General features: G+C 38.0%; 3 protein-coding genes across 3 annotated transcripts; all 3 read right to left on the bottom strand.

Moving 5' to 3' along the window:
- Positions 1-3,240: 3,240 nt before the first annotated feature.
- On the bottom strand, positions 3,241-9,577 carry COX7A2 (cytochrome c oxidase subunit 7A2). The gene is made up of 5 exons (XM_080805304.1): positions 9,370-9,577; positions 8,832-9,127; positions 7,505-7,594; positions 5,008-5,092; positions 3,241-3,442 (listed from the first exon to the last, which is right to left on the bottom strand). The coding sequence occupies exons 2-5, from the start codon at positions 8,847-8,849 to the stop codon at positions 3,384-3,386; spliced, it is 252 nt and encodes an 83-aa protein (XP_080661430.1). The 5' UTR covers positions 8,850-9,127; positions 9,370-9,577; the 3' UTR covers positions 3,241-3,383.
- Positions 9,578-26,215: 16,638 nt separating this feature from the next.
- Positions 26,216-64,155, bottom strand: TMEM30A (transmembrane protein 30A). The gene is made up of 7 exons (XM_080805303.1): positions 63,816-64,155; positions 40,307-40,414; positions 37,768-37,875; positions 34,329-34,416; positions 32,904-33,047; positions 32,059-32,265; positions 26,216-29,587 (listed from the first exon to the last, which is right to left on the bottom strand). The coding sequence occupies exons 1-7, from the start codon at positions 64,050-64,052 to the stop codon at positions 29,394-29,396; spliced, it is 1,086 nt and encodes a 361-aa protein (XP_080661429.1). The 5' UTR covers positions 64,053-64,155; the 3' UTR covers positions 26,216-29,393.
- A 9,400-nt stretch (positions 64,156-73,555) lies between these two features.
- FILIP1 (filamin A interacting protein 1) lies at positions 73,556-257,574 on the bottom strand. Its single transcript, XM_080805302.1, has 7 exons — positions 257,096-257,574; positions 184,726-185,007; positions 144,923-145,096; positions 137,297-137,475; positions 92,775-95,580; positions 89,548-89,605; positions 73,556-75,780 (listed from the first exon to the last, which is right to left on the bottom strand). The coding sequence occupies exons 2-7, from the start codon at positions 184,999-185,001 to the stop codon at positions 75,740-75,742; spliced, it is 3,534 nt and encodes a 1,177-aa protein (XP_080661428.1). The 5' UTR covers positions 185,002-185,007; positions 257,096-257,574; the 3' UTR covers positions 73,556-75,739.
- Positions 257,575-288,358: the final 30,784 nt, after the last annotated feature.

The raw sequence follows: 288,358 nt of genomic DNA, 5'->3' as shown, positions 1-288,358 counted from the left end.
CAGAAGCAACTAACTTTTATGGCACACTTGGTATGTATCAGAAGTCATCCTTAGCGCTTTAAATGCATTAGGGGAAAAAAAAAACGTGGGGCACCTGGGTGGCTCAGTGGTTAAGCATGTATGTGCCTTTGGCTGGGGTCATGAGCCCTGGGATGGAGGCTGCTAAGCGGGAAGCCTGCTTCTCCCTCTCCTACTCCCCCTGCTTGTGTTCCCTCTCTCCCTGTGTCTGACAAATAAATAGTCTTTTTAAGAAATGTGCATTAAGCATTATTACATTTATACGGAGGATAAACATTTAGCAAGGTTAGCTACCCACGGTAATACAAGGCTTGAAGCTGGGTCTTCTGTCATTTGTATGATTAACTACAATGTTATACAGGTTCCCAGTCTTAGCAACTGTATTTCAAATTTGAATTCAAAGGGATTAAAGTCTTTTCTTTTTTTAAAAAAAGATTGTATTTATTTGAGAGAGATAGATCACAAGTAGGCAGAGAGGCAGGCAGAGAGAGAGGGGGAAGCAGGCTCGATGTGGGGCTGGATCCCAGGACCCTGAGATTATGACCTAAACCGAAAGCAGAGGCTTAACCCACTGAGCCACCCAGGCGCCCGGGATGAAAGTCTTGATGAAGGTGAATACGAGGAACATGGGAGCAAAGGGGACAATGTCAAACTTTCCAGCAGAATCTTGGTCTCTTACCAGGGGTGTCAAAAAATATGCATGCACCAAGAAGCAGAGCAGTATGGTCGGTGATCAGCATGCTTAGCTTGGTTCTTGAATGTTAAGTGGAAGAGACAGATGTTATAGGTATGGATTATAAATTGTAGCATCAATAATGAAACTGAGTAGGAACTGGAGACTATACTGATCACTTTTCCAGGAAGCTTGACTATAGAGGGGAGATGGAAGTCTGTAGGGTATTCATATTTGCATACATCGCTATTAAGTGTATTGAAGCTTCCCCAGTCAACATTTAATCAAACACATCATAAGATAAAGTATACTGGAAAGACCATTAACTTTAAGAATCAGACAAAAGTGGATTTGAAATATTCTGCTGTCTCTTATTTGTAGCTTTGTGTAAATTGCATGCCCTCTGAGCTTGTTTCTTCATTTGTAAATAGTTTAATTTCATTTAGGATAGCTATAGACTACAAATGTAACTTTGAGCATAATACCAATTATAACAAAATTAGATATATCTCCTATGGTATTTATATTAATGGGATAACATCACAGAATTCCTTCTACTTATTAATGGATACTAATCTCAAAGAGATCATATTGTATGATAAAGATAGAAAAGGAGATTGTAATGAAGTTTGTATCCCAAAGGCCACATTTTCAACACCTCTTAAGAACTCTATTCTAAGGACTTTTGGTTAGTCTTTGAAATCTGTCAATAATTTTAACAGCTCTTTCACTAAATGCCAAGTATAGCACATTTTCACAGGACTCTGTCCAGCAACCCTTACTCTGGAATCTTGACCCTTGGTCCCTCCCCATCTCCACTCCTGGTTACAATGCAGATTTTTTTAAGTGAAGAGCAAATACTTAAACTCAGCATTTATTTTTAAAAATTTTCAAGTATCTTAAGTGTTCAACTTACTTTCACTTTATCCAATCTTGCCATATTAGCATAGCCCAAACAGAACATTTTCACATGGAAAAATGTTTTCTAAATTATGTCAGAAATAGTACAAAGCACCTCTCACAATACTGAGATGAAGGCTATCAGAGGGTATCACTTTTTTACTACACAGCAGTATCTTTTAAATGATGTCATTAAAAGCATTTCAAATCACATTTACAGGAAGTTAAGTTCTTTGTAAGATGCTGACAAATATAGCTTGTTTCAAAATATTACCAGTGGTTGCTTTTTAGCTCCAAATCACCAAACTGGACCAAATTCCAGCCCAACCTAAGAATTCTCTCAGCATTTAGAGATGTCTGTTATTTCCTTCCAAATGTTCTTTGCTGGTATTAGTAATAGGATTCTGTCAGAAGTTGGGCATTCCTGCATGGTATGGCTACCAAGATCCTTTCTAGTCTATGAGATTCAAGGCTGAGACATCTCCTATTAGGTACTTTTTGAAATGGATTTATACGTCAATGTTTCAACATGAAGACTTAGATTGGCTATTTCACATCTGACTCATTTTTTCCAAATATATTACTTTCCTCGAATTTTACGCAGAAATTGAAGTTTATTTTTTAAAGAGGCGGCGAGGGAGGGGATGATGATTGGTGCAAAGTGGGAGAATCTTAAGCAAGCTTCATGTCCAGTGAGGAGCCCAACAGGGGGGTTGATCTCACAACGCTGAGATCATGACCTGAGCTGAAATCAAGAGTTGGACACATAACCAACTGAGCTATCCAGGCATCCCCAGAAACTGAAGTTTATAAACTTTTACTTATCGATTTCCCCTAGATCGAATGCACCTAGTCTCTAAACTTCAGTGTTACAAACACACCTACCAGAGGAGATGACCAAGTCTGACTCCTTAAGTTCCCCTAAAAGATAGCTTTTAGAAATGAACTAAGTGGGTGCCTGGGTGGCTCAGTGGGTTAAGCCTCTGCCTTCAGCTCAGGTCAAGATCTCAGGGTCCTGGGATCGAGTCCCATGTTGGGCGCTCTGCTCAGCAGGGAGCCTCCTTCCACCTTTCTCTCTGCCTGCCTCTCTGCCTACTTGTAATCTCTGTCAAATAAATAAATAAAATCTAAAAAAAAAAAAAAAATGAACCAAGTATTTTATGGGAAGTTAGCCTTTGTTACAGAATAACAGAAGCCCATTGTTAGTGTGAAAGAACAAGTCCTGAATTATTTTACAGCTTCTCTACTAAAGCCTAATTCTAAGCTGCAAAACACATCCAAGATTTAAACATATGCAACACAGCTGAGAAAAAGAAAGACACTTGAACCCCAGGAACCAAAACTGATCTGCTTCCACTAATCCTAGATTCTAGCATATCCCCACATATGCACAGCAGGGAGGGAAGGAATTCAAAGAAATATACTTTCAAGGGTCACATTCATTTAAGGCTGAAGATCATTCACTGTATAAGTCTGAGCTGCTATATTATATTAAATAGTTTATATAAATAAAATTTCACTAATATCACAATGGTATTTTATATGACCCCAATGACAAAAGAACCATTTTTTTTTTGGTCCCTACCTAAGATTTACAAGGCTGATCAAAAATTAAGATTATTGGTATAAAGTGATAAAATAAGACAAAGCATGGTAAAGACTGCTTTATTGGTGGCAGTTAGTATAAGTCAATAAATATTGATCCCCAAATAACTCATTTATTTATCAGTTACTGGTCCATAGAGAGCTGAACGAAACTGAACCAACTGCCTGCTGAGATGATAAACTGAAGTCAATCCTGCTTCTTGGGAAATGAAGCCATAGCTAGCTGATATATGGCATATGCTGTTCCTGAAAAATAAAAAGAAACAAAAAAAGAACTTGTAAGAAAATCTGAGATTTACATGGAAACCTAATATTCCAGCTAAAAAGTCATAGGAGAGAGTCAAGTCTGGCATTAAGACTACTTCTATGGGAACATAAAAGTATTTTGATAGGTGCTGGCAAAAATTAAAATAAATATATGTTAAACACATCTAATCTCTCTCTCTCTTTTTTTAAGGACTTTACTTATTTATTTGACAGGGAGAAAGACAGCATGAGCAGGGGGAGTGCCCCACAAAGGCAGAAGCGCTAACCGACTGAACCACCCAGGCATCCCTAATCTAGGTTTAGTATCAGTTAACTTCTACAGAAAGTGTTAGATACAGTACAATAATGTATTTGCCAACTTGATAACATGTAAAAAAATTTTTAAGTAAGATTAAGAACATATGTAAAGGTCATTTCCATTTTAACCTAAGATTGCCTGAGAAATGCTAAGAATGATTCAAATATCAAAAAAGAGGTCAAAATATGGAAGCATTCCCTAAAGTATATTATCAATGTAAAACCAAGAGTGATACATTTAAATTATCAAGTTTAATAGCTAATAAGTGAAAAATTATTAAAACTAACCACCAGAACTTATGATGTACTATATGCTGGCTAACTGAACATAATAAAAAAAAAAAAAAAAGAAAAAAGAAAACTAACTACCAAAATACCTAAGAAATAGTCACACTGATCAAAAAGAATTTAGGACTTTATCTTAAGAGAGCCCAAATGCCACTATCTAGTTGTTGTCTTCAATCATAAATGTCCCTTCACTGTATTCAATTTAAGCCAAAGAAAGCACTTTGGCATGAGCAGAAGGACTGCGTAATTGGGGCTCAAATTTCAGCTTTTCCACACAGAAGAGTATTATCTTGAGAAACTAACAATTTCTTCAACTTTAACATAAGGACACATTATAGACTTAATACAAGGGTTACAAAAATTCCTTTATGTGGCATTCTTATCAACAGGACAAGCAAACAGTAATCTCCCAAATATTATTTCCTTTCCTCCCCCAGAGAGCAATCATTCAAATTCTTAACTCTGCTCCAAGTATACCAATTTGTGATATTCCACTGCTAATATTGAACAGACCTGCCCAAACCACAGAAAAAATATCAAAGCACTTTTGGGTACAGTAGTAACTGTTGCTCTATACAGGTTTTGTTTCTGTCATAAACATGGATGTCTAATGTAGGTGTAAAATGTTTATTATGTATCACAGTAAAAATGTTCAAAAAGCCCCTGTTACAGTAGATGGGGTAGAGTACAGGGCCTGCAGGGCCACCATGAGCACACTCTGAAAGTTACCTGTGTCATAAATACTCATTAAACGCTACTGGTTTATTTTTTTTAAGATATTAAAATGCTCATATAATATGTATCAATCATCCTCCTGAATCGCTTACATGCAAAGCATTATGATCTCAGATTCTGGAGAGAGACTTCCTATGTTAAAATACTGGCAAAGTAAAAGCAATGATGTAGTTAGTTATCCCTCCTGTTACTTATCTGTAAGTCAAGCACTTCAAATATCTTACCACCAACTGTAAGCATCATAGTAGCTCTATACAGGAGGGCATCAGCTACTCCACCCTTTAGATGCACTGGAATTCCATTATCCTCCTAGATTAAAAAATGATAATAATTAATACATGTGTGATCTGTTTTCAACTAAGTTCAGAAAAGACTAATCCATTTATATAAAATTAAGTACCTCCTTAAACCCCTAGAATTAAAATACTGTAAACATCAAAATGAATAGACTACAATTTTCTTGATTCTGACTCTACATCCACTAAATTATTAAAATAAGAATTCCCAAAAGTCAATATTCTTTCTTTTAAATTCAGTGAGATCCAATAAAGGGATGTTCTTTCCAAGGAATATATAAATGTTAAAGCTGTGAAAATATACTGATTGAGTTCATCAACAGAATTATTAAAAAGATCAGTAACCATCACACTTTAGATTTAATCATAAGATTTATTTTTTTCTCAAAAAAGGGGGGGGGTTTTGTTTATAACCTTAACCCCTAGTCCAGCACGTGGCATACAGTAGATATTTAATACATCTATTAAGTGTAAGTATTTTATTTTTATGCAACATACAGTGGTCTCTGACTTAAAAATGGTTCAACCTACAATTTCTTAACTTTACAATGCTGTGAAGTAATACATATTCAGTAGAAACTGTACTTTAAATTCTGAAATTTACCTTTTCCCAGGCTAGTGATATGCAGTACAATGCTCTCTCAAGATGCGGGGCAGTGACAGCTGGCCACAACTCCCGGACAGCCACAGGAAGTTAAACAACCAATACACTTACAACCATTTTGTATCCATAAAACCATTCTGTTTTTCACTTTCAGTACAGTATTCAAGAAATTAGATAAGATATTCAACACTTTATTACAAAAGACTTTGTTAGATGACTTTGCCCAACTATAAGCTAATGTATGTGTTCTGAGCTTAAGGTAGGTTAAGCTACATTTAGTAGGTTAAGTATATTAAATGAATCTTCAACTTAAAATGTTTTCCATTTATGATAGGTTATTATGACGTAATGACGTAAGCCCATCGAAATCAAGGAAGATCAGTACAGAATACTTTTTAACCACTTAAAATTTTTTTGGGAAAACCAGAGATCACCCCAGGAAAACAAAACAAAACAAAAATATCACTAATAATTTAACTACTTATAAAGGCTAACCACTCTATCCCACCATCTTTCCTTATGTGAAAACCACCATTAACAAAACAGCAAGGTACCTATCCATAAATATATTCTTTTAAAGATTTATATATTTACTTTAGAGAGACAGCATATGCACGCACACGCACACACACAAGGGGAATAGGGAGAAAATTCCAAGCCTGCTCAGGTGCTGAGCAGGGAGTCTGCACTTGATCTTAGCCAAAATGCCGAGAAGCGATCTGAGCAGGGAGTCTGACACGGGGCTTGATCCCAGGACCCTGAGATCATGACAGCTGCTTAACTGACTGAGTCACCCCGGCGCCCCCACTTAATGGTATCTTAAAAACCATTCTGTCAGTCCCTTTAAGCCCACCTTATTCCTTTTAATGGTTACAGATCATTCCAGTGTGCAAAATTATCATAACTGAACTAGCTAGTCTCCTATTAATGTGCATTTAGGTTGTCAGGGTTTTTTTGGTATTAAAATCCTATAATGAATAATCTTTTTCCTTTTTTTATATTCTCATGCTACTAGTTCTGCAGAAAAGATTTTTTAAAAAGATTTATTTATTTTAGAAACGGAGAGTGTTCCCTCTATAAAATTTTTACTTGTCAATCATATGTCAAAAAACTGGAAAAAATGTATTTTCTTCTAATATGTTTTGCAAAAGAAGCATTTATATCTGCAGTTTATCTTTTTTTTTTTTTTTTTTAAAGATTTTTATCTGAGAGAGAGAGCACGAGAGAGAGAGAACAAGTGGCAGGGGGTTGTGAGACAGACACAGAGAGGGAGAAACAGGCTCCCCACTGAGCAGGGAGCCCAACACAGGGCTCAATCCCAGGACCCTCGGATCATGATCTGAGCCAAAGGCAGATGCTTAACCAACTGAACCACCCAGGCAACCCTACAATTTATCTTTTAATATACAATACAGAAGGGATTGAACTTTATTTTTCCAATACCAATTTATCTTATCCTTTACCTCACTGATGTGAAATAGCACCTTTAACATACATTCAATTTCTACATATAAATTTGTTCTGTTTCTCAGTCCTTTCTATGTTTCTATGTTTGTCTATTCTCATGCAACCACCCCAAAGAGTGCCAACCCAATGTAACTTCTCCAAAGGGTCTTTGATGTACCTTTTCCCTCTCATTTCTTCTGCTTCCCCAAGGGCCTCTTGTATACAGTAAAAGCCTAGTTAGCTATCAATAGTTTATTACTCTTTTGCTATTACAGCAGGATCAGTAACAATCAAACATGGCCAAATTTACCTCCTATCTCCACCTTCTAGTAATTACTCTTACAAGTAATAATTGTCTATAAAATATTTCAGTACCTGAAACAGCTTTTGTTTCTCTGGAACTTTATTTTCAAACTGCCTGCGTGAAGCAGTACTTATGGTCCTCTGGGCAATCTGACGAAGAGCCTGAGATGAAAAATCCACAGATGTTAGGCAGATTTAGGTTTTACAGAAACTTTCAAAACCAACCATTTTCAATCTTTACCATTACAGAAGAGGAAAACTGACAGTTAAAACATATCCAATTCGTCAGTAAGAATCCTAAACCAGCAGCCAAGTTTTGCAATTGGTTGTCCATCCACTACCCTTTATATTAAAATTCTGCAGGCTCCAAAAACCACATTCAAGTAGCAATTCATACAGATTCTGAGCAAAAGAAAAAAAAATCATCTTTACCTCAATTGTAGCGTTATATAATCGTGAGTAAAATGTTGACATATTACAAAGATAAAAAGTGATTACAAAATACACTAAGTTCAAGTATTTTCATTTAATACTCTACCATATTATTAAAAATCTATTACTTGATACCAAAATAAAATGGCATGATTCCTACTTAATTAAAATGCTTTCCCATTACATTTTTCCTAAAACAAATCTTTAATAGGCTATAATTCTTTTAAAAAAGAAACCTGCATTACATATCCAATTGAATTAAATAATGAAACAAACACGCACTCTATATTCCAAAATAAATGATACACTGAGGCTAAATAAAACCTTAATGAATAATTACAAAAGCGAACGGTCACGGTTACATTTTCCTTCTCTTCTTCGAAATTTTGGGAAAATATTTCACATGGTCAAAGCCGGTGGAGGAGTGAAGGACAAACTGCAGAACCGCCTGAGGAAAGCAACACTACACTTCTGCCATGGCTGCTCCCAAAGTCCCAGCCAAAAGTGAATGACCTGCTTTTTAAACCGCATTCTGATGCTCAAAAGCTCAGAAACGTTGAAATTTAAAGCCTATCAAAATACCACTGGAACATCTTCTGTCTGAGGCTTCCGGGTTATCAGAAACTTCCCACTTGGACCTTAGTTTTACTCGTATCAGAGATAATGACTTCATGAATGACCTATTGGTTTAAGGGTGGCCACTAAGAACCCAAGGCTGCGTAACTCACCTCTGGTCACCTTCGCAGCCTCTGCACTCCCTTCATCTACCCAACACAGCCTGGGGCGAGAGGAACAGATAGAAGGGAAAGTAACGGCAGGCGAAAAGGACACGAACCAAGGTGACTTCGGAAGTCGCCTTTTTCCACCTTTCTTCCCTCCCAGGAGAGGTTTCTCAGTCAAGGTCCCTCAGCCTCCACTCCCGACCTTCCCGCCCCGCAATAAGAACCCAAGCCGAGAAGCTCCTCACCAGCAGATTCCGCAGCATCTTGGCTCAGTTAATACCCACCAACCGCGACAACCGACCACCAAGAACGAAGCTCCCCACACCGGAACCGGAACTACCTTCTGACCTCGCGCAAGCGTCAGGGAACATAAATATTTCCGGGCGGAGGCTGGGCTTGAGCTTCTCTAACCATAGAGAGTGAAAGAAAAGCGAGAGCGGCCGTACGGCTGTGGCCGCTCTAGCCAACTGGCCGTTTCGGTTTCTTCGGCTTGTTTCCAACCTGGCCGAGGCCTTTCAGACCGTGGTCGTTGGAGCAAAGGCTGCGAAAAGCAAACGACTTTTGAGACCAGAGAGGCTAAGAATCAAGTGTTATGTACTTTTTAACTAGCTTACGTAAAATTAATATGAGACCTATCGTAGAAAATTAGTGTATTTAGAAAGAGAAGGTGTTTTTAAACTTAGCAAACTTGGAACCATTGTTAAGACGTTGAAAGAACACTGGGTTGGCTCAACTGTTGTGAAACTGCGTGAAATACGAAACAAAAAGGATAACTCCTCTTACACGGATACCGTCCGTTTTCTCCGCTGATGAAACTTTGTGAGGGCGTTATTGTTCCTTGGGCTGGGTATATGCTGTAAGGAGCTGCGTCGAGATACCAATTTTTATCTTGCACCTTTGGATGCTGCAGAACTCCCCACGCAAGAAACGCTACCACAGTGTCCTGAAATTGCAGAAGCTGTTTGCTCCTTTCTCCTTGTCTGGGAAAATGCTGAAAAGAGGGGGGAAATTTAATTGTGGGGCAAGAAATGGAATGGAATATCCGGGCTCTTAGTTAAGTCCCACAGTCTCAGGTCGAACAGGGTACTTTCCTTGATTGGAGTTGCTAGGCAGAACGATTATTGTACACAGCCTATCTTCTATCAGTTTTGCCTAAATAATGTCACATTGCAAATATCTTTATTCTCTGTGCCCACCAAATGTATGTGTATATATATATATAAACATATTTACCCTGTGTGAAAGTATTTACCTTTCCACCTTTTTACAAACTCTAATTATTTCACTGTGATTTCAAATAGAAAGTGAATGATATATGGGTTCATTGTAGATGAAATGTGTAGATAAAAATTAGTAATATCAAGATTACTATTCTCATCTTTTGGGTTAGATCCACCAAGTTATCTTCCCCAGTTCAGGTTCTCGTCCTCACCAAGATTTATAGATAGCCAATTCATCTCTTCCCTAGATAAGGACCGAGAGGCTTAATCTCCTCTCTGTGTTATGTACTCTGATCAAATCCCTGAGGACAGTTACCAGGTATCAATACCTGGAGATACAAATTTTTAAAAATTAGATTGTCTAGAATTTGAGCTTTGTTAAAGTTGTATGTGCTGTCTTACATTTTCTCTGTCTAGATTGTAAATTTCTCAAGAATAGTTTTGTTGTTTTTTTTTTAATTTTTTACTGATCCCCTAGTACTGCTTAAAGGGTTAAAGGTTAGCCAGTAGATGAATTAATGATATGTAGGGTAATAGATCGATATACTTAAAGAAGGACATGTATGGCTCTGTCCAAAAAGAACAAAGATGCACATAAATCAGATCCTAAAATAGATGTAGATCCTTATTTGCATGTCACTTAGTACAATTTCCCCCTTTTTTATTAGCTCATTCCATCAGTATACAAACATATTCCCATATTAAACAAACATTTAAGTTACCATCCCATTTCTCTTCAAAATAAAAAACAGATCTCTTTATACTTGTCTTTTCTTTCTCTCCTAATCTTTTTTTAAATCCCATTTTGGGCAGGCTTTTGGTGCTTTTCCTAGGATCCCCAATGGCTTTTACATTGTTAAATAAACTGTCAGTCTCAATATTTAAATTTTCCATCAGCAACATTTTACATAATTGATCACTCCTTTACAATGTACTTTAATTTGGAAAAAGCCATAAATGCCATACAGTATAATATATAACATATATAACATATATAGCAGTCTTAAGGAGCTTCCTCTATACATTACCCTTTTGACGGTTCTCCATTTCAGCAATGTTTTTAGGTTCCTGAAACCTCGTCCTCTAATCTCTAAATTTCAGAGTACCACCTTTTTTTTCTTTTTTTTTTTTCTTTTAAAACATTCAGCCCTTTTGTGATTTCATCCAAACGCCATGGAATACCATTTGTGTGTGGGCAGCTCTCCAGCCTGACCTTTTCCTTACCCCAGACATCGCCACTTAAATGTCCAATGGGCATCTCAAACTTATGACTAAAACTGAATTCTACTCTCCACTCCTTATTTCCAAGGCTTTTCTTTTTTCATTTCAAGCCCAAAACTCTTGTCTTCCATCATACTCTATGAATTAACTCATTAGAAAATCCTGTTGAATACATATGCCTTTCAAAATATAATCTGACTCTGACCACTTCTCATTACTGCTACCACCGCTTCAGGCCAACCCATCATCTCATGCTTGCATGACTGCAAAAGCCTTCACTGGCTTCCCTACTTGTACTTTTACACTTGAGTCTATTTTCCACACAGTTATGATCCTTTTAAAGATTTAAGTTAGATAATGACTGTTTACAACTGTTTTCTTCACTGCTGTACTTGCAGTATCTGGACTAGTAACTGGCACATAGAAAATACTTAGTAATTATTGGTTAAATGAATAGTATGCCACATGAAAGAACTTACTGAGAATAAACACTCAAAAAGTCTTGGATATTCATTGTACTTCTTTCAAACATTTTTCAGTCCCAGGATTCCTCACTCATTGTCTCCTTATTCTTGTTCTGTAACTTGTGATAATCCTGACATAAAAATATACCTGAAACTTGCCTGGGTGCCTATCAAACTTTTTGGATCTTCTCAAGCACACCTGAAATCCTTCTAAATTCATAAGTTCATCCTCTGTAGCAGAATAGTTATTTCTGGGGTGCCTGGCTGGCTCTGTGAGTTAAAGCCTCTGCCTTCGGCTCAGGTCATGATCTCAGGGTCCTGGCATAGAGAGCCCCACATCGGGCTCTCTGCTCAGCAGGGAGCCTGCTTCCCCCTCTCTCTGTGCCTGCCTCTCTGCCTCCCTCTCTGCCTACTTGTGATCTCTGTCTGTCAAGTAAATAAAATCTTAAAAAAAATAAAGAATAGTTATTTTCAAAAGTTTCCTTTCTAAAACATCAGTTTGAGGTTCGTTTGTAATACTGGAAAATTATTATTAGATTACTAGACTAGATTAGAAAATATTTCCTTCAGAGGGTTTTTGAACATTAGGACTGGCAGTACACTATTTAGATATATGGAAAATGTGAAGTAGGTAATGGTTAATTTAAGCCTTGTCAGGAAGATAAGTTTGTGTGAAAATACTAAGTGAAAATAATTCACAATTACTGATGCAAAGTTACCAAATCAGTTACTCAACTTTTCTTTTCCTTTAAAAAATGAGATTACAATCCTTACTTTGATCCTGCCTATACCACCTATAAATAAAAAGAAGAAAGCCAGAACAGAGATTTGTGTTGATTTGGATGTGGGTTTCAATTCTGGAACCATGCTTAATCCATTTCCAGTTTTATAAAAACAATATAGTAGAGAGCTTCATGTGGAATTTAATGTACGAAAACTAATAGCTACAGAAAAGATAGCACTTCAATATAATTCCTTATTTGATTATTATAGTTAGGAATCAAGAAACACTTGGTCATCTTTTTTAAAGATTTTATTAATCTATTTATTTGACAGTGATCACAAGTAGGCAGAGAGGCAGGCAGAGAGAGAGGGGGAAGCAGGCTCCCTGCTGAGCAGAGAGCCCGATGTGGGGCTCGATCCCAGGACCCTGGGATCATGACCTGAGCCGAAGGCAGAGGCTTAACCCACTGAGCCACCCGGGCGCCCCCACTTGGGCATCTTTTAATTGCTGTATTCATTATTAAATAATTTACATAACTTAAAGTCTCAGTCTTTTCATCATTTAAGTTAAGGACTGGCTTTGGATTATCTCTAGCTTTAAAATCCTTGTGTATAAAAAAAATAAAATATATTAATGAGTTCACTCCTTGTTAAACAATAATTTATTGGCTACCTACTACCAATCTCACACTTTGCAGTATGTTCAGGGAAAAACTTTTTAAATCCCTAACTTTCTGAAGCATATAATCGAATTAGGAAGGCAATAAACACATAATAGTAAGTTATGATGTGGATACAAATGAGTCTTAGGTAACTGGTTTAGCAAAAGTTGTTCATGGGAAATTCAAGGAAGAAAGCAGTCAATAGGAAGGTTTTAAAAAGACTAAATTTCAGGGGCACCTGGGTGGCTTAGTGGGTTAAGCCTCTGCCTTCAGCTTGGGTCATGATCTCGGGGTCCTGGGATCAAGCCCCACATCGGGCTCTTTGCTCAGTGGGGAGTTTGCTTCCCCCTCTCTCTCTGCCTGCCTCTCTGCCTACTTGTGATCTCTGTCTCTCTCTCTCGCTGTCAAATAAATAAATAAATAAAATCTTTTTTTTTTTTAATAAACAAATAAAAAGACTGAATTTCAGCAGAGTCCTGTGGAATAAAATAAATGACGTAGTTTAGCAGGGCCCAATAGAATAAATGGACTAGAGATTAAAAGGCATTCTTGACTTAGAGCAAGAACATGATTAATAACCTGGATTTAGAATCAAGCATGATTTCCTGCAGGAACTTTAAAACAGATGTCTGGGTGTACTGAAAAGAGAAAGAATATTGTAATTAATACCCTGAAGTCAGAGCCTGAATCTCTCACTTAATAGTGATTACGACTGAAGGCAAGTTTCATACTTCAGTTTATCTGTAAAATGGATAATAGTATCCATCATATCATTGAGTGGTTATGAAGATTAAATGATATAATTCGGTAAACATTAACATTTTAAGGATTTTATTTATTTGAGGGGTGCCTGAGTGGCTGAGTCGTCAAGCGTCTGCCTTCGGCTCAGGTCATGATTCCAGGGTCCTGGGATCAAGCCCTGCATCGGGCTCCCTGCTCAGGGGGAAGCCTGCTTCTCCCTCTCCCACTCCCCCTGCTTGTGTTCTCTCTCTTGCTGTTTCTCTGTCAAATAAATAAATGAAATCTTTAAAAAAAAAAAAAAAGGATTTTGAGAGAGAGAAAGCAAGCACATGTTTGGGGACAGGGAGAGGGCCAAACAGACTCCATGTGGAGAGCACCACCTGAGCCAAAATCAAGAGTCCCCTGCTTAAACCACTGAGCCATCCAGGCACCCCTATAAATGTTAACTTTTATTATGGAAGAAAAAGTTGGGTAAAGAGAAATGGATCACCAAAATCCAGACAGAGGGATAGCATAGACAGAGGCTAAAAAGAGAAGGTGAACAGATGTCTTAGGGAATTGCAAATACTTTGGTTGGCAGAAAGACAAATAATGAGGGATAGTGGAAGTGGCAGAAAGACAGTGAGGGAACGGTGGAAGGCAGGGGTGAGATTTTAGCGATTTTTTTTTTAAGATTTTATTTATTTATTTGTCAGAGAGAGAGAGAGAGAGAGAGACAGAGACAGAGAGAGAGAGAGCGCGCACACACAAGCAGGCAGAGTGGCAGGCAGAGAGAGAAGCAGGCTCCCCACTCAGCAAGGAGCCTGATGTGGGACTCGATCCCAGGACCCTGGAATCATGACCTGAGCCAAAGGCAGCGGCTTAACCAACTGAGCCACCCAGGTGTCCCTTAGTGATTTTAAATTTTATCCTGAAGGTGAATAAAGCCATTTAGAAGCTTACAAGGGGACACCTGGGTGGCTCAGTCAGTTGAGCGTCTGCCTTCGGCTCAGGTCATGACCCCAGCATCCTGGAGGCTCAGGTCTTGCTCCCAGCATCCTGGGATCAAGTCCCACATCGGTCTCCTGGCTCAGCAGGGAGTCTGCTTCTCCCTCTGCTTGTGTATTCTCTCTCTCTCTACCAAATGGATAAATAAAATTAAAAATAAATAAAAATTTAAAAATGAAGATTTACGGGGTGAATTATCCAAATCAGAAACTCTATTTCAAGATCTTTCTGGTAGTAGTGAAAGGCTAGATTGAACATGAATTACAAGGGTCTGAAAGGTCCATTAGAAGGCCTTAATAATAATATAAGGAAGGGGGCACCTGGGTGGCTCAGTGGGTTAAAGCCTCTGCCTTCAGCTCAGGTCATGATCTCAGGGTCCTGGGATCGAGCCCCACATCGGGCTCTCTGCTCAGCAGGAAGCCTGCTTTCCTTCCTCTCTCTCTGCCTGCCTCTCTGCCTACTTGTGATCTCTGTCAAATAAATAAATACATAAATAAATAAATAAATAAATAAATAATATAAGGAAGAAAATCCAAAATAACTTAGTAGCAAAAAGATGTAGATAAAGGGATGTAGATAAGGGGATGGAATAAAGAGCCAACTATGAGGACATGCCTTCAGAAATCAACATAGTGATTTTTTTTTAAGATTTTATATTTATTTACTTGACAGCGAGAGAGATCATAAGTAGGCAGAGAGAGAGGGGGAAGCAGGCTCCCTGCTGAGTGGAGAGCCCTATGCGGGCTTCGATCCCAGGACCCTGGGATAATGACAGGAGCCAAAGACAGAGGCTTAACCCACTGAGCCACCCAGGTGCCCCAAAGTATAGTGATTTTATTGGATCAGGAAGCTGAAGAAGACATCAAGGCTTCTGACTTAACTGATGAGGTGGTTATCAAGGAATGTAAGAGAAACCAACTTGCTAGTATGAAATGATTCCTGTTTTGGCCTTCTTAAGCTTGAGAAATGCAAAGACAATCCAAGAAGAGATCCATACTGAACCATCTAGAGCTTAGAAGAGATGTTAAGGCACAAGAAAAGATTCATCAGTCTAAAGACCATAGTAGAAGTTACTAGGAACTTTATGATTGCTCAGGGAGTATTTGTAAAGGGAGGAAAGGGCCTGGAACACAACCTCAAAGAATTCCCCTACATTTTATGTAGTGAGTATAACCAAGAAATATATAAAGGAGACTAAGAACAGGTAAGTAGGAAGAAAATTAGCAGATATTCACAAAACCATATGCTAAGAATGAAGAGGAAAGGAAGATGCCAACTATCAAACGGAGCAAAAAGTTCAAGGGTGAGTTTACTTCCTGTGACAAAAAGGAGTGGGAATTGTTCACTGTCATTTTTCTATACTTTCTTGCTAAATGTCTTGTCATCTATCACTTCCCTTATGCCTCAAAACAAAAGTCTGTCAAGTGTGTACTAAAATTCCCATTTTACTGACAGGAAATGGCAAATGATTTAGGAGATTAAATAATGTGAAGGTAGTTTATTTAGGTAAGACCCAGGTCAGCCTGCTTCTAAAACCCATACTCTTTTTACTGCATCTTTCAGACACAGATGATAGAGAACAGAATACAGTACAATTGTGCAGTGAAACCCCAGCTAAAGCTGAAGGTGGGCAATAATATATAAATTAGTCTTTTACAAGCTTTGTTGTAAAGAGGAAAGATGACACTCCAGGAATTACTTTAGACCACTAATTCAACTTTTAGACAACTACTTCAACTGCAATTGAACATGTATTTTTAAAGCTTTTTTTTTTTTCCTCCTGTATTTCTGGTCCTTGAGCAAAGTAGCATTCAAATTTTAACAGTCAAAGTATTGTACTGTGAGTTCAGTCTTCTTCAACATTACCCTGGATAAAAAAGTTTGTCACACACCATCAGACAAGCTCCCATTAATATCAATGACAGTACATACCAACTTTATTTTTAAGATCTTTAAAAATGTTATAAAAGTACCAAAAAGTAAAAGGCATTTTATGGTTTAAAAATTGGCTCCAAGAGTTTATCTACTCTCTCTTTCACCCCAGTAAAATGAAAAAGGAATTGAAAAGGTAGGAGGCATCTTTACCTTAGATGAATTTAAAAGGCATGCTAAATGAAAGAAGTGTTTCAAAAGGTTACATATGGTGTAAGTCCATTTATGACATTCTAGAAGATGAACTAAGGACTGGAAAAGAGATCAGCGGTTGCCAGGGCTTATAAATAAGGGAAATGGTGAATATAAAGGAGTAGAAGGGAGTTTTGAGGGGCTGATGGTACTGCTCTGTATCCTATGATGGTTACAGGAATCTATACATAAGTTAAAATGCTCAGAAATATACACAATAAGAAAAACAGTAAAGTTAACTGTATGATCATCTAAAACAATTTCTAAAGACACGAGCCCAAAAGGATAGAGTTGAGAGAGGGTAGAAAAAAGAAGTGGTTTCAGATTTCTAGAAAACAGCAGATGAGATATGACTGAGCTGGACAGAGCAGGCTGCAATCCAAATGGGGACACCAGTGAGAAGCATGCTCATTGGTCCATAGCCCCAAAAGCTCAGACTTAGACATAAAAGCTACAGCTACAAGGAATAGGCCTGAACATGACTAGCTGAAAATTATATACAACAGAATGGTCAGAGCCAAAGACTTCCGCCCTACCCCTCTCAGCCAAACAAAGACAATCTCTCACCTCCATCACTGTATTCCACAGGTAGGAGATCACTTTTATCTGGAGAAAGTAATGGAAGAGAGACAGGTATACAGAAATATGCATAAAGTGGAAAACAGAAGGTGAGGTGGAGGACAAGGCAGAAGCAGTTAAAGGCAGGAAAAAAACAGACCCTCCTTGACCTCCTCCTACTGCAGAAGAGCAGAGAAGTCCCTAGAGAACAACCCCAAAGAAAAGGCCTCCAGCCAAATGAGTGGTCCCCTGACAATCATTCTGTAATGCAGTACTTCTCAAAATTTGGTCCACCTACACTTGCTGACCTGCCAATTCTTATTACTTGTCTAAGCTTTTTATCATGAACAGGAACAAATAATTCGCTGAGTGGCATTTCTGAGTAGCACTATGCTAGTGAAGTCTATCACTTGTCCAGCACTGGCCACAGCAAAGAGCTTTCAATTAGTTTTTTGGGGAGCCATTCATATATGACAGATTGTCAAGACTAGCCAGAAATACAAAGAAAGTCACCTACATGAACAAAACACTAATATTTAAAATAGCAACAATAAAAATCAATGCTGACAGGGTAGGAAAGAAAAGCATATATATCTTCAGAAAAATATTTTATCAGGGCACCTGGATAGGCTCAGTCATTAAGCGTCTGCCTTCAGCTCAGGTCATGATCCCACGGTCCTGGTAAGGAGCCCTGCATTGGGCTCTCTGCTGGGCAGGAAGCCTGCTTCTCCCTCTCTCACTCCCCCTGCTTGTGTTCCCTCTCTCACTGTGTCTCTCTCTGTCAAATAAGTAAATAAAATCTTTAAGAAGAAAAAAAAATTAAAAAGAAAAATATTTTATCTGTGAACTAAGATGAATGTATTTCAGAAACAGAATAAAGGATGTCTTAGAAATTAAAATATTTTTAAACACACAAATTCAACAGGAGATAATGTTGAAAGATCAAAATGAAGAAATCTTCTATAAAGCACAAAGACAATTGTGTCTAAACTGGAAAAAAAGAGAAGAAAATTAAGCATCACTCTAGGAGGTTCAATATCTGATTAGGACAGAATCCAATTTCTCAAAAGTAACAGGGAAACCTAGAAGAGGGTGGAACAATGGCTTCAAAACCCTGAGGGAAAATTATTTTAAACTTAAAATTGTATATGTAGTCAAACTATCAATGAAATTGTGAGAACAGAATAAAGGTATTTTAGACATGTAAGGACTCAGAAAATTAGCCTTTCATATACCACCTCTTAGGAAGCTTTAAGTGCTTTAAGAAGTGCTCCAGTAAACTAGAGAATAAACCAGGAAACAGATCCAACACAGAAGGGGGACAAGAGGAGGTCATGGGATAATGGCTTTGTAACTGGCCAAGAGAACCACCAGTACAGACTGGCCTGGAGGGACAAATATAGAATAGACCTCCCTAGTAAAAACAGGTAATCAGATTATCTGATATTTGGGGACAAAACCCCTTCAAGACTATTGATGAGAACATGATGGACCTGACAGAGAAACTGAAGAAAGTTTAGGATAAGTTTCCAGAAAGTTAGGTGTTTAAAATGAGGCAATTATTGGGGCACCTGGGTGGCTCAGTGGGTTAAGCCTCTGCCTTCAGCTCACGTCATGATCTCAGGGTCCTGGGATTGAGCCCTGCATCGGGCTCTCTGCTCGGTGGGGAGACTTCTTCCCCCTCTCGCTCTGCCTGCCTCTCTGACTAACTTGTGATCTCTCTCTCTCTGCTAAATAAATAAATAAAATCTTTAAAAAATATTAATAAAATAAAATAAGTAAAATGAGGCAATTATTAATTCTAGGAAAAATAAAATGATGTAAAATGTAATCAGGTTGCATTGCTTTGCTCTATAGTCATAATTAAACAACAGCTATTGTATTTACTAAATATAATCATAATAACATAATGGGAGATGGAGAGGTAGGTGTGTTAAAGAGCTAAATCCTCAGGTAACATTATTAAGAAGATAATAATTTCTAAAACTGTTAAATCAAGCAATAGTAGAATAGTCATATTATTTTATTTAGATATACTAAAACAAATACCAAAAGAAACTTCTGGACTCAAAGTGATTATCTCTGAAAGTTAAAGTTGGGGCAGGGAGGAACACCTGGGTGACTTAGTCAGTTAGGCACCTGCCTTCCACTTGGGTCATGATCTGAGTCCTGGGATCCAGTCCCACATCAGGCTCCTTGCTCAGCAGGAAGCCTACTTCTCTCTCTGCCTGCTGCTTCCTCTGCTTGTGTACACATGCTTGTTTTCTCTCTCTCTCTCTCTCTCTCTCTGACAAATGGATAAATAAAATCTTAAATAAAAAAACAGGGATGGGGGAGGAGTCAAGATGGCGGAGAAGTAGCAGGCTGAGACGACATCAGGCAGCAGGAGATCAGCTAGACAGCTTATCTAACCATTGTGAACACCTACAAATCCAACGGGAAATCAAAGAGAAGAAGAGCAACAATTCTAGAAACAGAAAATCGACCACTTTCTGAAAGGTAGGACCTGCGGAGAAGTGAATCCAAAGTGACGGGAAGATAGACCCCGGGGGGAGGGGCCGGCTCCCGGCAAGCGGCGGAGCAACGGAGCACAAAATCGGGACTTTTAAAAGTCTGCTTCATGGATGGACATTGCTCCAGAGGCTAAACCGGGGGGAAACCCAGGCGGGGTTAGCATAACCCCAGATCCCATGGGGTCACAGAAGGACCGGGGGCGTCTGAGTGCCGCAGAGCTCGCGGGTATTAGAGGGGGGAAAGCAGGCTACAGTGACAAAGCCGAGGAGTGAGCTCTCAGCCCGGGGTTACCTTGTGCCGAGGAGTGAGCTCTCAGCCCGGGGTTACCTTGTGCCAGTCGCAGGCTGGGTGGGCTCGGAGTGCAGCCGGAGGCCAAGGAGACGGAAGCGACCGGGTGCTTTTCTCCAAGTGCCAGCAATTGACTGCTTTCCTCCAGGGGCGACCACAGGCCAGGGAGGCGGGGCGGTTAGGCGCATTTCTCTGAGGGCGCACTGAGGAGCGGGACCCCAAGCTCTCGGCTCCTCGGGGCCAAGAGATTGGGAGGCCGCCATCTTCATTCCTGTCCTCCGGAACTCTACGGAAAGCACTCAGGGAACAAAAGCTCCCAAAAGCAAACCCGAGCTGATTACTCAGCCAGGCCCCTGGCAAGGGCGGTGCAATTCCACCTCCGGCAAAGACACTTGAGAATTGCCACAACAGGCCCCTCCCCCAGAAGATCAACAAGAAACCCAGTCAAGATCAACTTCACTCACCAAGAACATCAGAATTCTATAGGAGGAGAAAGCAAATCTTATCTGGACAAAATGAGAAGGCAAAAAAACTCACCACAAAAAAAAAAAGAACAAGAGGCAGTACCGAAGGCTGGAGACCTAATCAATACGGACATTGGTAACATGACAGACCTAGAGTTCAGAATGACGATTCTCAAGGTTCTAGCCGGGCTCGAAAAAGGCATAGAAGATATTAGAGAAACCCTCTCCGGAGAGATAAAAGCCCTTTCTGGAGAAATAAAAGAACTAAAATCTAACCAAGTTGAAATCAAAAAAGCTATTCATGAGGTGCAATCAAAAATGGAAGCTCTCATTGCTAGGATAAATGAGGCAGAAGAAAGAATTAGTGACATAGAAGACCAAATGACAGAGAATAAAGAAGCTGAGCAAAAGAGAGACAAACAAATACTGGACCATGAGGAGAGAATTCGAGAGATAAGCGACACCATAAGACGACACAACATTAGAATAATTGGGATTCCAGAAGAAGAAAGAGAGGGGAGCAGAAGGTATATTGGAGACAATTATTGGAGAGAATTTCCCTAATATGGCAAAGAGAACAAACATCAAAATCCAGGGGATGCTAAGAACGCCCCTCAAAATCAATAAAAATAGGTCCACACCTCGTCACCTGATAGTAAAATTTACAAGTCTTAGCAACAAAGAGAAAATCCTGAAAGCAGCCCAGGAAAAGAAGTCTGTAACATACAAGGGTAAAAACATTAGATTGGCAGCGGACCTATCCACAGAGACCTGGCAAGCCAGAAAGAACTGGCATGATATATTCAGAGCACTAAACAAGAAAAACATGCAGCCAAGAATACTATATCCGGCTAGGCTATCATTGAAAATAGAAGGAGAAATAAAGAGCTTCCAGGACAAACAAAAGCTGAAAGAATTTGCAAACACCAAACCAGCTCTACAGGAAATATTGAAAGAGGTCCTCTAAGCAAAGAGAGACCCTTAAAGTAGTAGATCAGAAAGAAACAGAGACAATATACAGTAACAGTCACCTTACAGGCAATACAATGGCACTAAATTCACATCTCTCAATAGTTACCCTGAATGTTAATGGGCTAAATGCCCCAATCAAAAGACACAGGGTATCAGAATGGATAAAAAAACAAAACCCATCAATATGCTGCCTACAAGAAACTCACTTTAGACCCGAAGACACCTCCAGATTTAAAGTGAGGGGGTGGAAAACAATGTACCATGCTAATGGACATCAGAAGAAAGCTGGGGTGGCAATCCTTATATCAGATCAATTAGATTTTAAGCCAAAGACTATAATAAGAGATGAGGAAGGACACTATATCATACTCAAAGGGTCTCTCCAACAAGAAGACCTAACAATCTTAAATATCTATGCTCCTAACATGGGAGCAGCCAACTATATAAACCAATTAATGACAAAATCAAAGATATACATCGACAGTAATACAATAATAGCAGGGGACTTTAACACTCCCCTCACTGAAATGGACAGATCATCTAAGCAAAAGATCAACAAGGAAATAAAGGCCTTAAATGACACACTGGACCAGATGGACATCACAGATCTATTCAGAACATTCCATCCCAAAGCAACAGAATATACATTCTTCTCTAGTGCACATGGAACATTCTCCAGAATAGACCACATCCTGGGTCATAAGTCAGGTCTCAACTGGTATCAAAAGATTGGGATCATTCCCTGCATATTTACAGACCACAATGCTCTGAAGCTAGAACTCAATCACAAGAGGAAATTTGGAAAGAACGCAAATACATGGAGACTAAACAGCACCCTTCTAAAAAATGAATGGGTCAACCAGGAAATTAAAGAAGAATTGAAAAAATTCATGGAAACAAATGATAATGAAAACACAACAATTCAAAATCTGTGGGACACAACAAAGGCAGTCCTGAGAGGAAAATATATAGCGGTACAAGCCTTTCTCAAGAAACAAGAAAGGTCTCAAATACACAACCTAACCCTACACCTAAAGGAGCTGGAGAAAGAACAACAAAGAAAGCCTAAACCCAGCAGGAGAAGAGAAATCATAAAGATCAGAGCAGAAATCAATGAAATAGAAACTAAAAAAACAATAGAACAAATCAACAAAACTAGGAGCTGGTTTTTTGAAAGAATTAATAAGATTGACAAACCCCTGGCCAGACTTATCAAAAAGAAAAGAGAAAGGACGCAAATAAATAAAATCATGAATGAAAGAGGAGAGATCACAACCAACACCAAAGAAATACAAACAATTATAAGAACATACTACGAGCAACTCTACGCCAACAAATTTGACAACCTGGAAGAAATGGATACATTTCTAGAGACATATAAACTACCACAACTGAACCAGGTAGAAATAGATAACCTGAACAGACCCATAACCAGTAAGGAGATTGAAACAGTCATCAAAAATCTCCAAACAAACCAAAGTCCAGGACCAGACGGCTTCCCAGGGGAATTCTACCACACATTTAAAGAAGAATTAATTCCTATTCTCCTGAAACTGTTCCAAAAAATAGAAATGGAAGGAAAACTTCCAAACTCATTCTATGAGGCCAGCATCACCTTGATCCCAAAACCAGACAAGGATCCCACCAAAAAAGAGAATTACAGACCAATATCCTTGATGAAAATTCTCACCAAAATACTGGCCAATAGGATCCAACAGTACATTAAAAGGATTATTCACCACGACCAAGTGGGATTTATTCCAGGGCTGCAAGGTTGGTTCAACATCCGCAAATCCATCAATGTGATACAATACATTAATAAAAGAAAGAGTAAAGGGACGCCTGGGTGGCTCAGTTGGTTAGGAGGCTGCCTTCGGCTCAGGTCATGATCCCAGCGTCCTGGGATCGAGTCCCACATCGGGCTCCTTGCTCCGCAGGGAGCCTGCTTCTCCCTCTGCCACTCTGTCTGCCCGTGCTCGCTCGCTCTCTCTCTCTGACAAATAAATAAATAAAATCTTTAAAAAAAAAAAAAAAAAAAAAAAAAAAAAGAAAGAGTAAGAACCATATAACACTCTCAATAGATGCTGAAAAAGCATTTGACAAAGTACAGCATCCCTTCCTGATTAAAACTCTTCAAAGTGTAGGGATAGAAGGCACATACCTCAATATTATCAAAGCCATCTATGAAAAACCCACTGCAAATATCATTGTCAATGGAGAAAAACTGAAAGCTTTTCCGCTAAGGTCAGAAACACGGCAAGGATGTCCGTTATCACCACTGCTGTTCAACATTGTACTAGAAGTCCTAGCCTCAGCAATCAGACAACAAAAAGAAATTAAAGGCATCCAAACTGGCAAAGAAGAAGTCAAACTATCACTCTTTGCAGATGATATGATACTGTATGTGGAAAACCCAAAAGGCTCCACTCCAAAACTGCTAGAACTTGTACAGGAATTCAGTAAAGTGTCAGGATATAAAGTCAATGCACAGAAAGCAGTCGCATTTCTTTACACTAACAAGACAGAAGAAAGAGAAATTGAGGAGTCAGTCCCATTTACAATCGCACCCAAAACCATAAGATACGTAGGAATAAATCTAACCAAAGAGGCAAAGAATCTGTACTCAGAAAACTATAAAGTACTCATGAAAGAAATTGAGGAAGACACAAAGAAATGGAAAAATATTCCATGCTCATGGATTGGAAGAACAAATATTGTGAAAATGTCTATTTTACCTAAAGCAATCTACACATTTAATGCAATCCCTATCAAAATCCCATCCACTTTTTTTAAAGAAATAGAACAAATAATTCTAAAATTTATATGGAACCAGAAAAGACCTCGAATAGCCAAAGGAATATTGAAAAAGAAAGCCAAAGTCGGTGGCATCACAATTCCAGACTTCAAGCTCTATTACAAAGCTGTCATCATCAAGACAGTATGGTACTGACACAAGAACAGACATATAGATCAATGGAACAGAATAGAGAGCCCAGAAATAGACCCTCAACTCTATGGTCAACTAATCTTCGACGAAGCAGGAAAGACTATCCAATGGAAAAAAGACAGCCTCTTCAACAAATGGTGCTGGGAAAATTGGACAGCCACATGCAGAAAAATGAAATTGGACCATTTCCTTACACCACACACAAAAATAGACTCAAAATGGATGAAGAACCTCAATGTGAGAAAGGAATCCATCAAAATCCTTGAGAATGCAGGCAGCAACCTCTTTGACCTGAACCGCAGCAACTTCTTCCTAGGAACATCGCCAAAGGCAACAGAAGCAAGGGCAAAAATGAACTATTGGGATTTCATCAAGATCAAAAGCTTTTGCACAGCAAAGGAAACAGTTAACAAAACCAAAAGACAACTGACAGAATGGGAGAAGATATTTGCAAACGACATATCAGATAAAGGGCTAGTATCCAAAATCTATAAAGAGCTTATCAAACTCAACACCCAAAGAACAAATAATCCAGTCAAGAAATGGGCAGAGGACATGAACAGACATTTCTGCAAAGAAGACATCCAGATGGCCAACAGACACATGAAAAAGTGCTCCACATCATTCGGCATCAGGGAAATACAAATCAAAGCCACAATGAGATACCACCTCACACCAGTCAGAATGGCTAAAATTAACAAGTCAAGAAATGACAGATGCTGGCGAGGATGCGGAGAGAGGGGAACCCTCCTACACTGCTGGTGGGAATGCAAGCTGGTGCAACCACTCTGGAAAACAGTGTGGAGGTTCCTCAAAAAACTGAAAATAGAGCTACCCTATGACCCAGCAATTGCACTACTGGGTATATATCCTAAAGATACAAACGTGGTTCTCTGAAGGGGCATGTGCACCCGAATGTTTATAGCAGCAATGTCCACAATAGCCAAACTGTGGAAAGAACCTACATGTCCATCAACAGATGAATGGATAAAGAAGATGTGGTATATATACACAATGGAATACTATGCAGCCATCAAAAGACATGAAATCTTGCCATTTGTGACGACGTGGATGGAACTAGAGGGTATTATGCTTAGCGAAATAAGTCAATCGGAGAAAGACAACTATCATATGATCTCTTTGATATGAGGAAGTGGAGATGCAATGTGGGGGGGTTGGGGAGAGCTAGGAAACGGAAAAATGAAAAGATGGGATTGGGAGGGAGACAAACCATAAAAGACGCAATCTCAAAAACAGACTGAGGGTTGCTGGGGGGAGGGGGGAGGGGAGAGGGTGGTGGGGATATGAACATTGGGGAGGGTATGTGCTATGATGAGTGCTGTGAAATGTGTAAACCTAGCGATTCACAGACCTGTACCCCTGGGGATAAAAATACATTATATGTTTATTAAAATAAAATTTAAAAAAATATATTAAAAAAAAAAACTAGGGATGGGGAGCCTGGGTGGCTCAGTGGGTTAAAGCCTCTGCCTTTGGCTCAGGTCATGATCCCAGGGTCCTGGGATGGAGCCCCGCATCAGGCTCTCTGCTCAGCAGGGAGTCTGCTTCCTCCTCTCTCTCTGCCTGCCTCTCTGCCTGCTTGTGATGTCTGTCAAATAAATAAATAAATAAATCTTTAAAAAAGAAAAAAAAAGATTTTTTTAAAAGCATGTATACATGTTACTTTGACAAAATGTAAATTTATATATTTACAAATGGATAAAATCAAATAAGCTCACCATGGTCTGATTTTAGGTATATTTATTTTGAAATTTAAAATGACATTAGGGAAAATATAATTTATATTTATTGAATCGGGCATGGATTAAAAAAAGAAAGCTCTAAAACACTTGACTAGATCATCCAAACTCTGCAACAAACATTTATGCATCGAAATTCTTCTTGAAATAGCACTTCCTTACTCCCTCCACCCTTCACTCAAAATAACAGTGTTCACAAAGAAAACTTTTCATCTTAACCAACAAAGGACCATAAGATAATTCTAAGGCAGTATTTCCATGAAGATGATTAACCAGCATTGATTAACCCTACAGTCAGCAGCTCCTCTTTCCTGGTTTGGTTTTTCTTTCCTGTATGCCCCTCCCTCTTTGTTATTTTCATTATCTTTGCTTCTCTACCATTTCTTCCTTTTCTATTTACTAGACATTTCTTGATCTAATACCAAAATTTAGCCCATCTGCCTATAATTCAGGCAACAATCTGACCACATAATGGTAAGAAGAGATGTTTCCCAGTAATATAGACAAATCTTGCAGTTAATGCTGTCAAAGTGATTAATATATACACATACTGGCAATCAAATCTAGACATGGAAATGTTAAAACTCGGGACTTATTGACTTTGAGCTAAAGTTTAGTGTTCAACATTAGCAAAAACACTGGGGCATTATTATTTTAGCAAGACACTTAAACATAGCAAAATTAATTTTGTTCATTTTTATTAATACAGAACATACTAACAGAACATTATCTTTAAATATAATCAAGGTTACAAATAAACTGTTACTAACCAATAAACAAAAAATATTCACTTGACTCTCCTCTTGAATCAAAATTCTCTATTAGGTAGTACAGTTATTTTTCTCATCTTATTTTTAACTGTCTTATGATTTCAATGAAATTTCTTAGCTTTTACTTATTAAATAATTCCTTCAATTGGGAAACTTCATATATCAAAATACTTCCTGTAAGTCAATGCATTCTTCAACGCCTTCTACTTAACCTAAATGCAATAAAATGCAATATGATTCTCTGAAAGTTGAATATAACATCAGTGTTTCCAAAAGATGAGCATAAAACCCATAAGAAAGAAATGTTTTTCCTCCCCCACCATGCTTCACATAAGCCATCTGAATGTTCCACATTCTTCATAATCAGTAACAGTAATCCCTTAAAGCTCAAATGAGAGGAGACCGGAAGGGAACTGGGCCATCAATGAACTTGTAGAACAGATAAAACTCCAAATGTATTTTAAGATTCTGTCTTCACCACAGATGAGAAAAGTGTTGGGAAGGTCTTCAATTTTTCTTTAGTGGTACCTTTGGTCCCCTAATCAGAAAAAGAGATGCAGGATGGCAGTCCTCCTTAAACAACATAAACTCAATCTGGATAGATAGGCAAAAACCTTTTCCCCCAATGATGTATCCCAGAAAATAAATTGCCATGTGCAAGAGGGTCAATTTATCAGAATAAATAACAATATTCTGAAGGACTGACAAAACAAAGGCTATTTTTAGACAAAGAATACCCTATGCACTCAGAAATTTCAGGATAATCATAAAGTAAGTACCTCATGCAAGTAATATTCTACCAGTTAAAAGTCATGAACTACAAGTTCTTTTAACTGAATTTCATGTTATACAAAACTTATGAAGTGTGGCACATTTCTATTACAATTACATTATTTGTTTTTTTAAAAAAAAACATATATTAATGAAAATTGATACATTACCAAGACCTTTTGATTTAAAATATAACTGAAGGAAATCATTACAAACTCTGAATAAACAGCTACTCTTCTATACAAACATATGAGTTTAAAATTAAAAAAAGCTATTTCAAAGCAATTAAGCCATCTCTGATTAAGACATACGTTTTCATGCATGTGAAAAAGTAAGTTTACATTCAAGAATAAGTTCCATAGCAAACAAATTATAGCATTTATTCAATAAGGAATATTAAAATAATTCCAGTTAATAGAAAATAAAATAACTTCAACCACATACATATTATAATTTATCATGTGCATACTGTGAAATCTACAGAATTTAGGAAATTTAAGGAATTTATTTTTAAAGTATATTTTAGGAAAAACCAACCAAAATAATTGGTACCTTAACTAAAAAGAATGTGCATACACATCTACATTTGACCTATATACAAAAATTGAATGAAATATAAAAGAAATGAAGGTTACTGTTTTCTAAAATTTCTACATTAGTACTTAAATCAAAACTTACCTGCAAAATAAAAACAGCTTGAGGTATTTCCAATGCTGAAGCAAATTTCTGAATGTTAAATACCACAAGAATGAAAAGTCTCCTTTGAACATTTACAACTGGTTTATAGTTGAGGCAGAAGATGAAGGTCTGCCAAGAAGTTTTCCCATCTCACCTATGTATCCCTTATGAAGTATAAGCTTCAAGGGAAATGATCACATGTAAAAATGTATCAAGTGAGCTGGGGTTCCTGACTGCAACATCTTCACCAAATCGAAAAAGGAATTTTAAATTCCCCCACCCGAGACCCACCTGACCTCTAGACATGACCATTAATTTCTATGCTAGATAAGGTAAGCATGTCCTTGTCCTTTGAAATCAAAGCTAAACTTGAAAAAGAACTGTACTGGATAAATTGAATACAGGAACCACCTCAACAAAGATGGTACTTTAAGCCTTTACACACGACACATGAAAATGATGAAGTGTTTTATTTAATTTGGTCTTTCTTCATCGTTTTGTAACTCCGAATCCTGCAAGGTTAGCAAGTCATTATATTCACACATCTTGTAATCCCTTTCTTCACACAACAGGCACACATATACAGCATCATATGTCAATATAATATTATCAACACAGCATAAACATTTAAGCAGTAGATGCATTTCACAGGAAAGAGGCTCTATGCATCATATGGCCTGACCCAACACAAAGCAAACATTAGAATGCCATTTCAGCAGTTACAGTGTTGATATGATCAATATAGTTAATTTGTTTCATACCCGTCATATATTTCCATAAGACATCCATAAAGAAGGAGCAAAGGACAAAAACTGCTTTTTAAAAAAAAAGTTATGTGCCAACTTCAAAAATGACATACTAACCAGACATCGGCATTCGAAAGCTAGGTTGAACAGGACTGGCCTTGATGCACATGCAGTAAATTTGTTTTCAGAATATAAAATTAAATGGTAATGTCAGCAGTATTACTACTGTTTCTATATTTATGATTAATTACTAGCAGTACAACTCCCAGAAGAAAGGAGATGGATCCAATAGCGATGTAAGCAATCCCCAAAAATGGATTTTTTCCTCCCATCCATGAAATAGTGCTCAAGATCATCCGTTTTCGTCCATCAAAAGAATGTACAGGGTAATCTGAAGAGTGTATAGGAAGATTTTTCCATGTCTAGTCGATTTTTAAAATATAACTTAAAATTTGGCATTTAATTGCTTGTAATTCATTGGTATAATTCCATGATACATAGGCAGCACCTTACTCACATTTGCTGAATCACAAAATAATTTTATAGTTACTACCTTGAAGCACTGAGTTAGCAAGTTAAACATTAGTAGTAAAAACCATATAGTTTATAAGCAAAAACAACCAAATTCAAATTAAGGGCTATATGGTTTCTCAGGTACTTTTACTCTCATTACACAGAAGGGACAAAAAGCCACAAAGAAATGTGATGTGAAACAAGTATTTCAGATGAACAACAATAAAACCCATCGAGGAAGAGAAGATTGACAGACCAGAAGAAAAAGGAAGAATAAAGAGACTGAAAGTCTCTGTGAGCTAAAAGAGCATGAATAAAAGAGTAATTATGAGAATGAGAGGACTCTGAACACAAGGTCAAAGAGTATGATACTGAAGTTTTAACTTGCTTATTTGGAGCAAAAACAAAACTCACGGTGTGACACAGACCTGATGGCTGAAACAGAGCAGAAGTGAAAGGTGGACTGTTAAAGAGATTTTTAAAAATGGGACACCAGTATATTGGATAAACTATCTACATGGGCCAATTCTAAGATTTTGGGGAGAATTAGGGCAGAGAAGACAGAACTAAATCCCTATGTGAAAGGTTTACAACCTTTTCAAAGCATCTTTTGAATCAAGTTTAGGCCCCATCTGTTTCTCTAGCTTCTGCAATTTTCCATCCCCAAGGATAGACCCTATTACTTCAAATAGCAGGCTCTGCCAGTTTCTTATATCAATCCTTATCAAATCAATCAATCAATGACTAAAGTAAGAGTTCCAACAAATAAAACACTTGAGGGACAAAGTATCAAATCACCCATCTAGCCTCTCTCTGTATTCCAACCCCCCAAAATGGGCTTCTGTCTTAATTCTAGTATCTAAGTTCCCACCTTGTAAGTAATTTTTGTAATTACCCGTGATGCTTTGCAGACCCAAATTTCTGCCTCATCAATTTCTGAGAGCCTATATTCCTCCTGACAGCTCTCTTTTCAATGCCTGGGATGCAAATAGTCTGTTAGCTAAGACAAAGTACTCCAAAGACATCTCTTTATTTCACTCTAGGCTACAGGCTTGTATATATGCCCTTATACCTTACTAGATCTTCTGGATTCTAACTGTGACAGAGTTGCCTCCTAAATTTGGCATTAGCCTCAGGATAATGTTCCATCAGCACCTTAACTGGGTCTGTCTGTGCAAAATTGCTCCCATCCGGGGGCCTAGGTTACAAAACTTGGCTACTTTTAGCCCGTCACTATCAGGTCATATTCAGTTGCATACTTGGGTGCAAAATCAAGAGACTAAGGATTCAAAAAGACATTTCTTTTGAAATTAGGTCTATTAATTTAACCATTTGCTAATGCATTATAAAACTGAAACTATACACTCATGGCTAACCTGGATTATGAAAACTCAAAAATACAAAGATCATTTACAAACATTCAAATGCAAATATTTGAGAAACTTTTCATTCATGATATATGTAAGCACTGGGCTACAGATTAAAAAACATAAGGACTTTTGTTTAGAATAAAAGGCAGTGTCCAATATTTTCAGCTAAGAAAGACTTTGTATCCAGGCCAATGTGGCTGGGTCTGAATACTTTAGTAAAGTAGCCAGGGATACAGCCTATAGTAGTTTTGTAGCTGATGGTAAAGTCATGGCCACTGGAGTCAATAGCTTGGTTATGAACCCCAACTCTTCTACTTATTACCTGTACAACCTGGGGTAAGTTACTTAAATGTTCTATGTTCCTGTATTCTTGTCTATGACAAGGAGATGATACCTATCTCATAATGCTTCAATTAAATAAAACAACGTATGGACAGTACTTAGTAAAATGTTGACATATAATTAGAATGAAATATATGATATTTATAAGCACTGAAAGGTACACCTGAATTATTAATGTGGAATAATACAGCTAAGGATAAAAATGTTTTGGTACTATGAACAGAATAATAGTTATAAACAATTATGTTGATACAAACTAGCATCCACTGATTCTTAATATCTAAAAATATACATTAAAACAGCCCACTACCATGAATGCTTATTTAGCATCAGTTATGCTCGCTGGCCTTTGAATTAAGCTCAATTACAATCTCTACTGTAGAAATATTTAGCTTATTAATAAATGAAACACCAGCATCTTAAATAATTTTACCAAATAATATGTTTGAATCCTAGTACAAAGTACATCAAAATTTAAAACTTCTGGAAGATTAAAAAAAAGATACTCTCATATATCCTCACATGCTCCTATAAAAATCAAAACTAAAACAGAGTATCATCTCATTTAACTGAGATAAGGCTGAACAACACTCCTTTCAAATTCTATCAATCTGTGCACATGGCCAAAAAAGGATACTGTACGTGATATTCAAATAGTATCGTCCAGCTGGTAATGTTGGATGTAAATCACTTTTCCGCTCTATAAGACGATATAACTTACGAAAAGTAGGTAATGCTGCAGTACGCATCCAAACAATAAAATCCTCATTTATGAACCCATTGTTATCTGGTTCAGAATCCAGCATATACACTGGTTTAACCCAGTTTACTGGCTTTGTTGTACCTTAAAAAAAAAGGGGGGGGTGAGAGGAGGGGACAAAATATTCAATTCTATTAAGAGTTTCACTTTCACTGAAAAGTCACTCGAATAAAACAAAGACAATACACAATCTAAGTATTTTTCATATTTCAAAGGTATAAGAAAGTCTTAAAATCTAAGAGACAAACCAATTTCTCATGTAACAACAAATAACTACAAAGATTTGATGACTATCTCCATTAGGAAAATACTAAAAGTATGCCATTGAGTATATAGCAAAAAGCAGATGATTTAATGCAAAGATACAATGATAAAAAAAATTACATTGTGAAATTGAGGCATAGAATCAAAAATAAATTTTAGTTTATAACTATAATAAAAAACTGGATCTGTTTGAAAGAAACTCACCTGTAGTTTTAACACAATGGCTGAAATGCTTTTAAGAAAATACTAGAAAAATTCAAGATTAGAAAAATACATTTCCTTTAGAATTTCAGTACATAAGAACATTCAACATATCTTACCTAAATTGGTGTGAAGTTAAGAAACGTTTTTTATAAAAAGCATAAACATTTTTAAGATTCTAAAGACAGAAAATTTTAGGTAGTTCATTAAAACTCCTAACTGATATCACATTTTAAAGAAATATTAGTAAATTTTACCTTTGAATCGTTCTTTTAGACTTTCTCCTCCAGAGGGATTTCTGAATTTCACATTTTTATCTGTCCACCAAGCAATACCTTTCTTTTTCAAAGGAATAGGTGTAGGATAAGATTCGTTGCCAACAAGAAATAATTCTAATGTATCTAAACATAAAAAAGAAGATATTGTTAAATACTGAAAATCCATAGCACCTACTATACTCTATGAGAAATGAGGATCTGATATCTGCTCCCAAAAGTGGCTGAACAGGAGGCAGGTATACAATGCACATTTGCTCCTGACTACTTATACATGAATTATCTATGGTAATTTTATAATCCTAGATGGACTTCTCTTTCTTCAATACAGTTAGAGGTTGTTTCTCCTACATGGCTAACTGAGATGTAGTAAGGTCAATGTTTTAATATTAACTCAAGTAAAATAATTTGCAGGGTAATCTGCTTCTCCTCCTTTCCTTTAAAAAACACATTCTTACCCAGTTTCTGGCTTATCCATTTCTCTATCCATACTATCTGATATGGTAGCCTCCAGCTACATGGCTACAGAGCCCCTGAAACTACAGCTGGTCCAAATGAATATGTTTTTTAAGTATGTATCTCAGAAATAAAAAACTCAATACAAAAAAATAGGATAAAAATATCTCATTCATCCATTTTATATACTGAATATCATTTATAGGTAAAAAGGTAGTATTTGGGGTTCAATAAAATGTATTAAAATTAATTTTACTTTTGTTTTTAATGTGACTATTAGAAAATTTTAACATATACATGTCTCAAAATGATGGTTTAGATTATATTAGTATCAGTGCCGCTTTAAATGATCAACTATAGCCTCCTTGTACTGGTATAAATATTGAGTTGGTGGAAAAGGCAGCCTGCCTTTTATTTTGTCATATATGAAATACAAAGATAAGCAGAATGTCTCTGCTTCTTCTTCCCAGAGCGAGATTCATTCTTAAAATATGAGAAGTCTCAAAAAAAAAAAAAAAAAAAGGTCACAAAACATTATAATACCCCATTAAAGAACTAACTGATATATTTATTTTAAAGTTGCTCGGGACACCTGGGTGACTCAGTCAGTTAAGCGTCTGACTCCTGGTTTTGGCTCAGGTCATGATCTCATGGGTCGTGAGATGGAGCCCTGAGTGGAGCAGAGTGCTCAGGCTCTGCGCCAGCAGGGAGTCTGCTTGAAGATTCTCTCCCTCTACCGCTACACCCCCACTTGCATATGTGCATAGAGCTCCTGCACACACGCAAGCACTCTCTCTCTCAAATGAACAAATCTTTTAAAAAAAAAAAAAGTTGCTCAATTTCTCAACTTCATTCATGTTTACTAGACTATCAAATCAGTATCAATAAATTACACACATTTTCCTATTTATATATATTCATAATCTGTATTTCTTTATATCTGTATCATACCATTAAACATGCTGTTGGCAATAGCTCCACAAGGAGCAATCGGTTTGTCTTCATTTCTTCGATAAGGCTCACATTCCTTACTGGGATTCTGATGTTCAGAAGGAAAAGAAGAAAGAAATTATCACATGGGCCTCTGGGAGAACTATGAGCTAGCCTAATTACTGATTATAAATTCAGTCCCTACATGTGTCTCACTTGCAATGCATACAGAATAATTCTGTACTATAAAGACTGTAACACCACATTTAAATACTCAAATTTTTTCTTAATGTTACCGTATTACCTTTTTATGTAACCATTCCTTGCAAATACTTTGTCATATATGCATATATCAAATTGACTTTTTAAAAATTTTCAAATCAACACAAAAATCATATCACAAAGAGTTTTCTGCTCAAGAAAAATTAAGAAGCAGTCTATTCTCAATCCAGTTGTGACATGATAAAAGGAATCTTCAATTGAAAGTAGACTGGAGGAGTGCCTGGGTGGCTCAGCGGGTTAAGCCTCTGCCTTCGGTTCAGGTCATGATCCCAGGGTCCTAGGATTGAGCCCTGCATTGGGCTCTCTGCTCAGCAGGGAGCCTGCTTCCCCCTCCCTCTCTGTCTGCCTCCCTGCCTACTTGTGATCTCTGTCTGTCAAATAAATAAATAAAATCTTTAAAAAAAAAAAATGTAGACTGGAAGCTCTAGTTCCACCTATGTACTATATAACTTCGGGCAAGTCCCTTGATTTACCTGGCTTTACTTAGAAAATGAACATGTTCAACTAGATAAACTCAAATTTTGTAATTCTGGGTTAATCCTGTGGTTCTACATAAAAGGAATGAAGGAGGGAGGGTGAGGTTTTAAACACAAATAAACTCTTCAGTAGGGGATATATATTCTAGCCACTGAATTCTTCAGGAAGTTTTAATAGAAAGGAAAATATTTTTTACTATCTACACATCAGAGATCCTGAACTAAGCAATACTAGATACTTTCCAGTAACTGGTTTAGGAAAGCCATTTATTGAGTACCTAATATACCATGTATCCTGCAAGGTGTCAGACACAGAAAAAACAAACAAATAAATAAATAAAGTCCCTGCTTTTAAGCAGCTCACAGTATAACAGAGGAAACAGATCCATATACAACCAATTATTTTATGAAATAAGAGCCATGATGAAGGAGTTTATAGTCATTCAACATGTATTTACTGAATGTCTTCCATGTGCTAAGCACTGGCAAAGTGCTTGGTATATGGTGGTTAAAATGATCCTTGCCCTCATGAGCTTATAGTATAGTTGGGAAAACAGAAGACAAATAAGTAAATATATAATTACAAATTGCAGTAAGTGTTATGAAAGTGGTATGCCAAGTAATTAATAGGGGAAGGCAAAATAAATTACTTTAGAACCTATCATAAAGAAAAGTTTGTTCTGGAGGTAATATGACATAAGTTAAGTCCTAAAAAAGAATAGAAGACAAGCATGTCACGAGCAGGCAGAAGAAGGTTTTAAGCAGAGAGAATAATACAGGCCACTCAGAGAAAACTTGTTATTTCTGAGAAGATAAAAGGAGAATGTAGTTAGAGTATGGGAACAAGGAGAATAAGGTATGATGACACTGGAGAATTATGCATAGTTCGGACATCCTGAGATTTTACTCCAAATGCTAGTAGACCACTGAAAGATCATTTCAGTGATTATCTACATTTTTAAAAGATCACTACAGCGACTATGCAGAAAATGGCCTGAGAGTAGGGCCAGAACAGATGATATGGAGAGAGTTGGGAATGCATGATATGGGGAAAGTTTGTTAAGCAAAGTAAGAAGTGACTTGGCATAGGGTATGAATGAACTAAATATGTAAAGAAGTTATTTTGTATCCAAGGGCACTATAGAAAAGAGCAAGCCTCCACATGAGAGGACTTCCAGGGCAAGACTTAAACCAGTATCCTAGGCAAATAAAATGTAAATGCTGAAGGGCAGATTACTTGGTCTCAGGAATTGTTAGGGAGAAGCATACATCACCCAAGGCAGGCAGGCCAAAGATACATTAAAGCTATGAGTTGGAAATAAGGAAGTAGAGTGGAGTGGTAGGTTGACAGAAGATTGTGAAGGACCTTACACACATGTTTTAAGTAACAAAGACTTCAATCTGTCCATTCTTAAAATCTTTAAAATCTTTGAAAGCCACCTGGTCTTAAAATCATGTATTTGGTCTAGCTCAGAGATCAATAAATAACAAAGTATACCTGTTTTTACAAATAAAATTTTATTGGAACACGGTTACAGTACACCCATTCATAAGTATTGTCTATGGGTTACTTTCATTCTACCGTGGCAGAGGGGAGTAGCTCTGTCAGAGACCATATGACCTGCAAAACTGAAGGTATTTACTGTCTGGGCTTTACAGAAACAAATTCATCAATTCCTAGTCTAAGCTAAAAGCTTTTTGCTTGCAGCCTGTAAGAAAAGAATTGATCTCTGTTTCTTCAGCTTTTAGCAAAGAGAGGGTGTATCTAAATAAAAGAATTATAAAACAACCACCATTTTCCAGGTCTCTAAACACGCCCAATCTATAATCCCAATCAACAAATTCAGAAAGCTCTAAGAACTTGGTGTGTCTCACAGAATAGCACCTTCTCTGGATTTGAGTCCTAAAACCCCACATGGTATTGCAAAATATTGCAGACCTAACCAGAATCTTTCAATATGTTATTTCTTGAGATCCCAAACATTAGGAATGATCAATAAAACCAGTAAAGATAACCTAGAGCAGTATATGCTTACCAGGAGCATTCTGGTCACAATATAGTCCTAAACTGCATTCTAAGAGATTCAATATATCTAAGAAACCCAAAATAGCTCTGGAACTCTGAAGGTTTGCTACATTGGCAACAACATAAAATACTTGGGGACCAACCACTACTATGAAAAGTTGAACAACAGTCAGGAAACTAAGATCCTCTAGCCCAATCCAAGCTGGGGATCAGAATGGGGGCTTGTTTTGGGGCACCTGAGTGGCTCAGTCAGTTTAGCATCTGCCTTCGACTCAGGTCATGATCCGGGGTCCTGGGATCAAGCCCCACACTGGGCTCTCTGCTCAGCGGGGAGCCTGCTTCTCCCTCTCTCTGCAGCTCACCCTGCTCCTGCTCTCCTGCTCAATCTCCTGAGCTCTCTCCCTCAAAGAAATAAATAAAATCTTGAAAAAAAAAAAGGGGGGGAGCCTGCTTCTCCCTCTCCCCCACTTGTGCTCTCATTTTGTCAAATAAATAAATAAAATCTTCAAAAAACAGTAATAAAATAAAAAAGCAAAAACCCTCACTAAACAAACTACAAGTAACAAGTAACACTTTAATTTCATCTTAATATTATTAAATTTAACAATTCTAACTAAGCTATTACCACATATTCTTATTTATATCTACATTTTCATATTCCCATCATTTTACTTACAAGTAAAGCACTAGAATCTCCATTTAGTTGACTATCATCTCGAGATTTCACATAACGACGATGGTTTTGATAGAAATTAGACAGTCCATAATACATAAACACATTGCCCTAGAGAAAAAGAAGGGAAACAATCTTCCTATGAAACTGTTGTGTATAAACTTGTTTCATGCATATATAAAAGCTAGTCATTTGGATTTTACTAGTTTAGAATTTGTGATAACTTAAAACAAGTACTGGAGTGAATCCTACCAATCCTTAACAATCTAAAACACTACAAACAGTAAGGTAAAAGAAGGTATGTTAAAAAATTCAAGAATAAACTTTGAAATATCCTTAAAGACTTCAAAGAAGTACTATTTGCATGAAAAAAAAGCCCTCAAGATGTCTATTAGCCTATGCTACCTTCAACTTCAAATTTTCTCCAATTCAGATTGGTCTCCACTGAGAGTCAACTTTTCAAAGGAATAATGGTCAAACTTTCATTTATTGTCCAAGTTAATTCTGAACTTGAACTGAGACATAAAAAATTTCTTGACATACTAAATAGTATTAGTAATTAATAAATTAATAGTAAAGTATCTAAGTTAATGAGTTAATGTATAACAATCAAGAAAAATACTTTAATATAGTTGGTGGAGCCAATTTAGAATAACTTGGGAAAGAAGGGTGACCTACATACACTATAATTATTTAAAAGGCACCGCAAAACCATCTTGAATGACTTAAGGTTTTAAGAGGTAGCAAAAACATTAAGCTATTTTCTCCTTTCTGGTTGCTACTTCTATAGTCTATAATAAAAAATAACTCAATAGGGGCTCCTGGGTAGCTCAGTTGTTAAGCACCTGCCTTCGGCTCAGGTCATGATCCCAGGGTCCTGGGATCAAGCCCCACATCAGGCTCCCCACTTAGCGGGAAGCCTGCTTCTCCCTCTCTCTCTGCCTGCTGCTTCCCCTGCTTGTGCTTTCTGTCAAATAAGTAAATAAAAATCTTTTTAAAAAATAAATAATAGGGGCACCTGGGTGGCTCAGTGGGTTAAGCCTCTGCCTTCAGCTCAGGTCATGATCTCAGGGTCTTGGGATCGAGCCCCGCATGGGCTCTCTGCTTGGCAGGGAGCCTGCTTCCCCCTCTCTCTGCCTGCCTCTCTGCCTACTTGTGATCTTTCTCTCTCTCTCTCTGTCAAATCAATAAATAAAATCTTAATAAATAAATATATAATTTTTAAAAATAACATTTTAAGTAGGCTTTATTTGATTTGTTATATTTAAAATTTTATTTTCAAATGTCAAATTATACAAACTTTCCCATTTCATATAAAGAAAATGTTCACATAAGAACTATTTTTGGTTATCAAAAATATCACAGAAACAAAGAATATGCTTAAAAAAAGATAATCTCAATTAAGAAGCAGTACAGTAAATTCAACTTATAAACTGAAAAAGAAATCCTTTCAGTGAATACTGAGACAAAATAACTGAAAAGTCTGTTAGTCCAATGCAAAATTTGGTCTTGCGAAGGAACCCATGGTCCACAAAAGAATGGGCTTTTCAGAAAAAGTTCTAAAATAGGTGTTTTGGGATGGGGAAAGAAACAACTGAAGCTTTCAAGTCTGTTTAATCTCAATTCTGTCTGTTCAGACAAAAGCAGAACTTCTTTACAGTTTTCTTCATCACAGTGAAAAAAATCTGAATTTTCGAGGTTTAAAATTTATGTGATTTCTGCTGAAACAAAGTAAAATAAATTCCTGTCTGCTCCCAAATTTATTTGCATGTTTTTTAAGATAGTGTTAGTCCTTTATTTCAGTGCACAAACATCTACAACCACTAGATGGCAACCACCTGCTGGGGACTACAAAAGTCAAACAGGCCTTTTAAGAAAATTTTAATTGTAGAAAATCTAAAAAGTTGACAAGTATTAAACTAATTTTGCTTCCTGAAGAATAAAACAATTTTTTATGCTTAATTTTTAGGTAAAGGAAAGCACAAACTGGTTTTGTCATGTCTATTCTGAATCATTATGTCCTTTAGCATAGGCTCAATTTCCACTAACAGGTATGAATGCAAAAGATACGTAACTACACACACACACACACACACACACACACACACACACAGTAGTGTTCTAATTGCTGTCAAGACATAAAAGCTCAATAAGGTTTCACTACGTGTTTGCATTTATGGCAATTCATATCTAATAGAAAAACAAGACAATTGAATAATGAATGACTTAGTAAATTTCCAAAGTAAACTAATTTTAGTATTAAAAGTAGGCAAAATTATTTCATATAAATGACACATTGATTTGTAAAATAAAATTTCCAGTGAAAAGATAAAATGTTTTAAATTTAGTTTTATAAAGTACTAAACTATTTAAATAAATACATGATATTTAATTACCAGACAGTATAAGGCAATAGTCGAACAAAACAATCTTCCTCAAAAGGATATGGACTTTGCTACAAAAATGAAATTAGTAAAAAAATTTTAATAAAACATCAATATTTTTAAAAGCAGGGTTTTTCTAATACATTGGGAATACAGACCTCAAATGACTGTTCCAGTGTGAAGTTAATGGTACAGTAACAAGGTGTCGCATTAGGAGACAAACATTTATTGCAGGGACTAGAAGGGTCTGTTCCGGTATAATCAATCTGTAAGAGAAACAAAAAGTAAGCACTTCCTTGGAGAAAGTGGATACACTGTGAAACAACTTGCTATTAGAAGAAAAAAATGAGTCCAATGAAGCAATGTATATAGCCCAGAAAAAAAAGTTTTTAAGGTTATCTATTTTGACAACCTAAGGTAATAAAAACTGAAAAGGGTCCTACATTATTCTACTAGCTCATCTTTCCAAGTAAATTCCTCTCTCCTTTTTACCAGGAGAAATACATTTATGCATAAAGTCAGATAAAAAATTCTAACTGCATGATGTATAAAGATTTAAACAGCTATATAAAGCCTAAATAAAATAACAAGTGAGGGGTGCCGGGGTGGCTCAAATCAATTGGGCATCTGCCTTTGGCTCAGCTCATGATCCAGGGGTCCTGGGATTGAGCCTTGCACTGGGCTATCTGCTCGCAAAGAGCCTGCTTCTCCCTCTCCCTCTGTTCCCCCTGCTTGTGTTCTGTCAACTAAATAAATAACATCTTTAAAAAATAAATGAATAAAAATAAATTTAAAGAAATACCAAGTTGATACAGAGATCAGTAAATCAGTTACTGCTCTTAAGTCTTCCAATCTTTAATACTTTCAGTCACCTCAGCTTCCATGGTATATTTTCAAATTAAAAAAAAAACAACAACAACTAGTAGGTATCTCAAGAGCTACCATTTTCTTAAAAACCTGATGGTGTAAAATAAAGAATTTGTCTTGTCTTTGTCTTGGTTTCCTGGCAAGGAGCTTCTAAAACCCTTGGAATTTCTCCAATGACAAGCAGGTATTTGTTTTTGATAAGCCCCTTGACTCACACACTACAGTTTTTGCTAGAGACAGCCCAGGATGGGGGCTAGTCACCAGAAAGACTATGTATGATTAGGGACTTTGGCTCAGCCCAATCTCTGGGGAGAAGGGAAAGCCTGGAAATTTAGTCCAATTATATGGGCCAATGTTTAATCAATCATGCCTGTGTCATGAAATGTAAAAAAACAAAAAAACAAAAAACAACTCTGGAAACAGAAGCACAGGGGCGCTTCCTGGTTGGTTAACCCACTGATGTACCAGAAGAGTGATGTGCCCTGATTCTATAGGGAGAGGGGACAAGATTCTATATTCAGGTCCCTACCAGACCTCAACTTGTGTGCTGTCTTCATTTAGCTAGTCATAGTTTACGTTGTTTACAATAAAATTGTAATCCTAAGTATAGCGCTTCCGAGTTAAGTCATTCTAGCAAATTATTGAAACTGAGAAGGATCACAAGAACCCCAGATTTATAGCCAACTGGTCATAAGTACAGATGGCCTGGAGACCTCTAAACTTGCAACTGGTATCTGAAAGACAGTCTTGTGTATGTGGCGGTGGGGGCGGTCTTAGGAAGCCCCTGGATTTGCAGCTAGTTGACCAGAAATGTCGGTAGCCTGGGGACCTAATTTGCAGCTGGCGTCCAAAGTGGTGGCAGTCTCGTTGCGAACCATGCCCTTACAGCTGTGCAGTCTGATGCTATTTCAGGGTGGTTAGTGTCAGAATTGAATTGCAGTACACCCGCTGGCATCAGATGACCTGGCTGATGGCTAATATGAGTCATTATAAGAATTTTTTTAAATAGATACCATTATTGTATCAATATTTTATGGTCTTAAAAATCCTTTGTACTCTACCTATTCATCCCTCCCTCCCCTAACTACTGGCAACCACTGATCTTTTTACTATCTCCACAGTTTTGCCTTTTCCAGAATGTTGTACAGCTGGAATCACACAGTATGTAGCCTTTTCAAATTGGCCTCTTTCACTTAATAATATGCATTTAAGGTTACTCCATGTCTATTCATGGCATGATAACACACTTCTTTTTAGCACTGAACATTATTCCATTTTCTGAATGCAACACAGATTTATCCATTCACCTACTAAAGGACATCTTGGTTGCTTTCAAGTTTGGGCAATTACAAGTAAAACTACTATAAACATCCTCGTGTAGGTTTTGTGTGAACCTAAGTTTTCAGCCATCTGAATAAATTACAAGGAGTAGGAATGCTGGATTGTATGGTAAGAGCAAGCTTAGTTATCTAAGAGGCTGCCAAACTATCAGTATTGTTTTGCATTCCCACCAGCTGTGAATGAGTTCCTACTGCTCCACATCCTCATCAGCATCTGCTGCGGTCAGATTTTTGGATTCTCACCATTCTAATAGGTGTACAGTGGTATCTTGTTTTAATTTACAATTCCCTAATGATCTATGTTAAGCATCTTTCATGTACTACTTGCCATCTATATATTAGGGACCAAATGTATCCTCCCAAAATCAGCACTAATTTTCCATGTGATTGTATCTGGAGGTGGGGCTGTTGGAAGGTAATTAGGTTTAGATGAGGTCATGAAGGTAGAGCCCCATAATGCGATTAGTGTCCTTAAGAGCAGAGACCAGAGCTCTCTTTCTCTCTCCCTGTTCCGTGAAAATGAAGTTGAGAAGGCAGCATCTGCGTGAGGAAGAGGGTCCTCACCAGGAACTGAATCTACCAATACCTTGATCTTAGACTACCCAGAGTCTAAAACCATGAGAAATACATGTCTATTATTTAAGTCACCTAGTCTGTGTTTTCTGTTCTGTTTTTGGTTTTGTTTTGTAGCAGCCCAAGATAAAACAGAGTTTAGTACTAAAAAGTGGGGTGTTGCTGTAACAAATACCTACAAAGACAGAAATGGCTTTGGAACTATGTAAGTGGTAGAGGCTGGAAGAGACCGGAGATGGATGCTAAAAATAGAGACATTAAGGGTAACAGGCAGCAAAGAAAGAGCCTTGGGGCAAGAATGTCTGCCCCAGTGGGTCCTGAAAGTAGAAGAGCTTCAGACTGAAGAGGATTACATTTGAGCCTTAATATCTAAAAGTATTTACTCACTAGATTTTGAAGACTTGCTTAGAACCTGTCATCCCTTTTTTCCTCTAATTTTCTCCCCTTTCAAATGGGAATGTCTACGCTCTGTCAGTTCCTCCCACGGTATTTTGGAAGCACATAACTCATCTGGTTAAATAGGTTCACAGTTGGAAAGACATTTTGTCTCAGGATGAACATACCTCAAGTGCCACCCATATCTTATTTAACTGATATTTAGATGAGACCTTAGAGCTGGTGCTGGATTGAGTTGAGACTTTGGGGTATATCGGATGAACTCGAAGTATATTTTGATTGCAAGAAGGACATGAATTTGAGGAGAAGGATGGAATGTATGGACTAAATGTGTCCCCCCAAAATTTGTATGTTGCAACCCTAACCCCCAATATGATAGCATTTGGAGGTTGGCCTTTGGGAGGTAATTAGGCTTAGATGAGGTCATAACAGTGGGGTCCCGATGACAGGACTGGTGTCCTTAATAAAAAGAGGAAGAGAGACCAGAGCTCCCTTTCTGCCATGGTAAGGACATACCAAGAAGGTGACCTCCTGCAAGCTAAGATGAGGGTTCTCACCAGGAAATCAATCTACCAGCACCTGATCTTGGACTTCTTTGCTTCAAAGACTGTAAGAAATGACTATCTGTTGTTTATAAGCCACCTAGTCTATGGTCTTTTGTTATAAGAGCCCAAACTAAGATATTGTATATCTTCTTGGGTGAGGTATCTCTTAATGTCTTTTGCCCAAGTTTTAACTGGGTTTTTCATTTTCTTATTGCTGAGTATTCAGAGTTCCTTGCATATTTTGGATAATAGTCCTTTAATAGTCCTTTATCCTCGATAATAGTCCTTTTAAAAATGTTTTTTCCTACTCAGTGGCTTGTTCTCTCACTCTTTTGATAAATAATAATTTTATGATAAACAGTCTTTTATTTACTTTAATAAAGTACAAAGATTAGCCATTTAATTTTTATTTCTAAAACAACATTTAAACTTTATATATGTTCAGTATTTCCTTATGTTGAAAAAAAGATTAAAATTGGTATATAGAAAATAGAGTCAGCAACTAACTGCAACATCTGATTGCTTTTTTTTTTAAAGATTTATTTAGGTCAGAGAGAAGGAGAGCATGAGCATGTGCAAGTGGGGGGAGGGAGAGAGGGAGAGGGAGACAAGCAGAGACCCCACTGAGCACAGGCTGGACACAGGGCTCATCACAGGACCCTGAGATCATGATCTGAGCCAATTTCAAGAGTCTGACACTTAACTCACTGAGCCATCCAGGCGCCCCAACATCTGACTGCTTCTCAAAAACTATAAAACTGTTTAATATATCCTGGTTTTGTCAAATTCCAATATTGAAATGTTCTCCACTAAAGCTTATTTGTTTATTAATAAAACTTTGTTTACAGAAAATTTTTATTCACCCCAAATATCTAGGAGAAGTTAGGCACATAACTAAAACAATCTAAAAACACAGGTCTCCTAAATGAAGAGAGGCAAAGCAATTTATACCACACCTGTTGAGCCACAACTTTCCACTCAGGGCCTATTCATACATAATATCCCACTTAAAACCCAAGTTTTATGATTCTGAAGAGATGAAAGATGAGACCACTTAGAAGGGAGAACTATTATTTTAAAATCTATATTAAACTATAGTAATTTTTTTCAGTTTTTATTTTTAAAAAATCTCTGCACATTTCTTTCTTTCAAGTCTTTCTTAAGACTAATTTAAGGACTTATGGGTGCCTGGGTGGCTCAGTGCGTTAAGCCTCTGCCTTCGGCTCAGGTCATGATCTCAGGGTCCTGGGATCGAGTCCCACATCAGGCTCTCTGCTTGGCAGGAAGCCTGCTTCGCCCTCTCTCTCTGCCTGCCTCTCTGCCTACTTGTGATCTCTGTCTGTCAAATAAATAAATAAAATTTTTTAAAAAATTAAAAAAAAAGACTAATTTAAGAATTAAAAAAAAAAAAAAGTGGCCAGCTGTGCCTATTACCATATTATATGCCTTTGAACAAACCCCTCTCAAATCACGCTCTTTCAAATTAGTTTCTAGGGCAAAGTAGGAAAGAAAGATCATTAATTGTGCAAGGACATATATTATTTATTTGAACAAAAATAATGAATATGATGGAATGTAAAATCTAAGAAATTATATTACAGTATATTAAAACTGAACATTTTATTGGAACTGAGAATAAGGGGAGATAGCTATAACAATTGCATTACAATCTTTTGATATAATTTTCAAAATGTACAAAATATTGGTATGTCTTTGGATTTCAGGAAAATCTGAATTTTTAAAAAATCATTATCATGAACATATTAAGCCTTACTACATTCAAGGCATAATATATGATACAAAATAGATACAAAAACAATCATACCTAAACTTCAACATTGTTTACACATTCCTTCCTATTACACACATACTGTATTTCATCTGATTCTCACCAAAATCCTATATTGTTATTTACACCGTACACACTGTACACGAAACCTGCCCAAGCTCATACAAATAACATTAGCTTGCACTATGCTAAAACCAAGGATTTCTAACCCCAAACCCAAGTTTCTTCTACTGAACTGCTTTTTCCAAAGAATCATCAGTCTCCTTTGCCCTGTAGAAGACTACTTTATTAAAGGTATCACATGAATACAAAGAAAACGACTACAATTGCTAAGTGCCAAACTGAATGGTAAAGTAAGTACTGTAAGTACAAGGTGAGCCAATAATTTTTTACTGAGAAGAGGAGGCTCTGAACTGAGCCATTAAAGAAAAAAAAAACAAAGGAAAAAGAAGAAAGATGTGTACAAGTGAAAGAGGGGACATTAGAGAAGCAAGAAGGTAGAGGGCACAGGTATATCTCAGGACAATGAACATAAACACTTCGGATTTATGGACAGTTTTCATTTATTAGGAAATAAGGCTAAGGAAGGTAAACTGGAGCCATAAGGATACTCTGTTTTACTGATTACTGTTTATTAAAATACACTAAGTGCCAGACATAATAAGCACTTAATACACATCATCTCATTAAAAAGTACAATAGTCCTGCAAAGTTTGTTTTTGTTTTCCTTATTTTGACCTAGAAGACTCCTATTTAGGGAAGTTTAGTAATTTTCTCAAAATTACCCTGTTAGTAATTATGAGCAAGAATTTGAACCCAGCTCTGCTCTGCTCCAAAATCTATGTTCTTTTCATACTAGTAGGAAAGAAGGTAGGTACAGATTGTGTGAGTGAGAGAAGTAACAGAGGTACAACAAATAAGGCAGCAGGATATCCTAGCGGACTGATAATATAATTTAAAGTATTTAAAACATTAATTTTTTTATTAACAAGTAATACATCACTGTAGAAAAATTCCTCTCAAAAATGCTTGTCAGATAAACAGAGTGAAGGGAAGAAATAAACAGCCATATTTATTCACAGCCTCTTAAAAGCAACTGAACTTTTTTTAGATTCAGTCACTATTTGAATCTTTTCTGAAGATTACTTTTTTAAAAAATCAAAAGCTTAATTCTAAACTTATAGCTACAGAACAAATGTAATCTGTTATATCCAAATCAAATTCTATGGGTCATATGAAAGCTTTGTACATTTCTATAAATTAGGGAATCTGAGTGGGAACAATAAACAAGGATTTTACTTTTTCAAAAAAAAGATTTTTTAAATTTATTGGATAGAGAAAGCACAAATAGGGGTAGGGGCAAAAGGAGAGGGACAAGTGGATTCCCCACTGAGCGGGAACCTAAAAACTACAAAGGGCTTATCCCAGGACCCTGAGATCATAACCTGAGCCAAAGTCAATAGCTCAATCAACTGAGCCATCCAAGCACCCCAAGGATTTTACTTCTAATTCAGTCAGTTTCAATCTCACACTTGAGATGATAAATTTATGAATTAGGTAATAATGTAAATTATCTTTAAAGAAAGGACAGCAATAGCAAAACTAGCTATTATTTCCCAACTGTCTTCTCCATGCCAGAACTGCTCTTAACCTTTTACAGAGAGGAAATCAAAATTCCAAGGTTAAGTAACTGCTCCAAACCAAAAAGGCTGGTATGTGACTATGGTGTGTGACTGGGGCTGCAGTAACTAACTGCCACAAACTGGGTGTCTTACAACAAAGTGCAATTTACTCTCTCACAATTCTGGAAGACAGAAGTCTGAATTCTAGGTGTCAGCAGGGCTCTACTCCCTCTGGGACTCTGGGAAGACTCCTTCCTTGCTTCCTTGTAGCTTCTGGTAGTGGCCGCCAATTCTTGGTGTTCTTTGGCTTGCAGCTGCATCACTCCACCTCTGCCTCTATGACTGCCTGCTTCTCCCTATGTGTCTGTCTTCACATCACCTTCCCTCTGCATCTGTTGTCTATCTCTTCTTATAAGGACACCAGTCATATTGGCTAGGAGCCCACCCTTTCTCTCTGCTCCTCCCTTGCTTGCTCTCTCAAATAAAATAAAATAAAATCTTTTAAATAAAGAATAAAATTGGTGTCAATTGTGAGTATTCTGATGTTTTAAACAGTACCAAGTCTTCATATTTTTCAACTTAAAGACAGATTGAAAACGACTCTGTTGGGGTGGCTCAGTGGGTTAAAGCCTCTGCCTTCAGCTCAGGTCATGATCCCAGGGTCCTGGGATCCAGCACCTCAACGGGCTCCCTGCTCAGCTGGGAGCCTGCTTCTCCCTGCCTCTGCCTGCATCTCTGCCTACTTGTGATCTCTCCTCTCTGTGTCAAATAAGTAAAGTCTTTTTAAAAATTTTGTTGTGATTAGTAGGTGTTGCTGAGGTCAAAGGCAGGCAGCCCCAAGATGGGCCACTTAGGCATTAACGTTATTTTGAGTTAAAGGTAATCAAAACCCAGCAGACTGAGGAAAAGCTCTTCACTTTCCTCTCAATTGCCTGCTTTTATCAGGAAGAAAGCTATTCAGAGAGATTCCTCTTTACCGAAGAAACTTATCTAAATAACAAGGCAACCTTTGCTTTCTAATTACCTCCTTTTACCTTCCTGCTAATGGTCTTTTTCTCTCTTGTATCCTCAGACCCCTACTCCTCTCCTTAGCTCATATATAAGCACAATGTTGCCTGGCTGCCTGGGATTTCCAGGTCTGTGTGAGTTTTCTGTACATGGATTACCAAATTTGATTTTCTCCTGTTAATCTGTCTCATGTCAATTTGATTCTTAGTCCACCTAGAAGGATCTTGAAGGGTAGCGAATATTCTTCCTCCCTGACAATATCATCCCAGGACTAGCTTAATTTTTAGTGTTTGAAATGTAATTTTATAATATAAATTTTCATACAAAGTTTTATATATGACATTTAACCCATTTCTACACAAAAAAATAAATTCCAACATAAAATTCCTTAAAAGTCTTACTAAGGTTATCAAGTTATAAAAACTGCCTAGGATAGAACTGATGAAAAGGGCTTTGCTAATTATGATCCAAACTATATAACAGGGTAGATCAAAGGAACAGACAAATCAATGAGTAAAGCAGAGCTTTCTATTTGGAGGAATACATGATCATTTCTATATAAAATATTGTTTTTGTATAGTCCAACAGATGTTCAAATATTAGTGGCTTTTACCTTTGTCTCCAGTGCTCCTTCCCGGCAATGCTGCTTTATACCACGTGGCATCCATTATACCGCCCTCTCTAAATTGTCACTGGTCTTATCTCCACCCCCTAGTCCAATTTTTTATTCCTAGATGTATTCACTTAGTTAAGTTTCTTACCTCCTAATTGAACTCTTACCATCTCTATCTATTTCAAATCTATGGTGATCTTTTCAAAATTAAACTATATGTATGTGACTTTTTAATCCTTTTTGGTTGTGCTTCACTAAAAACTTGACTTTTAAAAAAATTGGTAATGATAGTTCATTGAATCCCTTAATCTCACACCCAGTCAGTGGTTGTCTTTTGATACCTGTAAATGGTACTAAAAGAGGACTTATTTCAACTACCTCCATTTTGACTTCAGTCTGTACTTTTTTTTTTTTTTTAAGATTTTATTTATTTATTTGACAGACAGATCACAAGTAGGCAGAGAGGCAGGCAGAGAGAGAGGAGGAAGCAGGCTCCCTGCTGAGCAGAGAGCCCGATGCGGGGCTCGATCCCAGGACCCTGGGATCATGACCTGAGCCGAAAGCAGAGGCTTTAACCCACTGAGCCACCCAGGCGCCCCCAGTCGGTACTTTCTAACTGATTCTTTCCAGCTTATTGATTAACTCAAGCAAAAGATCCTACAGGCAAAGTATCCCCATGACTGGGGACCAAAATTACCCCTTCAGTAATAAGGACTGCTCTGAGCCAGCAAAATCAGCATGGCTGACCCCCAAGACAATGACTCACCGGACCTTTACTGCCCACCTGTGTGTACCCAGTGAACTTTGTCCCACATTTTCCTTATATAAACCTAGAAGTATTTTCAACACTTTGGAGATAGCCTTTGGGAAACTAGTCCACTATCTTCCCGTGTTGGCCACACTGAAATAGATTCTCTTCTTGTTTCACCACTACTTCTCTTTCTGTCTTTGATTTTGTCAGCGGCAACTGGCCTAATCTGATCTATTTGGGACCCCTGGAGCCAGGTGCTCTTGCACCCCTGTGTCCTGGCCACAGTCTCACCACTGTGCCAAGCATCCAAGTTCAAAATCTCAACATCAACTTAAGCACTGGCCTCCGAGTGCTAATTCTTCCTTAGCAATATACTTAGTATCCCTGAATTTGACTCTCATTGCTTGCACTACAGATCAAACTTTGAGACCTCATTCTAATATTTTTAAAAGGAGGGGGGAAAGTACACTACATCTTTTTAAAAAATAGCTGTTAAAAAAACTTTTTCAAAACTAAACATAATCATATATAATCTGAGACCTGAGAACTTAGAACAATAGCCAGCTTAGTGTATTGATGAACAATGCTATTAGATGTTATAATCTTATAATCATTCTTAAATAAGTTTCAATTAATTTTAGAAATTAAACTACAAATCCATGTAACTGTTGGTTGGCTGGTCTATGGCTTCCAATTTTTCAGAACTAATATGTATACAACAGCACTTCTTTTTTTCTTTTTAAAGATTTTATTTATTTATTTGACAGGCAGAGATCACAAGTAGGCAGGGAGGCAGGCAGAGAGAGAGAGGTGGAAGCAGGCTCCCCGCTGAGAAGGGGAGCTCAATTCCAGGCCCCTGGGATCATGACCTGAGCCGAGGGCAGAGACTTTAACCCACTGAGACACCCAGGCGCCCCTTCTTCTTTTTTTTTTTTTTAATTTCTTTTCAACGTAACAGTATTCATTGTTTTTGCACCACACCCAGTGCTCCATGCAATCCATGCTCTCGCTAATACCCACCACCTGGTTCCCTCAACCTCCTACCCCCCGCCCCTTCAAAACCCTCAGGTTGCTTTTCAGAGTCCATAGTCTCTCATGGTTCACCTCCCCTTCCAATTTCCCTCAACTCCCTTCTCCTCTCCATCTCCCCTTGTCCTCCATGTTATTTGTTATGCTCCACAAATAAGTGAAACCATATGATAATTGACTCTCTCTGCTTGACTTATTTCACTCAGCATAATCTCTTCCAGTCCTGTCCATGTTGCTACAAAAGTTGGGGATTCATCCTTTCTGATGGAGGCATAATACTCCATAGTGTATATGGACCACATCTTCCTTACCCATTCGTCTGATGAAGGGCATCTTGGTTCTTTCCACAGTTTGGCAACCGTGGCCATTGCTGCTATAGACACTGGGGTACAGATGGCCCTTCTTTTCACTACATCTGTATCTTTGGGGTAAATACCCAATAGTGCAATTGCAGGGACATAGGGAAGCTCTATTTTTAATTTCTTGAGGAATGTCCACACTGTTCTCCAAAGTGGCTGCACCAACTTGCATTCCCACCAACGGTGGAAGAGGGTTCCCCTTTCTCCACATCCCCTCCAACACATGTTGTTTCCTTGCTAATTTTGGCCATTCTAACTGGTGTAAGGTGGTATCTCAACGTGGTTTTAATTTGAATCTCCCTGATGGCTATTGATGATGAACATTTTTTCATGTGTCTGATAGCCATTTGTATGTCTTCATTGGAGAAGTGTCTGTTCATGTCTTCTGCCCATTTTTTGATATGATTATCTGTTTTGTGTGTGTTGAGTTTGAGGAGTTCTTTATAGATCCTGGATATCAACCTTTTGTCTGTACTGTCATTTGCAAATATCTTCTCCCATTCCGTGGGTTGCCTCTTTGTTTTGTTGACTGTTTCCTTTGCTGTGCAGAAGCTTTTGATCTTGATGAAGTCCCAAAAGTTCATTTTCGCTTGTGTTTCCTTTGCCTTTGGAGACATATCTTGAAATAAGTTGCTGTGGCTGATATCGAAGAGGTTACTGCCTATGTTCTCCTCTAGGATTCTGATGGATTCCTGTCTCATGTTGAGGTCTTTTATCCATTTCGAGTTTATCTTTGTGTACGGTGTAAGAGAATGGTCGAGTTTCATTCTTCTACATATAGCTGTCCAGTTTCCCCAGCACTATTTATTGAAGAGACTGTCTTTTTTCCACTGGATATTTTTTCCTGTTTTGTCGAAGATTATTTGACCATAGAGTTGAGGGTCCGCATCTGGGCTCTCTGTTTCACTGGTCTATGTGCCTGTTTTTATGCCAGTACCATGCTGTCTTGGTGATCACAGCTGCCCCTACTTCTTTTTAAAATAAACCTCAAAAAGGGGCACCCGGGTGGCTCATTCGTTAAGTGTCTGCCTTCGGCTCAGGTCACAATCCCAGAGTCCTAGGATCAAGCCCCATGTTGGGCTCCCTGCTCAGGAGGAAGCCTGCTTCTTCCTCTCCCACTCTCACTCCCCCTGCTTGTGCTCCCTCTCTCACTGTGTCTCTCTCTGTCAAATAAATAAAATCTTTTTAAAAATAAAATAAATAATAAACCTCAAAAAAAGCCTGTGTTTGTGTACAGGAGCAGGGGATGTATTTTATGCCATTTTTAAAATCATGTACTCCCCCCTCCTTTGCTACAACATTTGCCAATCAACCTGTTTGCTGAATTTTCAGCACTCTCTAGATGACTGTTCAACTGGCAAATTTGTTTTACCTATAGACATGGGTGGATATCATATTAATACAAGTTTCATCTTGTACTCTATAACACTTTCCTTGGCTAATTTCAATAACTCCTTGAGACACACAATACCATTCAGATGATCAATAAACTCTCAGTAAACTGTTCTAAAATTTCTTGATTGTACTCATTCAATTTGGTTAATTAATTTGTTCATTAAAACATCTTAGCCCCTATTAAATGCCAAATATTGTGCTACAGGATGGGAATACATAATGGAAAAACACATTGTTCATACTACAAAAGAATTTACAGGCTAGTGAAAGTAAAATCATGTTAATAATTATCAGATATAATTTGATAATGTTAAGAAAAGCCATAAGCTAGTCCTTATGGGATCTGAGAAGCATTTATATCAGGTGGGGAAAGGGAGGAATCAGGGAACATTTTCCATAGTGTTGACAGGAATGAAATTTGAAACAAACGGAAGAATAAGAAAAAGACGGACAATTCAGTAGATCTGGCAGCATGCCACATTCCAGAAACTACAGTAGTTTGCTATGGCTAGAGCAAACAGTAAGGGAGTGGTAGGAGGTAAGGCTAAAGAAGCAGAAAAGTAGCCTATCTTGAAGAAAAATACATTCCACGTTAAGGGGTTTGAATATAAGCTTGAATACTAGAAGCCATAGGAAAAATTTTAAGCAAGAAATTTTAAGAAAGAAAATCACAGAACTTAGTGCCTAGAGATAGGATAATGATAATCAAGTTTAGTTTGAATTCCAGGATTTCTGATGTGAAAAACCATGTGGATGTGGGATGCCTGGGTGGCCCAGTGGGTTAAAGCCTCTGTCTTTGGCTCCGGTCATGATCTCAGGGTTCTGGGATCAAGCCCCGCATAGGGCTCTCTGCTCAGCAGGGAGCCTGCTTCCCTTCCTCTCTCTCTCTCTCTCTGCCTGCCTCTCTGCCTACTCTGTCAAATAAATAAATAAAATCTTAAAAAAAAATGTGGATGATGATGGCACTCACTGTAGGACAGGTTCATCACTGCTTCTTCTATTATGAAATGCATCATGTAATTCCAAGGTCAGCTCTCAGTCCTCCCTTTATGTGAACTATAATAAGCAGGAGCACTGAGCATAATTGTTCACAGGCTTTTTCCTAAAACTGGTTTCCAGGACCAAGTTTACCTTGTTTTTCTCCCACCTCACTGGCTGCTCCTTTTCAATCCCTTTTGCTGTTCCTCCTCATCTCCCCAGCCTCCAGAAACACTGGAGTGACTGGGCTGTCTCACTTTTCTTTGACCTGTAACCACTCTCTTGACTTCATTCCACCTTATGTCTTTATAAAGCATCTAGGCTGATTAACCCTCAAAATTTATAACCCAAGTCTCAACCTTCCCCCTAGACTCATATATTCAATTGCCTACTCATTATTTCCAATTTGAATGTCTAAAAGTCATCTCATCCTAACAAGTCACCCTCCAAAAGCCCCTAAAACTATACTAAAAACACTTCTGCAGTCTTCCCCCATCTCAATAAATTATAACTCCATCCTTCCAATGTAGGTCAAAATATCTTAAAGTTATCTTTTATTCTACAATTTCTCTCACCCCCCAACATGTTTACTACCTGAGAAAATTCCATTAGCTCTATGTTCATAATATATTCTTTTTATTAAAAAAATTCATTAATCCAACATTTGCCTATGTTTTAACAATTCAATATACAGTAACTAAACAAAAGAATAAATTTTATACATGATATCCATGTCATAATATATTCTAAATCTAAATGCTTTTTACTGCAACCATTCTACTGTGGCCCCCTAATCTCCTGCTTGAATTATGGCAGCAGACCTTTATCTAGTTTCTCTGTGTAGGACCAAGGGCAAGCTGCTCCAAGATGGGCCAGTGGTAATACGGATCATTTAAGTTAAAAAGCCATCAAAACCCAGCAGATTCAGAAAAAGGTTTTAACTCCCCCCACAACTGCCTAAAAATAACTTAGAGAACCTGCTCCAGGAAGAAAGCTATCACCTAAGATAACTACATTATACAATGAACTAGATAGGGTCAACAGGGAAGAACCTAGAGAGCCAGGCCTGTTTGATCAGTCTTCTATGTCCCATGGTTTCTGAGTGGCCCAGCAAACATTTGTTTACCAAGCAATTACTTATCTTCCTGTGAACTACATTCCTTCCCTTTGAAGTAACTGCCCCCCTACCCTTCTCCTTAGTTCATTATGACACATATACCTCATTTTGCCTGGTTTTGGAATGTCCATGTCTGTGTGGACTCCCCATATGTACACTATTAAATTTGATTTTCTCCTATTAATCCATCTCATGTCAATTTAATTCTTAGCCCAGCTAGCTAGAGGGACTTTGAAGAAGACAGGGCATTCTTGCTTCCCCATACCTGCTTCTACTTTTATCCTCCAGGTAATATTCTCCTTATCATGGCCAGAGTGACTCTTTTAACTTTAAGTAAAATCATGTCACCTATGTGTGTGAACCTTTTCAGTGGCTTCCAAAATCCTTACAGTGGCCCATGTGCTGTGCAGCCCAATACTTTACCACTCTAACCTCATTTCTGCTATTCTTCTCCACTTCTCACTCTGGCCTCTGGCCTCTTTGCTGCTCCTCAAACATCCTAATAAACACACTCTTCAGGACTTTTGCTCTTATTCTTTCTTCTGCCTGGTACATCCTTCCCTCAGTTACCAATATGGCTCATTCCCTGGCTTCTTTTAGATCTTTATTCAAGTACCACTTTACTGAAGCCTTCCTATTTTATTTAAAACTGTCAACCATTCATATTCCCTTCCCTTCATTTTTCTTCATGGCACTTTTCACTATCCAACATACTTCAGATATAGTGAATTAAACAGCGAGTCAATGAAAGATAAGAATGTACATTATCAACAATTATGGGCCCTTCTTTTCACACAGACTGTGTGGAAAAAGAGAATACAGACCAGCACCTACAAGAATCAAAACAAGAGGTAAGAGTGCTAGGATGTGAATTCTAGCTATGTGACTAAGAAACGACTTAATCTCAGATTTAATGCCCCTCCCCCCACAAAAAAGGAATAATAACAACATTACCATTGTGTCATTATATCAAATGAATCAAATGACATATGTATGCAAAATTCACAGCACAGTAAAAACTTAAAGGCAAGTTGTTAATATTTTTATTACTAAACAGAATTAAGACAGGACTTTTCATTTTTTTTAAGAGGTAAAACTGGAACACTTATATGCTGAACAGAGAAAGAAAAAAGAGGCTGAAGAAAATAAGAGGAAGGTGATGATATTCAAAATTCCTATTAATTATTTTTTTAAAAGACTTATCAGCAAAGTAATAAAGTTGGATTTGCTTTTCACATATAAAACACATACTGCCTTTTACTATGAAATCAAGTTCAACTCAATACTATAATCAATATAAAAATGCAATCTATTTTTCCTTATCTAAACTCCTACACTTATATCTAGATGACTTAGCTCCCATCCAGTCAATATATTACCACCAGACAAATCTTCCTATTTATAGCTTTATTTTGCAGAGACTCCTAACATCCTCCAACCTTAGTTTCTGTGCTACCTTTCTTCCATAGCTTAAAACTCAATTACTAATTTAGAGAACAAACTGACGATTACCAGAGATGGGGGTCGGCAGGGGGATGGGTGCAATAAGTGATGGGGATTAAAGAGTACCCTTATCACTATGAGCACTGAGTAATGTTTAGAATGCTGAATCACTGTACTGTACACCTGAAACTAATATAACACTGTATGTTAACTACACTGAAATTAAAAACCTTAATTAAAAAAAAAACCCTCAATTACCAGCTGAGAATCTTGTTATCAAAATAAAGGCCACATTTCTAGCCTCTAGCCGCCCTTACAGCTAGTGTGTCCTTGTTACTAAGTGGAGGTAGTACACGGCAGCTTCCTCAAACCATCTTTAAAAGACCTACCCCTTTGTTCTTTATCTCTTCTTTCACACTGCAGCCTGGAAAAGAATGTGACAACAGAGCTCTGTCCTTCATTCTGGACTGTTAGCATCAGTTTCAATCCCTACCAATGGCAGAGCAGTAAACTAGACAGAGTGAGGACCTAGTAAAACAGTACCTCCACCCTAGCCAGAGACTGTGTTTCAAAGGGATTTTTACATGAGAAGGAAAATCTCAATTCCTCATGGTTAAACCCAATCCTAACAGATACACACTGTATCAATCATGTCACTTCCCTAGTTTACATACTCATTATCAAATACTCAAAGTCTATCCACAATCTGGCACTGGCTTATTTGCCCTTACTCCTATATTCTCTATACACCTTTTGATTTTCTGTCACTACACCTTTCCTCATATTAATCTCCTTTCTTGGAATGCATCCAACTTCCCATTTAGAAATGTTATTTATCCTTCCAGTTCCAGTTCAAAGCCCACTTCCACCACAAAGCCTCCCATGGTTATTAAAGACAGATGTAATCTTATCTTCCTTTGAACTATTAAGGCATGTTCTGCTTGTGCCACTCACCTAGCAAGGCTTTGTTTTCCTTTTAGATGTATAATCTCATATCCCCCCAAAGATTCTAGGGTCCTTAAGAAAGACGACTCTCTGCTTAGCAAAAAAAAAAAAAATTTAAAGAGGCTCTGTTCACATTTTTCTAATGTTCACTATGTCCACAGCAGCGCTTTGCATACAGAATGTGCAAAATATCGATTAAAACTCTTGATAATTTTAACTCAGTCTATGAGTTTTTACCACCAAAACCCACTAAATCCTTTATCAGCTAAAATTCAAGGGTAGCCTGACCTAATGTCCAGATTGTAATAAAATCTACTGGATATAAACACAAGGTTTGTGAACATGGGAGTGCAGATAATCCTTTCAGATACTAACTTCATTTCCTTTGGATATATACCCAGTAGTGGGACTGTGGGATCATATGGTAGTTCCTTTGTAAATTTTCTGATGCTCTTCCATAATGGTTGTACCGATACATTCCACTGGGGTTCCCTTTTCTCTACACCTTCACCAGCACTTGTTATCCCTTTTTGTTAAGAGTGGACCTTAAGTATTCTCACTGAAGTGTTTACACCAAAGAAATCTTTTTAAAAAAGTTCTCCGTTAACTGTGGTAGGTGATGGATGTGTTAATCAGCTTGATTATGGTGATCATTTCACAATGCATACATACATATATCAAACCATCATACACTGAAGACCTTAAAATATACAATTTTTATTTGTTAATTATATACCTCAGTAAAGGTAGGGGGAAAAAGTTCATATTAAAGACAACAGTCCATAACTTATCCTAGAAAGAAAGAAGCTACAAGGGGGAAGAGGAACTAGAGTTCACTCGATTTTAAAAAGTAGTGCTTATTAACTGTCAAAAGCATACAAAGCATAATACAGAATACAATGGTAAACTGTACACCTGCCCATTAGCTTAAATACAAAACACAAAGAACCAGAGCTAAAACAGAACAGATGTAGATGACTAGATTAGTTTAAAGGTTATCATATTTCTCAACTTTGTTTTCCCACCACTGTAATTGTTCCTCTAAATAAAACTGTCATTTCTTCTTAGTAACTCTAAAAATATATCCTATCCCTCAGAACCAAACTGAATTTAATGAGCTGGGAAAGGAGGAATTTGAAGGGCATGCAGTTTTCACACTGTATAAGAAGGACTGGAAAATTTCCATTTTTGAATGTAAATCCGTCTTAAAGGAAATCAATATAAGACCTAAACAGGTCACCCGACAAAATGCTGAGTAATAAGGTAAATCACAGTAAGTATTAATTAGATTAAGTTCTAAAAATGGCATTTTAGGGGCGCCTGGGTGGCTCAGTGGGTTAAAGCCTCTGCCTTCGGCTCAGGTCATGATCCCAGGGTCCTGGGATCAAGCCCCACATCAGGCTCTCTGCTCAGCCGGGAGCCTGCTTCCTCCTCTCTCTCTCTCTCTGCCTGCCTCTCTGCCTACTTGTGATCTCTGTCTGTCAAATAAATTTAAAAAAAAAAAAAAAACTTAAAAAAAGAATTATTCCCTTTCTCTCTCTCTCTTTAATAAATAAATAAATAAAAATGGCATTTTTAAGTACCCCTTTGAACTAATACTTCCACACTAAAGAATTTATCTGGAATCCCTTCTCCAAAGTAAAAATCTCAAAAGCAATTTTTTAAAGGTTGCTTGAACTTTATCTGACTGTGAAAAGAAATGAAGAATGGTATCACCTGAACCAAGATTAATATATTTAGCTAAGGCCTTTTTTATCTATGAAATGTGTACAAAGAAGGCTGAATACAAACAATTATCAGAGATCATTATATTTACCCTGAAAGATTATTGAGAATTGTAAAGTGTAATTTAAAAATTACTATTTTTGTAATAAATGTTAATGTTAATGTTTGCCAGTATGTTTCTTTAAAACTCTAAATCAAGGGCAGGAAATTCTTTTCTGTAAAGGGCCTGAAAGTAAACACTCTAGGCTTTGCAAACCAAGAAGCAAAGTCGAGGATATCATAAGGGCCTATTTAGCCAGCGCAATTCTATCCGGTTAAACAGTGATTTTGTTGTTTATGTAGTAAAACTTAAACTGACCCTGCGCACCGCACCCCCCCCCCCCCCCCCCCCGGGGAACCTACTTAAAAGCTAGTCCAGGAAACCAGTAAAATATGGTCGACCAGTCTCAGATAACAGAGCCCAAATACAAGGGTGGGTCAGGTCAGGTAGAGATAACAAAGCCCGGATGCAGGGATGCAGGGATGAGTTGGGCCAGGTGGTGACATCCAATCAGTGGGGTGCGCATACTGTCTCCCTAGCTACCAAGGAGTGTGGGCCGGCCTTTTGGGCGCCTTTTGGACACCAATTCTGACCAAGGTGATAGGCTAGTTCAAATAGCTACTATGGGGTGAACTGTAATTCAATTGGCCACCCGTGTGTGACCTAGCATGACTGTGCAGCTTTCTCTCTGTGTTACAATCTCATTGGCCACCTGTGTGTGGCCGTGCTCAACCACATGGCCTTTGCTCTATAAAAGTTAGTCTGTAAGGCAGGGAAGGATCGCCTCTTTGTATGAGACGGCCCCAAGCCGGTCGGTTTGATTCTCGATGCTTGGCGCGAAATAAAACTTTGCTTGACCTTCGTTTTTTATCAGTCTCGCTCCTTTGATTATAGACCCAACAATATTATGTAGGTTCTTTATATAAAAAGAGAAAACAACTTTGCACAAATTTGTATTGATGAAATTCAAAATATATTAGCACTAGCATACAATCTTCTGGTAACACAGGTCTACTAATAAGAATGAAATTATTTTGTGGGGATAACATTTCACATAACTGGGGTTCAAAGTTAGTGTTTTCTATCACCAAACCAATCGCAAATGTTCATCTATAGAAGCAGTCTCAGTTCCTGAGCTTTACAAAATGGTCTGGACCAGCCATATTTACTTTGTCATGACTTGCTGTAAGTACCAAAGTTGCTTGAGAAACAAATTAAAACACAGCACAAACCTCGTAATTTCTAAGAGTCAGCTTCTAAGCCACTGCAATTCATCTGAATAGGAAAATTTTAAATTTCTTAACATACAGTGCCTTATCTTTAACCATTATTTCTACCCAGCAATTTATTCTTCCTTGACTCTTAGCTGTAAGCTAAGTATAAACAAAGAATAATGCTAAATGCAGAAGAGAAATCTAATCCTCTTAAAAATCTTATTATGTAAGAATCCAAGTTATATAGGAATATAACTAGGAAATGAGGAAAACAGAAAATAACCAGGATTAAATAATTGAGGGCAGTAAATGACATAGTAAGATAAAAGCAGAGGAGAGTTGGGATTTCTCTATCAAACATGTTGTGGGTGGAAAGGGGAGTCCTATTCCATTAAAATTTAATGAAAATGTTTCCTGAACACTTTTGGCAATATTAATTTAAGGTAAATATTTAGTTTTTAAATTTACTCTGGATATTACTTTGAAAAATGTAGTCATCTGATTCTAACCATTCACACTGATAAATGCCTTTGCAAAAGTTAAGAATATCTCATTAGCTTTTTGAAGTTAGCTGTGTTCGGGTAATAGCTCAGTCTCACCAACAAAGGCCCTAGACTAGAAAATCATTATTTTTGTCATAAAAGGATGTGCCTGACTCCTACAACTGCCAAATTAAAGGAAATTCCTTGCTGCTAATAATAAACGAAGATATTAAACTTTAATATTAAGTGACATATTAAATATTTAAAATATTTCTTATGAATGATAAAATTAACAATGTTAGTTTTCTAATAACTTCACTGAATTAGATGGTGGAAAAACTAAAAACCAACTAAACAAGATATACAAACCTAACAGGATGGGGCTAGAGAAATACTGCCAAATATAAGCATTATAATTTAAAAATATCTTTTTTATAACTTTTTCAGCAGAGTCCAATGTGCTTTACAAGATTAATTTTTAAAAATTATACCCTTCTGGGAGAAGGGTATAGACCTACTGATTTTTGTGCCTAAAATATTTGGATTTCTGATCTTAGCACTCTAAGCTATATTACAAAAGCATTCTTATTTGACAAGTCTCCTCTTGCCTAATAATTTGATGTAATACAGCAATCAAAGTTCCTAAAATTTTTAAAATTGAGAAAATAAGCCAAGTGTTAGAAACTTACAGTGTAGAAGTTGGAAAGAACTTGTTATTACCCACTTACTTTTAATAAACCTCAACATATATATATATTTTTAGATTTTTTACTTATTCATTTGAGAGAGAGAACATGCCAGCAAGAGAGCTCAAGCAGGGGGCAGAGTCAAAGGGAGAGGGAGAATCAGACTCCCCGCTGAGCTTTAGAAAGCCCAACAGGGGCTCAATCCAGGACCCTGGTATCATGACCTGAGCCGAAGTTAGTCACTTAACCAACTGAGCCACCATGGCACCCCAACCCTCAACAAATTTTAACCTAAACTAGTAGCTAACAGAGGGTGGAGAGCTTGCAAAAAGAAGCATGTGCATTTTGGGAAAGTTCTCCAGGTTTCTCTAGTATTCCACACCTAATCCAGAACCAATTTTCTACATAGTCAACAGCCAAATTTTTAAAAATTGCAATTCTGTTTACACAACTGTATTCTCAGTGTTGGTACAAAATTCCTAATTTTAATTTCCTCTGGTTCTAAAGGTGATCCAATTTGAATACACAGCATTTTTTTAAACCTCATTAAAGCTGGAAGTCATAAATTTTTAGAGCTGAACAGCGTATCAGAGATCATCTAGACTGAATTTTTTGATTCTTCAAGAAAAAGAAACTAAGTCTCAAAAACACACCAAGAATCACAAACTAGAGTAAGAGACCTGAGACCTCAACAGTACTGCCTTGACTCTTCATTTCCCTTTTAACCATTAGACCAAGGTGCAGGAGACTCCTCAGGCACTTTGATATCAGAATTACATACATGAGAAGTAGTCAAAAAATTTCCATTTCAACAACCACTTAATGTAAAGAACCTTACTTAATTCAGAACCCAAAAGTTTTAAAGTAAATATTTATCTTCATAGTATAGTAAATATTAACAAATTGAGTTCTGATAATTTACTAAATTCCCATAGTATAAAATTCCAAATTATTGCTATTTCCATCTTAATATCTTACATTTAAGTAAAATGATCCAATTTCTAATGTTAAATTATTTTCTTCTACTTAACTATTCACAACGCAGTTATGATTCCAGCTTAGTGTAAAAGATTAAGGCTGGGAATCAAGACATCTAGGTTTCTGCCTCAATTTTACAATACTCTGTTAGCTTAGTAACAAATACCAACCTCTCTGACTCCATTTCTCATCTCCTTATCAGTGACTATCATAATGACAGTAACTATTTATTTTAAAAACTTAGCGCCAGGAATGTTACCTATACTGTTTTTAATTCCCACATTTTATAAGATAGGCATTATTCACCTATTTTACAGGTGAGGAAACTTAGGCTTGGAGAGATAAAGTTTTCCAATAAACTGAGCTTGTTAGTAGCTGACCTGGAATTTAACACCAGCTCTGCCTAACACCAACCTAGAGCCCATAGGTCCTTGTGTTACACTGTTTTGCTCATATCCTGATTTGTGTGATCCTAGAGTGGCTGAGTGAACAAGCACCATATTTGCAGAACTATTAGGGAGAGAAAAATGATAAAACAAATAAATATACATGCTGGGTAAACATACTGTGGCACTTCCTTCACGTATTAAACCAAAAATGAATTTTTAGCAAAATACTATGCTATTGATACTACTCTTACCACTATAAACTTAAAAGTGATCATTGTACAATTAAAGGATATATTGACTTTGCTTTTAGAAGTAACATCGCAGATTATGCGTAAAATAAATATCTTCATGCCTATTCCGTAATTGAAATAAAATTACTCTGAAAATCCCATTAAATCACATACACAGATTTAAAGTATTTAATAAAATTTGAAAAATGGCATAACCTGATAGAACAGAAGAAATCAAGAGAACTTGATACTAGTTCCTGCCCTTCCAAACAGATAAAAATAGCACCTGGTGTACCAGAAAAGGGGATGTACAGATTTTAGTACTGGACATCTCTACGAATTATTTACATTCTAGTAACAACCTACCTCCACCACTACAAATAGATGAAGATACTATGATTGCTGTTCAGAAGTCAAGATGCATCTCCAAGTTTGTCATGTCTTATATCAGTAAAATGTTCAGTAGATAGTGTACAACTAATTCTGTGTATAGTCCTTGACTCTCTTTTTAAAATTTAAATTCTATTATTATTAAACGCAGCCTAAAAGTAAAAACTAGAATTGGAGATTCTGGTTATCTTTTACCTCTATCATGCCTTACAACTAAAAGCATTTACTAGCCCAAAATGAAAGGTACTGTGCGTACTTCTGTTATGTGTCCTAATATGTGATCTGGGAAACTTCTTTATATAAAATCATCAATACCTCTATGACCCTGGCTCCTTTCCCTTAACAATGGCCAACGCGTTAATCTCTGTAATCCCCAACACTCTGACCAAGTCAATTCTCCCGGAGTTACATCTAGACAGAACTTCTTTTTCCCCCACTGTGTTTTAACCTCTGTTGGAGGCAAAAATCCCGACAGAACCACACCAACCGCGCATTAAAGGGGCGTTCTTCATCTGACCCACCTCCTGCATTAAACATTCATCCCGTCTGAAGACCTGGAAATCGCAAGAGGAAACTCGGACAAAAACTGCAAAATTCCGGAAACACACAGAAAGAAAAAGGGGAAACAGAGGAAGAGGAAGAAGACGCGGGGGAGGGCAGAGCCAGCCTGTCAACCTCAAGGGAGCTGAGGCTGGAGTAGAGCAGACCGGGAGGACCCCGTTCCCGGGCAGCGCCAACTCCCACTGCCGCTCGCACTCCTCACCTCGATCTCGCGGATGTTGTTGGAGGTGACGAAGATGCCGATGCCAATGGGGATGAAGATGAGGCCGATGATGAAGAAGGTAGGGAGCACCGTGCCAGCCGTGAGGATGGGCTGCCAAGCCGGCAACCGTTGCTGTTTGAAGGCCGTGTTATCCGGTCTCCGGTTCTTAGCGGTGCCCCCGGGAGGACATTGGGGTCCACCATCCACTTCATCCTTCGCGTTATAGTTCATCGCCATCGACCCCCACGGCGCGGCTCCGCGACGCGCAGGTGGACCACCCAGGGGACCCGCCTGCTGACCCTGACAGAAGACGCGCAGGCGCCGCTGCCGCCGCCACCTCCGCTGTAAAGGCGGAAGAGGCGGGACACCCTTCCGCAGACAGCCGCCGACCGGAAGCAGGTGTCGGCTGGGGACGCCAGAGGGAGGGAGAGAGGAAGGAGGGAGAAGACTGAGGACTAGGGGAGGGGAAAAAGGGAGGAGGATGGAAGGGGGAGGGAAAAGGCGGACGCACCCTGACCATCTGCCCTGTGACGACAAAGTGAGGGCCTCAACCCCCGGAGCGTGGAGCAGCGTTGCGCCTGCGCGTCCCTGGGAGTGAGGGGGTTTGGACGCTTACGCAACAGGTGTGTCTTTGCTTCACTCTCCCAAGCTTCTGTTCTCGCTCACCTACCTCCTGCTGTGGTTATCATGGCGACGGCGCTGCTAGGTCGCTGGTCCGACTCTCCCGGCCCAAATCACCTTCATCATCCCTGGAGCTGCTGACAGAGAAGGCTTTCTGCTGACCTGGGCGCCAGACAGGTTTTTGTCTTACCTCGAAATCCTCTCTGAAGGGAATCGGCGCATTTAAAAGACCCTGCCAAGAGAGCTTGAGCCTGGTGGGATGGCAGTGTTTGCTTGGTTTTCTCTAAAATTTTCTCTAAAATATATAAGCGATTTTCTCTAAAATACATAAACCTCAACTCAAGGCACAAATGTAAACGTTAAGCAAGATGCGTCGTAGGTGACCCTTTTGTACTAAGTCAAGAGTAAATCATGCCAATTGGTTAACCCCATTATCCTGCCACTTGTTCTCACTTTTTCCCTCCACTAATAGACTTAATGTTACATTTTACCTTATTTTCTGTACTCATGTTTCTCTTTTGCACATTGATTTTAGACGTCTGTTGTAATAAACTATAGGTCTCTACTACTGATAATCAAAAAACCTCAACAAATTATGGCATCACTATAAAATGAGATGCTATGTAGACAGTTTAAAACTACTAAGTATTTGATGATCCAAGGAGATACTCCTGATATATTAAAAGTAGCTAAATGACACCAAAGTACTATAGGTATATTGAATGTAAAGCCCCAAAAAAGTAGTGGCAATCTATTTTTTGCACTACATATTTTTTGCTCTTTTATCTATTTTCCAAATTTTCTGCAATAAGCATATATTTGTAATTTTTTTAAAGTTATATACATTTCACATTATATTGGCATCTTTGAAATCCAGGCCAGAGAGTAAATCACATGATATGAAAACATACCCAAACTTCATTTTCTTTCAGACTTTGTATTTATGCCTTTTGGGTTTGTTTGGAGTGGTTTTTTTTTTCCAGTTTATTTTATTTATTTCTTTTCAGTGTTCCAAAATTCATTTTTTATGCCCACACCCAGTGCTCCATGCAATAGGTGCGCTCTGTAATACAGGCTCACTCAACCCACCCCCTTCCTCCCCTCCAAAACCCTCGGTTTGTTTCTCAGAGTCCACAGTCTGTCATGGTTTGTCTCCTCCTCTGATTTCTCCCATCACTTCTCCCCATCTCCCAGTGTCCTCCGTGTTATTACTTATTCTCCACAAGTAAGTGAAACCATATGATAATTGACACTCTCTGCTTGACTTATTTCACTTAGCATAATCTCTTCCAGTCCCATCCATGTGGATATATTTATGCCTTTTGTAAGGTAAACTAAGGAAAGGAAAACGAAGAGTGTTTAGGCTTCAGATTTAAAATTAAATATATTTTCAAAATGACTGCAAGTCTCAGGATGTGAGCCAATCAAATATTTATCTGGCAGAGAACTGGCTTGCTTGCTTTTGCTCTTCTATGACACCATTATCTCCCCAATTCTTAGCACTGTTAACATAAGTATTTTTTGTTTTGATCTATGCAAGTTTACTTTCAACCTAGGGCTCAAATGGAGAACATTCATCCATCACAGTTAATGGAGAAGCCATGGAATACTTTCCGCTAAGTTCTGTTGGTTCCTAAAAATATAACAATACTGGACATAAAAAAAGATAAAGCATAAGGCAAGTTTTTTTCTCCCTATCTCTAGCTGTATTATCACATCCGCTGAAAGTCATAGTTCCTTAAGAGAATTGCTACCTCAGTATTGTGTATAAATGGTCATTTTGCCCTCAGATTTTTTTTTTGTTCTAGTGATGGCAATATGTTTATCTGCTTTAGTTTCTTTAGTTTTGTTTGTTCATAAGAAAGATTAACTCCTTATCTCTTTTTTTCTTATTAGAAATTCCATTTTGACTGAAACGGAATTGTAGAACTGAAAGCTTCCTTAGATGCTTCCTTAAAACTTAAATTTTCAGATGAGGGCCAAGTAGATGAAGAGATTTTTCAATCTCTTGATATCCTTATAGTTCCGTTTACTCTCTGTACTGAACCATCACGATATGCTGCTTTACCGAACTAATGTTTTTTTCACATCCACGTCATTGTCTCAGGGGACTCAGAATTTTATGCTTTCCTTTTTATACATTGTTTTATGATTGTCCTTACCAGGTAGTTTTTTGTTTTTTGTTTTCATTTAATCTGATGAGGTAGAAATTCTTAAAATGTTATTCAGCATTTCTGGTATAACAAAAGAGAGTGGTCTCACAATGGATTACCAATATATGCATTTTTCACTGTAGTTCCTGGAAGTGACTGGGGTGTGTGTGTGTGTTTTGATGATACATGTAGATAATATTTCTCTTGTTCAAATGATTGTTCACTTGCTGATTCCTGGGAAAAGGAGAATTTTACATGGCTAAATGATATTAATGCCAACTATCAGGTCAACACAGTAAGTGTGCAAAGAATGCATGAGCCCATATATAAAAGTAAATCCAAAATAATAAAGCAGATGCAGACCCCATGATCTGAAAAGATGTATATAAATATATATACTTATTATATGTATATAAATATATACATATTATATGTATTATATACATATAAATATATAAATATAAATTTAAAATTAAAATACAAAATATAAATTTATATAAAATATAAATTTAAGATTATAAATATAAATAAATAATTTTTTCTTTTTTTTTTAAAGATTTTATTCATTTATTTGACAGACAGAGATCACAAGTAGGCAGAGAGGCAGGCAGAGAGAGAGGAAGGGAAGCAGGCTCCCCGCTGAGCAGAGAGCCCAAAGCGGGGCTGATCCACCCTAAGTCGAAGGCAGAGGCTTTAACCCACTGAGCCACCCAGGCGCCCCTAAATAATAGTTTTTTATTTTGTAGCTCAACTGGTGTGTTCAAACCACCAAACTAGGTAACTAGAAACATTAAAGAAAAAATATTACATAACTATTGAGTAACTTAAAGAATTAAGAAGAGGAAACTGAAACTGGTCTTTTTACTGTTTAGCCAGAGGGCCACACAGATTTGCTTGTTAGACACCTTTGAGTATTTGGTGCTGCTTAAACTCTCCAGTTTCTAGCCATATTCAAGCCATTTCATTCACAGCTGTAGCATAACAATGTTTAGGAAAGCTGAAGAGACCTAAAAAAATGTACCACAGGGGCACCTGGGTGGCTCAGTGGGTTAAGGCCTCTGCCTTCGGCTCAGGTCATGATCCCGGGGTCCTGGGATCGAGCCCCGCATCGGGCTCTCTGCTCAGCGGGGAGCCTGCTTCCCTTCCCCTCTCTCTGCCTGCCTCTCTGCCTACTTGTGATCTCTGTCTGTCAAATAAATAAATAAAAATTTTAAAAAAAAAATGTACCACAGTTTTTATCAGCATGAATTTCAGAGAAAGTTCTTAGGGACTGGAAATGGTTTGAATTGTTTTCAGTGACTGGGTAGTATTTTTACTTGTTTATTTTTTAAGAAAAAAAAATTCTATTCAGTTAATCGTGGCAGCTTACTTTAGAGAACTTTGATGGGACTAAATCATATTCATGTTTAATGGAGAAAATTTTTAGGGAAAGAATGATAGAGAATTTGTGTAATAAATTTGATTTGTTATATTTATTTGCATCAGAGATTGGTTCCAACTGACTTTGAAAAATTACTGCTTTTAAAATTGACCTCTTCCTGTTTTTTTGTTGTGTATTAAACTTTTTCAGTTATGAATTTAAGAAAATCCTTTTGTTCTCACATTAAGAAATTATCTGATTAGCCTGAGGTCATTGGTGTTGTGATGAAAGTTTTTGCAGGTTCATGAATAATAATTATAGTCAGAAATAACGAGTCAAACAAGGTATTTTAATGGTAGTCTCATAGAGGAAAGAGTAGGCAGCCTAAGAACTTGGTTTTGGGGAGGAAATTAAGGTTTCTTTTCTCATAATTCCACACTTTCTTTAAATGAAAAAATATAATTCTGATAAGACTTCAGACTTCATGACTCCCACTGTAGACACTCAGTTGATTACGCCCATGGTGCTATCAATTATAGATAAGGTCTTTCCTTCAAATAGGATGTTGCCATCTCTAAGTTGACAGCCAACTGACATCTATTATATGTAGATAGTGAAATTATTTTTTAAAGGGGACAGGCAGAGGAAGAAAGAGACTTACTACTCCATGAGAAGAGACACGGGAAAGTAGATCTTTAAAAATGTTTAACCAAGGGTTCACGCGTGGCTCAGTCAGTTAAGTATCCAACTCTTGATCTCAGCTTAGGTCTTGATCTCTGTGTCATGAGGTCATGAGTTTAAGCTTCACACTGGGCTCCAAACTGGGCATGGAACCTATTTTAAAAAAATTTTTTTTACGTGTTTAACCACTTATAATCACATTTGGACTATTTTTGGATATACATTTTTATGTTCAAGTTTTAAAATATGGGAAGTCTGAGGGGAGGGGGAAGGTGTGGCAGGCATTCCATAATTATTTGTTTTTTTTTAAACACTTGGGTCACTACTACCTATCAAGTTGTTATTTCTTTAAAATAGCTCTAATGTGTTCTTGAAAGATGACTTTCACAAATGAACTTAAATGTGAAAGTCAACTTCTACTGAGCCTGATAAAGGAAACTTTTTTTTTTTTTTTTTGGTCAGTGGAACTAAATGTTTATGACAACAAATAACCATGACCTCCTAGACTTCCCTCTGACCAGTGCATGGTGAGGGACAAAGTAGGGTTCAGCAAACTTCCACAACATTTTTATTTTCACTGAATTTTCTGAGAAAAATAATCTACACTCACTGCCTTCAATTCCTAACCTGTCCAACCTACTGCTCCCCTACTTCAGACCCTGCTTCAGACCCTACTCTACTGAAACTGCCTTGCTGATTCCTACTCATCCTTCAAGATGCAAGACAGTAGCGAATTTGAGGAACCGTTTTTTGTCCCTCAGCCTGTGCTAAGAGTTTCTCTCTGAGTTCACGTCAACTTATACATACCTCTATCCTTGCACTTACCGTAATAGAGAAATATGCTTATGTCTGTCTTTTCTACTAGAGAAAGCTTCTCAGGGTCAGAGACTGTTTTTATGTGTCTCTATATTTACAACACCTGGAAAAATGCCAAGGTCTTAAAGACATTCAGCATATCTTGTTGAACTAACCAGACCTACTCTCAACTCACATTTTAGTGGAAAAGACAACTTGCCAACAAACAATTGAAATATAATGAGGTCAGTGCCATATAAGATGTGTGCACAAGGGTTTATAGGAGATGCCACACCTCATCTTCTTTATGATGTCAAAAACTAAACTGTGAGGAAATGGGTCCTAAGGTCTGAGTGATATCATCGTTCTCCATGCAGGAAAGAATAGTATCAAAAATAAAAGAACATAGAGAAAGTTGAACCAAATACAATACTCATTATTGATGATTCACAAGACTCCATACCCTAGCTGATCATGTTCCTTTTCTCAAGATCTTGGGTTGTTTCCCTTTAAACCAAGATCTCTGGTATTCCCCATTCTTGAGAGTTAGTTTATATAGTCCATTTGTCCCACTTGTATACTTGCTACAATACTCCATTTGGAAACCAATGCTTGGCTTCTGTGTGAATTGAAAATGACTGAACACACTTTTCTTGTTAAAATGGCATAGGCCATCTAGTAGTCTGATGAGGGACCTCTCTTTGCAGAGAGCTGTCTTTCCTTAAGATGGGTGATTCTTGAGAATTTTCTTGTTTGATACAGATACTCTGCGTCTAAAATCTTCAGTGGGCACAGAGGTTTCTACAAGGAAAGGATCGGCAGCCAGAACAATTTGGTAAGGAAGATCTGCCATAGAATACCCTTGCTGAGGTACTTCTAGAGGAGCAACCTTTGGGGTTAGGAGTCAGTAATTGGGTGCCCACAAAACACCCTGCCACTTAGACTAAACATATGTCTTGCTGTCAAAGAGGAGAAATAAATGTACCCCCCAAGCCAGAAAAGTAAAAAATGAAAAACGTGATTATGGTTGTGGAAGAAGTCTGTGAAGATTGGAGGAAAGGAGATAAAGTAGCTGGAAGAGTGAGAAAGGGCCTCTCCCTAGAAGGAATTACATTGCTGTTTTCAAACATTTATCCAGGATCCTGTATTCACTCTGAGGAATATGCAAGTACTGTCTTCAGGAAGCTTACAGTCAAACTGGAGAGACAACTTTGGACACTAATGCTAATCATTATAGCCAGAATGGGAAAAGAGACTCCTGAAGAGAAAGAAAAAAATAATTCTCCTTAGAGACACTTACCTCTGAAAGAAATGCTGCAAATAATGCCAGTGGAAACTAAAGGAGGACTGGTTAGCTTAAAAAATTTTTTTAAAAAAAGTGATTTGGGAACTCCGGGGCACTGGGTTCCAGCCATTTCCTGTGGACAGGTCCCTATGCCTGGAACATGCAGTCAGTGAGGGTTGCCCTGGTTGGAGGCCTCAAAGTTTAGCATCTTTTATAGGTTCCTTGGGATAGCATCAACCACAAAATTTCAAAAGCAAATTTTAATGACATTCAAGGAAAAAAAAAGGAAGACCACCACCAGTATGCTGCAAAGCCCCTAGTACCAACATGCGTGGAGCCCAGAGAACTTGCTGCAGTTTCTCTGCACACGGCAATAGCCTGGTGCTCATTGAAAGTGACTCTAGCCCGGGGCTCAAGGGAACAAATGCATTTGAGCAAATATAGAAAGGCTGAGACCGTTCTTCTCCTGAGAAGTCATGAAATAAACAATGACTTTTGGCCAGTGCTCTTAAACCATGTGCACCCAAGGGGCTCTGCTCCTCCAAAAAAGATGCCTCAGAACTGCCTTGTGGGCCAGACCCCTAACATCCGCAACCCCCCTGTAGAAAGCATCTTTGTTTAGACACCATGCTTGCATGCTTTTTTGATATGCAGATATTTAAACAATAAACAGGAAAAAGCCACTCCTTTGTCCCAAATAAGGCAAAGATAATTAGGAATTGGCTATAGACCACCAACTCTTAAAAACCTGATTTTTTGAGGGGTCAGAGAATAGCCCCGCTGTCACCCCCAGCCCACTTTGCTGAAAGCATTACCCAACTGCCTTTCTAGAAGGGGCAGTGGCCTGCTGGCAAAACCTCAGGAGCATTTGTTCCACTCAATAACCTACCTTTAGATTGACAGCAGAAAGCAGTAAAGTAATACCTGAATATTGACTGACAATGCATTTGGTGAAGACAGAGGGCTGAGGGAAACCCTATAATCAGTCCCAGCTCTTGCTGTGTGGCAGCGTTCATCTTACTAAAGAATCAGACTATGCTGCAACTCAGAGGAAAAGTATCCCACATTTCAGCAGAACTGCTGTACCATTTCTGCTTATTCACAGTAAAAAAAAAAAACCACTGTATTTTTAAGATAGTATGAAATGCAGAGGTGAAAACTATTTTAAAACAAACAATTTTGAATAAAAAGGTGAAGATTGCATACTCATTTTAAATGATTTTAATTTTATGAACATTATGTTCCAACTCAAAGAATATTGCACAATGTTTGTATATCACAATTGTTATTTTTCTCACTATAGTGAGATTTTGATAAACATGGTTGACTTTGGAAATAACACAAAGAGAATGTCTTAATTGGCTAAACAATTTCAATAACCTGTGAAGAACTGAAAGCAAGGTATTACATTCATACAAAAGACAAGTAGATACCCATAAATTCACTTGGCTGTAGTGAAAAATAATAAACTTCTCATGTACTTAATAAAACTTAAAGGAGACAAAATTGAGAATGCTGTGAAAATACAATGTAACTCCAAAATTTTTCAATGCACACTTTTGCTTTTGAAAATCCTTTCAACTGCAAGACTTTTAAGAATATCTCTGTCACACTGTAAGCCTCTTATTTTGGAGAAGCTGACATCTAATGTTTTTTAAACAAAATCTAAATAGATACAATCTGCACTGTTAAAAATAACAAAATCTATGAATGTTAAGGTAAAATTACCCAGATAACAAATGAAAAAATAACACCAAAAAATAAATGCATTATAAAATGGCACCAATAAATATTTCTATTCAAACTTACTAATCTACAGCATTTTGCATTTTCCCTATGTAACAAACACAGTTGTTAATATGTAGTTACGGAATAGATGTTGAAAATTTAAGACAATAAAATATTAGTGTTCACTAAGCAAAGTTAGTTCCATTAAACTCTCCCCAATATTTATGAATTTATTACAGTAACTTTTATTGTTTTTCCTCTTTGCCTTCTAATTAATATTTTTAGCAGGGGGCTAGCACTGGAGTCCAAAGGGAGATAGATGCCTCAGGGACCAGTTGTGTTACTCTTTTTTCTTAACTTCCATTTTGCATTTTTGTTATTTTTAGAACTGTTGCTCATCAAATTCATGAATATGTCCAACTTTTGCTATGTTTTTTCTTCATTTCCAGGAAATTCAACCACAACATAAAGAGAAAGGACATAAACATATTACATTGTCTGATCCAACATTTACTCTTGCTCTGCCACTGATTTTTAGAACTTGTGAATTATTTCAGTAGTGCCAGTGTCTTTTTCTGATGCTTAAGCTAGATATTCCATCATGAAATTTTTTGTTTGGTTGTTCTAAGAGACAATCATTTCTTCACATTTTGTGAACATTCTAGGCATTTAACATCTGGAAAATGTATCCACTATCTTCATCAAACCTTGAAATTTTATGAAATCCTTGAAAGACATCTCTGCAGAAGGTACCTCAAAAAATACTCTCTTATCAAAAAGAAAGGGGTAAATAATGGATTAGTTCAATTGTTGTACCTTAAACTGGAATCATTTCAGAGAATAGAATTATTCCATTCAAAACTGATTCCCTTTCAGAGTGATGATTGGAGATTTTACTTATAATAAGAGGTACAGAAATTATGTGAGTCTGGATGGTACCAGTACAGAAATTACATGAGTCTAGGATGGTACCAGGATTGCACATGGAGGCAGTTTCTTCAATTGGATGTGGATATTGGGATGGGACTATTTATGATCTTGTTTGTTTAGTCATTGGATAAGGATACAGCTATCTGGTGTTTTCACTTTTCTGTTAATTTTTAGCATTCTTTTCTTTCAAAACAATTTTTTATTCTTCATTAATTTTACTCATCTGTCACTCAGATTCCATTTGAGTTTAAACAGAGGACTTAATCCCACCATGAAGAGAAAAAAGCCCAGCATCCATCTAAGTGCCTCAGATTGCACCACCATCCTTACTCTACATTGCAAGTACTAAATTCCATTATAAATTCAAGAGAAATAAAAACTTCAGATCCAAATAGACATAAATCACTTTTAATATCTTAAAGTCAAGAAGTAAAGTCTTATCCTCTAGCCTTTTCACTATTCATGTAATAAAATTCCCACAAGTTGAGAAAAAGCTATTCGCTTTAAATGCTAATTTGTGATATATCAGAATATTTTGCCATCAGAAGTATAAACGTTGGCAAATAGGGAACTTAACTGTGTGTCAAAAAAAGATAATGATACAAAATAAAAACCCTTTTCTACTTGAAAATGTCATTACAGTTCAGAAACATTTTCAGAAAACAAAACTCATAGCAACAACTTTTTAAATCTTCACACATACACACTCTAGTTTTCTTAATCATTAATCAAAAGCCCTGAAGGATATGTGATACATTGGCTATCATTCAAGCTAGGACAAGCCTACTGTAGCATTTCTTTTACTTACAAAAATCAAACTAATTTGCCATAAAATATAGTTATTTATAATATCTACCAAATATGACTGCTAATTCCACAAAGTATAACTTACAACCTTCCAAAGTTACATAGGGGAGGATTTCCAATTAATTTTTCTGTTCCAGAGCCTCAGTGTGGACTTGCCTCTATGGGTTTGTAACCTGGATACAAGCTGTCAACTGGAGAAATGGGCTAACACTGTTACTTGCATGGTTTTCAGTTATCCGTGGGACACTCAGAAGCATTTTCTTTAATCTCAGTAAAGTTCCGTCATATATGATTTCTGCATTCAGAAACTGACACGTCAACTCTTCATTTATCTTTAAAGTTATCTTTTTAAAGACCTTACTGGAAACATGTTCACAATAGCAAAGTCTTTTTTAAAAACCTGTATTATTAGGGTTTCAAGTAGACTTTAGATGCACATTTTCATGTAAGCTTAAATTCAACAGCAGCTCTGACATTGAGATTTGAGTAATGCATATTGTGCTTTTATCTTTAAAAAATATATTCTGTAACCTGCATTCCGTTATGAAAATCTATGCAAATTCTGTCTATCAAGGAAAAAAAAAATGTTGTCTGTCATGGGATTTCTCTTAACATTTTTTTTTTAAAGATGCAGATATTACCTAGGTCAGTTTTTAAAGATGCAGATATTACCTAGGTCAGTTTTATTTTTCGGGCTTTCATTTGAGCAGATTGTAAGAAATATCTTGATATCACAGTCCTTATTATAAGTCCTGTACATATAAGCAAATAATGCACACAAAAATGTAATTGAACTCTCAGTCAAGCTATTCCCATAAACCTTACTAGTTAAATTTATATATCTCCTTTTATTAATTTGTTCCATAAAATTCAATTTATCCAGGGGTTTTGGCACAGAACAATAGATAGGTTTTATGTATTTAAAACTGGTTTTACATATTTAAAATTAAACTCTTCAATTAATGCTATTTATTACTATTGAACCATGATCAGAATTACAGTATGGTACAAGCAATAATAATACCTCTTCTAGAGTCTTGCTTCTGTTTATCTCTTGAATTTACCCTGGGAAATATGTACAGTGTTGTACTTTCTTTTCCTTCAGAAATAAAATGGTGATGAAGGAAAATAATGATAGGTTCCCGTTTTAAATGCACCAGTACCGATACTTTGAAGAACTGACAGTGTACTCTACAGATATATGTGCCATAGACTACGAAAAAGGAAACACTTTAGGAAAAAATCACATTACAAAGTGTATTACAAAAATAAATTACATAGCATGTGCCCATGGACCTGAAAGCTTTGCAAAAGGAAGAGAAATTTATTTTGACACAAAGATTGAATTGCTCTTGCTACCTAGTTTTATATTATCAGCAATGCCATTTTCAGCTTTTACATTATTATATCCTCAAAAAAAAAATCACTGGAAGTAGAAAATTATTTCCAGTAGTGATCAGTAGCATGGAGGACCTTAGTGATGATGGAGGGCTGTAGAAATACTACTCATTCAACAAGGATTCAGAGGAAGTACACACACCCAGTATGTGCTTGGTTTACCATTTCATCTGGAGTTCATATGTAACTGGTGAATGATGATGCTTTCTATAAAGAAAAGAAAGATACAGCATTTTCAGTTAAACTGAAAAATCAGTAGTTTATGTGAGGATCAACACCACATCATTTCAATAAAAGACTGTAGATGTTAAACAACAAAACAAACAAAAACAGGTACATGAGCCCAATAGCTTCCCCTGCAGTTCTTGACTGTTCTTGGGTCATTTCTTTATATTGGCATATGTGTTTTATCTCCAAAATTCTTAAAGTCTTTTAGGCACTATGTTTAATATTCTAATAATATTAGGTGGATTTTACCCAAGGAAATAACTGAACACGAAGACATTAGTTACTACGTATAAGCCCCATACTGGGAAATCAGAGTATTTTCTAGAAGTAACTCTATTCTTCCAGCCATACTCTTTTTAATCTGAGCAATATTCACATGTTTTTAATTTCTTTTTTTATGTTTGTGGATTTGAGTTTTAATAAGGAAATATTCATTATTCTTTAGAAGACACTAAACATGATTTACATTTGTCTTGAGCTGCTGCTTCTTGCAAAATTATATATATGCTTTTTAAAAAAGATTTTATTAATTATTTGAGATAGAGTAAGAGAGAGAGCACAAACATGATGGAGGGACAGAGGAGGAGGGAGATGCAGGTTCCATGCTGAGCAGGGAGCCAGAGGTGGGACTGGATCCCAGGACCCTGAGATCATGACCTGAGCCCAAGGCAGATGCTTAACTGACTGAGCCACCCAGGTGCCCCTTATGTATATGCTGTTAAATCTAAATTCATTATTATAAAAGTAAAAAAAAAAAAAAAAAAATAGATTGAGATAGTACCAGCCATGTTAGTATGGGTGTGTGATATTTGTATTTATTTGATTGATTTTGCTTTTACCTTACCCTTTATGATTTCATGAAGATATATTATTTTTTTTTCATTCTTTCAATCAAAGACTACTTACTGAGGCTCTCCTACATGCCCATCACTGTGCTAGGCATGGAAATACGTAAGTGATCAAAATGAGAAAGAGTCCTACCATTGTTGAAATTATAAAGAACAGAGCAAAGAAATAACTAAGCTTCAAATAGTTTCTTCACCTGAAAAATGTATTACCTCCCTGACAATATGTGGCAGTGTTGTAAGTGTAGAAGCTAATGTCAGGGTTTATCAATAATGTGAGGAAATTTCTGCCTATTATTTTCACTTTAATTTCAAGTAATTAATATTTACATTTTATTTTTACTTAAGTAGTTAACATCTAAATAAACATTGATTAAAGCATATTACATCACAGACCTATAGATTTGTGCTAATTATGTACAGTGGATGATCATTTGTCAAAGTTTTCTTAATTTGGTTTTATTAACTTTACTTCATTTCATACTGACCAGTAGGTGGCGATATTTCCATTCCTTCTCTCGACCTTTTGATTTGAATTTGGGATAAAACAGCGAAGCAAAGTAAAATGAAATACATGAAGGTTTTATATACTTAACAAAACTTAGCTATGAAGGCTTTGTAATGCTTCTAAGACATATATATGATTTTTTTTAATTTAAATTTTTTATTTTTTTTATTAACATATAGTGTTATTATTAGCCCCAGGGGTACAGGTCTGTGAATCGCCAGGTTTACACACTTCACAGCACTCACCATAGCACATACCTTCCCCAGTATCCATAACCCAACCACCCTCTCCCTATCCCCCTACCCCCGGCAACAAACATATGATTTTTGACAATAATACAAACCCTTAAAAATCGTCTCATTTTTCTCATTGGAAAATTATTAGAGCTCTTAAATTTTTTCAATGCCTAAAAATATATCAAAATCTTCAGGCAAAAACTAAAGACACTAGTTAAAATATTTTGTAGTTAAAAATCAGGATCTAAGATTCAAATGCCATTTCCCACTCAACACTTTCTTTTTTAAAATTTCATTAATAGTTTTCAAAGAATCAAAAGACATGGATCTCAAGTCTTCCTAATAGAATTCAAGTATTTTTCCCATTTTCCTCCCTTAAGAAAGCATAGAGAACTAAAATTTAAAAGAATAAATTCCTGGGGTGCCTGGATGGCTGTTAATTGTCTGACTCTTGATCTCAGAGTTGTGTGTTGGCTACTGAAAAAAAAAAAAAAAAAGTGAAATCCAGAATTGTTCTTATCCTAGATGTAATTCAAAATGGGCATGCATTTGTTTCCTCACCACAAAGTGAGGGTTTTATAGATCATCTCTGAAGTGCCTTGCAATGCTAATATTTTGTGTTACTACTCTCACCTTGAGTGTGCAAATGTCTAAATTCCCAGAGTTGCCTTAATCTGAACATGTTTGCAATCCTCATAATCATGATAGCTTTTCAGAATTAGAATTTTCAGAATTCAGAATTTTCAGTAATTAGGGCCATACATAGAAGAAACAGTATCTTGTGAACTATTCATTTTATTATTATTATATTTAAATTAGCAAATTTGGAATCCTACATGATACATATATACATATATGTGTATATATATAAATGCTATTAATCAGATTGCATTATCTGATTATAATAAAGATTTATTAATTTGAGAGAGAGAGACAGCAGGAGCTGGCGGAGGGGCAGAGGGAGAGGAACAGATTCTGAGCCCAGAGCTCGATTGAGGGCTGGATTCCAGGACCCTGAGATCATGACCGGAGCTGAAGTCAGATGCTTAACCCACCGAGCCATCCACATGCCCCTAATCAGATTGCATTGTTAAGAAGATTGTCTGAAAAATATTTGATAATGTTAACAGCTTATTTTATTCTACTTTAATAATAAAAGGGTATTTCAGGGGTACCTAGGTGGCTTGGTTGAGCGTCTGCCTTCAGCTCCCGTCATGATACCAGGGTCCTGGGATAGAGCCCTGTATCAGGTGGGAAGTCTGCTTCTCCCTCCCTCTCTCCCTTTGTGCGCGCTCTCTCTCTCTCTCTCAAATTAAAAAAAAAAAAAAAAAAAAAGAGGGTATTTAATATTTATATACATAAACTTTATTTAAAGGAATATAATTAAACCCAAGTTATTTTGTTTTATACACATGGAGACATAGTTCATCTCATTTCCAGAGACAGAAAAGATCTATATGATAGAAGATCTACTTTAATTGAAACTTATTAAACGTATTTATTAAATCTATGCTTGTTTATTATCTATGTTTTCCCCAAATCTGAAAACTGAGTCGGAAAAGAATCACCCTGCCAATACACAAAATTATGAGAGATAAAAAATGTTGCTTTAAGTTATTAGATTTTGAGGTGACTCATTACACAGCAAAACTATCTGATGCATACAGAGTCCTTGGTTGCTGGCAAAAAAATAAAATAAAATGCTTCAGGGATTATGACATTAGTTAAGTTTTTGTTTTTCATTTTTTTGTCTTTTTTTAAGGGCAGAGTTTCCAAGTTTCTCCCTGGCATTTTTTTAATGGTTTAATACAATAAAAGAATGTTATAAATTTTACTGAAGTTACAAAGTCAGTGAGCAAATCTTACTCCTTTCCTTACTCTGTCTTCATTTCTTCTCAGAGTAAGACCCAAATATAGGTATGTGGGGCCCCTAAAGTAACCTGAGTAAAATCAGGTATAATTCTGTATAAAACTTTTCTCTTTTTACAGTTACTATTTTTCTGACATTAGTAATTTGTAGCATATATAACAGGCAGGTTGAGACCAAAGCCTATTGTTAATTTCCCCCTCTATCAGCAAACTCAAAATAGCAAAGAATTTAAATTTAGGGCCCTCTATCTGCAAACATTTAAGAACATCATTTCTTTTTTCCTAATTGGAAGAAGGAAGAAAACTCTAAATCTTAATCAGCATACACACACGGGGACATTGGATTTTTTATGTATTTTTGACATTAACAGTTTAACAAAAATACTTACACTTTCCTCTATATGTTCCTCTCAAGTGTTATCTTGATATTTTCTCCTTAAGAAGCTTTGGGTAACACATTAATTATTTGGGATTATGACATTATTGTGAAATGATGTTTCACAATAATATGAATTCATTCTTTTCGTGCACCAGCTATTAGATAATGGTCCACAGAAAGGAAATTTAACATCTTATCAGTTCCTAATTATACTTGACCTCTGACCTTACTCTTCATCCTCCTTGGGTGGTAACCCAAAACTACTGGCCGGCCAGATGACTTGAGATCCAATGTTGTATATGCAAGCTGGGATTTGGGGAGAAATTTGGGGGAGACTCTCAAGTGCTAGAGTGTGGCAACATGGCAACAAATTGCAAGTCTGATTCCTCTCAGGAGGGCTCCTTGGCTGTGGAGTAGGAAAGATGTACTCCCTGGAAAGTCAGTGCCTTCCTCCCAAGCAATACATATGTTTATACTCTGCCAAACTCTCTGCAAGGGGACACTTGAGCTCTGAATTGTAAAAATCTATTCTAGTAAATGAGACATGATCGCTTTGATAGCCTTTAGGTTCACACACCAGAGACTAAGAGTAGAAGATCAATTTATAGTAGGATTTTGCCTCTGCAAAGGAGGGCTGCTTCATCCACAGGAAACTGCATGCCAAATTACCACAGAAAACATTTCCTCTTGGATTTTACATCAGTTTGGCTGGCTTATGACCTGCTTCCCGTGGTCCGTGGCTCCCTACTCCCCATGGGCTCTGCTTGAGAGGCAGTGAACAGGCTTAGGGCTGTGCTGTTTTTCCTCTCCACTAGCTAGTAAACCCCTGCTTTACTCTATCATTCACAGAGTGATTTATTCACCTGTAAAAATGTCCTAGACCTTTTAGAAAGAAGTGTAGGAATGCCTAAGTATTGTGTACTTTTAAGGTTCTCATTTGAATAAACTGCTTCGGTATTCAGTCCTGTTATTATCACATTCAGAAATTAATCAGAGTCCTGATAAAACATCTGTTTTAAATAGGAAGTCCAATAAACTTCCTCTGTTGACTTGGACTTGTATTCCCTCTTTTGGATTCAGCTCAGCTAATTAAAAATACTTCCGCTAATCATTTCTGTCATTTGCTTCAGGAAACTTTTGAACCAGATGATATACACTCTCTTGGGGTTTCTCAGCCTTCTAATAGTTTATTTGCTTCCTTCCAAAACATTTCCCACTCCATCATCTGCCCAGATCATCCCCTTACCTCTCCACGTTGCAGGAATTGCCAATAATCAGTTCTGACTGGGAACTACTTTTTTAGGCAAGCTAATCCTTATCTCTCAACTGTTTCCAGATACAATCAAATTGGAACTAATTATCCCACATATGACATTAACTATAAATAGGAATTCAACAGTGCAAAAATAGTTAAGTATTTGAGTCAAGAATGCTTGGGATCTACTCTGGACACAGATGCTAAATGCCTAGGGTTGATCTAGGTCTATGGCTGGCCACAGAATCACATGGAAAGTAACATTATATGTGAAAGTTGGGAAGGGCCTGATGCTTTTTAGATAAGGACCACAATATTCATCAAAGTGCTGTCATGAAAACTTTGACACATATAGTTTTTATGTAGATATCTTAATATCTCAAAATCCTTTGGCAGCATTATTTTGGCCCAGTACGTGTGGGTATTTTCATTTATATATGAATACGTACTTCGCTCACCTGAGGTTGTTTCATCATATGAAATAATGAATCATATACAGAAAACCTGGCATCATCATTAGTAAGATGGTTAGACATCTCTAAGCCTTGGGGTTCTTTTGTTTTGTTCTTGGTCTTTTGTTTTCATCTTTAATAGTAGAGATAATTATCTTCTTGACCTCTAAAGTCTGGTTCAGCTGGTACCAGCCCTTGATTTTGTAATTCTGACCATCATGCATGCATAACATTAGCACATGTAGAGAGGACAAAATTCCATTTACCAGATAAGCTATTATTTACTAGTCTTAGGGAAATAGCTTACCAGATAAGCTATTATTTACTAGTCTTAGGGAACGTGTTACGGTAGAATGTTTTAAGTTGCTTGCTTAATAGTGAAGCCTATCATCTGACTATAAGGAGGAATGCCAGAATCATAAAAGGTTATAACTAAACGCTACACCGTAAGCCAAAGTAAGGTGATTTGCCAAAGGTCACACCCCTTACTCTGGTCTCCTGGTTTTCAGTTCCAGCTTAGGTATTTAGGCCATTGTTCAGCAATGTATTTTCTCTGGATAGTCACCCTACTATCGATCTTAAATCTGAATCCTGCTTTTTGGTGGTGTGGTTTGTTTTTGTTGTTATTTATTTATTCATTCATTCATTCATTTGTTTATTTATTTAAAGATTTTATTTATTTATTTGACAGAGAGAGAGAGAGAGATGGCAAGAGAGGGAATACAAGCAGGGGGATTGGGAGAGGGAGAAGCAGACTCTCCCCGCTGAGCAGGGAGCCCGATGAGGGGCTAGATCCAAGGACCATGTGAAGCTCTTTAAAACAAGAGCTTCTCCTGACCTATTTTTAAAAAAGACTTCATTTATTTGAGAGAGAGAGAGAGAGTGTGTGTGTGTGTGAGTGCGGGTTGGGGGGGGGCGTGCAGAGACAAAGAATCTCAAGCAAACTCTGCACTGAGCATGGAGTTCGATGTAGGGCTCAATCCCTGAGATCCTTGAAATGACAACTTGAGCCAAAACCAAGAGATGGACATTTAGCTGACTGAGCCACCCAGGGGCCCCCTGACCTATTTTAGAAGTTCCTTCAAGAATTTGAAGAGCCTGACCAATCACTTGAAATTTTCTCTCTCCAGAAGTGTCTTTCATGTTCCTCTGGGGAAGTTAGAGAGGTTGAGGAAAGAGCTATTCAGAATTCATTCAAGTATGTTTGTATATCACGAAAGCTCTCAGTTCCCCTTAGCTTTCCACATGTGCGATGGCTTCAGAGATGACATCCCCAGTCCGGGATCCCTGGCGGTTCTGCACATATTATGGACCGATAGTACATTTGATGGGAAGGATGAAACTTAATGCTATCCAGAATGGCAACACATGAATTTCCTCTAATTTTACCATCTCTTTATTTCCATGTTCCCACACATGATTTGTGAGGACCCTCCACATCATTCTCACAGGTTTGAGTTGCAGACAAAGGAAGAGAGAAATTAGAATATTTCTTTATTCTACAGCATCGAACCATCCTTCAACTTCTGGTTTTCTTTCTCTACAGCGAGTGCCAAGTTTTTTACAGCAGCACACAAGCTTTAAACCCCAAGTTAGATTATGAAATAATGGCTTGTCTAGCAGAAGCAAGGTTTTTAAGCAAGGTTTTTAAAACCTGGTTTTTAAAAGAAATTTTGAACAGAGACAGACGCAACCACCAGAAGGAAAAGTAGGGAGAAGGGACAAAGTGAACAAGTCAAGGGAATGTGACCTGGCCTGGTATGTAAGCCATTCAGTCCACATGGGGGTCAGGAGTCCAGGCAAGGAAAAGGGAAGGGGAGAGATGCTCAAAGAGCAGGGAGGGAGAGAGCTCAGTCACAGAGAGCCTCAATGGCCATATGGAGGAGTTGGTGCTATGTTCTGTAGGTAATGAGGAAACTTTGGAAGGTATTCAGATAGAGGAGTGATACAATCAACTTGAACTTCGGAAAACAAAATGAAAAACAAATCTGCGAGTTTTGAGGCTGAGATTATGAGACCAGTCAGGGGGCATATTGAACTAATCCAGATGAGAAGTAATTAAAACCTCAACTCAGTCAGTAGCAAGGGAAATGGAGATGTGGGTTCAGCGTTAAGGGGTTAGACTATGAGACTTGCTCAATGAGTTGACTTGACAGGTGAGGGAGGAGGAGAAGCCTAAAATGACTACCAAGCTTCTTTCTTGGGTGATTGGGTGGATCAGGATACCCTTGCTGAGATACAGGGGGAAGAGGAGGGGGAGAGGAGGGTTGGAGGAAATGTTGAGAATTGGTTTTAGACAAGTTAAGTTGGAGATACACAGTACAAAGTTGGATATGCATTTGGAGATAGAAGGTTGGTAGCCATCAACATATGGGTGATAACTGAAGCCACAGGAGTGCATAAAATAACCAGAATGAGCAAGTAGTGTAGGTAAATGGTAGAGGAGAGGGAAACAGTGACCCTTAGATTTTATGCATAAAATAAGGAGTCCACAAGGGAGACCAAGGTGGAACGGTCAGAGAGGTCAAAGGGAAACCAAAAGAGATTAGATGTCATAGTCACCCTTACCAGAGACCCAAGGTTTATTATTCCAGGGGAAAAAAAACAAAGAAAAAACAAAAAACAAAAAAACAAAAAACCTGACCTAAGCAGTTCTAGACCTAAACATATGAATGGGCAGCATAGACTGAATGCAGGGGAATAAAAATGTTTGTACATTTTATCATGAAATTCTCCATCTCACTTCCTTTGATCTATTCCCAGAATACATGTAGTCCACCTCAAGAAGATTACTGAAGGATTTTTTTCTTTAGAAACTACTGGGAGATGTATAGTTGACCCTTGATCAATGTAAGTTTGAACTTATATGTGGATTGTTTTCAATAAATGTAGTATAGTACTATAAATGTATTTTATCTTCCTTGTGATTTTCTTAATATTTTCTTATCTCTAGCTTACTTTACTGTAAGAATGCAATATATAATACTTGTAACATATGAAGTATGTGTTAATTGACTATTTATGCAATTGGTAAGGCTTCCAGTCAACTGTAGGCTATTAGTAGTTAAGTTTGGGGAAGTCAAAAGTTACACTTCACTGGGGGTCAGCACCATAAACTCCCGTGTTATCCAAGGGTCAAATGTACTTCAGGAGATAGATTGATATACAGACAGACAGTCATGTAAGCAAAAGAAGTAGGAGAGGAAACCTGGGAAACAGAGGATTCAACTTAGGCAAAAGAACAATAGGACAAGAGCCTTACCTGGCCTAGAGCATTACCAGTCCAGACTAAGTAGGGAAGCAGAGGGCTAATGTAGGAAACTAAGGGACTAACCTAAGAAAGCCTCCAGGTAAAAATATGAAACTGATATATTTAAGTGTTTGGAAAAATTACTGATAAGTGTTTGGCAGATCTATTGGAGCATTTGGAAAAAAATAAAGATATATACATAGAAAACCAAGCAGATGAAAAATTAACATAATTATCCTATTGAAGGGTGAAAAATGTAAGAGGAAGGGAACACAAACATAGTATACTATTTGGCTCAGCAGGAACAATATTTTTTAAAGATTTTATTTTTAAGTAATCTCTGTGTCCTCAAACACACAACCCTAAGATTAAGAGTCATGAGCTCCAGGGCACCTGAGTGGTTCAGTGGGTTAAAGCCTCTGCCTTCGGCTCAGGTCATGATCCCAGGGTCCTGGGATCAAGCCCCGCATTGGGCTCTCTGCTCAGCAGGGAGCCTGCCTCCCCCTCTCTCTCTGCCTGCCTCTCTGCCTGCTTGTGGTCTCTGTCTGTCAAATAAATAAATAAAATCTTAAAAAAAAAAAAAAGAGTTGTGAGCTCCACCAACTGAGCCATCCAGGCACCCCAGCAGGGAACAATATTTAAATTTCTTCAGCCGTCAAGACATAATGGAAAGGGGTACCTGGGTGGCTCAGTTGGTTAAGTGTCTGCCTTTGGCTTAGGTCATAACCTTAGGGTTCTGGGATTGAGCCCCGCGGATAGAGCCCTGGGTCCGACTTCCTGCCCTGCTTCTCCCTCTCCCTCTGTCCCTCCCCTCAACTCTCACTCTCCCTCTCTCTCTGTTTCAAATAAATAAATAAAATCTTAAAAAAAAAAACCATAATGATCGACAAATAAAGATTGAAAAATAATTGAAAGATTAAAAAAAAAATTGGAAATATGTAGACAAATACCAGAAGAAAGAGTTAAGGGTTAGGAATGATTTTCTCCAGGGAGTCAGACTGAGGGAAAAGAGGGTGAGATCAGAAACAGCTGTTTTCATTTTCTTTTAGTGCTGGCTGATAGTTTAACTCCATATATGAATGACTTTAATAACAATTTTTAAAGTAAGTTTAAGAATAAATAGAAATGTGGAAGTAGAGGCAGAAAAGGTCAAGTGTTCTGTCCCTGGCTTACCCGGGTAGCACCTATTATAAAGGACTGCACAGCTGAGTGAGGAACTGTGCTCAAATGGAAGAGTCCAGAGCATATTTATATCCTGTGCGCAAGTAGCAGATAAAAGGGAGAAACTGAAACAGCCGAGGATAAGGACACAACTAATCATGAGACCCTGGAGGAGGAGGTTGGAGGGAAACACTGAACTTCATCTGGGTTGAGGAAATTTTGGGACTGTATGTTCCTGTTTGCTGGGAAGCCCCCTCTGTGCCCATCCGGTCACTTCTTCCTTTCTCTGCCCTCCAGCCTCCCACGTAAGTGCGTTCTTCTTATCTAATGTCCCTGGGGCTTTTCTGATCAGCAAAGTCTCATGCTTTCCTCAGTGTTCCAAATCTATGAGGGAATGAGAAATTAAAATCTTTGTACATCTCATATTCTTGGACGTGTTTTCACTTCCCTGAAGCTACCTACACTCTTCCCACACTACACATCAAAGCCATCCCTTCCCTTCCTTCTTGAAGACGTTCAAGTAAGACCTCTAGCAAGACCTACCCTTAATGAATACACTAACATCTCTAGAGTCTAGCAGCCACCCATTCACTTGCCCACTGAAAACGTAGTAAGAATGCCAGTAGAAATTGAAGGACTCTGTGTAAGCAAGTGACCCAGACAGGAAGGTCATTTTCAAGAAATGATAAACACCCTTAGAGTCATGTCCCACATAGGAACATTTCTTGTACCACACATGCTAAATGGCCTCCCTCACAGTGTGCTGAAGTAGTCAACCCATGAAAATTATTCTCTGGAGGAGAAGTCCAGGTCCTCCTCTGTAGCTGGGGAGATTGTGCCCTGCACATCCCCAAGGGGAGCCATTCCATTGAAATCTATGGAAATGGCACGCCCTCCCCTGTCTCAGGTGGGACCTGAGCAGCAGCTGTCCACCACAGCCTTGGTGAGCCCTTTGACTACACGACTGTGTCCCAGGACAGGGAGAAGACTCTTACCTTTTAATCTCATTCCCTCTTATAAAAGCACAGTAAGCTGCATTTTGAAAACATCCTGACAAATAGAAGCTGGAATTAGAATGCAGTTAATCTTCTACTTCCTGGGGCGCCTGGGTGGCTCAGTGAGTTAAAGCCTCTGCCTTTGGCTCAGGTCATGGTCCCAAGGTCTTGGGATCAAGCCCCACATCGGGCTCTCTGCTCCACAGGGAGCCTGCATCCCCCCCCCCGCCCCCCCGCCTCTCTGCCTACTTGTGATCTCTGTCGGATAAATAAATAACATTTAAAAAATAAAAATTAAAAAATCTTCCACTTCCTATCCCCAGTGGATTTCATTTCTAATATGTGGCTTAAAACAAAGCTATCCAATAAACGTAGAGTTGGTTCTAAAATTACAAAGAAAAACTGCCATGGCCGCTCTTTACCATTTCTGGAAAGTGACTATGTGTTGTTCTGCCAAGTTTTCTTAGCAGCTGTACTTTGTAGGTGGCTCTCTTCCAGCTTCCAGATGCATAAACATCCTGCACACGCACTGCTCAGCCCCTCAGAGCAATCTCCCTGCAGACGGTGTGGACTTCCAGGCAGAAACGACATAAGCATGGTGTGAGCAGGGAACAGCCAAAGACAGCAGCAGTGACAAGAATCATGATAAAAGGCACTGGAGAACGACAGGTGGAGTCAGAAGGAAGACAGAGGCTCGTTCTTTTTGACACTGTTTGTTCACATACAGTGAGTTACATCCCAGCAACACTAAATACTCTCAATGCCAAGGAAGCATGTGAAAAACAGGGAATGTCCTTGTTTTTCCAAGGGATGGATGTGTATTTTACAAAATGGGAAAATTTCCTTTAAAAAAGAGACAAGTCAGTATTGGAAATGGAAAGATCTCTTGTTTAAACTTGTTCAAAATCACATTTTATAAAATCTTTTTTTTCCCAGTCTCTCTCCTTCTACCTTGAAATCCAATTATTATAGCACGTCTCCTAGGGTTATTCAGCATCTCTTAATACATATGCTGAGAACTGATGAGCTGTAGGCAATAAAGACCTGATGGAAAAGAATATGAATTCTGCGAGGCATCCACCACCACCATATACAACGGAAGTCGAAGTTCTACAAGAGATAGGAAATCCGGTATGGAAACAACTCAGGGAAAATCCTCTTTATCACGAAGCTTGATGATTTGATGATAAAAAGCTAAATCATACATCTTTGAAAAAAAAACCAACAAGTATCTTTCCCCAAATATCAAGGGCAGGGCCTATCCAAATAATCTCAGAACCCTCAAAATTCAGAAGTGGAAAAATAACAACCTGCAACTTTGTAGTTATTGAATTTTTATAAAGTTTACTCAATTGGCTTAAAATTTTTGACAAGGGCGCTGCCTACTTGAGACCTCAGATGCTAAGTTGAGGTTATTAACCTTGAGCTCATTTGCGGTTATTTGACCAGGAAGCACAATGTCTACTTTAATAACATGGTTAATCTCACAAAGACACCTGGCATTTTGCATTCACAGTTTCATGCTTATTAAAACATGCTTGATTTTAATGAAAATGATACAAATATAAGTAAAATGGACAGGAATAATAATTCAATTCACTACACCATACCATACCACACCACACCACAGCACACCACACACACACACACACACACACACACACACTCATGAACTCATTCTATATTTGCAAGTAAAGTCCACACTCAACTGAGGAAAATATTTGAATTCAATTAAGTTATGAATGTTGTCATTTTTTTTTCTTGGCTTTAATGTATCACAATTACTTTCTTCTATTTTCTATCCATTACAACCCAACCTCTATTGAGGCTGTAATGGATAGAAGGGTCATTTGGCAGCTTTATTCAAACAGCTCCACAATTTAAATCAATTGCACACTTGAATACAGCATGAGTTTGACATTAATGGTTCTAAAATTATTGTCTATAAAATTCTGGGAGTGTTTTGGAGATGACCAAAACCTCTATAATACACACAGACACACACAAATAAGTAAAACTCTGTTTTTAGGATTCCATATTTCATTTCCATTTTATTTCACATTCAAATTATTTCCTGAAATCATCCCAGAGGCTTTTGTTTTTGCTAACTGTAAAGGTCCAGGCCCTGTGATAGCTAGGATATGTTTTTTCCAGCACATGAAGCAAATTCAGGTTTTAATAGAGGCAAATGACAACTGTTAAACTATTTCCTATTTCATAATAGAATTTCTGAAAAATCAATTATTGTGGAACAAGGCCTATTAAATTTGATTTACAATTAGGAAATATGGGATCCGGCTTTGGAGAGGATGAGATCCAGCCCCCATATCTTACTGACATAAAGAGACCGAGGCTCAGGAAGGTTAACTGATGGGTCCACTTTCTAGAAGCAAAAATGGGACTAGAAGTCAGCCCCGCCTTGGGCCCAGCATCCTCAACGAAGCAGTAGTTCTGCTAGTTAGTTCTGTTCTCTAGCATCAGAACACATGTACAAAATAGGAAAGACACATGGCTATTAGTGGATTATTTTATAAACAAGATATTTAAAACTGCAGTTAGTACACGTAAAGAGTTGGCACAAGCAGACGAAGGTCCGCGTTCATGGCAGCGGTAGCGTCTGCACAACATACCCCCTCAGCCACTGCCCTCAGCCCTTCCCCCCTCCAAGAGAGGTAGTGCTGCCGGCTGCAGATTTCTTCAGCTCTATTTTCATAGACTGAGTCTCAGCTCGAGGCTCGAATTTGGTCAGATTTCCTGCTCCTGGAGCTGCCACTACTGGCTTTCCTGCTTTCATACCTTTTGACATAGGAATGCGGGTGGGTGTAGGTCGCTGGGATGACCCGTCTTGTCCTGACTGTAAGAGAGAAAATAGAGAGACACAAGGGAGATGTCGGTGAGTTTCTGCCTGGATTTGCCATTAGTCTGAACATCATCAGTGGACAGAAAGCCCACGGAGGACACCTCTCTAGATAACATTGTTAAAACTTGGGAGTCAGGATCTCATCCACCCTGATTGCCTCCTCTTACCTGTCCTGAAACATCTGAGCCAGATCCCCTTCTCTTCTCCAGCCCCTGACCTACTTCCTCTACCCTTCCGGAAGTGACCTTAACTCCTATTTCACAGAGAAAACACAACCGCCTGGCATCAACTCAGGCAACTTTACTCCCACTGTTCTGTAGATTATCTCTACTTTCTTCAGAGGAAGCAGCTCTCCTTTCGCCTCTTAATGATGCCAGACTCTTCTCATTTCTCCTGTCACTGCTGGCCATACCCTTCTTCTTGAAGTTCTCCTAAAACTCTCTGGCTGCAACACATTCTTACTGGAGTCTCACCATTCGCCTCCTGTCTCTGATGACTCCTATTCAATCTCTTGTTGGCTCCTTGTTCTAGATTGCCTTTCCTCTAAAAGTGGGCGTCACCATGCTCCCTTCTCAGCTCTCTTTTCGTTTTCCACATTCACCTCACTGAGAATGGCCTCAGTTGTCACCCCATGTGTTGCTGAGTCCCAGGACCTCAAGCCTTCAATGATCTTCTGGAAGACACATGTGTATTTCCAGCTACTTGCCAGACATCTCCACTGTCTCTCAGGCATCTCAAATATAGATGCCCCCAACATGACTTATCCTCTCCCCAAACAGTAGTCCCTCTATGTTTCTCATCCTATCTACCCATACAGCCATGCCAGAAACCCCAGAGCCACTCTCTAGATGCAGGTTGTCATGAAATCTTTGATCCTATCTTCAAAACATCTCTGTCCTCATTTTCACTACCACAGTTCACTGTTCACTGTTCACAGTTCACAGTTCACTACCCCATCTCTAACCTAAAAAATTGCAACAGTGTCCCCACCCTCAGCCTCTGGGCCCTCCAATTTATGCTTTAAACTCTTTCATAGACATATGTTTCTAACACATAAATCATGTCATAAATCTTCTTTCATCAATGCCCTTTCAATCGTGCCCTTTGTCCATCCTTTGAGATTAAAGGTCAATCTCATAATAAGCCATGCACCTCTCTTCAATATCTGACCCCAGTTTGCCTCTATATTTTCTGCTCTTGCATTTTGTCTCTGCACCCAACAGCTGCAGCACCGTGGGAATGTTCATCATTCCCCAAATATGGCAGGCTCCTTCACATTGCATACCTTTGCAAAGACTGTTCTCTCTACATACTCCTTCTGCTTTCTTTCTCAAAACAACAACAAAAACAACAAAAAAACCCTCTCCTTATTTATGAAAACTTCCTCCTCTGGGAAGCCTTCTCTGGGGGGTTCCTTTGTACACACCTCTATGATAGGACCACTGGAGGGTAGGTTCCAACTGGGTAGGTTCCAATCCTGCCTCTCCTGCTAAGGTGGGAAATTCTACAGGTCCTTTTTGCAGTCAGCACCAAACCCGGTGCCCAGAGTGTAGCTAAACAATAAATGTTGAAGGAATAAATGCACAAATGAATTAGCCTCACTATTCAATTTCTAAGAAACATGTCCTAAACTTTTTGTCATCCTTGACTTTATGGAATCTGATATATCTGAAGTAAGTGGCCATCCTTTAGACCTTATAAATCTTATTTGAAGTCTTGTTTGCATATGGGGTTTAATCAGTAGTGAAAAATGTTACTAAAGTAAGGAAAGCTATTTTGATCTGACCTTTAAATGGGAATGAGATGTTTCAGCAGAAAATCTGCTCTAAGTTACAACTTAGACCTCCACCATCTTTTTATAAAAATCATTAGAAGTTACCACGCATACCAGTTTATGCTTTATGTTGCTTAAAAAGCAATATTATATTGAACCATTTGAGAAGTGTGAGCAATTCTGAATGCTATTCAGCACCTTTAGGCCAATAATGAAAAGCTTTCTAGCAAAGCAATTAGTAACTCACACTTTGAAGTCTGTCTTAAATCTATGTTGGTACACAGAAAATTTAAGTAAATTATACTGTGGGTAAGAGAAAATAAACCACAGTTTCTATACTTAAATAAGAAGCTTCCTGTCCTTAAGAGGATCTAATACATGCTATAGAATTTGTTCAGAGTCTAAGAATCATAATTTCTAGTCTACTGGTTTCAATTAAAATCTAAATAGTATACATTCTTTTATAATTTAATTTACCAATTTGTCCCAAGTAAATGAAGACAATCACTGGAGGTATTTTTAAAACTAGAATTTATTTTAAAGCTCTGGTTTTTATACTTTGGGCACACTTTGTAATCATTCACTTAGGCTTCCAGTTGGTTATTAAATAAATATTTATCCAGCACTTGCTTTCTGCAAGATGCTATTAATAAAATGTAGCACTTAGACATATAAGCTCACTTATTTTATACTATTAAAATAGGTTTTAATATTAAAATACTTTAATGTTATTTTTGGAATAAAATATGACTATGGCCATTCACAGCCACATATTGAATATTTTAGGGTATAGAAATGTAAGCCAAGAGGCAGCTTTCATTCTTCCTGCATATTGACCATCTCTCTCAGTTTTCATTTTTTTTTTAAAGATTTTATTTATTTATTTGACAGACAGAGATCACAGGTAGGCAGAGAGGCAAGCAGAGAGAGAGGAGGAAGCAGGCTCCCTGCTGAGCGGAGAGCCCGATGTGGGGCTCGATCCCAGAACCCTGGGATCATGACCTGAGCCGAAGGCAGAGGCTTTAACCCACTGAGCCACTCAGGCGCCCCTCAGTTTTCATTTTTAAAATTATTTTAAATATAAAAATTAAACTTTAAACCTGATTATTACCATATGCTGACATTATGAAGAGGCCATCTTTGCAAGAATTTGGGGGGCCTCCATAATTTACATGAAAAAAGAAAATTTCACCCCACATTAGTTCAATTTATTAAAATATTAGACCACTTTTTATTTTCATTTCTTTGGTGTAGCTTGTCCTCTAGGAAATATCTGCTAGTGGACTCAGAGCTAGAGGCATGTGCTTTTGTTTCATTTCGGGCCCTGGGTGATTCCCACGACTCACTTTGCCCTCCCTGGGCCTACAATTTAGAGCGTCTTCTACTCACCACTGACTGGGTTCCTCGAGTAGATGAAGTTGTGACCGGTGTTATGGTGATAGTGCTCGTCACCTTGCTCGCGCCAGGTCTTGATGAGAGATGGTTCCTAGGAGAGCGAAGGACAGTGCCAGTGGAAACCTCCTTTTCAGCTGTCACATTAACAGGTCGGACAGTAATAACTGGACTTGCTCCTTCAGCCGAAGTCCCAGGGGATCGTTTAAACTGAGAACCTAAATGAATGTGAATTTTATTGTCTTCCGTGGTTATGATATTGGCATTGGAGTTATATTTCCTTAGTGGAGTTGGAGCAGTCTGTTTTTCTGGGGTGACTTTGAGGACAGTCCTTCCCATGGGCATTTCCTGGGATTCTGGAGAGACTCCCATCTCAGCTGGTGCTGCCGATGTAGATACCGTCATTATCTGAATGGGGGATGTGGGCCTGTCTGCAAACATACCTCTTCCGCCTTCTGGGGTCTTCTCTCTAGAAAACGTAGTAATCGTGACTGGGGACATGGCTCGTTCTGTGCCAAGAGTAGCATCTCCACTTTTTGGTTTTTGAGACATAACATTTGGTGACGGAATAATGGTTATCCGTGGTTTCTGATTCCCTAAGGTAGGAATGACCGTGGTACTAGAAAAAAATTCTTCAGATGTCGGGCTGGTTATTTCCAAAGTTGCTGTACTATTCTCATGGTCTGGTGTCACTCGAATATGCAGAGGCTGGCCTTGCTTTGGCGAAAGGACCAGCTCTCCTGGGTGCCCTGGACTGGCATTTGTTCGAGGCCCTTTCTCATGAGTGATTGGGGGCCCATTTTCCCTTTTTCTCATCCATGGAATCCAAGACTTTCTCATAGTGAGCTCATTTGCTGCTGGAGGGTACCTGTCTAGAACAGAGGATCGTTCCATAGGTTTCTTCAGTCCCACCTGTCGAAGGTTACTCATGATATGATTTTCTTCTTGGAAGGATTTCCGTATAAATACTGCTGGTGTCTCTTCCTCAGCTGCCTCACTGCTGACGGCATCCGTCTGCACTCCAGTCGACGTCACTGGAATATCCACCATTCTTCTTCCATTCATACTGGGTCTAAGAGCTCGGCTATACCGTTTAGAAAGCTCCAACTCTTTGGTCAGATTGAGGACCTCCTGCCCCATGTTTTTGTTCTTATTTTCTTCTTCCATAAACCTTTGTTGAAGGACAGAATAATCCACTTGCAATTGAGAAAGCTGATCTTCTTTGTTCATTAATTCATGGATCTTCTCTTTAAGAGCTTGGACTTCGGCTTTTAGGTCTCGACTTTTAGCTTCTTCTAACCGAAACCTGTGTCTCAGCTCTGCTTCCTGACTCACCACCTCACCCTTCTCGATTGCCTTATTCTTGGCAATCTGGTGCTTTATCTCCTCCAGTTGTTGAGAGAGGAAATTGGCCTTGTCCTGCTCAGTTCTAAATTTCTGCTCCAGCTGATCGTACTCATCCTCTGTCTTCATCAAATCCCCCTCAACCACCTCCAGCTGTTGGAGGCGTTTCTTCAGTCTCTCAATTTCCAGTGTCAGTTCCTTTATCTTGTTATCTTCTGGGCAGGTGAGCTCAGACCCTTTCCAAGACCTTCCTCTTGTTATTTCTCTTTCCACTTCCTCTATCCCATCAAGTCTCTTCTTTAATAAGTCAACACTGCAGCTTAATTCAGAGGATTTTTCTTCTTCACTCTTCAATTTACCTATTAACTCATCTCTTTCTTTTGTCAAATTGTATACCTTTTCCTCCATTTCAGATTTCAGTTTCAAAAGCTTCTTGCTTTCTTCAATTAGTTTTTCAGTTACATCCATAACCTTTCCTTGTTCCACCTTAAAATTTTTATTGAGTCCATCTACTTTTCTCTCCTCTTGCTTTATTTTTTCCATCATATTTTTCCTTTCATCAACCAGCATCACAGTGAATGACTTCAACTTTGTAAGATCATCTTTTAGACTCAATTCAGCCTTTTCCAATCGACTTTCAGAATATTCCAGTTCTTTAACTCGACTCTTGACCACCTCCAGTTCATTCAACAGGTCTTTGGTTAAGTTCTTCTCTTTCTCCAGATTTACATGCAGCTGGCTGCACTCAGATTTACTCTTGCTAAATGCTTCCTCCAGCTTCTCCAGTTCAGACATTCTCTTCTGTAACTTCTCCACTTCCAGTTTGAGCTCCCGGCTATGGTGTTCCTCCTCCTGCAGCTTCTTCCGCAGTTCCCGGCACTGGGTTTCCGTTTTAGTGATCTCCTCGTCTTTACCCTCCATTTCGAGCACACGTTTCCGGAGATTTTCCACTTCCGCCATCAGGCTGGAGTTGCCACATTCCCCTTTGGCAATTTTATCTCTTAATTCCTGAAGTTCTTCCTCTGCCTTTTGGAGGTTTTTGTTGGTCTCTTCCAACTCCTCGATTCTCTGAGTTAAGCCGACCAGCTTGAGCCTAAGTTGCCTGTTGTGAGACTCTTGATTAGCCAACTTCGCATTCATCTCTTCATGCTCTTGGGAAAACCTCGAAGACTTGTGTTCAAAATCCACTTCTAACTTGAGCAGTTTCTGCCTGTCTTCTTTGGATTTGGAGGTGACGGCTTTGAGCTTTTCTTCTTCTTCCCTCAGTTTCTGAGTAAGATCCTGTACTTTCTGGCTCTGGAGGCCAAGTTGCTCGATATGCATTTGCCTTTCATCCACCAGCATGAGTGCAAAGGACTTGAGTTTCACAAGCTCATCTCTCAGTTTATTGAGCCGCTTAGCATTTTCCTTTTCTTTTCGGGCTTGGTAAGCCTTTTCTTGTTCAAGGAGCTTTTTCAATCTAGGAAACAAAATATATTAAAATATTATATGTTATTATTATGTTATATATGTCATATATTACATTTGTGTATATTTATTGTTATACATATTAAAAGGTTCATCAGCAAGTAGGTTTGTCTTGGATATTAAATAAAAAATGAAATGCCAGGGGCACCTGGGTGGCTCAGTTGTTGAGCGTCTGTCTTTGGTTCAGGTCATGATCCCCGGGTCCTGGGATCAAGCCCCACATCAGGCTCCCTGCTCAGCGGGGAGTCTGCTTCTCTCTCTCCCACTCCCCCTACTTGTGTTCCCTCTTTCACTATCTCTCTCTGTCAAATAAATAAATAAAATATTTTTTAAAAAAATGAAATGTTATTACAGTAAATACCTATTAACTGCTGCAATATCGAGGCTTAACAGGTAGTATTAATGAAATTAATCAGAAATCAGGATACTGATTACCCTTAGGGAGGGGTAGTGACCAGAAGTGGGTATGAAGAGGACTAGTTTCTGTACTTTTCAGGTACTAGTTTCTGTTTCATGATTTATGTGCTGTTTATACAGGCTTGGTCAGCCCATTACATTTCAGTAAGTTGAACTCTTATGAGTGTCTTTCTGCAGATATATTATACTTCAATAACAACCATTGGGTAACACTTAGGTTGTGCAATAACAAAAGACTATTTAAATAGTGTTTTCTGTATTCCAGGCACTATGTGTGTAATGCGTTTATTTTTTCTTCATAGCAATCCTGTGAGACACGTACTGCTACTGCCATCCTGATAAGGAACGTGAGAGACGGTACTTGCATGGGGCCCACCGTCAGGAAGTGGCAGTGTTGGCATTCAAACTCAGGCAGTAGGGCTCTGGGATCCTTGCTTCTCACCTCTGCATCTTATGACTTCAGAGGATCATTTTATTTTAAATGAAAGGGCAGGTGCAGAAAAAAAAGAACTTGGAGGGGCGCCTGGGTGGCTCGGTGGGTTAAAGCCTGTCTTAGGCTCAGGTCATCATCCCAGGGTCCTGGGATCCAACCCTGCATCAGGCTTTCTGCTCAGCAGGGAGCCTGGTTCCTCCTCTTTCTCTGCCTGCCTCTCTGCCTACTCTCTCTCTGTCAAATAAATAAAATCTTAAAAAAAAAAAAGAACTTGGGAATTTTAAAATTTTGTAGGGAATTATCACCTAGGGACAAAGCAAGACAAGCTTTCTGATAGAAAGCTGACCTGCATAAACTAACTTCAGCTAATGAAGAACCAACACAGAATTTAAAATAAATGAAGAAAAAAGAAATGTAAAAAAATTTTTTTAAATTAAAATTTAAGTTTATTTTAAATGACTTTTTTATTTTTTAAAGATTTTATTTATTTATTTGACACACACACACACACACACACACACACACACACACAGAGGTACTGCACAACTAGGGGGAGCAGCAGAGGGAGAGGGAGAAGCTGGCTCTTCACTGAGCAGGGAACCCGATGAGGGGCTCAATCCCAGGACACTGGAATCATGACCTGAGCTGAAAGCAGACTCTTAACCAACTGAGCCACCCAGATGCCCCTAAATGATTTTGTAAATAAGAGAACTAGGTAGGGAAGAAATCTGAGTTATTATTAATGCAAAAATATGGCCACCAGAGGAATTATTATGTTTCACATGTATGAAATACATTTTCTCTATGGCGTTTATGTATAGCATTAAAAAGTACAAATATAAAGACTCTAGAATAACTATTCATCATCTTTATGTTGGTCAGTTACCTTGCACCAATTTCTTTCATTGAAGTAGAGTCAACACACAAAGTTACATTAATTTTAGGAGTACAACATAGTGATTCAACAACTCTGAATATTGTGTTGTGCTCACCACAAGTGTAGCTACCAATCTGCCACCATCCAACACTACTACAACATCATTGACTCTATTCCCTATGCTGTGCCTTTTATGCCCGTGACTTACTCATTCCCTAACCAGAAGCCTGTATCTCCCATTCCCCTTCATAGCTTGCACCAATTTCTCATAGTTTTTTTCAGTTACCTGTAAAAACAGAGTTGAAATAATCATATTCACTTTCTGTAGTCTAAGAATGAATTTTAATATCAATATGTTTATCAGAGAAGCAAGTTATAAACAATACATATTTAAGTATGCTTCATTCTTTCAATATATTTTGTCTTATCTACCTTAGTTATTCTGAATGATTTATTTTGTATTTATGACTATATTAGCTGTTGGCCAAGTAAATAGAAGCTAATAGTCTCACATTGCATTGTGCAAGAAATGACGACAAACATCGAAGCTATTTGTGGTGTTAGAGAATTATTATAAAAATGTTCTAGTGATGCCATTTTTCTAGTGATGCCATAATTTCCAAAATCCATTATGACTTTATTCCTCCAGTAAATGATAAAGATTGTTTTCAAATCCTACAGATTCACAAGAGCAATGTTATAATCGTTTCATTAAGTGTGGTTCTCATGTGTGGAAAAGGGCTTTTTCTTGATCATCTTTTCTTTTTACTTAAGTCAAAACAACTAAAATAATGTCATAGAACTACAGAGTAGAAGAGACTTTAGGGGATATTTTCAAATTCCTTAACCTTAACTAGACTATCTGAGATGAATTCATTGAAAACATCAGTGCTTTCAACTCCAGGCTTAAAATGTTAAAATTTCTTTTTTTTTTTTTTAAGATTTTATTTACTTGACAGAAACACAGTGAGAGAGAGAACACCAGCAAGGGGAGTGGGAGAGGGAGAAGCAGACACCCTCCTGAGCAGGGAGCCCTATGAGGGCCTAGATCCCAGGACCCGGGATCATGACCTGAGCCAAAGGCAGATGCTTAACAACTGAGCCACCCAGAGGTCCCAAAATGTTAAAATTTCTAAAGCAATTTCTTTAAATACCTTATGCCTCCATGCTATTACAGACAGTGGGCTGGAGTGCCTAAAACATGGGCTTTGGGGTCAGACATAGCTGTACCTGAATTCTGCCTCTCATTTTCCAACTGTAACCTCTGGCCAATTCCCAGAACTCTCTGACCCTCAGTTTTTTTTACTTATAAAGAGAAGGATATTAACACCTACCTCACAGGATTGTTCTCAAATTCGAAATAGTAGAAGTAAAGTGACTGACGTATAGACTCAATACGTGGATGTCAAAAACACAAAAATAAATGTAAGAACTAGAGAGTAGACATCTGAAAAGTCTGTCCAGTGCTTTTTGTGTTGAATCTGTAAATATTTTCATGTCTGTAACTTGTCTTTGGTAGTAAAACCTGAGGTACTAATGTTTCAACCAGAGAAAAATCGAAGGCTTTCTCATGAGTAGAAAATCCTGTGACCAGGGCAGAAATTTGGCTTCCAAGAAACTACATTTCTCAGGTCCTCCTAGCTGTGATTATCCCCCCCTCCTTTCCTTTGTCCCTTAAGCTCCCTCCTTCCCCCTTCTATCACTTAAATTGTTCCCATCTCCTAGTTAAAGTGGATCCAACAGCAATACACAGTCCATTCTCAGCATTCTCTTAAAATTCAGTTACAGCATTGGTTTAGCTGAAGATTAGATGGAGAAACAAGGTAAAATTGTGTGACTCAGGACAGCCTGCCGAGAGCCTTCTGAGCAAGAAGACTTGCACTTAAAATACCTATAGGGAAGACATTGGCGATGGGAAGGTTGGGATGAATTGTGAGGATTTTGCCAAAGGCAACTGGCATGGGCTTTGTGACTGTTCACTTGCTAGGAAAAAGGGAGAGAGAAATAGAAAAAAAAATTACTTTGAAGCTTTCGGTCTGCATAATTACAGATAATAACTTTAATAGGAATAGGAAAAACTGATGAGAAAGAGTCATGGTAGAAAATTGAGGTAACTGACAGCAAGATAGTCAAGTTAAAAAGTACCTGGCCAGGGGTGCCTGGGTGGCTTAGTGGGTTAAAGCCTCTGCCTTCGGCTCAGGTCATGATCCCAGGGTCCTGGGATCGAGCCCCACATCCGGCTCTCTGCTCTGTGGAGAGCCTGCTTCTTCCTCTCTCTCTGCCTGCCTCTCTGCCTACTTGTGATCTCTGTCAAATAAATAAAATCTTAAAAAAAAAGTGTCTGGCTATATTTAATAATACTGTATTGTACACTTAAAAATTTGTTAAGAGGGTAGATCTCATGTTAAGTGTTCTTTCCATAATGAGATAATTTTTAAGTATACCAAACGTTGGAAATGAAGTACTTTTGATGTAAATGCTATAAATTTTATAGCTCTTTTATATCTTAAGGCCATCCCTAATGATCCCCACTGTCATTTACTTCCATCTAAGCCCTGAGCGTCTTTTGCTGATAATTCTGCAAGTTTCCTAATGGGTTTCCTCACAAACCCTGTCACCTTTGAGCTGTGTGATCTTGGATGAATTACATAATATGAGATATCGCTATATCTCACTTTCCTCACTTTTAAATTGGGCATCAAAAAAGTACCTAATTGATAGGGTTTGGGTGAGATGCATATTCCTTAATATATGGAAAGCACTTACAACAGTGCCTGGCCCATACTGAGCGTAGTTTCAGCTATTTTAAAGTTATAATTATTATTATTACTTACTCTTACCCAAATTCGAATATAATCATAGGTTGTACTGGAATCCTGGCTCTCCATGCCTTCTTGTTGCTCTAAGAATAGAGGTGGAAATTCCTTAACATGGCCTAGCGTGATTGGATTCCTGAGCACCTTGGCAGGTTCAACTGAAGTCAGTCTTACCTCTCTGATCTAAGCTGCTAACATTCCTTAAATATGCTGTGCCTTCTCCCTGGTATGTCCTACCTGCTCTTCCTTTCACTCTGGCACACACACCTGAATATATCTGGCTGATTTTATCCTTCAAGTTTTAATTAAATGTTACTTCCTCCAGAAGCCATCCTGACCAACCTGATTCAGTTAGATCTGCTCATAGACTCCCATAATATCCTGAAGACTTCCTTTATAAGACTAATCAACTTACACATTTTTAAAAATATTTTATTTGTAAGTAATCTCTACACCTACCATGGGACTCAAACTCACAACCCCGAGATCAAGAGTCACATGCTCTTCCCACTGAGCCAGTCAGGTGCCCCTCAACTTACAATTTTGTGATGCCTGACGACCTTCGTTAACACAAGTTGCATGAGGATACGTGCCATGTTTGTCTTATTTGCCCCATAGCACAATGCCTGACACATAGGAAGTGCTCGAAATACAGTGACTGAATGGATAAATGAAAGAAAGAACAAATAAATAATCTTGAGCTAGAGATAGAGCTCCAGTCATCTTACACAGAGATGTGTGAACTCACGATGCTGGGTATAAATTTTTGTTGAATGGATATTGCAGTTGTTACAAGGTCAGTAATTTTGTTACTAGGGGTCATTAGACAATAAGGGGCTCTGGTCCAGTAAGCAGTGGCCTCTCTTGAAGACCGTGGTCTTTCCAGTCAGCAGTCTCCTAGAGAAGAGGTGTATCTCCTAAGTGGAAACCAAAACAGAGATGGAGCCTTCTCTATGTGGACCGGGAAGGTCTCCCTTATAATACGTCTATCTTTCATACTGGATGATAACCAACCTGTAGATATCCTTTGAAGTGCCTCCGGGAAAATTGGAACCCTAAATAGTATTTTGTAGACCACGCTAAAGTAAACTTTTTTGTGTTTCTCTCATAGGTTTTAGCGTCCTTTTGTTTTGTTTTGTTTGCTTGTTTTAGTTTTTATTTATTTATTTATTTATTTAACATATAATGTATTATTTGCCCCAGGGGTGCAAGTCTGTGAATCATCAGACTTACACATTTCACAGCACTCACCATAGCACATGCCCTCTCCAATGTCCATAACCCAGTCACCCCAACCCTACCCCCTCAATCCCCAGGAACCCTCAGTTTGTTTCGTGTGATTGAAAGTCTCTTACAGTTTTAGTTCTTTCTAAGAAAATATCCCAACCTTGGCTACAGAGAAACAAGAGAGGGTATTTTACCCACAGCTGGACCAGAACTCTAATTTTGGGGCAGTGTACATCTGGGATCTAGTGGGAGGAATGGTAGTAATTAAAGCAAGAGAAGTCTCAGGAAGAAAGAAAGTTACAAGAGATCCTGGGTCTATTTTGTCAACCACCCTTCCCTACACAGAAACTCTTTTTTTTTTTTTTTAAGATTTTATTTATTTATTTGACAGACAGAAATCACAAGTAGGCAGAGAGGCAGGCAGAGAGAGAGGGGGAAGCAGGCTCCCTGCAGAGCAGAGAGCCTGATGTGGGGCTCGATCCCAGGACCCTGGACCCTGGGATCATGACCGAGCTGAAGGCAGAGGCTTTAACCCACTGAGCCACCCAGGTGCCCCCCTACACAGGAACTCTTTACCTTGCTAAAGCTTGGTAATTCCTGGATTTTCATTTCAATAAGGTGTGGGTGGTGATATTGCCTTACACATGGAAATAATTTTGATCTCCATAGGAGAAACTATAGAGAGAGAGAAAAAGGAAAGGATAGAGCAAACGCTTTGGGAAATGCCCAGAAATAAGAGGTAAAAAGAATGAGGAGGAGCTAGTGAAGGCCTGGCAAGAGAGATAAGAGGAGAGAGATATACCAGGAGAGACCCATGGAATGACACTGGAGTACCAAAGGAAGGGGGCACTTGTCTCCATTTAGGTCCCTCTCTCCCTCGTCACTTTACCCTTCTATTTCAGGTGGGTTTTTTTTTTTTTTCTTCCCCTCTATCTAGAAATCCTCATTTTTACATCAAACAAGAATTCAGAAGTACTATCATGTAACTAGTCACAATACATAATGACTGTGGCATATTATGTCTCCTTTTTTCAAACAATCTCCCAATAGTTACAATTTTACTTTGTGCTTTAAACAATTAATTTGCTCTACATTACTGGACCCCGTTGCCATGTAATTATGCTATTTAAGGAGCAGAATAAGAAGGTGTGGGTGTTGTTTGTGCCAACTGGTCTTATTACCTCCTCTCTGCCCATCCTGCCATTCTTCAACCATGCTCTGATTCTAAGCAGATTAGCATAAAAAGGAAACAAACCAGAAGACCAAGACTAAGAAGATGAATTAGTACCCTGATTCTCATCGCAGATACAGGCAGAGCCCTAGGCATCCTGAAATCAAATTTATTCTTGGCAAGTTCTTAATTTTCAACAAGCACCTTATCCTGCTTAAAGGATGAAAGGAAGACAAGGAAATGATCTGACAGATTTTCAGAATTCTATTGCCTTTCTTAATAACTATTCTTAAGTGTATTCCTCATTTCTCCTTTCATGCTGAATAAAGCTGTATTTTTAACTTGTAAATTTATCATTTACAAATGTTTAGAAATTCAGTTATTTTCAACTAGAAAAAGACTTTAAAACTGTAGACCCAAATGTTCTATAATTGTTTATGGTTACATATATAAGTCAAGAGGCATCAATTTGTATCATTAAAATTGGTGAATTTTGTTATACACAAATTGTATCTCAGTAAAAAATGTAGTGATGAAAAGAATATAAAAGGCCCTAGATGGGGCAGCTGGGTGGCTCAGTCGGTTATGCCTGTGCCTTCCATTCAGGTCATGATCCCAGGGTCCTGGGATTGAGCCCTGGGATCAGCATCGGGCTCCCTGCTCAACAGGGAACCTGCTTCTCTCTCTCCCTCTGCTCTTCCTCACTACCACCACCCCCCCACCTCAGCTCTCTCTCTCTCCATCAAATAAATAAATAAGATCTTTTTAAAAATTAAATAAATAAATAAGAGGACCTAGAAAGTATTCCAAATGTCAGATTAAGGGAGAAAGGTTGTAAACAAATATTATAAGAGAGTGACTTAAAAGGTAATAGAAAATATAAAATAGATTATTAATCTTAAGGCAGAAAGAAAGGAAAGCTAGAGAAGAGGGCTAACACTTTCAGCTGGGGTTGGGGAACCTGAAAGGAAAATGTTCCGGGGAAGACATGTTTCAAGTACTAGAAAACCTCTAGTTCTAGTATTATTTCAAGATGCCGAAAATAAAGGTTACCAAGTCTTTCAGAAATTAAAAAAAAAAAAACTTATTTACCAACTACGTATTGCATCTTAGGCAGCGTGTTAAGTACTTTATTATTTCACCTCATTTTCACAACAACACTTTGAGCAAGGCATTACTGTACCATTTTATAAATAACACAAGTTATTTGACTTAATCAAAGGGAAAGGATTGAGAAGGGGTAGGTTGGGATTTTGAACCAGATCTGTTCGACAACAAACAAAATGCTTTTAACGACAGTGCCATTCTTCGAATAGATATTACTTGAACACATCACATTTGCAAGACTTTGTTTTTGTTTAGGTTGACTTCATCTTGCTATGTCAGCCTATCCTTCTGGAATTGTCAAGATCTTCCTTGGACTCTGGTTTGTTATCCAGCTGATGCCAACTTGTACCTAGCATTGCGTCAATGGCAAAATGACTCCAATCATTAATAAAAAGATAGGTGAATTTGCACAGAGCTCTTCATACACTCTCGAGATCTCTCTCCTGTTGACGTCAGTCCATTCAATAGCAGGGACACGGTCATGCACTTAGCTCCCAGCACAGTGGGTTGTTACTCTTTTTCTCTTCTGAGCTCCCAGCCCTCCCCTATGGTTCCAATCACATCTACCCCATGTCAGTCAGCTACAACTAAATTCTTCCAGATGCTTAGGCCCCAGATCTAGAGTCATCCTGGAGTCCTCCTTTCTTTCTCTCACATCTCCACAATTTTTTTTAGCAAATTTTATCAACTCTACCTTCAAAAGAGGTTCCAAATCCAATTACTTCTCACTTCTTCTATTGCTATCACCCTAGCCCAGGCCACCAATCATCTCTTATCTGGATTATTGAAATGGCCACCAAGTCCGACTCCCAGCTTCTACCCTTGCTCACCTTCAGTCTGTCCTCTGCCTAGAAGCCAGAGTGATTCTAAAAAAATGACAAATCAGGGCACCTGGGTGGCTCACTGGGTTAAGCCTTTGCCTTCCGCTCAGGTCATGATCCCAGGGTCCTGGGATAGAGCCCCACATTGGGCTCTCTGCTCAGCGGGGATCCTGCTTCCCCCTCTCTCTCTGCCTGCCTTTCTGCCTACTTGTGATCTCTGTCAAATGAATAAATAAAATCTTTTTTAAAAAAATGGTAAGTCAGATCGTGTCACTCCTCTGCTCCAAGCCTTCCAGTAGTTTCCTATTTGACTCTGAGTGAAGCCAAATCACTGCAATGACCTGAAAGACCTACATTATCAGCCCTTCTCCCTTACCTCTCTGACTGCACACCTTAACACTCTTTCTCTCCTCCTTCACATATTCTAATAGATCATCCCCTCATATCCTTCAGATCTTTGCACAAATATCACTTCCTCAGGGAAACCTTCTTTGTCCACCCTATTTACCTTGTGCGTTTCATGACAGAACTTTCTATTTCCTTTTCCTGCAATTTTTGTTCTCCACAGCACTTATTACACAATACATTTTACTTATTTTTTTTAATTGACTGGTTCTCTTCTCTAAAACATAAATACCTTGAAAGGAAGATTTTTGTGTTTTCTATTCACTGCTGTAGCCTGTAACCAGAACATAGCCTATGGTGAGTTTTTTACATATATGTTGAAGACCATCCCAAAAGGCCTTCCCTTGCTGAAATTCCAATGCACTTGGCCAAATTCCTTAACCTCTTTGTGCCTCAGCTGTCTCATCTATAAAATGGAGGGAATGAAAGTACCTCCTTCATGGGGCTATTGTGTAGACACACAAAATGAAAATTACCCCTCTGAAGTTTTTTAGATAGTGACTATCCCACAGAGTGCACTCAACAAATGGCAGCTGTCAGTACTACTGGCAGCACCAAGTAAGGCACCTTTTCTTGTTTACTCACTTGGCAATCATCTACTGACCATTCGCTAAATGCTAGGCACTCTGCTGGACATTTGGAGAAAAAAACAAGCAGTTTTTGTCCCTAAGACATTTATTTAGTCTCTAAAGGAAAGGACAATTAAACCAACAATCACATTGACGTGCAAAAGATGAGTATCCTGTGTGCGAACACAGAGGAAAGGCAGTGAAAGTCAAAGCAGGGGAAGGGAGTCAGGGAGGTTTCCAGGAGGATATGACTCTTGAGTCTTAAAGGTTAAATGGGAACTCTGTAAGTAGAGAAGGCAAGGAAAGGGTGCTCTACACAAGACGTCAGCAAACTGTCGTCTATAGGCCACATCTAATCGAGGCTGGTATTTCGTATCATACAGTTCTCAAGTTAAGAATGGTTCTTATGTTTTTAAAGGGTTGTAAAACATAACAAAAAAGAATATGGAGCAGACACCGTATGTGGCCTGCACAGCCTAAAATAGCAGTCTAGCGGAAACAGTACGTAAAGGCACAGCGTTGAGAAATGAGAAATATTTTCAAGGCACAGCAGGTAGCTCAACTGAACCAAAGGACAACCGTGGGGACATTGGGAGTTGGAATGAGGCTAGAAAAGATGGACAAACCAAACAAAACACCCCGTGGGTTAAGAGGATGAATCTGAACTTTGGATTCAGAATATGATGAAATATGACAACTGTGTAGAGGATGGAGGAGTGGGTCCAGGAAGCTGGAGCTCACTTAGGAAATTACAAAAACATGAAATGAGAAACATAATGGAGTCTAAACTAAGATCTTGATCAGTGTAAAAGGAGAGAAGGCGTTGCCCTGGGTGAAGTTTAGTATTTGGTGACAGACTGAGTGAGGATGGAAAGGGAGAAATTTGGACAGACTTTCCAGCTTCTGGTCAAGGTTATTAGTTTGACATCTGTGCTTATCGTGCTTATCACATATAGGGTAACATAAGAGAAACAGTCCTGGAGGGGAAGGTCATGATGTTCCAAAAAGACAAACTGACTTTGAGGTTGCTGAGAACCCTTCAAGATCAATGCTTATTGGTAAGCCTGGAGTTCCTAGAGATAAATCTAGGCCAGAGATACAGACCAAGAGTCTCCAGTGACTGGTACAATCTCAAGCCATAAGAGAGAATGAGATAAGTAGGAGGTTTGTAGACCTAAGAGAGAAAAAGGAGTGAGGACAGAAAAGAGACACTGAGATGAGAAAATGTAAAGGAACTCAGTGCAAGAGCCTGAGCAGGATAGCCAGAGAAACAGGAAGGAATCCAGTAAATAGGGCATTCCCAGACACCAAGATGGCAGAGAGAAGCATAAGAAACAGGACATGTCCCTAATGCCAAAGACTCTGGAGAGATCAAGGGAGAAAACAGGAAAATGTCCATTGTTTTCATTTAAACTTAAATTTAAAAAGCTTTTCCCATTGGATATGTCAATATGGATCATTAGTACTTCACATGAGCAGTTTTATGGAGTTTCAGCACAAAATAGAAAGTAAAGCTTAGCTGATGAAAAACCAAAAAAAATTTAAAACACGGAGACAAATATCTGAGACTTACTACTTGAGATCTTGATTGTAAAGGAGGAGAAACAGGGAAGTAGACCCAAGAATATATGTAAGAATGTACATATATGAGATTAGCATGTTCTCACTTAACTTTAAAGCTTTTTTCTTTATGGGAATAGCCCAGTTAATAAATAATGATAGGATACCGTTAGTAAATACAGAAGTAATTATAGAAAGCCACTATTCTGCAATGCCCAATGAAATAATGGATGTAGGCAATGTCCATCAGTGTCTCCCAAGAGAGATAGCCAAGCACTGCATACATATATACATACCTCCACCCAAGAAATATTCCTACCAAAATAAATAAATAAATAAATAAACTGAACCCAAATAAGATCAAGCCCCTGTAACTACTTACTAGTTTACAAGAAAGGGGCAAGAAACATATTAAGTGACACTGTGATGATGCAATCAGAAAAACCCAAAATGTAAGCGATTACCCAGATATCTTAAATAAATAAATTTCAAGAAGCAAAAAGACTGGGGGCGGGAAGCTATAGATTAAAAGAAGTTTAGAAGACATATCAACAAATTTGGATTTGGATATATTTCGATTCTTTTTTTTTTTAAGATTTTGTTCAGAGAGACACAGCGAGAAAGGGAACACAAGCGGAGGGAGTGGGAGAGGGAGAAGCAGGCTTCCCATTGAGCAGTGAGCCTGATGCAGGGCTTGATCCCAAGACCCTGGGATCATGACCTGAGCTGAAGGCAGATGCTTAAGGACTGAGCCACCCAGGGGCCCCTATATTTGGATTTTTATTCAAGCCATTTTTAAAAATAAGATGATTGGAAAAATTATGTTATGAAATTATTACTAAATTTAGGTGGCTTAAGGATATTTTTAAGAGAATCATTGTCTTTTAGAAATATATATTGAAATATTTATGAATGAAAAGATATGTCTGGAACTTCTATAAAAACAATCCAGGACAAAGAAAAAAAAATAATCTGGGGAGGGAAGCACAGAGAAAAACCCAGGGCAATGGGAAAAGATGAAACCAGACTAGTCAATTAACTGTTGATTAACTGTTGAAGCTAAGTGATGGATATATGGGGATTCATTATACTATTCTCTTTATTCTTGTAAATCTTTGAAATTTTCCACAATAAAGGTTTATTTTTTAACCCTCTTTGTGATCTTTATCTCCCCCTCCACCTTTCCCCCCACCCCCTACAAATCTCAGGTCCTTTGGTATCTAGTCATATTTTTACTTTCTTTACAGTACCATGTATCCCTCGTATTTGTCTGTGATTATGGGTGATTCTTTCATTCATTTCCATATTTATAAAAATTAAGCCTATTAAAGCCTTTACTTTTTCTTCCTCATTGGGATCCATCTGATGCTGAGTCAAATGTGCTAAAAAAAAAAAAAATCAGAAAACAACAACAACAAAAACCATCCTTGCCCCCTTCTGTTCCACAGAAATTCATGAATTTATCTTTCCTTTTAAGCACAATTTTTGCTGCTGTTGGAGGAAAGAGGAAGTGAGAGTTTTTTAACCTTATCCTGGTTATCCATCCTGGAGATAAACAAACACCTTCGCTGGAACAGTTGTCAGTCAGTGCTTCTAAAGACCCAGAGCTACACTTGACTATAACCATTCTCATTTCTCATCCTTGGAAGGTAAACCATGTAAGATTTCACAAGTTCTTTTCCCCAACATTCTTGACACTCTCACTTCTATCATTTTCCAAATTTATCAGCACTAGCCCCAGAGCAGCAATTTTTCTCTTGGCTTCCTTTAGATGTTGTCACTCATCATCATCTTAAATCCAGTGGACGCCATTTTGAAACACTGATGTCATTTTAAAAGTTAACACCATTTGTTTCTCAGCCAGATCATGCTAATTTCCCTTCTCACTATTTCCCTTCCCTTCCACTATTTTTATTCTTTTATTCTTCTTAACTCTCCCTGTGTGTATGCCTCTCTCTCTCCCAAGAGAAAAAGCAGGTTAAAACTAGCAAGGGCATGACAGTAATTAAAGATGAATGAACCTCAAAAGACTCAAGCTTGCATGCAGTTAGAAGTCTTTAATCACATACATTTTTTTCCCAGCAAGAGCATAGAACAGAGCTAAGCAGCTTGGCAACATGATAGGACATGGTTTTACCAAATGACTCAGGAAGAAGTGTTACTTTTTCATAAATTCCTTCAGTTCCTCAAGATGGTGTCTATTATAATAATTATGCAGCATTAATCTAACTTCCCAATATACTGCACAGGGCTGAGATTCTGGCAAGTTGAATAAGGCTGGGCAGTGCAGCTGCAGTCAGATCCCATCCTCATTTTGGAATTTTATTCATCATTGATTTTTTTTTGCATTAATTTTTATTTTAAAAAGTAATGCATTAAAATATTGTATATCTTGCTTACTGAGTTTTTTAAAAATCCCCTTAAATTTTGTACCAAGGTGTCACTTTCATTTGCCTCACCCTAGACCCAGCCCTTGAGCTCTGAGTGCTAGATAATCATTTCTTTTATGTATAAATAAATGGCAAGACACAAACATTTGAGTTTTGTTTTTCTTTTGTGTTTTTTAGTAGTGCGGATGAGTTTACAAAAGACTTTGTACAATTTTTCCTTTTTTGTGTGTGTGAAAACCAGCTGTATTGTGGAACATCTGATCTCAAACTTTGTTTTTTAAAGATTTATTTATTTGTCAGAGAGAGAGAGCGATTGAGCACAAGTCGGTAGAGTGGCAGGGAGACAGAGAAACCAGCTCCCTACTGAACAAGGAGCCTGATGTAGGACTCAATTTCAGGACCCTGGGATCATGACCTGAGCCGAAGGCATCCCTGATCTCAAACTTCTTGATCCTGGCCCAGTGCAGTGGGACAGATGCTTTTCTCACCTACTCTCACAATAAAAAAAGAAATTGGTGATAAAATACTGAAAGAAAAGAAAAGAATTTCAGTAAATTTTTGCTAGCAGCTTTCATGAGCTGCTTTTATTTTGCAAGATAAGATCCTAAAGTTATATACATTATTTTATATTTTAAAATTATATCTTAAAATGTTAAAATAATCTAGTAATCTCATTACATTTACTTTGATATCATAATCCAAGTAATGCAAACACACACACACCCCCTGAGGCAAGTAACCACAGATGAAGTTTTACTCTTCATCAGAAGGGATTAGGTATAATCTTACTCTAGAATGGGCACATTGATGACATGCCTTGAAGTCTAACGTTTAAAAATTATAAACTAAGGATATGCATTAGGGACCCTCTATGGGTTAGCCCAACAACCCACAACAAACTAAACTGATTATGAAGTTTGACCAATAGCAGTTTACCTTTAAAAGGTACAGATGGTAGCAACTGAAAACCATAAAAAGCTCATGTCGGATAACAAATTATTCTTCTTGAAGATTATGGGATTTCCTACTACCACGTAAGCACGTGTTCAGTGTTTGCCAGCATTTTGGTAGTAGCCAGACTCCCCCTGGAAAACACCCTCTTAGTCTTCAAGAAAATCTTATAACATGCTAATTTTAGTATATGTGCTGCCGAAGCAAGCACATAACATGTTAATTTAAATTTACAAATGTTATATTTTAAAATAAATCCTCTGGTATATTACTAGTAAATTGCTCTCAATCACTGTAGAAATTAAAGTTTAGGGAATTATTTGTCATTTGCTCATAAAAACCTAGAAATAACTGTTTTTTTCTGATAGTTTGCTGCTCATGAGAAGGTCCATATTTGGGAATCACTACCTGAGAAGGAGCTCCCTGATCATACTCTAGTATGAAGCTCCCTGACTCACAGAAATACAACCATGATTCATTAATTCACTTAGTAATTCAACAAAGATGAATTGAATGTCCCACCATTGCCAGATAGTATACTAGATACTTGAAATTAAAAAAAAAAAATAAGTTGCAATGCTAAGTAAAAATTACCATTTGTGTTTTAAACATAGACTACTGAGGAACACCCAAGGTAGGGATGTGACTGGAGGAGGTTGTTTCCAATACCATTCCTCTGCTATCAGGGGTGCAGCCTATTTGACCCCTTTGGGAGAATGAGAGAAGGGTCCCCCTGCTCTCTAGAGAACCAGTCCTAAACTGGGGTGCCTATCTTGATGCTCTGACTGACAACTGGCTTTCAGTCCCCATGCTTTCATTAGTCAGGGGTCCCAGCAAGCTACAACCTGCGCAATCACACACAATAGTCTTATGGGCTCTTTTTTTTTCTTTTTTTTTTCAGCATTCAAGTTTCATTAAGCTGACATGTCTCCTCCCCAGAGATGTGTTCTCTGACCAGCTTATTGAAAATAGTTTCCCCAGCCACTACCCATCATATCACCCTATTTATTTCTTTCACTGCACTTTTACTATTTGAAATCATCTTACCCATTTATTTGTTTCCTTAGATATCATCTGTCTCCCCACCTCTCTACAAGGCAAAAGCGCCTTGAGAGCAGGGTCTAGAGCTGAACACCAGCCCCCGTAACAAAGTGTCTAACAGAGTAGGTGCTCAATCAATATTTCGTCAATGACTGAATAAAACAAAGTTTATCCAGATGATAGAATGGGGAAATAGTATGCCACATAAAGGGAAAAGTGCACACAAGTGCAAGAAACAGAACCTCATTCAGAACAGCACGGAGTCCATGGAGAGCACAGAGCAGGAGGTGGGAAAATGTCAAGGGATGACTCCAATGGAAGGTGGAAGTCAGATCAAGCAGTTTGCGTGTTATCCTAAGAAGTTAGGCTCCATTCCTGAGGGTTATACAAAGTTCTGTAAGGACTTCAAGAATAGTGATAATATCGGGGCGCCCGGGTGGCTCAGTGGGTTAAAGCCTCTGCTTTCGGCTCAGGTCATGATCCCGGGGTCCTGGGATCGAGCCCCACATTGGGCTCTCTGCTCCGAGGAGAGCCTGCTTCCTCCTCTCTCTCCCTGCCTGCCTCTCTTGCCTACTTGTAACCTCTGTCTGTCAAATAAATAAATAAAATCTTAAAAAAAAAAAAAAGAATAGTGATAATATCAAATTTGTATATTACAATATTCTGATGACAGTATGGTTGTATGGGTTACAGAAGGAGGAAACTAGAGGCAAGGAGATCAGTTATAAAAGGACTGAGATTTTCCAACCCAAAAAAGGACTAAATGAAGATTACAATTGTCATATAAGAAAGGAGATTTTAAGAATGATTAATATGTAGAAGTATCTGGTTTTCATGCCTGAACGTGAAGGATAAGGTAGAAAGAACTTTATAAAATTATTCTTGCATTTTGACACGGGCGACTTTGTGAATGATGGTGCCCTCCTTAACCATAATGGCCTCATTAGCATCACAATCTAGCCAACTGATCTAAGTGGTACCTTGTGAAATCTTAGGGAAATAGTTATGATGTACCAGTTACGCAATTTTTCCTTATGACCACTAACTTGAGCAGAAGGCAAAGCTATCTTTTTTTTTTTTTAAGATTTTATTTATTTATTTGACAGAGAGAGAGAGAGAGATCACAAGTAGGGAGAGAGGCAGGAGGAGAGAGAGAGGGGGAAGCAGGCTCTCTGCTGAGCAGAGAGCCCTATGTGGGGCTCGATCTCAGGACCCTGAGATCATGATCAGAGCCGAAGGCAGAGGCCCAGCCCACTGAGCAACCCAGGTGCCCCAAGGCAAAGCTATCTTTTTAAAAGTTTCACCTCAGCTGATTCAGCATAGGCAAGATAAATCTGTAGGTCTTCTCTAGAATTATGACTGTTTTCTTAAAGATTTTATTTAGGGGCACCTAGGCTGCTGTCATTAAGTGTCTGCCTTTGGCTCAGGTCCTGATCCCAGGGTCCTGGGATGAGACCAGCATTGGGCTCCCTGCTCAGCGGGAAGCCTGCTTCTCCCTCTCCTACTCCCCCTGCTTGTATTCCCTCTCTCACTGTCTCTCTCTCTCTGTATCAAATAAATAAATAAAAATCTTTAAAAAAAATAAAAATAAAAGATTTTATTTATTTGAGAGATAGCATGAGAGAGAAAACAAGCAAGCATGAGGTGAGGTGAGGGAGGGCAAAGAGAGGGGCAAGCAGGCTCTCTGCTGAACAGGGAGTTTAAGGGGGACACGACAAGGAAAACAATGAAGACAATGATGATGAGACAACAAGCGGTTTGATCTCAGGACCCTGGAATCATAACCTGAGCTGATGGCAGACGCTTAATACACTGAGCCACCCAGGCTAACCCCTAGAATTATGACTTTTTGAAATGTTGTCTTATAAGTCTCAATTTTATTCACCTTTGAAAAATTAGTATAGTTGTCTCTTACAAACTTGTGAGGGATGCAGATCAGGACTCTCAACCTCTTGGTAGGGAGTGTTTTTGAATAGGGACATCAACTGACTTTATGGGATCAATGTTATATATAGAATAAAATTGTTACTGGAGTTACTAAATCACCAAGCTTGTCATTTGTATATTGTATTATTTAAGAATGCAAATTTCTGGGGCGCCTGGGTGGCTCAGTGGGTTAAAGCCTCTGTCTTCGGCTCAGGTCATGATCCTAGGGTCCTGGGATGGAGCCCCACATCGGGCTCTCTGCTCAGCAGGGAGCCTGCTTCCCTTCCTCTCTCTCTGCCTGCCTCTCTGCCTACTTGTGATTTCTGTCTGTCAAATAAATAAATAAAATCTTTTAAAAAAATGCAAATTTCTATACTTCTAGTTATTATCCTTAATCTTGCACATTTTCCATTTACCCCTCCAGTTCCACGCTTTATCATTCTCAGTCCTGGGAGGCTGATCTTGAGGCATTGTAGTGACAAGCCCCTTCTAGCTTCAAGTTTGGGTTTGTTGACAGGAGGCACTCACAGGAAATTGGAGAATGAGGTATTAATTCCCTCTCAAGTCCTGGGTATTTGGCTTCATTCTTCTACTGAGGGCCACGGTCTCTTTAGGAAGCCCTCTCTGATAGATACAGTTACTCATGAGGGTTCTGGGAACTACTCCCTTCCTCCAAGTTAATGGGTAGTAGGAGGCATACACTCCTACAGTCCAAATGTCCCTGTTGAGATAACAGGACAAATCCATGAAGAAAGGAGTCAGTCGTGGCTGAGAGTGCGTCAGTGAAAAGCTGAAGAGAAAGGAGGATGACGGGCTAATAGCCACATGCACACATTGCGATGGATGGGAAGCAGGAACAAGAGCAAAACGAAGCTGAAGAAGGAAGAGGGGAGGCAGAGGTCTGTGTCTCTTCTCCCTCAGACCAGACAGGAAGGGGTCTCATCTGTCCCCATTTTAAAGCGAGGCAGCAAGGAAGGGCCTTGCCTTAGAACCTAGGACAACAATCCTTAAGTCTAGCGCTCTATCTTAATCATTTTGCACCACTCTTTTGAGGTAGGAATTTTCTGGTTGGTAAAAGAGAAGGACCACAAACAGTGAAAGCTGAATGGGAATATTTAGGAGGAAAAAAAAAAATGGACAACTCCTGACAGAGGACCAAATATGATGCCACATGGAGCAATTTAGTTAGAAAACTAATCTCTATGTAACTCAATCATGCCAATAATTTCCATTGTCAAAAAAATATAGAGTTTTTTTTTTTTTTTTTAATTTGTCATTTAAAGCTAACCCTCAGTGCTCCATGAAGTAGTTCAGAGTATGTGCTCTAGAACCAGATAATCTGGTTTGAGTCTAATTCTGCCCCCTACCATTTTGGGCAAATTGCATAATTTAGTTCTTTCTCAGTTTCCTTCCCTATAAAAGTGGGATAATAATAGTACCTATTTACAGGGTCATTGTCAGAATCACACGAATTATTATACATAAAAGGCTAAGTTCTCAATAACTATTAGCTTCTATTAATAATGATCCTACATTGGAATTTACAGCCAGTTTGTATCTTTTCGTTTCTTTTTTTTTTTTTTTTGTATCTTTTCCTTTCAATGAGAATTAATTCTTCAAAGACAATGAGGAGAGAGGTGCATCTACAGATACCATGTAAATATAATCTCCTTCTTGAAGTTGAAACTTGTTTATCTTGCGGGCATGGATGAATAGTTTCTATCCACAATAATACGCCTCTTATCGTGTTTTTATATTTCCTAAGTTGTTCAAAGTACTTTCTAACACTCTCAGATCAATCAGATGAAATATTTTTTAAACAGTAGAATTATTCTTTCTTTTTGATACTTTCTTTTCTTTTTTTTCCTTTTTAAAGATTTTGTTTATTTATTTGAGAGAAAGACCAAGTGAGAGAGCACACGCAGAGGAAGGGGCAGAGGCACAGAGATGGGGATTCTATCCCAGGACCCTGGGATCATGACCTGAACCAGAAGGCAGATGCTTAACTGACTGAGCCACCCAGGTGCCCCACTGATGTTGTTTTTAAAAAAAATCAGCCAGCTGAAAAAATTCACTGAGCAAGTTTCATGAGGAACAAAAAACGCCATGAGCTAGGGAATTTTGTCACCTGAATATGTGGCTTTGGACGCTTTCTTCCCAGTGGCCCCCTCACCTTCCTGTACTCTAATCCAAAGAGACCTTTCTTATCCCATTCCCAAAGAATATGTCACCCAGTTTCGTCACACCTTATTATCAGGTGCTCATCTAGGCAACACTTGAGCATTATCACAAGTAACTCTCTCCCTCAGAAAATAAGCAAAATGTGGTGGGGTAGGGAGCATCCCTTGAGAAGCCAGAGACCAGGAGGATATTTTGAGGCAGGTGGGTTTTTAGGTCCCTGTAATCACGATGTGAGGGATCTTCCCCCTTGCTTAAGTAGAGAGGCTTCTCCTCTGTGGGCTGCCCTTGTGGTCACACAGAATGAGAGGGGAGGAGCTGGGAGCATAATCAGATTTCTAAGACTATTCAGACAAGTTGAAGACAAGCCACAAAGGTAAAAATATACCTCATTTTACTCTGTACATGCATTTACAGAGTGCTGGACAAAAGCCATATTTTAAGTTTATATATTATGCTTTTAAGCTTATACATTATAAGAGCTCACATTATAAAAACTTACCCTTTTGTAAAGCCTTTTACTAAGATACTGTTAAGCTAATTTGTCTCTTGGGTAATTTCATTTTAATAACCAGGATGTGTTTAAAGTAATATAGATATAAAATAAGTAACAGATTAACTTCAATACATAAATCACTGGTAGTACATTCCCATACATTTATTTACGCAGAAAAATAACCCTCTCCCTCTTTAAAATGGCATGAGAATTTATTGCCATTGTATCTAGAGGTCTTTTAAAAAGCTTTTAAATATAAACATACATGAAGTTCCACTACATACTTTTAAAATTATTATTAACATTTATCTAACCAGTTTTGGAACAACTTTAAAGCTAATGCAAAAAATAAGAACTCAAAACAATAAACAAAACTCCAAAAATCCCAAGACTTAACTTTGTATTGATCCTGACTATTAATCTAGAGAAAAGAAAATGTGAGTGCCATTCTGTTGTGGAAAGGACATTTAGTTTTACAAGTAAACAGAAGTTCATCCATCACATGGAATTAAGAATCTGGGCAGATAAATGTAATGAACCCAAGATTTTAATCTCAGTTGAACTCAGGATTTTCATCACTTTAAATACAGACAAAACATTAACAATCAATGTTATACAAAATTAAACCCACACAAATGAAAACCATACCATCTGCCCTTATGTTCAAATTTCTATTAAAACGGGTCATGTGAATCTGAAATCATACTATAAAAATTTGGTTTTGGCCAAGTGAAGTTCTTTTGTGAAAGACTCACACCACCCTCCAGTCCTACTGAGCGCTATATGCAAGCTATTTTGATACACTCTGCTGAACTCAGACAATGTTTTTTTGGCGTTTTGAAAAATTACTGAAGTTGAACTTTTTACACAATTGTTTAACGTAGCCCAAACTTTAATCCCATTCCCACTTTGAAATCGAACCTCCTATTTTCTTTATTATTCTTGTTATCAGGGCCACACTGTTTCAGAACAAGCACGGCTTTCTTTGGATCACTATGCATTCTAATTCATTGCCAACTTTTACAAGCCTTCCCCACATATGCAAAGAGATCTGCAGAAAATCCACATAACACCAACAAATTTTGAAAATAAAATTTTTACCTTAATCCTTGCTCATCCAGAAATTATTAATTAGAAGATACATGTACAGCACATGGAAAGGCTGTTCTGTTAAAAAGCCTTCAAAACACATTAGTACTACTGATGGCAGCAAGATACGCGATTTTTCCATTCTTATACAAACTCCCCAAGTTTCTGTAGGATGAGATTGTTTTTCCCTCCATAGAAAAACAGGAGCATGCCTCATACCACAACAGGGTGCATCTTGGCCAGTTCCAGTCAAGGATTCTGAGGTACCAAAGACAGTCACAATAAGCTGGTCATTTTCAAGGGTTGTCACCGTCCACGCTCAGTAAAACCTATAGCCGAGAGCTGAAAGGTTGTCGAGTTTTTACAGCCCTTGTCAGATTAGTCAGGCTGTACAAATGTCCAAACCCAGCTTCTAAGATGCTCTTTGCAGTAACACTTAGAAACGAGTTTACTGCCAAGTAAGCCTATTAACAAATGAAATGCGCATGGACGAAAGTAACAACTAACGTTGCTTAAATCAAAACAGATCTTGACTTCCTTACCTTAATACTAGGAAACATAGTAGCTTTTGTTTTTGTTTTTGTTTTTTATAAGGGGGTAGTGAAGTTTGTTCAACAGCAGCAGGCCCTGCTCAGCCCCCTACTCCACTGGGAATTAACCGTCACATTCCAGGCCTGTCATCAGAACAATGAAAGGTGAATGTTGTGCAAAACAGCTTGGGACCACTAACTGATGATGTCATTCCTCCCTTATATGGTTCATTATTGTGCAGATTTACTTTGGTCTGTGAAAAGGGGTGGAGCCGCCCAGCACTGGAAGCGGAGGCAGATCTTAAGAAGCAAAGCAAGTAAACGGAATTATGCTCTCCACTGAGGAAAAGGCCCTGGGGAGGGGGGTAAAGTGGGGGAGGAAGAATGAGATAAAGAAAAGATATGCATAAAATGTCAAATGGGCCTCACTCCTGATTTTTCAAACTAGCTAACCTCTATACAGTTCTGTTCGGCACACACTGGAATTTCAATAGGGATCCCTCTAGAGCCCCGTCTGTGATTCAGCCAACAGGAGGGGATTCACTGTCAACCAGAGTGCCAGTTAACTTACGTACATCTAAGTGAAAACACTGCAGTGTGGGCTGCAGAATGCCAAGGAAACTTTAGTTTAAGGATCCTTGTGTCTTAAAAAAAAATACACACACACACACACACATACATATGTGTGTGTGTGTGTGTGTGTGTGTGTGTATTTATTTATTTATTTATTTAAAATTTATTTCTTCCCCTAAAGTGTTTTGAGATGGCAAAAAAGTGGGGCCACACAAACCAACAGGTGAATAGAGTCAGCCAAATTTCAAGGAATGTTTATGTCATCATTCATACAAATATTCTCAAAATCCTCTATCACCTTCAATTAGTTTCTCTTTTCTTTCTTTAAGATTCTCCTTATTGCCTTCTTTCTTTTCTTCCTGAGTCTGTAATAATTCAGTCAAAAAAAAATTAGGCAACAAAAGTTCCAGAATAATTTTTGCTAATATATATGCATAGAATTTGTATATCACTTATGTTAAGAAATGCCATTTTATTTACAGGATAAAAGCATAGTATCAGATAAATTTTTAAGTCAACTCTACCAGATTAACTTTATAGTTAGCAGAATTAAATGTTTGGAGAGCATTTTTAAGTCCTTAAATATCTTTCATATTATACAAATATAAGCCATTATGCTATGGCATAGAAAAGAATACGAAGGAAAAATAAGTTAGAAATAATTGTTTTTCTTCCTTTCTCATGTTCCATCATGCCTTTTGCTTTATGAATATGTCTGTCTTCTTTCTTATCTAAACTTAGAACAATGATTATTTTATGTGTATTTTATGTGTATGTGTATGTTTCAGGGTTGCATTCAGAATAGAGTGTTTTGATTATTGAGTTATTTTGGTAAAAGTTCCATAACACAACATTTTAGGTAAAATGGCAGATATTGAATTTATTAATTGAAAGTTTTGGGGTTTTGTTTTGGGGGATGGGATTTGGGGGGCGGGAATTTTCCCAGCCATCTTAACATGACTGGGGAAAACTAAAATTGAAGAAGAAACTGTTGCCACCATGTGTTGTGTGCAGTCTGCTCTAGTGTTGGGGCAAGGGGCTTCTTGACAATCGAGAAACCCAAGACTGAATCTCATCTTGGCACCTACTGGGTAGATAACCAAGAGGATGTTTTCCAACTCCTTTGACTTCAGTGGACTCAACTGTCTAGTAGGGATAGGGAGTCTTACTTGCAGAATTAAACAAGACAGTATGAGTTGGGGCCACAGAGTGTGCACGTAGTAGGCCCATAATAAATACTTAATGATATGTCTATGCACAGTTTATTCATCTTGATAATGATAGGCACTTTGCAAAACTATGAATTTGTAGTCTCATTTTGACAATAAATTCATGTTTAAAAAAAGAGAATCAAGGGGTTCAGGACTGATGACACAGTCAAGGGGCATCTTGCATCAGTCTGCTTCTGGTGTTTCCAGCTTGAGGTATATGGTCCCAGGGAGGCATTGACTGTGTTCTAGGCCATAGCAAGTCACTATTAGAGACAAATAGTAATAGCAATAGCAAGAGGAAATGTTTTAGGTATATTTGAAAATTCTTTAAAACAAATACAATAAATGTCAACCACAGATGTGCTTTTTCTCTCCCCTGCTTAATACTACTAAATAGCTACATTCAAAATCAACTTAAAGCCCTGCTATTAAGACTCACTTAAAATAGCTCACGTTTTAGGGGTGTCTAGGTGGCTTAGTTGGTTAAGCGTCTGCCTTCAGCTTAGGTCATGATCTCAAGATCCTGGGATCGAGCCCCGCATCGGGCTCTCTGCTCAGTGGGGAGCCTGCTTCTCCCTCTCCTGTTCCCCCTGCTTGTGGTCTCTGTCGCTCGCTCGCTTTCTCTCTCTCTCTCTCTGTGTCAAATAAATAAATAAAATCTTACAAAAAAGAGAGAGATGAGTTCCTAGAGGAAGGTCACCTTGCCTATTTCAAGGTCACTGCCTATTTTAAGGCTGTAAATACTAAGGAAATTTAAATTTTTTCTTTCGCTTTTGTTTCCCACATCAAAATGAGTGGTTGAAGATACAAGGGGTTTCCATCCTTGTGTAAGTGGGACATAAAAACCTGATGAACCCAGCAGCCGATGTCCTCAGGAGTGTTGCTCTAGACCCAGTCCTCCATCTGGTTTCTCAAACTTAGCAGAGGATTCCATCACCTGATTTAACCAGAAATGTTAAATGTAACCAGAAATGTAGCTGATCCTGCAGCTGGAATATTGCTGCATTTGTCTGATTGAACCTTTCACGCAGGGAACTTGTCAGCATGTCTATAGGCCAGGGAGCTGATACTTTACCAAGCTTACCAGTAGGGCTTACTAATAACTCTGTGTGTGGCAAAATTCATTTGGAGACCTTGTTTTCATTGTGATATATCATTTGTCATGAGTTACCAATATCTTCCAATAAGATCTGACAATTGGAAAAAAGCAAGCTGACTTGGCCCAATTTGCCACACCATGGTAAGGAGTTGGATTTTATTCTGAAGCATCTGATTTATATGACTAATATGCAGAGAAGGAACTTGAGCCAGGGAAAGCAAGAGTGGAAAGATGTCTAAAGGATGCTATCATGGTAGCCCAGACAAGCAATGGGAAGGTGGTTTGGATAAGACTTTATCTTGGACGAGGGCAGTGGCAGTGGTTTTGGACAAAAATTGGACAAATTCCAGATATAATTTGGAAGCAGAATCAATACAACTTACTGGTGGTTATGTTTGGAAGGTTAAGAGAAAGAGAAGGATGATTGCTTGCATTTTAGTTTGAGTAATTAGATGGAAGTACTGTTAACTGAGATAAGCATAAGAGGCATGGATTTTCAAGAAGTGACCAAGAGTTCCTTTTTGGAGACTTTAAGTTTGAGGAGCCTATTAAACATCCTAATGGGCTGATCAAGTATGGATAGTCACTCAATTGCTATTTACTCAATGAATTAAATAAACATTTTTATGTAAAGAGGATTAGTGATTTTCTTTTCTTTCTTTCTTTTTTTTTTTAAGGTTTTATTTATCTATTTGACAGAGAGAGAGAGAGAGAGAGATCACAAGTAGGCAGAGCAGAAGGCAGAGAGAGAGGGGGAAGTAGGCTCCCTGCTGAGCAGAGAGCCTGATGTGGGCTTGATCCCAGGACCCTGAGATCATGACCTGAGCCGAAGGCAGAGGCTTAACCCACCAAGCCACCTAGGTGCCCCATGATTTTCTTTTCTACGAAAGACATTCAGTCAAATGGAGGCTCTCCCTTTCTCAAACTTTTTAGCATGTGTTAACTGAAATGTATACTCCAACTAAATTTAATGCACACAGAAATTATTGTGATTACAGATCCACTGGCCAAGTCCTAAATCCACTGTGAGTAGGGATCTTTTAAGACAATCATAACTTCTTCGAGTCCTGGATCCTAGAGACAGAGTATCCAGGTTCCCATCATTCTTTAAACATCTGATTGTCACTGAGAATCATGACCTGAGGAAGTGGCTCTTAAAATCAAATCTTCCTACAATTGCTCTGTATTCAAACTGATCAGGAAAAGAAGAGATAAAGAGAACATGTTTCCTACACATTCTGAGAAAGATGAGTTTCGCATATGGCAAGTGGGAAGTTTCTCAATGTGTGGGCGATTACTGTCTTGCCAATTCAGTGTGCTTTTATCCAAGAGAGTTTTTTTGCTGCAGAGGAGGTTCTGCTCCAGAACTGTGAGAAGTGGATGCACTGGTGAGCGGGAGTGGGCAGGCAAGGAGAAGTCATAGGATATGCTAAAGGCACTGTGTTTTGTGTTCCTTAGTTGGAGGGTGGGAGTTGGGGGACAACATTCTTCCAGGATCTCTCCCTGGAGGTTTGGTAATGGTGTATTAAGTCTGGGCAGTAGTTCTGCACACAATTATGCCTTCTTCCTCGGGAGAAATGTAATCCCAAACTTCTCAAATGTTACAGATTCCAGAAGTCAGACAAATCCATGAGCTTGAGAAAGCTGAGTAAATCAGAGAATATTGGAGGAAGAATGGTAGGTATAAATAAGTGGATAAAGTAAGAACATTTCTGTAAGAATACAGGATTTGCTGAAATTGTAAGAAACGAAAAAGACTAGATAGACCAAAGCATTCCTCCCTTCTAAAAGCACACGGGATGCAGAGCAGCCACAATAATCCACCATTTCTAGTTCCCTTCACATTTCAGATCCAATACATGTACTTCCTTGAGCATTTAAGAATAAAATAAATAGCAACTTCTATAGGAAGTAAACTTTTATAGGAAATTGAGGGTTGTGCAGAAAACTTAAAGCAAATTCTTAAGGCTCAGTGTTTCTGAATTTAAGAGGAATGAGTTGAGATTAAATAAAGTTGACCTCTAGTTTGTTTGCCATTGAAGCTCACATTCAGCCCCTGAATAATTTGAATAGTTTCTTGGCTAAGAGTTCACATTCAAGAGCTGAATATGTTATGCATTGGGCATAAAAGACCAAACCTTTGATTAATCTTTTCTGTTCAAACTTTTCACCACCACAAAGTACTTTCCAAACACAAGCATTTTTGGAAAAAGAGTGCATACTCGGTCAAGGAGCCAGAAAGAAGCAATCTCCAAACACTGAAAACACCACCTTCCCAAGTTCCAACTCCCTCTCTGGAGTCCAGGATTTGTAATGTTAATCTGAGTACCTTCTTCCATCCTGGAAAAAAGGGAAAAATATCAAAGTGATGGAGCTGAATATTCACTGTGGTGCTAAGAGACAACATATTTTTCCAGCACTTTCCTTTCTTAACTCTTTCTTGGTATACAGATTTGTACAAAGACAACATTTGCCTGGTATTTAGCGTGATGACAAATGGCTGTCAATTTGGGGCAGCATTCCCAAGGGTTTTCATACCAGAAGAATAATCTCTCACTTATTACTTTGCAATACCTGCTTTTGTCCACAATGCTGTAATAAGCCATCAGCATAGTTAAAAATGCAGTCCAACTAGTTAGAATTTGGGGACCAAAAACTCCCAACCATTTATCAGAAATTTTTACTTTGAATCCAGTTGCTTTTACAACCGTGATGCAGTCATTTTTTTTCTGGAAATTACACATCTCATTAATGAGTCAATTAGTTCAAAAAAGATCTAGAATTCACTTTGGTTTTGTGTTTCTAACATACAGAATTTCTATCAGGCTTGATCAACTGCCTGGCATTACAATTGCCTGGATTACAATTGATAGTATCAGTGTAGTGAGAGATCAGAAACAAAATCTTTTTTTAATGTCACTATAGAGCACTAGTTATTTACTGTACTTTCACCCCTCAGGGAGACTCTGAAGCTGTAATTACTGACTAAAAATTTGCCTATTAAAGTACCATTCTAGGGGCACCTGGATGCCTTTGGCTCAGGTCATGATCCCAGGGTCCTGGAATCCAGCCCTACATCAGGCTCTCTGCTGGGTGGGAAGCCTGCTTCTCCCTCTCCCACTCCCCCTGCTTGTGTTTTCTCTCTCGCCGAGTCACTCTCTGTCAAATACATTAATAAAATCTTCTAAAAAAATAAAAATAAAGTACCATTCTAGCTGGCCTTTTTGTTATTTCCTAATGATCTTCACTGCGTATTTCTTTTTTTTTTTTAACATTTTTTTAAAAAGATTTTATTTATTTATTTGACAGAGATCACAAGTAGGCAGAGAGGCAGGCAGAGGGGAAGGCAAGCAGGCTCCCTGCCAAACAGAGAGCTCAGTGTGGGGCTGGATCCCAGGACCCTGAGATCTCGACCTGAGCCAAAGGCAGAGGCTTAACCCACTGAGCCACCCAGGCGCCCCCTTTTTAAAAATTTTATTTAATTATTTGAGAGAGAGAATGTGAAAGAGACAAGGGCAGAAGTGGGGGAGAGGGACAGAGGGAAGTCCTACCAGGGGTTCCCTCCAGGGACTCTGAGCTGAAGGCAGATGCTTAACCAACTGAGCCACCCAGGCGCCCCTTCATTGTTTCTTAAAACTTTCCATCTGCTCTACTTCCTGAGGGCTCTCTGATTAATACTAAAAATAGGCATGCATTTTTATTTGTATACGTATACTGTATTACAACCAACTTTTTAATCTAAAAGTTACAAGGTAAGTCTGCATTAGACTTTCTAAAGAAATGAATTTGTATCTGTACTTCATTTTGTAACCCACAATAACTTCTGTATGCAAAATACATGCATTTAAATCCTTCAGTTTGGTACACTAGTACACTTCCGATTAGCTTTTTTTCTCATTCAAAGCAGTTTGTTTTATGCAGCTGTTGGGAAAAGAAAATAATTATTCCCCAGGCTATTCTATACATCAGTCCAAATTGGGTTTAAACTTTAATTCTTTTCAAGACATAAAATGTGTTTTTTCACTTCTTTTTAATTTACTGAGTTTTTGAATATGCAAAGTTCTAGAAAGACAGGAGTAAATTTACTACCTCATCAAAGGTACTACAGCAGTTTTTCTTTGATAGGATCCCTACGTTACCACATATTTTACTTCTCATAAAATTTTGTATGGCTAAAAATCATAATACTACTTATTTTTTTGTAGAGAGAAAGTCATTTTCCAGCTATGGATTTCATAGTTTTATTCTACTTCTCAAATATAATTTTTTTCTTATATAAGATTAACCTGTCTTTTGGAAACTTAAAAAACAAATGCTAAATCTTTTGTCAACATAAACCACACTGTGATATTATTGGTTCTCCTAAAATGCCATAAACTAGATGAGGCCAGAGAGAAATGACCCTGATTAAAATAAGGTAAGTTTTCAGAGCACCTGGGTCATGCAGTCGGTTAAGTGTTTGCCATAGGCTCCGGTCATGATCTCAGGATCCCAGCATGGAACCCCCTGAGGAGCTCTGCATTGAGTCCCCTGCTCAGCAGGGAGTCTGCTTCTCCCTCTCCCTCTTCCTCTGCGCCTCCCCGCTGCTAGTGCGGGGCCCTACGCATGCACGCGTGCTCTCTCTCTCTTTCACATAGATACATAAAATTTTTAAAAAATAAGGTCAGTTTCTCTCATGTTCATGAATGATTATTAATACTATACATAAAAATGACTATAATAATAAGCATTACTAAGGGCCCTAACTTTTCTCAACTAATTTGGAATGGCATCTTTAACATATTTTAAATTTCCATATCGACTATAACCTATTACCAGAATTTCTATCCTTTCCACTGACCTACCTATTATTGTACCAATATAATACTACTTACTATAATTTTAAAATGAGTTTTTGTTTCTAGAAGGAAACTTTTCTGCTACTTTTCATTTTCTAAATTTGACTATTCTTGTTTGTGTATTTTTTATACAACCTTTAGAATCACTTCATTTAGTTCCCGTACCTTAAGAAAAATCCTGATGATATTCTTATTGTGATCACATTAAACTCATGGATTAAAACAAGGCAACATCTTAATGGTGTTGGGTCCCCAGTTCTAGAATATGGTAAAGTCTTTCCATTGGTCCCAGTCTTCTTCATATCTCCAGGTAGCATTTACGATCTCTCACATTCTTAAGTTTATTTCTAGATAGTTTATATTTAATGTTGTTTATCTTCTCATTTGGAAATAGGAAAACTGTTGATTTTTGACTCTTGATTCTCTGTAGTTTTATACTTTGTCTCCTCACTTTATTGAATTCTCTGTTTGCAGTACGTTTTTAGTTTTCCTACATCTACCTACAATCTAAATACACAACTATGTCTACCTAAACAACAGAAGAATTTGCTTTCCCAGTGTGTTGCATTGTTCTTAGTGTGTCTTAGCTGGATAAACTGTACATTGTGACTTAGTGACACTTGCATAGCTTTCCTTTTAGTGTTCAATACATAGGTGAGAAGAAGAAATGTTCACTTTTAGGTATTATGTGCTATGCTTTGTGGGAAGGGCTTTATATTCATTATCTCATGAACTTAAGCAGCTCTATGAGATAGGTACTCAGTGATACCCACTCTGTAGATGAAGAAACAGAATTACAGGGATCAGATAACCTGTCTAAGCTTCTAGACCAAGAAGTGGCAGAGTCAGAATTTGAAATGAAATACATTTCATTTCATTGAAATGAAAATACATTTCCAAATGAAATTTATAAGACTGAGAAAACAACTGTCTCCTGGTTCCATATTTTGAGGGGCTCTTACACCCTGTAGCTAGAGCAACCCAGGGAGAAGTTAACCATAGTTGAAAGAGGTTAGACTTAGCCTAGATGATTCTCTAGAGGTCACAAACCTCTTGTACTCTAGAACCAACATGATTTCTCTTTAGCACACATATGGATTCTTTCACTGATAAATACTGATTGCAGGCCTAAACTTATATGCTCAAGAAATACAATTATCTTCATTTTTCTGTATCCCTTTAAGTTTCCAGTATGGTTTCCCATTACACTTTATCATAGTTCAATCTGTATAAACTCAGTCAAGTTTGGTTTCCCTTAATACATTTAAAGATTCCTCAGTCAAGTCATGGTCTCCTGAGTTAATTCTAGAGCTTCAGGACCCCATTTCTGTGCTTGAGATGACATTCTGCGACCATCAAGAAGGTGGGCAAAAGGCCAACTAGTCATCATTCTTCCATAATGGCATTCTCGGAGATGTACCCTGGGGTCTCTTGTCTCCTGTATCAATCTACTCAGACTGATGATCTAAATGAGTCACAGTTCTATCCTCGTGGTCAGCCACATTTCATTTACTCACATGGGGAAAATCTAGATATTCTTTTAGGGTTGCTTAGGGATACCATTTTTACTTCATTTATCCTGAATTATTTATCAGAAGGAAAACCACAAGTTTTGCCATGCTTTTTGCTATGAACTGAATTGTGTCCCCCCCCAAATTCATATATTGAGGTCCTAACCCCCAATGTGACTATATCTGGAGATGCAGCTTTTGGGAGGTAATAACAGTAAGTAATAAGGGTAAGGTTCTACTCCAATAGGATTAGAGGCCCTGTAAGAAGATCTCTCTCTTTCCATGTGCCTGTACAGAGGAAAGGCCACGTGAGCATACAGTGGGAAGGTGGCCATCTACAAGCCACAAAGGGAGACCTCACCAGAATTCAACCATTCTGGAAACCAGATCTCAGACTTCCAGCCTCCAGAACTGTGAGAAAATAGATTCCTGTTGTTTAGGCCACCTAGTCTGTTAGTTATGATAGCCCAAGCAAACTAAGACTCCCTTGGACTTCAACCAGTAATCTCTTTACTCTCAAATTCTCCAAACCACATCTATCTGCAGTTTCTATTACTCTTCACCTTCCCCCTCTCCACCCTCTACTCCCCAAAAAAGCTCAGAACAGAGCCTCTTCTTTTAGACTATTTCCTCCCAAAAATAACACAGATGGCTCTTGCCTTCTTGCTTCTCCAAGCATCTGATCTAACAGAGAAGAAGAGGGGTGATAAAAACTGGATTCACTTGATTACATAATCTTTCTAAGGCTAAACCTAGATCTTTGCTTCTGAAATCCAAAGACAAGATATTGACTTCTCGCTTTCAGCAGTGAGTGGTGGCATGTCCTCGAGGCAGTGGTTGCTCTTAACTGGCTATTCAAATAAGAACAGGACACAGGGTAACAGAAAAAAGTAAGTTAAAAAACTCAATTATAATCCTGTAGTAAGTTTTTATATCTGAGCATAGGCAAATGAAAATGTCCAAGCTGTAACAACATTATAATTGAATTACTCAGTCTTTGAGGTTGTAAGGGACAGGCTCATCTGGACTATCTAAGAAGATAGGAGTTATTAGTAAGAATACCCCAGTGTAAGTTAATGTAGAAAACTGTCTCCACAGCCAGTCAGGCCTGGAGAGAAGTGGAATATTATACATCCTTTTGTGGATTACACCTAAAGTTCTAGCAACTGAACAGCAATGAGTGTGCCTCAATGCTTGTCATCCTCTCAAATGCAGGTGTCCACTGAAACCCCAGTCCTGTGATGTGGCTATGCTTTACTCTTAGAAATTCTCTGTCTCTGCTGGTTTTTTTCCTGGCTTCCATTGTCTTTATGTCCTTCTGTTTCATATGCCTCAAGAAAGTGTCTCAATGAGTTGGTGGGTCCTCATCAAACAGAGCCCACTATTTGACAGTGTTTTCATACCAGGCTACCTTACAGGTCTAAATGTCCTTCATGTCTGACTAGCCGCATTAAAGAATAAATAGCCAAGAGATGAATTTTGCTCACTGCACATTGTTTTATAAATTTGAGTCAACATCGCAAAACTGAAAGATTTTACTAAAATCAGAAATTTGTCTTTTCCTAAAAAATCAGAATTGGCAACAATGTGGCAACAGAATCCATAACCTAAAACTGAATCAATCACCTGAACTGAACTGTGACTTTCCCTGTTAGTCAGAGCTCACTGTCTCCAGCCTAGCAATCCCCCCCACTCATGCAGTGTTTGCTGAGGGGCTGGATCTGCTTCTCTCAGTTACTGCCTGGCACCGAAGGTGTTTGAGTTTGAGACCTTTGTGACCTCTGTCCAGGACAGTTGAATCTGGTCTAAGTGGTTGTGACCAGCATTGACAGAGTCGTATGACAAAAAAGAAAGAATGATGGTTATGTGAAAGGAGTTGCCTCTATTTCTCTCAGAAGAAGCCTTTTCAGTGAATCAGGTACTTAGAGTTTCAGGAACTATCTGGTAATTGCCTGAAAACTTTCTGAAAGAGAACAACAAAATGATCAGTTCAGATCTAGAGAAACTCTGACAACCTGATCAACTCCCATTACTGGGCTCTCACTCTTTATCTCTCATATTTAAATTCCAAATACTGTCCTCCATTCTTCCTTCTCCTGGGACTTTTCCAGAATAAGGGATATCAAATACTAGGACCGAGGAAGCCTTTTTTTTTTTTTTTAAGATTTTATTTATTTATTTGACAGGGAGAGATCACAAGTAGGCAGAGAGGCAGGCAGAGTGGGGGGGGGGCGGGAAGCAGGCTCCCTGCTGAGCAGAGAGCCCGATGTGGGGCTCGATCCCAGGACCCTGGGATCATGACCTGAGCCAAAGGCCAAGGCTTTAACCCACTGAGCCACCCAGGCGCCCCAAGGACCAAGGAAGTCTTATGTGTTAAAAAACTTGAAACAGTAAAGTGTGTTTCTTGTTTATTGTTTCTCAAGCCCTCCCTTTGAATGCTTTTCCTTTCTAGTGGCCAGTTTTCTAGTGGCCACCCCTTTGTGTAATATTAGAAACCTTCCTGGGATGCCTGGCTGCCTCAGTAGGTGGAGCTTGTGACTCTTGATCTCCGGGCTTGTGAGTTCGAGCCCCACATTGGATTGGGTTAGAGATTACTTAAAAATAAAATCTATCTATCTATCTATATCTATGTATCTATACATCTATATATTCAACTAAAACTCTTAGCTTGCCAGGTTAAGCCCTTAGATCTAGAAAATATCTTTACCATCCTTACCTATAGTAAAATGCAACAGTAATTAACATTCAGATTTAAATATAATCTAATAGGCTCTGAGGTTGTAAAGTACAGAGCCACCCAGGTAGCAGCACTACAAGATCCTGAATCATTGTAAGGTCCTATTCAGCCAGAGTGGCCCCACCCGGTTGAACTGCCATTTTGTTGTAAAACTTAAATTGACTCTGGGCCTCCCCCCTCCACCAGGGGAACTTACTTAAAAGCAAGTCCCGGAAACCAGTCCCAGGTAACAAAGTCCAAATACAAGGGTGGGCCAGGCCAGGTGGAGGTATTCAATCAGTGGGGGCGCATACTGTCTCCTAGCTACCAAGGTGATGGGCTAGTTTCTATGGCTACTGTGGGGTGAATTATAATTCAATTAGCCACCTGTGTGTGGCCAGGCCCAACCACGTGGCCTTTGCTCTATAAAAGTTAGTCTGGAAATCAGGGAGGGGTCATCCTCTCTGTAAGGGGCGTCCCTGACCAGTCTGTTTGACGGTCGGTCTGATTCTTGATGCTTGGCTTGAAATAAAGCTTTGCTTGACTTTCGCTTTGTATCAGTCTCGCTCCTTTAATCACGGACCCATTATTGGGGTACCCAGTTTTGGGGGACCCGACATCATCAAATATGATTTTGTGGTATATTTAAAAATTTCTAAAGGAAAGTAAAATGCATTTGAGAATATTTTCCAAAACAATAAAAGTAAGTTAATTTATATCATAACCTTTGATTAATCAGAAAATTTTGTTGATCAGATAACCTGTTTTCCTAGGCATGTCTGTTAAAGTTATATTACTAAGACTGAAGAGTCTTAGAGGCTGCTAACTCAATGACCTTGAGAATGAGGGTGCTATGAAGCTTGGGAAGATCACATCCACCCAGGATCCAGCATTTTTGTACAGTGGGATCTGGTGAAATGAACCCCAAGGGCATTTTTAATGGGCCAAGTCATATTTAACCCACGGAGTGCCTACTTCAGGATGAGTGATATGCTCCAACTTCTATAGGGAAGAAAGTAGATATGATACTATCCTGGGTCTATTAAGAGGATCAACTATTCTTCTAACTCCAAACTTCCAACCCTAGAAAACTATCTTTTTCAGTTGCCACTTGCCTGGTCCCTTTAAGATGTAACATCACTTCCTTTACACCATCCTGACTTATCCCACCCTCTAATGCAAATATCCTGCTGTGAGCTATAAATAACACAACAGCACCTCAACTCCTTTCATTTCAATCACATTTGCCAATAGGAAGTGGGATTTGCATATTGCAAGAGTAAGAAGAATTGGAAGGAGGAATTGGATCCTGGCATTCTTTCAGAAAATGAACTGTAAAACCTATTCCTTTTCTGATTGAGTCTCTGAATTCTAATTCCTCTCCTTTCTTAAAAACTGTTCATTCCCAGCAGTTTTCTTGGCCAGTAGGATACTGATAGTAAGTGACATAACTCACAACCAAGTTAAGGTCTGTTACTCAAATTCTGAATCTGCAACAGAATGGATGTACAGTCCACAAAGTCACTGGCCAACTTTCCAAGTCATCTTTTCCTCCTCCATGCATTGGGGAAATGAAGCATTCACTTTAATCAGAAGGTAAGAACTTGGAAGTAGAGAAGATTATTATATTTTACTGTAAACTCAGTTCAAACATTGACTCTTCCAATTAACTATTGGTAGTAATCTTGGTAGAAGGAACTTACCCTTTCTGTTTCCCTATGTGCCAAATAGGGATAATAATTATGCATCATATAGTTTTGCAAGGACCAGGGAAGTCAATAAAAGCTAACTCTGCTATCCAATAGCATCTAGCAGGGTGTTAAGCACAGAGAAGCAGGCTCAGTTGTTTTTTGCTAATATGTTCCATCTATTGATTACTTTCTGCTTGATAAGACTAGATCTTTTTACACATCATTGCAATCTTTTCCTACAAAGTGCCTTTTTATGACTCTCCAAGCTACCAGTGAGAAAAGCCCATTTTATTGCCATATTTTAAAGATAAGGCATCTAAATCTAAGAAAAGACTCAGCAGGTATGATGCCAGGGAACCAAGTGTGAATTTCTTTTCTACAAAGTGGGCTAGGATTATTTCCCAGGATTCCAGGCGACTAGAGAAACTTTTTGAGCACTTGCTCTGACTGGTCATTTCCCAGCATAGGCGAGTGAAATAATGCAGCCTGTCCCATAAGCCACTGGGCAAAGCCCATTCCCCTTCATGTTGACCAAAATACGTCTGGAAAGCTTCCCTTCCATTCAAGCCCCTGCTCCGGCATTCTCTGCTTGGTAAGTTAAGAGATTTCTCTTGAGATGCTGATTTGTACTTTAAAAAAAAATGAACTTATGCTTGGAAGTCTTACTGCAATATTATATGATGATGTAATTATTTATGTAGTCGCGGCTGAGCCTATAGAAGCCAAAAGCTTTAAAATCTATATCTACAGTTATAGATTTAGACAGAACTCCCCCACATCATTACATTAGTGTGCGTGCGCACGCACACACACACACACACACACACACACACACACCTCTCAAATATTTCTTTAAGTTTCAGACCACTTTTGATGTAACTGTGTTCTCTCTATTTTGACATTCTTGAAGCAGCCCTTGTGAAGTTTACGATTAAAATCCCAAGTCTTGCAGTTCAGACAGAGAATGAATATAAACGCTGAAGGTGATCTCATGTGCTCAGAATTAAGCCATTAAAGGTCAACATGACTTAAAATATGGACCAAACAATACAGCATTTAGAAAGGAAACTTTCTTTACCCAGTCTTAACTAATGCAATGAAGTATATTTTCATCTTGATTATTAACAGTACTAGTTAAGCAATGCATTTTCTTCATGCCATTTTCCACTTTTTAATTTGGGAATATGACTCTTTGTAGAAATAAATATGCAGTAAATGATGGCAATAAATGATGATCACTGTCTGCTTAGAATAAAGGAAGCCCAGAACAATATATTGCCCATTTTAGGTTCTTAATTTGTGGAATTTTTATATAAGATGAATTGAAAACTCCTGAAATTTAAAAATAATTTCTTCTTCTATTATTTTTATACTTGCAGGGTCTAGGTCAGTGGCAATATCAAGGAGGCAGCTTAGAGGTAGGCTTTATTTAGCCTCCTCATAACCATCATCAGCCCCCCATCATGACTACCCCAAACAGAATCCAACCAAAGCAGAGCATTGTGTATGCTATTCAAACATAGCTCCAAACAAGGCCCCGGGCTGCTGCTTCCAACAGATGCTATCTCAAAGCTTCTCCTATCTTGACAGGACACCACTGGCCTGAATATCCCTGTTTATATCCTCCCAATAACCATCTTTCTGCCTCTTAAGAGTTTATGTCATAGTTTGACCATAAGAGCATGGAGGTAGGGAGCCCACACACAGAGAGAGGGGGAAAAAAAAAAAAAACCCAAGCCATTTTGCACAAGGGACTCATTTGCACAAAAGTGCTAGACCACTGTACACCATGATCTGAGTTGAGCTAGATAATTTTTCTGGGCCTCAATTTCTCCACCCACAGATGAAGGACTTAAAGGGGCTGATCTCATAAGTCCTTGGCAGGGCTCTGAGCGTCAGATTCCTGGTCTCACCAAATATCTGAATTTGGGTTGCTTATCAACACCTGCTAAGGATCCAGCATTCTTGAGTCCCTTTTGTTATCTTTCACCATTTTTCCACAGGAAAAGAAAAACTCTAGCAGGATAATTACTGAGGATGAAGCTGAGATGCTACCCCACGGGGAAAGTTCCCTAGCTCAGGACCCCTCCCATCACCCCACTACCCCCAGATGAAAAGCTGTCTAGGGCGGAGACCGCCAGTGGAGTTGTGCGATCAGTGGGAGAAGTTGGATAAGATTATAGGAAGCAAACCACTCGGCTTATCTCAAGTCTCACTTTCTTACTTCCTTTATTCAGGCTCACAGTAGAAACAAAGGGAAATGTTTCCGAAGTAAAGTTCTTGGCTTCCCCCCTCCCCCAAAAGGGACTTTTCTGGAGAAGGGGAAGGGAGGGCAAAACAAAGAAGGAAACAAAGGACTTGAAACCGTCTACAGGAGGACTCCCGCTTGCGCTCAGAAATGCTGGCTCTGAGTTAGGTGTGGCCCCTCATCCCCTGCAGGTGCTGCAGCCGCTGGGAGCTCCCGGAGCCCTGGCTGAGGCCGGAGGGACCTTGTGCAGAGGGGCTCCCTGGTGACTTGGCCACGGGAAAGAAAGCCTCAGGGTCAGCAAACTGCCAGCCCCCATAAGTAGATCTAATTATGACCGCTTACTTCAAAAAGAGGATTTAACCCAAAGCAGATTTAGCAGGGCAGTTTCCAAAGGGCAGCGGGAATCCCGGGCCTGACCTTTGAGAAAATCCTATAGGCTTCACTGCCCCCTAGGAACTCAGCAAGCAAGTCACGGTGGACTCCTCAGATCGTAGAGAAATTCAGGGCTGCCATCTTGAGTTGTCAGAGTCCTAGTAGGGGTGTTCAATTTAGCAGAAGGGTGTCAGGCTGGGCGTGCCACCACAGCGTGTGCACTGGTGGTCAGTCAGAGGATTGATTTGGGGGAAAACACCGACAGTAGAAAAATATAAAGTCCTCAAGTATAACCTGTTAAGTCAAAAATATTATTTCAAAATCTTAAGGTGGTTTGATATATGAGCAAGCATCAAAGTTCTCTTAGAGAATTCTTATCTTAAACAAGAAAGTTTGCTCATGTATCCCAGTAGTGCTGCTGATCAAAATATCAAAAGCATCTTAAGATAATTCTCTTTTAATTTTTACTTTGATTTTAAAAACCTACACAGCACTTCGCTCAGGAGAAATGGTTGCTGGAATTGTTTTAGTAAAATCAAACAACTCCAAAAGGGTACAGAGGATTGGAATTGTTCACCTAGAGTTGATCAACAAGAAGTAAGTAAATAAACACATCTGGGATGGGCTTATTGTAGAATATAAAAGTACTTTGTGAACTATAAAGCTCTCCATCATGTGTTATTATTTCAATTGCTCTCACGGAACACAAAAATTAGGAAGACAAAAAAAGAAAGGAAAAGAAACAGCCTGGATAAGTACAGTCTCCCAGCCACACACATCATTCAACTGATGAATCACTGAACTTTACCTCAGAAACGAATAATCCACTATATGTTAATTAGTTGAATTTAAATAAAATTTAAACATAAATAAAAATAATTAAACCAACAACTGTAAGTGAACTGGTGCCACCTCAGGCATTTAGCTTACATGGGAAACTATAGAAGAGACAGGTGTGTCTGGTTCTGAACCAAATCATATACAGCTTGACTGGAAAACAATTGATTCACACAGGTGTTCTTTAAAATTATTTGATTTCAGATCTTTCAGGAATTCACTATCAAATAAACAGCTGCTCTTTTACTTGACCACGTTCCAACACAGAACCCCTAACCAGAGGGCTGTTGTAGACATTCATAATTTACACTGTCACTAAAACCTTGTTTGCAAGATCTGTGCTTGAGGTTGGAAGGTTCACAGAGACTGAGGGAATGGAGCTTATTCTCAGTGCTTGGTTTACCCCCAAAATGTCAAATTAGACCATTGTTCAAACACAAAGCTGATAAACCTTAGCTTACAGGAGCAGAAGACAGGCCTAAAGAAATGGAGAGTATCGTACATTACACTCCAACAAGCAAAGAGAACTTTGTTCTCCTTTCCACTTCTCCTTCCCCAAGGGATGTGCCAAGTCCAACAATAAGTAAAAATTACCAATAATTTTTTAAACCTTTAACAAAAACCTGTGCTGTTTCATGCTTTTATTTACTCTTACTATGACACCTTTTTCTTATAAGCAAATTAACCTCAGAATATCGTATCTCTTTCTTGTAACTAAATATATAATAAAGCTGGGATTACTAAAGCTGTTCCCAAGTGGCTCTTAATTTGCAAGTCCTAAACACAGAAGCAGACACGCTTGGTAACTCAAAGCATGAGGATTGGATATCACCAGTTTCAAAGATTGTGAAATTCACAGACATAACGATTCAGCAGAGGAAAGAAAAGGGAGAGAATACGCTGAAAAGATGCTGAACAAAACTGGCGATTATAGGAGAGTTAGTTACAAAGCTTTTCAAGTTGGAGTCTCGACTTCAAACATGGTGATGCCAGGTCTGAGAGAATTACCTGTCAGGACAGATATCAGTGCTCAACATGCTGAGGTTTTATTTGGGGTTGTTTTGTTATTGTTTTTTTACACTGAGTTTTAAGAGTTATGTAACCCTTCGAAAGCAGGTAGATCTAGTCATTTAGTAATTTATATACAACCAAGTATTAAGAGTTTCTGTTGTGGAATTAAGAATGAATAGGATTTATTTTAGAGATACCACCACACACCAGTCAGAATGGCTAAAATTAACCAGTCAGTAAATGACGGATGCTGGCGAGGATGTGGAGAAAGGGGAACCCTCCTACCTGTTGGTGGGAATGCAAGCTGGTGCAACCACTCTGGAAAACAGCATGGGGGCGCCTGGGTGGCTCAGTGGGTTAAGCCTCTGCCTTCAGCTCAGGTCATGATCTCAGGGTCCTGGGATCGAGCCCCACATCAGGCTCTCTGCTCAGCAGGGAGCCTGCTTCCCCCTCTCTCCCTGCCTCTCTGCCTACTTGTGGTCTCTGTCAAATAAATAAATAAAATCTTAAAAAAAAAAAAAAAAGAAAACAGCATGGAGGTTCCTCAAAAAGTTGAAAATAGAGCTACCCTATGACCCAGCAATTGCACTGCTGGGTATTTACCCTAAAGATACAAATGTAGTGATCCAAAGGGGCACGTGCACCCGAATGTTTATAGCAGCAATGTCCACAATAGCCAAACTATGGAAAGAACCTAGATGTCCATCAACAGATGAATGGATAAAGAAGAAGTGGTATATATATATACACAATGGAATACTATGCAGCCATCAAAAGAAATGAAATCTTGCCATTTGTGACGACATGGACAGAACTAGAGGGTATTATGCTTAGCGAAATAAGTCAATCAGACAACTATCATATGATCTCCCTGATATGAGGAAATTGAGAGGCAACATGGGGGGTTTGGGGGGTAGGGAAGGAATAAATGAAACAAGATGGGATCAGGAGGGAGACAAACCATAAGTGACTCTTAATCTCACAAAACAAACTGAAGGTTGCTGGGGGGAGGGGGCTAGGGAGAGGGTGGTTGGGTTATGGATATTGGGGAAGGTATGTGCTATGGTGAGTGCTGTGAAGTGTGTAAACCTGGTGATTCACAGACCTGTATCCCTGGGGCTAATAATACATTATATGTTAATAAAAAAATAAAAAATTTTAAAAAAGAATCAATAGGATTCATTTTAAATGGTTAAGATTACTGATTTGTCAACCACTTATTCAGGAAGTAAAAGTAGATTATTTTCCATTGAAGGAAATTAGTAGAGAGGCTTTTGGAATGTAGGTGCTTCATTGATCATATACAAGCTCCCTGGGTTTGTTTCCAGCTGTATGGCTTTATGGTTCTCAATTTCCTACAGGGAATCTGGGGTCCCACCCCTGTGTACCCCCAAACCTATTCAGATGGACAATAGCAGGTAAAAGTCTGTCTCACTTTCTACAAGCCATGCAGGTCAGAAATCACTCAGAAATGGGAGTCAGAACCTGGGCACCCATCTGTGGTGTCCCTGGGCTGAAGTGGGCTCCCTGACCAGAGGGGCAGAGACGAAAGGACGGCAGGGATCTCTGTGCGGCTCATGGCTTGTGTGCACATTACCTCTCCCGCTCCTGCTCCAGCAGGTTGGTGAAGTCGTCGCTCTTGTTCATGTAGTCGGTGTGTTTGTGCTTCTCGCTCTCTAGCTCGTACACCGTGCGTCGGTGACACTTCTCGGCCAGCAGCAGCTGCTCTAGCATGCGCCGGTACGTTTCCTTCTGTTTTTCCTCAAGTCTGTCCAGCTGGGTAAACAAACATGGGAAAGAGCTTAGTAGTTCATTTGATTTGCATAGGACTCAAAATATTGTATTGGTCTACTGATTTATTACCCGAAGGAGAGAACATCGGGTCTGGTGTTCTCTGCCATTTCCCCCATTCCCTCATTTTGTCTAGGCCGCTGGCTTTCTACACTTGCCGTAATAAGGCTGTCACAACTTCTGGCCTTCTGGCCCTTCTGCTGTGAGCAGGGGTACTGGTTTCTAAGCTTTTGAGAGAACAAGCTCTTTCACTATTTCTGTGACATGGCACAAAACCCTATACTTAGAAAGAGGATGACAGCCCTCCTCAGCTCAGAAAAATTAACAGCTCAGCATGTACCTGTACCAAACTTCTCCCCTGGGAAGTCATTATCAACATCACAATCTTTTTTTAAGACTTACAGTTACATGCACTTCTAGGAAAAGTATAGGAAGTCTCCACAGTCCTCTCTCTTCAAGAGATGCTAAATAAAGGGAGGATTTCAGGACTTACAGAGAGCACGTATCTCAGACTGAAAGAGATGCTGTCAAATATTATTACAGGACTTCTTTAAAAAAAAGAATTTATTTATTTATTTGAGAGAGGGAGAGCGAGAGAGCAAACATGGGTGGAGGGGAGAGGCAGAGGGAGAAGGAGAGAATCTCACGCAGACTTGCTGCTGAGTCTGAAAACTGCCACAGGGCTGGGTCCCACAACCCTGAGATCATGAACCGAGCTGAAATCAAGAGTAGGATTCTTAACCGACTAAGTCACCCCTATTATAGGATTTTTATGCCTATTTCTCTGACCAGGCTAGAAGATCTTTAAAGAATGCCTTGAGGGGCGCCTGGGTGGCTCAGTGGCTTAAAGCCTCTGCCTTCAGCTCAGGTCATGATCTCAGGGTCCTGGGATCGAGCTCCGCATGACTCTGCATCCGGCTCTCTGCTCAGCAGGGAGCCTGCTTCCTCCTCTCTCTCTGCCTGCCTCTCCGCCTACTTGTGATCTCTGCCTGTCAAACAAATAAAATCTTTTAAAAAAATTGTCAGACACTACACAGACTTTAAAAAAAAAAAAAAAAAGCCTTGATTGTTCTGTTGTTCTAGTGCCAAGCACAGAGCCTGGAGCAAAGTAAGTGTTCAGTAAATGTTTGTTCAGGACCAACTCTCACAATATTGATAGTTCCCTATCCTACTCTCCTCTTCAAACTGTAGTTCAGGGTTTCTCAACTTCAGAACTATTGACATTTTAGGCCAAATCATTCTTAATTTTGGGTGGCTGTACTGTGCACGGGAGGAGGTGTGGCAGCCTCCTTGGCCTCTGGCCCCCTCCCCAGGTGCCAGTAGTATGACTTCCAACTGTGATAAACCTACCCTCAGATGTTGCCAAATGTCTTTTGGAGGGCAAAACACTTTCACCACCCCCCACCCCTAACTGAGAACCATGGCTTTAGTTGAAACATATTTAAAATCCATTCTCAATCCACAGCCTACTTTCTAAAACTTAATGAGGGTAATTTCACACGGTATCAGCATCAGAGTTTTTTCCCTGGGTTCTCCATGTTTGTCCCTCAGTCACATGGGGGTCTGAGGTTCCCTCTACAGTTGTATGAGGTCTGGAGGGGGTGTATGTGGGGATCATTTCTGGGCCTCCAAATTAAAGAGATACAGCCCACATAATCCTCAGTGTTTCTGACCAGATCTCTGTCCCTTTGTGTAAGAGCCTGTGACTAGACAGACTGGTAGAGAAGCCCAGGTTGACTGGTGGCAAATAATATTTGATACCATTAGGGATTGTACTTTTATGTGTTCTGATAAATTTCTGTAGTCTTAAAAGGACAGCTTATATAAGAGGTTTCCTTCATTGGAATATCTATTACAAACTATTCTCCCCAGGAACTCTTCCATCTTTCTACTATGTGATTTTCATCATATATTATAGAATTTGTCAAGCATTTCTAAAATATATCATCATCATGAGCAGCAGCAGCAGCAGCAATGTAGAAAGTGCAAGTCTTTCCCTTTTTCGATCCTTCCTATTTTATCATGAAGTAGGACCCACTTTTGAAAGTATTTGGAAAGCAGCTTCTGCCTATTTCTTCATACCCTCACCCCTCTGGGAAGGAGGGGTGACTTATTTGAAAGTTGTAACCCAGCAATTGCTCTACTATGTATTTACCCAAAGAACACAAAAAATTTTGATTCAAAGGGGGCACATGCACTCCTATGTTTATGGAAGCATTATCAATAATAGCCAAATGATGGAAAAAGCCCAAGTGTCCCTCAACTGACAAATAGATAAAGAAGATAAAGAAGATATATACACAGTGGAATATTACTCAGTCATCAAAAAGAATGAAATTTTGCCATTTGCAGCAATATGGCTGGAGCTAGAGTCACATGGAGTCATTTCATCTTATGTGAAATGAAATAAATCAGAGAAAGACAAATACCACATGATTTCACTCCTATGTGGAATTTAAGAGACAAAACAGATGAACATAAGGGAAAGGAAAAAGAAAAAAGAAAGTTATATTTGGAGTAGGGAACTAGGCATAAGCAGCTCAGGCTTTTCATTTCTTATTTTTTTACTTTGACTGCCATAAAATGGTACACTGTGCTTTGAAGGCCCAAATTCTCCTTCAAGCGGTTTCTCCAAAGGCTTGGAGGGAGAGCAATAGAAGCCCAGGAGTATTCATTTATCTATTCAGACCAGTAATAAAACTAAATGCGTTAACTCATCTATCCAACCCCTGTAGTTACCCTCAATCCCTTCGAGGAACTCTGGCAGGGAAGATGAGGGCATTATTAACTGAATGGCTAAGATGCTCAGAAAAAAAGATGTTGTGAGGGCATGTGGAAAAAAACAGCTTGTGTTGATATGAATTGTTCTGAAGCAGCCCAGGTCAAAGGTAGACCTTAGCTTTAGTATGTCCTGTCCATGTGGACCTTTGAGGTTTGTTGTTCTCAGCAGCTATAGTCCTGGGGCCAGCTCACTGGAGCAGTTGCTGGGATCTCAGTGGGCCATGCTCCCCTTCGCTACACTAGCACTGCTTGACCCCAACACTGATTATGGAATCAGGAAGACAGTCTTTTTGTCTCTTAATGTACTGAAAGAATGGTGTGCACACTGTTTTTCACACAAAACTGCGGGCCCAGACTTTAAACTGCAGAAGTAGCAAATTCCTCTTTAGCAATAAAGCATTCATGCGTGAGGATTTAGCTTTTAATTTTAAATTCTAGATGTAAGAACCAACATAGGTAGCAAGCAATCAGCTCTACGAGACACTGTTCCTTGTTATTTTGTTTGGAACTACACAGAGCTCCCAGGAGAGAACTTAGGTAGGCTACCCTCTCTCTCTTGGATTTTGTGACTTGTCTAAAGCGTCTAAAGACCACCTCCCGTAACAACGGGCTCTGTCAATTCATTAATCATGTACACCGTGTCCATGACTTTTGGTTTTCGGGATCCAAACTGTGGCTCCATCATTGAGGAACAGTTTCCTTTATTAATGAATAGTGAAAGTGAAATGGGAACCTGTTACTTTAGAAATACAGCTCCCACTTGGACAGAGGTGGAAGGAAAATTAAATGAGATCATTGTAACACCGAAGGCCAAAAGGAGAATGTACCTGCAAGTCTTATTCTACTAAAGCAAGTTGATAGAGAAGAGGCTTAAAGACTTGAGATGGAGAGAAATGTCAGCATGTTTTGGACAAAAGAATCATGGTTTAGGAAGTGATTTTTAGCTCTGTATCAGCAAAAGGCTAACTGGAGAAATATTAAGAGATTTAGGGAGAGAGAGATCTACTGAAACTAAATTTAATCTAAGTCTGCTAAAGAGGAAACATAAAGTCTTAAAGACCAAACTGGACTTACACAAAAGAGAAATGGATCTAAGTGCTCTTAAAGTTAGGGCTATATTAAAATTATGGTAAAATGCACATAACATTAAAAAAAAAAAAGTTAGGGCTATAAAGAAGGAACATATATTAGTCATTAGTGAATCAAAATGAGTGACCAGAGGAGGTAGAGAAAGGCGAGCACAGAGAACAGAGCCATGTGAGTCCCCCCATGGAAAGGGTTGGGATCCAGAAAATGTTTGGGGAACATGCTGTAAAACTACAGGTAGTTCTTCATGAGATCAGCTGGGAGCCATTCTCCTGAAGACTGCAACCGTTACCCAAGGTCGATACATAAAATATAGACAGATTTAAGAATTAAATTCTGAGAAGATCAAGGTAGAACATTTAAAGCATTATTTGGTGAGTTTCAGGGCGTCAGCTAAAATAGATGGGCCCTGAGAGAACACATTTGAGAAACTTGGAGATGTAGAGTTTGAAGGAAAGGTAAGACAAACATTAGGGGATTCAGGCAGGACAGTAACATAAACAGCTCAAACATGGATAGAGTGAGATGAGAAAAGACTCATCTGTCAGAGAGGATTATCCAACTCAAGGATATGAACGTAGTTAAGAATTGTCTTAAACAAAGGATCCTCTTGGCAGGCTCATAACTCCTTGATTTTACTTCTATCACTGAGGGAGACCATATAAAATAGAACAGAGAAGGTAACTTCCCCAGACTGATAGAAATCCTATGATAATTAAAGGATTTTCTCTACCTGCCTTCCTTCCCTTAGACATTGCCTAAGTCTCTCCTTTGGTCTCCCTAAGAGTAACATGGGCCTGCATTATGCTGAGTCATTTTGCTTGAGGTAAACTGACTGTGGAACTGAGGATTTTCTTGCATTTTTAATATTTATGCATGTGAGGTTGGTATTGTGATAATTGATTGTGTTCTAATAATTCTTTAGATTATTTGATAAAAGGGGAATGGGGGAACTTAAGATATATTAGTTGAACTTTGAAAATGCTTAAGATTGGGGCGCCTGGGTGGTTCAGTGGGTTAAAGCCTCTGCCTTCGGCTCAGGTCATAATCTCAGGGTCCTGGGATCAAGCCCCGCTTCAGGCTCTCTGCTCAGCAGGGAGCCTGCTTCCTTCCTCTCTCTCTGCCTGCCTCTCTTCCTACTTGTGATCTCTGTCTGTCAAATAAATAAAATCTTTAAAAAAAAAAAAGGAAAGAAAAGAAAATGCTTAAGATTAAGATTCCTTTGGCTAAGGCTAAGCAGAAGAATTTGGGAAGGAAAGATACTGAAATCTTGATTTCTTCAGAATTTTGGTTAAGAATTATGAACTTTCATATCCTGGACTTTAATTCACAAAGAAGCTCAGGGAGATTTAATATTTGCTGCTTAATTTCTACCCAGATATTTGGCAAGGCAGAGGGGGTTCACCATATGGGGTTCATTGCTGAACCTCTGATGAGTTCTATTGGATAACCTAGATGGGCCTAATTTGGTACAGAAATTAAAATGAGCAGTGATTTTTGGGCTTGAGATGCAGCATGGCTTCTGAGAATAAGAGCTAGACTATTCATTCACTCATGGTCCCAAGAGGCTAATGCAACAGTGATTGTACTGGGATCGTTCCTCATGAAGTCAGAAGAAGGACTCCTGCTCCTGGATAATGACAACTTGATTGTTATGTCCAAAGGGTTAGGAGACCCCCAATTTGTAGATGGTAAAAGATAAATCTTTTCTCCTTCTAGCATTCTATTTTTCCCCCAAAGCAAGATTTTATTATTTTGTCAATATGGGAAAAGTAGCTTCTGTCCTTCTCTCTACCCCACTCACTCTCTCCTCCCCAAGTGAGGAATACTCTTCAGATTGTGAGTTGAGGGGAGAAAGAAATCAAAAATCATATTTAGGTAAGCCAGTTCTAAAAGGACCACCCACAGTGTGGGTGTTTTTTTGCACTGCCCCTTTGTCCATGAGATAGGAACACTTGGGTTAGGCCTACTTTCTGAAGGTAGGTCAGAAACTCCTTTCTTTGTGTACTTTCCACAGAACTCACTGGGTTAGAGGCAGTGCTTTCGAGCAAATGTGTGTGCTTTCAGACCCACCTCTCCTTTGAGGTGTCATCCCAAGCTCTAACTTGGGAGCAAAGAATTCAGAAACCTAAATGATATCATTTATCCAAACTGAGTTCTCCGATCCAGGGGGTTATCATAAGCATATTTAATGAATATTTTGACCTCATTCTGTCTTTCACTCCTCAAACCCCTCCAAGTTTGGAACTAATTAAAGGTGTGAGTGAATATCACAATATCACCCAGCAAATGCTCATGGCTAGTATTTGGTGAGTACTCGGTATGTACCAGACACTGTGTTAAGAGCTTTGCGGGCATTGCTTCATTTAATCTTCACAACAGCTCTAGGAGATTCGTATTGTTGTTACTTCCACCTGACAGAGAAGGAAGTAAGGTTAGGGAGCTGAAGTGACCCGCCCAAAACCATAGGCAGTTGATAACCGTGGCTCTCAGACATGCAAGTGGATCCAGCCAATTGACTGCATCCCATCATAAGTCATCTCTTAACATTTTAGGCAAAGATTAAAACAAGAGCTCCAGTTATTCCTTGTTGCAGAAATTAGGGTAATTACAGGACCATCAGTCTGCTGTAAATACTGTCTAAAGTGGATCTTATCTGAGAGCTCTCAAAATAAGCTTCTACAAAGGCTTGACATATGATAATATATTATCTTTTATATTATTATTTTTTCTATTATGATAAATTGCTTTTTTTAAAATTTCTGTGTTCTTTTTCTTCATGATACTTTATGATACTTTTTTTTTCTTTATGATACTAATTTCACATCTCTGAATTTTTTTTACATGAATTCTGAAGTCAGTATGGGCCATCTAGCACCTGTTTCCCTAATTCAGCCTCAAACTTCTACTACAACGTGAGACTACTTTTAACATGTAGTCTCATGGGAAATTAATAACATCGCAGATAGTTCCTAACACAATCTTACATAAAAGTGACTAAATATAACCCTATTAGATTTCCTTTCATCTTAAAAAATTGCCCTAAGCATTTTGCCTCAATCACTGTATTTCAGCTACTTACATGAGACCATTTTAACTGTGACAGAGTCTGTAATAAACAAAAACACAGTCCCTTTATAAATATCAATAATAAAATAAATGTTCGTCAATACAATATCAATAATCAATTTAATTTCAGGTAACCGATTTGATAATGATCCTGACAACTCAATGCCAAAACTGATGACCACTTCAAACTTTTACACACATCATCTCCTAGAGAAATAAAACAATAACAGACTGCAAGAGCATGTAATTAGTGTAATCACATGAGAAATATATTTCAGGCTTAAAGTATTTTTAAGGAAATACTTCTAAAATTCTTATCATTGCAATGTATCCATTGTAATTCATGAATTATATCATTACACTTTAATTCTATACTAGAGTGTCATAAAAATTTTGCCTTTGAAAGAAAATGTTAAAGCATGGAAAATGGAGAATGTGAAGTCATCTCTCTGAGGTACCCTTACATACGGGGAACTTGCTGATGTCATATTTTTACCTCTGAAATTGGTTTCTCATAGACATCTTCTCCTATAGACTTCTCCTGGGCCAGGATGGCATCTCGGTGCAGGACTCGCAGCACTTTCTCTGGCTCTGCAGACCCGTAATGAGCCTCCAGAACCTCGGGCTTGGTTTTCTCTGTCTTCAGCATGTGGATCACATCTTCCCTGGCCTGTGGTAGAATGCGGCAAGGTCAGACGGTTGACAACATAAATCACATGCCAGACTCACAAAATCAACACAAAGCTTATTGAACACATCCCCATCTCTTTGGGGCTATTGGCAAATTCACTGGGTATTTTGTTCTTATTTTCTATCAAAAGCAGATTGGCAAGCAGATACTCTGCTTCAGGTTGCTAGGAAGCAGCAAGCAGAAAACGGATTTGTGCTAATATTAACTACATAAAAATTGCTTTATCTAAGTAGAAAAGATTCTGAGCACTTTTGAATCAGAGGACGTGGGGCACTTACCCCATTTCACTGTACATGAGGTCAAGGACAATTTAAAGTTTTCTAGTTTTCTGTTTATGCTCTCAAAGAAGTATTCAAATCTAGTTTCCCCATTCTAATTATAACCCTATGTGTAATTAACAAAACAGCCTTTATAACTGAGTTCCTATTTCTCATCAAGTGATTCAGTTTATACAGAAACACATGGTTGGGAGCTCACATGGTGCTGGGCTCGGCTTTTCGATCTAAGGTATCACACCAAAGGTGAAATTTAACTCCTATAATAATCAGACTACCAGTCATATGAGCCAGGTTGGTGGGGTCAGCGTTGTTCTTTTGATTTCTCAGCAAAACTTCAGCACCTTGTTGAACTCTTGAGAAAATCACCTGTTTATAGGTTTTATATCATATTGACTATGGAACTCATTACATAATGGATGTATCACTACTAAGTGATGAATTTCCTAGTTATGATGGAGCTAACATTTGGTCAATGTACTCCCATCTGGTCATATACTTGTTTTTTCAGTACTGGTGATGGGTAGGAAGTATCCCGACCTCATGCCAACTTATACCGAAGAACAACCTGGTGGGTAAGAGTTACAGTCTATAGCAACAGAATAGAGTTTCCCCCTTTGTTATGCTAACTATGGATTTGAAATTATAAACCTGGCTCATTATCATGGTATTCTAAACAAGGGAGCTAATTAGTTAGCCTTAAGACAGGAGCATTAAAAAGTTTGTCTTTCTCGGGATGCCTGGGTGGCTCAGTTGGTTAAGCAGCTGCCTTCGGCTCAGGTCATGATCCCAGCGTTCCGGGATCAAGACCCGCATCGGGCTCCTTGCTTGGCGGGGAGCCTGCTTCTCTCTCTGCCTCTGCCTGTGCTCATTCACTCTCTCTCCCTCTCTCTCTCTGACAAATAAATAAGTAAAATCTTTAAAAAAAAAAAAAAAGTTTGTCTTTCTTGAGGTTTCTCACTTTTATTGCTTTTTCATAGTCTCCAAATTAATCTAATTCCAGATGGCTAAAGACTATTATGGAAACGTCAATAGACTGGAATTTGCAGATTTTCCCCCTGTTGTCTCTGCCACATTTGCATGTGCTCATTTCAAGACAAAAATTGGAAAATGTTAATTTTGAAGAAATAGTAGTTCAGAATTAGCAAGAAAGTTAAAGTCAGAAAATAATTTAATGGAAAGGCAATGTGTTTCCATGTAGAGTGAAAGAACATAAGCATAGACACAGTACCAGGCTATCTTGCACAGTATCATTGTGCAGCTTAGAAAAAGGTGCTTACTTCCTCTAGGAGATACAGTCTGAGTCAGAATGCTGCTTACCTAGCAAGGAAAGAAAGGGCTGTATTTCAACCCCTGTCTATCCGCTCTCCCAGACACCCTTGGGCAAGCCATAACTCCATTCTGTAGATGGTGGCCCTGTACTGAAGGAGCCTAAGGTTTGTCATTGGTTATTTGTTTTCAGGCAAATAATATAAATAAGGACATTTTAGAAATGTAAATCGGTAGCTATTTCAGTTCAAAAGTTTAAGCTATGTGGTTCTAATTAAGTGTAAATATTGTTGGTATCTATCTTCTTGACCAAATCTTCTTAACAGAGAATTAAGAAAACAGTTTCTTTTGTTCCAACTGATATGAAACACATTCTTCTTCTCTCCCTAAAAATGTGTTTGTGCTTGAGTTGTATTAACTGCGATATGCTACATATACCACACATTTCATTCTTAGTTTAATTACTCTAGACTCTAATTACCGAAGTAAAAGAGGCTATGGTGGTATAACACTGGGCATTATATATTTAGAACCGCACTATTCCTCATGAACTTACTAAAAGCTTTTTCATTGCTATGATAATAATCCTGGAAGGAATACAAATGTTGCCTATAAGCTACTAGTATTTGAAGTAGTTTGATATAGTAAATCAATCATTATTATTGTGGTGCCCTTTTAATCAATGGGTTAATGAAATGACTGTAATCACAATAAATTTTTAAACTAAATATATGATTCAATCTATGTAAATAAGGTCCTACATTTTGGGGATAAAACCACCTTACACTTCCATTTGAAGAAACTTCTTAATTTTTTAAAAGATTTATTTATTGGACAGAGTGTGTGTGCAGGGGGAGGGACAGAGAGAAAAGGAGGGAGAAGCTTGAGTAGACTCTATGCTGAACACACAGCCCGCCACTGGTTCCATCTCAGGACTCTAAGGTCACGACCTGAGCCAAAACTAAGAGTCTTAACCCACGGCCCCACCCAGGCGCCCTGAAACTTCTTAATTTTTATATAAAAGAATGAAATACAAAATGTAAGAAGGTTCCTGTCCTTAAACATTACTGTTTTCACATAAAAGTTTCATCAGAAGCAAGGAGTTAAATTCTTAGAGTGCTGCAGCGATGCTAAGTAGACTACTGTATTTATATATATGTAAAAGGACTCAGAGGGAAGAATACTTTGAAGAGGACTCTAGAAAAGAGAGAGGAAGGGGTCCATAAATTGTTCAATTTATTTACTCCTGATGATGAAGAGAATAAATATGAGATTAGGGTATAAAAACCGACACGGAAGGGTCACATTCTTCTCTTCCATCCTACAAGTTCCTTTTTGTGCCAAGAGAGACATATGGAAGCCAAGAACAAAGATGTTCTGCAAAACTGTAACTGCACCAGATGGAGCAAGGGGTTGTCTCAACCGGCGGCGTAAGGAACTGATTAAAAACATATGGGGGCAGCAAAGAGCTACTCTGCAAAGCACAGGGCCAACAGGTGAGTGTGTGATTCATCTTATAAAGTCAACAGAGGGTATCTGGGCTTTGCTGGAAAAGCAGGGAAATGGTGGGGTGAGGGGGAAGGGGGGGTAAGGCAGAATAAGAAGCAGAACAGGTGGGGTCACAACAGGTGGAGCAGTTTAAAAAAAAGAGTTAAATCCAATCATTCATTCAATAAATATTTGTGCACATTCACTGTGGGCAATGCATTGTGTTCGGTATTGGAGATATGACTGCATCCACAGAGATTAAAGCCTGGTAGGATATGAACAAATAATTGAAGTCTTAGGATGGAGGAGATACAGGGGGCTAAGGACTCCATCTAAAAATATACTTGACTTGAATATAAGGCTAAGGAAAATCTTCACAGAGGAAGTGACCCAAAAATCTCACAATGAGTACTTGAGCCAGAGAAAGATGGGAATTAGGGTGAGAGTGTTCTTGGCCAAGGGAAAACTGTAAGCAAAAGCCAAACAGATGTAGATGCATGGGCTGGAAAACATGAGGCTGGGGTGATAAATAATGGACAACTCATTAAAAAGCCTTGTAAACCAAATAGTGAGCTTGCGTTTTCTCATGGAACAGCTAGCAGCCTTGGAATTTTTAAGCAGCAGGACCGGGACATGGTCAGGTTTGTGTGGTGGAAAGGTCATTCATTTACCCTGTTAAAAACGTACAAATTCTGAATCAACAAATGAAGAGATATTCCATGCTCATGGACTGGTATAACAAATGTTATTAAAATGTCTATACTACCCAAAGAAATCTACAGATTTAATGCAATCATTATCAAAATACCAACAGCATTTTTCACAAAACTAGAACAAATAATTCTAAAATTTGTATGGAACCACAAAAAAAACCAGAATAGCCAAAGCCATCTTGAAAAAGAAGAACAAACCTGGAGGTATCACAATCCCAGATTTCAAGATATACTACAAAGCTGTCGTAATCAAAACAGAATAATACTGACACAAAAATAGACACAAAGATCAAAGGAAGAGGAGAGAACCCAGAAATAAACCCACACTTACATGGTCAATTAATCTATGACAAAGAAGACAAGAATATGCAATGCGAAAAAGGTAGCTTCTTCAACAAATGGTATTGGGAAAACTGGACAGGTATATGCAAAAAAATGAGACTAGACCACTGTCTTATACCATACACAAAAATAAACTCAAAATGGATTAAAGATATAAATGTGTGACCTGAGACCATAAAAATCCTAGAAGAGAGCACAGACAATAATTTCTCTGGTGTTAGCCATAATAACGTTTTTCTAGGTATGTCTCCAGGGGTAAGGGAAACAAAAGCAAAAATAAACGATTAGGATGACAGCATAATGAAAAGCGTCTGCACAGTGAAGGAAACAATCAACAAAACTAAAATGCAATCTACTGAATGGGAGAAGATATTTGCAAATGATATATCCCATAAAGGGTTAATATCCAAGATATACAAAGAACTGATACATCTCAACACTCAAAACCCAAATAATCCAATCAAAAATAGGCAGAAGACATGAACAGACATTTCTCCAAAGAAGAAATCCACATAGCCAATAGACATACAAAAGGATGTTCAATATCACTCATCATCAGGGAAATATAAATCAAACTTACAGTGAGATGTCACCTCATACATGTCAGAATGGCTAAAAATCAGCAATACAAGAAACAACAAGTGTTGGCAAAGATGTGGAGAAAAAGGAACCTTCATGCATTATTGGTAGGAATGCAAACTGTGTGGCCACTGTGAAAAACAGTATGGAATTTCCTCAAAGAGTTAAAAACAGAACTACCCTATGATCTGTTAATCATATTACTGGGTATTTACCGCAAAAATATAAAAATATTAACTCAAAAGGATATAGGCACCCCTATGTCTATTACAGCATTATTTGCAATAGCCAAACTATGGAAGCAGCCTAAGTGCCCATCAGTAGAAGAATGGATAAAGAAGTTATGGTATATAGGGGCACCTGGCTAGCTCAGTCAACAGAACACCCAATTCTTGATCTCAAGGTCATGAGTTCAAGCCCCACTATGGGCGTGGAGTCTACTTTTTAAAAAGGCGTGCTACACACACACACACACGTGAGCACACACACACACACACACACACACTGGAATATTATTCAGTCATAAAAAGAATGAAATCTTGCCATTTGCAGCAATATAGATGGAGCTAGAGAGTATAATGCTAAGCAAAATAAGTCAGTCAGAGAAAGATAAATTCCATATGATTTCACTTGCATGTGGAATTTAAGAAATAAAACAAACAAGGGAAACAAACAAAAAACAGAATCTTTACTTTTTTTCTTTAAGATTTTATTTATTTATTTGACAGAGAGATCACAAGTAGGCAGAGAGGCAGGCGGGGGGTGGGGGGGAAACAGGCTCCCTGCTGACCAGAGAGCTCGATGTGGGGCTCGATCCCAGGACCCTGAGATCATGACCTGAGCCGAAGGCGGGGCTTTAACCCACTGAGCCACCCAGGCGCCCCCCAAAAAACAGAATCTTAACTATTGAGAACAAATTGATGGTCACTGGAGGGGAGGGAAGTGGGGGAATGGGTAAAATAGGTCAAGGGGATTGAGAGTGTACTTATCTCGATAAGCACTGAATAATGTATAGAATGGTTGAGTCACTATATTGTACGCATGAAATTAATATAACACAGTACATCAATTATAGTGGGATAAAATAAAATATCTCTGCAGATGATTTTAAAGCACAGCTGTACTTAGAAACCACTGCTTTAGGACAGATAGACCAATTCAACACTAAAACCACTTAAAACATCTGCTACATGTTAGCTTAAGCTTCCAGGTAGGGTCATCTAATTCTTTTTTTTTTGGGGGGGGGGTCATCTAATTCTTAAGCACTTGCTTGACCCAGTGGTTTCTCATGTTTTCTCTCTGTTATCAGTTCCACTGATTGTTCTTCACCAAGGAATCATGATCACTTCACACCAGCAGCCTAAACGAGGGGAGTCCCTGGAAACCATTAGAGGTGTTTGCCAGTTCTGGGAAATGAGGGTAACCAATCACCCCAGTTTGCCTGGGACTAAGGAGCAGGGCCACACAAAGCTGGACTTTTGAAAATCAGGACAGTCCCAGGCACACTGGGAAGAGTTGGTCATCCTAGGACAAAGTGGTGGACAGGAGAGGACGGGAGACTGGATAATCCAAAATGTCCCTGTATCTAGCTATTGGCATCCATAGGAGGCTTACTATATACTCAGGTACTGAATTTCAGTGACAGTGTTTCTAAAACAGCTTTCTTTAAAGGCAAAATGCCATTATTGATTATTATGCCTGGTGACAGGTTCAGCTATTTTTTAAACTTGAAGGATTTTTCAATCTTTGGGAGAACGCATAATGAGCTGGAAAGAATGCTTAGTTCTTATGCACATGTGACATAGTTTTTCCACACTTCTAAAATGGGTATGTATATGATTCTGTGAGGACAGGATAAAATCTAGCTAAAGAAGGTATAGCTTCCTGAAGCACTACAATTACTTGAAGACTTGGGGTGAGTGGGAAGGAATTTATAACTTTTTCAAAAATTAATACAGTTTTACGGGCATCTGTGTGGCTCAGTCGTTAAGTGTCTGCCTTCGGATCAGGTCGTGAACCCAGGGTCCTGGGATGGAGCCCACCGTTGGGCTCTCTGCTCAACAACAGGAAGCCTGCTTCTCCCTCTAGTACTCCCCCTGCTCGTGTTCCCTCTCTTACTCTCTCTCTGTCAAATAAATAAATAAAACATTTTTTAAAAATTAATACAATTTTAATATTCACTTTAATATTTAGGACTTAAAAGTTCCTAAACACTCTTGCTTCTTTGTATTATTTCGTTAACTACCTAAATATAACTACGGCAGTGAGCCAAGGATCCCTAGAAAAGATGGTCCTGGATGACAAAAGCATGCCCATTCTGCTAATGCTTTCCTACTTTGGCAACTCCATTCAATGTTTTGTATCTATTTAAATAAGGACATTTATTAGTTTACTTGTCTCTCTTTCTTAGGCTATGAGCTGTTTTGAGGACAAAGATGTATCTACAGTGTCTACTAAAAGAATGCCTGCTCATGTGATAGGAACTCAGTAAATATTTGTTCAAATAAGAAGGTAAAGTTAAATGATGTGAAGTCAGAGAAGCATAAACTGTCTCACCGAAAATCTCAGAACAACCTTAACTACGTAACCTTGTTTAAAAGAGTTAAACAATTAATTACATTTTGTGAACTTCTACTCTTTCATCTGACATTTTTGTCTATAATTTAGGAGTCACTTTGTTCTTCTTAAGTTTACTACAAAAAGAAAATATGTAAACGGGATAAGGGAAAAACAGTACTTTCTACCAGAATGTTGTAACAGGAAATGGACTATCTTTAAATCTAATACAAATTGAATTATATTATTTACTCTTGTTAGGTAAATATAAATACTATAAATATATTGGAGGAAAAAAGCTGTGTAATTTATGATGATATTAGCTATTACTACAGGAATTAAATCCATTTTTTTCTCCCGAATTTTAGAACACAAAGTTAACATGATTAGTAACACAACCATGTACAAGGAAAAGATTCGAACGTGGTTAGTTTGAAGGGCCAATGGTGTTAACAATGTGTCTTTTGGTTTCTCCGGAGAAATTTCTTTCCATAAATATATGGTCAATAGTGCCTCAAAGTCTCTATACCCATGTTTATTAAAGATCACTCCTTTCTAGCATTTCAGACAATACCGTCCAAAAGAAATAGTTCATTAAAATGTTAAAAGCAGATGCTATTTTCCTGTTAAAACTTGCTATTATCAACATTATAGCTTGAATTTTTTAAATAAGATACCTCAAAATCCCAATGATGTTTTTGCAGAAATAGAAAAATTCATCCTGAAATACAGAGGAATCAAAGAGCCAAAATAATATTGAAAAAGAAGTTGGGGGCGCCTGGGTGGCTCAGTGGGTTAAGCCTCTGCCTTCAGCTCAGGTCATGATCCCAAGGTCCTGGGATTGAGCCCCGCATCGGGCTCCCTGCTCAGCAGGGAGCCTGCTTCCCTCTCTCTCTCTCTCTCTGCCTGCCTCTCTGCCTACTTGTGATCTCTGTCTGTCAAATAAATAAATAAAATCTTGAAAAAAAAAAGAAAAAGAAAAAGAAAAAGAAGTTGTAGGATCCAGAATTTCTGATTTCAAAACTTAATAGAAAGCTACAGTAATCAAAACAGTATTGTACTGGTATAAATACAGACATGTAGAACGGTGGAAAAGAATAGTGAGCACATGGATAAATCCTCACATATAGGGCCAAATGATCTCCAATAAAAATGCCAATACCATTCAGTGGGGGAAAGGACAGTTTTTTTCAATAAATGATGTCGGAAAAACTGAGTATTCATATGCAAAATAATGAAGTTGGACCATTATCTTATGCCATACGTAATAATCAATTCAAAATGATCAGAGACCTAAATGGAAGAGCTAAAACTTTCAGAAGAAAATAAAGGGGAAAAACTTCATGATACTGGATTTGACAATGATTTCCTACATGTGACACACCAAAAGCATGACAACAGCAGAAAATTAGCTCAGTTGAAATGCATCAAAATTTAAATTTTCAGTATCAAAGAACACAATCAACTGTGAAAAGCAACTGACAGAATGGGAGAAAGTATTTTCAAATCATATATCTGATTATCTATGAAGAGACTAATATCCAGAATATACAAAGAATGCCTATAACTCAACAACAACAACAACAAAAAAACCCCAAAATTAAAAACTGGACAAAGCACTTAAATAGACATCTCTCTAAAGCAGATATACAAATGGCCACCAAGAACTTGAAAATATGCTTAGTGTTTCTAGTCAGTAGGGAAATGTAAATCAAAACCACAATCAAACACCACTTCATACCTATTAGGATGGCTATCATCTAAAACAAAGGGAATAAAAAATATTGGCAAGGATATAGAAAAATTTAAACTATTGTGCACTGCTGATGAAAATGTGAAATATATTAGTCACTATAGAAAATAGTATGGTGGTTCCTCCAAAAATTAAAAGTAGATGACCATATGACCCAGCAATTCCATTTCTGGGTAAATACCCAAAAGAATTGAAAGCAAGGGCATTCATGTTCATAGCAGCATTGTTGGCAATAGCCAAAAGGTAGACACAACCCAAGTATCCACTGACAGATGAATGGGTAAACAAAATGTGGTATACACACACAATGCAATATTATTCAGCCTTTAAAAAGAAGGAAATCCTGACACAAGCTACAGCATGGCTGAACCTTGAGGACATTAGGCAAAGTGAAATGAGCCAGTCATACAACACAGATATTATATGATTCCACTTACATAGTCACATTCATAGAGACAGAAAGAAGAATGGTGTTTGTCAGGGTTGGGGCAGAGGGGAAGGGAAGACAGAGTTGTTGTTTAATGAGGACAGAGTTTCAGGTTTGGAAGATGAAAAAAGTTCTGGAGATGGATGGTGATGGGGTCCAGCAAGGTGAATACATTTAATGCCAATGAACTGTGCACTTAAAAATGGTTAAAATGGTCAACTTTACATTATGTATATTTTATTACAGTTTTAAAAAAATAAAAACTACCTTATTTGCCACCAAAATAATTGGAATAAGAAAAGAAAAAACACTCCCAATCCTTTATTTAGACATTACCATTTTAGAGAAAAAAGTAAAATTCCATGTAATAAACTATGAAAGTTCAGTCATATTTTCCTTATGATTAGTTAGCTGTATGTCAAAGTCACCCATGGATTTAAGCACATTTTCACTACTTCTGTGGTTTTCTTCTTTTTACTTTTTTACACACTTCAGGATATTAATAGCACAACAGCTGCGATGTCCTGGATTAGAAATTAGATAAGGTCACAGGTTCCCCCATGCAGTGCTGTGATGCAACAGTGTATAATTTCTTAAATTCCAACAGACTACAAGCTTTTTGTTCTGTGCTAATCAAGCCCTTGGGAAGAGCCTTTAAACTCCTCACCCCTATATATAAGCAGGTCTAGCAGATAGGGTCCAGCTTTCTGTGAACAAGTGGAGAAGCTGAATTCCCTAAAATATGAGAAGTCATTGCTAAGGCACAACTAGATGATTATTTTCTCACTGTGGTTGTTTATCTAGGTCCATGAATTTAATCCCTTCAGCAAACACCGCTAAATGAGAGCTAGGACAGAGAAAGCATCTGCACTAGCTGTGGTACCAGACACTTCTGCACAGACATCTTTGGTACAGTTCTCCTTATTAGGTTAAATTTTGTTCACCTCCTTACTTTTCTCTATGACTGTCTCCTTATTAGATTGTCTCTAGAAGTTATTTTTCAAGCTTGAGCAAACTCTTGTGATGTAATCCTGTCTGGAGGGCTGACTGGCAGCGTGGACCTACCACAGGGCTATTTGCATGAGGAACTAAGGCTCTTCCTGGGAAAGAACTCATCCCAAGGGAGGAAGGGCATCATGTTGGCTGAAGGACAATAGAGCAGGGTCAGAGGGGAAGGGTGAGTCTGAGGGCAGCACAGTGTCTGTCACTCCATTCCAACCCCCTCAACCCATGCTGGAGTCTCAGGGTGAGGGATGGCCATAAAAGACCTAAATAAAACCGAGAGGAATTGGTAAATTAGAATTCAAGATATCATGCTTTAGCAGTAAGGGAGTGGGGGAAGTAGGAAGGTCCAGCCCTCTCTATATCTTGCATCACACTCTCCATGTAGACATCAGCTGATGTAAACAGAAGAGGAAGCCTTTGGGACACACACAGCAGTGCTGGCTGTGCTTTAAGCAGGCACATACAGGGGTACCCATCATCACCACAGCTTGAGTAGGAACAAGGGCAAAATGGCAAATGCCAAATGGTAGCTCAGAGGAGTGTGCAGAACATGTGTATGTCATCCTCTGAGGACTTCAGCGTATTATGGGAGGAACCTCAGGGAACCTGGCATTCCCACAGAACAGGTGGGGGCAGAGGCTAGAGAGGGAGATAAATTAGTTTCTTTGATCTTATTTTTATCCTGTGTCCAGTGAGGGCTGGGAAATATAAGACTTTTTTCAAAAGAGAAAATATTTCAACCAAACAAGGTAAGACTGTATCATCTAGATAGAATTTATACACGAGGTTTATTTGAATCACATAACATAGAGTTCCTTCAGATTTGGTATGTTTTTGATATATTCATTTCAGCTTTTGACTTCAGTGAATTCTATGTTTATAACACACGTGATCAACTTAGAACTAGAGTTTAATTTTTTGAAGAAAAATAAAAGGAAATGTCAGCCACTATGAACCTACAAGGAATGTCACACGGGATATTTACTGTTATAAGTAGTCAAGAGTTAGTACTTCAAATTTCCTTTTAAGGGCTTGGGAATAGGAGCATCTGCAGATGAATCATAAAGCCCCTCTCCTCTTAAAAAGAATATAATATACATAAGTTACTAAGTTACTGTCTTTTCTAAGTATCAGTTATTCTGGTGTACTGAAGATGTCTATTGCTATGTGGTTCTTCCACCCGCTTTTCTTTTCATCTTTCTCTTTAAACTAGCTCATGACGTAAACTTAGAGGTAGTGTATTGCTTGTTTTTACTACAACTCAAGAGAAGCGATGTGGTAGAAAGAACACGCACTTGGGAATCTTGATTTGAAATATGCATTATCACTACTGCTAGTGGGACTTGAAACAAGTGAATTAGCGTCCCTGAACTCAGTTTCCTTGCCTGTAAAATGGGCATAGCAGTGGCTACGTCACAGCTCCTATGTGAGCTAATGTATAAAGGTGCTTGGCAAAGGTTAATTACCCTGCCCTTTGGGAGCCAAACAGATAAAAAAGTGTGGCTCTGCAGTTTACTCCAGCCATATGATCTTCGGCCAGTTAGCTCTGAACTTCGTTTCCCCATCTGTATGAGAATGAAATATATATGAAGTGTCTAATGTAGTGCCTGGAATGCTGTACATGCCCAACAAAAGGTAATTTCCTCTTTTCTTTTCTCATAAAGGTAAACTGGCTGATGGGGGACACCTGCACCTACTGAGGAGCAAAACAAAACACCATTCCACAAACTGAGTCAGTAAGTCAAAGTCCTCGTCCCCATTCCTCTCAATATCCAGTGACTGCACAAACTGCTCCTAACAGTACCTGTGATTCCTAAGCCACAAACCTAACAGGCAGCTGGCAACCCCATACTGGCTTGTGCTGTGCTTCTGAGCCTCCTGCTCCATTCGCTTATGTAATCTGAAGGAGCAGCTTTCTCTCTAATTCAAGAATTTGGACTGCACTGTTTACTCTAGAGTCTACAGTTCCTTCAGCACCATGTCAAAAGATCATATTGCAGCAGAAATGACTTACCATTTTTTAAAACTTTTCTGAGCATTCTATTTAAAACCTGGCATCAGTAAGAACGTTAACACATTTTGTACTAGCACTCAAGTGAAAAGCAGGCATTGCCTATAAATGAAGGTGCAACCAAAGTCAAGCCCTCAAGTCAAGGAAAATAAAAATAAGTACCAAAAAACCAGAAATGTTAATTTTTTAAAACGTGCATCTTTGATGTTTAACAAAATCCCTATAATTTCCTACTTGGAATGTCCTTTTTTAAAGAAAGGAGATCCTGAGAAAGCCACAAAATTTCTGTAATATTTATGATTTGCCAAATGCTTTTTGTGGGCAATATTCGGCCCTCTAGTGATATGTCTTGGTTTGAAATGCCAAATCTACTTGCTCAAAGAGACCTGTAGTTCATTGTATCTGCTCATACAATTAGTTCGCTTTTTCACTATATTGGATCAGACATGGGGCATATTCAAAAAATTTTAAAATAAAAATATCTCAAGTGAGGGGCACCTCAGTGGCTCAGTTGGCTAAGCATCTGCCTTTGGCTTGGGTCATGATCCCAGGGTCCTGGGATTGAGCCCCATGTGGGGCTCCCTGTTTCTCCCTATCTCTGTACCCCCCACTTGTACTTTCTCTCTCTCTCTCTGAAATAAATAAATCTTTTTAAAAATCTCATGTATATTATTACTTACATGCTGGCATTTAGAACTATGCAATACTCTGAAATCTGAGAATGGCCATAAAATTTGTAGAACAGCCATTTCTGACACCTGATACTTTCCTAATTACTATACTCACTACTTAGTAATTTCAATGGCTCATTTTCTCCCTCCCCACAAGACTGAGAACTCAGTGAGGGCAGAGGTCTCTTGGTTTCTTCTGAGTCCCTAGCCCCTAGCACAGTGACTGACACAAGTGCTTACTCAATACACATTTGTTAAATGTATGAATAAAGCATGTGTGTGTGTACACACATGTGTATGTTGTGTGTATGTACTCAACTTGTCCAACAGCACTTTCCCTTTTCTAAGCATGTGCATTTTCTCCTTTGAGAACAGAGTAGCTTTTTAAAATTTCACCTTTTATCTTTCACTAGAGAAAGTTTAGACTCCAAAAGATAATGGCTGATTAGTCTCATTACGTTCCTGAAATCCCTATAAAATCTCTCCATGATTCAGATTCCTTCTTGTATGCAAGGAACAAATAGAAACAAACTATAGGTGATGCTCATTACCAGCAGTAGTTATTTTCTGGAAGTTACCACAAACACTGAATTAGAGAATACTGAATTATTGCCCCTCAAGTAAATACAGTTAGGCTTCTACATGCCCCTCATCACAATGTTTTCATCAACCAATTAATATATGACTTTGCTTCATGTGTTGTTCTGTTCAAAGATGAATGGATGAATGAAGAATGAATGAATGAATGAATGAATGAATGAGTAAATATACAGAGGTAGTTATCTGGTTATGTATGAGGTGAAGACTTTCTCTGAAATGACAAGAAAAAGGATAAGAGAGTCTACGTATGGGGAAAAAAAAACATAGCCAATTAAATGGCAAAAAAGGAAACATATGTAATAACTATGATAGATACAGGGTAACTATCCTCAGTTACAAAGCATTCAAATGTCAGAAAAATCCTAACTAATGCTTTCTGTTAGGACAAAGAGTGTGCATAAATATGTTCATTACAATGTTACTTATAACTGTAAAAATATTGGAAACAACCTAAATATGCAATATGGAAATATTAGAGTAGAATATAATACTTCCATATGATAAAACATTTTATAGACTTTAAAAATTATATTTCAAGGGTTGTTGAATGATGTGGGAAATGCTTATAACAAATATATAATCTAATTTCCATATATACTGTGTTTGCAATTATGTAAAAAAATACACATGAAGAAAAATACTCACCCAAATATTCACAATTATTCTTTTAAGGTAGTAGAATTATGAGTGATTGATGTTTTTCCTTATAACTTTTTTGTAATTCTAAATAAGACTTTCTCAAATTTTTTTCACTTATTCTCCTAATGAGACTTTTTAGATTTTTTATGATTACCATGCTTATAAAATTTCAATACCACAGATAGATTGTAAATCTGTTTATGTACTGTGATCTTTTTGAGTGTCACAAGTCATTGTAACATCTAAAATTTCTTTGCTTCTCCTAAGAATCAGTATTCACCTTGGGAATAATAACACCCTTATTAACAATGCATGTTCTAAATGATCTTTATTGAACTGGTTTTACTTTGATTATTAGATTAAAAAAATTAAAGTCCTGAAATAGGTCGTATCAACTCAGAGAAATAAAGTTATTGTAGACTTTCTGGTCTTCTGGTATTTGAAATTTTGAAACAATGACCTTTCTATCATGCCTAATATTGTTTATGTGAGTAAACATCTATTCTGGCTAATATATTTGGCTCTATGTGCATAATATGAAACTAGTAACATATTTTGCAGGGAAGGACAGAGTTGAATTTAATGACAACCAATACTTACGTTGCACCCTGGTATGGACAAAAATCTTTTCAGGGGTATTGTTTCTCTTAATTCCATTCTGCAGATGATTAAAATAATGCTCAAAAAATTAAATAGCTTGCCCAAGGTCATAGGATTCATAAGAAACAGAGTTATCTGATTCCAAGATAATTATTCCCTCCATTACGAGTTGCACATGCAAACACAATATAAGCACAAAGCAAGGGAAGGCCCTGGAATTAAACTCTCTGGATAATGTTTCCTGTCCTAACATTCATCCACAAACCGTGCCGCCACCATCTGGTCCAAGTTCCCCACACTACATAACTTGATTGGCTTGCCATGATCTTGCCAACATTTTTTGAGCCCTATCATCTTTTTAGTAACTTCCCTAAAAAATGCCACACTTCTTTCTTTAAGCCAGAGCACGTGAGGCAGTGAACCCAATCCTGTAAACTTCCTTCTCTAACTCTTCGAGACCTCTTGCCAAGCCACTGCTGCTGGGAGACAGCCCTAGAGCCTGACTTATAGCAATGCACTTTGAAGTAGATAAAATATGCCCTCATGGACATCTGTCTGTTATTTCCTGCACTCACAGCTTTGTTCTTCTTTATTGCCAAAGAATTCTATGGATGATGTCACTTTTCTCTGAAGAGAGCAGGCCATCAGAGCTTTTCACTGACATAATTAATTATCTGTAGCTTGATTCTGGGCCAGAAAATTCTCAAGGCACAGCCCCCCAAAGAATTAACTCTACTGTGCTTGCTATTCTTAAACTTTTAAAGAGACAGGGTACCATATCTTTTTTTTTTTTTTCCTTTTCTCTGACACTGATAATGGTATTTTTGTTCAGTGATATCAAGTAACAGAAAGTGAACTGGGGCACTATTCTATGATTTCACAAGGAAGACCTTCGGTTCAATGGGCAGCAAAATCTAAAGGTCGCTACAGATCAAGTATACAAAGCAAAGCTTTTAGGGCTTAGTCTTAAATGCTACAGGAATGCATCACAATTACTGAATAGACTCTTTCGGGGATCTTGTGAATCTGCAGCCAGAAAAATGAGATCTCAACCAAAGTTAACCATGTTGAATTATCCACAAGGTGAAAAGATTGTTTACCATCCACAACAGCCTAAAAACATCAATTTATGTAAACTTCACAAGATATAAGAAATTGCCAGATTGGTGACCAAATATTGTGAGAGTTCTCATCAGTTTCTTTATATAGATCTAAAGCAAATTAGCAAGCTCATCAGAAAGTATCACCCGCCACTCTACTGGGTTTCAAGATTATGTAAATGAGCTCTTACTTGTCTCTTTTTTTTTTTAACAGATTTTTTTTTAAGATTTTATTTATTTATTTGACAGACAGAGATCACAAGTAGGCAGAGAGAGAAAGGGAAGAACGTTCCCTGCTGAGCAGAGAGCCCAATGCAGGGCTTGATCCCAGGACCCTGGAATCATGATCTGAGGCTGAAGGCAGAGGCTTTAACCCACTGAGCCACCCAGGTACCCCTCTTACTTGTCTCTTAAAAACTGGGGCTTGGTGGGGAATGGTCAACACTGTAGATGTCGAAAAGTAGTGGAGGGGTTTTGTTGGAATCAGGGCACTGGAATTCTGGCCCTGCTTTTCAGGTGAGTGATAAGATAAGATCCAAGAAATCTCTCAACTTTCTCAACTGGTGGAATTAGCAATATCCTAAGACCATAGATTTGAATGTGCTTATTAATACTGACCCCCACAAAGAAATTGTTAGTTATGGTCTATTCTGTTGTCTTGATTCTGTAGAAACTAGTTTAAATTGTATTCTCTCTAGATTAACGTAGCTTAGCAAATTATCTTTTTGGATCTACTATTAAAATTGTTAAAGATTTAAAATTATAATGTAATAGTTGATCATAAAAAAATCAACATTACCGAATCAACATAAAAGACAAAGTGAAGGTCTATGCCACATCCTCCCAAATTCTACTCCCCAGACCTAATTTTATTAATAATTTGAAGTGGATCTTTTTAGAATTATTTTTCTCTGTAGACATATAAATATAGATGTCAACACACACACACATTCTCTATCTCTGTCTCTCTTTCTGTCTCTTCTTTTCCCTGAGATTAATGAGGATTTACTATATGCCAGGAAATCTGTAAAGTACTTTGCAAATATTATCTCATTTTAACCTCACAATAACCTTATCAGATAGATACTATTTTTTTAAAAGATTATTTCTTTATTTTAGAAAGCGAGATCGCACAAGTGGGAGAGGGATGGGGGAGAGAATCTCAAGCAGACTCTCCACTGAGCATGGAGCCCCATGCTGGGCTTGATCCCACAACCCATGAGATCATGACCTGAGCCAAAACCAAGAGTCGGAGGCTTAACCAACTGAGCCACCCAGATGCCTCAGGTACTATTATTATCATCATGTTGTAGATGAGGTATCTGAGGCAGGTACAAAGGAGTTCAGTGATTTGCCTAAAGTCACAAAACTAACAAGTGGTGGTGTCAGAACACAAATATACAGTCTAACTCCAGGGCTGGTAATCTTAATGTGATACTTTATGAATTCTCCATAGACACATATCTATCAATATAGAATCTCTCAAATATGCACCACTTTATTTTGTATTCAAATACAATGGAAAGCTCAAGAAGGATGAAATTCTACTGATACCAATAATACTCATTTCACCAGCACTAACAGGTCTTACATATTTGTTTTTCAAATCAATAAATTCATTGGGTCTCCTCTCTTTTCACATACCTATCCCTCAGTTGAGGGTTTGTTTTCTTTCTTTCATTCTTTCTTTTTTTTTTTCCAGTTTGCTCAATTCTTCTTACATGAATCTATAACATAAAGTTTGGATCAAATTCTAATACCAAGTAAAAAAAATTCCAAGTGAAAGGTAGTTGTGTTAGACTAGAATTCTTTTTTTTTTTTTTAAAGATTTTATTTATTTATTTGACAGACAGAGATCACAAGTAGGCAGAGAGGCAGGCAGAGAGAGAGGAGAAAGCAGGCTCTCCACAGAGCAGAGAGCCCAATGCGGGGCTCGATCCCAGGATCCTGGGATCATGACCCGAGCCGAAGGCAGAGGCTCTAACCCACTGAGCCACCCAGGCACCCCTAGACTAGAATTTTGTGTTGAATTTGTTTGAAATAAAGATCTCTACTGTAGAAATAAAATCTTTACCAAATATCTCTTTGATTTGTCTTCCTCCCTTCTTTTTTTTTTTTTTTTAAGATTTTATTTATTTATTTGAACAGACAGAGACCACAAGTAGGCAGAGAGGCAGGCAGAGAGAGAGAGGGAGAAGCAGGCTCCCCACTGAGCAGAGAGCCTGATGCAGGGCTCGATCCCAGGATCCTGGGATCATGACCTGAGCCGAAGGCAGAGGCTTAACCCACTGAGCCACCCAGGCGCCCCTCTTCTTCCCTTCTTTAGCTGAAAGTTGAAGAGCCTGCCTACCACTTCTCTTTCCACTGGCACCAGCACACACCATAAACAGAGCAGTTAGTTATCTCCCTCCTTCTTCCCTCCCTCCTTCCTCTTTCTTCCATCTATTTATTCATTTATTCATGTGTAAAGTTGCTATTCTGCTAGTTGTTGTGATGGAGCCCACATGAATAGGACATAATTCCATGCTTGCATGACTTTATACTAAAGTAAGAATGAGATTTGGGAAGGTGATTCCTGTAACTAACTGTTCATCCAGAACCTTTTTGAAGGAAGGATGGGAGGAAAGTTTTAGAGCATGGGATAGCATAGGGAAGTCACAAGGAATGAGTTATTTTAATTCCAGGTTTTTGACCAACTAAATGACTCTAAGCCATAGACGCACTTTTGATTCATAGAATCATAGGAATTTAGAGTAGGAAGGAACTTTAACCCCATGATTATAGCTGAGAAAATAGGTTCAGAGAAGCCAGTGATATCCCCAAGGGGTGCAACTAATTGGTTGTTAGTTATACATTAGAACCCAAGTCTCCTGATTCTCAAACCAGGGATCCCTCTGTCATACTGAATCACTCGTAAATACACTGCAACAATCTCAAGTAGGAATAAATCTATATGCTAATTAATTTGTTTTAAAATATGAAATAAGCAATTTTTTTGAGAGGTCATTTTTTTAAATAAGAATTTGAATGTCATTGAGCACAGTTGAAGTAATCCTGGCATGCTATAAAATCAATGCCCTAAAAAAGTAACTGACATTTTGCTGAAATTTGACTTTATATTCAAATACATTATTTGTCCATTAGCAATAGGAGTGTGGTTACTGAACTCAGAATAGTTGATTCAATATTTTTACCTTAATTTTCAGGTCAGTGCACCTGTAAAGTATTATTTATGACATACTTTCTTCTCATGTACAGTTCTCATAGTCAACCAATTTTCTTATAGTCTTCCTGAGGGAAAATGTTAGAAAAAGTTAATTTTGTTATAAGCTTATCAACAACTACTACCAATAACCACTCATCATTCAAAGTTGGGAGTGCTCTGGTTAAACATGTTACATATCATGGTCTTATGACTTGCAATCCCCCTCTTGGGAATTTTTTTTCCTTCCTAAGCCTAAGCCTGAGCTTTATCTGACAACCTGACATTGATTCTGATGTTTAAAAATCTATGCCTTACTAGCTTGTGTAATGTTCTCAATGCATCAGCTTTTTCATAATAAATGACCAAGAATAACTAGCCAAGATTCATTTTAATAGCTGGGAACTTTCAGGGAAAGAATTTTCTTGATGATGACAGAGTCAAAATGGTTCATGGTCCTCCTAGTTCATTTCAAACTCCTGCTGCTTTTTTGTAGTTACCAAGTTGCCAAACCTTGTTGCTTCAGACAATTGATATGCCTTGACCTCTACTGAGTTTTTGTGGTTAGGAACCTTATCTGAGCTGTCATTACCATGCTTCATCATCCGCAAGCCAGTGGTCAGATGAAAGCATGGCAGAGATGACTAAACAGAAGAGGCAGGTGGATGAGATCAGACGACCAGTGCTGCCAGATTTCTCAAGGCTGAACTCATTATTTCACATTCAGCTGCGGCCAGTTTTAAATAATATTATGAGAATATCCCTAAATTTCCTTCCAATTTCTCCATGACCTTCAAGGCCAACAAGCAAGCAGTTTGAATGCCCTCTTCCTGCAGCCATTCTTCACACGTGCTTAATCCCAAGAGTTGATTCAGCCAGACACCATGGAGCTGCCACAACATGGGTTCACCCAGCTGAAGTTTTAATGGTCGCCTCACAGATGGTGTCATATTCGCGGAGATCGGTTCTGAAGGCTTACATCCCAAGATGACTTAACCACAGCAAAACCATTTGAAGAATCTCTTCCTGACGTGCCTGGCCACAGCTCCTAGGGACTCACCAAAGCCATAAATAAAGAAAATAATCATGTACTTCTGATATTGCAGCTGCTGAAGTGGAGACACTTGGAACTTTAGGTACCGTGAGTAAAACCCAGCCCACTCAGGTTTCTGCTTTTATCACTCCACTGAAACCTCTTATCAAACCTCTTATCGTGATTTCCCTGTTGCTAAATGCAGGGGTCAATTTTTTTTTTAAAGATTTATTTATTTATTTATTTATTTATTTATTTATTTGACAGACAGAGATCACAAGTAGGCAGAGAGGCAGGCAGGGAGTGGGGGGGGGGGGAGCAGGCTTCCCGCTGAGCAGAGAGCCCGATGTGGAGCTCGACCCCAAGACCCTGGGATCATGACCTGAGCCAAAGGCAGAGGCTTTAACCCACTGAGCCACCCAGGCGCCCCCAGGGGGTCAATTCTTATTCCTCATTTTCCCTGATCCATTAGCAGCATCTGATGCTTTTGATCTTTCCCCATCTTGAAAAATTCTTCACTCTGACTCTCAAACACCCTACTTTGCTAATTTCCCTCCTACCTCTCTAGCTGCTTATTCTCATTCTCCTTTGCTGATTCCTCCTCACCTTCTTGACCTCTGAGTTCTAGAATTCCCCGGCGCTCAGTCCTTTGACCTCTTATCTTTTCTAAATTTGCTTTCTTCATGACATCACCCAGTTTCACGGAATTAAATACATCTACACATAAGTGACTCCCAAGTTGATAACTCCAGCCCAGACCTTTCCCTGAACTCCAGATTCATATCCAAATGCCTACTGGATATCTCTGTACTTGAATGTCTAACAGCATCTCAAAAATGACATGTGCAAAACTGCATTGCTGGTCTCCGCCTGTTTACTCTGCTCCACCTGCAGCCTTCCCCATCTCAGTAAATGACAACTTCTGTTCTCCATTTGCTCGGCCAAAGAACCTTCCTGGGAGATAGCCTTATATAATCTCTTTTTCACATAACCCATGCTCAACCTGCCGTCAAATACTATCTGCTCTCCTATAAAATTTGTACAGAACCTGAGCACTTTTCACCAAAACCACTGTTACCATGCTAGTGCAAGCCACTATTAGCTCTAATTTGAATAAAGCCTGTTAGTCAGGTCCCTGTTTCTGGTGGTTCACATCAATTCAGAAGCAAAGAAGTAAATAAAGAACTGTGGACAAAGGAAACGATCCCTGCATTTCCTCTATACACTCAATCATTATCAAGACAACCAAAACTAAAACTGTGTTGGAGCTCATAGGAGTGGAATTTTTAAAAAGACATAATGACATTTTTAAATGTTAGATAATTATTCTGCAGATGTTTGCTAGGTACCTAATATATGGAGATTCTGATTTCCATGAACAATGAAAAATATCAAAAAGAAAAAAAAATCTTTAAAAAGAAAAAAGAAAAAAAAGGGGTGGGGGGAGAAAACCACAACCTGATTTTTAAATTCCTTTAAAGATCCTCTGATTATAAAGCCGTGTCTTTTAAATAAGAACAGCTGGGGAAATTCAGAAACAGTGTAATGAGAGAAGACATGTCTTTCCACACATGAAAACATATTATAGTGTTAAAGGAATTAGAACAGGGTTGTACTAGCAAATGAAATAGGCAGAGAAAACTACTCAGAAATAGATTCAAATATTATATCATAGAATAAAAGTGACATTTCAAATCACAGGGGGAAAAGTGAAAAATCAACCAATGGCTATGTACCTATTATTTCACAGTTGTAGAATTGCTTATCTTTATTCTACTCTGTGATGCTGAGTCTGGAACTCTGCAAACTGCATTTCATAGGCTCCTATGCTTGCTGCTTCTTGTTGGGCTCTGCCAATAGGAGTCACTAGAGGGATATTAAAAGGTGGGAAGGGGAGAATGAGGTGTGCCTTTCTGTTTTGTCCTGTTTCTCTTGACAATGTTGTTCCAGTTCCAGCTTCTTTAGACCTTCCAGAGCCAGCCCATCAAGCTCTCTCTCCTCAGCGAGTTCCCTGCTCTGAACTCCTAAGTTCTAGTAATTCTACCTCTTCCTTTTGTTTCCCCAGCTCTAGAGGCAGGCAGTTATTGTCTCTGGTTACCTCAGCGTTCTCTGTACTCTCTCCATTTTCTAACATCGTATTACCAAATCCCTTTATTAGCTCCTTTCTGTTTGGAATATCTAGAGTGGTTTCTGTGTTCCTCTCTGGACCCCAACGGATACAACAGCCAGCTACAAAAAAATCAAAGTGACTCACCTTAAACAGATGAATTCTAGATGGGTAAAACAATGGAAAAACTGGAGGGGAAAAAAACTAGGAGAATTTGAAGGAAAGTTTTCATAATCTAGAAGTGGGAAGGGCTTTCTAAATATGACCTGAATCTGAAGCCATTAAAGAGAAGATTGATGTCTGACTAATAACAGTAATATGAAATTCTGCATAGCAAGAAATGCTAAAAGCAAAGTCAAAATAAAAATATTGAGATGGAAAAAATATTTCACTTGTAACTCATATCACAGACAAAAAACTGATTTCTTTACTATATGAAGAGCTCTTATTAATCAATAAAAGACCAACAGTACAATAGGAAAAATAGGCAAAGGATAAAAACAAGCTAGTCACAGGAAAAGAAATACAAATATCTCTAAACACATTTGAAATGATACTCATCCTCAATCAGAAGAGAAATGTAATTTTAAAGTACAAGTAGACACCCATTTCACCTACTGGATTGTCAAAGGAATTAAAACACCAGATTGGCAAAATGATAATATAAGGTACTGACAAAAGTGTGAGAAAACAGACCTGGCCAATTTAACAAAATCTACCACAATCATATATATCCTTTGACTCAGCAGTTCTATGGCTGGGTTGTGTGACCAAGAAAAATATTCTTACGTGTGTGATAATATATATGTTTAATGCATCCATGCAGCATTGATTATAAAAGGAAAAGACTGGGTACAGTTTAAATACCCAACAACAAGAGACTGCACTAAGGTACATCCAACTAACATACCCTCTACAACCATTAAAAAGAACGTGAAATCTCTGTATGTTCTAATAGGGAAAGATTTCCAAGGCATATATGATGTCTGAAAAGGGCCAATTACAGAACAGTGTACATAACATGTTCTGTTTATGTAAAAAACAAAAGAAAATGAATTTGCATACATTATGCTTTTTTTTTAGTTCTTCAACCACATGTGTGAATCAATTATTCAAATTTCTAGGGGTCACCTATGTGGCTCAGTTGGTTAAGCCTCTGCCTTTAGCTCAGATCATGATCTTGGGGTCCTGGGATCAAGCCACACATTAGGCTCCCCACTCAGTGGGGAATTTGATTCTCCCATTGTTCTTCCCGCCCCCCTGCTTGTGCTCTCTCTTTCTCTCAAATAAATGTTAAAAAATCTTTAAAAAATTATTCAAATTTCTAAATAAAATATTTTTAAGTTAACTAGACTTATTGTGATCATTGTTTTACAATATATATGAATATCAAATCATTGTTATACACCTGAAATTAAAATTATACCTCAACAAAAAAGGAAAGATAATGAAATTGTTTTAAATCCACACAAAATATTTTTAACTTAAAAATTTTTAAGTATGTAAACCTTACCTCTAGAAGTGTTTTATGTTTAGCCTAATTTTTGGATTTACTAAATCAGAGCATGACTCCATCCATACACTCGTCTTGTCTTATAATTACAATATAATTCCTGAACGTGTAATTACAATAAGACTCCACCACCTTGGAAGAGATACAAGAATGACACTCTATCAAAATATAAAAATCTCTGAACACCTGGACAGAACGGAAGTCCTCTCCCATAAAGTCCTTGAAAAAAACACATGAGCAAGTTATAACAAGTAATGGAATAAGCTTTTAAGCATTAGCCTAACAGTAGGTATTTGTATGGAGAAGTGCTTTTCTTGCCTAATGACCTTCACTTGATGTGGAAACAACATTAAAAATAAAGTAGGACAAAAATCAATAAATAAAATCAATGCACTGTTTCCATCAGCCAACCTGGAACATGTGAAATATTAGTGACTTTTTCTTCCAAATCATTCACATAACACATAATGAAAGAGAAGAGTCCCCAGTAAGAAGAGGCTCTTGACACCATTTTAACACAGGAAATGTTCACGGGACTGCGGACGCGTCAGTACGGCAGGACCATGACACGTTATGGCAGGACCACAGATGGAGGGAACGCAGTGAAAGGTGAGGCTGGAGTGGTGAGCAGCTGCCAGTCCATGAAAGCCTCTCTGAGCAATAGGGAGCCTCTGAGTGTTCAAAGCAGAGGAAAGACTTGATTGATCTGTATTTTAAAAAGCAGACTCTGGCTGTGATACGGAGAATGATGGGTGACAAGACCACAGGAAGGGAGTGTCACTTAGGGGGCTATGGCATTAAACCATGAGAAAAGTCATAAGGATTCTTGAAGTGAAGCAAAGATGGTGGAGATCCCAGTGATTTGAAGTTGGGGACCCTATAGCTTGTTCTTTTCCCTCCCTCACAGTCCCTCGACTTCCTAGCTGTCATTCTATAATCGCCTGTCAACAGTTTCCTTGTCAACTGAATCAGCTGTCATATGGTGGTAGAGAATCAGTAGGAATGACCAGATTGCTCCAGAGTCTGCTGCAGGTAGACAACAGTGTGGTATCTGCGAAGATCGTTGCATGAGACAGTGAGACTCGGGGGAAAATGGGAACTTGCATCTAGTCTCACAGGTGAAGAAGAGAATTAGCCCTTCCCTCCATCCCTTCCCACTTAAGCAATTATAGCTCCAGAGAGAAAGAAAGGAAGTGCAATGTTGAGAGTTTCCTGTGTATAACTCTTCAGTGACCCCAGAAGTGTCTCCTGGTCAGGATGTGTATGTTTCTTTCAGGAGAGCTCTTTGCCCAGGTATTTTGCAGTCAGCATACTTGGCACTTCAAGCTGACATGTTATGCCACAGTCACCTATAAACGAGTCATGTCAGATATCGCAAAGAAAACAAATGCTCAGGACTCAAGCTCTGTACGCAACAGTGCACTCAAATGACTGTCCTTTGTAAACGCAAAGCCAGGAAGTTACATGCCATTAAAGAAAAAAAGACAAGTGCATTTTGATTGTTTCAGAGGAGAGCTCACCTTCCTCATTGCTTTGAGGTTAAGAAAAAAATTTGTTAATTACAAAAAGTATATAAAACCTAAATGCACACACATACACACACATAATACGTATCACATATAATAACTATTTATATCACATATACAATTTTTCCCACTAGTTTAAGATGGCAGGTACTACAACATGCCATCTCAGGGCAGATCCATTTAAGGTTCAAAAACAGTAACACCCACTGTTCAAGGGAGACTCACTTTCATTGGTACAATTTGGTTTTGAGTCCATCAGACCATTTTCTACATTTGCTTAGGAACATCCAAATCCTTGGTTTATTGCTGGTTTTCCTCACAAATTAGCGATTCCCCACAGAGCCGTGAACTTGCAAATGTGCTTTTATTATTACAACTTTAAAAAGGTAGGGGTAGAGCAGAGTCGGCTAAAATTTGTGCACATTGTTTCTTGTTTCCTTTCAGACCCTTGATCAGGAAATGTTTAACATGGGAGTAAGTATTGTTAGAGATTAATGGCTGCTGTTCGGAAAAGTTGATAAAAGTTCTTTCCTGCCAATACAAACTTATACGTTGTCGAAGCACAAGACGGTGCCCACAGATAGGATTACACGTTAGCTGAAAAAAACCAAGTGACAATGCACTTCTTGAACCAGTTTATACCCTTCCTTTTGATTATGCACTAATATCACAGGGAAATGATTTCAAAATTTTTCATCAGCACCATGCTTTCTCTTTTAAATACAGACACTTTGGATAAAAGTATTTTTCTGTTGACAGCTGTATGATGTCTCTTTCAGCCTGTCGTGTGTTTTGAGGTTAGTCTATGACTGGTTGACACTATGCTTATGAAGTCAGATTTCAAATCCCACCTGGGCCAATTAGCTTTGGAAAGAAAATTATTCCACACCATGTCTGCACTCTTAACCCCACCTGCAAAACCAAGGATGCCACAGGTCACAAGAGGTTCAGAACAAACCCTTCATTACGACTGGACATGGAAAGGTCTCCTGAGGATCACTGGGGCCCAAACAAGGGAAGATCCTGAGGAAGTACCGAGAAAAAGATCATTCTTTGTTTACTAAGTCTTTGCCCAGTGACTTTCAGGAGGGTCCCTGGAACTGCTCAAAAGAGAGAAGGGAATAAAAAAGAAGTAAAGGCTAGCCCAGGAATTCATAAACAATGTCAAGTTGCCAGCAGTTTTAAGTAGTGCTTGTACAGAAACATCTCAGTAATTTGGACACCATCAACTTAAATTCATCATGGTCTAGGTATATAATTCTGCATTTTACTCTTAAAAACATTTAATAAGGGGCACCTGGGTGGCTTAGTCAGTTAAGCATCTGTCTTCATCTCAGGTCACGATCCCACGGCCCTGGATTCGAGTCCCACATTGGGCTCCTTGCTCAGCAGGGAAACTGCTTCTCCCTCTGCCTCTCTCCCTGCTCGTGTTCTCTCTCTCTCAAATAAATAAATAAAATCTTTTTAAAAAATTTAATAACTATAAAAAATGTTTTATGTGGCTCAACAGTATAAATTAGAAAAATGAACATGGGGTTTCTGAGTGGCTCAGTGGATTGAGAAGCTGACACTTGATTTCGGCTTGGGTGGTAATCTCGGGGTCCTGGGACAGAGTCCCAAGTCAGGCTATGCGCTCAGCACGGAGTCAGCTTGGGGATTTTCTCTCCCTCTGTCCCTTCCCCGACCCACACTCACTCTCTCTCTAAAATAAATAATCTTTAAAAAAAAAAAGAAAGAAAGAAAGAAAAATACACCTAACTTTTTTCTTTTTAAAGATTTTATTTATTTATTTGAGAAAGAGAGAGAGCTCACAAGCAGGGGAGCAGCAGGCAGAGGGGGAGGGAGAAGCAAGCTCTCCACTGAGCAGCAAGCTCCATGCAGGGCTCATCCTAGGACCCCGGGATCGTGACCTGAGCCAAAGGCAGACACTTAACTGACTAATCCACCCAGGCTACCCAATACACCTAACTTAAAGTGAAGATTTTACTTGGCTTTTCACTGTTTTCAATCACCCCTTAAGCAATGGCATTGGCAGTAGTCACAACTGGACTCATGACAAGTGATTCTATGGTTCAGTTTGTTATAATCCTACTGAGAAGCATGAAAAGAAAGCAAGAGGAGATGCGGCAGTCTACTAAAAAAGAATTGAACCATCAACTCTTGATTTAACCTACTGAGCCACCCAGGTGCCCTATCAACTCATGATTTAGAGAACAAAAAAACTACCCCAAATTGTAAATTTCAAAATTTGTTGCTTTGTATGGAAAACGTTCTGTTAGCAAATAATAGATGCTTCTTCTCCTTATCTGTGGGGTGAGGATTCTCTTGTCAGTGAGTTTGCTCTTCCATTTTATTTTTATTTAAATTTTTTAAAGATTTTATTTATTTATTTGACAGAGAAAGAGACAGCAAGAGAGGGAACACAAGCAGGAGGAGTGGGAGAAGGAGAAGCAGGTTTCCTGCCGAGTGGAGAGCCCAATGTGGGTTTTGATCCCACAACCCTGGAATCACGATCGATAAGAGCTGACGCTTAACACCTGAGCCACCCAGGTGCCCCTCCATTTTAATTACAAAAATAATAGTGGCCTATTATTTTTCTGGCAGAGGATAGGCACTGGCTTTGGAGTCAGCAAGGCATAATATATCATACTAGGGCATCCTTGGGGGAGTTCACCCAAACCATCGAGGCTTCCATTTAGTCCTTAACTTTTTAGGGCTACTGTGATCATTCAAAAAAAAAGGTGAAGGTGCTGCTCCACAGTAGGCAGCCCGGGAAGGATTCATGGACAATATAGACATGATTATTTTTCTTTTGCCATTTACTTGTTTGTTGGTTTTTTTAACTTTGTATATGGGAAAGTTTTACACATACACCAAAGTGAACAACGAGTATAATGAACTACCTAACTAACTATCCCCTCATAAACTTTTTGCAGGAAGGAGAGGCTGGAAACTTTAAAGGAAATTTTAAAGAAATTCCAGACATTTCATCATTTTACCCAACAATAAAGAGATTATGATGACAGTGTCTTCAGGGTAGGGTACAATCTGATTCCTGGTTGAGAGATAGTTGTGCCACTAATATTGGCCCAACACATCCAGTCAGAAAATATGTAAACTGATGCAGGGAGTAAAGTATCATGGTGGTAGAAAAGGAAGCCAAAATTTTCCCTGTTACCTGACATTTCCTCGGAATAGACTCACTCTTGGTCACTATGGTGAAGACCGAGATCGACTTTTAGAAAAAAATTAAAATGGCAAACCACTTTCTGTTTCATTAAAAAAAAATTTCATATTAACCAAATGGAACTACAGAGTAATTTCCAAAAGCACCTATCAAGTGCTTCATAGATAAAATCTGTTCTCTAGGAATTTGTAGTATAAAATAAAATAAAATAAAATAAAACAGACAAGATTCAGAGTTTTGTTAAAAATAGTCAAGCAATATAGAAAATGATGGAGATAAATTTACCTTTGTAAGAAAATATGTACCTAAAAAGGGCAGAGGGAGAGAAGAGGCATAGGTATATAGTTCAAAGAATTTTTAAAAGGGGTCCTGAATATTCCATGTCCAGGTTCTCGGGGGGACAGAGAACTTGCTGGCAATAATTCCCTGTCTAAAGAGCCCCAGGAGCTTTGATCAGCCTCACATCTTTTATGTGGAAAGTCTCCAAGCCCCTACAAGCTAGTGATAAAGAGCATAGGAGAGCTAGTAGGGAGAGGAGGGAGGGATATTCGGGATGGATGGGGGAAATGTATAGAATGTGCAGCTTAGTCCGGGAAGGGGGCAGGATCAAGTCAACAGAACTGGCCTTGAAAAGAAAGGATACTTCTCTCTTCGTGAAGGGAAAAGGGAGAAATAGAAGGCAAGGAATGGAAATTTTTGGAATGGAAAGAGGTTGAGAAGACCTTTATCTCCCAAGTAAAATAGAAGATAAAGTATCTGTAGGAGATAAAGGGAGCAAGGATAGGATGGGGATTGAGAGAAGTCTGTCTCTAATATCAACAAACTTGTTTAAGTGTTCCCCTCCAAAAATAAAACAAAACTAAACTAAAGTCTTCCCTACCCCTTACTATTCCCTCAGACATGATGCTGCCCTCATTCTCTATCCACAAACTTCTCTAGAGTAAAGTTTACAGAGGCACTCTTGGACACCAGCAATCTGATATCAACACTCACCATTCCTTTGAAAATGTACCTTTTAAATGCCATCTCAATAAATGGCCTGTTCTCAGTTTTTATCCTCCAGCTTTTCAGCAACACTGAGAACTATAAATGTCTTCTTCCTGAGAATCTCTCCTCCATTGCATCCACTGTACATCACGGTTCTCATCTGTCTTCTTTCTCTTTACCTATTTCTTTGGCCAATTCTTTTCTCTCTCCCCACTCTTAAGGCAGGGTGTTCTCTAAGGGTCTGCCTTTGGACTTGACTTTTTTCTCTTATTCTGTATCCCTACAGTCTCCTCAGATGAGTGCCATGTTTGTTTCTCTATATCCATGCTGTTGATACAGTAGCCACTAGCCGCATGTGGGCTATTTAAATTTAAATTATTATTAAATATAATTAAAATTCATTTCCTCAGCCATATTCGCCATATTTCAAATGTTTACAAGCCACATGTGGCTAGTGGCTACCATACAGGACAACACAGATAGAGAGCATTTCCTTCTTTACAGAAAGTTCCTTCGCACTCTCTCCCCTGAGGTAAGATCTTCCACCCTAGCAGTATTCTACCTGACAACTCTTCTAGAAGTCCTTCTAGAATCACAAATTCATTATGCCTCAAATCCTACTCTACTTAACATATATTTCTCATAATAGTTTTCTGTATAAACTCTAATTTTACTTTAAAAAGGCTCCATGTAATAAGACCACATGCTGAAATAATTAGGAAATATTTACATAAGTAAACTAGATATAAAACTAAGTATAGTTTTATCCTTAAAGTAATAGAGATCATTTTCATTAAAAAATAAATAAATAAACTCAGCCATGTAGGGTGGAAATCGCCATCTTCTACATAGTACTTATGTAGTATTTTCCCATGTTTAGAGTGTCATAAAATAACAAATAGATTTGTTTATGGGGTATTTTCTCCATATGTATTAATATATTTTTCTACATTTCTCAATAAAACCAAGGTTTTCCCCTAAGGTGTCAATGAGTACACTATTCTCACTGTAAAGAAACCAATTTTCTGATTCTATTAGGAGAACTAAAAATATTCTGCCTTAACAATGAAAATCAGACACCAGTGTTCTTTGCCAAAAGAGTGACAATACAACTGGACACATGAGATTCTGAAGCACCGTATTCAACAAAGAATCAGATCTGGTCCTGATTTTAATCAGAACGCAACCTGTCTCTTTGCTGCCTCCTAAACTTAGCAAAGACATACCATTCTCAGCACGCTGACCATTTTGATGGTGTGAGGTTTCACTGGGAAGCCTCACTCAGGGTGACCTCAGCCTGAGATTCTAAAGATGGAGTGTATTAAGTGCAGGTGAGTCATCAATTTAAAAAGCCATACAGAGTAACTAAAAGCCTCATTCTTTGGAAGTACAAATTCCACAGAAGGCCTTACCATGTGACAAATGGAACTCACTTTGGAAAAGAAAAGCCATCTCTAGAGAAAGAAGTGATAAAGGGTTCTGTAGGATAAGCCTGTTGTGTTTGGATGCACTAGGTAATTCTATCTGAAATGATCATCACCATTCCCAATGGAGTTATGACATCCCCTGCTAAAGATGACAGAAAAGCAGAACCATAGTTTCGTAGTGGGCTCTTGATGGTAAATACTTGGGGCCATTACTGTTAATCAATAGCATTGTGTATACTGTGATATTTAAACTTTCTCTATATAGTTCAAAGACATTAAAAAATAAATCTTATGACTGCCTCATAGGGTATATAGGTATTAAAACATTCCAAGACTACTCACCAGTTACCAATAAACAATGATATGCCTAGCCCTTTCCTAGGTACAATGAGGCATATGAAAGAAGCAGAAGACACAACTGCTTCTGACCTCAAGTTGTTTCAGACAACAGAGGTAAGTAAGTAAGCACATAAAACACTTAGGGAACATGTGTTTATGGGATGCTATGATTTACACTTTTACCAAACCAATGTGAGGTTTCAGGACAGGAAAAAGACAGGTGTGAGGGAGCAACTATTTAGAAAATTCTTCACAGAAGAGATAAGCTTTCAGTGGTCCCTAAAAGAAATACTGTGGGAGCGGTTGGAGGAGGAATGAATCGGTAGACCCCAGAGGATTTTTAAGACTGTTAAAATACTCTATATACTATCACAACAGTGGGTAATGTCACTGTATATTTTCCAAACCCATAGAACGTAGAACACCAAGAGCGAACCCTAATGTAAACTCTAGACTTTGGGTGATTATGATGTGTGTATCAGTGTAGGTTCATAATTGTAACAAATGTACCACTCTGGTGGGGGATGCTGGTAATAGGAGAGGCTATGCATGTTGGGGGGCAGGGAAGTTTATGGGACATCTCCATACCTTCCTCTCAATTTTGCTGTCATCCTAAAATTGCTCTTAAAAAATAAAGTCTCTAATAAGAAAAGAGAAAAAACATATTAGTACATGAAGGAATACAGTTTGAAACAAGGACAAATATATGTCCTGAATCTTCCCAGAAAGTCCCAATTTTTGTTTTGTAATTACTTCCAAGGTGGGAGAAATATAAAGAAAGATAAGAAAAAGAAAAAAAACACTGGGATGGGGACAGAGTTTGAGATTGTGTGTGCTAGTGTATGTGTCAGGTGGGGGAAGAATGTAGAGACTGCCTGATCAGATAGGAATAGTCATGTTAAGAAACACCAAAAATGAACAGTAACAGTTAAGAGGGAGCATGTTAGTAAATAGCTTCTGCAGACCAGTCTGATGGAGGTAGCTATCAATCTGATAGGGTCTCAAGGCCTCTTGTAAATTCCTTTTTTTTTTTTTTTTAAGATTTTATTTATTTATTTGACAGGCAGAGATCACAAGTAGGCAGAGAGGCAGGCAGAGAGAGAGAGAGGCGGAAGAAGGCTCCCTGCTGAGCAGAGAGCCCAATGCGGGGCTCAATCCCAGGACCCTGGGATCATGACCTGAGCCAAAGGCAGAGGATTTAACCCACTGAGCCACCCAGGCGCCCCCTCTTGTAAATTCCTAAGCAAGAGAATGACATGATCAGAAAAACACTTGAGAGAAAGTGGGCTGGCAGCAACAAAGTGCTGAGATTCTAGCCCCCAACTCTCATATTTATTTTGATACAGACATTCTCTTCACTTTAAATCCTCTCATGAGCCTGGTAGCTTTCAACATTCATGCGAGAGGTTTAGCCAGTGCCCTAACTTTACCAGTCCTTGATCTCATGAATTCTGATTGCCTTTGCTTCTACTCCCAGGCCCATACGTTAGTTAACATTGCCCCACACAGAAAAGTTAGAGGCAAATAGCCCAACTTCAAGTCCCTCCAGCCCTTTCATGCCTGGCCTCCCACTGACCTGCTCATTCCTCCCTGTATTTCTTCCTGGTTGAGTATTGTCTCACCAACACACACCACTCTCTTCCACTTCTGTTTTTCCACTGCATCTACTTACCCATTTGCAACCCGAATTTCAGTGCTATAAAATTTATCTCCCCATTTACACTCCAGCTTCTGAACAAACCAGTGGCACTACAAACACACAGCTGCTGCTGGTGGAATCCTAAACTTCACTTATTAATGCTCCTATTTGTCCACAGTCACCTCCCTCTAACCCTCCCCTCAGAAGTGATACCATGTTCATAATTATCCTTTTGACCACCACTTGAGGGGCACCTGGATGCCTCAGGTATTGAGCATTTGACTCTTGATTTCAGCTCAGGTCATGATCCCAGAATCCTGGGATCAAGCCCCATGTCAGGCTCAGTGCTCAGCAGGGAGTCTGTTTGAGGATTCTCTCTCTCTCTCTCTCTCTCTCCCTGTGCCTCTCCCTCCATTTGTGCCCATGCATGTGCACATGCTCTCTCAAATAAATAAATCTTTAAAAAATAAATACAATAACAAAAACCCTTCACTGGCCTGAGTTTCCCTGCTAGCTACTCTCCTGTCTTTCTTCTACTTTTTTATCCACAGTTATCCATCCAGTAACATCTATATTAACTAAGTGTAGTAATCACAACAACCCTAGAAAGTAGGAAGTATATATATTACACAGATAGGGAATAAACTGAGGCCCAAAGTCAACACTAATAAGGTCAACTACCAAAATTTTTGGATTCTACAACATTCCCTCATAGGACTTGGCATTCACACTGTTCTAGCCTTCTACTTTTCAATAAACTCATGTTTTACTTAAAGACCTAAAGTAGCAAAAGGCAACACAGTGATTTCAAAGCAGAAGGTCAACAAATATATACTAAGGGCTTACTCTGCCAGACAAATAATTTAAAGAAAAGGGAAATTAGGCTTCTTTGACTATGTCCAAAAAACAAAACAAAACAACACAAAAAACAAAGACAAAAAAACCAATTAACTTTTACTGAAAAGTAAAAATAAAAAAGATTTTCTAAATTTCTAGATTTTCTACAGAACATGTTATTCTGTTTGTTTAATGTCACTTCTCAAACCACTGAAAATAGGTTTAAACACACTGAAACTGCTCTGGCAAATGTTCCCCATAACCTCCAGATGCACACACCCAAAGAACACCCGTCAGTCATATCCAACTGAAGTTTTCTGCTGATTTGACGAAATCTCGCTCAATCTTGACTCCCTTGGCTTCTGCATCACTCCGCTCCTCTGGGATCCTCACTCTTTTTGACTGTTTTTAGTCACATGTCTTTCCTTCAGTCATATTGTACACCAAATTCGGGTGTACTTTTATTTCCATCAAATACTTCTCCCCTGAAGCAAGACTATTTACTGATGAATATAATCTATGCTTTTCTACCCACTCTATGTTTGAATCTGTTTGTGTTGGTCTCTACACTCATTTCTACTTGTCCAAAACCTACCAATTATTCATCGTCCAATTCTTTAGTAAAGCTTTCATTCATCTCCTGAAGTTTTCATGATCTTCCCCTCCTCTGTGCTCTCATAATTTGCATTGCAACTACCCTATAGAAAATTCACTCCTGCATATTCTCATTTATCCCACAAGGTCAGGCGCTCTTTCTTCATCATGACTGCTGAGGTACCTAGTGTCTAAAACCATGCTTAGTACATAGTAGGAGCTCATCAAATTTTAGCTATGAGTATTGTTATTCATCATCTTTGCATTTTTCAGACCTCTAGCACGGTAATGTTTCTTAAGTATTGTAAAACCAATTTAGATTTAATTAATTAATGTCCTCAGAATGAATGAAATCTCTTAGTAAGAAAGGAGAGCAGGTAGAGGGCTTACCTACAATAAGTGGTAGAGAGGTAAAGTGCAGAGTTGGCTTGGGACTCTTTGCCTCTCCCTCTGCCCCTCCCCCCAATAAATGGATTAATATTTTTTTAAAAAGAGAGAGAAGAAAATGGCTAGGAACTTCAAAAGGAGAGAATAGAGGAAACTTCTAGTAATCTACAGGGCCATGTTATCTATTTTGTAAGTATCTGAAATACAACATCTTCTCCCAGTCACATGGGACAAGAGTAGATTTTTCAACGTGTGAATTATCCTGTCTCTGACCCAGCCTGACAAACACTAAAGCCAAATGGAATGGTGGTACATTATCTAGCTGTGTTAGCTAGATTTCTCTGAGCCTTTTTGCACAGGTGAAAGAGAACTAACTATAAGGACAAAGGGAAAAATGATGAAAATTTTTAGAGGTTGTTTTTTCTAAAATGTATTCAAGTGGATATATCAAGTGAATTTACTATATAAAATAGCTAAATATTTTTTTTCATCAAGAAAAAGAATTAATTAGTATCCTGCTTTTGAATCATTTTATAAGAATAGCTTTCTGCCAAGTTTTCTGTGTTATGCCTTTTTGATGTGAGTAGCATTTCCTTTGAACTTTTGTCATTTTTAGTACAGCCGAATCAACTGGCTTCTTTAAAGTGCTATTTTTGGACAAATACAAGGGAAAATTAGTCATGGTGCCCAAGTGATAGTCTGGGTATACTATTTCATTATTTTCAGTTTAGTCTGGGAAATATGAAACCAGTTTTTCACCCAGAGAGAAAAAATGTTCCAATTTATTAGAAAGTTCTTGTTATTGGAAGCATCAATGACAGAAGAGTCATGATGGAAACCATCCCAGCTATTTCCATGCAAGCAAAGCTGGCCAGCCATTGTGTTAAATGACAGGCTTGCATCAGCTAAGGTGTGGCTTGAAAGGTCTAGAAGATGTCCCTCTCCAAGACAAAGTTCACGACACCACAAGTTCTAGACAAGACTCCTTAAAATACAAAAATCCCTGAGAAGGGCAACTCCATCCCTAATACATATCTAACTAAAGTTGCACTACAAGAGTTCTCTGGGCAGGTGTTCCTGGGTGGCTCATTTATTAAGCGTCTGCCTTCCGATCATGTCATGATCCCAGTGTCCTGGGATTGAGCCCCACGTCGGGCTCCTTGCTCAAAGGGAAGCCTGCTTCTCCCTCTCCCACTCTCCCTGTTTATGTTCCCTCTCTCACTTTGTCTCTCTCTGTCAAATAAATAAATAAAATCTTAAAAAAAGAAAAAAGATTCACTGGATGCTTGGACTGGCAAGCAAAACAACAAATCTGCAAATTTTGCAAAGAGCCAATGCTAAGAATAAAGGTCATGCTGTTTTTAAGAAATAACACGGAGGACATGGAGAGATGGACAGGAGAAGGGAGTTGGGGGAAATTAGAGGGGGAGATGAACCATAAGAGACTATGGACTCTGAAAAACAATCTGTGGGTTTTGGGGGGGCGGGGGGTGGGAGGTTGGGTGAGCCTGGTGGTGGGTATTATGGAGGGCATGTATTGCATGGAGCACTGGGTGTGGTACATAAACAATGAATTCTGGAACACTGAAAAGAAATTTAAAAAATAAATAAAAATTTAAAAAAAAAAAAAAGGTCATGCTGTTCTAATGTGAGCTCAACAAATTCCTATAGATCACACAATAGATTCCAAAGGGGGCAGGCAGGTCACTGGTACCAGAAAACACATGTGACTGTTTACAATGTCCAAAATCCTGGATGTGGTAGTGAAGAGAATAAGAGAGATCAAAAACAAGTCTGAGAAAAGGAAAATTGACATGGAGAGCCTAAGTGAACTCCCATCTCCTCTTTTTACCCCAAGTCACTTCCAGGGTACATCTCCTACAGGGAGACTTGATCTTGGTCTATCTCCCCAATATTTTTTCTTTGTGTCACCCTACTCCTTTTAACCAGTAGTTCCAGTCTCCCCAAGGCCAAGCTGCTGCACAACTCCAGGGTACAACCCTCATAGGGTAGTGAATATGAAGCTCCCCAAAGTTGTGCAGGGCCCAGCCTATGGCCATGGGGCACCCCTGGCCTCCACCATGTTTCTCACTATTCAGATCACACCAAACTTCAAGGCTCACATCATATACTTCTACTGTCTGGATGTGAAACTTTCCTCAATTTCTCTAACCTAAAAAATGGTTTTGGCCCTGGAATTCACACTAGGGATCTACTTGAAAGAAATTCTCAAGATGAAGAATAAATACAAAGGTCCTGGATCTTACCCTTGAACACCCCCAAGTGTAAATACTATAATAAGAGGGACATTGAACTGAGAGACAGGGAATTTGGATCTAGAGCAAATGTTAACTAAACTGCTGTGCAACCTTGGGAAAGTCCCATAATTTATCAGAGTGTCAGTTTCACATTTGTAATAAAAAGGAGGTGGATAAGACACCTCCAAGAGGCTTGTCAGCCCCAATATTTCATATAACCTTGGAACAGAGTAAAGGGTATTTGAGTCACATACAGCCATCCTATAAAGGGAGGTAATCAGTGGTCTTTGAAGGTCTGGGGGACAACTCACTAAATGTTTATAAACGTCAAGCAGAATGGCGTAAAAGCCTTACCTCTCAAGGCACAGCCTTGCCTCTCTTCACAGCACTAGATCTTTACATAGAATTTCTTTTCCCTATCTCTACTCTGGCAAACCTGGCACACAGCTGCCACATTTTCACCAGCCCACTCAAATTTGCCAATGCCAACTGCCTCCCATGCTTAGCTACAGCACACGCCCTCTCACGTGAGAATGCTAAGAAAGGACAGGTTTCTGCAACAAGAACATAGATCTACGGCTCTAAATACAGGAACACTCTCACTTTAAACAGACCTAATATGACACAATCTGCATTTGTAAGTACATACACTTATGTGGGTCCATAGAAATAAATGGGTAGATGGATGATTTGCTTTGCAAATGAATTCACCATGAAATTTCTTAAAATACCAGTTCCTTCATTTCTCTTTTCCTTCATTGCCTCCTCCACAAATACCTTACAGTTTTTACTTATTCACTGCTGCTCAGGAGTATGTCTGTTGTGTAAGGTAAGGTATCAAGTATTTATAAAGTTTAATGGAGAGCAAAATGCATTTCTTTGGCACCTTCTGGCGAATCTACCTAATGTTCTGGGTATGTGGCCTTATATTTTGCATGCCTTGGCTCTGAAACTGTACTGTAACACCATGAGTATAAAAATCACATGAATCTTAAATATCTTCCAGAGTTCACCATTATATAACAGTCTTCTGCAGAAATTAAAATCTGGAAGAGCCACAGGCTTCACACAAGCCACTGTGTTTGGAGAGAAGGGAGCTGATGGCCTTATTTTGTGAAAACTTCCACAATAACTGCTGTACCTTCCCCTTCGGTTAAAATCTGTCAACTGACAGCAGCTTAAAAAGTTAGAGTAATATATTCTGCCTCCTTACACAATAAATGTTAATAGACAAAACATTAACCACCTTTCTGGGAGTGGTGAAGCTATTTCTAGTAATGGTGATACTCTGGTAAATTTCATCTTTTGCTGTGAAATGCAAATGTGATTTTTCTCAGCCCATAAATGGTAAGCCCAATCATGTTTATTTGTTCAAAATTTGATATTTTTATGTTTTTGATTTCTCTTTTCTCCAGGGATTTCCTTATCTGTAAGCACACACAGATGAGAACAGGAACAGATGAGGCTACCCCACCCTAGTTTAGGGTAGATAGCAAATAATTGATGATAACACCACCAAAAGTTTCATCTCACACAATTGTTAGCATTCCCCTTGAGGCTCATCCAAGCTAAGAGCCTAATAAAAACAAAAAGGAAAACATCAACTTCAGTCTTAAGAAATACTCTCCTCAAAAAAAAAAAAAAAAAAAAGTTATTTTCCCCCCACTTTCAGAAACACGATTGTCCAGAACTCAGAGACTCAAAAGAATCCCAACTCCCTCTTGGATCCCTAAAAACATATGCTTAATGGGGGACCTGGTTCGTGGGAGCTACAGAAAGGTGGTAAGAATAGCAGTAGAAAGAGTACACCACCAAGAATCAGGAGGCCTAAGATGAGATCTGGATAAACCCTTAACCCTTTTGAGCCCCAGTTTCTTCCTTATAAAATATAAATAATAACACCCACATTTTTGTTGATATCAAATGAAATAATAGACTTGAAAATGCTTTGTGAAAATACTACATCTTTACAATACAATGCTCTGCTTATTTGTGTTCTTCTCAACTCCTGTGATGTCATAGAAATTTAAAGCTGAAAGTTAAGAAAAAATGAAAAAAGAGTAAGGCTGGTCTAAACAAAGCTTTCTGTATCTTTCCTTTTCTTTGTTTCTCTCTCTATCTCTTTATCTCCCTTTTACTCTATCTTCTAGAAAAAGCAAAAGTAACCATTGATCTAAATTCTGTGCTCTAATAATCATGACTTTTCTACGGCTTTCAACCTAATTTAGCCTATGGCTAAATTAGATAACCTCACTGGTTACTAAGCACAGGAGCCTGGGTTAAATTATTACCAAAATCATATCATGAAGAAATTTTCTGCTTCTTGAGAAGCTCGAAGTTGGAATCAGCATCTATTCTTTATTCTTTCACTCATTCAACAAATACTTATTCGGTATAAACTTGTGGCAGGGATTTAGAAATTAATATGAAAAACATAGCCCCTTTCCCCATAAAGTTCACAATCCGGTGAGGGAGACAGATTCATAGTCACTCATTTTATAGCTTAGGAACTAGAGACAAATAGTTGATAAAATTTGACCCTACCTGCAACTCTCCCTCCATTATACTGAGTAGCTGTATAAGGTCTTCTTTGGATAACTCCAAGGATTTCTTATTTTTTCGTTCACTTTCTCCAGATGGCTTTAGGTGTCGTTTGACAGTTCCGGAGGCCATGACATCATCCTCCTTTCTATTTGATTTGTTCTTCTTTTTTGCATCTTCTGAGAGACTTTTATCATCAACATTGCTGATGATAGAGGACTTGGGGCAGGAAATATGCCCATTGGATGAATTTTCACCACCCTGGTTTCGGGATCTCATTCCCACCTACAATACATGAAAAAAAGACAAGATGTTACTACCACTGAAATTATTTGTCTAACTACTTAGAAACTTTCACCAGCTTCACAGCATCACTAATAAAGAAATACCAAAAGATCAGTCCCAGTTAGTTTCCTTATAGCTTTAATGAAAGTCATTAAAATCTGCAGGAAAATGCTTTGATGGTCTTCAGGAAAAAGTGAAAATGTGATTCTGATCTGATAAACACCTCAAGCCAAATGATTAAGGTCAACACCAAAAGTTCTAAGTTGTGTTGATGGTATGTATCTTTGATATGATGGGATAAAAATGGTCCTTTACTTTTGTGGCCTCTCTCCCCCAAACATTACCCAAGTCTAATAATGAGAAAAACTTCGGACAGACCCCAGTTGACAGACAGTCTACAAAATTGCTGGCCAGTAATCTTAAAGCTATCAAGGTCATCAAAAACACAGAATATCTGAAAAACTGTCACAGCCAAGAGAAACCTAAGGACACATAACAACTAAATGCAATATGGCATCCTAGGTGGGATTATGGAATAGAAAAAAAAAAAGACATTATAAAGAAAAACTGAGGAAATATGAATAAAACATGGACTTTAACCAATAATAATGTATCAACATTGGTTAATAAATTATTACAAATGTACCATACTAATGTAAGATATTAACTACAGAAGAAACTGGGTGTGCTATATACTGGAACCCTTGGTATTATGTTTGCAATAATTCTATGAATTGAAAGCTGTTGTAAAATAAAAAATTTATTTTAAAAAATGATTCTAAATTAAATCTATCAGAAAATTCAAACATCTGAGGCACCTGGGTGACTCAGTTGGCTAAGCATCTGACTTGGTTTTGGCTCAGGTCATGATCTCAGGGTCATGAGGTTGAGCCCCATGTTGGGCTCCATGCTCAATGCAGAGTCTCCTTTGAGATTTTCTCCCTCTCCTTCTCCCTTTCCCCTCACTTGTGCATTCTCTCTCTCTAAAATAAATAAATAAAATGTTAAAAAACAGAAAAGAAAAAAAATTCAAACATCAAACCCTGCCAGGAACAAGTTGGAAGTCACAATGTACAGAGAAATCCACATAGGGTGGAGGGGGCTTCAAATGGAGAGAGGAATAGGCAAACTCAAAAGGAAGAGGGTGCTGTTGTTTTTAGTAATGTGGGATTTTGTTTTTCCATAACTTCTTTTTCAAAATCGGGATGGGGGGGTTGTTTTGTTTTGTTTTATGTCAGTCATTTACAGTAATAAGAATAAGAGCACAAAGATTGGGGAAAACAGATGAATTTCAAAATCAGAAATTTTTAAAGTATCTTGAGGTAAAATAAAGAAAAAAGACAAAGCAGTGGGTAACTTGTCCCGTGTGGAACACATTTTGGTCTTTCCATCATGAATGCTTTATAGATTCTCTGTCAGTCTCTCAGCAGAACTTGACCAACAGGTATGTTACTAACAAACAAACTGAACTCAAAGCCTAGGACTCAAAGTGTAAGAAAGAGAGCTCTAATACCCTGGGGGCTGTACTACAAAATTTGCCTAAACCCTTAAATATAGTAGCTTAGCACATGGGCTTATTTAAAACTCACAGTATAAATAGTCCTTCCTCTGAACAGCTAAGCAGCAAGATTTTCATTACTCATTCCAGATAAAATACAGAGACTTGTTTTCTGAAAGTAAATTTCCTTTATGAACTCAACCATACTTAAGAAACCAAGGAAAGCTTTTCAAAACACTAGGTTTATAATAGAAAAATAAATACAGTGTGATGTTTCCTTTCAGATAGTGCGTATTCAATTCTTCCAACAAATCTTTAAATCTACATTCATGCTCCTTTTTTTTAACTGAACTCTTATAACCAAATGGACCCTTTTTTCAGTGTGTGAACTTTCTTCAGCACCCTAATTTTGAACAAAAGTGGTCCTTAAGACTGGCACCCTATTTTCTGGTTCACGTGGAGATTAGTTCTTGAAATTTTAGAGCATCTTTTGTGCTTCCTTGAAGAAAGAATAGATGTGTCTTTGTAACAGAAGTCAGAGCACTTCAGAGCAGATCTACTATAGTTTATCACAGTTTATTTATGGGCAGAGAGGGTTGACTTAAGACCCCAGTCCAAAAAAAAGTGAATAGAAAGTTTTGAAGAGGAGTAAAATATATCTTTTTGGCATATCGATTATTTAAGAAATAGTAGACAGAGGTGAAGTTCTGAAAACTGAGTAGAAATTTCCCTTTGGTATGAAACATTAAATTTATATGGGAAATCTCCATTTGTAAGGGTATCTCCCTCTCTGTACCAGGAAGAAAAGAATGACTAAATTTCTGGAAACTCTTCTTAGCACAGAGAAGGTAAGGACTTAAGTCTTAAATCTGCACAACACTTTACTCTTACTTACTGTGCTTTTCTTGGTAACCTCCCCCAACTGACTCCCTATCTCCGACATCTTCTTTTGTCTTTAACTGAAGATGATATTAAGGTGATGACTTGAGCCATTTCTGAGAATTCCTCTCTCATGTATAGAGGAGGTATACATGTTATTAAACTTCTGTTTGTTTTTCTCCTGTTAATTTGTCTTTTTGTTACAGGTGTGTCTCAGCCAAGAACCTAGAAAGGCAGAAGGAAAACTTTTTCCTCCCCAATACAATTTCAAATATAATCCTTGAATTTTACACATCCTAAGTAAGACACATGAGCTTCCCAAACTGAACTGTGACTCCCTACAACTCCATGGCTTTTTATCTGAAATAATTTTCTCTATAAGATCTTAAGGCTCTTTGGGATGGTGCATCAAATACTGATTTGACAACTTCAATTTAGACCATGCATTAATAAAAATTCCAGACAACAATAGGGTGGTAATGTTTTAAACCTAGTCATACACGGCTTTAATCATATACAATGTTTGTATTTGAATGTAGCACGTGTTTGTCATATTTCCCTGGACTTCTTATATCTTTTATAGGATCTACAGCATTTGGGTATTCCTACATTAGGAAAATGCCTAACTAGCTATGTTACATGCATTTACTCAACCATATTTACAAACATACAGAAAGTGACATTTACTTAGTGCAACTCTTTTTATAGTTAGTACTTTCTAAAACATTCAGTCTGATGCATTTTTAGGTAAATTTTATTATAGTATTAATAGCTTTTATGGAATTAATGGAATCATATTAGTTATTAATATTGATTATAGAATTAACTGATTACAGAATTAGTCACTTTCACAGAAAAAGCATATTTTAGAATTATCTAATTATTTTATGTCATTAATCAGCTCAAAAGCTTGAGTTCCCTATTTTCTTCCATGTTATTTCACTTTGACTGATAAAAACATCTCATGTGCTAGACCATGATGTTAATTCTGTCTTAGCAAATATTTTTCCTCTGTGACACTGAAATTTCACATTAATTGTTTTTCCTTTGACATGTGTGCATTGTTTTTAGTACTTTCTTGGTGATCTAAATAGGGTCTACCAGCTTTATCTCCACAACAAAGTCAGCAATCAGCTCCTTTTCTATCTTGGCAATGTAAAAGTACTCAGAGATTACAAACTACCCAAGAAATGTTTTTGGAAGGAAGTAGACACCTGAAAGTGAAAGACATACTTCTCAATAGTGTAATCAAGTGTGCCATCAATAATGCTCACATTATTTATTTATTTGTTTGTTTGTTTATAAGTTTACTTTTTTTAGTAATCTCTACACCCAACGCGGAACTCAAATTTTCAACCCCAAGATCAAGAGTTATGTGCTCCTGCAACTGCCAGCTGGGCACTCCAATAATGTCCACTTTACACTACTTTATTTTGAAGGAAGAAAATATCAAGACAATAATGACTTTCATGCATCACATTTAATGACAGCCATACTTCCTTATTCTAATAGCTCTCTCAAGAGTTTCTTTTTTTTATTTAAATTCAATTTAATTAACATACATTATTAGTTTCAGAGGTACAATTTAGTGATCCATCAGTTGTATACAACATCCAGTGCTCACTCCATTAAGTGCCCTCCTTAATGCCCATCACCCAATTACTCCATCCCTCCACCCACTTCCCCTCCAGCAACCCTCAGTTTGTTTCCGATACTTAAGAGTCTCTTATGTTTTGTCTTCCTTTCTGACTTCATGTTATTTTATTTTTTCTGCCCCTCTCCTACATTCACCTATTTTGTTTCTTAAATTCCACATATGAATAAATTCATATGGTATTTGTCTTTCTCTGACTGACTTATTTCAATTAGCATAATACCTGCTAGTTCCACCAATGTCATTGCAAATGGTAAGATATCATTCTTTTTGATGGCCGAGTAATACTCTGTTGTATATCTATACCACATCTTCTTTATCCATTAATCTGTCGATGGACATCTGGGCTCTTTCCATAGTTTGGCTATTGTGGACATTGTTGTTGTAAACATTAGGGTGCATGTGCCCCTTTGAATCACTATGTTTGTATCCTTTGGATAAATACCTAGTAGTGTAATTGCTGGGTCATAGAATAGTTCTATTTTTAACTTTCTGAGGCCCCTCCACACTGTTTTCCAGAGTGGCTGCATCACATACTGTTTCTTAAGTGTTACACAGTGTGCTAAGTATTTTACGTATAGTATCTCATTTAAATTAATATTCACATTAACCCTATGAGGTAGGTGCTATTATTCTCAATTTTACAGATATGGCCACTGAGGCCATATCTTTTTCCTGGATCACACAACTACTCCTAGTGAATAGAAGAGCTAGGATTTGAACCCAGGTCTGATTCCAAATACCTACGCACGATATGGCTTTCCACTAGGTTCTTAAACACATACAAATTGGAAGGGGTAGGGGAATATTCTATAAATCAGATGATTCAGAAAAGTTTACAAATGCTTACTTAAAGTAATGTTTTTCACTTCATACTAGAGAATTAGAGAAATCCATTCATCTTTCTCCACAGACACTCATGCAAAACTCACACAGCAATTAAAATTAGGTTGCTTAGCAAAATCCTTTTGCCAAAATCATTAACCTGCTGCAGAACTTGTAAAATGATGAATCACTTCTAAATCATCTCAAGAAGCAACATGGCTAAACATTAAGGATACAGGTTATGAAAACAGGATGCGAAGTCTGAACAGGGACCATCTGTGTTAAAAGTCCCGGAGTTGAACAATAGTACACATTTAATCAGAGTTGGCCAAATCCTGTCCATTGTGTTTACAGGAGTATCAGGCAGGTAACAAAAAAGGCATCTGGTACTCTGTAGGCTTCTTAATAGTTGATTACATGGCTGCAGTGTTGGGAGATGTAGATAACAAAATTTCTGAAAGAAGCCAAAAATACCCTTGCTCTACCCCAGCATATACCCTTTGAAGAAAGTTCTTTTCAAGAAAAAGATAAATTGAAAATTCACATCAGATTTGTAATCATTCCACCCTTTTTTTTTTGAATCACTGTTATTTGGAGCACAAATTCCTCTTTTTAATAAGTTAATAATCCTAACATAGTTCAAGAAATAAACTTACTTTTCCGTTCATTGTAATTAGTCAGCAATAGTTTGCATGGAATTTGCTGACTAGGGTGTGAAGAAAAGAAATATGAAATGTTATTCCAAACCTCCCTCTTTTATCTATGGCCATCCCTCCTCTTCGGGCCCTCCCTCCCTCCTCCCTCCTACCTCCTCCCTCCCCCCTCCCTCCCTCCTCCCCCCCACCCCTGCATATATTGGGCAATCACCAGAGCATACCATCAGATGAATAAAATTCTAGGAATCAGAAAATGTTTATAAAGGCTTTGAGCCATTTACACTGAACGAAGAAGTATTTCTAGAGCATTTGAACAAGGAAAAGGAAAAGGACAAAGAAAAAATTCTCCAGCAAAGAAACACTCACTCTAGTGCCCACCTTCATTAGCTCCTTGCAAATCTTAATTCTGAATGTCCCCCTTCCCTTTTCTCGCTCTTACTCTGGCCTCCTTTCGGATTTATCTTTTCATGGTATGATTCAATGTTGGCCACAAGACTCCCCATCCTTACCACCAACAGAAACATTTTCTGCATAAATTAGGTTTTGGAATATTTCCTATGTTTCTCAAGTATCCAGCCTCTGCTTCTGGCTTCATTTTATCTATATACTTTTCCAAGAACCTACCTAGGGCATGGGGTGAGATGTCACAATAGTTTTATTTATATAATTTCTCTTTTTAAATGATTTATAGAATTATAAGGAAAAATTATAGTACATAGTAAAAAGGAAAGCACATGATTACAGAAAAGCCTTCTTTTTATAGTGTGGTCTGGCAGAAGGTCTGCTGCAAGTGAGGCTTCCAGAATATTAGCATGGAACTGTCCTGGTTCTTTCTGTTGGACTTAAATGACAATACCCAAAGCACCCAAAACTAAAGACAAAAGAAAACATCTGTTCTAGTTTTATGTGAATTTTAGAATGTAAAAGAATCAAATAGTTTGTTCTTTATCGATGTCAGATTATTCCCTCTGCATATCTTATTTCCTTGGTGAAGTCTAATTATAAAGACCCCAACTCATTAAATGTTCAAACATTTCTCACGGGATTATCATTTCATTCTAAAGGCACAGACTGTTCATAAGTGTTCCTAGGTTTACTCTTAAATTTTCTTTACAATTTTCTTTCACTTTCTTCATCCTATTTATGAAACAATCCATGTTAAGTGATTTTTCACTGCTTATTATCCACATTCATAAAATCTTCAAAATAATATTCTACTGGGACAGATCTATCCAGACCAACTGAAAATTCTTCTAAATAATTCCACAAAATATTAGAATTCAAGAAAGGGGATTCTCTTGGAGTCATTGCAGAGATGTTGCAATCAAAAGTTTAAGAAAAGTATTATAACTGTGACAAAATAGAAAAATATTATTCTACCCTAGCCCAAAACCATGATGAAATGTTTTATAAAGTTCTGCTCCATGTTCTTCAAAGAAGATAAAAGCAGACCTGGAAAAAGTTTCTAGAAAAAAAATAATGAAAGAATAGATCAGGGAACTACCATGAAATAAGAAATCTTTTAAAATAGGATACCTGAAAAAATAATTTTAAAAAATAGGATACCTGAGTCTAAATGAATGTACAATTTGAAGGTTTTAAAATTTTGACTGTAACATAGGGTGACCTCTCTTAGCAACTGTCAGTTTACCTCTTTATACTCACTTCTAGCATTTATAATAGGGTTTGGGGTTTGTTATTGTTCTTTTTACTTCTTTCATAGAAATAAGCCACTGTCAATTGTATAAAAGAGAAAAATGTTTAACTATCTAGAAATATACTGTTTTATAAAGAAACAATGACATAATGACATAACATTTTTTTCTGGCATTTTCAACTTTAATGACTCATTTTTAAACCTCAAATACATTTTAAATATTTTTATATTTATAATACTTTATTATTGAAATTCTGATGTCACTATTCTACTAGACACAGTATATAATACATCATCATTGATTACAAAGAGTGATCCCTAAAATTTAAGTGATTAAGACAACTCTTTAGCTTTCTGGTTAATTTTATTTATATCCTTTCTACCTGGGCACTACAGTTCTTTCAGACATTCTAGTAGTACCTGGCCTCTAAAAAATGTTACCATTTAGTTTAATCAAAATTGCTTAACCTTGGTTTTATCATGTGACAAAGAGAACATCTGAGGAAAATTACCAGATTCCTGCTTAGTTGGACCCAGAATTCCTTTTTGTACCTCACCACTCCTGAAAAGGTCCAGACCCAGAATTGTAGAAGAATCAGTCATTTCCCTTCCCCTAATAAACACCTATCTGTAGCCAGAACAACAAATACCTTGGACTCTAACTCAGCAGTCTATATTTGATGAATTATTCTTAGATATTACCTCTATTCACAGTAATAATAGCTGACATTTACTAAAGAGCTCATTATGCTCTTGACATTGGGGTAAGCTCATTTCATGAAATCCTGATACCAATCCATAAAACAAGTACTACAATTCTTCCTCTTACAAAGATAAGGAAATGAGGTTTAGAGAGATTTAGACATTTGCCCAAAATAATGTGGCCAGTGCCTGGGAAAGCCTGAGCTAAAATGCAAGCCTGTTTGGATTCTCCATGTGCAAGGAGAAATCTGAATGGGAGCTTTCCCCACCATATCAGAATTACTGCAACACAAATGAACCCACAGCGACCCTTTTATGGGATCAAAATAAGTTTAGTTTTAGGGGATAGCATCCACTAAAGAGCCTCCAATGATAATAATTAATTCAGAATCCTACTGTTCCAGCAGGTAGTTTTCTCTAATTTCTGCTTGTGTGAAACCTTCTTCTTCTAAGACCACACTCTCTTCCCCTACCTCTCCCCTTATGTTGCCTTTCTACTTCTCCGTGTTTGAGGTTTTCAACAAAGCTGAAGAGGAGCACTGCAAGGGGTTGCAGTGTTGACTTCGGATTTTTTTTTTAAGATTTTATTTATTCATTTGACAGACAGAGATCACAAGTAGGCAGAGAGGTAGGCAGAGAGAGAGAGGGGGGAAGGGAAGCAGGCTCCCTGCTGAGCAGAGAGCGCAATGCAGGGCTCTATCCCAGGACCCTGAGATCATGACCTGAGTCAACGACAGAGGCTTTAACCCACTAAGCCACCCAGGAGCCCCTGTTGACTTTTCATTTTTTTTGAATTGAAAAAGTAACTAAGACTCCAGAAACATGACAATTGTTTTATGACCACATATGAATGGAAAAGATTTTTTAAATCAGGCAAATTGAGAAAAATTCCAGTTCGCTCAGTAGCTGATTGCTTTATTAAGCCAACTGTACACATTTTCTGTTAGAAAAAAAAATGTCTTTCTGCAGCAAATATTCTTAAATAATTTTGTTGCATTTTCAAGAAACGCAAAGGCAGATCACAACTGCTGGTCAGTGTCAATGATATGGGTTAATGCAAAGAAAGACACGCTATGGTTTGGATATCCTTGCTTCATGCTACCAAGGGGGAAGATGAACTACGTGGATCACTCCATCTGTGTGGCACCGATGACTTCATGTGTTCTAAGTGCCTACAGATACGTCAATTGTATTCAGTTGTCCTTTAAATGTCTTTTCTTTTCAATCTCTAGGCCATTTCTTAACATAAAAGAGCAACTTAAAGTCAGTTATAATGGAGGGAGTCATGGGTTGTGTCTGTTTTTAACTCTTCCTGACTTGTCTTTTCTAACTATCCCTGAACACCTCTTGTCCTGGGTTAGATCAGAGCATGGGAAGCCTAAATTGAAAACAGAGCACATACACTTTATACACCAAGCAAGGAAAAATGCAAAAATTCTATGAATGCAAGAGAAGCTTTGTAATTGTCATAGATGTTTATCCAATGTTTAAAGACTCTTATCAGTCTGATACTGTATGACGAGGCTGTGTTCTATACCAATCAATCAATCTTCATGAACTTAGTTGCTATGTGAATGCAAAGTATGGCAAAAAGAGCAAGTAGAGGGGCACCTGGGTGGCTCGGTGTGTTGAGCCTCTGCTTTCGGCTCAGGTCATGATCCCAGGGTCCTGGGATTGAGCCCCACATCGGGCTCTCTGCTCAGCGGGGAGCCTGCTTCTTCCTCTCTCTATGCCTGCCTCTCTGCCTACTTGTGATCTCTCTCTGTCAAATAAATAAATAAAAATCTTAAAAAAAAAAAAAACAGTGAGTAGAACTTTGTGATTAGTTAATTAAGATGCATCAGGAATTTAATTTATCTAAAATTATCTAAAATGTCATGCTACCATAACATACCATACATGCTACCATAACATACCATACATAAACATACCATACATGCTACCATAACATACCATACATAAACAGTGTGTGGGCAGGAAGTACATAAGAAAATTCCTTTTGGAATATTTTTTTCAAACACATAATGGCCCCAAACCACTTCTTTTTTCTCCACCGTCCAACCACGCTACCTCAGCATACCCTGAGGTACCCTTAGGTCCATGCCCTGCAATGGACCTAAGGTGTCCCATGACCACATACATCCTTAGCATTAATTTTCCTAACATGCTAAAACCTCCTGGAGATGTTTGCCATTAACCCTAAGTCCTCAAGAAAGCCATGCCCCCACTGTTAACCCCACATTCACTTAGTCTGTAACCCTGGACGAGTTACTTAACCTCTCCTACTGGTAGCTTTCCCATCTGTACAATGAGGATTAAAAACACCTGTTCCACCCACCCTGTACATGTGAAATCATAATGCCTGTTCTACTGTATATGTATGGGAAAATATTTACTAGCAACAGTAAGGCAGGAAGCATTCATCTGTGGCTGGTTAACTACTGAGGTCATCAAACACCTCTCAACACCCCCATAGAGGTACCACCAGAGACAGAGACTTTGCTTTCAACTGTGATCGTCTAGCACAGGAGCGACAACTCTTACTGTAAAGAAGTCAATGCTAAATATTTGAGGTTCTGCAGGTCATGTGGTCCCTGCTGCATGTATTCGATTCAGCCTCAGCCACAGATAATGTCAACAGATGGGTGTGGCCAGATTCGACGCCCCGCCCCCTAGTTTGCCAACCCTGTTTTAGACTGTGTAACAATTATAATTAGTTGGTGCGTTTAAAATGGGAGAAACGGAAATGGTTTCTGCCACTCCCCACTCCCTCTCCCAGTTTATAGGAATGAGAAAAATGGCTAAAAATAAGAGAGAAGAAAAAATGAGAGAAAAGATCATGTGGTAGCTATGTCATCTGCCCATCTATCCTCTTGTTCTCTTCCAGGGAATTCGAAGAAGGGCTTGAATATAAAAATGTTCCTTCACAACCTTTGAGGAATCTACGGTGGAAGAACCTGACGTGATACAATTTGAGAATAGGATTCCCACCGGCATTAGTCATGCCATGGGATCTTTAGGCAGATGATAGAGAATTAGCAGCACGTGTCTGCAAAGAGGGTAATGGAGACTGCTGCCCGCTACGTATAACATGCCCAAGGGGCTGAGTGCCCAGCAAGGGTGGAAGGAATCTTGGAGAGACAGCTGGCAGGCTACTAGAAGAGTTACCAAGGCAGAGGGCTTCAAAGCACACCATGCAAAGTGGGGATGAGTGCAGCTACACTTCAGGGAATCTGCAGCACCTGTGAGAATAGGGGAGGCTTTCTAAGACAGCAGGGGAGACAGGGCACTTCCCCAGTGGCCACTGCTTTCACCTGGAGCCAGGCTGGGAGATGACAAGAGGACAGAGAGGTAAAATGGCTCTATAGGCATGTGACCCATACACTTGCAGAGAGCCCTGCCCTGCAGCTCTGCTGTTGCTATCTTGAAACCCTTGAAACCCTTCATTATTTTTTCAACTAGAGGCCTCACATTTTCCTTATGCACTGGAACCCCTAAATTATGTGGCCAGTCCTGACCACAGCAGGGCCATCTGTATGAGCCAGATACTGGAGTTGCTCCCATGCTGTTACTTGCACTAAGCTGGTCATGTTAGCAAACTTCCCTACCTGCCCCCCACAGATGAAGCACCGTGTTTGTGTGATACCCCCAAAATATGGAGGAAAAGAGCTTGAGAGGAGGGAAAGACTGAAATGGAATTCTGGTGTGTTCTAGGACTAAGCTATGTATATTGATTTAAGTGAAAAAAGGAAAAGAAAAAAAAATCACCGGATAAAACTGAATTTACCCAGAAGTATCCAGGTTAAGTTCTCCACCTCAGTCAGGTATTGGAAGGAAGAAGTATAAGAGAAGTAACTAAGGAATAAAGTTGAATTCAGTCACAAAGAAAAAAAGTATTAGAATTAGGTCCCTGGGTTTTATGGGGTGTCTTAACTATGAAACATAACACTGTGTACAGTGTATAAACCATAAGTGCTATAGGACCTTCAGGAAATATATGTAAATGCGTTCTCCTTTAAATCACATCACTAGTACTCCTGCTTTAGCTTTGAAAAAGAAAAGCAAGAAAAAGGACTCATGTGGGGACTGGAGGCAACCAGAGCTCAGGCATCTTTCCTGTCTCCCCATCTGTGTTCCTCACCTATGCCTTTTTCTGAAATTATAAAAATAAGATCCCAGTGTTCTCATTCTGGTGCACGAAGGGCCTTCCCAACCCAGATTTGCTTTAAGTGTGTCCCCAGCCCAAACATAACCTCTCACCCATCTGTTGATCTGTCACTCTTCCAGAATCTCAGGGTGCAGTTAAGAAATCAACCTCTTTAAAAGTAAATTACATAGTAATGTCACTACCCTAACTCTGTATTCCTCAGTCTTTATGAACCCTAGTGAATCTTTGATTGAAATTAAAACAGAAGTAGCCATTTTTAAGAGGCTAAAAGTAGGGCAAAGACAGTATTTCTTTAAATCATACCATGAGGGGCATGTGGGTGGCTCAGTAGATTAATTGTCTGCCTTCGGCTCAGGTCAGGATCCCAGGGTCCTGGGATGGAGCCCCACATCAGGTTCCTTGCTCAGGGTGGGGTCTGCTTCTCCCTCTCTCGCTCTCCCTGCTTCTGTGCTCTCTCACTCTCTCTCAAATAAATAAAATCCTTTCAAAATCAATCAATCAATCAATCATCAATTATACCACTAGGCTGTTCAATGTAAAATAAGCCATGGCAGAGGGAGACCAAGAAGACATCTTGGAACATATTTTTCCTCCCCTTCCCCTCGGAACATGCTTAATGTCCAAGTCCCTTTTCCTCCGTTACTAAGTACCAATGTCTTAGTCCAAGATCCCCTTTTCTGGAGAGCCAAGCTGAACCCAGAGTTCACATACCAGTTCAATCTTGGCTCCTAGAGCCTGGGCTGGGCATGAGGAAGCCAGAAGACCAAGATTATCAGCCTGCCAGAGCTTTAGCAACAACTACGGGTAGAGAAGCTCCCCCTGAAAGCCTAGGGCAGTGTTTCCCAAACTTCAGAGTGCTCCAGAATCACCCAGAGCACTTACTAACGTGCAGATTGTTGATTCCCACCCCCAGATTTCCAAATCTATGGGTCTAGGGTGGGGCCTGAGAGTTTGCATTTCTAACAAGTTCACAAGGGATGAGAATGCTCTTAGTCCCAGACTACACATTGAGAACCCAACCTTCTAGGACAAGGTAAGACTAAGGTAGGTCCAGAAAATGGCAAAGAGGCCTCAAGATATCTACCTATTTCACCTAGAAATTCTCTGCTCTTTCCATAACTAAACTAGAAATACTTGACCTGACTGGAAAAAATATATATTATTTGTAACTATATACATTACTGATTACATGCCTAATTACCATCCTCCAACAGGATCCCTGTTTGAGAGTTCAGATTTTAGGCTAAAAAGTGATGTCCTACAGGCCAAAAACTCTTTGCAGATATGGGGTAAAAGGAACAGTTAATTAGACATTTTTTTTTTACTATGTATTATTTATTTGTAAATTTTCATTTCTTTTTTTAAAGTTTTTCTATAAATTCCAGTTAGCTAACATATACAGTGTAGTGTTAGTTTCACGGGTACAATATAGTGACTCAACACTTCCACACAACACCTGGTCCTCATCATGACAAGTGCACTCCTTTATCCCCTTCACCAATATCACCCATCCACCTGCCCACCTCTCCTCTGGTAGCCATCAGTTTGTTCTCTATAGTTAAGTCTGTTTCTTTCTCTTTTTCCCGTTTTCCCCTCTCTTTTTTTTTCTTTCTCTCTTTTTCCCTTTGCTCATTTGTTTTGTTTCTTAAACTCCACATGTGAGTGGAATCATGCAGTATTTGTCTTTCCCTGTTTTCACACACTTAGCATAATACACTTAGCATAATACTCTCTAGCTCCATCCACATCACTGATCTGCACCCCAATGTTTACTGCAGCATTATCTACCATAGCCAAACTACAGAGAGAGCCCAAGTGCCCATTGACTGATGGAGGGATAAAGAAGATGTAATATATATATATATATATATATATGGTGGAATATTACTCTTATCAAGAGGAATTAGACTTTTTTCAGAATAATAATCTAGATTCAGAGATTTTATTGAAAAAAAAATCAGAATATCTGGCACAACTGAGCCCATTTTCGCACGTAGTTACATTTAGTTGGAGCTGAATCATGGTTGACTCATTTAGATGAAGGACTTACTAGCTCACCACCAGTCCTTACCACTCTCCATTACCTCTTGAACACTGAGACCCAAGAATCAATTGCCATGTATTTATTACTACATTTGCACTGTGTTTTTCTTCTAGTAGAGAAATTCTTCTCTGTAACTAAGGATAAAAACAAAAGCTACATCAAGAAAGTTTCCTGTTTTAAGAAAAAAAAGGAGAGAATATTAAGTAATAATTATTCCTATGGGCTTAATATGCAAACACTCTGCCAGTTTTATTTGTTTATTATCTGCCTGTCTTCTGAAACCATTTGAGTTTGGGTCCAGTCTGAACAAGCCTGGATGGCAGGGAGAAATGCATGGGGGAGGGTGTGTGTGCAGGATGGTCAAAGAAACCTCCTGCAAAGAAATTGTTCAAAAGGAAGAAGCTGTAGTCTATCATAAATTTGATCCAAGGACAATGTCACTTTGCAATGGGAGAGGAAATAGTGTGCATAGCAGGGAATACGCTCCAGGGGATGCCTCCACAGACAGGTAGTCAAAGCTAAGGCTGACAGGGAGCTAAAATAAAGGCATAAACAGGAAAGAGAGGTGCACCAGCAAAGGCTCTGTAAGCAGCTGGGTCCTGGCTTTGAGAAGTGGTCGTGTAGGAAGCGTGGAGAGGATTGGGGGAACTTCTACATGGTCACTATTGGAGCCAGTGGAAGAAGCAGAGGCACCAATAGATCTTCAAGCCAGTTCAGGTGCAGGAAAGCATTTGGAGGGCCAGTAGACACACTCTGGGGACCACCTCTTAAATTAACTTGCGGAAGGTGGAGAGAAGGTTCTATATTAATTTAGGAAGGAACTAAGACAAGGAAATACCTCGGAAGGTGGAGGGAAGGTTCTATATTAATTTAGGAAGGAACTAAGACAAGGAAATACCTCACTGATCTCTTACTACTAAATCCTTGGTTTTCTCAGCTTGAGAACTATGGGTTATAGTTCCTTCTACAAACTTTTTTGTGCACCACTATAACAAACAACAAGCACCTAAGAACGATTCTGGGTGCAAGGACACAGAAAAATTCAAAACAAATTCCTTCTCTCAAGAATGTCATAGTTCAAGATATTAGTCTGTAAATTTTTTTGTCAGCTTAATGCATTATTTGAAAATATAATCAGTTATCCTAAACATTTGTATATTTATTTATGAAGTATAAGTGTTATGTTAACCTTTTAATGTATTAAGTATATTTTAATTATATCCAAAATAGATATAACTAACTAAATATTAATAAATATTGTAAATAAATATAATGGAAGCTAATATCCTAATGACTTCTCATGTGAAAAATGGTCTACAAAATAGATACTTAAACAGATTTTTAAAATAAAAGACATCTCATATAATGCTTTAATAACAATCTTGGATCTGAAAAATAACTAGATCCGATCCTGAATAAAATCATGAAAAAACAAAACAAAACTGGTAGTGTACCAAGACAAATGGCTGTTGATTAGGACAGAGGGAAAGCTTTGAGGACTGAGAATTTCTCATATTGCAGTACTCCCTTAGGGTCTAGGGGATGAGTAAGCTCTTTCCAAGCTAAAGGAAGAGTAGAAACAAAAGTGTGTTACTGTTCAGTGGTCTGATGGGGACTTAGAAGTTCAAAATGGTGGACAAGTGCAGCAAAATATTATGTCTGTAACAGAACATAATGGATTAACCCAGGCAAGCATCATCTTATAATAAGACTGCACTCTGTGTTCGCATGTTCAGCCTTCAGTTTGTCCCTCATATGGTACTGTTATTCTTCCACATGAGAAAAAAAAAAAAAAGTGAACCTTGGTGGTCACTATGGTAACTAAATAGTGGGAGCAAGGGCAGAGGAAGGTCAAGGAATGTTCTATAGTTACACATCAAGAAAGTACAAAACAGGTTATTTTTAATTTTGGCTATGTTCCTATAATTTTAATGTCTAAAAATTAAGATGTACGTAAATAGTAAAGTCTGTTTCTCATGCAACCATGAGAAAAAATACTTTCTCAGTAATTCAATACCACCTCCTTATTTTGTTGACGTTTCATTTTCATCAGCTGTCATTCAAGCCAACCAAAATGCCCAAAGTGAGCATTTTCCAAATTTGTAACCAGGGAGGGCGTTCTTTGCCCTTCTTCCCCTTGTTTTCTGTGCTCCTCTGTTCTTAGTAGACTAGCATGACTCACCGTCCACAGAACACAAATTGAGAATTGCTTTTCTAGGAGTGGTGAGGTGTTTGCTTTCTGTCATCAGTATTCTCTCATCTAATGACACTTGTGGCCAAAGACAAAGTTTTGCCAGGGAGCTGACGAACCAGCGTAGGGAGGTGGCAGAGCTTGTGAACAGAGAGTTTTCCTCTAGACCAGCCATAGCCAGCTGTTCTGGGCAGAGAATGTGCCTGCATTATTGGACTCCTGGGCCAACTGAGGTAATGAGCCTGAATATCCCTCTGTCCTCCCTATACCTCTGCTCTAAGAAAATGTACTCAGTGGCTCGTGGGAGCATAAGAAGAAATATAAAACAGAAAAACCAAAAAAAATCAAAACCACAGAAGATAAGAGAACTACCTTCTAAAAATCTCTCACAATACCCTATGTAAAAGATATTGACATATATAAATTGTGTGAAAATAGAGTTTCTCTTCCAAGAATTGTAAATAGATGGATTTTGCTTGAACCAAAGTCCTAGACAGGGACCACACAGTTAGAGGTTTTCTATTCCTCCGTAGATTTCACTTAGATTATAGACCAATCACGCCCTACATTTGGTAGGCTGTTCAGATGTTACTAAAGTTCTCACTGTTTTCATCAAATCATTTTGCCAATTATATATTTATAAGTACCATTCCTGACATATGCATGTGTCATTGAAAAGGAAATTTTAGAATAAACTTTCTTTGTCACTTTAAAATATATTGCTCAGGGGCGCCTGGGTGGCTCAGTGGGTTAAGCCACTGCCTTCAGCTCAGATCATGATCTCAGGGTCCTGGGATCGAGCCCCGCATCGGGCTCTCTGCTCAGCAGGGAGCCTGCTTCCTCCCTTCTCTCTCTGCCTGCCTCTATGCCTACTTGTGATCTGTCTGTCAAATAAATAAATAAAATCTTTTAAAAAAAAAATAAAATAAAATATATTGCTCAAAACTAAATTTAAGAACAGAATTCATGTTACTGTCATTAGTGAAATTATTTTCAGGATCCACTGTATTATTTTCATTTGATACGTGCTTATTAAGTAATATCAAAGTACCCAGCACTGGGTAAAGAAAACAATTCTAGGTGGTTTGTATCATTATAGAACTCACAATCTAGTAAAATTGTTCCAATTAAATAGGTAAGTCAAGGGTGGGACCTGGAGAAATTAGTAAGATCTTTTGCCTGTGCTTGATGATTGGCTGAATGAGTTCTTTCCAGGTCAGTTCATTTTAAATTTATTATAAAAAAACGAATCAATATTCCTATCTCAAACCAGTTCAACCAAACTGTTACTAAGCATCTTTCCTATGCAAGAGGGCATAGGTTTCATCCACAACGGCTCACAGAGAGTGACTATTTAATGTGATCTTTAAAACATTGTTAAAGTACTCTGGGGGCACCTGGGTGGTGCAGTCCATTAGGTGTCCATCTCTTGGTTTTGGCTGGGGTCAAGGTCTCAGGGTCATGGGATGGAGCCTCACCACCAGCTCTGTGCTGAGAGTGGAGTCTGGTAAGGACTCTCTTTCCCTCTCCCTCTGCCCCACCCTGCCCTCTTGAGTATGTGCACTCTCTCTCTCTCTCTCAAATAAACAAATTTTAAACAATTTTTTTTAAGTACTCTGTATTCTAGCAGTGATTTTTTTCAAAGCACAAAATTGTATCATATGCGCAATGGCAACTCAGAGGTCTCTATCACTTTGTTCACTTTTCTTCAGAGAATGATGTTAAGGTATTGGTGATTTCTTTGCTTTTTTAATCTTGAAATATGAATGAATGGACAAGTGATTGTTAGTTAGGGCCTTAACCAAGAGTTAAATCATGTCTGCCTGAATTCAGATTCTGCATTTTTGTGCCTCCACCGTTGCATGGATTGAGAACTTAAAATCACGTCCCTTTAGAATACAGTAAGCTGGAAGTAAAATTACAGCCTCTCAGACTCTGCAGGTCCGTGACTGGGGACCTGCAGATTCTCCTCAAAGATCCTTACTCTTCTCGAAATAGAAGTCCCCGCAGGGAAAAGGCAAATAACTGTGTTCCTCCATGATGTCCTGACAACTATCTAGAGACTCTGGTATTTCCTTCTCTCTGGCTCCTGCTGCCAGTGGCCTCTCCTGCCATCACTGAAGCTGCTGAGAGGTTATCAAGGCAACAAAGAAAAGATCTCAGGAAGGCCAGAACCTCCAAGGTTTACCCCAATGCTCAGATGCTACCCAAACTTCCCACACATCGAAGGCTTTGGTGGGACCAGAATCTCTGATGCTTTTTAAAAGTCTTTGGGGTCACAGAAGCCGCAGAGTCACAGAAGTCACTGCTGCAAAAAGCCTCCACCTGTACCTGTAAATGTACCAAAAGTTGGCAGCAAGGGTTGCTAAGATTACACTGGGGCCAGGAGATCTGGTGGGATAATCTGGTTGAAAGGAGGAACAAGGGATTATAGATTACCTCAAAGCTCCATTTGCTTAGAAAACACACTTATGCCATATATTACTAGTTGTTTGGTGGACCTGTAAGCAGTTGCTCTAAGAGATTATGGGGCAGATAAAACCCTGCCCCCGAGCTATCTTTTGATGATGAGATAGCTGGAAAATTTATCTCTTCCTAATTCATTTTGGTTTGTTATTTTAGGCTCCCCATATGTCAAAGGTTTGGTGAAGTTTCACTGGACCCTGGCAGAAACCTTCAGGCATGGGTTAAGGACAAAGGGCAGTGATATGCTGGTAAACTAAGTCTCCAGTGGCGGGGGGTGGGGTGGGGGGTGGGATTCCTGATTGGTAGGTAGCATCTGCAGATTTCTGTGGCATAAATACCCCCTCGTGGCCAATTTCAAGCTACCACCATGACATCACTGAAGAGAGAGCTGAGAAGGGATGAGCACAGTCAGCTCCTGCAAGCCAGCTGGCTCCAGCATACCCCTGAGAAAGGGCCAACCAACCGCTGCAACCTCAACCTCCTGCTTGTTCTTTTCCATGCGGGCAGAATCAGACTGGAGAGAGTTCCCTGCATTCCTAAGTAAGAGATTAGGAAGGCAGAAGTAGGCGAAATGGATGTTATCAGATAAACCCAGCATCATTTGCTGCTTCCTTCCCTTAACCCTCTGCCTGCCTGACAAGAATAAGCACATTCCACCAAGTCCAGCCTCACTCCGCAGTATTGTGGTTTTTCAAAGCAGATGGAAAAGCACGTAGAAGGAGGAAAAAATAGGGAGGAAATAATTTGTCTTCTTAAAGTATGTGACTATAAGCTAGGGAGAAAATATGTGAGTTTGTACTGACAAATTTCAATAGCCTCTGTAAAGAAAACAAGCTGGATTTTGAACTGAAGTCAATGTTTTGTTCTTGTTTTCTTTTCTTTTATTAGAAATAAAGCTTCGTTCGTAAGGATATTGGCTTTCTCTTCTTCCTCATGCTCCTCATTTCAGTAATCCTCTTGGCCTGGGATGCCTCCTGGGAGAGCCTGTGTCTGTGAATTTCGGTAACAGTTACTGATGTGTTGCTACAGTCAGGCATCTCTCCTTACTCGCTATGAAGTAACGGTCTCAAGTACAGTCCAAAAGATGATGTCAAAGATATATACAAACAAAGAGTGACCTTGAAGGTTTCTAATGCATCTCTAATGGAACCAGCAGAGCGGTGCTCATTGGTCAGTCAGGAGCTTCACGATTTGGTGAGAACATATTTGAGCTGGGGAAGAACTGTTGTCAAGAACCAAGAATTAGTCATCAGTAAGTTGGCTAGGAGGCTAACTGGACATTCCAAAGAAATTAACTGCTCACTGGACATTTCAAAGAAATTAACAGCTCGCTTTGTGCCTCAGTTTCTCCATCCTAGGCAGGTGACAGCTAACTGTTCCTTTTCATAGTTGTAAGCTGTGAGGTTTCATGAATTAATTCATTGAAAAGTAAGATTTTAGGTAGAAGGCCCTGTGTCCAATGGCAATGTCTGTCATGTTGCGTTGTAACAATTCCTGCATTACCTCAGATACATTCTATTACTGTGGCACAGTGATAGACCAAAGACAACCAGTTTTACTGTCATGAATTCAGGAATATGCTTCTTCCAACTGTGCTTAATTGTATGCCTGCTAGTGGATCCTTTGAGGCAGAAAATAGTAGTCGAAAGGGGTTAATGCTTTATCACAGGTTATGTATAAATAGCGAAGCTATAAAACATATAGTATTATGAGTTTTGTCATTCACTGAACTATGGGATAAATCCAACATCTGGACTTCATACTTTGGAGCAAGACTATTCATAGCACATGATAAGTATATTCGGCCCAGGGACTTTGTTTTTTTTTTCTTCTTATTCTCTTTTATTCCACAGAGCTTTGATTAGAAAGCTTTAGATAAATTTAACCCAAGTAAAAAATAAAAACGGAAACAGAAATGGTTTTTTGTCTGCACAGCTTTGGTGTCCTTAACCATTTCCCTCATCACACAAGATCATAAACTGCTTTAGGACAGAAAATGTCTAACTCGCTTTTGTAACCCCTTCAGCAATTAGCACAGAGCTTACACAAAATGTATGAGCAGAGGCGCCTGGATGGTTCAGTTGGATAAGCATCAGGTCATGATCCCAGGGTCCTGGAATGGAGTCCCACATCCAGCTCTCTGCTCACTGGGGAGTCTGCTTCTCCCTCTCCCCTCTGCTCGTGCTCTCTCTCACTATCTCTCTCTCAAATAAATAAAGGAAATCTTTTTTAAAAACGTATGAGCAGTATATCTTTGTGTAATTGGATTAAACAAAGGTGGGGAAAGGCAGTGTTTGAGAAAACGCAATGAATGCCAGTATATTCTACTTAATCTCCTGAAAAAGCTGGCTCCATTCCAGTTAAAATAAATTAAAGAATGTGAGAAAATGGAGACGGATCTCTCAAAAGTCCTCAGAAATTATAAGCACCTCTGAATGTTGCTTCTACTCATGGGCTTTTTATTAAGAAGATGGTGAATTTATAGGATTCCCAAATGTAACAGAGAAATCAGGGGAGCCAAAAAGTGACTAAACGATTCAGAAACGAGATAAATTTTGAATGACTCCAATAGACGAGCTCTGCCAGAGATGGGGGTTGCAAACAGGCTGTTGACCAACTTGATAGGCCAATATTACATTCTCCTCAAATAACCTCAAATGAAATGTCTCCAGAAATCTGCATTCTCACCCTCAGCGCATTGACACAGAGGTCTGACGTCATAGCAATTCCCCAGATTGTTGAGAGAGGAAATCTAAGCTCTTATAATAAGCAAATATAGTCAGAGCTGGAGGTTGCAAAGCCATGTTCTCTTAAAATAGAGGATAATAGCTACAATGTACAAATAGAGAAGCCCGTACAGTATGTAGGAGCGCAGATACAGGATAATAAAAAGTAAGCTATTCTTAACACTATGGAACAACAGTCACCCCTTGGAATTAGTCACAAAGCCCAGATTTTGAAGGGATTTAAATAAATAAATGGATGATTGAAATATAATAGGATACTAAAAAGAAGTTAGGAAATATTTATGCATAACAGTAGCCTTCAGATATAATGTCCTAGAGAGCAACTGCTGTACTCTTCCAGAAAGTTTACTGCAGACCTGCTATGATCTGAAAGTTTGTTTTCTCCCCAGATGCATATGTTGAAATCCTAATGCCCAGTGTGATGGTATTAGGGTTGGGGATTTTGGAAAGTGCTTAGGTCATGAAAGCGGAGCTCTCATAATTGGGATTAGTCCTCTTGTAAAAAACCTCACAGAGCTCTCCCAGCCTCTTCTACCATGTGAGGACACAGGGGGAAGGTCCAGACGAGAGCCTTCAAGAGAACCCAACCATACTGTCACCCTGATCTTGAACTTTTAGTCTCTAGATAACTGTGAGAAATAAATTTCTGTTGCTTATAACCTACCTGTGTTACAGCAGCCCAAACATACTAAGACAGGACCCCTATCTAAAACAAAACTCTAGGTTAAAGGGACCACACATTTGAACTAGGGCGTGTTATCTTCTTCCTAATGTTGAAATACAAATTAGGCCATGACTCAGTAATTCTCAAATAATAGAAATCCTTCCTATTATACACACAAGTTGACAAATATTTCTCGAGAACCTACTGAATGCATTATGGATATCCTCCCTCACCTGACTCAATAGGAAAATATAGGCATTTGCAAGGCCATATATTATTGCTATGATGACTTGCTTTTCCTAACAAAGATAAAAAATACATACAATAATTGCATTGAGAGGATTTTATAAATAATACAGGGAAATAAGTTCTGAGTTTTTTAAAAGAAATTCATTTTGAAAATATATTGTGGGCTCTTTTGGCAACTTTTTTGTAAATCTAAAATTATTTCAAAATTAAAGTTAAAAATACATTGCGGCAAATATGAAAATGAAATATGAGCACTATGAAATATAAGTTGATTTTTTAAAATGCTTAGCTTCAAGTCAGTAAAATCCTAAGAACCTAGCAATTCAGGATTCTGCCCAATATTCCCTGACCTTCCCGGCAAGTCAGCTAGGTTTACTGCCAGGCCCAGGATGGTACAGGAGGTAAAGGAAAAGCCGCAGATGAAGAGAATTTTCACTATGGTTAAGCTTATTGAAGATATTTAACATGTGTACCCTTGGTAGCCATGCAAATCAGCAATGGGGAAATGCTGATACCCATCTACGAAGTATAAGGGCAGGCAAGATCAGCTTCTTGAGATCAAGAATCACATGATGCCACGAGACCACATAGATGAGGGCGCACTGGGAAACCGCCCACCCCCAATTTGTCACTCTGACCTTTGACCCCAGTGACTTCTTTTAAGAAAATGGGTGTGACTGAAGAGTGAAACTTCCTCCTTTCTCCAACTTCATTTCCTTTATATTCCTTCCCAAAACACTCATCCATATAAATCCATGTCTGCAAACCAGGGGGATCCTTAACCAGCAGTATCAGTGGAGTAGCCCATCCCAGACTCCTTGACAACCCAGCTAATGAAAGGAGGGCTAAAGAATTCCCATCAGAGCCATTTCAGTGTTTGGTTTTTTTTTTTGTTTTTGTTCTGTTTTGTTTTGTTTTTCTTATCATTAGAAACGAAACAAAGAAGGAAGAAAATGTTTCAAGTTAAGCTATAGAAGAACCCTATAACTGCAAGAGTCCACGATGAAAAATCTTAAAGTGAAAGCCGAAAGTTTCTTCATTACTTAAAAAAAAATGATTCCCTAACTCACTTCAATTTTTTAAAATTTGTTTTTTTATTTCTTTTTTTTTTTAAGATTTTATTTATTTATTTATTTAGAGAGAGAGAGAGCGCGCGCAAGAGTATAGGCAGGGGGAGCAGCAGGCAGAGAGAGAAGCCGGCTCCCTGCTGAGCAAGGGGACTGGATGTGGGACTGTATCCCAGCAAGCTGGGATCATGACCTGAGCCGAAGGCAGATTCTTAACCACTGAGCCACCCAGGTGTCCCACATTTCTCCAATTTTTATATCAAATGAAAAATAAGAATATTAAAAAATTTGTAGTTAGGGGGGTGCCTGGGTGGCTCAGTGGGTTAAAGCCTCTGCCTTCGGCTCAGGTCATGATCCCAGGGTTCTGGGATGGAGCCCCGCATCGGGCTCTCTGCTCAGCACAGAGTCTGCTTCCCTTCCTCTCTCTCTGCCTACTTGTGATCTCTCTCTGTCAAATAAATAAAATCTTAAAAAAAAAAAAATTTGTAGTTAGAATTCATTATACCCATGAAATATCTATCAAGCAAAAACTGAAAATAAACCCCATAGATTTTCTTTTTTCCTTAGAAATTTTTTTCTCCAAATCACACTATTTAAAGCTCCTTATAAATCATGAAGCAAAAGCAATCATCAAAAAGAAAAGCAAACATTTACAAATACATAGGCCAAAAGCATTAGCATTACAAGTGTCCCTCAGTTTTCAGAATATATCAAGGAAGTAAACAATTTTTAAATACCTTTCAAAAATCTATGGGTCAGTCTATCCCTGCCCCTCGCTATCTCATTTCTTCAGCTCACACTTCAATTTTTCTGAAAAATTTAAAGAACTGTTTTATTTTATTTTATTTATCTTTAATTTTTTTAGAGAGAGCACGTGGCGAGGGAGGGGGTTCACGGGAGAGGGAGAGGGAGAGAGTGAATCCGAAGCAGGCTCCATGCCCAGTGCAGAGCCCATGTGGGCTTTATCTCACAACCCTGAGATCATGACCTAAGCCAAAATCAAGAGTCGGACGTTTAACTGACAGAGGAATCTAGGCACCCCATAGAACTATTTTAATAACATGTAATCTAACATGATTTTGAGGGGAAAAAATGGAAGGAATATATACTGCATATTGATTCCCATCCATACCTGAATCGCTGCATGACAGTGGGCAGCTCACTTCCCCTTCCTGTGGCATTTGTAAAAATAATGGGATTGCACTTGCTTAGAAGGTGCTAACTAGAGCCCCTTGGCCATACCTAGTCTTTGGATGTATCTCGTTTGCCCAGCCTGTTTTAAAAACTGGGGAACTTCACATTTAAATCCAGATTTCCGATTTCTCTTTAAAAATGATAAGACCGGCAACACTGGGCCCACATGCCCAAGTGAAAACAAAGGTTGAAACTGAATAGCAGCTGTTCTGTTTGGATAAAGCGTGGATTCTTGGTGTTCTGTTACCTGTCTGAATGCTGAACATCTGAGTTTTGGATGAAACAGATGACTTTTAGATTCTTTCAGCTCCAGCATTCTCACATTTAAAGTGAGCCGTATAACAAAAGTCCATTTAACCTCTCAAAGCGTCAGCTTCGATACTAATAACATTGGAGAGACAGAATGACATACTGAGTGGGGACCACTCAGCACATGCCACACGTGTAGAAAGTGCCTAACAGACAGTAAAGGTAACAATACAAGTAATAGTGAGTATAGTGACTCCAATACAGTTCCATAATGGTCAATTCCAAGTGAAAATTAATGAGCTAATTCTTCTCTTCCGAATGAACCATTAGTAAGTTTTTATTTTACTTACTGCACTTGCCAGGTCACAGTCTATCATTGGTTATTATTATTAAATACACATAGCCAGTTTAACAGAAAGTTCATGCTGGGCTTGCTTTGCATTCATGTACAGGCCACAAATGAGCCCAGATAGGACCCCATAGGAGTTTTTGTCATAGATGTCCCCACCATTTCAAGTTGCTCTATAGTCACTCATACACAGTGAACCCCTCTGTTACTCACTAGCCATACACCTCTTATATTAGACTACTTGACTAATAATGGAGCTTGGATGGGCCTGTTCTGGTGTAATTGGCACAGATTTGTCCATCCGTGACATGAAAAGATTCATTTTGAAATTAAATACGACTTACACATACCATTACTGTGTGTATTTGTAGAGGAAAAAAAAGTTTGTAAGTTCTAGTCCAGCAATATTTCAGGCAGCAAAATAAAAGAAAAATAAAATAATCTGTACACCCCTCCGAGTTTTGTTAGAGCTTTTACCTGTATTTATATAGGTGTTATTTATAATGCCTCAGAACTTACAACTGATGAAAGAGAACCCAGCTAGCCGAAAGGGCATTCCACTGACTTCCAGTCCAGTGTAAGGTGGCAGCTGAGACAGATGCGACCAGGACAGCCAGAAGGAAACTGCTACTGTCAAGGTAGTCTGACTTCCACCAGAACCTGGAGAGCCCTCCCCCATCTCCACGCCAGCTGCTCTGCTCGCCCTGTCAGCCCCTCCCCCTCAACTCTGAAGAGCTCTCAGAGGAATACAGAGAACACAAAAGGGTCTTTGTGTCAATCCTCTCCTCAGGATTCTTAAGTCATTTGCTATTATCCAAAAGTAGCTTTTGGTCAGGCCCTTCCCTTCAAAGAACCAAGCCCAACTTCTCTGTGTTCCTTGAACCATCACCCTTTCTGGAGTCCTCTGGACCTCTCTCCTCCTCCTTACCACTAAACCCACGGTTCTTTCAAGTGTCAACTCAGGAATTACTTCCTCTTCCCTGGTTCCCTTAGGAAAACTTAGCTGCTTTCTTTACTCTCCTTGAATGTTGTTCATATAACTATGGCAACTACCATGTTTATTTGCCTGTGAGTGAACTTCTTGAAAGCAAGAACCTAGTTGTTAAATATTTTTCTTCCTAGCACCTAATACAGTGCCTGGCATATTGTAGGCAACTAAATATTTGTTAAATATTGAATAAATGGAACTGCTCACTTCACATAGCCTATATATTTGTGGGTCCATTCTGCAAAGTCATAAGACTCTTCTCGTTACCAGTACAAGTAATTAACAGTGTATTTTTGCATGTCTTTCTTCTCAATACATTTCGCTTTCTTCATTTATTCCTTTGGGACAGTCCGTCTGTTTGTGCTTACTACCTATCAACAACAGCAAACTATGTGATCCCATTAATGTGATAAGTCATTATTTTGCTGAATCATATAAATACAAAACTTAACAAGTATCATAGTATATTTGTTATGAAATTTAGAGGATGATCATACCAAACAGCATTTTGAGAACTAATTTCAAAGTATATAATCAAGGTTAGATTACTTAAATGAAGAGATTTACTTATAATCATCCAGTTTTCAAAAATCATAAAATTTTTATTTTCTGAAACTATTGATATAGTTAGATTCTTAGGAGAACAAGTCCCCACCTTGTTCCACTCACCATTTAAATCCTGCTCTTCACAGCTAAAGGCATGTACTCTGCTAACCACTATGGAGAAGTAATGTTTGCAGCTGCAATCATTACAAAATATAACAAATTCTGACACTTAACGAGCCCAAGCCTGAATTGTCTCCAATGACATAACTCTGTCTCTTCTTAATTGAATGCTGTGGAGGTAACCACTGCCTATCTTGGTGAAATCTCCCTCTTGCATGTTTAGCCCAAAACTTAAATGAGCTAACCTACATTTCACAGTCATTCACAGAGAAAACTGTGGCTGCGAAGAAGGGTGTGCTCTCTGTGAATGGGACTATGTACCTCAGTGGTTTCAAATTCATGGTGGCTTCTTTAGCGGTAAACATTTAGTTTACCTGGGTTCACACCCTTGACTTTCACTTGGACAAACCTGAAAGCTCCAGCCAGCTAGAACTGCCAGCTTTTGCATAGTTTTCTACCCACAACCATCAATCTCTCCCTGGCAATAAAAGGAGACTAAACCTTGGTTTGCCCCAGTGTCACCTGGGAAGATGATGAATCTTTCACTGATTTGAGCCAAGGATGACGTTCCTCAGAAAAGTAAACCCGGTGTACAACGTTCTAGCAGTTCCATATTTTGGAGAGCCAGATTCCTTATACACAATGTGGCACATTTCCTGAACTGGCTAATTGAGCCAGTTGCTTCTAAAAAGCTGGTGCCAAGTGTCTGCCCGATGATTTAAAACACCTTCCCTTTTGGTTTTTTAATATTCTATGTTCATTTCCTTGGTTAATATTGGTGTCATATCAAATGAAGTCACCAAACCTCAAGGAGAAGACAACTTGTCTCCAAAAAAGTAGAATATTTTTCTGAGGAAATGTTTAGTCAAAACCAAAAAAGAAATGATTGAGACACAAAGTTGGTATGAACATGGCTGGTCTACAAACTTGTGTGATATTAAGAACCTACACATATTTTTAGCTAAAATGAGGTTTCAGTATAGAGAGGAAGATAAGAGAGAAAGTGACTACAAACATATAAAAAAGAGGATTTTAGATCTCTTTAAAGAATTATTTTTTCCTGCAAGATACATTGGTAATGAAACAAGCCTAATTCCCCAAAAATCATTTGCAATTTATCTTTTTCTTCTGTTTTTAATTGGCAGGAAGCATTTTCAATGAAAACTATAGTTTACCATGTATGTTAGTATAGGCCAAGAACTGGATTTTCAAATCTCGGAACTTTGGATAAAATCAGTGTTACCTAATGAAACTGCAGGGAATCCCAGGGTTCCACCAACCATTTGAAGAGAAAAGGCACTCAGTGTTTTCTATCACTAGGTTTGTAGATATAAGATTTGCTTTACCTAGTCGAGAGCATTTTAAGCATTCATAGGACAGAATAAAAGATGGAGGCTAGCTGTCTGAGAATGAAGAAGACTGTTTGAAAGCTAACAATGAGAACTACTAAGAGCTGAAGTTATTTATTCTTTGCAGGTACATGGATTTTTGATTAAGGAAAGTTTGGAAGGATCCTTATTTCTCTTGATCACTCAAGATCTTTCTGTTGTGCCCTCACTAAACATCCAAATGAGATTACATGTTCATCTTAAAAGCAAACTGTATTTAAAAACCTACACAGGGGCACCTGGATGGCTCAGTGGGTTAAAGCCTCTGCCTTCAGCTCAGGTCATGATCCCAGGGTCCTGGGATCAAGCCCCACATCGGGCTCTCTGCTCCATGGGGAGCCTGCTTCCCCCTCTCTCTCTGCCTGCCTCTCTGCCTACTTGTGATCTCTCTCTGTCAAATAAATAAATAAAATCTTAAAAAAATAAAATAAATAAAAACCTACAGAGATCCATATATTGCGACAAATAGAAATCAGGCCTCTTCTTGTTCTCTGAAGATTGAGCCTTTACAAAGGGAATTTACTAAGGATTCTTCATCAGCATTTTTCAAATAGAAAAAAAAAATTGTAACATCAAATTATCCTCAAAGAAAGCTGTTCTCTACAAATAGAGTAACATTTGAAACAACTGAGGAAAAAAGTCTTTGTAATTTTATGTCAAAGATGGCATGCCAGAGACTAAGTAAATTTGAAATCTCTTTGTATTGGAACTTTCAAATTAATTAAATTAACTTTAATCTGGCCTGGCAAATACACGACATGAATTTTGTCACACCTTCCTCCCAGATCACTAATTGATTGTGGCATCCTTTGGCTGCTGAGCCTGAATACATTCCCGGAATCCTCAACATACCACCCAAACAACCTCTACTGCAGATCAGAGAGCCTAGTCACAAGGGTGTGTGTTTGGTATTTCTGCTCTCATTCTTTTAAAATGAAACATGATTCATTCTTAGGTGCTACTGCTACATAAAGGAGATAGTAAGTAAATCCTTTCAAAAATAGATGCCTACGTAGCATGGTTAAACACAAAGCTGATAAACCTTAACAAAAGTAGAACAGTGCAGGAAAACAGTTCCAAACACTAGTGCTTATTTGACTGCTACGATAAAAATTCTGAGACACTTACTCCCAAAGCCACTCCCCAGAACGAGTGGCTATACCTTCAACTCCCAACTCATACCTACCTCAAACTCTAAAGTGATGAGTGTTTATAAATACTCAATCAAAATAATCCTTGGGGTGTGGGATTTCACTCAGAGCAATATAATAACCAGTTAGAACCTATTACTCCAAGTTAAAGTACACATAATTCTGATTACTGAGTTGATATATCTGACTATTCTAGAAGAGAATGCCTTGGTCAGCTTATTAAACAACCACAAACTATTATAGAAAACCTCTTGAATTCAAGAATTAGTTGATATAGGGGGTGACTCAGTGGGTTAAGCCTCTGCCTTTGGCTCAGGTCATGATCTCAGGGTCCTGGAATCGAGCCCCATGTCAGGCTCTCTGCTCAGCAGGGAGCCTGCTTCCCCCTCTCTCTCTGCCTCTCTGCTTACTTGTGATTTCTCTCTGTCAAATAAATAAATAAAATCTTAAAAAAAAAAGAATTAATTGATATAAGTAATGTAATGAATTTACTCCATTTTGAAAGTAGAATAAGTCCAAACGCTAGCAAACCTTTTGTTTCATGTTGTGACAGCAAGATAGGGTTAAAGGGTAGGGGGTAAGAGAGAACAACATGTTCCAGAACAATTTTTTTAAAAAGAGCCATTGACTCACTATGGTATTTAGGTTGGGGTGTTACTTTGAAATGTCGATACCATATAAACATTATAAACAAAATTCAAAAGCAAAACAGAAAAATGGGAGCAATATTTGCAAATACTATGTACAAGTGTGTCTATAAACACACTGATTAAACATTAATATAACAATCAAAATAGCAATAATTAATGATAACATATAAAAAGCTCTTATAAATCAATATAAAACACTAATATATAAAAAATAGGCAAAGGTAGGCACCTGGATGGCTCAGTTGGTTAAGCCTTTGCCTTTGGCTCAGGTCATGATCCTGGAGTCCCAGGATAAATCCCATATCAGGCTCCTTGCTCAGCAGAGAGTCTGCTTCTCCCTCTGACCCTTCCCCCTGTCATGCTTTCTCTCTCCCACTCTCTCTCAAATAAATAAATAAAATATTTTTTTAAAAATAGGCAAAGACATTTATAGGAAATTCACAAAGAAGATAAATGAATGCCCCCTCTAATATTAAAATATATTTAATTTCACCCATATACAAAGTGCATTTATAAAATCAGTGAAATTTACAACAAAACAAAAACAAAGTATCATTATCAGAGAGAGAAAGAAAGCTAATGCTGGTAAGGGTTTGGTGAGATGAACACTCTTACAACTCATGAAAATGTAAATTCATATGAGGTAGTACATAAAATAACAAACTCCTCCTTTTCTTTCTGCAAAGTAATATGACAAATTACACAAAGAGCCTTAAAAAAATAGTCATTCACTATTATAATAATCCCAGATTGGGATAATAATCCCAACTTCTGCAACTTTAGTTTTAAGATATAATTAAAAATGCAACTAGAAATTTATTGACAAGGATTTTTATCAAAGCTTTAATAACAGTTTTGGATTCCAAATTCCAAAATATTGGAGACAACTTAGATGACCAATAGTGTGGAAAATGTTAAATAAATTATGGTTTATTTATTTGATGGGAAATTACATATAAAATAAAAATTAGATATGAAACTATATCTTCAGTCTAATGCTAATTATGTGAAGATAGTAAGTAAATTATTCAAAGAGACAAAACTTAGAAAATACACCAAATTATATGGTAGTAATTTATAGGTGGTGAAATTGTGCATGATTTTTTTTCTTTACACTTATTTTTTCCTAAGTGGCTAAGAATGAACATATTTTACTTCTGTATTAGAATTTGTTTTTTTAGAAAGTAAGATATGACACCATTCAATATAAAAATGTCATATTATGGGGCGCCTGGGTGGCTCAGTGGGTTAAGCCTCTGCCTTCGGCTCAGGTCATGATCCCGGGGTCCTGGGATCAAGCACCATGTCTGGCTCTCTGCTCAGTGTGGGGCCTGCTTCCCCCTCCCCCTCTGCCTGTTTCTCCGCCTATTTGTGGTCTCTCTTTCTCCCTGTCAAATAAATAAATAAAATCTTAAAAAAAAAAAGTCATATTATTATGAGGGAAAGAAAAGAGAAAATGAAAGGACTGACAAAGAATGTTGGTAACTGAAACTCTGGTCCCCAGTGGTAGGTGTAATGTACTATAAAATGTGCACAGTAATTCCCAGCAAGGCATGTGCACATGACATAGCAGCCTGCCCACTATGCTCAAGCCAAAACTAGTACACAAACCAGCTGGTCATCTTGGATTACTCTGTATATTGTTGGGGCTCCCTCTTTCTTTCCCGTCCTTCTGCTTCTGCTTTGCTTCCTTAAGTCCTCTTTTTGCTTGAAGACCTATCTCCTCCATGAAATCTCTCTCAACATCTCTATCCTACTAGAAACCTGCAGTACATATTGTTTATATCTCTCATTTGGCCCTTAAATTACATTGTCCTGTCTTTTGGGTTCTTTTTTTTTTTTTTTTAAGATTTTATTTATTTATTTGATAGAGATCACAAGTTGGCAGAGAGACAGGCAGAGAGAGAGGAGGAAGCAAGCTCCCTGCTGAGCAGAGAGCCCCATAGGGGGTTCAATCCCAGGACCCTGGGATAATGACCTGAGCTGAAGGCAGAGGCTTTAACCCACTGAGCCACCCAGGCGCCCTAGGGTTCTTTTCTTACACTGAGATTTTAATGCCCCAACCAGATTTTTAAGTGCAACCAGGGAAGGGATAATATTGAAAATTCTTTTGTAGCCCTATTCATTCATTCAACAAATATCTATTGAATTCATGTATGTGCTAGACACTGTTTTAGGTGCTAAGGATATAGAGGTGAAATTTTTTTAAAAGGAGAGGAAAAAAATCCCTTGCCCTCAAGAGCTTGCTTGATGCCATGTCATATGCAATGCAAATCCACAATAAATTATGACAGTGGCAGGGATAGCAAGGAAGACGGAAAAAATTACAAAGAACAATGCATTCAGTTTCTATTGCTGCCGTGACAAATGATCATAATTTCATATCTTAAAACAATATTCATTTGTTAGCTCACAGTTTCTGTGGGTTGGAAATCTGGGTACAGGGTAATACAGCTGGGTCTTAGAGTCTCACAAAAATAAAATGAAGGTGTCAGCAGAGATATATTCCTTACTTGAGGCTCTGGGACAGAATCTGCTTCATTCACGTTGTTGGCAGAACTCAGTCCTTTGAAATTTTAGGACTGGGGTGTCTGTTTCTTTGCTGGGTGTTAGCTGGGAGGCCCTTATTTCCTAGAGGCCTTGCTTTGGTTCTTCCACATGGCTCCCTACGTCTCAGTACCATCAACAGTGCACTGAATGCTTCTCACACGTAGAGTCTACTCCCTCCAACTGGAGAAAATTTTCTGCTTTTAAAGATGCATGGGATTAGGTTAGGTCCACCTGAGTGATCCAGGATGACCTCCCCATCTTCATGTCAATAATCTTAATTACATCTGCACAGTCTCTTTTGCCACGTAACATAACATTTGTAAGAGCCAGGGATCAAGGTGTAGACATCTTTGGGGGTGGGGGGGAGCCATTCTGTCTATGACAAATAGTAATAACAAAGAACTCCATGAAACACTCCAGACTGCAATTATGAATTCAACTCAAGAAATCTAACTGAATCTTGTGAGGCCCCAAGGTTTTTTAATCTTATAAGAAACATTTCTACCATAGGCCTCATTTCCTGATGACCAGATCTTAAACACATTGACAATCTTTTGCTTGTCCATGTTTTTAATTAGCAGAAACCATTTTTAGCCATGACTGAGTATTCTCCTAATTACACAAGTTCCATTTTTGTTCGTTCAACTAATTTATTCTCATCTTCGTTCTCACATCAGTCAGACATTGAGTACCCCAAGAAACAAGAGAAGTTTGTTTGGGGGGTTGGAGGAAGAGAGAGCCAAGCTATGTATTACCTCATAACACCCTCGATTATGTGACTTCTCCATGGGACAAGATCAGGTCCTGCAGTAAATAGAACACCTGGGAGGTGGGAGCAGTAGAAAGAAAGCTGTCTTGCCTCTTTGGGAATGGAAAGAACAGAGTGGTCAAGAACTAATCCTGTGACACCACAAACAGACTTTCAAGAGATTGTGGAGGGGGACAATGCCAAGTTCATATGACAGACGGCTCTTTTAATGCTTGTACAGTGCCATTTATTCATATGAGGAGGCAAAAGGAAACTCTTTCAATCCTGATCCCAGACACAGAAAGGAGCCCAGGTTTACGCCCCTCCCTGCCAAGGCCAGAGCGCCACTCAACTTCGTCTTTGCCTATGAGGCAAACCAGCTTTCCAGGCCCGCTAATGACATCACATCTTAAGGGGTGAAGAAAATAAAATTGCGGGAGTTTTTCTTAGCATGCAGTGTATTCAAAGTCCATTTCCACTGCAATGTCCAAGCACCAGTGTTTCTTGGGAAGAGAAATAACTAAACAAAAAAATTATGTAGTTAATATTGGATGGGAGAGGGGCAATCAACTTAGAAAATGTAGACAAAGGTGCTTTGTAAATGTGGAGTAAAAAGATTTTTTTTTGTTTTTACTACTTTCAATTCCAACTCCTTTATCTCACCAATGACAAAACTGACTCCAGAACAGCTTGACTTTCTCAAGATCATGTCACACTTTTGCTCAAAGAACTTTCAAGTGCTGTCCATTGCCCACCAGAAAAAAGTTTAAATCTCTTAGATTTTCATTCAAGACCTTTCTTATCATAATACAAATTACTTTTCAAATCAAATCACCAATTAACTATTATTATTATTATTATTAACAGCTACTAAGGTCAAGACACTTAGGCTCTATGGTCATAGGCAGTCACAAAATATGCTTTATTTCTTAAAACATGTTTTATTTCTCACAGGAACAACAACTATAATTAAACTCATCTGCCTGCTACACTTCAAACTTACCCTGGATTTTTTCCATCTTGGGACCTTTATTCATGCCCTTTCCCACACCTAAGATGCTCTCCACCATCACTACCTCTTTCATTCAACATCTTACCTATCTTCTCAGGCCCAGATCAATTGCTCTCTCTTTTAGGAAGTTTCCCCACACATTACTAATCCAGTGGTTCTCAACTAGCGCAAATTTCTTCCTCAGGAGCCATTTGTCAATGTCTGGAGAAATGTCTGATTATCACAACAGGTACTGGCTTCTATGAGCAAAGGCCAGAGATGTTATTAACCATCCTACAATCAACAGAAAAGCCCCAACAACAAAGACTTCTCTAGTCCAAAATGTCAGTAATGCTAAGGGTGAGCCACCTAGTACTAGAAGAAAGTGAAATCCCCAACTCTGAACTACAACACCAAATGTGTGAACACTCTTTTGGCATTTAACATATATTTTATCTTTTTGCTATTTTCTCTCTGTTTGCATGTATTCTTTTTCTAAACTATTTGGAAGTTTGGAAACAAGAGGAACAATTTTATGCTATTCAGGCATGTCCTAAATATTTGACTCCATGCCTATAGTGATCATTGAAAAACAAATCTCTTGACAAAATATTTTTCTATTCTTCAGTACTAATGAGCCCTCCAGGCTCACAGTTATCACTGTCACATTTTACCAGTTCCAACATCCTCAAGTTTCCCTCATTTTTTTGCTATATCCTCAAAATCCCTACTTCCACGAAGATAGAATGTCCTAGTTGGGGGGAAAAAATGCCATAATCTTAAATTGGACAGATGAGTCTGACTCAGATTGAAAAAGCAGTGTGTTGGGGTGCCTGGGAGTCTTAGTGGTTTGAAGCCTCTGCTCTCGGCTTGGATCATGATCCCAGGGTCCTGGGATGGACCTCCGCATCAGGCTCTCTGCTCTGAGGGGAGCCTGCTTCCTCCTCTCTGTCTGCCTCTCTGCCTACTTGGGATCTCTGTCTGTCAAATAAATAAATAAAATCTTAAAAAAAAAAAAAAAAAAAGGAAGAAAAAGAAAAAGCAGTGTGTTGAGTTTGGCACAACACAAAGACGTGTGCCTGAATCTCTGCTTGTTTATCATCCATTTCCCCACGTGCACACTTCATGGACTCTGTTTTCTCTGTATAATTTCTCAAGAGCTTAGAGTAGAAAGGAGGAGTCAGGTACCTTTACCAATTCTTTCACTTTCAGTTATGGTTACCATGGGGTAAAATTTAAGCACGAGAGGGTTAAAAACTCTAAATGCCCCCAGCATTGAAAAGATTATCCTTCACATGCTCCCATAAGGAATTTAAAACAAGTTCTACCAAATTATAACTTCCCACATAGTGTCTACTTCTACACTGGTGTTTCTAAACCATGTTCAGTTCTTTCAAACAAAACATTTCTCTTCTCAAAAAAAAAAAAAAAAAAGAAAGAAAGAAAAAGAAAAACATTTCTCTTTTCTTTCTCTCCCTCCCATCTTAACAACACCCTTACCATAAGCTTAGTCTTCCCATAAGGAAATCAGTAATGGCTTAAAGAAATGGTCATTGTCTGACATCCTTAGCCTAACAATTTTGAAAAATATTCTTTTTTTAGAACAGATATTTCTAACAAATGTAAAAGTAACCAGATAAGAATGCCTCCAAACATCTACTCAAACAAAATTCTGGCCTATCTTTTTTTTTTTTTTTTTTAAGATTTTATTTATTTATTTGACAGAGAGTGAGATCGCAAGTAAGGAGAGAGGCAGGCAGAGAGAGAGGGGAAGCAGGCTTCCTGCTGAGCAGAGAGTTCGATGTGGGGCTCAATCCCAGAACCCTGAGATCATGACCTGAGCTGAAGGCAGAGGCTTAAGTCACTGAGCCACCCAGGTGTCCCTGGCCTATCTTTATAATTAATCAAAAAAACTTAGGAAAAATAGAACCACGTCTTCATTAGAATATTTACTTAGAACACTGCTTTTCAGTAGGGTGAAGGACAGAGTGGTTTTGTTCCCCAGAAAGTATTGCCAGATTTAGCAAATAAAAGTAAGGATGCTCAATTAAATCTGAATTCAAAAAAAAAAAAAAAAAGAAAAGAAAAGAAAAGAAAAAAAGGAGGGGAAGGGGTTTATTAGCACTTCATATAAAATGACTTATTCAATCCCCATGACAACTTTAAAAGGTAGGCACGGAAACTGAGGTCTAGAGAGGCTAAACAGATTATCCTGACACAAAGCTGGGAACAGATAGGCCTGAATCTAGGTATGACTCCAGACCCCAATGGCTTGAATGTTCTGATATTGATCAAGTCAGAACATACTCTTCAACATGATCGAAATAAGTTTTTAAAGTAAATATGTCCCATTCAATCTTTCAGACATACTTAAAAAGTATTCATTCTCCATCTGATATTGAAATGTAACTGAGTATCCTCTGTTTTATCTGGCAACCTATCCCCTGGGGACATCTGGCAATGTCTAGAGATATTTTTGGGTGTCAGAACTACTGGCATATGTAAAGACCAAGAATGGTGCTAAACGTCCTACAATGCATAGAATTATTCAGTCTAAAATGTCAATAATGTCAAAGTTGAGAAATCCTGATCTAGGTTCACCTTTGAGAGCATCCAATCTGCTCTCTTCTTTTAATCAGACAGAAAAAGAAGGTCCAGGGGAGTTAAATAACATGTTCTAAGCCTCACAGCTAATTACTTTCAAATTCGGTCAACTTGGAGGCAAACGCAGAAAACCAGTTCCATGCCTGTGTGGCCCGGAAATGTACCTACTGAAGCAGACACACTTAAGCTATCCAAGAGTGTATTCCTTCAGATTTCCCCAATAGAGAACAGGAATCAAACCCCTGGGTGGCCTCTGCCTGGAAGGACGAGGGGGTATAGGGCTTGAGACAAAATTTTTGTTCAAATATTTTTCCAAATCTTTTTCCCCAACCTTAATTTTATTTATAGGAAAGGAAGGGAAGAGTGAACACGCTGGCTTGGAATGAGTTCCAATCATGTCTCCTCTCCCCAGCTCCCATTTTTTCTTTGACCTACAAAGACACATTGTTTGAGCCTTTAGGAGAGCTTAACTTTCCTTATTCAAGAATCTCCTGACTCCTGGATGTGGGAAAATTGCTTAAATAGAAACCAACCCAAAGAAGTTATTAAGTATTACAAAAGGAAAATGAAGGCATTGATGAAACCTACTAGAGATTATTTGGGGGGTGGCCAAATGTCAGAGGCCTGTGAAATAACACGAAGTGGTGTACTGAAAATGTATTCATACGTCAATTCTTGCCACATACAGTTTGCTTGGAGGCCCCAAAGCAAGCAGCATGGCTCATCTAAGTAAAGAGCGAGCCAAGATAATCTAATGACCTAAGAATCTAATGACACTATACACTGTCTCTGATCCTGCTTGGTTTCATTTTAACAGACCAATTTTTATTGCTTCTCTTCTGTGAGTGTCTGCAATGATTCCCTGACACTGCTTACTGAAAATTTTCTTAAATTATGAGTTGAGGTTTTTAAAATGCAGTTTTTAAAATATTCATTCAGCATGTTATTAATTATTAGTATGAATTTTTGACAGGACAGGACTAAGAGAAATAATTGCCTTAACCACATCATCTAACTAAGGAAATATTCATCCTACTAAAATAATTTTTACATGAAATATATAAATGAACTTAGGAAGGGCATAGACTTTTGCACATTTGGGGAAAGGGTTTCTTCCTTCTCAGTTCCCTCAGCCCCATCATTTAATCATTGTAAAACCTTTCAAAAGAAATATGACTTTGCCATTAACATTACCCTTCCCAGGCCTGGTACAACCAAGATCTGAACTTACTGCTTTTTAAAATCTCCTTGGAACAAAACCCTGTCATTGTCATTTATATTAACATCCACATTGCCTTATGGATACATAAGGTCCCATTGCTTTTTTGACTCACTGATTTAAAAGGGATGCATATCCCTTTTTTTTTTTTTTAGATTTTTAAAATTTATTTATTTAAGAGAGTGAGAGAGAAAGCACAAGCAGGGGGGAGGGGCAGAGGGAGAAGGAGAAGCAGACTCCCTGCTGAGCAGGGAGCACAATGTTGGACTCAGTCCCAGGACCCTGCGATCATGACCTGAGCTAAAGGCAAACACTTAACCAACTGAGCTACCCAGTGCCCTAACAGGGATGTATTTCAGTTGCAGCCTTCTAATTGTCAAATAGTTCCTGTTTCTTTTTTTTTTTTTAAGATTTTATTTATTTATTTGACAGACAGAGATCACAAGTAGGCAGAGAGGCAGGCAGAGAGAGGGGGGAAGAAACAGGCTCCCCACTTGGCAGAGAGCACAATGCGGGGCTCGATCCCAGGACCCTGGGATCATGACCGGAGCTGAAGGCAGAGGCTTTAACCCACTGAGCCACCCAGGCACCCCAAATAGTTCCTGTTTCTTAATAGTTGAGTTACCCACACACTTTGCATTCTCAAGAGAATTAGAAGATAATTTTCAGAATCCTCAAAACAGTTATGTGTTTCTGGAAGCTAATTTTCCCAAATACTTACATTAATCACTTCAAGTAAAGTAAGTAATTATAAGTAATTTCATCAAATGTTACTTTGAGACCAGAAATGCTACTGACTCTTGGCCCTTATTTTCATTTTATATGGAAAAACACTCGGGCCCAATGCAGCCTGTTAGAGATGGCAGTGATTCTGTGACTAAGGAGTCCCCAGAATTCTTTCTGCCAATGGCTCTGGACCTAAAAGACAATAGAAAATCTCCCTGGCCCACTAAATTAGAGCATGTCTAGGGAGTTTCTGGTTAGAACCACAAGTATTTGTATAGTCTCCACAACTACAACCTTCTTCAGGAAGTGTAAGACACCATCAAACTATCTAGAACCATCAAGATGTCTTTGCTAAGTTTCAGCAAGGGATGGAGATACTCTTCCTGAATTTAACATCCTTTGGAGGAAGTCACCCTTCTGCCATTCTAAAGGCACTCACTCTTATACACCTTTATGATGACTTAAGATCATTCTATGTACATTTACATATTTAAAAAAAGAAACAATGTTGCTTTGAGGAAAATCTATCATGTCTTAAGGCAAACAGGTGAATTTTGTCTAGGACTAATATTAAATATTAAATCATCTCTGTGGTTGAGAGTTATTTTACAAAGTAAATACCTTGGAACTTCAGCTTTCTTAGAGGAAAACAATTATGGATAATGATTTTTTCATTTTTCACCATGGCTTGATTTAATACTCAGGTTCAAAGTTACCCTTCTGGAAATGGAAATTCATCCCCTATTCCTGAGATTCCACTGTGAACTCTATAAAATATCTATGTGTTTTTAAACATCTCAGCTCAGAAGATAACCAAGGCAATATGGCCAAAAGACACTATAAAAGACTGAGCTTTTCTGGGTGTTTAAAAAAAAATGTGTTGAATTAGAATGCTCGTTGGTTTTTTCTTTCTTTCTTTTTTTTTTTTTCTAGCTTCAGTGGATATGATTTGTTTATAAGAGAGATAAGACATGCTGATAAGAATAGAACTGGACCTTGGCACCTGGGTGGCTCAGTGGGTTGAGCCTCTGCCTTCAGCTTGGGCCGTGATCTCAGGGTCCTGGGATCGAGCCCCACATGTTTCTCCCTCTCTCTCTGCCTGCCTCTCTGCCTATTTGTGATCTCTGTCAAATAAATAAATAAAATCTTTAAAAAAAAATAGAACTGTCCAAATAAGCTAATTTATGAAGAAAAATTCAGTACCTTCAAATTTTTCTGTGGCCAGGATTTTGGATCTATAACTAATGTAGGGTTTACTACAATAACCACCCCACCCCACCCCATGGATCTCCCTATCTATCTAAAGATTGCCCGATTTACCACCCTTATTTGGAAATCAGAGAGCCATCTCAACAAATCTAATTCCAAGAAATCGGGTTTTTCCTACTTTTTAAAATCTGGGTTGTGAAGAATCTCAGACCACAAAAAAATTGTAATAATGACAAAAATTAACACATATAGTCCTACTATGGGCTAACCATTGCTCTAAGTTAAATCGTCTCGCATAATAATCAGACTACCTTACAAAATGGTACTAATATCATTCCTGTTATACAGATGAGGAATCTGAGGCACAGAAAGGTTAGATAACTTGGGTAATACTGCTCTGCTAGCACGTGAGCCCAGGCAGCGAGACTCCACAGTCTCTATTTTTACAGCGTCTCCTGTCACCATAAAATATTCATTGACTTGGACATAGAATTTTTCCTTGCTTAAAATGATGTCTACATACATATTTTTAGAAGGGATCTTAAGGGGTTTTTTGCTAATCATTATATAATGAACACTTTCTCCAAGCCTTCATAGAGCAAAGAGAAAAACCAAGTGTACTGCTCTCAAAGCACAGAACCATTTGAGAAGCCACCCAGGGGGGCGCCTGGGTGGCTGAGTGGGTTAAAGCCTCTGCCTTTGGCTCAGGTCATGATCACGGGGTTCTGGGATCAAACCCCACGTCGGGCTCTCTGTTCGGCGGGGAGCCAGCTTCCCCCTCTCTCTCTGCCTGCCTCTCTGCATACTTGTGATCTCTGTCTGTCAAATAAATAAAAAAATCTTAAAGAAAAGAAAAGAAATTCCTTCAGGAAACTTGCCACTTGAGACATAAGGTATAGTAGGAGAATCATCCCTGAACAAGAAATTGATCCTAGATCAGAGGAACATGGGCAATAATTTCCCTGCCCCCTTTTACTCTCTCATTTCCAAATAAGGGTAGTAAATCGGTCAATCTTCAGATTCTAGGCACTAAGGTGTCTGGATACACACACTGGAAAATAAACACAGAAAAATTCTTATGAGTATCACTTCAGCAAGTGTGAGCTTGTGACACATGTGCTCCATGGAAGAAAAGGACAGGGTGTGAGTGATGGGGGAGGACAACAGAAGGCACCTACAAGAACTTTCACGTGGGAATAAGAGCTTATACAAAGGCATGGCCATACCCCAAGTCAACAAGGATGTAGGTGAGGTTATTGACAGTGTCTTTCCCAGCTGTTTCCTCTGGGAAAGTGCATCTTTACCTCACTGCCTACCCTCTTCAGTCTCCTTCTTCATGCTCCATATTTGGTATAACTCTTCCTATCACTTCTCCTCCCTACCAACTGTGAATCCTCTGTGGACTTGCCCTAAGTATCTCAAATCTTGGGACCTGTCTCCAGATATATTACTATCAGAGTTCATGTTTTTTTTATATTTAACCCAGGATGATGCCAGCTATAGGGCTAAAGTGAGGTTCTAGGCCACAAGGCACTAAGTTTGAATACTTTTGTTTCCGGATTGTGGAGAGGCCCAGAGAATCCCAGGGTAGAGGCCACACAGATGCAATGGCAGAGTCACCAGTCAAATGGAAGCCCACTGGCTCACTAAGAACAGGAAACAGCTGTAAGCAATCAGTTTGCCCACCTGGCTTGTACCAACTCAATAGAAATCCTAAGGATAACAAAAATAATTGAAAATAAGATTAACTCTTAATCGATTAATTCTTATATATACACATTATATAATGTATAGACATATACATATCAATACATAGATATAGATATAGATAGCTAGGCACAACAGCTGCAAGAAATCTCTTTCCTCCCTCACTCTAAACTCTAGAAAATTCTCCATCAAACTCAATCCAAGCCTACTACCCAGCCTCTGTTCTTACTCTTCTGTCTCCCCATGGTCCCCTGGGCTGCAAAGGCAGGTCATTTCCATACACCATACTACCATTACTTTGCTTGGGCCACCTTTCTAGCATCTTCTCTTCAGTACCTCCACCAGGACCACAGTGGGCCAAGATCCATTCAGGTGCAAGTGGGATCCATCCCAGAAACAGGGTGGTGGGAATTAAAGATGATGACTACTCAGACATTTTTTTTTTTTTCACATGACTTCATCTGTACATGAGATTTTCACAGTGGCAACAGAATTAAAAAATGACACACTGTAGTGAGAAATGTCAAGTTGAACCATTTGGTTCTTGATAGAGAATAAACAAATGAGACTGATGAGGAAAGGACATAACTCAGCAAAGGGCCTTAAGGCCAAAGTGTCTGCATTTAGTATCACGACCCAGGACATTCGCACATCTTAGAATTGTTGCATAATAATGTGTGTATGTGTGTGTGCATTAGGGGTAGTGAGGTAAGGGTGAGCCTAAAGAGAAAGAAAAAGAACTAGCTAATCACATTCATGTGCAAACATAGCTAAAATATCTTTTTTAAAACATAAATATCCAGTTTGGGATTACTCAATTAAGAAAGCAAATCAGCTGAAAATAAACAGACTGAATGATAGTCCCCTATGTGAACTCACATGACTCCTCCGAAACTTCCAAAACTTAAATTTTTCTGGGTATCATTAAAACTAGGATCGTGTGCATAACATGGGCCACTACAATACATTTGACTGGAAAACAGCCAAAGATAAGAGTCTTAACAGAAGAGAAATATTAATAAAAGCATTATGGAAGCAACATAGTTAAACCCAGAGTAAGCTATCTAGTGTTTCTTATCTTAGTTTATTTATATTAGTTCCTTTAAAACATCAGGACCCTGTCGGTGAACTTTTTCCTTATCATTTTATTTCCTTATCCAGAGATATTTGTGAACGGTCATATTAACGGAAGAAGGTGCTAATTGAGTTGTTCACATTAGGACTGGTGAGTATTTATTTAGCAAGGGTTAAAAGCAAGGTAGAAAGAAGGAAGGGGACAGCTGAAAAAAATGTTATATGCTTCTGTGATATTTTTTAATCTATGTTTTATGAATTAAAACTATGGAAAACTATCATGATGTCTAAATATTCAAAAGGAAATATTGTGCTTCATAGAGGTCATTCTGGCATAGATGTTGGAGTGTTCCATGTCTGCCCTTGAGAATCTAAGAATCTTATCCTTGATGTCATCTTTTTAAGATTACAAAGCCCCACAATTCTGATTAATTTTAGTTTTTATGAAATTCTGGCCTGGTACTCTAATACTTATGTTTAGTTATTTCATTCTTTTAAATAAACAGCAAGATTTTCTTTCCTATAACTTAAAAAGAAAATTTTATGCTGCAATGATAAATAAAATACATGTAAAATACAGTAATTTGGGGTTTACTGCTGAAAATATTATGGGACCAAGAGAAAAGAAAAATACCAACATATATCCTAATGCATTGCTACTAACAAAAAAGCAAAAGTGCTTTCTGCAAAATCACAGAAAATCCTTGTACACTAAACATCTATGCCTGCAGGGAAACCTATCTTTTTTAGAGTTAATGCCTAAACATTTGTGAATGTTTCTGAAACAAAAATTATGGACAGGTCTTCCCCTAGCTCATGCTAAGCACAAAATGATCACATTTTTGTTCCACCTCACAGTCAGCCATTCGCACCTTCTGATATACAAAAATTTACTGCTCATTAATAGGGAATATATTTGCTTACCTATCAATAACACTATTTCCATCCCAGATTGTTTTCCCAAATCTGTACTTATATATCCAACAGCCTACTCAACTTCTTTAACATACACCCTAAAGGCAACATGTCCAAAACTCAATTCCTGGTCTCTCCCTTAAACTGCTACTCCTCTGCCGTCCCATGTCTCCCTTAATGGCAACTCTATTTTCTAGCTGCTAGCCTGAAAACTTTGGAATCATACCTGACTACTCCCTTTCTTCAACATCTACATCTGACCCATCCAGAAATCTTATTGTTGTTCCTTATAAAATATGAAGGATCTGACAACTTTTCACCACCACCACCACTGACCTAGTCACCATCTTCCACCTGGATTTTGTAACAATATCCAAGTGGTCTTCTTGCTTCTGTCCTTGTCCTACTATAATGTCTTCTTAACACAGACTAGACTTAGCCTTTTGAAACTTAAGTCAAATCATGTTCTTTCTCTCCAAAGTCTCTCAGAATAAAAGTCAAAATTCTTACAATGGTCTACAAGACCCTACTTGAGCTGTTAATCTGTTACCTCCCAGACCTCTTCTCCAGCTACCCTCCTTGCTCACTCTGCTCCAACCACACACGTCTTGCTATTCCTTGAACATGACACTCATGCTCTCAACGTAGGTCCATGCCCTGGCTGTTTTATCTGCCTAGAATGCTCTTTGCCCAGATGATCACATGGTTTTACTCCCTTTCAAGTCTTTACTCACATATCACCTTCTGACCACCCTATTTAAAATGTACCCTGATCACTCTACTTACCATTAGAATCCTGCTTTCTTTTTTTTTTTTTTTAAGATTTTTTTTTATTTTTATTTATTTGACAGAGAGAGAAAGATTACAAGTAGGCAGAGAGGCAGGCAGAGAGAGAGGGGGGGAAGCAGGCTCCCTGCCGAGCAGAGAGCCCGATGCGGGGCTCGATCCCAGGACCCTGGGATCACGACCTGAACCGAAAGCAGAGGCTTTAACCCACTGAGCCATCCAGGCGCCCCTAGAATCCTGCTTTCTCTACCCACACACAGCACTCCCAATTCCTCTTACTCTGCTTCACATTTTGTTTTTTATAACACTTATCACTTTAAGACTTGTGATTTTTTTACTTGTTTATGCTTATTATTTATAATAAATATCCCCCTACCTCTGGCATATAAGCTCCACAAGGGAAGTGATATTGTTTGGTGTACTCATATATCCCAAGCACTTGAAATACTACCCGGCACTTGGTAGGCACTTGATAAATATCCATTGAATTATGAACGGGTAAATGAATTCAGTACTTTATCAAATAGTGGGAATTCACTGCTGGTCTTTATATATATATATATATATATATATATATATGTGTGTGTGTGTGTGTATGTATATATATATATATATACACATACACATATATATATATCCATTTATACAGCCATTCATCAATAATTTTATCAGTAACTGAATACCTATTCTGTACTCAATATGGATCCATACTCTATTGTTCCACTAGACAATCTGGCAATTAAAATCTGGGATCACATTTGATGTACTAATCTACAGAGATAAAACAATTAGGATGGAAAGGACATAAATTAAGAGATAACCTTGTTCAGCGCTGTCTGAAATAGTCTATATCTGTGCTGTCTGGTACAGTAATCAGTAGTTACATGAAGTGTTGAGCACTTGAAATGCAACAAGTAGTATTGAAGAACTGAATTTTTATTTTATTTCATGTTAATTTAAATGTCAGTAGTCACATGTGGCTAGTGGGTACTATGCTGAACTACACAGCTCTAGTTCATCCCTCAGCTTCTAACTAAGACTTTCCCTAATATATCCAAGGCAGGTTGTTAACTACACTACTTTTTTCTTCTTAAAAATTAACAGTTAGTTATTTTTTATTAACTAGTCTATCTGTGGCTCATGAATGTGTCTTCTTTCACAATTACTGTTATTTGGTAAGCTAAGGTAAATCTTTATATTATAACAACCAATTTGCAAAAAAACCTTCAGGGGTCACCTGGGTAGCTTAGTGGCTTAGTTGGTTAAGTGTCTAACACTTGGTTTCAGCTCAGGTCAGAATCTCATGGTCGTGAGATGGAGCTTCCATGGGGCTCTGCACTGACTATGGAGTCTGCATGAGATTTTCTCTCTTTCCCTCTCCCTCCTCCTGCCCTTCTTCCTGCTGGCATTCTCTCTCTCTCTCTCTCTCAAATAAATAAATAAATAAATTCCCTTTTTTAAAAAACCCTTCAGAATTTATCCTCCAAATCCAAGATCACATTTTGCCTACTTTTCTACTTGCGTAACATAATTTCTGTTACTTTTTAAACTTTATTTTATGGCTCTGTTAAGTAAATAATTTGATGAGTGCTGACATAAATATATATTCATGGAACTATCACCATACCTAACGTAATTTAAAGCTCAAATGACCAGAGCCGCTGCTGACCCATAGGACATCACTGTGCAAATTAGGGGGAAAAGGAACTTCCCACCCAGTAGAAGCTTTCCTCTGCAAGGACACACAGTGTAGTAAACAGTAAGTTCAATTTCAGCTCCACCTATTTCTTCGGTGGTGCCTTCATATGGTGAACAACATACACAATCATAAATGGCAGCCCTGAAAACTGGTCAGTTAAATTCATTTTTAAAACATATTCCTTGGGCTTCGAGTATTACAGTCTGGTTTCCATTTCAAGGTGGTAGACTAGGAATAGATTGTAGTCTCCTCTTCCTACTGCATATTCTAAAATTTTAGAAAGGATTTTTTAATCCATATAACTAGAAAATAATATCAACCTCAGGAGGACCATAAACTTTGAGAAAACACCAGAAGACAAAAAGCAGATAGGATCAAAAAGGAAGATTTAAAACTACAGCTCAGGGAAGCCTGGGCTGTCCAGTCAGTTAAGCATATGACTCTTGATTTCAGCTCAGGTCTTGATCTCAGGGTAGTGAGTTCAAGACCCACCTTGAGACCCACATTATTGAATGAATGAATGAATGAATGAATAAATAAAGAAAGAAAGAAAGAAAGAAAGAAAGAAAGTAAAATAAAATCACAGCTCAAAACAAGAATAAGAGAGTGCTGCCAAAAATGTTAGGGATGAATACCAAAGATAAGAGAGAGGCTGGGAATAACAGATAAGTGTTACTATTAGAGGACAGCAGCAGGAACAGCCAAGAAGGTGGAACTGAGCACTTGTCCTCTACCAACTTGGGCTACATTTTGACTCAAAGAACAGCAACATAAGTTGGTTACTGTAGCTGGAAACAATGGCTATTGGAGCTTAGCTCAAGGAAACACATGAACATCCTGATACTCCAGATGGCTAGAGCTACCCAACAGGAATGAAGCATCCACTCACTCACCAGAAGCTAGCTTCCAAAGCACCCTGTCAGTGGCAGCTAGCTCTATACCTCCCACATGCTCCTGACAACAGACTGAAATGCAAGTTCCAGCAGCATATCCTGCCCCTGTCTCTAAGCAGCTGCAGGAATGCAGAGAACAGATGGCCAAACAAGAAGACTCAGCTACAAGAACATTCAGTTAGGAATCACTAAGCCCTGGAGAAAGGCCAATAATATTAAAAAGATATAAAACAGAGTTCTTTGCCTTTAAAAAGTCAAGAACTTACACGTAGGAACCAAAACTAATAAGAAAGTTAAGACTTTAGAACAACTATAATTCCTATCCATACAGTAATTTAAGGAATATTAAATCCACAAAAAAATCAGAAAGTACAGCTATTAAAATTTTGATCATTGAAATCTAATACTCAGTAAGTGGTTCAAATAACAGAATAGTCAAAGAATATTGCTGAACTGGAATATTAAGCCAAAAAATTCTTCTAAAATGCAGGTAAAAGTGATGAAAGGATGTAAAGTATAAAATAAAAGTTAGGAATCATGTAAAATAGACTCAAATATTTAATCAGCAATATATTAGAGTGCTTAAAGATATGCTAGGGGTAAGGAAGGAAAGAGATATTAGGGGTATATTGTGATAGAGATATTGTGACATGAGTCACACTTTAAGGACTAATCAAGTGCTGAGCAAGATAAATTTTTAAAACCCACACTTAGATATTATATTAATGTTTCAGAAAACCAAGAACAAAGGAAACAAACCAAAAAATTGAGAGAAATAAAAACAATAGTCCACAGAGAATCTCCTTAATAATGCATGAAAGAAATAAAAGAGCAAGGAAAAAATGTTAAACCCATAATTTTATACCCAACCAAACTATCATTCAAGAGGAAAATGTAACATGAAGGGATGAGTTAAGTGTGCCACTTATAATAACTCTTTGAAATAATTATGCCATCCAAAATAAAACAAAATATGTTTTGAAGTTCTGAGAAGCAATGGTGAAAAAGAAATCCATTAAATTATATTACTAGTTCTATTTAAGTGTTGATTTTTTACAATGATAATAATTTTTAAAATAACAATGTAGAACTAAAAGTCCAGATAATTTCAACACTAAAGGAAATGGTAATCCTTCAAGTAAAATCAAAACATATAGAAATTTTGTTTTGTTCAATGAATGTAGAAAGATACTAACTCTGGATACTAATAGAAAATACATTTTAGCTACATGTGTTAAAAACCAAATAGTAATTACTGGGAAAATGCAAATACAATTTATAATTTTTACACCATCAGAAAAAAAAATGGAAGAAAATTAAATCAATCCAACAACAGCAGAAAAAACTTGAAATAGTATTCAAATTTATAACCTCCCTGCCCAAATTACCAGGCCCACAATATTTCATAAGCAACTCTTACCAATGCTTTTTTAAAATTAAAAATGCATATTTTAAACAAACAACAATGGGAAAAATATGAGAAGACACAAGGCCACTTAGGTATGTGTTATAAGCTTTTTGAAAATTCAGAACAAGACTGCATAAAGAAAGAAATTTATAAGCTAATCTCACAAGCATCAAAGCAAAAATGTTAAATTAAATAAATGCAGCAATCTATTTAAAAAATAATGTATTATGTCGGGCGCCTGGGTGGCTCAGTGGGTTAAGCCTCTGCCTTTGGCTCAGGTCATGATCTCAGGGTCCTGGGATCGAGCCCCACATCAGGCTCTCTGCTCAGCAGGGAGCCTGCTTCCCTCTCTCTCTGCCTGCCTCTCTGCCTACTTGTGATCTCTCTCTGTGTGTCTAATAAATAAATAAAATCTTTAAAAAAATTTTAAAAAAATAATAATGTATTATGTTCAGGCAAGGTTTATTCAGGGAGGCAAAGATAAATTTTTTCTAATAGTGAACAACCAATATTATTCACTAACATAATTCATATGGTTCAGGAAAAAAATAATTTAAATGATATCCCAAAAACTCAATTGTGGAGATATATATGTGAGTGTGTATGTGAGAGTGTATGTGTGTTTGTGTGTGTACGAAAGTTAAGAACAGAAAGAAACTTCCTTAATTTGTTAAAAGGTATCTACCCCTCCAAAATACAGCAAACACATTATTAGAAATATTGTGTTTAAGGTCAGGAACAAAACAAGAATGCCACTGCTACTATTTAACATCAGGCTGGATATCCTAGCCAATGGAACTAAATAAGTAAAGCCATATTAAGTGGTATAGGGATTGGAAAATAAGAGACAAACTACTATTAGTGTCAGAAAACATGATAATTACTCAGAAAATTAAACCAAATGAAAAACTGTTACCACTAAGAAGAAAGTTCAGTAAGAGGTAAGATGCAAAATCAGCATAAAAAATCAACAGCTTTGCTATACATTGACCTCTGTAGTTTTTAAAAAGTAACTGGGTGGGAGGGATGGTGCTTGGGTGGCTCAGTAGGTTGAGCATCTAATTCTTGATTTTGGCTCAAGTCGTGATCTCAGGGCTCTGCATTCAGAAGGGAGTCCTTTGGGGATTCTCTCTCTTCCTCTGTCCCTCCCCCTGCTCACTCTCTCTCTCTAGAATAAATAAATAAATCTTTTTTTTAGAAAAGTAACTAGGGAAAAAAATCACATTCCCAACAGTAACAGATATTAAATTATAAAGTCCTTAGTAATAAAATTAATAGAAATAAAGCATCCATGGCAAAAAATTTAAAAATTTAACTGAAAAATAATAAGGTGGCCTGAATAAAGGAAAAAATATGCCACATTCATAGGTGAAAACCTCAATATTTTTTTAAATGTAAATTCTTTTTCAAATTAATGTCCTGGGGGTGCCTGGGGAGCTCAGTGGGTTAAAGCCTCTGCCTTCGGCTCGGGCCATGATTCCAGGGTCCTGGGATGGAGCCCCACATTGGGCTCTCTGCTCAGCAGGGAGCCTGCTTCCTCCTCTCTCTCTCTCTGCCTGCCTCTCTGCCTACTTGTGATCTGTATCTGTCAAATAAATAAATAAAATCTTTTAAAAAAATTAATGTCCTGTTATTTATAACAATGAAAACTTGAAAACAGCCTAAATATTCATAAAACAGGAATAGCTAAATAAATAATTATGCCCTTTCTATGGAAGACCCTGCTGCAATTTTCTAGAATGAAGTGAACTTCCACGCACTAACATGAAAAACTGTCTAAGCCGTATTGTCAAGCAAAATGACAGATATACTACTTACATTAAAATATATATACCAACAGAGATATCTTTTCTATCCCTGTGGAGAAAGGTCTGGAAGCATATTACACATTGTTAATGGTGACCATTTCTAACAGAGAGGACTAAGGTAGAGACAGTGGAGATGGGACTAATCAAAGAGAACTTCAGTTTAATCTGTTACAGTCTCATTTTTTAATAAGGAGGATCTATTACTGAGGTAATTTTTATTTATTTTTCATGTGCAAAGTATTTTTTAATGTATGTCTACATGTGGAAAGTAAGTGATCAAGTTATAACCAAGCATTGCAAGCAAAGTTGCTTTAAACTAGTGAAATCAGTGAAACAACAGACTTAATATAATCTAGGATATTTCTTCCTTTATTTAAGCTATTAATTCCTTTCCTTCATAGTACTAGGGAATCAAAAGAAACTTCACATTATACCATATCCTTTACCCTCTGGTCTTAAAAAAATAAAAGATAATCTTGGGTGGACCTATATTTTTTGTGGCTGTTTTTTGGGTGAAGTTTTTGGGTGTTATTTGGGTGAAGTTTGAATTACCCATTCAGGATGCTGAGACATAAATGCTCTGTAATTTCTAAAATGGTTACTCTGGAAACAAGAGTCAACCTCCTTAATGCAATTATCACCACTTGAATGTTAATTTAACAGAATGGTCTTTCTCAAATCTTAGTTCAATATTCATTGTAAGAAAAGTTTTATAATTAAGAATTATCCATTTTTTTAGAATTTTGATTCCCACATTGACTGTTTTGTGATAGAATGTTGAAGAACGAATTGAATCAGGCTTTTAGTGTGAAATGTAAAACTGTGAAGGCCAAACATATAACCACAAGTGGCCTATGATTAAGACAGAACCTGATAATTTAAGGAAAATTAACTTGTCTCAAGTGAAAACAGAGAATAATTCATGAATGTACTAATTTTTCTTTCTCCTTTCCTGTTAGTCTACATTGGTCTTAAGCTATGACATGTACAAACCAGTGGGAAAACATTAACTATGGTTAATGGACTGAATGGATTTATTTAAGAAGCAATATTTAAAGTACTAGAAGCATCAAATTATCTCCACGACACATATATTGGTCACAGAGACATACTATAAAGTACATCATAAATCTTACTTCTTCCCAAAAACCCATCTCAAGCCCCATAGAGATTGAAAGAAATAGCACATTCCAAATCTCAAATTCTCTTAACCATATTTTTACCTTTCTTTTATCATTACTGCTTTTAATATTTTTCCACTTTTCTAATTAAAGTCTATACTCTAGAGGGAAGGCTGTGGGAGTGGTAGCACATACACTGCTTCTGTCGGTAGAGTCAGGATATGAAATCAGGTCTACTTTCAAACTGATTCAACTGGAGAAGACAAGGTGTGTTTCTATTACTTCAGAGAAAATCCCGAGGAAGGATAATATCTACATTTGCTTTGCTACCCCCCACAGTGCCTATTTATGATATGGTAACATTGCAGGCCCTTAAAAATAATGTGTCAAATAAATGAATGATGAAAGCAAGATCCAAACGAAAATGACTAACTATCCAATGAGGTTTTAAGAAATGACACTTCTTTATCAGTAACTCTAAGTTCATTATACAACATTTAAAGGAAAATAATGGAGGCTCTTTTGAAAGCCATTTCCATTTATAATAAACAAAAATCAAATATATAGGTAGAAGTTGAATCTTCAGGGCTTTCCCTGCTTTAATACAACAGCTTCTTGGAGAAATTTTAACCACCACACAGGCTTCCGAATGTGAAGGTGATTTAAATTTGGAAAGATCTTAAGGAGGAGCAAAGGATTTATGGTCATTAACTTCCTTTATGTTGAGAATACAGAAATTGAAGAGCTTGAAGACTGTTGTGCAGAGCAGGGCCCCCAGAAGTATTCCCAGTGACTGCACCAAATTTCCTGGTCTTTGACTCCTCTAAAGGTCTTCAGCTCTTTAGGGGTCACTTAATATGCTTCCATTTGCTATCTCTAACGGTGTTTAATACCCTCTTGCTTTCACTCCCTTCCCTTAGGAATAATTACAAAAATAGGGAAATATTGGGATAGTTGTAGACAAAAGGAAAAGAAAAATACAGCCTAAGACTGAACTCGGCAATGTGCTATTTCTTCTAATCTATGTTTTGGAGTCTTAGAGGAATATCTGCATTTGCACAGGTATGATTGGTGACAATTCTGGCATATTTCAGTGTTTACTGCAAGATCAGGTGAATGGTGGGTCGATTTTCCAGGTTCAGCACTCCCCAACCAGCCCAAGGCCAAGCCTGCCTGAGATATATTTCTGCAGTCACTGTATTTTTAACAATACTGGTTTGTATTTAAGATTACATAATGCTACATAGGAAGTAAAAAAAATATATACCATCTTGGAGAATATATCTGTTCTTCTAAGTTTATTAAAATACTAAGAGCTATTCCCAGCTTTTTAAAAACAACAGTATGCTCTTAGAACATTTTCTTACCAGCTTCATTATTTGGTAAAGAAGAATTTCATCTGATTTATTTACTGAGTATTTGGAATACTAAACATACTTACATTTACTTCTAGGTTTTATCTAAAAAATATTAATGTTGAAATACTATAGGCACTGCAAGGAAGCTTACCAATTTGGTACTGGAAGAATTGCTTGGGTTTGTAGTTAATTTTAATAAAGTGCTTTTTCCCACTAAAATCAAAACAAAATTATTTTTTTCTTGGCAAAATATATTTCTGACTGAGTATTTTTGACCATGATAACAATGAAATCTTATACGACCTCTATATTTGTCAAAATTTAGAGAAATGGCTTATCATTTCTACAGTCAACAGAAAAATGAGCATCCTGGACTTGGTGAAAGGTAAAAAATGCTTTTGAAAAAAACCCAAATATGCTACAATTAACCAAATTTACCAAGTGAGAGAAAAATCCAGCTGGTTGTTACGGTAATGCTCAAGTGGTGACATATATATTCTGCAATTGTCGAGGGGCACTTGACACAATTTTGTTCACCACATGAAAAAGCTGTGGAGGAGAAAAGAACTCCTCAAAGTAGGACAGTTCTGGTCAGAGCACTAACCATATTAAGACCATTTACATGAGACAAGCTCACCTTCCCACTGACAGAACAGATATCACTTCCATTCATTTCATGAGAAGAGTACGGCAAATGACTAACAAATATCAAAGAGTAGAAAAGCTGACATATGTTACTAAATTCTTTTTCTGTATTTTCTAGAGGTAAGGTTGGTGGGATTCTGTCATATTCTAAAATATTCAATTCTTAATCATTTGTAGCAAACGCAGTTGAGTTAAATTAAATCCTGTATTTATTTTGGGGGGACATTGAAAACCAAGATTACCCAAATATCAGGATTGTGGGGAACACAGAGGAGGTATATCTTTGCCTTCAAGAGCCTCCAGTGAGATAGGAATACAAAACAGTAAGTTGAAAATGAGCAAACAAACAAAAAGGTGTAAAACAAAGTACTAAATGGAAAATAATTACTTGCTAAAATGTATAGACCAAATAATAAGTGCCCTTAAGGAATGAAGAGAACAATGGAGTTTAAAAGTCCCATTTACTGTGGAGGAAAGTGTGAGGTATCTGCTTCTGTTTTCTTAATAGACTTTGAAAGACAAACAAGGTTTAAAGAGATACAAACACCAAAAAAAGTCTTGTCCTGTGCCTTAAGTCCAGCAAGTCTCCTGTGCTGCCAAGGTCTCACTGGAAACTAAGAACTACATATATTTAGAATTGAAAGAAAATGTCACTATTAGAATGTGGTAGAATTTTCTGGTGGGATTTAAAGGAAGATGGAACGCAATTAGAAGAAAAGAAATTGCTTAAAGTATTCTCTTACTGTTTCAGGAGGATTTGAATACCAGTAAAGGTCAGACCAGTAAAAGAAATGTGCTACCCCAGGAATTCTCAGGGGCAATTTCACCCCTCAGGGAATATATGACAATTCTAAATACATTTTCAGTGGTCACAGCTTAGAGCAGGAAGGGCTACTCGTATCTAGTGGATGGAGGCTAATGATACATAAGGATAAACAGCCTACAAGGCATAGGACAGGTCCCCACAATAAAAAATTATCTAGCATAAAATGTCAATTATGTTGCAGTTGAGAAACCCTGAGTAAGACCACCAAAGGCAGTAAATGGTGAGACTTTCTACCACAACTCATGCAGCAAAACAGGCTAGATAAATGTCAGAAATGATATTAAAGTTGCAGAGGATGGAATCATAGGAAAATCTAAATTTAGATTTAAGACTTCTTGTGTCAGTAAAGTTATAAAGTTATATCTGGTATCAAAGAAGACTTTTGAGGACATAAAAACAAATGCTTTGCCAAAGCTGCATAACCTAAATCTAATCATGAGGAAACATGAGACAGTCCCAAAATGAGGAGGCATTCTACAAAATAAATGTCCTGTAGCCTTCAAAACTGACAAGGAAGAACTAGGGGAATGTTCCGGGATTAAATAAACTAAAGAGGCACCACTAAATCCAATATGTAATTCAGAAATAAATCCTTTTGCTATAGAAGACATTGCTGGGACAACTGGAAAACTTGAACGAGTCCATAGGATTAGATGGTAGTAATGTATCAACGTTAATCTCCTAATCTTGATGTTTGTGTCATAGTTATGTAGGAGAATAGCCTTGTTTGTGGCAATACACACTGAAAAACTGGGGATGATAGGACATCAGGTTTGAAACTTACTCTCCAAAGGTTCAGGGGAAAAAAATACTTCTTACTTTTCTATCAGTTCATGATTGTATCAAATTAAAGAAAAATAAAGAAAACAAATGTATTTTGGAGAAAGCTAAATGTCTGTACATTTGCTAGCCAAGAAATGTTTTATTTAAAAAAATGGCAACATTATGGGGCACCTTAGTGACTCAAGTCAGTTCAGCATCTAACTCTTGATTTCAGCTCAGGTCATGATTTTAGGGTTGTGAGTTCGAGCCCCATGTCAGGTTCCACACTCAATGAGGAGTCTGCTTGAGATCCTCTCTCTCTTCCTCTGCCCCTCCCCCCTCATGTGCATGCACTCTCTCTCTCAAATAAATAAATCTCTTTTATTAATTAAAAAATAAAATATAGCAACGTTATGGTTTTATTTGGGACAACGTATAACAATCTCTACCAAATCTATATGATAACCTTTTAAATCTTTTATTGAAGAAGGTAGGCTATACATACATACATATATACAATTTTGGCATCGTGACCTCCAGAGAATATCTTATTGAATTTTGAATTTAAATGAAATATTCCTTATCTATTTGGCCATATGAACTAAGCCATTAAGCCATTTTAAAATGACCAACTTTTTCTTTTTTTTTTCTTTTTTTCTTTTTTATTTTTTTTTAAAGATTTTATTTATTTATTTGAGAGAGAGAGATCACAAGTAGGCAGAGAGAGAGAGAGGGAAGCAGGCTCCCCGCTGAGCAGAGAGCCCGATGCGGGACTCGATCCCAGGACCCTGAGATCATGACCTGAGCCAAAGGCAGCGGCTTAACCCACTGAGCCACCCAGCCACCCATGACCAACTTTTTCTTATTCAATATGGTATTATTAATTTGCCATTCAGTTTAATTGGGCTGTTAAGTAGAAAAATACATAGACAATTGCTCCTGTAGTTAGGTCCAGATCATACACAGCATAGCAGGTTATATGTAGACTTTAGTTTGGTTTGAACCAAATTAAACAAATAAATCAACCGCTCTTAGTGAGGACACTAAGTTGGGTTTAAAAAAAGTAATTTCACACCATCATTATATAGAATCTTTTCAAGAATATTTTAGAAAATTTTATTCAATCCATTCCACATACATATTTTAAACCTACAATTTATAATGCTCCTTTAAATACAGCACTTAGGAAGATTTTCTGGAATTTAACTGAGGTTTTTATGTAACCAAGATTCTGACCTTTTCTGTGTATATTAAACACCCCTTATAATCATGGTACTCACACCAGGTTCCTCCAATCTCTTAATGTAGTAGACACTATTCCCCCTTAAGATAGAAAATTCCAGAATAGAAAAACAAACAAAACACTGAGAAGAGGGACACGTGGCTGGCTCAGTCTGTAGAACATGTGACTCTTGATCTCAGTGTCATGAGCTCAAGCCACATGTTGGGTATGGGCCTATTTAAAAAAAAAAACAAAAACAAAAACAAAAAAACAAAGAAAAACTTGAGAAGATTTAGTCAAGTCAGACCATCTTCCAGTTCCCAAGCATCTACTCTGCCTGCCATATTGAGTGGTAATTGTACTTCAAATTCTGTTTTGTTGTACAACAAATCTAGAAGAAATGGCAGGTCCCTTCCTCAAGGTGTATATTTCTTGGAGAATAATCCACTTGGTTTTCCAGTACATATAAAAGTTACATTTACACTACCTGTAGTCTATTAAGTGTACAATAGCGTTATGTCTAAAAAATGTAAATTTCTTAATTTAAAATATTTTGTTGCTACAAAAATACTAACCATCATCTGAGATTTTAGCAAGTCATTATCCCTGATCACAGATCACCATAACAAATACACTAAAAATGAAAGAGTTTGACATATTGTGAGAATTTCCAAATGTGATATAAAGACATGAAGTAAGCAGATGCTGTTGAGGAAAATGGTGCCAATAGACAACACAGGGTTACCACAAACCTTCAATTAAAAAAAAAAATTGCAGTATCTGTGAAAAACAATAAAACGAGCAAAATGAAGTACAGTAAACATATGCCTTTAACATTTGGTCTCACTCCTCTTTATCTGTGGGTCTAAGAGAAGTAAAAGGGAACTCATTCACTTAAGCCCAGTGTATGAAAGAGTGCCTGGAAGGACGACCAAAATGATAAGCACCACTGCTCATCTTAGCGCATCTTGCACAACCAAACAGCAAAAGATGATCTAAATAATCAGCTTGGTTTAAAAGGGTTAGTGCCTGCCTTCACTCTACATAACCTTTCAGGAGTAACTTCTTCCAAAAAAAGACTTCCCAGAAGAAAGAACAAGAATGTCAGCACACAAGGTCTCGGGTGAGATCGCACTTACATACTGTTCCCTACCCATTCACAAAATGTCCCTGCTTTCACACCAGTGGGAAGCAGCTAGGTGTTGTTCACAGGATGTACCACCCTCCCAAGATCCCTCAGAGGATTCATGCACACCACACACCACTCGGTAACAGCCTCCATCCATCTCCTGGAATGACAGGCAGAATTGATGAGTAGTAAGTTGCTGAGGTTCTGAAAAGCCCGGCAGGGGAGGTGCCAGGGGCTGGATGAGGCAGAGAAAAGCCTGAGCTCTTATACAACAGTTATCTTGGGAAATAACCCAAGATGGGTCATGTTCTAAATTCCAGGAAGATATGCTGCACAATACCATGCTTGTCTGTGAATTCATATACCTGAATTAATAAACTACATGACCTTGAGAAAGTCAGACTTTCTGGGTCCCAGCTTCCTTATCTCTCATAAAGATGTAATCAAAGGCAAAGAATTCCTTGCTCCTTTCCCTCATTTCATCCACCTGCTACTTGGTCTTCAGCCTCACGATCCAGTCATATGTGTGTCAATTTTGGTTATCAGTTTAGGTTTTGATAATAACATTACTCGGGAAATACATTGCCATCAAGAGGTACTTGGCAGTTCAATGATAGGCAAAATGGACAATGCAGACTTGTTTCAAAAACTCTTAATGGAGCAAGATCTCATCTAGGAAATCCTATCAAGCTACTGAGGAAGAAGTATGTGCACTTTTTTTTTTTTTTTTTAAATAAGGGCTTCCAGGTCTGCCAGACTTTTAGAAGTCAATAGACAATATCTGAGGACAATAGGAGGAAGAGAAACAATGCATTCTCAAAGCATCACATGTGTTTTGACTCTTCTGTTTTTCAAAATGGAAGTGACCTTATTTTTTTTCTGATTATAAGGATTTTTACCACATATTGTCTAAGTGCTTTTCCGGAAGCTTGCTCTCGTTGATTTTCCCATCAGCAGCATATAGCATCCATTTCCTCACATCCTCCCCATACTGGGTATTGAATTCTTTAGAGTCCTTGTTGGTGGAAACAATACTACCTCCTTTTAATTTGAATTTGTAATTATCAGTGAGGTTAAATAGTTTTTCACACATTTATTACAGATCATTTACCTATGTCATTTGCTCCCTTTTCTGTTGTTGTATCCCTTTTGTTCATTTAAAAGAGCTCTTTATATTAAGGATATTAGTCCTTGACTATTTTTGTCAAAAGTATTTTTGTCTAGCTTACTGTTTGTACTTGGCTCATGAGATTGGGTTTTTTCTGTGTAAAATTTTTCAGTTTTTATAGTCAAATATTTTAGTCTTGTTTTACTGCTTTTTTGTCTTGTTCAAGATCTCCCCCTCCCCACCATCTACCTATTATCTGTCCTATATTCAGCTGTTTCAGTTTCATTTTCTTACACTTACATTTTTGGTGCATTTAGGATATATTTTCATATAAGGTATGATGTAGAGATTTAATTTCTTTTTTCTCCCAGCTATTTCAACTTGCATTGAAACATCCATATTTTCTCTTCTGATTTGAAATGCCTCTCCTTCCCAACCCTCTTATATGCAGGTGTCTATTTTTCTGGTCTTTCTGTTATTTTCCCTTGATCTCCTCATTGGATATGTACTGATTCTGACACCACCACCGAAGTGTTTTAATGAATGTGGTTTCAAAATTTATTTTAATATGTGGTAAGGCAGTCCTCCCAACTTGCACTTCAAAAATTCCTGGCTATTCACTCCAGTTTCTTCCTCCAGCAGCAGTAGGCACTTGCAGTGAAGTGTTGAATATGTGTAGGTATTTTTCAAAGTACACAAACTTGTGAAAGCCCTAAAGCAAATAATTGTATAAGAAGTAGTCATCCCCCCCTTCAGACACACTAAGAGTGGTCACTGTTCTGAAAGAAAACTCAGAGTGTGGATGGTGGTGAGGGTCAAGAATTTTCTAGCCCACAAGGTACGTATTTGGCTGGTTCATTGTGGCCACTACAGATTTAAATATGACGAAAATATATGTACATAGTACATTCTCTTCATTGCATTATTCTTTAAAAAAGCATTAAAATTATCATGTAAGTGGGAAGTATGTAATTTATGAGTTGCCCACCATTTGTAAAGCTGTACAGACTTGTTGAGACAAATCAGATATTTGAAACTTCTAATCACATTCATTTCTGCTGCATTCCCTCAGGCTTTGTCAGTCCCTCTCGTTTTTAGCCTCAACAGTCCCTCTTTCCCAAAGCAAGAGTCACTTCATCCCACCTGTAATCGCTAAACCAATCACTGACTACCCAAAACCAGGAGGGTGCTCCCACAATACCATTTACTCACTAGTCACATGACATGGAAATTGCCATTGTTTTTACCTGTAGCACCTATTAGAAAGTAGAGATAATATAATATTCACTATTGTATCCCAATCCTTAGCTCAGTGCCTGACATATATAAATCACTCTACAATCAGTTCCTTTCATACAGCCCAAATCCTCTTAAATTCTCACACAATACTAGTGTTAATACTGTGGAAGTCCAAATCTTATGAAAGTGTCTGGGAACAGAAATTAACGTAATCCAGACATAAATCAAGTTGTAGGACTTTAAATATGTATTCATATCATGTGGAAAAACAAGAGCCCTGTTTTTTCTTTTAATCTCTCTCTCTCACTCTCAAAAAAGACAAAATTCTTCACTTTCTGAGAAACTACAAGTCACTTTCATCTGGTTTTCTCCCTTGTCCGCTCTTCTGTTTGAGCTCAGCATTTCACGTGTTCATTTTGGTGAGATTCCATCATAATACATCACCAGGAACACATGTGTTCCACTGGGACTTTATTCCCTGGAAGATGTGAATGGTGATGTAAATAACAGCATCATTGGAATTTGGGGGAAGCGATGCAGGGAAGAAAGCTATGGTGAAATTAAGACAATGTCGAGCAACTATAATCAATATCTCCTTTTGGAATAATGTGGGTAGTATTGATGCTGATAGGGAACTTCAGTGGTATTCATCAGCTGGAGCTGTCAGCAGACACATTTATTAAATGGCAGCTGTTGCTTTACCACTTGTAAGGGAGTGGAGCAATCCTAACTCCAAAATAGATTTCTGAGGATGAGAACATTTCCAGCTAATAAACCATAATAAGAGCCTGGTTATGGTTTTTTTTCATAAGTGTTACAGTACATGAGTGAAAAGATGAGGGGCAAATATTTGCAATTAGACTTGTGACAACAGTTGTCTTATAACACTGTATTTATTGATTTTTTTTTCTTTTTTAGGTAATCACTATGCCCAATGTTGGGCTCAAACTCACAACCCCTAGATCAAAAATCACGTGCTCTACCAACTGAACCAGTCAGGTGCCCCATTATACCACTCTCTTAAAGTAAGTGTTTTAGTCTGTTATTGGAAATACATCTATATCATGCTAATCATAACTAGAGTCCAGCTTCCACTCATTTAGCTATGTGTTCGTTATTCTCTGATACTCTAATGGACATTGTAAATGTTTGTTGATTTTTAATTTGTATTGTTATAATAGCAATACGTGACAAATAAGGTTAAAAAGAATACAGAAAAGCAGACAGATAATCACCCATGGTCACTGATTGTTATTCCAATGTTTATAAAAAAAAATTATGTTCAATCCAATCAATGGAAACTTGTCAGTGATGTTTACTTTCTCAATTCCAAGACATTTATTTTTTTAAGTCCACATTTAATGGATTCAATTTAGCAAACACTTTTTGAGGACTTATTTTGTGCAATGTGATTCTAAAAATCATCCCAAGTCACATCTAACCTAGTTATCATGTTAATTTTTTAAAATTTACATATAAATATTAATTAAAATAATTGCAATCTCTCACTTTTTGTTTAAGTTCTATTGCTTAGAATAATCTGTGTTACAGGATTTGCCATTGGTGATTTCCATCTTGGTAAGGTATGATTTAACCAGACAAATGTATATAGATTTTCCCCTAGGTGTAAAAATACTGCTCTGTAGAATTTCAAACTTATAGAAGCAATCAGAAAACTAATTCTATACAGGCTTCCAAAAAGTGTAGACTTAAAAACGTCTGCAGGGTACTTGACCCACTGGCCATGGGACTAGTGAGTCGGGACAGACCAGCTTGTTTCCAGTGCACCTGCTGCTGTAGAAGAAGTAAAGTAATTAATCCCTTCCTGTTGTTGCTGTTATCATGAGAAGTTAAAGGGTGGTATGTGAGTCCAGAAAGGGGAATCCCAGGGAAAATAGTGAACCCAGCCAAAGTCACAGGACTAGGGGAAAAGTCAAAGGTCTGAACAGGAGACTAGAGTTTTTGGTTAAAATTTCCACTGGGGCAAAAAATATGCACCCAAAAGTAAGGCAGAATATATTATATCAGTCCACAAGGAAATGGAAAGAAGTATGTAGAAACAGAGTTACTGGGGAAATGGAGCACTTTGGAACAGTGTCTAAGAGAAGAGTTTGCCTCCACATGACTCACTTGTTGGGAAAACAGAGAAAGCAAGAACCCAATCATTGGCCAAGCAGAAAGCTCATTTAGTTATCAGAGCACGAAGGCCAGCTGCCACAAGAACCTTGATGCTGAAACAAGGAAACAGCTACCATTCAAAACCTTATAGTCTCAGAATTAACTCCAGACCGGCAGAACAATGAAGAGATTAAGAGTACAAACTGAGGAGTCCAATTGCCTGACTCAGATCCCAGACCCGCCACCTGCTTGTTAGAGAGCCTTGGACAATTCCGTCAGCCATTTTATCTATAAAATGTAGAGTACATGAATATATGCCTCATGGGGCTGCTAGTGCCTAATACATAGAAACACTCATTAAATATTAGCTACTTTATTGTTTGTAATGATCATGTGATAAAAAGGGTAATAGACTGGAATTCGTAACATCTGCTGAGTGACTTCTTTCTTCATCTTAGTACTATCTTCTTTTAAGTGATGAGGTTATGCTAGATAACTGGTTCACCACCCTGGATGCACACTGAAATCACATAAAAGCTTCCAAAAACCTAGTCAGGTCAACTTGAATCAGAACCTCCCGGGCATAGCCCCAGGCATTTAAATTTTTAGAGCATCCCTGCCGATCCTGATGCACAGAGAGTGTTGAGAACCACTAGACTAAATGATCTGATAATTCCAAGTGAACTCAGAGTTCAGTTTCCTGCTGGGTACTTGTGGCTCCAAGACCAAAGCTGTATAATCATCAACAATGTGAGACTCAGAACCCCCATTCCTGCTTGAAACCAGACCAGGTACAGAAGTACCAAAAGAACAAAGAGCTCTGACAGAAAGTTCTTGCGTTAATATGATAAATTGTTAATATCTTCCACTTGAGAGACTGTATCAATTTTGTTGCCAAGCGAGATTTAGAATAACTGAATGAGAAAAAAGAAGGGGGGAAAAAAACCTTCTAGAAGCCAACAGTCCTTTGTCTCCAGTGGAGACACTAATCCTTTCCCTCCTTTGATACTGCTCTGCCCTTTTACAGAAAGATAAGAAATGACATAAGGGAATTTCTGAGTTTATTTGTTAAAAGGAAATCAGGAGATCATGTGAATGAGATAGAGGGACTTGATGAAATATAATATATTGCTACCTTTACTTTGGAGTAAATTAACCTATACCACAGAGCAAAAAGTGTATTTGTTTCGGGAAGATGTTTAGCATGTCAAGTAAGCAAGCAGTGGTATAAGTCCTATGTATTGACCAGAAATAACTGTTTATGTGTATGTTGGTGGGGGGGGGCAGTGGTGTGTGTGTCAAGGTGTGTGAATATATTTTTGAAAAGATACTGTTTTCAATTTGTAGAATAAATTTTTTCCAAGAGTAGAGATTCATTCTGTTATGTGCTTACTTCACATGAAACATTCACATTCCTAGGATATTCAATCCTATCACCTGGGGTATTTGATACATGGAGTATTTATGGACACTGGCATAAGAAAAAGCAAAACATTATCTACTCCATCAAAATTTTATTAGAACTGCTTTCCTTTTACTACAAATAATCCAAAAGTTAAATGCCATTCATGTAACTTTTAATTATATCCAATTTTAATTATATCCAAATGATCAGACATTAGCATCATTAATAGTCATTCTTGGTTAATAAAGATAAAAGAATTAAATAAAATGTCAAATAAAATAGTCCATGCTATTTATCACAGTAGCAAACCACTGTCTGAAAGTATCAGGTGATTTTCCTTAGACTGTAGCAAGATCTCTGTTTTTTTCTGAAGGAGAAACATGCTGCCAGATTGACAATTCACTACCTAAGCAAAGTTTTGGGAGCCTATGAGAGCTCTTACATGGAAAGAGGCCTTCTATTCCCTTCTTCATTCCCTTCTCCATCCAATGTACATGCACCACCAAAGACTTCTTCAGGGAACACTGATACCAACACCTGGAATAAGTATTTTGTAGGACTCCCCCTTGAACCCACTTAACAAACTGAATGCTAATGACGAAGGCAGAGATCGGCGGAGCATTTTGAATGTTACAACAGAAGGTGGGGTTCTGAGTTGTCAGCAGAGGCAACATGAGGAAACCAAACCCCAATGGGATCAAAAGATCTGGCTACGAAAGCAGCCATAATAACTGATAAAAGCAAATGTTCCATGCTACCCTCTCCCAGTGAATCAACTTGGCAATGTAGAAACCAAGAACCATGGGCACCTGGGTGGCTCATTCACTTAAGCATCTGACTCTTGATTTCAGCTCAGGTCATGATCTCAGGGTTGTGAGATTGAGCCTAGCATTAGGCTCTGTGCTGGGCATGGAGCCTGCTTAAGATTCTCTTTCTCTCTCTCCTTCTGCCCCACCCCCTCGAAAAAAAAAAACCACATTGCCCCATCAATAACTGTGGAAGAATAGTACCCAGGCGTGGCTCTTCCTGGGTTGCCCAACTCCAGAGGCTACTGAAGCTTCTATTTCTACTTTGGGATCTGGGAGAAGAGTCTGAGTCCCTGCAGTGTCACATCCTACAACTTTCACTAAAACATCTCACAGTCATCTATATGGAGGTGTTCCTTGAACAACTGCCTACATTATAAGAAAGTAGTTGAAAATATGGGCTGACGAAGATCAAACTGCCTGTGTTTGAATGTCCAATCTACCAGCGGGCATATTACTTCCCATCTACCAACCCCTTTTTTCTAACCCATAGAGCAGAGATAAAACTAGTGCCTCATAGGGTTGTCATGAGAAGTAAATAAAATCAATAAATAAAATGCTTGGCACAATGTCTGGCACAGAATAATCTCCAGTGTATGCTACCTAGTATTATCATCATCATAGATACTAATTAAGTATATATAGCTATATATAAGTAAATACAGATGATATGTATTATATGCAACTGTTATCATTATATTATGAATTATATCATCATATAAGAATTGCAATTTAGATGCATAGTCATTGGTAGGAACACCTGGTATGCTGGGCAATGACCTCCAAAATGAACAACATACAGAAAGTGGAGATAAGTGACCCAAAATTGAGGAGCCCCTGAGGACAGTATAAGCAGCTGGCTTCCTTATGCACCCAAACAAACAACAGGCTGTGATCAAAGCAGTTGGTTTGGTGATGTCCAAACCAGAAGATGATCTCTATCAAGACAACACGTGAAAGTTAAGCTTATGTGTGAGGCCCCTCCCTCACCAAGATACCGGGCTGCCCAAGCATGTATCACTTATTAAACAGTTATTGAAACACAAAGAGCCTTGAATATCTCCAGTGTCACATTTCAAGACTTACAGAATAATTAGGAAAAATCTGAGCTGGCAAAACTCTTCCCAGCTCACCCTGGCAAGCAGACCATCTTTGTTTTCCAGTAGTGTGTGTTGTCGTCACAGTAACTATGAGGCTCCAAATACAGGCACAGGCCGTCATTTCCTCATGGACTTAGGCTACCACTGAAATAGCATTATGAATGCAGCAATGCCTCTTCCTTTCCTGTTGTGCTGTGGTACCTCAAAGAAGCAGGCCCTAAAATGAGTTACTTAAGACATAAGTATATTAAAGAGATATAAAAAAAATAAAATCCTTTTATCTCTATTACCATATCACCTATGATTCGTGTGTGTGTGTGTGTGTGTGTGTGTGTGTATGTGTATAAAGACCTTATTTTTACAAAGATCTTTTAGATAAACAAGGCAAGTTGGCAGTAATTTGATTATCTTGGTGATGTCAACAGTCTACTGTTTTTAATCAAATTGTCTTTCGGCTTTAAATCTTCAGCAAGTCATTTTTTTAAAGAATGCATTTGGCCAGCTCTAATGAGTTTATTTCATGGATTTCCTACACCTTTTCCTTACAAAGATACGTAGCAGATAATTCATTTCTTCAAAGTAACTTGGGAAGATTGCAGTCACAATTGTTGCAAAAGAAAAGAAAAAAAAAACTGCAAGACTATTTTCAAGGGTGAACCTGTAAGGTCTTTGACCACTGAAGCAACAATCATGTTCAGTCATCTATGTTTTGGTAAAGGAGGTAGGTGACAGAATTGAAGCAAGAAAGTAAAAAGAGAAAAATCCCTGAACCTTAAGGACTCAAAGTCAGATCACTTGAGATAATTCCTGCATTTGTTTTAAAAATTTTTAGTCTGTCTTTCACAGAACTCAGAAACACATAAATCACCCAATATTATGCACGTTGACACCATTTCCCAAAAAGGAAAAACCACGCCAACCTTCTTTTGACTTTTCAGTGCTGCTGCGGCTTAAGCAAAGCTCTCAGGGACCAGGATGCTGGTTAACGTCCTGTTACTTCATTTCTGCTGGGAGTTTCTCAAGTTCGGCAATCAGCTGGTTAGCAGCCAGCTAGAGCTGCTCAATTCATGTTCGACTTTCCTGATTCTAAGTTCTTCCATAACTCCTGCCTTGCCTTTGAAATCAAACTGCCTCAACTATTGCCACAGGGAAAGGGGAATTCTGCCTGTAGCCTTTCCCTTGTCTGATTAACCAAAGAGTAAGAATGACCATTTAAGGAAAAATAAGAACACGAGCCAATATATTTTCCTGAGGTTTCTATATTTTTGCCCCAAAGCTTTGATAATGTATTCTATAAGGCCAGGAAAAGTTCTTATTTTTTTTTCTTTTCTTCCTTCTTTCTTTCTATAGCAAGTTTTTCATTAGAGAATGGTAATTCTAAAACCCAGTTTGCCTTACTTATCTCTGAGAAACATATTCTTTCAATTGGGATAAATAAAGCAAATGGTCAGGTTGAAGCCATAACGACCCAGCATAACGTTTGTTAGTGCTAAAGCTACTAAGAAACTTCCCTGTTTATAAGACTGTTTCAAATATTTTTGTTAAATTAAATATACAGAAGAGTAAGTACCCCATAATATACACACACATCTTTATGATATAACAGGGGTTTTTTGTTTGCTTGGAATATACTTTCTTGTCATGTTTAAGAAGAATGAAGAGGATTAAGGACGGTGAATAGCAAGAATTCACTTCCATCGGGTAAGGTTAAAGCTAGTGTGAGATGACCTTTTTTGGTCTTTTCATTTTTATCTGTTACTAGGTTGGTAAAACAAAACAAAACATCTAAGGGAAGAAATAAAGAATGATGAATTTAATCGTCTATTTTCTATAGAGGAGGAAGTCTCCATTGCCATACATTACTCAGCGTTGTAGGCTGTAAAAGAGACACCCAAGCACTACATATAAACATACTTTATCTCCAAGTGCAAATATAGAAACCATAAAACAGTTGATGCTGTGGGTGATTATTTAACCTTTTTAGTAATGATTCTATAAGAGAGCAGGCTGCTGAGTGATAAGGGAGGGTTTGAAACATAAATTCCATGCTAAATGATTGGCTGGCGTTCAAACTATGTGTGCTTGCAGTACCCAGCAGCAAAGTATGTCCCAAACAAGATTCCACATTTAAACAATGTGTTCTTCTGCTTTTCCTATGATCTGTGAACTTGAGTTCACAGACTATCTGTATCTAAGAATTTTGTGTGCAACGAAGATCAAAATAAACAGAAAATTGCAATTAGTGTGTGATGATAAAGCAATAGTATCTTAAATTTACTGAAAAGTCTACCAGGCAACTGAGTTTTATTGACTCATTTAATCTTCAAAAGTACTCTGTGAGGAAGACGGTATTATTATTCTCATTTTACAGATGAGGAAACTGAGGCACAGAGAGTAATTTGCCCAGGGTCACAGTGAGCAGAAATCTGAATCCAGGCCATCTGGCTTACCTATGCTGCAGGTCTTCCTTGCCGCCTCCTTCATAACAATATCCTTGTATTTTCAACTCACATTTAAGGAAACAAATTTATTGTATTAGCTTATCTTTCTATTGCTATATATGTTAAAAATAATTAATGTATAAACAAATTTATGTTGCAGTCTTTTAGATATCATACTTCTTTCGTAAATCTTTCTGCTAAAATAGATCTCAACCTAAGCTTCCCTCTCACTTCCCAAGGTGCTGCTTTCCTAAAACCCATGTGTATGAAAAAATAAAATGAGACAAATAAGTAAAAATGTGGATTAAGCAAGCTCTGTAAAATCCTGTTTCTTAGGGTATGTTTTATGAAAAAATGTTCATTTTCCAAAAAAGAAAAACACAATCAGCATTAGTTTAGAATGTGCATTTTGCCACCAAGTTTCATTTCTAAAAAATAAATTAAAAATATAACTATAGAAAAACCACTGCTAAATGAGTATATTGGCTATTTCACAAATTTCATTGTGCAATTCCCATAATGATTCTTGCTAAACACTTTTAGAAGGGTAATTTTAATCTCCTTGGCTATCTTAAAATATAAAGAAAATACCTTTCTTTCAGTAAACCCCAAAAAATTGCTTCAAAATCGTAATTCATGTTTTATCTCACACAGTAAGGCTACAGTTTTCATGGGTGATTAAAAATAAATCTGAGAAATGTCTCTATTTTTAAATATCTAGGGAAAAAAAGAAAAAAGGATCATAACACAATATTTAAATATTTTAATGTTCCGGGACAGATTGTAATCCATGATGACCCACAGATAGAATGAGCCATGATTTAAATGAATAGTATGAAAGGTAACTATAAATTTAATCTGGTACCAGAAGATGATAAAAGTGATATGATTTATGGTATTTAGGTGGGTAGATGCATACACAGGACAAGCAGGTACATAGCGTATATACAGTCTTTTTATTTTTTTTTAAGATTTTATTTATTTGTTTGAGAGAGAGAGAGAGAATGAAAGCACCAGAGAGGGGAGGGTCAGAGGAAGAAGCAGACTCCCTGCCAAGTGGGGAGCCCGACTGGGCACTTGATCCTGGGACTCCAAGATCATGACCTGAGCTGAAGGAAAGCGTTTAACCAATTGAGCCACTCAGGTGACCCTACAGTCTTTAAATACAATTCTTTCTAGTTTGTTCTCAAGGTCGTCATCTCCACAATCAGGTACATGAGCGTAGTTAGAATTACTTGTAACTTCTCTAAACATGATAAAACTATGAAGACTTGCCTTGAGAAAGTTTTAAGATAAAAAGTTATTAACTGGGACGCCTGGGTGGCTCAGTTGGTTAAGTGGCTGCCTTCGGCTCAGGTCATGATCCCAGCGACCTGGGATCAAGTCCCGCATCGGGCTCCTTGCTCGGCAGGGAGCCTGCTTCGCCCTCTGCCTCTGCCTGCCACTCTGTCTTCCTGTGCTCTCTCTCTCTCTCTCTAATAAATAAATAAAATCTTTAAAAAAAAAGTTATTAACTACATTTAACAGTTGCTTTTCTTGATTTTATATCTATTTATACTTTCTCTTGTACTCATCATCAGAAATGTAGAGCCTAAAGGGTTAACAGAACATCCACAATGTACATGGGGATAAAAAGCTCTAAAACCAAGTGGTGCTTAGGACAGTGTTTTGCACCTAATTGCTTCATTAAATTGTTCTGAATTTAAAGACACAAACCCGGGGCGCCTGGGTGGCTCAGTGGGTTAAAGCCTCTGCCTTCGGCTCAGGTCATGATCCCAGGGTCCTGGGATCGAGCCCCGCATCGGGCTCTCTGCTCAGCAGGGAGCCTGCTTCCTCCTCTCTCTCTGCCTGCCTCTCTGCCTACTTGTGATCTCTGTCTGTCAAACAAAAAAAAAAAAAAAAAAAAAAAAATCTTTAAAAAAAAAAAAAAAGAAAGGGGAGGAAAGGTATTCCAGCCAGGGGGAATGAAACAGGCAGAGGTGTAGCACTGACATATGCACTGTGCATGTGTTTGGAGAATGGCCCCAAATCTGAAACATCTGAAGCAGAAGGACACTTGTTGTTGAGTAGTGGGAGCCGAAACTGGAAAATTTAAGTACGTGCCAGATGATGGAAGGTTTTCAAAATACCCAGCCTAGGTGTTTGGCACCAACAGGAGCCCCAGAAGATAACTGAAGAATAAGAGAAATTGGCAGAGCACTGTTTTAGAAAAATTAACCCCATGGTCATGGGCTAGATGAGTTGGATGGCAATGAGAGGTGGTAGGGGAGCAGCATTGTTACAATCCAGACAGAGGGTGAAGGGAAGAGGCCTTAATGTGGAGGGAAATATGGTGGTGGACTCTAACACTCCTTATGGTGAAGGGGAAAGAGATTGCAAAATAACACAGACATGTGAACTTGAGCAAACAAGAGAACAGAATCCGCATGGATCATGGAGGGTTTGGCTGTACATGTATCAGAGGGAAGCACAAGGTCTAACCTGAGCTATTTTTGATTTTCAGGGGTGAATTTACAGCCATGAAGACAATGCTATTCAGAAATCGGTTCATCAGGAAACATGGCTTTCACCCAGGGCCAAATGCTATACTCAGTTATCTATACACTGTTCCACTGACTCCCAAAGAAATTACATGCCGAGAACTAATGGCAGACTTTGGCTTTATACATATGTTTGTAAGCCAACAATGTGACCCTTTCTGAGATAAAAACAAAAATGAAAAGCATTTAGTTCTGACTTTTCAAAACTTTTTCAAGCCGAAGATACTTCATCTCCGCGAAACTACCAGGAGTTTCATTCTCTAATACCAAGGTTACCAAAGTGCACTTTGCACTATACTTGTATACATTCATTATATATGATTAGCTTCATTTACTTCATAAACTAGTCGTGCAATCAGAATCAGGAAGCACTGTACATACTGAAATGTATGTACTATTTCCATTTCCTGCACATTCGATATATAAGCTTTAATTAATTTTTCTGAAAATAGAAACATTTACTGAAAGGGTTGATACATTCTTAATTGTCAACAAATCACCTGTTCAAAACTGGTCTTGGGTAAATTCTTTCTTTAAGTTGACAAAATAGACTCAAATAATTCCTTTTAAAATGTGCATCTGTATCTTCTCATATATCATCCTTAGATTAGAATATTCATTCAAATTATCATGTTCACTTAAAGGAACAAACTTACGCAAATCTAGCCCAAATACAGACACCAGGTATCAGTAACCATATCCTAAAATTCAGCCACAGCTTTTGTCAGAATCAATGTGAAGGGACGCCTGGGTGGCTCAGTTGGTTAAGCAGCTGCCTTCGGCTCAGGTCATGATCTCAGAGTCTTGGGATCGAGTCCCACATCGGGCTCCTTGCTCAGCGGGGAGCCTGCTTCTCCCTCTGCCTCTGCCTGCCTCTCTGTCTGCCTGTGCTCACCTCTCTCTGACAAATGAATAAATAAAATCTTTAAAAAAAAAAAGAATCAATGTGAAATCAATCACTCTAAGCAATTCTGATAAAATTGCATGGCAACTCATGGAAGGGAAGATAACATACCAACAGATAAAAGGAGGATTTCCTTCACACTATCGTAAACACGCTCCTATACACACATATGCAACTTCAGAAAGAAGTTTTTTTTTCTAAAAGATTCTATTTCAGTTTTGAAAATCAGAATCGGTTTTATCTATACAGAAGCAATTACTCAGTTTATTTTTTTCTAGATCACAAAATAGCACTCTCCTGGGTAGTTTCTATTCAACAACTGCAAAAGTAGTGATTTAATAGCAGTCGTATTTTGTGCCCAGTCAGAAGCACTGGGGGTGACTATAATGTAACCAGGTCAGATCCAGCACAAGGTGTACCAGTGTAATCAGAGAATCCAGCAAAGGGAGAAGCAGATAGCAGCAAGTCTTAAGCACAGCAACACACACACCATGCAGGACTTTCCTCTCATTTACCACACAAGCTGCTCAGCTAGTTTCAGTAAATGAACGTTATTTTGCTCCTAGGAAAAATCTTTCTTCCATTGTTTAGCCACCTTAATTGTGACAGGAGCTCTGAAGTTGTCCTTTGCCACAGTGCTGTTACCTGCCTGAGAACAATAACCTGGCAGAAATATTTTGATGGCTATTAAAACATCATAACAACCTTTGTGCTTAAAAAGGAATTGGTGTGATTCTGAAAGAGATGATGTTACTGATTCCTTCAAAATAATCCGCGATGATTATGATAATTCCTTAAATGTGTTATCACATAGTGGAAACAGTAAGAATCAAAGGAATCCGACAACACAGACTCTGAGAAAACACTCCTCTTGCAGAAGCAGAAATTTCTAAAGAGAGTAAATAGCTATTTATTTTGGTCTTACCTGACAGCAGCTTGTTTAACCAAGGGTATGTCCTTTATGGAGGTAGTTTATCCTTTGAAGAACCCAGTGGCTTGTCCCACAGCCCCAAAGAGACTGGAGTCTTGGAAAACTATCCAGCCCAAAAGAATACAGAGGAAAAAGCTTTTCCCACTTTCTTTCCTAGGACTAGCCAACAGCTGAAGTCATGCAGGAAACTGAGTAGAGGGAAGGGAAAAGCAGCTTCTTCTCCCTGAAATCCGGATCAGCAGAAATTAGAGGCTGTTGTCTATCTCCCACCCAGACTTTTGTTTAAAAGTTTTTTCAACTGTTGCTAGGTGTTGTTGGGTTCTGAGATTAGGTTTCTCGTCTTCTGCTCCCTTCACAACACTGTCGGAGCAATGACTTTGTTGAGGAGCTGAGCTCGCGCGTGCTATATTTAACCAGTGTTCTCAGCAAGTCAAGCCTGTCAACAGCTGAGAAGTTTGGAGCCGGCTTTACTCAGTTCCTCGGCAGCTGGGTTATCAGTGGATATAGCTCTGCTCACCCTGTAAAAGATTGCAGGGAAACCGGCAGATCCTTTTAAGGACACAGAGGTAATTATTACTCAAAGCTCTTAAATACAGATTGTGATTTGGGGCTTTAAATCTGAAGAAGAAATAGCAGTTGTCCCGAGCACAGCAATTTACCGATGCAATATTTTTCTCAAGCAGGCATTCTCAGATAAATGTTCTTAAATTTAAAACAGCCTTTTAAAAATGTGCCATAGTTGTTGGGAAAATTCACAGAGAGAGATCATTCCAGACGGTTTTTTACATCGGTGTGTTACTTTCATAGCCACATGACTTACCTTGTTCTATCAGACTTGATCAGCTTGTATACCTGAATGTTATTAAAATAAGGTTAACATAAAGGAATGTCTGTAATAATATGTTTTTGAATGGAGGAAGGTTAAGGAGGAAAATCTTAGCATTCTCACTCAGGTCATTCATTCAAAGTAAGAAGTAGAGAGCACTCCAGGAAAACTAGGACTTGAAACAACTCTTGTTGTCGACAGCCTCACCTCATTATTAACCCTCCAGGCTCCGAAACTGGAGAAGGGTCACTTCTGCCCTGAACTCTCACATGAAGACTGTCTCAAGATATTTTATCGGCTTTATTTTATATCAGAAAATAGGATGAATCTGCCAAGATCAAGATTTATGGGGGAAAGGTGTTTTCAACTAGTTTTAGGGACTATCTTATTATATATGTGAAATTAAGAGTAAGAGGAACAAAGAGAGATCCCTTTAGGTAAAGTAGATAAAGTAGAAAGGGACACACACACACACACACACAAACACACACACACACCATTATTAGTTAATACGCTAGAATATTGCCCTGATAAAAATGTCACCAACACCATTATAAATGTTGACCCCCCTACCCAAGATCAATCTATCAGCCTAAGGATATACTTTTTTTGACATGCAAACTGAAGTTAGACCAAGCAGACACGTAAAGGCATAGATTTAATCTTTTAAGATTATTTAAGATATTTGGGTACGCCTGGGGGGCTCAGTCAGTTAAGCATATGCCTTCGGTTCAGGTCATGATCCCAGGGTCCTGGGATCAAGTCCCGCATCAGGCTCCTTGTCAGCCAAGAGCCTGCTTCTCCCTCTGCCTGCTATGCCTGCCACTCCCCCTGCTTGTACTCTCTCTCTCTGACAAATAAATAAAAATAAAATCTTGAAACTGAAGCAAAACAACCAAAAAAAAAGCATTGCATATTTGTGAGAAGTAGCTTACGTACTAAATAACCCTAATGTCTCTCTGGGAAGGGCTACCACTTTTCACAAGAGGTGTGTGTGTGTCCTTTTTAAAGAAATGACCCTCACCTTCAAGATTAGCTGACACTCCCCCGCAACACACATACCTCAACCCATTAGAAAACATCTCAGTTCTTCCCATCCCATCATCACCCCACTAACAGCATTCATCCCTGTAATTTATCCCTGTAATTTATTTACTACTATCCACATATAAAATTACATTTGTTCACATTCTTAGTCTTCCTGGGTCTGGGCCAACCTTGATTTTTAAAAAAGACTTCTATTAAGATAAAAGTGTCCTTATGTGAAATTAATGGACTCATCTAGAACACTAATGGATCTTTTAGAAACGATCTATTCACAGTCCCTAAAAAGTGGGTTCTGATAGGAAGTGGAAGTATGTGACTGGGATAGGCCATTGTTTAGAATCACCAGGAGAACATTTTAAATATTATGAAGAGCTGGGTATGGAGAAATTATTGTTTGGAAAATGCACATGCCCCACACAACATACCCCGCATGTAATAGCACCAGGTTGAGAACCATTTCAGTAACTCCAGGAAGGTATCTTTTCACTCCTACTGAAAGTTCACTTTATAGATGTCTCCAATCCAAAATGAAACAGAGAAGCAAGTCAAGATAACTAAGGGGAAATAACCCACTTTGTCTTTATGGACCTAGATAATTCCCTCAGGAGCAGGATAGTTATTTCTCCTCTAACTATCCAGACAATTAGAGTTCTCAGTGTTTTGTTTTTTTTTTCTTTAATGAAAACCTAGTCCTCCCACCATTGTTTTCTCTAACACTTGGATTAGCGGTCCATTGTTACTATTAATTTATTTTAAACAATGTGATGACAAGCAACAGCACACAGAGTATTTTATATAATTAGATACTGTTGCTACCTTCAAATTATGTTCTTTAATTATACTTAGCATATGTGCTAGCCTAACTCAGTATCCCACAATAATTAGTCTCTCTCTCTCTCTCTGTCTCTCTCTCACACACACATACACACACACACACACACACACACACACACACATACATATGCATTCTCTATCCCTCTTTATAAAGTGAATTTATTTTGAAAGCTTTCCCCCCGGGAATGATTATTCAGACAAAAGAATTTCCTACATAATCCACAGAGGAAGTAGTGCCATTAAGAGCTATTAGAAATTTGTGTTTTGTATACAGTCAACAAGGCACTGATTTTTCAACACATATTGTTAATATATTACTGTTCAGCTGGATCCTTTTCCCAAAGTCTTAAGTGTGAGCATTCTGAGAACATCTGATAAACTTAAAACTAAAGCTGAATTTCCCAACTTCAAGAATGAGTCATGATGAAACTTTTTAATAAGAATATAGGTTAATGAGGGTGGTGGGGAAATGGATATTGGGGAGGGTATGTGCTATGATGAGTGCTGTGAAATGTGTAAACCTGGCGATTCACAGACCTGTACCCCTGGGGATAAAAATACATTATATGTTTATTAAAATAAAAAAAAAAGAATATAGGTTAATAATATCAATGAGGAAAAAGCAAATGAATTAAGTAAAAGTGTTGGCACATTATCTCTACATCCATTTCTAAAACACAAATTTTGCCATGTCGTTCATTTAAAGAAGCACAGGGATTTTTTTTAAGTAAAAAATTAATCGGTTTGTCATTTGCTTCAAAATGAAGTCCAGGAGTGAGGGGTCACGAGAGGAGTTTCCAAACAACAAACATCTCTGTTATTGTTTATTGCCTGGATCTGAGACTTGAATATAAGCTCCTGGGTAATAGAAAATGTTTTCTGTTTGTTCCTTACTGAGTAATCAAGCACCACAGCAAGTGTTTAATAAATAGGAATGATTGAATGAGCAAATGAACAATATAAAGACGGAAAAAACTTTTAGAGCATGTTATCCAAAACCTACAGAAAATGTTTCTAGGCTCTCTGGAGAGAGTTATGTCATTATTACTTGTTTATTAAGAGTTATAGAAAGAAATTCATAGATTGCAAATCAGTTATTTTGAATTTTTTTAAATTGCAAAGGAAAGTTAATAGATTTTAGGATAATAATAAAAATACTTATGTAACACTTACTATGTGTTACACTTACTATTAAGCCACATTTCTAAGGGCTTAATACATATTCTCACAATAACCCAATGATAATACATATTCTCACAATAACCCAATGAGACAGGTATTATTATTATCCCCCATTTTACAGGCAAGAAAACTGAGATCTTAAGTAACTTGATCAGGTTACATGCTAATAAGTAGCAGAATCAGAATTTGAACAAGAGAGTCTGGTTCCAAAAATTTGTGTTTCTAACCACATAACTGCCTCCTTATACTTAATAGTCTCAGTATCCTGTTCTTGGCAATCACTGAGAGTCAAAAAATATAGACTCTGCTATACCTGAATAAATATGCTTCTGACCAAAAAAACACATTTAAAATTCTATAGCTCTCAAGCAAATAGAAAAAAAATAACATAACTACATGATCAGCATAGTAAAATAAAAGCTCATTGGAACTGAAGTCCTGTTGAATACCAGAGAAGAGAAAATTGGACTGGAAAGAAGATAATTGCTTTGAGGGGAAAAAAAAGTGTCTATTTTTAAGCAAAGGATATGAGCTGTTCAGTATTCTCTCTAAAACAAACAATGCATGATGTTCTATGATGAATGAGTTCAGTGCCTAATGAAATTCTAAAATTACATTCTAAAAATATAATTTTGGCCTATGATTTGATAAGCAATTTTTAAATGTTTATGAGCTATGCATTCACAACCAAAACTTCTCAAAGATGTAGCCAACAACAAGAAAAAACATCAGACAATATGGGGGGGCAGGGGGTGGCAGGAGAAATCATTATACATTAACTAGTGTTTTGGTATCAGAATGATGTGTTACACTTGCTATAGTCAGGTTTTACAATTTAAAACACTTGAATTTTTTATTAATCTACATATACCTCTATTTAGATCTTACAAAACTTTAAAAGAAATAGTGCTAATACTTTGTAATATCTATACACATTCATAATGAAATAAGTACTTTGGCCTGTTCACTTAATAAAACACACATTATATCACTTATATATTTGTTCATAAAATATTCAATTAAGTTATTTATTTCCCAACAGCTTCAGAGAAAAGAGAGCCAAGGATAGGTTTTTAGAAAGTTTTAAGATAATGATATTTCCATTTACTTGAGCAAAGTAAGCATTTACATGCTTGTATTAGACATTAAAATCCCCAATTCCCTGCCCTGCTTGAAACTGGGTGAACAGAACTTAACTCTGAAAGTTATTATAGGATCATATTCTATCAAGATCACAAGCATCCTACTTTGCAATAGAGTCAACTAACATTCTCTTGAGTGTATTTCCTTCTTCCTTTCCTACTCCAGAGTTATCCTCCACTCTGGTTCAATGCTCTAATTCTTAGTTGTAATGGATGACTCAACAATTTTCTATGAGGGGATGGGACATTTACTCTCCAAGAAACAGACACAGAATTGGGAAACCAGTGATTGGGCATAGAATCATGAAAAATAATGCACTTTTCCCCATGGAGCTTATGGGTTTGTATGTATACACTATATAGATAATTACAATTAACTGAAAAACAAGATGCTTTGGAAGCACACTGGTTGAGACCTCCGATTCTGGGGTCAGGCAAAGCTAGTTTGAATTCAGATTCCCATTACTCATTACCTGTGGGAACTTAGCAAATTACTTTATTTCACCCAAGACTACTTTACCTTTTCTGTTAGATTAATAAAATAGTTTAAGACTACTTATAATAACCAAACACTATAAATGCTCTCTGAGTGCTTTCTACAATTGAATGGGTATATTGTAGTGTAGTCAGACAATGGCTTGCTGTATACAGCAATTAAGAATGAGCAATCTACAATTGAATGTAACAATATGGATAAATCTCTCAAACAAAATGTTTAATGGAGAAAGCCAGACCCAAAACAGTACACTGACAATTCCATGTACACCAAGTTCAAAAACAAACAAAATAAATTTTTGGTTTTGGAAGTCAGAATAGCAGTTATCCTTAGGAGGTGCGGACACAACTGGAAATGGGCACAAGACAGGTTTCTGTGACATTGGTAATATTCTATTTCTTGTGTTATGCCAGTATGTTCAATTTGCAAAAATTAATCAAGCTGTATACTTGTGATTTTTTTAACATATACTTAGGTATTTTTTGGTCTGTTATAATTTTATAAAAAGTTTAAAAATTGAGGATAATTTTAAGGTAAGAGTCCCTACCTTCTGAAATATTTGCAGATGAAATAATAGAGTGTCTTGGATTTTTCTGAAGACAACCCAGTGTCAGGAAAGAGACGTGGACAAGAGAATAATGAAACAAGATTGGCCGAAAGCTGACAGCTATTGAAGCTGAATAGTGGGTGATCATTATACTATGCTCCCTACTTTCATACAAATTACTTTTATACTATTTCTTCAGAATAGTGCTTACTATGCTAGTTATTATTTTAATTATGAATATTAATGTAACTGTGACCTGAAAGTATCTACACAAACTGAACTCTTTGAATCCAATCAAGTCTTTACATGGAAATCACATGGAATTCCACTGATGTCATGAGATAATCAAGAAGACAATTGGCTTTGTAATATTAACACATACTGTTAGCAACTGAGATCAAAAGTTGAATAAGAAAAAAGGTAAGGAAACTAGAAAGGACCACTGAAGCAAATTAGTCCTAAACTCACTGGGGAAACAGGTTTCATTCTTGCTTTTATCAACAAAACTCATTAACATATTGTTCTGCCTATCTGATAATGAAAGGGAAAAATATCAAGAAACAAAGATGTCTAAGCAGCAAAAGCTGTGGGCCAACAACTAACAAGTGGTTAGTAACAGGAAATGTCATACAAGGGTTCAACCCTCAGGGTGAAAAGTTCAGGGCAAGAAGTGCTCAGAAATACTTGAATTTAGTATCCATTTTACATCCATTTTACATCTTGTGTACTTAATGTTTGTATTCTTTCCTCTTTCATCTGAAAATGGGTAATCATTCACCTCCTGGGAGAGCTGGAACATTATAGTCTGGGACAGGAAAGTGTTTTTGAAATGATGAAATATCTAAAAATGTTTTGTGTTGAAGCTTTCTTTTTGGTTACTTACTTTCAGGACTCTGAGGTAGGTTAACCATATGATGAAATGACTAAGGAAGTTCTTTAAAAAGCCTGGTGTTAAACAAGTATAAAAATGAAAGTAGAAATTAGAATCATTAGGTAGAGTTAGATAGGAAAAAAGTGAATGAAAATTGCAAAGCAGTAATTTTTTAAAAACAAATTGACCTCTTTAAGACAATTACAATTTTCTTGTTTAGTCTTTAGCCATTAAAAATAACATTACAGAAGAATATTAAATTATTTAATGAACTGGAAAGAAATTCGCTGAAAGTAAAGTGAAAACAGCAGGTAATAAAATAAATTAATGAATTGGTATTATTTCATTGGGTGATAGATATAAATAGTTATATAAATATAGATATTTCCTCATGTGCTATGCATATATATTTCTATAGAAATACATACACACATTTGTATATACATATAAATGTATATTTATATATGAAATATATAAGCCATAATGTTTACAATGGTTACCTTTCTGTATTTTTTCTCAATTTTTTTAATTGACATTCTGTTTTGATAGTAGGAAAATAATATTATTTAAAATCATTTTTCACAGGGTCGTTGTTCAATATTTTGCTAAGGTAGAGGGGCAACTGGGTGGCTCAGTGGGATAAGCTTCTGCCTTTGGCTCAGGTCATGATCTCAGGGTCCTGGAATCGAGCCCCACATCAGGCTTTTTGCTCAGTGGGGAGCCTGTTTCCCACTCTCTCTCTCTGCCTGCCTACTTGGGATCTCTCTCTCTCTCTCTCTGTCAAATAAATAAATAAAATATTTTAGAAAAATATTTTGCTGAGGTAGAAACGTAAGAACTTGTGTTTGGCATGACTTTCCTTTCTTGTGATTATTCGGGATTTCAGTGAATTTACCCCAAATAATGTAATAATTAAGCAAAAGGACACCATTGAATTTTGTCTGGTGTGAGTCTGGCATTCATTTTCACTTATTGAATTCCTCTTAATATTTGCTTACAAGAAAAAAAATGGTCCTCTTTTCATGATTCATCAAAATGAACTAGCATTGCTTTGCTTTCCATGCTTTTTCTACTTTTTCATCCTTACAACTGTCTTAATTCTTCATAACATTACATCATTGCATTTGCTTCTGTAACTTTCTCCTGTGACATTTTCCCTCTGAGCCTTAGACTGTGTTTGGTTCTGCCTGGAAATTCTGCATGGTGCCAGGAGGAAAGATCTTCATCGTTAGGGCTTACCTGAGGAAAGTTTCCAGCCATTGTGTTGCTGTTGACTTTAAGCGATAGGGGAGAGAGAAACACTTTTTGCACTTCCCCAGCAATATCTGGAATATGACATCACTAACTGACTATGTCTTAGAGTAGAAAGAGCCCTGGGAAAAAGGAGACTTTGCTCTGACCTCAATTAGAGAGACAGTTTTTAAAAAATGACTTCATCTCTCTGTGCCTGTTTCTTCAATTGTCAAGTAGAGAAATGGAATTTCATTTACACACCCCACCACTGTTCTGGACCCTCCACCATCACAGTATGTAAGATGACAGGGAGGCGACACCACAGGAGTGGGAATGAAGTTGAGAAAAAAGAGAAGGCAAGGGCGTTCTGGGGGTCCACGGCATCAATTTTCATTATCTAAAATTATTTTTATTGCTTAAAATTATTTGTGTTACCAAAATGTCTTACTTGTTATAAGCTTTGTTTCTAATCTATACATCATTTTTACAAGACATAATTTATTGTTTAGATTTTTATACATAATTCTAAACCGTTAAAAACACTGTAAAACATGCAAAAAGAGGAAAGCAGGAGTGGTTTTTTTTTAAATGCTAATTGAGTTAATTGTAGCCTGGCTAAAGGGGAAAAAAGTTACAGTTCCAAGTTTTGCTCATTTATGCCAACATATAGTATTCTAATCTTCTAGGTCTGTGTGTGTTGAGAAAGTCTACCAACTGTAAGGCAGGTACATTTGAATGTCCATTTGACCAACACCATTTATCAGAAAATGAATATGCATTATAGAAGTAATGGACATAGGCTACACACCAAAACTATAAACCTCCAAATGTTTTGAGATTGTAAGTAAATAGATGAGAATGGGAGGACAGGCTTTAAGGAGGGCTTGGACAGTAAGTGCTGACAGGAGCATAATTCATCCTAGTGCTGGGTCAGAGCCACAAACAAGAGGTCTGGTCCTTCTTGAGTTTCCTCAAGAAGGTTTAAGTCATGTTTGTTTTTGTGGGATTAATCAAAATTTGCTATAGAATTTATGTAATAAACAAATGGGTAGCACTTGCTCTGTGCAAAGAACTCTGAAGCAATGGTCCTCAATTGAGACCACTTTTGTCCCCCAGGGGACAGCCTGGAGACACTTTTGATTGTCACAACTAAGGATTCTCCTGGCATCCAGTGGATAGAGGCCCAGAATGAGGCTAAATATCCTACAATGCACAGAACAGGTGTCCCAAACAAAGAATTATCTGGCCACAGTGTCAATGGTGCCAAGGTTGAAAACCTTGCATGCACTAGAGGATTAAAAAACAGTGACACAGACAAGAACCTCCCTCTAGAGCTCAGAGTCTGGCAATGAAGATAAGGCAGATACACAGCAAAATGGACAAAGCAAGAGGAGCTAAAAGAAATATACAGAGAAAAAATGACTTGTAGCTTCAGGGATGAGGGGAAAACTTTGAAAAACAATACCGTAAATATCCATCTTAACATTCCTAAAGTAATTTAATTTAAAGATGCTATTTATTCTTGTAATTCTTTTTTACATCAATAAAGATAAATTAACCACCAAATACTTATAGAAAACATTCTCTCTGTTCTTAAGCCTGAATTAAGTTCCCTGGGAAGACAAAGCTGAGTAAAACAGAGCCACTCTTCTCTGGAATTTAGAGCAGAGTCACACCTCCAGTTCCACACTAACATTATCAGAATTCATTCCTTCAAACATGTCACGAGTACCAACTATGTACCAGACACTGTGTGGCACAAACAGGTAAGATTTTGCCTTGTGAAACTGTCAGATGGTTGGGCATCTGCCTTTTTCTCAGGTCATGATCTCCAGGTCCTGGGATCCAGCCCCATGTTGGGCTCCCAGCTCAGGGGGGAGTCTGCTTCTCACTCTCCTTCTGCCTCTCCCCCTGCTTGTGATCTCTCTGTCTCTCTTTCTCAAATGAATAAATAAAATCTTTTTAAAAATTAAAAAAAAAAAAGAACTGTCATTTGGGGGAGGGGAAAAAAAATCAAACCAACAAATACATCATATCAGTGTGTGATTTCTGTTTTCAAAAATACTGGACCATCTAGTCCAAAAATCCAAAAAGCCTCCCCACTACAAAACACCGGAAATTCTCACTCGAATCTCACAAGCATGTTTTTTGAAATCTAGCTGAGCATGAAAGAAGCTATGGAAAACTTCTAAGGGCCAAAAGCAAAGAGGGAATTAAAACCAGAACAGTGAGTGAAAATTGACAGTGAGGTCCCCGGGGCCTGAGGAGCAGGAGGGCAATTAGTCTCAGAAACCACTGGATTTTAGTGATAAGGTAGGAATAGGGCATGAAGCCTCAGGTCCCAGAGATTAGGATCTGGGACTGAGTCTCCTGAATAAAGCTAGGACTCTTGGAGTTTAAAAAAAAAAAAAAATTACAAGCATAGGAAATAAGAAGGAAACTTATCCATCTTGGCCTGGCTCTAGATAAGGGAAAAGAAAACCTATGCTAAGAATGCATTACCACAAACCAGGTTTTAGTAGGCTTGATGAGCAAAGGTACATTACTCTTGTTGTCTAAGAATCCCCAATCCAGGATGTTAAAATAACCCAGATTGGTAATCCCCACAGAATAGCTAACAGTTAATCCACAAAATCCACCCAGCTGTGTCTCTTCATAAAGCCCTAGGATTCTACCTAGCAAATAAAGCTTAGTATATAATCTTTGTTTTGGGTTCTGCCTTCTAAGTAACCAGAGCTAAGTGAGGACTCTTGTAAGAGAAGGCCTGTTTGAGAAGATGTCATTCTAAACTGAGACCTGAAGGATAAGAAGTGGATGCAACCTGTAGAGAGGAAGAGTAATCCAGTAGAGGGAATGGCACGTCCAAAGGCCCTTATGTGGAGCAGAGTACAGAACCTTCAGGAAACAGAGAAGATAATGGTAGAGAGAAGTTTGGAAAGCTGCAAAGAAGCCCAGTCACACAGAGCGGAGGTCTTAGGCCTGGACCCCATATATACCATGTGTGTTTTCTTTTTTTTTTTTTTTTTTTTTTTTTTTTTTTTTTTTTTTAAAGATTTTATTTATTTATTTGACAGACAGAGACCACAAGTAGGCAGAGAGGCAGGCAGAGAGAGAGGAGGAAGCAGGCTACCCGCTGAACAGAGAGCCCGATGTGGGGCTCGATCCCAGGACGCTGGGATCATGACCTGAGCCGAAGGCAGCGGCTTTAACCCACTGAGCCACCCAGGCGCCCCCCATGTGTGTTTTCTTATACTAGTTGGCAAAGTTGAAAATAAGGAGATATCACATAATAACTTCTGGATCTTCAAAAAATTCAAAAGATCTGTCAGCAGCGGGCTTGCATTCTTACATGGCCACCTTCAGCTGGATCTACCCCCTGAGACAAGGCCTGTGACCTCCTATTTGCCACTGTCCCCACCCAGCCTTTTTCATTCATTTATGTTGTTGATTTGGCATCTATGGGAGTTTCAATTATAGCTCCTACTTTGGGACTTCATAGGTTATGGTTTTTAAAAAAGTTGGATTTTATTCTGAGATCTTAAAGTATTTTAAGCAAGGGAATGATGTGATCTGATTTATATAAACTCCATTTGTTATAAAACAAAACAAAACAAAGATTGGAGAGAATCAAGAATGAAAAAGAGGCTACAAATGAGACTATTGCAGGAATCTAGGTGAAAGAACACAGCGGTTTGAAACGGAGTGCTAGCAATGGAAATGGAGAGAAGCAAATGGATTTAAATGTGCTTGGAATCAGAAAACCCAATGTTTGCCGATAGATTAGATATTAAAGGTGAGAGAGAGAATCAAAATAACTTGTACTATATTATGCAGAATTTGAGCCCTCTATGGTCAACGGCTGTTTCAATGGAAACAGCCTCCCGCACAGATATTTACTGATAATCTCTAGTGCATGGAGAACTTGTGCTGTGAGGGGTACAAATAAAAGAAATTTTGGTGCATTTAAAGAGCCTAAATTCTATTAGTAAAGGTAAGATTGATGTAAACAAATATACTTGTAAGGTATATAATTTATTAGACAGCTGTAACTCTTAGAGTAACAATAACATTAGGTAACATTCATTGACGGTATATACCCAGTGCATACATCTCATTTAATACTGCCTAGAGTTAAGTATAATTGTCATTTCCACTTTATACACCGAAGAATAAAAACTCAGGGAAGTTAGGTAATTAGTATAAGATCATACAGCTTCTAACTGGCAGAACTGACATAACATTAACATAACATATCATAACATTAGTTAGCGGGCTAACTCCACTGGCCCCTTGTTTAATGAGTGCCCTAGACTGCTTTTACAAAAGTACCTTTAGTGGAGCCACAAAGTTACCTGCATGTTGCAACTCAGACATGAGAAGAGTAATGTCATTTCTTTGACTTGACTGAAAGTGCCCTGAGCTTTCTCACAAGCCTCTTTCAGCTGGTGAAAGGAGGGGGAATTAAACTTTCCTCAAGACTATTTAAAATTTAGCTCCATTCTGTATTTGAAACTGACTTTTTAAGTAATGTTTTGATCCCTCTAGAAAAGAAATGAAGATTTCTCCACCTTCACCTCCACCATATCCATGTGTACCAGCACATATGCAGGTACATACACATCTCTGCTACCCAAGATGGTTGTTGGGAGGTGTGGACACAGAACCACTGAAGTGCCCCAGTCTTGGGCTTGATGACCAGGCCCATCTGGTTGCTGCTTGTTCTGTTGGTATCCATGACTAAACTCCTTTGCTGGAATCATCCTTGATTTTGGTCTCTTAGCTGACTAACAACTCAGTAGCATTCCCTAGTTAATGGAGCCCCAGCTCAGCTCTCAGCAGTGCTGTAGGGCTCCCCACATATGTGACATTTCCTATATCCAACGACCTGGCCCAAAGGCCCATCCCCTGCCTCTGCTTCAGAACCACTCCTATCTCAGCAGGCTCCACGGTTAGGTTGACAATAAAATTTATCACACAAATCAAGACATTTGTGGGAGTGACAAGAAAGCGTACTATTACCACAATGGAACATGCTGTAAATCAGGACAGTCTTAAACTAGGACATAGGGCAGGCCCTAGCTCTCAACCTAGCTGCTTTGTAAGTTTCTCTTCCAGAAATTTCAACAACACCTGGGTTGTATTTATGCTACATGGGATGGGGGAGAAGTCCAGGAAAGCTAAACTTTGAGGGCTCTCCTAGCCACAATGCACAGTCAAATTCAGACCAGTGGGACTTATTTAGTCCCATGGTAGTCTCAGCCCACAGGGCAATCTCTTTCAGATGCTAAATGGAAACAGCCTCCCACACAGATACTTAACAGACTTGCTCCTCTTCTGGGAAAGCCCAGAGAGGGAAATGGCTCAAATGCCAAAGGGGAAGAGGTATTCTTCTCTTCACTATGGGAAGTTTTCCAGACTTTCCTTTTGCTAAGTTAAATCTAAAGCTGAAGGAGACTGAAAAGAGCAAAACAAAACAAAACAAAACCCCAGAACAAACACCTCTCAACTCCACAAAGCTTTGCTTTCAACGCTACTGTCTTCGCAAAGAAGTCCAGTAGTCCGCCCTCTTATCCTCAATGTCTAAACCTCAAGACTAAGCTTTAAAAGTAAAAGACTACGGGGGCACCTGGGTGGTGCATTCAGTTAAGCATCTGACTCTTGGTTTTGGCTCAGATCATGATCTGTGTCTTGGAATCGAGCCCCACATCAGGCTCCACACACTCGGCACCAGTCTGCTCAAAATTCTCTCTCCCTCTCCTTCTGCCCCTCCCACTTGTATTGTCTCTTTCTCTAGGATAAAGGAATAAATCTTTGAAAAGAAAAAAAAAAAGTAAAACTGCAAATAAAAAATTATTTCAGGGAGGAGAAATAAAATGCATTTGTTTAATATTTGCAAAATAAAATAACAAACATATAGAAGGCTGTTCATTCTCAGCCATTTCTGCCTACAGTGAAAGAAGTATTTAATGTCATTCAAAATTTAGATTCTTAACACAGTCCTGATAAGATGAATAAACAAATGCCTTTTGTGAGATAGGATGAGTAGATCTTCAGGGGTCAAAGTTCAGCTGATTTTGGCTCTAAGATCCTGTTCTGAATATTCTATGGTTTTGTGATTTGTTATCTCTGAAAGGCCAAAAAGTATTATGTATCAGATTTCCACTTAGGGTTTTGCTTACTCATTTAAGTGTCTCAAACCTAAACTGCAAGTCTTAATGTTTTAGAGTGGCATTAAATGGTTTTCCAATATTGATCAGGGATTATTGAGAGGTCCCCAAAGTTTCTGATGTTTCACAAGGGCATTCTAATGGGTTCATTTTTCTATTTATTTTATTTACTGCCAGGCAGTGGCAACAGTTGTGTCTCATGCATATTGTTACTCTAGTTGATTTTGGATAACCCTAACTTAAAAATGTTCTCTATACCAATGTGCAAGTTTCCAAACACGAGAGGAAAATTACAAAAATGCTGAGTAATCAGACTTATGGAAGGCCAAAACAAGAAAAAGCCAGGTGGAGTTTCTCTGAAAAGGTTCTATAATGCCTTTATGATTAATAAACCTAAGGAAAACATCTGAAGCTTCTTTGAAATGTTAAGAATGAACTATTGAAGAACAACTGTGCTTCAAAGAGTAGTAAAATATGTGAGGCAGTATCTCTCTAGGGGGAAAAAGGAATCCTACACTCCCAATAAATTATATAGAAAGGAGTAGAGGGTTGAGTCTGACAAGTTTAGAAGAGTTTCTGTTAACTCGTCAACTCCAGCTACCCTCTTCCAACCCTAAACCCCTGGATTTCCAAGGTAAATTCTTAGGAATTGGCACAACTAAATATTCCCAGAAATGCAACTCCATATTGCATAACCAGAATAGATGGAGCTTAACAAAAGGAAACTGTATGGAAATCTGGGTAGTTCTATAAAATTTCTTCAGATGCTTCATGTGAATGGAAGAGGGCTTACAAAGCCAACTAAAGAAAGAGATGGTCTGCTTTATAAATTATAACTTTATCAATACGCACTCACTGAGTATTAGCAGTGAGCAAGTCTTGCTCCTAGAAATAAAAACTTATGTTTGTTCCTTTAAGATATTTCATCTAGTTAATGTGATAGATATACAATTAGAATATACACAATTCTAATTAGAGCAACATGAAATAGGATTAGTACAAAGAATCCTAAATATTTTCCTCTAATGCAAGAGCTTATAAGGAAAAGAAACTTTTTTGGAAGGGTCTGAGCAAATCAGAAATACAGACAGATAAACAAAGAGTACACTGCATCCATGAGGTGGAGATTAGCCAGTTCTCAAATATTCATGATTATAAGGATAGAAATTGTGTGGGTGATTGAATACATTACCGAAAAATTGAGACACTGAAGTACACAAATGTACAAAAATAAGAGAGAGAGTAGGAGTAGTTCTAGTTAACTGGATGGTTGAGTAAGTGGTGAAATCCAGGCCTTTGTCATTAGCTTTGTGACTCAAATTCAGTGAAAGATACCGAATAGGTTGGCAAGTTCATGTCCTTTCTCTCTCTGTGATTAGTGAGATTTACAAAAAACTGAATAAAGCCTAAAGTACCCAAATCTAACAGTGCTAATTGTCCACCAAAAAAACCCATTCTCCCTTTTCCTACAATAACTGTATTAGAGCTGGGAACTGGTTACCTGGCTAGCTGGTATTTCCCAGACTCCCTTGCTGTTAGATATGACCTCCCGACTATGCTCTCTCCATGTGAGCAAGAACATGGTGTGTCACTTCTGAGTCTGGGTCCAAGACAATGGACATACATTCCGCCCCACTCTTCCCCTTCCCGCTACTAGAAACTAGCCATGGCACATTGTAGTTTGACCACATAAACAAAGACATTACAGTTGTGGATCATGGAGCAACAAGGTAAAAGGAACCTGAATCTCTCAATCTGAGTCCCATAGATCTGTCCCACTGAACTCTGGACTATTATGTGAGAAAGAAACTTCTCTGGTCTTTAAACTACTGTATTTTGGGTTCTTTTTTTTTTTATAGCCACTTAGCCTTACACAGACTGTTTCAGAAGAGAAAGTATATTATGAAGGGAAGGGTATAGAATTCAATGACAATATATTCTAATAGGAGGTACATTGAATTTTTTCCCATAGCTATCTTTTGCTGAATGCTGGACTAATATTATACCAGTGTAGAAGCCATATTGGTGCCCATCCCATATTCCCTGGCTTTTCAGCATGCACTGGTGAAATTCCCACTGCTGGTACCTGCATCCCTGTGCCTCGGTGCTCTTCTTCCAGCTCTGTGCAGGTGCAGACTAAAGTGTTAAGGAATTAATATCCTCAGGAGCAGCCCTCAACCCATGACTTCCCAGGAGCTGGTATATTAATACGCTACCTCCCTCACCCTATTGGGTGGGATAATTCTGAGATGTGTGCTTTTGCATCAGTTTTCCAGAGTTCCTCTATAGAGTGAAGTTCCAGGTACCCTTTGTGGTAGCTGGCTCACCTGTGTACTTCCTTCCGGTTGCCTTCAGTTACTCAGTCACTTCCTCCACTTCCCTATCATATACTCTGAACTTCCCAAATAAACTAATTTCACTCAAGTCATTGCCTTGGAGTCTGCTTCTGGGAGAACACAAATTAAGATAGCCAATTTCTTCATACTCACAATCTTAGACAAAACCATTCTCCAACCATAGTCTTTATTGTTAGATAGTATTATATTATTTTTATCGATGAAGTAATCAAATTTGTGGGAGTTAAGTAATTTGACCAAGATTAGTGTCAGAACTAGAATTGGTTGGAACCCAGGACAATCTCACATAAAGTTTTTGCACCTTCCAATATACTAAACTCTACCAGAAGTGGAAGTTTTCTAATTGTCTATTGATGCAAATTTCAATAGATGATAATGATGGAAGTTTTATGATTGGATGATATATTTCAGGGAAACTAGACAAAATAGATTCTACATTAGTCTATAACATTTTGTGTTAAGTAAAACACTTCTGATAACACTTTTTGTTAAACAGACATAATCTTTTAGCCTGAATAGGAAAAAAAAAAAAGCAGTTTTCAATTACTTGCTAACACACATTTATTTTAGCTCTTTTGAAATTAGTCAAACCCTCACCAGAGCTACTTCACTTGAATAAATCTGCTTCTTAAAATGGTCTGCATAGATAGACTTTCATTTAGGAACCTAGCTCTACTTACTTCCCTATCCAGACTTGCATAGAGAAAAGGCTAGTAGATGAATAAACATGAAGACATAAATAATTCATAAGGCTGGGGGCTCAGGAATTTTTGTATTTGAACAATTAATCAATCTATCAAATTAATAGAATTTTGGCTTAGAATTTCAGAAGTCAGTCAACAAGTAAAATTTAGAGATATTTGATGAGACAAAGTTACCCTTCCTGTATTTTTTCTTAATCCAAGCACTCATAAGACTAGTTCTACATGAAGCAGGCATATAAAGAGGATAGTCAAAATCTGAGGAAATAGTTTCTTTACCCTGTATTGTATTAACAATTTAACCTGTGCCTTCTTTTTTGTTGTTTGTTTGTTTGTTTGTTATTGTGTTATGTTAGTCACCATACACTACATAATTAGTTTTTGATGTCGTGTTCCATGATTCATTGTTTGCTTATAACACCCAGTGTTCCATGCAATTGGTGCCCTCCTTAATACCCATAACCCGGCTCACCCATGCCCCCACCTCTCCCCTTCTAAAACTTTCCGTTTGTTTCCCAGAGTTCATAGTCTCTCATGGTTCCTCTCCCTCTCTGACTTCTCCGCCTTCATTTTTCCCTTCTCCTAATGTCCTCCATGCTATTCCTTATGTTCCACAAATAAGTGAACCTGTACATTCTTTTAAATTTTAAGTTAATATTCTTCCAGGAAAAACCCTGAACAGTTGTCACCCACAGGCAATACACCAGATTACTAAATGTTGTATATTAGCATGGAAGTATTACAAGAGCTTAAAGAAAAAAGAAGCTGTTTACTCTTCACCACTACTAGATATAATCTAAACATTACATTCCTGAAAGGATATGCAGTATCACTTACATTCTGTCTAGGCGATTGCATTTCTCTCCTGGTCTTAGCTGAACTGTGCAACATGAGTGTAAGCTTTGGTTATTTGAGGTAAACAAACCCTGTGGTCAACGCCTGCTTCAGCTGAAGCTAATGTCAATATGGATGGGCATGGAGGAGAATACTAAAAGTCCAAAAACACTGATTATCTTCAGAAAATGAAATGAGTCAGTTCCTACCCTTATTGATGTCAGATTTTTATAGAGAACATGACATCACATAAAGTCTGAAGAAGAATGGAAGCCAGAATAAACAGAGCTATGCATCAAAAAGTCTTAAGTCCCACAGCAGACACAGTTTAGCTAATGTAGTTGGATTCACAGAATTTTTATCCAGATAGACTATGGCAATAAAACAGAAATATGCACATTGGAACATATTTATCTACCTCATAAAAGTGTACATAAGAGTGTAACTCATAAAAGTGTACAAAATTGTATATACAAATGTAAATAAAAGGACTTTGCCTGTCTCCAGAAATGTACATGCTTTTCATTTGCCCAATGACTCACACATGAGATTGTGTCAAGTTTAATTAAGTAATGAAATGTAAAACACATATATGTACCAAATGTATTTCATCTTAAAAGTATTTTTGCCTACTTAAAAAAATACTTTCAACATTCTACAGCATTTCCTAGATTTTAAGCTCTCAAGACTTAAAATATTGGCTAATTCTTAAACATTATTTCATCAAGTGCCAGTAATGGGATAGTTGTGATTATTATTGGGTTTTTTTTTTAAGTTCTCATTTATTGGTGATACAAACCAGTATTTACAGGTGGGATCACATGATCTCTTGGGTTTGCTTTACAATGCTTCAAATATTTTGGGGAAAAAAAAAGGTTGGAGGGTATAGATGAAACAACATAGAATGTTGAAAACTATTGAAGTTGGAAAATGAGTATAAATGGGCTCATTATATTTTTTCTGTTCTCTTATATATGTTTTAAATTTCCATAATGAAACCATAAAACAAGAAAAATATTGATAACTGAATAAAAACCATGCAGTCTCTATTTAAAAGAGAAAATTAGGAGCAGTAACAGTGAGATACATCAATTCTTATCAATAAAGATGATATAATTTTTATTTTATGCTTTACGATGACCATATTAGGAACTTTCTGTGATAATACTAATTTAGCATGCATCTGAAAGGTTTTAATTACATATAGGAACTGCACATTTTTCTTAAATATGTTTAAAAGCTATCTTAAGTTTTGATAAAAAGTCAGTTTCGGGACTAAAAACATGATCTTCTTAGAAAAGTAGAATAATCTCATATTCATCATTTTCCATATTTTGAGTAGGGACTTGCAAAGTTAGAAAGCCTCTGGGGTGAAAAGAACTCTCCAGAGAAATCCCAGACAGAGGTGCACCTTATCAATGCAGTAACCCTGTTTGCAGTTCCTCTTTGCACAAAAGTTCTGGACATTTTTCTGACAGAAGATTTTTAGGCACTATTTTTTATATATATGTCCAAGCCAGATTGTCAATAATATTTATCTTAATTACTAAATCGTATCTCTTTTGTTTGCAGTAGGCAAGAGAAATGAAAGTTATGTATTCATGGCAGTTAAGTAATAAGATATTATGTTAGTTTTGATAGATTTTAATAATTAATAACACTATTATTAAAATTATTATTGTAGGGGCGCCTGGGTGGCTCAGTGGGTTAAAGCCTCTGCCTTCGGCTCAGGTCATGATCTCAGGGTCCTGGGATCGAGCCCCGCATCGGGCTCTCTGCTCCGCAGGGAGCCTGCTTCCTCCTCTCTCTCTGCCTGCCTCTCTGCCTAGTTGTGATTTCTCTCTGTCAAATAAATAAAATATTTAAAAAAAAAATAAATAAAAAATAAAATTATTATTGTAGTTCTACATTAAACCTCATTCACATCTAAAGAAAAACGTTCTTAAAACCAATACATTTGTTTTTCAACAAAATCATTTGCTTCAGCATCATACGCTACTCCGAATGCATTGGTCTTACATTGATGAAGATGGCACTTGAGTGCCATCTGGTGTCCCTTTTTCTCCATCCTGCAGGATTTTCCTCTGATCTTGGCCTGAGAAAATCCTCCTTGCATGAGTCTGGCACTCCAAATGCCAAATTAAAAGAAGGCATTATTTGCCAGACAGATAAATCATCTACTCAAAGACTATAGAATCCTGAACCTCATAACACAGTAATATCTATAATTCATATTCATTTTCTTCATACTAGTTCAAATCCTGTGTGTCCAACCAATCCAAATATTCCCAGCCTGAGAAACTGCATTTCCTACACATCCTTCACATTTTGTGATGTCTACCTTGTTATTTATAGCTGCAGTCACAGCGGCCTCTATATCAGTGGTTCTCAATCTTGAATGCCATTAGAATCACATTGAGAGTTAAAAAAATAATAATAATGGGGTCCCAAACCCAGTGAGTCTGATTTAATAGATCTGGAATGGGGCAACATGGATCAATACATTTTAAAAGTTCTCCAGGTGATTCCAGTCTGATCCAGGTTATTTTGTAATGGGTTGTCTGTTCTTGAAAGGTGAGGGCTCTTTGTCCCTCATCTCTGAGACAGTACATTGTGTTGGACATATTAAGAACTCAATATATGTGGCAAAAATGAAACAACTTCAGAGTCTACATGTTTGCTTTAAAACAAGTCAAGACCTGTGTAGTAGTGCATAGAATTCTAGCTTTTTCCCTCCTTTCTCTGTATATTGATCTCAGAGATTACACTGTGTCCCTATGTGAATATGGACAGGTAGCATTTACCAACATGTACCAGTCTACTTTCTCTTGTTTAAAAAAAGAAAAAGAAAAAACCTAAAAGAAATGGGGTCAGCAAAGGGTGGGTTTGAGATGTTTGGGTGGGTAAGTAGGCATTTTGACAACATGGCTTCTCCTTTGGCATGTTTAATTGTGATATTTAATGGGCATCTTTGAAGTTTAAGATGACACTTTTAAAATAAAACTCTCCCCTAATGAAAAAAAAATAACTTTTTTTTTTTTTAAAGCAAGAAGTGGTCCAACTGCAACATCTTAGATTCACAAACTCTGCTGAGAGTATGCCATTATCCCATTCACCAGAAGACTAACTAGATGTACAAACAGCTCCTTTTTCGCTGAGTTTCATGCAACTCAGTTAAATAATTTAGTACACAGATATTTTTTAAGTAAAGATCTCTGTTGTGACAAATCTATCTATATATATGTATATATGCATATGTATACATATATAATACATGCATAAGTCAAGAATTAGAAGATTACTTATAATAGAAAAATATTGGAAATAATCCAACGCTTATTTATAAGAGACTGGTTGAAAAACTTATAGTACGGAATGCCATGCAAACATAAAAAAGAAAAGAATAAGAGAGATCTTTATGAATTAACATGGAATGAATTCCACTATATATTGTTAAGTAAATACAATAGTCTATTATATCCTATTTATGTGTAAAAAAGGAAAGAAATACATGTTTGGGTTTTTTTGCCAAAAACAGGAAAAGAAGAATAAACAACAAAAAAATGAAGCCATTTACATTTAGAGGACAGGCGGGAATGGAATAGAAGAAATAAGCATGGAGTAACAATTCTGTGAACATACCATCTTACATAGTTTCAACCTCTGAATCATATACATTTTTTAGATAATCAGAAAGTAAATCAAAGGACAGTAAAAAAAAAAACCACACATTAAATTGAACATAAACACAAATGGGCCTAAATGTATCAAATTACAATCAAACAGAAAAAGAATTGATTCAAGTAACTTTTGACACATTACTATACATCTTTAGTGGAATATATTCTATGGACAAAAGAAAAAGAAATATTTACTTAGTATTGCACTCTTAGTAGTCATATATATTAAAATTCTGAAACTGTTCTATTGTAGACACTGTAAATAAGTTAACATTGTTACTACGATCCAAAACTTTCACTGTAAAAAACTGTGTACATACATAACAAGTATATATACTAAACAAAAGCAAAATTAAACACTGAATTGTTAAATTTGAGTTGTAATAATTTTTTAAAATATTTTATTTATTTATTTTGCCAGGCAGAGATCACAAGTAGGCAGAGAGACAGGCAGATAGAGAGGGGGAAGCAGGCTCCCTGCTGAGCAGAGAGCCCAATTCGGGGCTCGATCCCAGGACCCTGAGATCATGACCTGAGCCGAAGGCAGAGGCTTTAACCCACTGAGCCACCCAGGCTCCCCTTGTAATATTTTTTAATTAATTCATTTTTTAGAAAGGGACAAAGTGTACACATGTGTGAGCAGTGGGGAGGGGCGGAGGGAGAGGAAGAGAAAGTCACTTAAGCAGCCTCCATGCCTAGTGTGGAGCCCAAGGCCTGCTGGATCTCAAGATACTGAGATCACAACCTGAGTAGAAATCAAGAGTCCGGCACTTAACCTTCAGAGTCACCCAGGTGCCACGTTAAATTGTAATATTTTAAAAAATAAATTAAAAGAAAGCAATCTTTAACACATAAAAACAAAATTATATCCAATTGGAGCTACAATCACACAGCAAAGAACTTTTCCAAGTAACTTTTTTTAAGATCTTACTTATTTGACAGAGAGAAAGAGCATGTGAGTGAGCAAGAGCAAGGGGAACGGCAGACAGAGGGAGAAGCAGGCTCCCCATTGAGCAGGGACCCAATGCAGGGCTTAATCCCAGGGCTCTGAGACCATGACTGAGCCGAATGCAGATATTTAACCAACTGAGCCACCCGGGTAGCCCTCCAAGTAACTTTTAAAAATAAAAGGTGAGGAGCGTCTGGGTGGCTCAGTCGGTTGAGCCTCCAACTCTTGATTTTGGCTCAGGTCATGATCTCAGGGTCCTGGGACTGAGTCCAAGTTGGGCTCAGCATTAGGTGTGGAACCTGCTTAAGATTCTCTCTCCCTCTCCCTCTGCCCAAACTGCCTCCCCCCACATATGCCTGCTCTCTCTCTCAAATAAATAAGTCTTTAAAAAAAAAAAGATAAAATGTGATTGCGTATCTCTATAGAGGTACACTTCAAGGATAAAACAATTGCAAAAAAATTTTTTTAACCATTTTCAGTAATCATATTGTGGACAATGATGTTATTCTGAAATTGTTCTTCAGGATAAAGCAAATGAGTAATTAGGATATGTAATTCTTTGTGTCATTGAGAACCAGGATTCTTGACCTGGAAGAAGGGAAATAAAAATGTAAGAAACTTTTAGTAAAAACCCCATAGTCTTAAATTTGAATTGGATGTATTATTCAGGATTACTATTTGATGTACTATCCAACATAATTCAGGGTATAATTCTTCTTAAAAAGAAATTCCTAGCTCTCTTCACTGAAAAGGCCTAATTGGTAATAAGCATCCCTGGAGCCTAGACTATGTTGATTGAAATATCATTTCACACTAAAAGAAGAGAAATGGCTGGTTCCAGGTCTACGGCAGAGAAAACATAAGGTGGGCCTTGAAGATCTTACACCACAAGGCAAGGAAATGCTCAAAGACTAGTGAAGTCGTGTCTTGATTCGAAGAGGCTTCCAGTAGCTAAATCCAGTAGCTAAATCCGGGATAATCTGAGCACCAAAGAAGATCAAAAACAGTAATGGATTAAAACATGTCAAATGGAAAATAGAGTCCCTGATGGCACACAAAAGAAATAGAGAGATAAAAGGTCAGGAGACTGGTGGGAAGAAAAATTCTTCCTGATAAAGGAATGACAGCTAATAATTGTAAAGGAACGAATTTTCTTAAACTAATCATTTTGTCTTCCCCAGTGTAATAACTGATTTGGGCAAGAAATTGGTTAACGGTTGATGAGGAACAACATATTCACATGGTCTCTAAGTACCCCATAAAATGCCTACCAACTTCAAAGAGGAAAATACATCTTCAAATTAGAGCCAGCTGGCAGTCTGCCCTTAACTAAATGATTATCTATTTCGTACCACCAAAAGTAAGACAAACTGACTTACTGAGCTTCCTAATGTGAGGCAATAAGTACCCATCAATTATGATTCAACCTCTTCAGAAATATTTAATTTAAACCTAATCAAAAAGAAATCATGAGACAAACTCAGAATGTAGGACATTTACAATGTCATGAAAAACCAAACAAGGTAGAGGGAATGTTCTAGATTTAAAGAGACATGGCAACAAAATATGGTGTATGAACCTTGATCATATCCAAAAAGCAAAAACAGCTAAAAACTTATTTTGTGTACAGTTGGGGAAATTCTAACATGAGCTGTAAAGTAGATGATATTATGAAAGTATTGTTTTCTTAGATTTGTTAAAATGGTAGAATAATGTTAGGAAATGCATGCTGATTGTCATGACACCTTCAGCTTATCTTCAAATGGTTCAGCAAAAAATCATTGCATACATACATATATAAATTATTTATAGATAAAATATATATACTACATATATTTACATCATAATATGTTACATATACAATTTAGAGACAGATATGTATTCATTTTGCTTGTCTTTCAGTTCTTCTTAGTTTTTTAATTTTTCAAAACAAAAATCTAGAGGACAAAAGAGCTATTTGCTAATAATGTTATAAAACTGAAAAATTGTGGGGGCACCTGGGTGGCTCAGTGGTTAAGTGTCTGCGTTTGGCTCAGGTCATGATCCCAGGGTTCTGGGATCGAGCCCCGCATCAGGCTCTCTGCTCCATGGGAAGCCTGCTTCTCCCTCACCCACTCCCCCTGCTGTGTTCCCTCTCTCACTGTGTCTCTCACTATCAAATAAATAAATAAAAATCTTAAAAAAAAAAAATGAAAAATCGTGTTAGGCAAAAAAGAAGTGCACAAATGTCATGACTTTTAAAAGATGGAGACATCATTCTCTGTTGTGGCAATCAGGAAAGAATTATAGAAGGCAATGCATTTCTAAATGTAAAGATTTTGAGTTAATAATGGCCTCAGAGGGCGCCTGGGTGGCTCAGTGGGTTAAAGCCTCTGCCTTCGGCTCAGGTCATGATCCCGGGGTCCTGGGATCAAGCCCCGCATCGGGCTCTCTGCTCGGCAGGGAGTCTGCTTCCCTTCCTCTCTTTCTCTGCCTGCCTCTCTGCCTACTTGTGATCTCTGTCAAATAAATAATAAAATCTTTTAAAAAAATAAATAAATAAAAATAATGGCCTCAGAAATATTCTATCTAAACTTCCTCAGTTTGTAGATGAGAAAACTGACACAGAGAGACTCTGTGACTTGTCCAGATTCAACAAATGTTTAGTACAAAGCTACAGAAGCTAAAGCACACAGTCTATAGTGGTTTCCATTAATCCATTTATTGAGCAACTTCTACTTCTACTTCCCATTTGAGATGGACAAAGAAAGACATGGTAAATAAGGAAATGTATAAAGAACTCAATCATTACAAATTTCAAAATAAAATTTAAAATTGGTTGGGCAAAGGAGAAGTTAGAATTGCTGGCTTTGAAAATGGAAGGGTTCATGAAACAAGGCATGTGGACAGCTGCAGAAGCTGGGAATTCCATCAGCTGACAGCCAGCTAGGAATGGTGACAACTGCAGTCCACACCTGCAAGAACCGAATTCTGCCAACAAGCCAAATGAGCAAGGAAAAAGATTCTCCCCTAGAGACCCCAGATAGGAATAAACCCTAACGACACCTTGATTTTTAGCTCAGTGATGCTCATAGTGGACATATGATCTACAGACCTGTAAGATAATAAATTTATATTGTTTAAAAAGAAATTGGTTGGGGACACCTGGGTGGCTTGGTTGGTTAAACATCCAACTCTTGATTTCAGCTCAGGTCATGATCTCAGGGTCATGATATCGAGCCTCACATGGAACCTGCTTAAGATTCTCTCTCTCTCTCCCTCTGATCCCCACCCCATACTCGTTCACATGTGCTCTCTCTCTTAAAAAAACAAAAACAAAAACAAAAAATTGGCTGGACAAAAAAAGCGAACCAGGGATTTATTAGCTCATATAACTAGAAAGAGCAGGTATAGAGACTAGTGACAGGCCTCAGGTAGCACTGGATTTGGACCTCAAATTATGTTTACCATTTCCTTCATATTTTGGTTCTGCCTCTCCTTGTATGAGGATCTCAGTGTTTCTCCTTAGAGACAGATTTCCCCACAGAAACTCTAGAACTACTACTCAGTTCAGCAAATTCAGAGAAAAGAGAGGACTTCCCTTTCAGTGTTCATATATATAATCACACAGAAGGTTACTGATTGTCCTAGATTGGATCATGTTTAAAAAAAAAAAAAAAAAATCCCTGGCCTGAGGGACAGAGCACTGTATGTGGCCAGATCAGGGTCACATGCAACCCCACCATGCATAGTGCACCACTCCTGCCTGCCCACCCCAGCCCTGCCAACCACATGGAATGAAAGAAGGACAGATTCCCTAAGATGAAGGGTGAAAAGGAATGCCAGGCAGACAAAAACAAGAAGTAATAATACAGTGAGTAAACAACAGGAACAAATTACAAAGGTAAAAATACCACAAACTGTTACAGGAAGTAGGAAAATCTCAATTCTGATAGGGTTCTAGGAACTAGTGAGAGAAAAGATCCTTTAGGTTGTATTGTAGAAGTTAGTGAAATAGTGAAATGATAGGCTGAAGAAAGCAGTGCTTAATATGGTAGAAAGTGAAGAGCCATAGGCTTTAAAAGAAAGAAAGAAAGAAAGAAAGAAAGAAAGAAAGAAAGAAAGAAAGAAAGACACAATGACATAATTTAATCCGGGAAGTGGGAAGATTATCAGTCATCAGTGTATGATAGTGTTTCTCAAAGTGTAGTCCTTGGCCCACCAACATCAGAACTCACCTGGGTACTTTGTTAAAAATGCAAAATCCTGGGTCCCACCCAAATTTACTAAATGAGAATCTCTAAAGTTGGGTCACAGGTAGCTGCATTAGAAACGAACATCACAGGGTTTATTTCTATATTCTAAAAGCTGAGAACAAATAGGGTTGGATTTTGGCAGAAAGAAGTGTTTAACAGGATACATTTCCAAAATGTTTTAGATAATTGAACACCTCCCACTTAATCCTTGATGCACTTTTGTTTATTACTATCAGAGTGGTGGGCCAATAATATAGCTGCTCTGAGCCACAGTGACCCAGGATATAAAAAGTAAAATTTGGACTAATAATTAATCTCCTTTAACATGGTATCATGCTTTTTAAATCCTGTTTCTTGAAGCATTTCTACGTCCATATGCAGTAAAGGGTTAATTCAGTAGGCTTGGGTTGTTGCTCAAACATGGCACATTCCAAAGAAAGCACTGTCCTTTGATGCTCCTGGAAAAAACTTCTGCCTTGGGGTAACCTAAGAGTGTTTTTATGTGCCTCCAGCTTTGCGCTATGCTGCAGCAGTTTGGACTTTGCAAGGCTGGATCCCCACATAAAAATACTGATTCCCAACTGACTCATCCCCAACAAAAATACTGGATACCAAGGCTCAAAAGAGTTTCCCTGGTTTACTACTTTGCACATGTTGTCACATATCATTGACGGGAGAAAAGGACATCCACCTAGGACTACACTGAGAGACAACACCTAGAAACTTGTTCTTGGTTCCCCCGGACTTTAGCCATGTGTATTAGCCATGTGTATTATCCCAGTGATGGCTTCAATCTTCATCCTTTCACTGTAATAAGCCTTAGCCATGAATACAACAGCTTTTCTGAGTTCTGTGAGCCCTTCTAGTAAATCATCAACCCTGAGGTTGGTCTTAGGGACCACTGACATAATCAGCACTTAAACATTATACTTTCATATTGTGGTTTCCAATTCAATTAAGCTTAAATATTGCTTAAATAAAACATTTTGTATTAGTTTTTCATTCTGTTGCCTTTGACCCAATACCTGTTAGAAATTTATCCTAAAGAGATCATAATGAAATAAGGACAGTCCTATCTCAATTTAAAAGTTTATTATAGTATAGTAGAAAATTGAAAACAACCTAAATTTTAAACAATACAGGTATGATTTAATGAATGATAGTAGGCCCATTTGGTGGAATAGTTATTAAAATGCTAAATTAAAGAACACAACTGTATCCAAACCATGTGTGCATATAGACAAAGATTAAAAGAGAACATAAACAAATAGGTGATTTTTTGTAGTATTCAGACATTTTTAAATGCTTATTATTACTGTAAAAAATTGTTTTTATAATAAGCAACTAATTTTAAGAGCCAAGTTATAAATGTAATTCTTTGCTTTATGGTACTAATTCAGTATTTTTAATATGAACTACTAAAAAACCATCTAACTAAAAAACATATAAGCCATCCATTAACTAAAACAGATATTCTATGTTCTATGTGGAATCCAATTCCTAGCACAGGATTAGGAAATAAGAGAGTGGAGCAATGTGTTGCAGAAAGGGACTGTATGCTAGGGTCACACCCACGTCGTTGAGCACCAGCTTTACTTGCTACAAGCTATGAGGTCATGAGCAGTCACCTTCATCTTGCCAAAACTGAGTTTCTTATTTGTTAAGTGGAAATAATGATAATAAATGCTTTTACGGTTACTGCCACAATAAATGAGTAAAACACTTAATGCAGGGCCTGCATAAGAAAAAGCTAAATAAATTTTCAGTCTCTGCTCTCTCCCTCAGGTCTACTCTCAAAAATTGCAGATGCTAATTTACATATTTTTATTTTTTTATTTTTTTTAATTTACATATTTTTAAATGCTCTTCTCCTGTGACACCTACTTTCCATATCATATTCATTATGAAGTAATGTAATATTATGGCATAAATAATGATGACCCGATCATTATTTTATCTTAATTTTTTGGTGATTGGTTTAAGGATTGATAGGTACACACATTACTTTTTTTTTCATTTAGCTAAATCATAAGCCCAATTTTCAAAATCAAATAATCTCATCTGAGATTACTAATCTTACTAATTTTCAAATCCAAAATAAAGCAACGTCAGCCAACAAATATTTATCAGAGGCCATTAATGAACCAAAACCAACAAAAATAGAAAAATAATGGAATAAAATAATAGTAGAAATCTTACCACAGCCACTGTCACTGCTTTCCAAAAGCTTCTGGGCATTGTATTTTGCTAAGGAATTCAAAGATGGAAAATTTTAGAAACTGTTTCTCTATTTTTAAGTGCACAACAGAAAATTGTGTTCAAATTGTCTTTCCTTGGTTAGTTCAAAAGCAAAATAAAATGATAGTGCACAAATATTTTCATCCAGTTTGCAATGTTTCATTGTGTATCCAGCCTATCTGATATGTTACTTTAATTATGTTTTTGTGTGGGAAGTGTTGTCTCTTACCAAAGTATGCTCTTTATTTGGTCAAACAGGAGATTCAGAGAAAAACAAGTAAGACAATTTTCATTTTCTTACTGGTGGGAGTCAAATCTGCATTGAAGAAATATTTGTCATGCTTACCACATTTTTGTTACATACTTGTCTCAGAACCAGTGTACAACTTTGAAGGAAGAAGAATGGCTGCTGTGTATAATGTTGGAGAAGTATTCTCTGCCACCCATCTTCTCTCCTACAGTATAACCAGGCCAAACTTTCCAAAATATAACTTTAATTCTGAATCTTGCTCAAAATTTCCTAGTCTTCCTTTTTTCTCTTACTTGACAACCAGGCTGTCCAGCCCACCTTCAGTGATTATTCTCAACAAAAGCACCCCAATAACAAAACTAGTCCACCTCTATACTTTTCTCATCCTGCTACAACTGGTTAGAATCACTTTTATCTAAATCTTAATCATCTCTCAAGACCCAGCTAAAGCCCTCTATCATTCATAAGACCTTTCCCAGTCCTCATGGTTCACACATTAGCTCTCTCTGAATGTCCACAGCAGCTTTTATCTGAACTTTCCTTTTGGCATTTAATAAAATACTCTCTTGTGCCCTTGCCAAGTCTTTTTTTGATCCACCTTCTACTCCAGTTCCTGGAAAATAGTAACTGCATACCATAAAAACAAAGATGTTTATTATATCTGTGGCAGATTGTACTATTGTTCATAATTATTCACTCCTTCCTTTATGAATAAAATTTCTCCCCTTCACCTCTGATCCCTATGAACTTTGGGCTTGGACATCTGAGTTGCTTTAGCCAATGGAATATTTGCTATGCATCACTTCCAAACAGAATTTTAAAGGAATTACAAGATTCTAAAAATTTCTTAGCTCCTGTGCCCACTACTATCAGAAAAGCATGTTGTGCATAAGGTTTTCCTCTAGTTTAAGTCCCAGAGTAAGGAGGAATATGGAGGAAATTCAGCCTTCAGTCTGGGGAACAATCACAACATCCCACCAGTAGCTGACAATGTGAATGTGAACAAGAAAGAGATATTTATTACTGTGAACTGCTGAGAATTTGAGATTGCTTATCACATACTGAAAGCTAACTGATATAATAACTAATATTTTGTAGGTACTATGTTCTATATCCACAATATCTCATCTAACCAACACAATAATCCTATGTGTTAACATATGAGAAAACAAGGACAAGAGAGGTAGAGTAACTAATCCAAAACACACAGTGCTGTAAAGTTTTAGTATCTGATACATCTAGCTTTGAAGTTAGATTCTGTCACTTATTGAATATAATATTATAGGCATAATATAATCTCACTAGAATTCAGTAGTATATAGAATAGAGAAAATGCTTAAGTTCTTCTCACTGTACTTCTAAGGGCTGTTGGAAGGATTAAATTAAATAATGTGAATGACTAAATAATTAAATAAAGAATTATATCTTAAGTTATATCATCTCTATATTAGACCCTTGGATAAAAACTTGGTATGGGTAGTTTAGGAAGCATGTATGAAAAAGTGGGGAAAGTGAGGTGGAGAATGAAAAAGTCAATAAAATGTTTAGATTACTATTTGGGGAATTGGGCTCAATCCCACTAAAGTAGGTATAAGTGGAATATGTCTCAGATAGTTAAGTAAGTGCCTATCAGGCCCAACCTTCTCACATATAACAACAACAAACCTC

This window comes from Martes martes (genome assembly GCF_963455335.1).
Source record: "Martes martes genome assembly, chromosome: 6".
Classification (NCBI taxonomy): Eukaryota; Metazoa; Chordata; class Mammalia; order Carnivora; family Mustelidae; genus Martes; species Martes martes.
The sequence above is the reverse complement of the archived record's forward strand: the minus strand, read 5'-3'. Positions and strand labels throughout refer to the sequence as shown.

Coding starts and splice junctions, on each gene's coding strand:
- COX7A2 (XM_080805304.1), bottom strand. Junction 5,093..7,504: donor AGAAACAAAAGCTGTTTCAG/GTACTGAAATAT, acceptor TTTTTAATCTAG/GAGGATAATGGAATTCCAGT. Junction 3,443..5,007: donor TATGATGCTTACAGTTGGTG/GTAAGATATTTG, acceptor TTTATTTTTCAG/GAACAGCATATGCCATATAT.
- TMEM30A (XM_080805303.1), bottom strand. CDS start 64,052: ATGGCGATGAACTATAACGCGAAGGATGAAGTGGATGGTGGACCCCAA. Junction 40,415..63,815: donor ACAACATCCGCGAGATCGAG/GTGAGGAGTGCG, acceptor TTTCTCTTACAG/ATTGATTATACCGGAACAGA. Junction 37,876..40,306: donor CACTGGAACAGTCATTTGAG/GTCTGTATTCCC, acceptor CTTTTTCTCTAG/GGCAATGTGTTTATGTATTA.
- FILIP1 (XM_080805302.1), bottom strand. CDS start 185,001: ATGAGATCCCGAAACCAGGGTGGTGAAAATTCATCCAATGGGCATATT. Junction 145,097..184,725: donor TAATGGAGGGAGAGTTGCAG/GTAGGGTCAAAT, acceptor ATTCTACCACAG/GCCAGGGAAGATGTGATCCA. Junction 89,606..92,774: donor CTCGAGGAACCCAGTCAGTG/GTGAGTAGAAGA, acceptor TCTCTCTTACAG/TCAGGACAAGACGGGTCATC.